The sequence below is a fragment of the Harpegnathos saltator genome, unplaced genomic scaffold (genome assembly GCF_003227715.2).
Source record: "Harpegnathos saltator strain DR-91 unplaced genomic scaffold, Hsal_v8.6 scaffold91, whole genome shotgun sequence".
Classification (NCBI taxonomy): Eukaryota; Metazoa; Arthropoda; class Insecta; order Hymenoptera; family Formicidae; genus Harpegnathos; species Harpegnathos saltator.
In genome coordinates, this window is record NW_020230719.1 from 1,597,999 (window position 1) to 1,886,356 (window position 288,358).

A 288,358-nucleotide genomic window follows, 5' to 3' on the forward strand; every position below is an offset into this window, starting at 1 on the left:
TGTCGAATCTCCCCGAGCCGAAGGGTGAGCGTCTTCCCCTCGCGTGTTAATTAGCACGGGCACGGACGCGAGCGGCTGCGATTGCCTGCGCTTCGCGGCCGTGGTAAACGTTATCGGGCCAGAGTCGGGGAAGATTCGAGGGGCAGATTAGCGACGTAATCGCGGATTGGCAGGGTGTCGTCGGCTCGTTCGCTCGCTCGTTCATTCGTTCGTTCGTTCGTTCGTTCGTTCGTGCGAACGCGCAATCGCGCCGTTGAAATCCGATTTGGCGATCGCATCCCGGAAATAATCGCTCGATATAAAGTAGCGGCGATCGCGACAATATGGCGATCGGTGTGACGCGATCGAGTATGACGATATTACCAGGTATGTAAATATGAAACCGGAATTTTTGTATAGAAAATACACGTTTATCGTATGAAAATGATAAAAAGTATTTTATTCGAAGTATTGCCCATCGCTAGCTATACATTTTTCCCACCTGTCTGACAATTTGTGGATGCCACGTCAAAAAAACTGTTGCTCTTTTGAGGCAAACCAGTCATCGAGCCATTTTCGTACATTTTCGTAAGAAGTGAAGCGCTGCGCAGCAAGTGCGTGTCCCATCGATGCAAATAAGTAGTAATCGGACGGAGCCAAGTCTGGTGAGTAAGCCGCATGCGGAAGTATTTCCCAACTAAACGCCTCAATCGTTTCCTTCACCAGTTTTGCCGTGTGCGATGGTGCATTATCATGAAGCAAAATCACTTTGTGTTGCCTTTCTCTTAATATTCTGGTCGTTTTTCACGCAAAGCTTGATTCAAATCGATCATTTGTTGTCGGTAGCGTTCAGTATGAACGGTTTCGCCAGGTTTTACCAGCTCATAATAGATCACACCCTTCTGATCCCACCAAACACAGAGCATTGTCTTCGGTTCATAACGATTTGGCCTTGCAGTCGATGTCGATGGTTCGCCACGGAGTTACCCATGATCTTTTACGCTTAGGATTCTCAAAATATATCCACTTTTCATCGTCAGTCACAATTCGATGGAGAAATGACTTTCTTTTGTACCTGGCGAGCAGCATTTCGCAAGTGGCTTTTCGGTTTTCCTGCTGTCTTTCATTCAGTTCATGTGGAACCCATTTTCCCATCTTCTGGATCTTTCCAATGGCTTTCAAACGTATGGAGACGGCTTCTCGTGTCACATTTAATTGATCCGCGAGTTGTTGTTGCGTTTGAGCGTCATCCTCATCCAACCATGCTTGCAATTCGCTGTCTTCAAACTTTTTCGGTGGTCTTCCACGTTCTTCGTTTCTCACGTCAAAATCGGCGCGTTTGAATTTTTTAAACCACTCAAAACACTGTGATTTATCAAGAGCATGCTCACCGTAAGCTTCGACAAGCACTCGATGCGATTCTGCAACAGTTTTTTTCAAATGGTAACAGAAAATCAATGCTGTCCGCAAATCGTAGCTTCCAGGCACAAAATTCGACATGTTCAATGCTATTACAAACTATGCTGTTGTATGAAACTTGTATTGTTGTGAGTTGAAAATCTTTGTTAGATGTCAACAAATGGAAATGGCGCCAATGACGCGGTTTGACGGTACCTACATTGACAAGCTAGGACCATCTATGGGCAAATTCCGGTTTCATATTTACAGACCTGGTATTTATCGTCGAGACGATAAGCGCATTCCTCGGCGAGTTGTCAGCTTCTCTACACAGCGTGAGAGATCGTCGTCAACGCAAGACGCACGTAAATTGTTAACCCTTTGAGGCATAGTGGTATACTTACCATCTATTTATTCTCACATTTCCATGAAATATTTCACATTTCAGAGATTCTTGTTGGGTTTTTTTGCGTTTTTTAGCTTTTTATATAAATTGGGAACATACATGAAAGGTTGAAAAGTGTTTTGCATAAGTTGTCCATTTATTATAAATAAATAAAGTGTGGAAAATATACATTTTTACAGAAAAAATCATCATTTTCCACGGACTATGAGTGAATTTTTTGCTCAAAATCAAGATTTGGAAGTTTTTTGGGTCGCTGATTACGAATCTGAAGTCCAAATTCCAAAATTAATTTTCCAAGATCGCGATCATAGAATTTTTATTAAATTAGCTAAAATTGTACTCTGATTAGTTTTTGAGGTCGCTGATTACGAATCTGAGGTCCACATTCCAAAATTCATTTTCCAAGATGGCGGATCATAGAATGTACATAAAATTAGCTAAAATTGTATTCTGGTTAGTTTTTGAGCTCGCTGATTACGAATCTGCGGCCCAAATTCTAAAATTTATTTTCCGAGATGGCGGATAATAAAATTTTTATATAATTAGCTGAAATTGTACTTTGGTTAGCTTTCAAGGTCGCTCATTACGAATCCGAGGTCCAAAACCCGTTGTCACCGAAATTATCGCGATTTTTCATTTTTGCGTCCGCCATTTTGGATCCGCCATCTTGAATTTCGAAAATCTGATAACGGATTCGTCATCAACGACCCCAGAAACCCCCGTATATAAATTTTCATGTGATTCGGATTTTCTGAGAAGTACCTCAAAGTGCCTCAAAGGATTAAGAAACTTTATTGTGGCGAAGATAAGCCGCGAGACTGAATTCACGATTATCAAGAACGCCATGGTCAATTCCCGTGCGTAACCTTGCTCGGGATTTCTCCGCCGAGGTGGGTCGGAATGACGGCCGGAACGTTCGGCTGATTCCTTGAGAGGTCAACTCGATGCCCCATTTCTCGTTTCACTTGTGGACTTAGCGGGCTGCGCAATCGACACGGAAAGAATCCTCGCAAATCGACGCTTGCGGCGGAGAAGATTTTTCTCAAAGATATTAGTACAGTCATACATTGAGGAAGTGCGCCGACTTGAAGTCTTGATCCTACTGTCGACCTCAATATTCCATTTAACGCCAACCCTTAATACCCCTGAAGACTATATCAGGTTATTTTGATTGCGCTTAACCCGCAACTTTGTCGAGAAGTCCTTTTGAGGACCTACAAGTGGCAGATTTCGCGTTTTCTGCCATTTAAGCACGCTGGGGGACTTTAGTTTCTATATAAATCAAATCTCCGTCAGATATCCGACGGAAACAATGTGTAAAATCGTAATAATCTTACTTCAGTCCTGGCTTAGTTAGTCCTTCGATAGTCTAGCCTCTATCCATAAACTAACTAAAGCTGTGTTATTCAAAAGCATTTTTCCGAAATGGTTTACATTTTGTATCTGGACTAATGAAATTAAATCCTTCGGATATTCGTAATAGAATCTTATATTTAATCGTCTTAAATTTATCTTCAGATACTTCGTAGTTAACGAAATGCAATCACCAGGGAATTGTCAAAGATTTTTGAGGTTCGTATTTACATTTTGAGACTCTTTCTTTTTTAATTTGTGACAGTTATTCTCAATGGAAACATCAAATAAGATAAAGCGAAGTAGGAAGGTAATTGGACCACAGAGGAGAAAAGTCGATATTAAAAAGGAAGAACATTATCAAGGAAAAATATACGGACACGAACACGAATAAGGCTGAACAAGAATGTTGGAAGGAAATACAGGGAAATACACTATATACAGGGTGAGGCACCTAAAATAGATAATTTTCAAATTCCCAAAGATCATCAGGTGAACAAAAATCAGGGCACTATTGTACCAGCATATTCTTGAGACCAAATAAAGCAAGAAAGTCTAGTACCACGTTTCGTTCCGACAAATAATTAGCGAGATATCGTAAGTTGAATATTGGAAAAAAATTGTCAAGTTTCCCTTAAATATTTCAAAAAATATTATCTCAACAAATGAAAAAATGTTTCAGACAAAAGTTTTTCAAATTCATTGGCGGAAAAAGATGATATAATAAATAATGGGAGTTTCCATTAAATCAAGATGACCTTCCCGTAACCTTGATGGCGTTGCTCAAAGTCATAATAATATTGCTATATAATGCGTCACTTAAAATCCTACTTCTCTATTTGAAATTTTTTTTTCTATCTTGCATATTTTCAAAGCTTTCCAGATGGTCTGTTTTAGGTACTTTACCCTATATGCCTGTAGTAGTTGAAAGGTTAAAACAACATTAGACTACCCCTACAGACAGTTTAAATTAAGCTGGGTTTGATACAAAATTGTATCATAAAAAAAAGTCTTTGAATACAAATGTCGTTTTAGTTTCTTCTTACGCCATTAGTTAGACCATGACCAAACCAAACTCATTTTGTCTCTGAACAGCATCCCCAGAATCCATAAATGTTAAACAGTTCAGATAAAAAATAGAATAAAAAATTTCGATTTTCGATCCATTCTAGCTAGTCCGGCAGGATATTTTCAAATTATTTAAAACATTAACAAATAGCATGGGAAACCGTATTTTATGTATACCATAAATTTTCATGCCTTAAAATTAAAAGTTACAGACTCTATCAATTAATTGCTGCAATATTAGAGTAGTTTCTTATTATTTATTATTCATTATTTAAATTATTTGAATAAATAAAAATATTTTCCACCGCTTGCTGCAACCTTCTCCCATCTATCCAATAATAAGTGGATTCCACGGTAGATAAAAGACTTATCTTGGAAATCCATTCATCGTCAACCCTCTAAATTAACCTATCCGAGACGCCTAATATATAAATCTGAACTTCGAATGAATAATAAATAATAAATTACGCGACACATCACGGCACATTATTCCACAGAAATTTCTCCGTGTCCTGTTTTGAACGATCATTCAGCTCGAAAGTGAAACTATAATAGGAGATAAGGTATAAGGAAACTCGAGCCTGCGCGAGAATAGATTCCGCTCGTCGTTATCAATTCGAGATTAAGACCGTCGAAGTTAAAGCAAGCCCCTCGAGAGAAAGAGAAAGATGTGCGCCTACGTGAGCGCCCTCTCTCTCTCTCTCTCTCTCTCTCTCTCTCTCTCTCTCTCTCTCTCTCTCTCTCTCTCTTTCTCTCTCTCTCTCTCTGTCTCGTTCGCTCGCTCAACCTCCATCTGTCCTTTCGGAATTTTCATGTGAACGAGTGGCGACCACGATTATCCAGAGTAAAGTCAGCCGCTCGCGATGGAAATAATGGTACTCTCCGCCGCCGTACCACTTTCCCGTCCTCCCCTCGCCCTCCGTGCTACTTCCTCGCTCATATGTAACATCGGACGCAACGGAGTCTGAAGGGGTTACAGGATGCAATATCGGTGCAATATTGCTCGAATATATAAGAGCGCCGTCTATGGTAGCGGCGCCCGAAACGGCGGAGCGATACCGCAAACTGTTTCTATAACTCACTATGAGAAAGGGAGAAAGGGTAGGGAAGATAGCGGGGACGACCACTCCTTACGAAAAGTTCACCACAGCGGCGATGCATCCCGAGGTTGTTAACCTCCGTCAGGCCGCCGCGAAAAGAGTCGAATCCGACCCCGGCGCGGCTAAACCGTGTTTGAAGTCGCGAACGAAGCGGAAAAGAGCGAGAAAGAGCACACACGAAATAATCCTCAACGTATTATTTTCTGCGCGCGAATCGCCTTTTCCGTCATCATTCCAGCTGCCCGCCGCACTTGCACGCGCTACGAGAGAGAGAGAGAGAGAGAGAGAGAGAGAGAGAGAAAGGGAGAAAGGGAATCTACTAAAAAGTAAACTTCAACTTTCGTCCCGTTAAGATGAAACATAACGCCATTTATTATTGGGATCAGAATTGAACGGCTCTCATATAAAAGGATGCAAGCGCTTTTACGTCCAAAGTGTGATAAATGAACTTGTAAGATTCTCTCTCTCTCTCTCTCTCTCTCTCTCTCTCTTCTCTCCTCTCCTCTACAGGCGAAGAGAGACTGGCGCGTGAGTTAGGGGGAAGAGAGGGTATTTGACGCCGTAAAAATAATTTACTGCGTCGCGTTAACGTAGGCCTGACGGCGGCCACGGTTTTACTCCGCCACTTCGTTTTCCCGTCGCCATCCGCAGCTCAACTCGATTCGAGAGGTCGAGGATGTCGAGGATGATGATGTGGAAGCGAACACATCTGCTCGACGACCTAATTATTCTCGTACGACGACATCTGCGGTAATTTTTTTTTTTCATGTTCTAAATTATACATGCAAGGCGTCCCAGTCCTCGCGACTTGAATTTTATCGCGAACCGCTCTGAGCAATTTAGAGCTAATTTCTTCTCAGCTAAAAGAGCCAAGCCATCGATAGTTTCTAGATGAGGTACGAACGATCGATTGATGTAAGCGGGACTCTCTGCAAATAAAATTTCAAGCGACACAACGGACAACGAAATGATTTTTCTCGATCAATTCCAAATGGACTTTGATAGAGTTTTACTCTCTGAGCTTTAGTTACAAAGTTTTGTTGAAAATTAAAAAGTCGCCGCGAACGATGACGCCTCTCGGCACATTCGATGAGGAAGAATTAACTCTGAGTTGCTCGCGAAACCCGTTGTGAAAATTCAAGTCGCAAGGAACTGACGAATATTAGACAACGTTTATATTTATATTTGATTTAAATTATTGTATTTCCGCCCAGAAAATTCTTTGAAAATCTCCAAAATGTATTTCACCGCGCGATCGTTCAGATCTCACCCCAGCTCCTCCAATTCGCTCGATCGACGTTGCCACCGATAGCAACGACGCAGAGTCATCAGCTACACAATAATAAAGAATACAAAGCGGCGTGCGGAGCATGAAGTCGCCGCAGCCGCTCGCAGCCGCGAGAGCCCGCGAAGCGGCTGGCGACGTAAGCCCGCGTTTAGCGATTCCAGGATTAATATCGCGCCTTCAACAACGTCGCCCGCGACCACGAGAGTTCAGCGCTGCCCACGTCTCGCGCGCGCGCACACACGTGGCTGATGGAGCGTGCACGGAGCCGTGCGAAATCCACCCCCTGCCCCTTGGTCCTTTCTTCCACCTTGCCGACCTCACGTCCCAACCCCCTTCACTAGTTCTCTCTCTCTCTCTCTCTCTCTTTCTCTCTCGCTCCCTCGCTCGCTCAAGAAGCCTCTTTGCGATGCCCGTGCATGTGTGTAGCGTGGCATTCCCATCGATTGCATAATATCGCCGTCTTTCCAGTAAATAGAATGTCGGGACGAACGGCCAAGCACCCTCGTCCCGCTTCAGCCTTGCCTCTTCCTCCACTTCCTCGTTCCTCCCGTTGATAGTACGTACCGTAGTACGTCCTCGGCAGAGCCGGAGCGCCACGAACGTTAACCGCGAATTTATTCCCAGCGGCGCAGCGCGTGGAGAGGAGAGGAGAGGAGAGGAGAGGAGAGGAGAGGAGAGGAGAGAAGAGGAGAGGAGAGGAGAGGAGAGGAGAGGAGAGGAGAGGAGAGGAGAGGAGAGGAGAGGAACGGCACGCCCGGCCGAAAAAGAAAATCGATTCGTCGCGGGAGCGAGCGAGCTAGCGAGCAGCCGTATATGTCTGTGTGTGTGTGTGTATGTGTGTGTGTATGTGTGTGTGGACGCGCGGGTGTATTGAAAATTCATCCGCGGTTGTGCCAAGTCAGCGGCCGGGCGCTTGTAATTGCGCGAGCCGCCGCGCTGGTTAGCCCGGTTACGCAATTACAACGTTACGAGCGGGGCCACGCGAGCGGATGAAAGGTAACGCCGTTCGCGCGTCCCCGTTGTCGCGTCGTCATCGATGATTCGCCGATCGACCTGTCCGTCGTTAGCGATCGATCGGCCCACGCGGCCCGGCCGGTGCCTCTCGCTTTTCCGACGCGCGCGAGCGCGACGATTAGCGTAGTTCCTTATTGTTACACACGCGTCGGACGTGCGCGTCGCGCGAAGTACAATTTCGAAGAGTATATAGTTCTATGATGTAAAACTATATAACAAATAATTCTGTTCTTGTTAGTTCAGTCAATCCTGTTTGAGCTAATTAGTCGTCGCGGGATGAAATATTTAGTTCAGCTTCAGATTTACGTGACTTGTAAAACACGTTTGTCATCATTTCAAGTATATTTGATTTCTTTCGTGCGTGGGAGTTTTAATAATCCTCGCATTAAAACATCTTTTCAAGTTCGGAATAATTGAAAACATACATTTCTCATTATAAGAAGTTTCAAAATTGGCGGAAACATGATGGCGGTCTGTGAGACCGACATTACCATTAGTGTGATTTTTTCGAACGTGTCAGCTTGAAGGTTAAGCAATCACAGTTGAATGTTTTGCAGCCGTAAGGACAATAATCAATTTTGATTAGACAATTTCTTTGCTGCTTGCGTCTTACTGCTTAAGTTTTTTTTCGTGTACGTCGGAAATGTACAACTGCAATCGGTTAATTTGCTCACTGCTTGTCTTACTGCTTAAAAATGGACGAAGGCTTCTCTCGTGCTTTCTCCTTTCTTCCGACGTTTTATCAATCAAACTTGATTCCTCCCTCCTCCTTGATCTTCTTTCTCCTCTGTTGTTGTTAGGTACCTATGTTTTCCTTTTGACGTTAATCATTAAACCTAAAGCCGAACAATCAAGAACTGACACCTAAGGAAAATAGGAATAGGGAAAAGGGGAGGGGGGGTAAGCGTAGTTAGCGATTGAAAGTTTAATCCGTCAACGTCGTTCCTCACAGTCTCACATGAAAGTTGTTTCTGAACAATGTAAATCTCTATAAGCCGCATCAAAGAAACACGAGAATAGCGTGTAAAGGTATTAATAACTGGAAGTTCACACAAGCAATAAATCGGGATAGAGTGAATGATAAAACTCTGCGTGTATTGATTGCTACGAGACGCACGTCGGTCAGTCGACTGGACGTTGGCGAGATTGAAAAATATTTTTCTCAAATAAAAAGTAGTTAAGGATGCTTGATCTCCGGCCCAGTTCTTCAGGCTGCGCTACGTGGATACGAATCGATGGGATGGAAATTATGCCCTCGCGAGGGAGCGTCTGCCTCGTTCGAATCGGTGCTCGCGAGTTCGAGACGTCGGAACACGCGTCAAAGTCTAGAGGATACTTTAGAGAGGAGATGGAGGAAAGAAAAGCACTCGCGCTTTGTGATTCGGACGCGCCCGAAGGCATTATCATAGCAATTATAATTTAATAACGGCGCGGATTTAAATCCGCGCATACGTCGGTGTGCAATAGCGAAATGTTTCATAATGAATTCTAGCATAATTATACGGGGAGAAAATACTGTTATTAAAATATGAATCACGGCATATTAATTGAATTAATATTAATATTTAACTCGCGTATGCGAGCGCGCTCGCGACCTCGCGTCCGCGTCCGCGTCCGCGTCCACGTTTACGCAATCAAATCGTTCACCAAATATAATTCCAACGAGAAATGCGCCGCGTGTGTTTTTCACCGGCGTTTCATAGCCGCATCCTAATGATTTTAACGTCGCTGCGATTTTTCGAGCGCCGCGAGCAGGCGAGCGAGCGAGCGAGCGAGCGAGCGCATTTCGCCGCGCCTTAAATTCGCGCGACGGAAAGCGGAAGTGGGACAGGAGGTGAATGGAAAGCTCTTTCGCGTACGCGAAGTGAATGCGACCAAGTAAGAGCTAACGCTGACTTACAAGCGAATTTGACGCGCGATCAGTATTCGACGCGAATTAGTCTTTCGATAAATTGACATTATTAGTCGAACCTTGCGACTCAGCTTCTCAGCTATCCGTGTGCCTTGTAATTTCAACGATAATTCGAACTGTACGTTTGACAAAAATTATTGCTCAAATTACAACGCTGAGGACGACGGTGCAAAGGCGCGGCCGAAATGTCGGATGAATTAAACTTGATACAACAACGTTATTTTGAATATCATCGACCATATCGAATTTACGCACCTGTACGCTAAAAACAGCGGATTGCCGGGCGTGGGCAAACGCATGCGGGAATTTGTCGTTACTAATACCGGAAAATCGCCATTTTTCTACTCCTGTTATAATTCTAGCCGTGCAACCCGATCATTTGCGCCGATTCATGTACACAATCGTGTGTTGCAACAAAATTACATCGGCACGTGTAACCTCGCGTTATTGCAATCCGACAGCTGTCCAAATCAGTGGCGAGTTAATCAAAAATTTAGAGGGAAACCATTTCACACACGAAATGTATAATTTATGTATAAAGTATTCATAAATATATTATCGTAATTATCGCTGTGAAATCGCGCCATAAGTAAAGTTTTATCCGCGCGGTAATCATGTCATAATCAGACACGGAGTCGGACAATTTTCGCAATTTACTGCCGCGTTTTACGCCGCGTATTCTGCGCAGAATGCGGCTCGCTCTCTCGCACGCCTTGAAATTTTCGTCTCACCTTTGCGCAATAATGCAAAAACTCTTCCGCATCTCTCGCGCTGTTAGAACGATACATTTTCCCACGCTTCATCGTACCGTATCCTCACCGAGAATTAAACAATTCTGAACGTGCGTCGTTAGCTGGCTGCGCGCCCGACTATCGCGGCATCTCATCTTTATCTCATTCGCAGGGATTCATTTTTTCCGGCAGGCTTCCCGTTACGTGATCGTTACAATCGATCAGCAGCACGGCACGGCCTCGCGGCGTCGCGCCGCGCCGAAGGACGCCGGGAAATACGGCGGCCGCGCTTTTCCGAGGACGGACGACCGAGAATTCGCGTTAGCCGGGCCGGGCGCTACGTTTAACTAACCCGAAACCTCAAATTACCATTTGGCTTGTCGACCGTCCCCCCTCGTGAGCTCGTGCGAACCATCAAGTCGCCGACATATGCCTGCAATCACGAATTGTCCACCGACTCGTGCGCTTCTGCATGCACGCATCCCGACGCACTCTGTCGCGGCGCGGGGACGCGCGGACGAATTTGCGGTCGATAGCGAGCGCGCGCACGCGGTCGCGTTTCCGCGGACAAAAATCTTACCACCGTACCCAACCCCATAACTCCCCCTCCCGCCCGCCACTTTCCGCCACGCACCGAGTATTGTCGTGTCGGGCGATTTCCGTGCGATGAAAAATGGTTTCAGTCATCGGCGGGCGTTCTCCTCGGACGAATTTCATAGACGACGACAGTGATGAGAGAGAGAGAGAGAGAGAGAGAGAGAGAGAGGAGAAAGTACGATTTATTACACGCTGTGGGGCCAACCGATTCAGACGCTTAAAAATTAATTGACACGAGATTCAAAATTTTATATCGCGAGTGAAAGGCAGGAGACAAGCACAATCCCCTTATATTGTTAAATTAATATTTAATGTCTGTAATAAACATGTATATAATTATAAACACTGGAATGTCAGAGAGAGAGAGAGAGAGAGAGAGAGAGAGAGAGAAAGAGAGAGATCCAAGACCAACAAAGTTACGGAGTCTTTCAAGCGTCGAACAACGTCAGCAGAGCGTTAAAAAAAATGGGATAAAAAATTAGTTGAAATTTCCCACTAGATCTTCACGTACGAAGACTGTAGGAGGAAGGCTGTTCCACAGCGACGCAGCGCGCAGGTGAAAGAACGTTTGTGAAATTCAGTCTTAGTTTAGGTAATTGGAGTCTATCTTCAGGTGCTCTCTAGTCTTCTCTCTAATGCTGTTTCAGAAGGAAATTTCACATTTCTAGCAAGGAAGTCCGGTAGTAACAATGTTATATACATTTGGCATCCAACAAAGTAGTCTGTTCTAGCTTCAGTCTTCAGTAGAGAGAAGAGGAGAAAGAGAGAGGAGGGGGAGGAAGAGAGAGAGATGTAGTATAATTTATTAGGCGTTCCGAGAAGCGTTTTCCCCAAGCGCAATAAAGATGAGAGGAAAAGTAAATTATTACTGTACTAAGAAAATAAGATAAAAATTTTCATTGTGAAATTTTTCATTGAGAACACAACTATTGGATTGAATAATGTTATATACTGCATATTGACGAAAGCAGAAATTGAGGCAATCAGAGGAATTTAGATCGGACATGTTTGACTCAGACACTCTTAACAAATGAAGAATAATATAATATATTGAGTCTCTTTCCTCTGTGGATACGAATCCGTTTGAATAGTGCAATATTGAGGCAGAGAAAAGGTGAGAAAAAGAGAGAGAGAAAGGGGGCAGAAAGAAAAAGAGAGACAAAATATGTCTATATAAACCGGTTTGTGCAAGACGCGCTTTTACTTTTACTCGCCTCTGAATGTATAATCCGTAATGCGATGTAAATTTCATTTCGATGCGCAGGAACGAAATTTCCCTAAGTGCGCGACGGTTACTTAAGATATAATATATACAAGAATGCGAAGGGCAACCACGTCGACGTCCGACGTGTTTCAGCGTTTTAATAATATAACTTAAAAATACAAAGTTTGAAAACGGAATTTAATGCGCCGAGATGTGTTTAAACGGTTATTAAAAGTGTTTTTAAAAGTGATTAATTACGAATGAGCAAATACACACACACACATATACGCGGCCGGCCAACCAGTCGGCTGACTGGCTGTTTGATACCGCTGGGAATTTTTTCTCCGAATCCGAATGTTTACACGTTCGCTCGTTCGCTCATTCGCTCCTTCCGATATTAACATAAAAATATATCGCGCATAATACACCGTAAATTATTCGCAATTGTTCGCAGCTTATAAAAAAAATTATAAAAAGCTTATAAAAAACAAAAAGCCGATGTAATTCCATTCTCTCGCACAAAGGAGGGGAAAGGAGGAAAAGAATAGAAAGGAGAAAAGAAAGAAAGAAAAAGGGGAAGCGGGAACATACGAGAGAGAGATACACAAGATTCTCCTTGTATACATGACGATGCGTCTGCGATGTGTGCGTGTGCGTGTGTGCGTGTGTGTGTGTGTGTGTATGTGTGTCTATCCCTAAGCGAAAAAATTGCGCGCGCCTCGGCAAATTTGCGGCGTATGTGACGGAATCCCGCGCGTCTCACCGGAGGAGCCTCGAATTAAGCCGCGGCTTAAGTCCGACCGTAATCTTGGAGTCGTAACTATTTCCGGCCTATCAATCTCCGCCGCTCAGCGGCGCTATAAATCATCCCCCCCCTTCTCCCTCATCCTCGCGAGCGCGCGCCGTTACACGAAAATCATTTTATTGTCGCGTGTATTTTATTATCAAAATTCCGCCGGACACGGCGACGCGGCTCGCCGTGACGAGCACGCGTCGACCGCTCGTCGACCGTTGTGAAATCGAGCTTATCATCATAAATACAGGAATCCCCGTGAAAAGCGCGACAATCTCCGTCGCGGCCGTGACGCCGCGCCGACATTAATCTACGTCGCTGTTGTAGGGATATGACACGCCACCGAGTGTACTAATGCCTCCGCTCGCGCGCCGCCGCCGTGGGGCGCAGCGAGGTGAAAGAAGGAAGAGGGGGGGGAGGCAGACAGAGGGGAGAGCACTGGCAAAAATTGGAAACTTTTCTGAAATAGCTGGGATACGCTTCACGCTCGACGGATCGCCGTCCCCCCCGGATCGGCCGAGGGCAGGCCGAGACGGCGGGGTAAGTTCGACGCGTTGCGTTTATTAATTAACCCTTTCGGTGTGCTTTATGTCCCGATGGTTCCCCCCGGGCTGCTCGGATTTTTCAAACTTTTCTGATTAAAGGTACGAGAAAACTTTCCTCCAATCCACTTCCCAAGAAATTGATAGTTTCTCGCTGAAATTCTTCGCTGAAATGGGTTAAAGCTATGCGCGCCGAATTTTGTTGTTGTTGAAACCCCGCCACTGAGCGGCGGAGAGAGAGAGAGAGAGAGAGAGAGAGAGAGAGAGGGAGGGAGGGGGAGAGAGAGAGAGAGAGAGAGATAATTGTAGGAAGAAACGATGAGGCGATTCCGAAGAGATCCGCCAAGAAACCGAGCCTCCTGAGAATCGCCGACGAACAAACTCCTCCACAGCGTGACACCGCGTGCGTCGCGGAAAAGCGCCATCGAGAAAAAGCCGTAGCAGCCTTCAATCGCAGCCGACTCTGCGCACACGTTTCCGCCTAATTAAAAGAGAAACGCGCATTACCGAGTCAATATTCTCCGGCCGGTTGAGCTGACATCGAGAGCGATTTAATATCGCTAAGCGAAAAGCCGATAAGCGCGCCCAGCCCGGCCTCATTGCGCTGATCCGGGTCGTCGACGACGACGACGACGACGACGACGACGACGACGTCGACGACGCAGGCCCACGCAATATTGCTACTTATCGCTCGCTAATTCCCGCCGAGCGAGCCGGAGCCTCTACGTAGCGGCGCGCATCGCGGCGGAATTAATCGCGACGGCTCTGCTGCGGGGATCGCTCGCGCGATCGAAACGCTCCCTCCATTTCCTCGCGTGAGCCGCCCGTGTCTCGCAGTCTCGGCCGCCAGACGCGTTTATCGAGAGTCGGACGCGCGCACTTCCGGCGGTAGGCATTCGCGGCCACCGAGGTGTGCGGAATACGCGTGTGGGCGTCGCCGCCGCCATCGACAGGGTGGCGGGAGAGGGTGGAGAGACTTACCGATGCGGTGATTGATAACGTTATCGATCATTGTGCCGAGGCTTCGACGCGTCCACGTTGACGGATACTATCGGCCAGCGGGCGGCAGCGGGGCCGGGGGTGAGGAAGACGCGCTCCTCCACGGGCGACGCGAGACGAAACGAGCAAGGGGGTGGATGGGCTCGGTTAGGGCCGGAGGATGCGGGGCGACGAGGATGAGGACGAAGACGAGAACCTGAACGAGGACGAGGACGGTGGTAGAAGTGGTGGTGGTGGTGGTGCTGCTGCTGCTGGTGCTGGGGTATAAAAGACGTCCGCGGCAAAAACTGTGAAGCGCTCTGTAGAATTTTCAATAAGGCGGGGTCGGAAGAAGAAGATTAATGCAATGCCGCCGGGGGACCTTAGGAGACGACAGCGACATGACTGTCAAAAGAACATCCCTGGAGGCAGAGTCCATTCGCTCTCTCGCAACCCTCTCCGTTTCATCTTTCTCTCTCTCTCTCTCCCCCTCTTCCTCTGTCTCTTTCTCCCTTGCCCTCTCTCCCCCTCGCCCCTCTCTCTGTCTTTCGTCGTCTCTCCTCCAGCCGGCTCTCGCTTCTCCTTCCGCCCTTCTGTCTTCTGGCTCTCGCCTCTCCGCCAGCTGCCCCTCGAGTCTCCCCCGGCACCGTCGTCCTCGTCCTCGTCCTCGTCCTCGTCGTCGTCGTCGTCGTCTGTTCTTCCTTTCACCTCGCCTTTGTCCCCGTCCTCGAGAACGCGACCCTGTCCACCGATAATCGCCGCATACGCGCGCAGGTGCGGCTGTCTTCGGGCAACCGAGCGAAATAATTCGTCGGGATGGGAAAAAATCCCCGTAACGGCTCTCTCTCTTTCTCCCTCCCGCCTTCTCGTCGACATCGCCTGCGGCCAGAGCCGACCCGAGCTGAACGGTCGCCGTCGCGACCTGACGCGACCTTGCGCGCGAGAGGGAGAGGGAGAGACTCCGAGAGCTCGAGTCAATCAGTATAGCCGCTCCGAGCGCAACCCTCTAACCTCCGGGGTGAATTTCGAGACAAACTGCCGCTGTCTGGGCAGCGTTCGATCAATCACCGTAGTGGGATCGTCTACGGTATTAAACTGACGTGCGTATTCATACACGCACGCACGCACGCACGCACGCACGCAGGCGGCCACGCGCGATCGGACTCGGCGCTGGGGGGACGCGACTCGACGAACGTAAAACGAGCAGCGGCCGCGCGAGGGGAAAAGTCGAGCCTGAAGGAGAGATATCGGAACCGCGTTTCCTCCTTAAGTAATGAGCCCAAGTGCGGATTACGTCTCACGCAAACCGCCGCACAGTGGGGCCAGATGAAATTTTTCGGTTCGAAATTCTCTAGAGACCTGAATTTCCAACCGATCATCGACACCAATGGATGAGGTTGATCCTGAATAAATTCCAAAGAGATCTGTCTAGCCGAAATTTTGAAAAAATTATCGGTTCAGGGTTCATGGGTTCAGGGTTGGTCTTAAAAATTTATCGTTTAAAGTACCGCAGTGTCTTGGGTTCGACCTCAATGGGTTCGAGCCTACGGATACTAAATGCGAGACCTCAGAACTTCTGGGTTCTTGGACTATTTAGGGCTCTTAATATATACGGCTTCATGCATCCACGAGCTAAAAAGTTCTCGGATTGATAGATTCTTAGGTTGATGGGCTTACTAGGTGCGCAACTAAGTTTCCGGGTTTCACACATGGATGGCGCTAACGACGCATGTAGTCGACATACATGTCTAAAGTTGTGTTTTTTTATAGCTTGGACATCTGTTAACAATAACCAGTCGTAATACCAACACATATCGCAACGCAAAAATATTTTTTCTAACAACGAAGATGTCGTTTGTGCCAAATAAACAGCATTTGCGGAAAGCTTTGCTTTTCTGCTTTAACTTGAAAGAAAGTGCAGCTGAAGCACGTCGTTTGCTTGAGGAGGCCTACGGCGAACATGCACCATCGAAAACTACCTGTGAAGATTGGTTTAAACGCTTCAGAAGTGGTGGTCAGATTTCGACACTGAGGATAAGGAGCGCTCCGGAAGACCAAAAACAAGCCGGAGGACGCCGATCTGCAAGCGTTATTGGATGAAGATGATACGCAAACACAAGATCAACTTGCGGAGGCATTAAACATGACTCGCCAAGGTATTTCCAACCGTTTACATGCCATGGGAAAAATTCAAAAGGAAGGAAAATGGGTGTCGCATGAGTTGACTGAGAGACAGATGGAAAATCGAAGAGCCACTTCCGAAATTTTGCTTTTGCGGCATGAAAGAAAGAGTTTCCTGCGAATCGAATTGTTACTGGCGATGAGAAGTGGATATATTTCGGGAATCCCAAACGCAAAAAATCGTGGCTTTCACCTGGCGAAGCATCAACATCGACGGCACGGCCAAATCGCTTCGGAAAGAAGACAATGCTCTGCGTTTGGTGGGACCAGAAAGTAATCGTGTACTATGAGCTGCTGAAACCGGGCGAAATCAATGTCAATGGGCATCGCTACCGACAACAACTGATCAATTTGAACCATGCATTGCTGGAAAAACGGCCAGAATGGGACACGAGACACGAACGAGTGATATTGCAGCACGACAACGCTCCGTGCCATCGCACTTCCATCGTCCATGACACCATCAAAACGCTGAAATGGGATTTGCTACCGCACCCGCCGTATTCGCCAGACCTGGCTCCTTCCGATTATCACTTGTTCCGTTCGATGGCGCATGGCTTGGCTGGGCAACACTTGGCCAATTTCGAAGAAGTGCAAAATTGGTTGGATGAATGGTTTCGGTCCAAAGACTCGTTTTATCGTCGCGGTATTCACGGTATTGCCAGAGAGATGGCAAAAATGTGTAGCTAGCGAGGGACGATACTTTGAACAAATCATTTTTTGTATTTCTCTTGAAATTTTCCATTTTTCATTGATCAAAAAAACCCTTAGGAAACTTAGTTGCGCACCTAGTAAGACTCAAAATCCCTCGGTCTTGTGCTTAACGGGTCTATATTTGGTGTTTTTGTATTTTGGGCATATGAGTTTTGAGGTTAATGAGTTTCTGGTTCAAGATCGATCAATCTCGAGGTGTCTGTTGATTGGTTTCATAGTTTCAATCCGCTGAATACGCTATTAGATAGTAAGTAAATAAGTGTCGAATAATGAGTATTTCACAAGTTTCTCGCGTTTAACGATAATTTTTCCTCTTTTCGGGCTAGTAATTCGAGAAAACAACTTTTTTCTTATTTTAGCAAGACAGATCTCTTCGGAATTTATTCAGGATCAACCTCATCCATTGGTGTAGATGATCAGTTGGAAATTCAGGTCTCTGGAGAATTTTGAACCAAAGAATGTCATCTGGCCTCACTGTGCGCCGCTCTTTCACGCGTGGCGAAATTAGGCGCCGGAATTTGCGGCTATTCCCTGCCTCGCATAGCCGACGCATTCTGCATCTTTGCTCTTTTTCCGTGCGACTCTTGATACGTGGAAAACAATTTTTTTAATCATCGCGAAAGGTGGAGGGGGGAAAGTGGCCAATGTACTCTCGACGATGCGCGATTCCTCCTCGAGCAGCGAGCTCGAGTGAGAGGGGCTTCGCGCAAATCGTTGCTCCCTCGCGCGTAATCGATTGGCTGCGGGCGGGGAGAAACCACGGGATAAAGATTGGCTAAATTGGTCAAAGGGTCGAGTGCCTGTCAAGTGTGGGAGAATTAGACCGCCGAGATTTGAGGACTTCACCGCGGACGTGCCGTATATCGCCGACACACCTTTGCGTCTTCGCTCGCTCAACGCGTAACTCTTGGCTCTTGGAAGGTAATTTCCTTCGAACATGAAAAAAGCGGAGAGTTTGAGTGAAAAAACCGATGGAACTTGTGCTCGACATTTTGACCGCATTTTCGACCTGGACTTACTCCAGACTCAAAACCGTGACTTAATTTTCGGCTAAAAGCATTGCTGTCCGAAGCAGCCATAATCCCTTAAGCTTTAAATGAGCTCAACAAATTCCCGTTATTAAGGCAGGGTGGGAAATGTTTTTTGCCAGAAACTGTAGGATTCAGAGCGGACAGCTGGAGTCTCGCTGCGCCCATTGTAGACCGGGCCTTACACTCCTAGGGACCAACGTGTGGAGATTTAATTTTTATAAAGACTCAAGCGCCTCTAAAACAGCAAGGAATACGCGATTTGCCATTTCTGCTTTTTAAGAGGACAAAGCTGTGGGTTGAATATAATTAAAAGGGACTGTGTGTAATATATGAGTTTATGATGTGTTAAATTAACATTAAGTAATATAAAAGGTAGCACAAAAATCGCCAGGAGAGATCGCGCATCTGTCGGGCCACAAAAAAAAATTAGACGTCGGAATCTGCAGATTTTATCGCGGACGTTTCGTCGCCGCTTCGCCTCGCCGATGCGTTCCGCTCTTCCGATGTGCGACGCTTGCTTCGTGAAAATCAACTTCTCCCGTTATTAAGGAAGAGAATATAAAAAGTGCGCGAGCCGATACGCGCTCGCGCCGTGCGGGCCGATAGAAACTTAATGGCCACTTTGTAGCGTGACAATTATAGCGACGGTAAATTGTCGCGCGTAATACTCGTCCGACGCACATTTCCCTACATTTGCGGAATGTAACGGACGAAAGAGAGAGAGAGAGAGGTTGAGAGGAGCAGAGAAGGCGAGGGGATTCAAAATAGAATCAGCGCGGAGCGAAATCCGCGCGAGCGGGAGAAGAATTCACGAGCTCCGCGAGATCAGCATCCGTGTCGTCTCCAGTCGGCGGACGCTGATCTATCGTCGGGCACGATCGGTGGGACCAGGACACGGGTTACATTAGAAAAATTCGGTGTAGAGCGGCGTGTGGATATCCCTTAACCTTCCATCCGCAGCGTCGCGTCCGATAAAATGCGATCTCACTTGTCTGCAGTTAATGAAGATTTATACACTGCTCGCGCACGCACGCCGACACAATTGCAGCGTAAATCTTGATTTAATGCGCGCGGCACATTTTAATGTAACGTACGTTTCATTCTCTCGAAATATCAGAAGAGGACGGGAAGAAGAGGGTGAAGGCGAATAGGGCCGCGCTGTACGTTATGCCGCGCCTCGGCAAAATACTCCATAACGCGGGAGATTGCATCCGCTTAAGCCTTCATCGTAATTTCTCTCGTAACGGAGCGACATGTACGACCATGTAGCAACGTATACATGTACGATTGTGTGTGTGTGTGTGTGTGTGTGACGCTGCGGTATCATTAGGGGATGCCTGTGGGCGGGAGACGCGCTCGCTAGACCGCGGCGAGTTTCTTTGCGCGCGTCGCGATGGCCGAATTTTCCCTCTTTGTGGCGGAAAATAGGATTTTAAGACGCGAAGTGCGCGTGTTGCAGCAGCTCCAGCAGCAACCTGTGTTCGTGTACCTGTGTGTGAGCCGCCGCCGCAGGCCGCAGTCGCCGTCGCCGTCGCTGCCGCCGCGACGAAACGCCGCCGTCGATAAGCGCGTACCGGCATCGCTTCAGCATCGCTGGATCCCGCAGCATCCGACGGATGGTAGAGAAGCGGAGAACACAGAGGCAATCGAGAGAGAAGCGACTGCTTTGGTACGCCAGCTGTAGGTCGAATTATATGGAGGAGAGTGCATTTTTTCGATCGGCAGAGTCACGCGCGCAAGCGCGTATTCCGACGGACATTCGCACGACTGCGCACGTTCGCGTGACACTTTGATATTTTTCCTTCTCTTTTTTTTCTTTCTTTTGAAACTCTGGTTCTGATCCGCGCGGGAAAGATGAAAGGAAATGTGCAAATAGCGCTTATAATGCGGTGTTTCACGGCGATATTTTAATTTCATAGAGTGTGCGATAATTAAAAACGTCGACTGTCCCGTTCACGTCGGACAAATATGACTGTGTTATTTTACTTGACCATGGAAATGCAGGAGAGAAAGAGAAAGAGAAAGAGAGAGAGAGAGAGAGAGAGAGAGAGAGAGAGAGAGAGAGAGAGAGAGAGAGAGAAGGCAGGAGGAGGAGAGAGAGGTACAAAATGTTACACGATATCATTTATAATTTTGTGGGTTATGCATGTTATTAAATTCTGTCAATGCCTCGTGTTTGACACGCGTTCCGGTGGTATGAATGGAAATTGTGCAAGCGCACACACACACACACACATGCACGCACGCATGCAGCTGCACCGACCGGAATATGCGGGGAAATTTTCATCCCTCGGTGGTCAAAGTCGCGTCTCGGTGCTCTTTTTCACATCACCCCACCGTCCTTACAATCATCCATCTTCAAGCGTCCGTTCAATCTTGACGTGCATCTTCGACCTTTGCGCAAACTCATAGATTTATTAGTATCTATTCGCTAATCGATCACCCACACGCATATACACGCGCGCACACACATACGCATCACTTACCGTCCGCTATGATCCTTCAAGAACGGTTCCCACGCGATCAACGAACGCATTCGGCAAGCTCGTTGTCGTGTTGTCGGAGAAGTTTGCAGGGAAGAGGGCGACGTTAAAATTCACGCGGAAATCAAAAGCGGAGGGCCGCCGGAACGTCCTTCCCGCGGCGTGCGACTACCGCCGGCCCGGCATTCCTCAGACGACCGCCGGCAAGGGGGGATTGAGCAGGGCGGCTGGCGCACGATCCTTCCGGAAGCGCACCACGTCTCCGCCGCTCGCCGCATCCTCTCTTCCTCGGCCGCCCGGTTCTCCAGCTCCTCCAATTCGCGGCGTCGCTCCGCCGCCGCGACGAGACGCTGCCGCCGCTGCTCCTCCAGCTCCAGCCCATAACGATACGCCTTTTGTCTGTCCCCCTGCCGCCGCGCCGCGGCCAGCTCGGCGTCGCTCTCGAGTTGCCTCTCCAGCGCCTCCCTCTCCTCCGTCCTCAGCCGCTGTTCCGCCGCCTCCGCGGTCCGCCGCGCCCTCACCTGTTCCTCCCGAGCGCGCAGGACCTCCTGCAGGCCGCGTTCGCGGGCTTCCTTCAGGCTCCTGCGCGCGAGCTCGCGCTTCGCCTCGAGCTCTTGGCGCGAGCGCTCAATGGCCGCCTCCGCCTCGCGCTCTCGTCTCGCCTCGTCCCGCCGCAGGTCCTTCAGGTAGCCGGCGTAGGCCATCGACTCGGTGCGGAGCGTCGCAGGGTCCTTTGTCGATTTGTCCTTTATGAACTCGCCCGCAGTAACCGACGCGACTTCCTCACGAGCGCGCTCCGCTCGCTGCCGTTGCGCCCTCAGCACTTCCTCCTGCATTTCCTTGCGCAGCTCCTGCCGCTGCTGCTGACGCAGCTGGAGCTGCCGCGACTCCAGCAAGCTCGACTCCTCGCGCTGCCGCTCCAGCTGCTCCAGCTCGTCGCTCCTCTCGAGCCGCCTCTGCTCCTCCTCCAGCGCCAACTTCTCGGCCACTTGCTCGGCCAAGCCGCGAGCCAATTGCTGGCGCGCCTCAGCTCGCCTCGCCGACAGCCGCGACTCTCGGAGCTCCTGCGCCTCCAGCTGCCGTTGCAGCGCCCGCTGCCACAGCTCCTGCTGCACCCTCTCCGCCGATCTCCTCGCCGCGTGGTCCGCGATCTGCGCCGCGTTGGCGCGCTTCGCGTTCATCGCGCACCCCTTCGAGTACGCCTGTCTAGCGCTCGGGCACGAGGCCAGGTACTGCTGCGCCCGCTTCGCGGCCGCCAGCACCCCGCGCTCCTGCTCTCGCTGCCGCCGCAGCTCCTCCGTCATCGCGCGCATCTCCTCGAGCCGAGCGTCCTCGGCGCGCTGCGCCTCCTCCGCCAGCTGCCGCGCCTGGCCCGAGTCCTCGCACCGCACGAGGTCGCGCAGCCTCGCCCGCCGCAGCCGCAGCCGCTCCTCGTACGCCGACACACCTGGGAGATTGGTCCTTGTCGTATTAACGTCTGCTAATTATGCCTGCTCAGGCCGCGCCGCGCCGCACCGCGACCGGCGCGGACTAAATGTTCGGCCCCGAGTAGACGCGTAATGCGGATTTATGCACGGCGAGTGAAATGAAGTGATAAATAGATAGGAGATATTAACACGCCTCTCATCTGCGCCTCTTCCTCCACCCTCTGATCCCTCCCTCCCGCGCCCTCTTCGCCCAGCGCCAGCCCCCGCGGCTCTGCCGCTTCGCAACGTGGGGGTGGGATGAATCCGGTGACTCTGGCGAGCGAAGCGACGCGCATCAATCGACTCGGAGTAATTAGGACTTGGGTGATTGGTCGGTCAGTCGGTCGAAAGTTGCGGTCGAAAAGTCGCGAAGTCAGTGACTTTTGGAGCCGGGCTCGGAGCGGAGAGCTCTTCGTTGAAGATGCACGTTGCTCAGACAGCACAAGACGTCCTCAGAATGATCCTGAATATCTCCAGGATGTTCCGGAGTATTTTCAGGATATAGAAATATCCTGAAAGTATCCCAGGATATCCTGAGTATTCAGCACAATCCTGGAATATTTTCAGGACATCTAATTGTGTCGTAAATATTTTAAATGAGAACTCTACGTGTATATTTTTAATTTAATTTCATTAATTATAGCGCGACATTAAAGACAATTTCAGAATGCCGAGTACTGCGACCACTCGTATCAATTAGGTAGCGGGCAAATATTCGCGACGATCTACCAGTCGCCCTTCGTCGCTCCCCCAAAAATTCACCAAAACCGAAGTTGGCCGCCAGGCACGATTCTCGTGCCCACCAACACTAACGATAGGCTTAGCGACGGCGAGGCGATTCGATCGCCTACGAGACCAACAGCTCTTTGTAATTCTAGTCGGAGTTGGGAGTGGGTCTGTCTTCGGGGTGTTTCCGGGAACAGGATATTAATCGGCAAAGAAAAGAAAAATCGTTCGATTTAAAATACTGACGTAAGAGGTATATTAGCTGGATTTACAACAATGGACCCAAAGTACATCAAATTCGGCAATGAACGCTTGACTCCCTACGGTGAGGCGAATACGACAACTTTCGTTATCTCGCGCTAAAGTTCGCAATTTCGACAACAGCCGACACCCGCTACCGAGAGAGAGAGAGAGAGAGAGAGAGAGAAACGTCCGGCTACCCGCGTTCCGCAGAAAGACCGCCGGACGGCTTCGGCTGTCGCTAACCAGACACCAATTTCCAAAAATCCGACAGCCTCCGACCGGCCTCACCACGCAAGCGGTTCACAACGACAACGGGGGGGGGAGGGGGTCAATTACAAATAGGTACCCTTACAGTTGCGACTGCTGTCGGTAGCCTCCTTCGTCGCCGTCGCGTTCCTCCGCTCGTTCGCTCCGTTCTCTCTCTCCTCTTCGCTTCCTTCGCTGTCTCGCTCCAGCCGCGCCGCTTCTCCTCTTTCCCGCTATCTCTCTCTCTCTCTCTCTCTCTCTCCCAAAGATCCGCTTGGGGCACTAACCATTGCCCTCGACAGGGCACTAAGCCGTACGGGTTACTACCGGTACACCCACGACACTAGAGGTACGATAGCTCGGGAGTACCCGCTCGATATCTCTTTTTCGGTAAGCTAAAATCGCTCGTTAGCTCTCGCTTCGCGTTTCCGCAAGAAGTGTCCTTTTTCCAGCGAGCTCCGCTCATTGCTCCGTTTTTTCCTTCCCCAATCACGCGGTGTCGAGATGTTGTTCGGGATTCCTCTTTCTCTCTGGCAGCATCTCCCGCGTGATCTAGGCTCCTCGTTGTCGTGTGCCGTGTCCTGGTTTGTTTTCTTCGCTGTCGACAATACACAAATAAATCGGCAGCGGCACGATGATAACGGCACAAATTTCTCGCAAAAGGAAAATATTAGCGGAACAAAGACATCACCTGAGGGGTCTCTCGGTCTTCCCGGCGGCTGCGCGGTTCCTCCACTCTTGCCTCCTCGGCCCGATGTCCTTTGTCCGCTGTTCCTGCTGGTCGGAGGCTGCCCGCGGCGATAGGGGCACACAATTTACCGGGACGCGGGAGTACCACCAAAGAAAAAAAGCAATCCCGCACTCCTAGATACGAGATCGTTCGCCGAAAACGAAATGCATTCTCAATCAATCCCTACTATAACGCAGCTCGCCTCGCGACGTCGCGAACGAGCGCGACGTTCCCTGGATCCCTTCGGAGGCCCTTTGCCTTTTGTGACGAGCGATCCAAAATCGCCACGTCACAGTACTGTAATAAAATACATATCTCCCATAAATGTCCACTGCATATTCGCAAACAATCTCAAGTAATATTTGCTGATTCCGAGTTATATATATACATCTTTCCCACTTAAATTGTAAATATAAGAAGAAGAAAAAACGTTCAACTACTCGATCCTAAATCGGAGTTAGCAAATTGAATACATTAACAGCTCGATTTTCTTTTAGTCAAAAGATTTTGGAATTCTAAGAGATTAAAATTTAAAAAGTTTCAAAAATTTTTTGTTTCTGGAAATGAAATGGAACTATTAGGTCAATCGGAAAGTTCCGTCCGTTTTCTTGCGAAACGGAACTGTATGGCTTTATTTAAGAAACAAAATGAAAAAGTATATCAATCAAAGTATTGTCCATCGTTAGCGATGACTTTTTCCCATCTTTCGGTCAGCAAGCGAATTCCGCGGCGAAAGAATGACTCATCTTTGGAGGCTATCCAGTCAGAGACCCATCTTTCGACGTGTTCATAAGAATTGAAGCATTCCTCAGCAAGTGCGTGTGCCATCGACCGAAACAAGTGGTAGTCGGAAGGGGCACAGTCTGGTGAATAAGCCGCATGGGGTAACACTTCCCAGCGAAGTGCTTCTAACGTTTCCTTGACAGATTTTGCGAGCGTGAGACCGAGCGTTGTCACGAAGCAAAATCACTTTATGCCGTCTCGTTTCATATTCTAGTCGTTTCTCGTGCAATGCTCGGCTCAAACGGATCATTTGTTCTCCGCAGAGATCCCCTGTGACTGTTTGACCACTTTTCAACAGCTCATGGTACAGCCCACCTTTCTGATCCCACCAAATACAGAGCATTGTCTTCTTTCTGTGGATATTCCGTTTTGGCGTCGATGTTGAGGGTTGGCCGGGATTGCAAATAGTTTTTCGACGCTTAGGGTTGTCAGAATAAATCCATTTTTCATCCCCAGTGATGTGAAACCCCTTTCTTTGTTGCCTAGCAAGCAGAATTTCGCAGGCGGTTTTTCGCCTTTCAATGTCTCTTGGCTTCAGTTCATATGAGACCCATTTTCCTTCCTTGTAAACCTTTCCTAAGGCTTTTAAACGATCGGAAATGACAGATTGAACACAATTTAATACTTCTGCAAGTTGCTTTTGCGTTTGACATGGATCTTCGTCCACTAATGCTTGCAATTCTTCGTCTTCGAATACTCTTGACCGTCCAGAACGCTCTTTGTCCTCTACATAAAAATCACTAATTTTTTAAAGCGTCGAAATCATTCTCTGCATGTTTCATCGGAAGAAGCATTATCACCATAAACTTCTACAACCATTCAGCTGCAGTTTTCTTCCAATTGAAGCAAAAGATTAACACTTCGCGCAAATGACGCTTATTTGGCTCAAATTTCGACATTTTCGATGTAGTGAAAAACAATGTTATTGATGCAAACGTATACTTTTATGTACTAAATGTTATTGACAAATGTCAAAACAAACTATTAAGCTTCGTTTAGATATTAGAGGGTAACGACAGTTCTAGCTGTAGCTACTTGTCGCTAAACGGACGAAACTTTTCGATTTACCTAATATTAATATAATTAATTCGCCAATTCCGATTAGAATCGTTAAATGCGTTTTTTCCTTATATTTCAAATAGGAAAGACATAACTCGATACAATTCGTAATCAACAAATTCAACACTCGATGTTTTTCCCTTTTCCTTTAGACACCTAAAAAGTATCTATAACATATCCCGTAGGAATCCTCAAGACATCCGACTGGATATCCTCTGGATGTCTTAAAGGCCAATATATTCAGCTATCATTTTCTCTTCCAGGATATCTAAAGTATATCTCGGGATAAAATTTGGGTATCCACAGGATATATCCAAAATGTTCATCCTGAATGTCCTTAGGATTTCTGAAAGATGTCATTTTGCTATCTGGATGACGTTGACTTCCTTTTTTCTTTATAAAAGTTGGCACGATTCTTCAGTAGTCGGCAGTGTTGTGGGATCATGACGGACTACTTGAAAAATGTAGAATGAGAGGGATCGGAAACAGTGAGTCAGTGAGATTTTCTCTGTGCGTCTATCTGAGCAACGGCTGTTCTCTCGCGCAGAATTCTGAGTACACGCAAAACGATCGGTGTGTTCCCGCGAGGAACTTTTCAATCGCATTCCACAGATTTAACGATCAAACAGTTGCTTATATAAGTGCGTATAAAAATTGGTTTGCATAATTAAGTCTCTCAATTTTATTAAATCAATTTCAACATAATTTTGTACTTAGAGCTTAAGTAACTTTCGACTAACGAACTTAATCGAGCTAATTCCTTTATTTTAAATTTCGCTTAGTCAGGCAAACACGTATCAAATTACTCAACCGTGTAATTAACTCTAGAATCGCTGTAAAACTGGTCGGAAGTGACCGGTTTGTAACTTCTTCGAAAGAAGTACAGAAATTTGCAACGGTACATTTTATATTTCCGATCGCGACTTTAGGGGAAACTAAGAAAGACAAGTCATTTCTTCCTCATATTACTTGCGTTTCTCAAGAACCTGTCACTTTGAGTGTTTGAAAAAATAAGCAATTATTTTCCCCCTTGAATTATTTATATTTGCCTGAAACCTATCGTTCTGACCGACTTCTAGTAAAAATCAGTCGCTGATCGTCGCTAGTCAGCGCAGTGCTGAACCTTTCGATGCCGAACCTCCGCAAGCAGCACATCCCGGGAGAATTGAAAATCCGCCGCTCGACATTAATTCCGCTCAATTTCTTGTTGCCGATATTATTGTTCGAACGACAGTATCGTGATACTTGCCAGTCAGCGAATAAAGCGAGTCTTTTCAACAATTTTTATGAAAAGTTCCGAGATGTTTCGACTATCGAAAAATGTATTTGTTCAAGCATACGGTCGCTCTTTTCGTCGGTCAGCTAATTGACCGCAACGTCGACCAATCGTTTAATCGCGCAAAATCGATTGCCAAATCCGAATATATTCGTTATATTAACGGAATTAACAAGTGAGAATTACCACGCATCGATTCGCTCGCTACGAATTCTGCCCCGCAGAGAAACCCGACATTTGCTTTGACATCAATTAGACGTCTAAAAAATATCCATAACAGGGTGTTAAATTTCAAACGTAACAGGTAAAAAATCTCGAAAACTATGAAAAATATTAAAAAAAGCTAAAACACGTGTTCCATGATTTCGAAGGGGAAAGAGAATGGTACTATCAGTTTTTTATTTGGAGGGCATTTTCAAGGTCAGTTGAAGGTCAACTTAATTTTTTTAAATAGAAAGCCCAATTTTTTATTATCTTTTTTTTTCTACCAATTAATTTTAACAACTTTTGTCCAAAACATTTTTTTATTTGCCTAATATTTTTTAAAATATTTAAGAAAAACTTTGTAACTTTTTCAACATTTAACTTACGATATCTTGCTAACTATTCGTCGAAAGAAAATATAGTATTAGACTTTTTTACTTTATTTACTATCAAAAATATATGTTGACTTTTGTTAACTTATCGACCTTTGAAAATTTCAAAATTATTAAATCAACAAAAGTTAGGGCACTATTATAGTAATATATTCTTGATAGTAAATAAAGTGAAAAAGTCTAATACTATTTTTTCTTTCGACAAATAGTTAGCGAGATATCGTAAGTTAAATGTTGAAAAAGTTACAAAGTCTTCCTTAAATATTTAAAAAAAATATTAGGCAAATAAAAAAATGTTTCAGACAAAAGTTGTTAAAATTAATTGGTAGAAAAAGAAGATAAGTAAAAAATTGGACTTTCTATTTAAAAAAATTAAGTTGACCTTCAACTGACCTTGAAAATGCCCTCCAAATAAAAAACTGATAGTGCCATTCCCTTTCCTCTTCGAAATCATGGAACACGTGTTTTAGCTTTTTTTAATATCTTTCATAATTTCCGAGATTTTTTACCTGTTACATTTGAAATTTAGCACCTTGTATATCCCATAAAAATTCTCAAGATGGATATCCTGTCGAAGACAGGATGTCTTAAAGGCTAGTGTATTCAGCTATCATTGTCTCTTCCAGGATATCTAAAGTATACTCCAGGATAAAATTTGGCTATCCGCAGGACATCGGTAATGTTCATCCTGAGTATCCTTAGGATTTCCGAAGGATGCCCGCCATTTGCTTTGACATCAATAAGATCGCAATAATAGGTTCATGCACGTCCTTCTTAACAAACATTTCTTCTCGAGAGAAATCGTTATTCACGATCGAACGCGGATACCATCGTCAACGCGGCCATCGTAAACGTCGGTGGTACTCGAGGATGAAAGGGTCAATTAATCGGCAGACGGCGGGGACTCTCTTAGACAGTCGGTTGGCGTTAATTAATCGCAACGTCGATCAATCGCGGGCATCGATCGTTACGCAGAAATAACTGTTGAAGTCTATTCTATATATATTTCCCCGACGAACAGCAATTACGAGAGGCGCAATAATTAGAGCGCGATAACGAATTGTCCGTCGTGTATCCGCCTCTTTTCCCTCTCGCTCACGCTCCCCGAAGTTCCCCGAAGAAACGCGAGGCGGCCGGCAGAGTCGAGTAATCGCCCCGATGCTCTCGGTTAATACCTTGTTGAGCTTGTTGGTGAAGACTCCTGCTTCTGATCTTCCGATCGGTCTCCTTCTCGAACTCGGCGGTCTTGAGGGCGCGCTCGTATTCCCTCTTGTCCTCCGGCCGTTCCTCGGCGCACTCGAAGACGGATTTGCGCGAATTTGCATGGCACTTTGCGACATGCCGGCCCGCGCACTCCGCTAACCTGTGCCCGTAAGATATGTTCGCGGTGCCGAGCACGTCGAAGGGATACCTCCTAGACTTCGGTAAGTCGCGGCGCGTCCTCGACGACGGCGGCGCGATCATCCTCCTGGATGCGCGGCTGCGAAGGAGCGATGAAAACGCCGAGGCCACGGCGGCGGCCGCCCTTTCGAGACGGTGTCAGTCGCGCGACAAATTCGATACGTGCCTCGAGTGCGCCGGCTTGTTTGTTTGGTTGCTATGACGATGCGTCTTCATCGAACCGATATTTCTCGGCTGGGGAATAAAACGAGAGAGAGAGAGAGAGAGAGAGAGAGAGGAGCGGCAGGAGAGAGACGGAAAAAACGAGATGGGAGTGGAATTAAAAGACCGCGCGTGTCTGAAAGGCGTCGTCCTTCGTCGGCTGAAAGGCGCCCGACAGACAACGAGCCCGACAAAAGTAGGACGTTCCCAGGACGAGTTTGAAAGGACAGGCCTGCTCTTCTTGGCGCTACTAAAGCAGCGCTGCGCCGGAACTTCGTTCCTGTTCCCCTTTAACGCGACACACTCGCCTCGCTCCGGGCGCAAAAAGCGCGAGGCTACCTCGGCTAGCCGATGAAAAGAACAGACCTGAGGAGCCAGCCCGGATCCTCGAGAACGCCTGACGCGCGCTTCACGCGGGAAATACGCGCGGTGCAACTCGACACGCGTCGTCCTCTCGTCGCAATTGTAACGCGCGTCAATTCGGCCGCGGGCGCGGCGGATTAGCGCGCGGCAACTTCAGAATTCTGACTAATGTATCTCGAAGTCTCCCTCGGCGCTGCCGAGCTTTCGCCGGGGAACTGCGCGGCTCGAAATAACACGCCCGCGGCGATGCGTGCAACGTAATATCCGTGCCGGAATGATCGAATATTCAATATTCCCAAATTAGATAGGAAATCTAATACGATCGGCGAGAGAAAGAGAGAGAGAGAGAGAGAGAGAGAGAGAGAGAGAGAAGTGCGCGCGCGCGTGTGTGTGCATGTTTGATTACATAAATAACACATGCACGTTATTAGATATGATTGATTAAACCAAGGTTGTAAATTCAAAAGCGAGAGCGCTCCCGTTCGCTGGCGCTCCGCCTCGTCGATGCGATTCGACACGTTCCGATGAACCTCCCTCCCTCCTGCCCCCCCCCTCTCCCGATAGCGACCCGCATCCTTGACTGATGACATAAAAGCGAGTTGAGGCTGCATGAGTGTGTTTGGAGAAAAAAAAGGGGAGGCACTTTTTACTTATAAATATAAGATCTAGTAGTTGACTGTTTCTGATTTTTGACAATTTTGGACAATCTTTATTTAAAAACCAGTAGGACAAGATTACTCAATGAAATATACTCCGTTGTTGTCGATGACCTTACGCTATTTATTGGACAGTTGCCGAATCCCGTTACGGTAGAAACTTTTGTGGCTTTGAGGCTATAAAGCCTCATCGATGAAATTTCGTATGTACGTCCTCAACTAACGAAAAATGTGTATCAAATAGTGTGTGTCGCATCGGCCGAAACAAGTGGAAATCTGACGGAGCCAAGTTTGAAAAATACACCGCGTGTGAAAGAACCTCCCAGTCCAAATGTAGGATGGTTTCCTTTGTGGCTTCTGCTGTATGCGGTTTAGCATTGTCGTGCAGCGGGATGACTTTACGGCTGCTTTGTCGAATAAATGGCCTTTTTTTCTCAATTGCATTGCTTAACCTCTTAGGCACGATGCGCCACTATAGTGGCTTTCGCGGATGTCATGTTTTTGAACGACGCGCCACTATAGTGGCTCACTCTAGTGACTCACTCGCTCACCGTTTGAACTAACTGATCGTTTTCATATGTCTTGTTTCACACTTTTTTTGCCTTTGCAACGTTTTATAACAGTGTTAACAATATACAGACAGAATATACAGTCTTTGTTTTTGATACGTGTCAGGTATGAATTGTCGCTTTTCGTTTAAATAAATTTGCTCCTTTTAACATGCCGATCCGTATCCTTATAATTTTCCACAAAATCTAAAAAAGCATTACGAAATTGTATCGTATGTTCGAAGAACGATGTAAGACGAAGATCGCGCTATGAGTGTGAAGATTGTGACGTGGGTCTATGTGTCGTACCGTGCTTTAAAATATATCAGACTCAATTGTATTGTTAATTATTAAAGTCAATTATTAAAGTTAAAGTATATGTATCATATCTTTAAGAAAAATTAATATAAATTTAATCATCAAAAACTTCATTCCAATGTGCTCGCGTAGAGAACAGCATTGTCCGTCACACATTGCAGTGCTGTATTGTTTACGCGTAATTCGCGTCGAACTCTGCCGTACAGAGAAACAGCCCCGAGCAAAATTCAGCCGTGCCTAAGAGGTTAAACGTATCGATTGCTCTTGGTAAATCTTTGCTTGAATGGTTTTAGCCGGTTCCAAGAGAGCTCATGCATAGTACAGCACACCCTTCTGGTCCCACCATGTACAGAGAAGAACTTTTTTTCCAAAACGTTTGGGTTTCGCTGTCGACGTTGTCGGTCGATCAGGACTATCCATGATTTCTCGCGTTTAGGATTTTCACACGTAATCCATTCTTCGTCACCAGTTATGACTTTGTGCAAAAGATCTTTTTTTGTTGTCTGGCGAGCAAGGTAACGCATGTGGTCAATTTTTGTTGTCAATGTTTAGCTCGTGTGGAACCCATTTCCTTTCTTTCTGTATCTTCTCCATACGATACAAACAATCGCAAATAGTTTTCTGGCTTACTCCCAACTTTTCCGCAAGTTCTTGTTGTATTTGTGCCGTATTTTCATTCAGTAGATTTTGCAACTCCTCGTCTTCAAATTTTTTTGCCTGACCGGGGCGTGGTTGTTCATGAAGATCAAAATCACCACTTCGGAAACATTCAACTATTGATTATTTGAGGTTATGTGCATCAAACGTCGGACCATATGTCACTTTGAACAGTTAAATGTCAACACTTGAAAGTCGCAAAAGAGCGGATGTATATTTCAATTTCAAATTTTCGGCTCTGAGCCGTGTAAATTTCATCGGAAAGAATTAACTGACTAGAGCTAATATAAAGTAATACGTGTAGTCGGGGCAATTGGGAGAGGAGAAAGAACCTCGACTCGGTCATATCGTTCGTAACAAGTCTTTAATTAAAATTTACACACATGCACATACACACACATATATATATATATATATGAATGTATGTACGAATGTATTTCTGTTGTACACACACACACACACAGCTACAGGTGTACGCGCGCAGGTGTGCATGCACGAAAGCTCGTAATCGGCTTCGCGGCCTGATTAGTTTTCAATATCGTTAATTACGCCCGGCTCCGTCCGTAAGCGCGCGGAATGCCGGAGCACAATGAAGCGAGACGTCCGCGGATATACTCGCTTCGCTCGCGGCGAGCATAAAACGGACGTATCCGGACGTATCGATCTCTCGTTGTGAACGCCGCTTTATGATCGCGGTGTCATTTTGCCGCAGTGATCGTGCCCCTCTCGGAGAGAAAGGGGACAGAGATATAGAGGGGGAGGGAGACTCTATCGAAATGTTGTTCGTTAGGAATAAAAATGCGCCAAAACACACACAATGCGATTGTACGCGCGGCGGTGCGCGGGCGCGGGTGCGGCAAATGCGAAGGAAAATCCAGCTCGAAGTTTACAAATATGCGCGATACTCGATGCGCGCGTCACGCCGCGGTAACGTTATTACGCGAATAATCGCCGCATCAAAAGTACGAATTACAAGCGAACGCGATTGGATTCGATCCACCACGTGAGGTTCGCTGCGATTGCCACCAGCGCATGTAGTAATACTGCGTCACCAGATAATTCCACCTCGCGGCTTCGCGTCATTCTGCATTTGAGAGAAAGAGAGAGAGAGAGAGAGAGAGAGAGACAGAGAGAGAGAGAGACAGAGAGAGAATGACGAGTTACAGTTCTCCTCCCCTCTCTCACTCTCTCTCTCTCTCTCTCTCTCCCCTTTCAGCCCAAGTGTGTTGTGGAATGCTTGTACTAATAATAACGGTAGTAAAAGTAATAAAAGTAATAGTAACGATAGTATATAATAGTAAACTAATGGTAAAATAATAATAACGGTAATAATACTTCTCGCTCTCGTGGGCGCGAGACGTGCAATAATCTACAGAAATGATTAATATGTGCGCAGATCAAGCTAAATAACGGAAGCTTACGAGCGAGAGTTCGGGAAAAAAGCGAAGTCAAACAGAGCGGGAGGGGAATATGAAGGGTCTGCACTTAGTCTACATTGTAATCGATAAGGCGACATGAGTGATTAACATGACACTAATTAGAACTCGCGCACGGGGCGGGAGTTTTACGAAATGTTCGGAACGTGTTTGCAGATTAGCGCTGGGCGCGACAATATTTTCAGCCTACCCTCTGAATTACCTTGAGTGGAATCCCATCCGTGAAGTCGAGTGACCGTTCTCTCTCACTCGTGTAGAACTGATTCCGCCATTCTGAAACGTCGTGTGAATATCTTCTATTCATGCGCGGACGAACTTCAGCCGTTTCCTTCTTTTTCTATATTTTTCTGCGACATTGAAGGACGAATCCATCGTCAAATGTACTCCGGTCGATCGAGAGTTCAGAATCCACTCGAGCTTTGAGTCAACACAGAATGGCCGATCTGAAATCTCTTCCGCAAGAGGAACTGAAATTCGTCAAACGGGACACTTTGCACCTTTCCACCGACGTGGAACAAAGTGGAAGAGAAACAATTCAACTAAAACGAAACTAAAAAGCAAAATATCAACTAAATAGATAAAGTAAGCATACTTTTTCCCCGCGTTATTCTGACGACCTTGACTTGATACAAACTGACCCATTCAGTGCCATCAGTGTAGCGTTGAACATGCGCTCTAGCGGTTTCCGACGTTTTCATCAGTACAACGGACGAATGTTCGTCCGTTTTGAGTAAAAGCTCACTCGAGGAAACTCAGAGAGAGAGAGAGAGAGAGAGAGAGAGAGAGAGAGAGAGAGAGAGAGAGAGAGAGGAAGTACGCGACGCGTAACGTGCCGTGAAAACGTCGAGCTACAAGATCGGACCGACGTCCGATCGAGGAATCTACAGTCGTGAATTGCGTTGCGGAGAATTTTGCTCTCCTCCTCCCTCTCCCTCCTTCTCCCCCTCTCTCTCCCTCTGCGGCAAAAAGCTGCACGAAGGGAACGCTCTGCCACGGAAAGACGGCTGTCCCCGACCATATCCCGCGATCCGAGGAAAGACAAAACGCGCGGAGACGCTCTAAGGCGTCGAGCTGCTGCCGGTATTCGCCTGCGCGATCCCCGTCGACGGCGGAACGGAAGTCGGCATCGTCGGCGGCGCGTAAGGACTCCCGCAAAGCTGGTCGGCTATACGTCCGCCCTCGCGAAGGCCGCTCAGGAATGCGCCGTGCACGGTCGCTGGGTAATTTCGTATAGTGTGCTCACCTGAAAATCCGCCGTTTCGTCTAGGTTAACGCAAGCATGCGTGTGTGTGGATGTATTATGTATGTGAGTGTGTGTGTGTGATACCCGCGGCGGCCGGAAGTTCGACGGATCTGCGTCGCGTCAGATGCATTCCAAGTTTCAGTCTCTTCCTCAGCCGTCTGATGCAATTCTCTCAACTTGAAGTAATTATCTGAACCTGAAGTATTTCGCCGCCGTTTTGTGTTTTTATAAAGTCGATATTGAATTTCTAAAACGCCATTCGTATTATGATTCCTTGGTTATTCATTATGGGATTCATTTTTAAAGTTATGCACACTAATATATTATAATGAATGACGTTCTTTTAAGGTTCGTTACCTTACAAAAACACAAAACGACGGGAAAGTATTTCAATTTAACATAATAATTAATTAAAGGGTTGAAGAAAAGACTAAAACTTTGGTGTATTGGCATATACCCAATACTTATTAATTCGCCGACGTGGTTCGTCAAACCGTCTCGTTAGGACTCAACGAGCGCTAATGCGCCGCGACTCGCTCGCGGATTTTCGCGCCACGGAGATTTGAGGCGCGGCGCTCCGCAAATTGTGGAAACTTGCAGCAACCGTCGTCGGCGGAATTACCGCGCGCTTTCGTGGGACGGAAACGCTACGTCTGCGTATTCCTTGATGAAAGATCGCTTCCTTCGATGAGCTTCGCGCGGCATTCCGTGTCCAATAGGAAAATGAGTCTTTCGGGAAGCAGTAAAGACCACACATTCCTCTCGGGGATGCAGAATGCGTTACGAAAGTCACCGGAGAAAAATGATTGAAATTATCTTTTCGATCTTTCCGGCGGCAACAAGCAACCAACAAATGAATGTACTGTGATAATACCAGCGAATATTAATATACGGATGGTGGATTTTCGCGGACATGTGTACCCCGCGCGGAGAAAAATATAATTATGTTTTGTTAAAAAAGCGACTCGGTGCTCAGTTTACTTTCTTCCTTTCCAGCAAAAAATTTTTTCTTGCGATGATAGTCTTGAAATATATTCATCAGGAATTTTAGAAAATCTCAAATTATTCTCTTCTCGTGAGGATATTATGAAACTTTTGCTTTATATAGGAGAGAAACTGTGAATGCCTGTTTTAATTGAATATTCTTTGACATTCTCGCTCCAACTACTAAACTTGCTACGGATTCAGGATGTATTTCGGATAAAGCTGATGCTTACGATAAATTTGATGACGAGATACTTGAAACATGTGCCATTTACTTGAGCGCATTCTCCTGTATGTGGAATAATAACCGAATAATACTCGCGGGACTGAATAATATTCGGCTGCAGAAATATAGCCGGATTACTCATTGCGGTGGCGCGCGCGCGCGTTGCGAGGTATCCCTCGCGGACTCGACACTCACCTGCGAAGAACACCCTCGGCTGCGATTGGGTGCCCGGTGGATGGTTGATCAACGGCGATGGCGCCGCGACCGGAGCCGCCAAGAGATCGTAATCGCTGCCGGAGCTGCCGACCGCGACGAAGCTGTAGGAGCCGCGAGCCCATGGGTCTGCACGCCATCTCGTCACGACGCTCTCTCGCGGTTGCGGTACGACTTGGTTCCCGAAGATGCCCTGGATCCGTGCAAAAAGAGGTACGCTTGTTTCATAAAACCTCCCCCCGTTTATCTCAGCCTCGCCCGTTCGCAAGCGGCGACAAAAGGGAGGGTGGTCGCGACTGCTTGATCTCTTGACTGGATTTCACAAAAGTGCTTAACCCTTTGAGGCACGTTTTTTTTTCAGAAAATCCGAATCACATGAAAATTTATATACGGGGGTTTCTGGAGTCGCTGATGACGAATCCGTTATCAGATTTTCGAAATTCAAGATGGCGGGTCCAAGATGGCGGACGCAAGAATGAAACATCGGGATAATTTCGGTGACAGTGGATATTATGGGGTTTTTGGAGTCGCTGATTACGAATCCGTTATCAGATTTTCAAAATTCAAGACGGCGGCCGCAAATATGAAAAATTAACTAACCGGAAGACAATGTCAGGTAAATATATTAGAATTCCATGATCTGCCAACTTGAATCTTGAACAATGAGTTTTGGACTCGGATTCGTAATCAACGACCTTCAAACCTAACCAAAGTGCAATTTCAGCTAATCATATAAAAATTTTATGATCCGCCATCTTGGAAAATAAATTTTAGAATTTGGACCTCAGATTCGCAATTAGCGAGCTCAAAAACTAACCAGAGTACAATTTTAGCTAAATTTATGTACATTCTTCGATCCGCCATCTGGAATCCGCCATCTTGGAAAATGAATTTTAGAATGTGAACCACAGATTCGTAATCAGCGGCCTCAAAAACTAACCAGAGTACAATTTTAGCTAATTTAATAAAAATTCTATGATCCGCCATCTTGAATCTGCCATCTTGGGAAATTAATTTTGGAGTTTGGACCTCATATTTGTAATCAGCAACCCAAAAAACCTCCAAATCTTGATTTCGAGCAAAAAATTCACTCATGGTTCGTGGAAAATGATTTTTTTTCTGTAAAAATGTGTATTTTTCACACTTTGTTTATTTATAATAAATGAACAACTTATGCAAAACACTTTTCAACCTTTCATATATGTTTCCATATCATATAAGTAGCTAAAAGATGCAAAAAACCCGACAAGAATCCCTCAAATATGAAATATTTCATGGAAATGTGAGAATAAATAGGTGGTAAATATACTTACCACTATGCCTCAAAGGGTTAAGCTGGCAAGAAATTAATTTTCAAAATGTTCGCTCGAATGAACCGAAATTTTCTGCTGAAGTGTGAACGATTCGGAAATTTCGACAGAAAAAAAACATGCCGGAATTCTCTTTGAATTAACCCGAAATCTTAATTTAAGAGAGATAATTTAGAGAGAATTCTGCCAACTTCAACCAGAATTTCTATGTCGTCTTCATATCCCACCAGAAAATTCTTTCATCCACACAAAACATTTTTCTCTCTATGTACGCAATGTCATTAGAATGTTGTGCTTTTTTCAGCTCACTGTTCACGAATATAAAGTCCAAATTCAAATTCAGATTCAAAATGGTCAGCCAATATGGCAACTGAAATCGTAATTTTATTTCATCCGAATGAAACTAGAAGTTTGTACAGAGAAACAAATATCGAGAAATAACGAGTAAATATAATTTATAATAAATTATACAACACATGGATAACACCTTGCTTTAGTTATTTATATTGATCTGTGTGGTGACTTGCCATTTCCGAATTTTTTAAAAATTCACCATTAAAAAGAGCGACCTGAAAACCCGCAAAACCTGCAAAACACTAAAGCTTTTACGCTTTTTCAATACCGATTCGGCCGATACGTTATAACCGCCGAATTTTGAATTTCGAGATTCTCTATTCATGGCTGAATAGAGAAGCCCCAAGAACCTTCGAATACCCAATTCTCGAAATATCGAACTACCGGAGATATGAGGACGCCGTATTGCGTTCCCGTCCTGGCCATTTTTTGCGCACGCAGTATTGCGTTTCCGCCAGTCAAGGGGTTAATATCAACGCGAGGGGAGAGGCGCGTCATCGACTAAGTAACATCGGAGTGCAGCGTCCGACGCGCTCCTCTTCCCTCCTACGCGTCCGCCTCCGCCTCCTGCGGCTTCTGCGCCAGCTAGAAATTTCATCCACTTACCTTCAGCACGGCGATGCAACGGCCGACGATAACGTCGTCGCTGACATTTTCCATTACGCAGGCTGCCTCACCGGCGACGAGGGCCAAGAGGACCGGCGCCTTGTATAAGTTCCAGAACAAGAAGAGCTCGCCGCGCGACGCGGTGGTACTTCCCACGTGGCCGAACAAATTGGCCGTTGGATCCCAGAAGATGCGCTCGAAGCATAATACCACCTGCGTGCGACAAGTTGGACGGAAAGAAGTACGGGAAGATTAAGAAGGTGCACACGAGGCTGGAACATTTCGGCGCATTCACAAAGCATGAACGACGCGACTCAGGCACCCCCGATGCCTGTTCGATACCGCGTTTTACTCGCACGTTGAAGGGAGGAGAAACCAAGGCCGACGAAATCTCGCGCTCCACGTGTCGTGGAAAATGGCGGATGAGACATCTGGCGAATTGCCGCTGTCGATCGATCTTGATTTATCTTGTCGCCGAGTTTCACGTGATTCCTTAATTTCTTCAGGGGGTGTTGGATTACGTGTGTAGAGTCGTTTGCATAAAGTTTGACACTTCCCTCGCACTTTTTTCTCACATTCTCTTGACACCATAAATTACTTGCTGTACGCCTTCATCGGTATTCTGAACTTTCTTTTATCGATGAAAGTGGCTCTAAGATTGACCCACAAGCCTTCTGATTGGCTGCTGAAAGCCACTTTTATCGATAAAAATGAATGGAGAATATGGTCTGTATTTAAAACAGATATCGACAGCTCCCAACCTTCCCAAGTTTGCAAGTTTGTACAGTCAGGAAGAGAAACCTTGTCTGTAATTTTTTGTGCGAGGTTTAAAACGCATTTGTCTCGCCCAATGGGAGAATTCTTCCGTTAGAAAGTGAATTTTTCCCATTGGTTTAGACGGATACGTTCCGCAGCCTCGTTAACTTCACGTGTTCGTAAACTCATCAGGAAGTAAACATCATAAAAATTATGCAGACAATCGTACGTAAAATTCCTCTTGCTTAATTCGAACATCGTTATCAAGATACGACAAACATTACTGCGCATAAACATTCGTCAGAAAATTCCACAACTACAAAACGAACAATCTCGTCGCTCGTGACCGACGGATGCCACACCGTTAGGCAATTTAAAAGCGACATTGTACTGTTCTAATTTTAATAAACTCATCCCGAAGGAGGCTAATAATGACGTCACAAACAGGTACTCATCACGACTTCCCACTGCGTGCAGGCTGAAAAACGCGTAAATTGCACGTCATTCGAAGCGGAATGACGACCTCAACGGCGAGCAATGAATCTCCGTTTAACCGGGGGAGATACGGATATCCCGATAAGCCCCTCGTCGCGATCCGATTCCCTCGGACTTCCCTAAAAGAAATCCCGTCTCTCCCGATCGTAAACCGCTTAACCGTTACGACATTCCTTAATCGAATGACATACGCCGAATGCTCGCGCGTCGCCGCCGCCGCCGCCGCCGCCGCGTTCTTCGACGTTGGTCCCCGTTCGTTAAAAGAACGCACGTTAATTACCGCCGGAATCTGCCAGTGCGCGATCGGTGATAAGACTTAATGCGCGATTATGCAGTCCTAATGCCCTTACACCCGCTCGACAGCAGCGAGTGAGCGAGCCGGTCGGCTCTTCCTCCCTTCCCAGTCCTTGTCCTTCTCGCAGGCGGCATAAATCAGGCTGCTTTAGGGCGACACCGAAGCGGCAGCGGCGACCGGGGGTGCGGAGCAGGTCGGTAGATGTATATATAGAGAGAGACAGAGAGAGAGAGAGAGAGAGAGAGAGAGAGAGAGAGAGAGAGAGAGAGAGAGAGACGTCGGCGTACTCACCTTATTTAAATTGCCGAAGCCGAGTCGTTGAATGGCCTGGGTCTTCCACTCCGGAAGCGGCGGGTGGAAGGCGACCCCGGAAGGTGGCGAGTAAGCCTTGAGGACCCCAAGTGGTAGCGTAACCAGAACAGCGTCGGCCTTGTGGATGGTTTGATTTGTGTGCGGACTGCGGGCGGGCGCGACCCACACTTCCACGCCGCTTGGCCCGTACCGCACCGCCCTGGCAGCTGTGTTCAATCGAATATCGAGTCCTTCCGAGAGAGCAACAGGTACGCAAGAATAACCGTTGCGAACTGCAAAAGTCACCAGAGCGAGGGCGGTGAGAAGAATTATAATAGTTCGCCGGGGAATTTTGGCGGCGATTATCGCCACGCGAGAGACCAGCTGAGCACCCCCCCCCCCTCTTTCCGTTCCTCCCCTCTCGTTCACACTTCGGTCTTCCCGACTCGAATGCAGTCGGGGGACCGAATCTTCAACAACACTTTGGCGCTCTTCTGGGGTCTCTTCTGGGGTTTGCGTAAAGCAAACTCATCATCACACGCATGCGACTCAACGAGGCGATCGACGCCGATTCGACGCATTGTCGGTCGCGTTAATTGTCTGATTTATTTTTCATTTTTGTGAGGAAATAGAGCCAGAGAGGGGGAGAATCGAACTGCGCGGTTACTCAAATTAAAACGCGATTAGATGAGCCTTTCGACGCTCGGAAGCAAGCCTACGCATCCAACCACGTTTCACTTTCGCTAAACTTTCGCGCTTGATCGAATTCCGTAGCTCGAATTTCCGCGGCAGATCGTCGCGGGAAAACTCGATTTTCATTCAATTTGACTCGACTGCGGCTTCAACGAAATTTGCGCAACTTTGAGGTTTCCGTTTCTTTGTTGGCTGTCTTCAGCGTGCCTTTCTTCAGTCACCGAAATCGCGCATCACTGTCCGCGCGCGTTAGTCGCGGAAGACAAGTCTCCCGGCGACGATCGACGGCCGAGGATGCCATTCGGAAGGATAGTCACGTCCAGGACGCGAGATGGGGCGCGTTTAACGAACTAGGTTGTCGTTGCGTTAAGAGTTTCGTTATACGTTCCTTTGATTTCGGAAATGCTCTCTCCGTCTCCCTCGGCAATATGCTGAATTGGCGCGTCTTCGACGGCACGTACTACCCGTAACGTACTACACACCCACACACTCTCGCCTCTCCACCTACGTTCCGGAAGGTAGATCGAATCAAGGAGGCCGCCGTTCGTTACACGCGTTCATCGTGTGTCGTATCAAAAGACCGACCCCCACCGGCGCCCCCTGGCGGACGCGAACGTGAACGCGTAAATATATCGCGCTGTAGCGGCGCGACGTGTTGCAGCCGGATGTTGGCAATAGGTAGCCCCATTATGACTTAATTGGATATTTCGCGTTACTGCGCTTAAATCAGGCCACCTGACGCGGACCTAAATTCTCGTAAGCACATTCGAACCCCGTAACATCGAGGCGTGTACTAATAATGATACACAGGCGTCTCCACTTAGGAGGGGAGGGCGGGGGCGAGCTTAATTATGTTGATGGCTACCACGATGCTAACAAGCACTCTCTCTCCTATCGGTGCGCGCGTCCCATTTCAGAAATTTAAATTTACGCTTCGAGCGCGAGCCGAGCCTGAAAGCGCGGTAATTTAAATTAGCACGTTTTGGGATGTGCCGCGCTTGTATGTGCATTATCGCGATATTTCGGCCGGCAGTTCGAGGCCCTTCGAGGGGCCACCATTGCCCACTATCGTACATATTGATTACGCGCGAGCGTGTCGAACGTTCCGCGCGCGCGCGCGCGCGCGAGATACAATCGGCGAAATGTTGCCGCAACCTTGGGCCGCCGGTTAATGATTAGTGCGTTCTATCGGCTCCGTTGTCGGCTGTATCAGCTCCGGCCGGGACTGTCGATGTTTAACCGGCCGGAATCGATAAATCATGGCACGCGAGCGCGCGCGCGCGCGCGCGCGGCGGGCACGACGCCGTCTCGCCGTCAAAAATTTATGCTGATGCCGTAAACGTAAGCGGAAACGTCCGCCCGAATGCCGTCCGTATGTGCGCGCGACAGCTAATGACAAACCGTGCGATGAATTAGCCGCTACATCGTGCCCGCGCGCGCGCGCGACTCGATCTATCTCTCGATATATCGGCCGTCCCGTTTTATTAACGGATTAATGCGCTCTCGCGCGAGAGCGCTAGCGATCGCCGGCGACAAGAGATATCTTGCGCTGATTCGACTCTCTCTCTCTCTCTCTCTCTCTCTCTCTTTGTGTGTGTGTAACTTTTCGTGAGTGTCGTTGCGGTTGCGCGTCTTTTTCGTCAGACATGAAGGCGAATGTGTTAATCGGTGAGCAAGCAACATCGTGAGAAAGTTTCTCGTAAAATTAAATTACTGACGAAAAAATAAAGGTAAATTGTCTGATCGTTAAGTAGTATTTTCGTTATTTCCGAGGATATTTTATAAATAACTTAAAATTCTTTAAGGGAGGAATTACATACGGAAGGCCGTTTTTTCAATGCTATATTTATTGCTAAATTTTTTTAACAGAAATGGCAGGATCGATGGACTTGCAATTTTCACAGTACATTCATTCATGTTCAAAGTATAAAATAAATTTTATTGAAACCGATCCAATTTATAATTATAGATAAAAATGCATCCAATTTGCGAGCTCTATGTTTGTTATCGACACATAATTCCGGGCCTTTCTCTCACTACTCTGAAACCAAAAACTGAGAAAGATTTCTGAAATATACAATTGCTATTATAGCGCGCACTAAAATGAAAGCAATGAAGCCAAGTTTGAAAAAAAAAATATATATTGAAAATGAAACTTTTTTCAACTCGTTCAATAATGTTTAAAAAAATGAATAAAATAAAATATCTGAATAAAATAAAATAAAATAAAAAATCTGTGTTCGAGGTAGGGGCGAAAATTACATGTCTACTGTATATTGTGTAAAAATTTTCAAGTTATTCGGTTCAGTAATTTTAACGTAATCGTGTCGACAGTTTAAGGAAATGGTGTTTCCAGATGAACGCATTCAAAATTTTATACGTACTTTCCATATAGATAGTAACAAATTTATTTTACACTTTGAACATTAATGAATATACTATGAAAATTTCAAATCCATTGATCCTACTTCTGTTAAAAGAGTTCGTAAAAATAGCTTTGAAAACGGCCTGCTCCGCATGTAATTCTCCCCTTAATAAATTTTAGGAAGGTATAACACGAATTAATATTCTTGTAGAATTCGTGGAAGAATTTGGATTTATTTATATTTTTTCAGAAATGAGTAAAACGCCCATTTGCGACATGACACATAGTTTTATTTCTTCTTGTTTAATTTTGGACAAGCTAAAGAATAATTGTGCAGAGATCCAACAAATAGATATCCGATATTAACTGTTAGCTACTAAAATGTCAGCGAATAATCGTTCGTCATTAGCGGTGCGCTTGTAATCATGATCTTCCAGCATTTATACATTTTAATTTTAATTTTAATTTTGATTTTAGTCGAATCTTATTATAGCTAATGATGAAAATATCAGTATTTTCGCGCGTCGAATGTAAATATATAATGCCGCCTTCGATTCGTTTCTAGCAAGATTCCACTCTTCCACGAGTTATCTTCCTTGCCACACGAAGGCGTCGCTTTCGATAAATTATCAAAAATAGCCAGAGAGAATCAGCCACTCTCGAAATTTCCCGGAATAAAAAGTGTCGATCCGGACGAGTGAAAGCTCACTCGGAGCGATTGCGGGAGAAGTGCCGCTCTCGCGGAATCACAAGAGTGGATTCTTCAACCGTACGAGTGAATGTTTCAATCGATCAGAGTGAATTCGCTACAATGACAGTGGAATACGTCAGATTAACTCCTCGACTGCGAATGAAAATATTCACTCGATGCGACAGAGCGGAAGGGTTCGCTCTACATGAGCGAAAAGTCGTTTCGACCTCGAGTGACTTGGCTGTCACTCCGGTCGGCGAGCGGAATTTCACTCGAAGAAATTTCGGGGCTACGCTGTCGCCTTTTTCCCCCTTTTTCCTCCCAGCAAAACGAAACGCGACTCTTCAGTCGCGAGGGACTCGAATTATCATTAAAAAACAGGAAAGGAAGCAAAGAGAAGAAGAGATCGCATCGCGGCGCGCGCATTTCACCCGACTAACATTCTTAATTGACTCGGGGATGCAATTAAAATACATTTTCATAAAAATAATCGTGAGTAATCGCGGGAGAAGTTTATTTCGCGACGGCCGGCGACACCGCGGCTGCACGAGCGTGGAAAACGCTCGTGTGGAAAAACGTCCGCGAAACAAACGGCTGAAACAGGGCCAACGAGCGTGCCGCAGACCGGCGTGTGCAGGCTTCAAGTTTTCGCTGCATTTTCTTCAGTGTCTCAGCGGCGGAATTGCGATAAAACGAGACGGAGACGAATATTCTCGGCGCTACACGCTCGAAAAGGGACGGGAGAAGGACCAGTTTCATCGAACCTAACGCGACCATCGCGCGCGAGCGCGCGCGTCTCGTCGACACGGCAGCCCTTCGCGTCGGACTATGTCTGACGTTGATTACAGAAACCGTTCATAATAAGCGGGAGAATATTCAACAGCCGGTCGGGAGAACGATCCGAATCCACGAAAATTATGGTAAGTCAGCTTCTGCCTAACTTGGAATGGGAAATTAATTCCTCGCCGCGAGACGGACTTCTCCCCCCCCCCCCCACCCCGCCGCGTGCCGGGACCCGAAATCGTTAATGGAGAGGATAAACTGATCCATTAATCTCGCTTCTTCTGATCGTACGTCGGCGTCTCGTGCACTTCTCTCCCTCCTTCCCCTCTGCCGGCCCTTTTTCTTTCTTTCTCGAAAGACGAGATGGCAAAACACAGGGTCTCGCGCTCTCCGAATACCGACACTTTTTCCCCTCCCCCCGGACGAGCACGACGATGACCGACGACAACGAGGATGATGACGGCGACCACTCGAGCGGAACTCGCGCGCGCGTTACGCGCCCGCTACTTCCTGGGGCCCGTCGTCGGGCGGGGCGACAACGGCAAGGCAAATATTTAAAGGGCGGTCTAGCGTGGAGTAGCGACATCGTCTCTCGCCATAGGGTGGAATAAACACCGGCCACCGTGTGCCGCGGTTCTCTCTCTCTCTCTCTCTCTCTCTCTTCGCCTCCTCTTTCCTTCTCTCTTGGTTCACCGAGAAAGAAAAGGGGATACACAGCTCGACAGTTCCGGCGGAGGTCGATCGACCGACCAATCGACCGAACGAACGACCGACCGACGACCACCGTTGTCGTCGTCGTCATCGTCGTCGTCATCGTCGTCGTCGCCGCCGCCACCGCCGCCGCCGCCGCTGCCGCCGCCGCCGCCTTCTCCGAGGCACCTTTTCTCGTTCTATCTCGACCATCGGCCCCATATACGCCACCCTCTCGCGCCGCGTGTCTTGTCTTCCGTTTGATCTTTGCTCGCAGTATTTTTTGACGGCGAGTCGAACAATTTGTATGCCGCGGTGGTTTTCAATTTACATTTAAATTGGTTGCTTATGGCGTTCTGTCGTCTCGACGGGAGTCGAACCGGGCGGCGGCGGAGGAGAGGAGACGGCGCGGCGCGGCGTCGGGGAACAGTCAAATACTGAAACGGCCTCGCGAACGTGTGGCGGAACTCTTGCCGGGTTCAATGTACCGGCGCCGTTGCTTTTTTTGCCGGATACGAGCGCCCGAGAGAGGCCTTTTCTGCGTGCGTGTGTGTGAGAGAGAGAGAGACAGAGAGAGCGCGCAACAGCGGCAGCGGGAGTACGAGCGAAAGACAGAGAGACGAGAGAGAAAGGGAGAAGGAGAGAGAGAAAGAGACAAAGAAAGAGAGACAGAGCGAGAGAGAGAGAGAGAGAGAGAGAGAGAGAGAGAGAGAAATAGAGAGAGAAAGAAAGAGAGAGAGAGAAAGAAAGAGAGAGAGAGAAGGATAGAGGGAACGACAGAGCCCGCCGCGATGCTTTTCTTGTTCACCCATCCGTTATATCAACATTCCGAATCGCGACTCCCGAAGGTACACGGCGGAACGCGCGAGCGAGGACACGAGAGCCGTTCGTCTCGTTCGGCCGCTTCCGCGCTGCGAGGTTTCGGAAGTTCGACAAAGAGAGAGAGAGAGAGAGAGAGAGAGAGAGAGAGAGAAGCGGGGCGCTGAGGGGCGGCGAGCGACGCCTCCGTTTCATTCTTGACGAGATCATCCTGCGACGATTAGCGGCGCGCGAGTTCCAGTCGAGAGATTAATCGACCGCGCGCCAGACGCGCTGTGCGCGCCCTGGAAAAGCGCGCGATGTCTTTAGCGTACGAGACCGTCGGATGTAACTCGGGAGTTTGCCCGACGGCGTCTTTTCCGCGCGAATTTGCCGGAGTCGGTCGAAAAGTTCGATTCCCCAAAGTTTCCCCAGTCAGACCTAACCTGCCATCGTGTCCGACGCGGACGAGGGAACTTCGCCGTGCTTGCCTGCACGTTCCCGCGGAATTCGGCTGGAAAGGCAGAGCGACGGCCGAGTCAATCGAGATCGAGTGATTTTTCATTCATGTAGAGCGAATTCCGCCTCGAACGGTCGGCTGATATGCCCGAATCGAATTCGGAGCGGGAGTTTGACGTACGTACTTACAGTCGACTGATTCGATGTCGCGCCACTCTGGCTCGATGACTCTCGCAAGGCATTCCGTATCCAACCGGCGGAGAAAATGCGTCTCTTGGGCAACGGCTGAGAAACAAATTCTCCCGTCTGTTGCCGAGCGCGGCGGAAAATGCGCGGGGAAAGTGATCGGCTCGTTAGCCCAGCATCATTGAAAGTCAAGTTCGTTCTGATCGATAGCGGAACATCGCGACGCCGAGCGACGGAATTTCCACCGTGAATTTCCACTCGCCTCGAAGAAGTTTCTACGAGTTTTCCGAGAAATTTCGGGCGGTATCTTCCCGTTTGGAGTAGAACTCCATCCGAACAGCAGAATGACACAGTCTTCATTCAAGTTGCTCCAAGTCGCATGGTTTTCTACTCGTGCGAAGTGAATTCTTCTTTCTGAACTTCTCGGAGTGAGCTTTCACTCGGAAAACAGAGTGACCATCGAGTCGCTCGAATAACTCGAGTAGATATTCGCTCGTATGGAGAGAGAGAAAATTCTGAATCGCCGAGTGAATATTTCTACTGAAAATCGAAGAGTGAATTTGATTGACTCGCACAGAGTCGGAATTTACCTCCCATACAGCACAGGAAGTTGTAGCAACATTGCAGCAATGTTGCTGTAACTTTTGTGCTGTATGGATTTGAGCTCCTCGGGTGCGAACGTTCACTCTTGCGATTTCTTTTTAACAATATTTTCACCATCGCTTCGAGAAGACACTGCCGCTTTCCGATCACCTCGGAATGAAATTCCGCTCCAAGAAACGAAAAGATCTCCATTCGAATCGCTTCGAGCGAATATCTTTATCGGGCACGATTTAAGGAAATTCCGAATTCCGATTCCGAAATCGTGTACTCCGCCGTGACCGGCCAAAAGTCGCTCTAATCGATTGAAATGCTTGCTCTTGTAGCTTAAAAATTCACCCCCTACGGTTCCAAGTGAACATATATTCATTCGCTCTCGTGAAAGGTGAAATATCAATCTCTCCCGATCGGCAACATTCTCGCCGTCGCTTTGGCGGAACGCTCGTTCGCGTTTTCAACGCGACAACGCCCGCTTGGAAAAAATCCATAAGGACGAGAATTTCGATTTGTCGCTTTACTCGGCTCACCGTCGAACGGCGAAACACGCTCGGCCGATCTCCGACATTTCACTGATACGCCGCCGAGATACGAGCAAGCGCGACGCCGGGCTCCGTCTCTCCACGCGTCTCGGCCGCGGGAAACCGCTCGCCTGGCGGAAAAGTTGAGGTATTCGGACGCGCATAATGAAGTGTGGCGCCGACACGGTGCGCCACGGTAAATAGCCGGCGAAGCGCGCGCTGTGAAATTCGACGTGAGTCGATTCCGGGCCTTTTTTATTCGCCTTTCAATCTCGCGCCTCGCGCGCTGAAAGAGGCGCGGCGGGCCGGAGCGGAGCGGAGCGGGGCGGGACGCGGCGCAGAGCGAAGCTTTTCTTGCTCACCCATCCGTTATATCAACATTCTAAATCGCAAGTCCCGGAGGTATACAACGCGCAGCCGGGCAACTGTTGATACTTTATAGATTGGAAACTTCGGTAGTGCGCGCCGCGCGCGAGCCGAGCCGAGAGGTTTTCACCCTCTCGGCTTCTCGTGCATCTCGCCCTCGCAGCGGGCTATACATCACCGCATTATCATACTGTAATTGTATTTTTCAAACGTGTCCCGGCCGCCCGTCTACCAAGAGAACGCCGATCTCTCTCTCTCTCTCTCTCTCCCTCTCTCTCTCTCTCTCTCTCTCTCTCTCGCGTCGAGCGCGAGCGGCGATTCGACAGAGCAATAACTCTCCCGCGCTCTATCGCGTCCCATCGATCCCCCGTTTCGAACGGCGAATAATAATCCGCGGATTAAACCTGGCTCATTGTTTTATTGAAATTCACCCCTTTGCTCGCCCTTATCCCTCCCCCCCCCCTCCCCATCTCCGTCTCCTGACGCGAGACAAGGAGCGGCTGTGGAGACAGGGATGGAGATGGCTGGATCGCAGAGAGCGGGGAAGGGCGCGAATTGGCGGCGAGATAAGGGATAGTTGGCGTTTAAGTAATCCGGCGCGGGAATGGTAACTCGGCGAACTTCATCTGAAATTCATGGGACACCCGCCGCGCTTGCTTGTCGATGATTTTCTGGAAAACGCCGGCCGCGCGATCCGAACGTCTCCCTCCTCGATTTGCGGCCCGAGGAAGCTAAACGTCGCCTCTCTCTCTCTCTCTCTCTCTCTCTCTCTCTCTCTCTCTCTCTCTCTCTCTCTCTCTCGCTTTCGCTCGTTCTCCAGCCGGCCCCATCGACGTAATCTCACTTTGTCTTTTGCGATAACGCGCGCGGGGCGCAATTTTGTTAACGCCGCAATTTAAGAACATCCGGGGGGCAGGAAACTTGCGGGGAACTCGGCTCGGGACGATTAAAGATCGTTCTTACGGGTACGCGCGACGTAGCGTGAAACTACGCGAGGAAACTCCAGCGCGAATAACGAGAGACGTTAGCCCGAGCGCAATCGATAATTGCGCGAGTTGCGCGGAGAGGAAGAAAAAACGAAAGAAAAAGAGAGAGAGAGAGAGGGGGGGGGGGAGGAGGGAATTCAGCGAGCGGGAATCACGCGGCGAGAGATAAGCGCGATGAATATACAGCAAATCGCGCGGCGCTATTCTCTCCGCGTTTACACGCGGGTTCTCTTCCACGGAAGTCACGACGTATTTCTCCCCCACCCTCTATCCGTTATGCCAACATTAATTAAACGTCGTGACGATGTAATATGCGGCTCGGGGAAGAGAGCGCCGAGCGCGGGACGGGGGTCCCTTACACCAAATAATGTGTCGGCTATATGCGTTATTTAGACGCGCGCACGATAATATATATGCATTGCGCCGCGACGGAATCTCAGTTCTCGCATAATGATAATAATAAGTGATAACGATAAGTCTCGAGCGTAATCTACGAGCGCGGATCGCGCAGCGGCGAAACGCCGCGCCGGCATTCGCGCGCTTTTTTCGAGAGCGACGTGGCCACGAGACGACGTCACTTCTCCCTTCAACCCCCGAGAAACGAACGTTAAACACGCGGATCTCAACTCAGAGCGCGATCTGGGCTTTCCAGCTGGATCGTGCGTGATCTCACTGAGAAGCTCCGCTCCGGGACTGTCGATCACGCGTTCAGGCAAATTTTGAGAAGCAACGACTATTAATGCAGATTGTAACTTTCGAGTAGACGGCTAAGGAAAAGATGCATCTTTTTCGTAAGGTTCGATCCTCAGCCATTCTTTTGTCTTCACGAGGCATTCTTCGAGAAGATACTCTGCGCACATGCATCGGGGAAGAGCCATTGTTGGTGCATTAAATTAGTGCTTTGAAAGCAACGTTTGTGCATTATTAAGAAAAAAGTGTGATGTACCGTACCTTTCCCTTAGTTGATGATCATAATAATATTATGCAATAACATGAAATAATAATTATGATTGTCACATGGTTACGCTTCTTACTTGCACCGAGGAAAATATTAATAATCGCGCGTCTTTTATATTTTCTGCAGCAAGTGTGCGTAATAAACGTCGTCGCAGTGTTAATGATAATAACTTCGCATGTGTATTGCTGCTGCTATCTTTTCGTCCTCGGAACAATAACAAAATGAAATTATAGTGCTAAAAATGACCGCAACTTCAGCGAGATCCCAAAAATGTACATAGTTAATAAGAAAAAGTTTCCCCCTCCCTTTCTCCCCCCCCTCTTTCTCTCTCTCTTTCTCTTCAGAAATAAAACATTAATTATGCGCACGGCATTACTTGGCGATGCCTCGTGTTGATTTTGCTCCTATATAAATACGAAGCTAGGAGGAGGTTTCCGTCCTCTTCAACCAAGCGGAGGCGCAAAGCTTCCAAGTTTCGGTCGTTTAAACCACCACACGTGTCTGCAAAGACACGTGACCAAAATGGATCACTTAATGACGCGGAGATGCACTCCCCGCGAGTGCCCATAATTTCCTGCCCCCCCCCCCGCGTTTTTGTCTATTTTCGAACTTAGCGACGGCGTTCCGTATAATTTGTACAGATGGAGATAAAGGTAATTGGAATCCGCGCGGTATTTATGACGCTTGGCCGCGGACTGCGCCGGAGGATGCAACATTCTTAGATCGCGCTACTAAGTAACGCGCGAGAGATCGATATCGAGACGCGATTTATTACAATTGTCATACATTCTGTGCAAATCAGCTTGTATCTAGCCCCGTACAGATGTACCTTCTACGTTCTTACGAAAGCGGTAGCGATCCAGTACCGTGTAAACGCGCCACCCGTGCGATTAACAAATAAGCACAACGAAGTGTTCCTCCGCCGATCGCGGCGGTCTTCGAAAATGTTGCAAAGCAGCTGAGAGAACTTTTTTTCCGTATTCTCTATGCTTTGTTTATGCGTGTCTACGTGTGTACGTCGTCGGAAAATTCGAGCCATTTCGGATGATTCCTAGTCTGCCGAGAACTTGTTCTGCCCCCCCCCCCCTCCCTCCTCTCCCCAGTTATTCGCTAACATTTTACCGTTTCGTTATATTCTTCAGCGACCGTCGTGAAATTTAGAAAATTGTACAGAATCTTCCTGTTCGCTTTGATATTGTCAACAGAGTGGTATCGTTAATTGGCAGACCTCTGAATGAATGTATAAATAATGTGCGTAATTTATCACGCACGAATTTGTTAACGCTCGCGAATATATTATGAATCTCTCCATGTGCTGCATGCGTGCAATAAAATAAATATATCGCACTTCTCTCCCGTTTTTAATGATTTCAAATTTCTCGCACTTCTCTCCCGTTTCTAATGATTTTAAATTGCTGTTTACTTAAAAACTGTTTTAGGCCCAGTTGCACCAACATTATTTTGGTCTCAAGTGAGACTTAAACATAAGTCCATCTTTCTCTCTCTCTCTCTCTCTCTCTCTCTCTCTCTCTCTCTCTCTCTCACTAAATAAATAAAGACAGAGATATATTTAAGTCTCATTTAAAATCAAAATAATGTTGGTGCAACTGGGCATTAATTCTTTATTCAGGCAATTTTATTTCTTTGCCGTCATTTGCGTCACATTAAAAAATCATGAAAGTGGAGTGCAGATCTCAAAGCGCTTATCAATCCCTCCAACAAGAAGAAATAAATCTATTTAATAATTTGTTAATAATAATAATTTGTTAATAGTGTTCATTATTTGTTCATATTTGGACGTAAGCGCATATCACCAGCCTCCCCATGTGACCTTAGTTAAGCGATGCTTTTAGAAAAGCTCTCGAGCTCGTTGAGCGATACTTCTAGAAAAAGCTCCCTCGTGCCGAGAGACTTGAAGGCAGACCCGAGAATCGCGAATGCAACGAGGAACCGAGTTAACGCGTTTTCCATTCTTAACGTCGCGGCCGCACTGCAACTCCGAAGTCCCGAGAATGAAAACAATGCGCGCGCACGCGGAGCGGTTGGCGCAGAAGAGAGGAGAGAAAAAACGTGCCTTTTCCCTCTCTTGCAGGCGATAATTACCGGCGGGCTGATTTGTGCTTGACCACGCTCTCCGCGAAAGTAGCCAAATTATTCGAAACCGGTTTGACGGCGCGGGGTGGCGCGGAGGAACACTTTGCGCCGCGCTGGCATAATTGGTAGTGAGCGCAGGGCGCTTTTTAAGGCAACTTTTTATTTAATCGAGTTTCGACGGAACTACTGGCGCGCGAGGGAGAAGCGCTACGACGACCCTGGCAAAATACGGAAGCCACTTTCCGACTGAGGCCGATATCGATAAAACGGGCGTGGCCCTGCTCTCTCTCTCTCTCCCCCTCTCACACACACACACACACACTCTCTCTCTCTCTCTCTCTCTCTCTCGTGATAAATACGCGCGCGCGCGCGCGCGCGGCGAACGTGTAAATCGCTACAAGATATCGCTAAAATTAAACGGTCCGTTAATTTAAAAGATATTAATAAGGCCGAATTACGTGTGGGCAGACACGCGAGCATTCGTCCGCGCGCGCGCGCGCGCGCGTCTCCCCTTTCCCCTCGCCTGCTCCGTCGCCGCGCACACACGCGGACGCGACAGACAATTTCAATATTCATGTGACTCCGCGAGATGCATATGTATTGCACGCCGAATATTTTATAATTGTTGCACCTCGCAACTTATCGAATTATCGGTTATCCCCGGAGAAACGACCGCGCATCGCGACGTGTAATTATCGAAATAGCGAGCCGCTTCTTCTTCTTCTTCTTCTTCTTCTTCTTCTTCTTCTTCTTCTTCTTCTTCTCTTTCTCTTCGTCCTCTTCTTGCTTCTTCTTCATCTTCTGCTGCTACTGCTTCTTTCTCATCCTCTTCTTCTTCTTCTTCTTCATCTTCTTCTTGCATAGCACACATTACAGTCCTTTGTGGAGCGAAAGCTTGCGCAACCACTCCCTGCTACTCTGTCGGAGATCTTCCGCTCCTCTTTCCCGGTTGACAACCTTCGGCCCTTTAAACTGTCGTCGAGTGGCCGGGTCGAGAGCGATTTTAAAGCATGGGCCGTTCCGAGGCGGAGGCGGCGTTTGTTCGTAACTGTTGCTTCTTTTCCGGTGTGAAGAAGCTGCTAACCTCAAGACCAACCTCTCACCTGCTTCATCCGTTCCCTTCATCTCCATCGGGGTTATTACCCGATCTCAATTTCAGGGAGGCTACCGCAACGCCATGTGGAGGCTAAGCATAGAAGATTGCGAGCGAGAGGTGTGAAACTTCATATCCATAGATCGGTCGTTGAGTTATATACATCGCCCGCTTTTGATGTCAATAGCGAGCCGGTTATTAATACATTGTTGATCGGGGTATGAGTATATATGTGTGTGTGTGTGTGTGTGTGTGTATGTACACGTAGACCGGTTCGAGGTGGGTAATTGACGTTCGCATGTATCCTCCTTCATGAAACATATGTAAATTTACGCAAGATGTTCCAAAATTATCGTCTCTCCTCACGGTTGTAAGTTTCCTCGAGCGACGCCAAGTCGATTTAGTTGCGTACACGCTTTCACGTGAAAGCTTTATTAGCTCGCGCCGAGTGACATTGACCGTTTCTCTCGCCGGGATATCCGGGCAGCAGAAATTGTGCTGTAATTCGTGAGGAATGTATAAATAAAGACATCGCCCGTCGAAAGCGCTTACTGGAAGATACGTTGGAAGTTGAGATTTAAAGGGACTTTTTCGTCGGCGCCTTCGCGAATTGAAAATTTTCACGAAGGACATCTATCTGGAATCTCGTCCTGAGAAGGCTCTCAGTTGTAAGACTGGGTGGAAAGCCGACCGAAATTGGAATTTTTGCGTCGATGTAATAAATGTTAATACGACCAAATACGACCAAAACGCGCGTTATGTCTGCTTGAGTCTCCGCGCTGAGGATAATCAAAATTAATATTTTATTTCCTCCCAGAGCGAAGGGAAACGGAGGGGGAGATTCAAGAGTTAATGTAAGATGTAACTTCAGTTGTGAGTTTTATTCGTTAGTTTGTCGGGAAAGAAGTCATTTCTTTCACGGATATAAGACGATTCGCGACCAAGGAAAATCTTCTTTTGGAAATACGTAATTATTGAAAGCTCGCAAAAGTTCGCTCGAATTTTAGTCGTACGTCTTTCAGCGATTGCAACAAAATATGTCGGATCAAAGTATCTGCCAACACTTTCCGCCAAGTTTCACGGAACTATGTTATTCCGCGTCTATAAGACGACTAGTGAGTCGAGCCAGTGAAATCGTCGGCGACCCGATGAAACTCTCGAAAATGGTGGGCATGCGTTTCGAAAAAAAAAAAAAAAAATAGACGGAAATTGAAATTGAAAAAGTGGGGCGACTTCTCTGAGAAGTTGTAATATCGAAATCCGAATAGCGAAATGATCCTCCGAAAAAAGGAAAAAGAAACAAATTTATGAACTTTTTTCCATATGTACTGTTTATGCGACGAAATAATGAAGGACACACAGATTCGGAAAAATCAAAGTCTCAAAATTCGGAAACTGAGATAATTTCCCAAAAAAGTCATACTGAGATCCGAGATCCTTGTTCCAAGGAGAGACCGTGATCCCAGAAGCAATGCACACAGATTTTAATATCCACCCATTTGAATATACTTTTGCTGTTGGACTTAATTGAGCAGATAATTACTAATGCACTCGGCTGTCCAATATTCCAGTCATGCGTTTCGGGAGATTGCTTCGGTATTCGAATCACGGTGCCTCGACTCCTCAAGAAATCGCCTCACCTTTAAATTTCGATGTATCATTTTCAGGATATGTCACAAAAAATTACACGACAATGTTAAGTTCGTTTTTGCATAAATGCGAAGATAACGTTTCCATCTATCTTCTCTTCAACCACAAGCGCGGTCCTTCCAAGTTTCGATCGTTCAAAGCGTGTTCACAACCAAACGTGTTTATAAAGACGCGTGGCAAAAATGGACCTTTCCTAATTAAAAAATTTTTTTCAGTTCCGCTATATATATATTCTTTTCAGAACAATGTGCATGTCCAACGTGTAACAGTTTCCCCACCTCCTTCTATCATATACTTCGGTAAAATTCCATTTCAGGCTACCGTCGTGGCTATCGTCGGATTTCGCTGTTACAACTTTCCGAAGGGAATCGTGCCAGTTTCCGAATTTCGAGAGATTGCGATTTTTCGGGATGACGTACGTTCACCTCGCGTACGTTCAGCCTAATAACACCCTCGGAAAACATACGAACTCGGAGGAGCAGCTTCGAAAGTTTCGCGCACGACGAAGAGGAGCGAATAATACGCATTAGCCGCCTTTGTTAGCCGGAATAACGTGCCACCGCTTCCACCGCCTCCGCTCTTCAGATCGCTACCGCCGACGGCGACGAACTTGCAGCGCGATTAACGCGGCGTCAGCGATTACGTCACGTATCAGTGCACCTTCTTCGAGCGTAAGAGCGTAACTTGGAGGGCGCGCGTCGAGAGGGGGGAGAGAGAGAGAGAGAGAGAGAGAGAGAGCGAGAGAGAGAGAGAGAGAGGGAGAGAAGGAGGAGACCGGTCCGCTCATAATTATCGAACGCCGTCGCTGCCGCCGCCGCCACCACCTTTGCCCCGTTTGTCGCGGCCGGATAATTAAACCCGGAACTCCCGGGCACGCTCGCCGCCATTGGTAGCTCCTCAATTACACCGCGCGGTACAGAGGATTAGGGCCCTGTGGCAATTGCGAGCACGGTAAGTGGATTAGGCGTGCGCGACGGAAGGGAGGATAAAGAAATCGGCGAAGGAGAACGGGCTGCGCGCAGGAACGCAGGAAAGAGAGAGAGAGAGAGAGAGGGGTAGAGAGAGAGAGAGAGAGAGAGAGAGAGAGAGAGAGAGAGAGAGGGAGGGAGATAGAGACGAAAACGTTATCTATCTGATCTGCCGGAAAGAATCCGCTGAACCGCAAAGTAACAGTTAAACGATACGTGAAGAAGCAATCTATGTTGATAAATTGACACCGCAATACGTGCGGAAATGCGGCTGCTGCGCGTCGGGATAGTTCAATGAGAGAAGTACACGCGAGAGGGGAACACCGCAAGGCCGATTCGCGGCTGCAAAGCGAGGCTTGGTAAGATTAAGGGATTCGTTTGTTGAGAAGTTATCGAGAAATTTAAATTTCTTCGAGTGACATAACCCGTTCGGAAGGTAGAGTGAGAACCGGGTCACTCGAATTCCAATGATTTTTCATTCACACGCATTCATACGTCCGCTGTGAATCGCGCCCGGTGAATTTAATATTTGAGCCTGTCGTCAAGTAAATGTTTTCATTTGAAATCGAACCGTGAATGTGTAAGGTACGCAGACCGGTATAAAAGCCTCAACATGTAATGCGATCAGGTTGTTAAATTTCCTCTCTGTACATCGGGAAGAAAGTTATTGAAAAGTAAAAATATATTCTAAAAGCGAAACTGTAACTTCTAATGCGTTCTCACGATAAGTATTAATAATATATTTACTGACATTAATATACATACAGGGTGAGGCACCTAAAACAGGCCACCTGAATAATTTTGAAAAATATGCAAAATAGAAAGAAATGTTAATTACAAAATAGAAATATGATTATTATACGGCATTCTTGAGACCAAATAGAGTAAAAAAGTCTAGTATTTCCCACTTTTCTTCCGACAAATTTATTACCAAGCTATCGTGAACTAAATTTTGAAAAAGTTACTAAATTTTCATTAAATATCTCAAAAAATATTAGGCAAATAAAAAAGTGTTTCGAATAAAACTTGTTTAAATTAGTTGGTAGAAAAAGATGATACAATAAAAAATAGGGGTTTCTATTATATTTAAAAAATTCAAAGTGGCCTTCCCGCAACCTTCATGACGCTGTTCAAGGTCATAATAGTATTGCTATGTAATGCATCATTTAAAACCCTGCAATTTTTATATTTAATATCTTTTTCTATCTCGCATATTTTCAAAGTTATTCAGGCGGCCTGTTTTAAGCGTCTCACCCTATATATTTCTAGAAAATCTTTTCAGATTAGAAAATGTACATCTCCCCTTGAAACTCTCGTGTTCACGAAAGTAATTATTTATCTTATTTAACCGAAATATTTTATCCCAAGTAGATATGCTGGACCTACTAAATAAAATGTTCTACATTTAGATATTTTTTTCTCTCAGTGAACGCAGTATAAAATTATTATTTATCGATACAATTTGTTCAATGAAGAAGGTGCGATAAAGCTGTAAACTATCATTGGGATAGCTTAACATTAATGTCTGAAAACAAACGTGTACCGTTAGAAAATATCAATAATTACACTGCATATTGAGACTATTATACCGGTCTGATTACTCCGCCGTTAGCGGAACAAATTCATTCTAATCGAATGAAACATTCACTCGTATGGACGGAGAATCCGCTATATGTACTTTGCGTGAAACCTACACTGCGTGCGACCGGCACGAGCAGCAGCAGCAGCAGCAATATCTTCACTACCAATCCGAATTTCTCTCGTCCTCCGTGAGATTTCACTGCGAGAGATTGAAGCAGAAAGGAGCCGTGCTAAAAGAAGAGAAAGAGAAAGAAAGAGACTCAAGGACGACGAGGGAGCTCGTGGAATTTCAATTTCGATTCGTCATCGGCGCGTGCATCGCGACAGTTTCGTCAGGGCCGTCACGTGGCGGGACTCGAAGCACCCCGAGGAGTGCTCGTAAAATTCGCCGCGACACCGCGAGATATCGCGAATCCGCCGGCGTTCCTCCGCTCCGTCGGACGTTCCCCTCGCGCGCGATTCAAGGCGATCAATTCGAAGCGAAAGGCGCGGTTGTCGCGGTAGAATAATTCCGTGCGCGAAACGACCGAATACGGAGTACCTTCTTCCTCCTCCTCCCCCTTCTCTTCCTCCTCCTCCCCTTACTGCAACGGAGAGAAGCATATGGCAGCGGTGAGGAGAGTGAGGAGGAGGCGAGAGCGCGGAGAAGAGATCGCCGTGCGGACACGAAGGAAGAAAAGAGCACCGCCGCCGTCGCTCCGCGAGACTCTCGTTCGTTCGCTCGCTCGCTCGCTCGCTCGCGCGCGCGCGCGCACGCGGCAGGAAGATATTTGAATACGGGCTATACCGCGAGTAAATCGTCCCGTCCGCAAACGAGCAGCGAGCTACACAAGAAACGCATTTGCCCGGCCGATGGTGGGGAGTAGTAGGAGGCCCCGCGGACCCCTCGCGCGCTCGGGGAGGGGAGATTCCGCCATGAGGAGAAGCTACGAGCCGGGGGAGGGGGCGGGGCAGGAGAGGGCATGAGAAGCGAAAAAGAAGAGGAGGAGGAGGTGGCGGACGTGGGGACCGGCAGGGCCTACGGTGAGTCCCCTCGCGCGAAGGGGAACTCGCTATCGAGCGAGCTATCTCCCACCACCACCATCACCACCACCACCAACTACCACCACCACCACCACCACCACTGCCGGGCCGTAGCAGTTGCGGCCGTAATATATAGGCCGTATCTCAAGCCCGCAAATTGCCTTTTTAAACACAACAAGACGGCCGTGCCCCCTTTCAATTTACGCGGGTCCCTTTTTCGCGTGCGCGGTCCATGCCGTTTGCCTCCAAAATCCCTACCAGCTCGGCACCGGGGGCCTACCCCCGCTGCTTGAGCGCGCTGTCTTACCGAGCCACCACTACCACCACCACCACCACCACCATCACCATCATCATCATCAGCACCCTCCTGCTTCCTCCCGCCGTTCGTTCTCAAGCATCCCTCCGCCCCGCTATGCTCGTGGTCCGCCATCGACGATTCCCTTTCGCGTGCGGGCGGGGAGGGGGGGTACAGGGGACAGGGAATTCTTTGGAAAAGGCCTGCCGTATGTTATCGCCGTAATTACAAATGGAATAATCGAATACCGCGGCAACATGTCGGCTACCGAAGCGGGGGGGGGGAGAGGGATCGGGGGACGGCTCACGCGCGAATCGGAGCTGAGCGCGGGGCGTGCCGGGGGTCGATCTGTCCCTGAGTGCGCGGGTGGCGCCCTCGCGGGGACACCGACGGGAATTCCGAAATTGATACGCAGCGTTTCCACCGCTGTTAGCGTCGCACTCGACGCACTCGTACGAGGAACTCAAGAAAATACGAGCGGAAAGGACATTTCTCCTGTGTGTGTCTCTCCGAGTCCTCCCTCAGAGGTATTCACGAATTCCAGCCGAGGTCTCCGTGGATTCCAGGTTAAGAGCACCGCTGGAGGCCGTGAGCGGCGCGTTTCCGGACGCTTGAGATTATCGCCGAACAAATATAATTATATGCGGCGGGCTGTAGAATTTTCCGGCGGCGCGTACACACAGAAGACAACACGTCGAAGCAATAGAGCGCAGAGGGCAGGAGTGTGAGGGAGGGAGGGAGAGTCGCGAGTCAATAGGAATGCACACGGTCAGTTGCTTGTCCAAACACGTTGACAGTTTGAATAGACCATCGGTATTTACATGCTTGTATATATTTATTTTGCCTCGGTAAATTTACACACTGGCGCGGATCAAAAGGCTGGCGGAGCAACTATGTGTTTCGTTGGTGGCTGCGTTTTGGGATCGCGAGATTTATACGTCTCAGCGCACGTGTTCGCGGCCACGCGAAAAACATTACGGACGTCGGGAAGGAACGTGGGAGGGAGGGAGGGAGGGGGGGGCGGCGGCGGGACGTGAAATATCGCGCGCTCCACTCCGGATATTCTTATTGGCTCGCGATAGTGTGTACTGTTATGAGCTATCATATGACGGCGCAAATGAATTAAACGGCTGAAAGGTACAGCCGGGCGTGCCGAGAGAAGTGAAACACGAGGGTGAGAAGGCCGCGGCGGGAGGAGGAGAAAAAAGACAGCATTCTCGCGGTGTACTTTCGCGTCGTTACAAGATGTCGTGCGTTCGCGCGAACGAGAGCGCAAAGTGCAGGGTGGCGTTTTGTTTGTTTAATGCGCCCTCCCTCTGCATAATGCGCTTCCGGGTGAACGTGTGTGCGTGTGCCTGCGTGCGGGCACGCATGGTCGGACCGAAAAAGAAAAAGAGGGAGGGAGGGAGAGAGAGAGAGAGAGAGAGAGAGAGAGAGAGAGAGAGAGAGAGAGAGAGAGAGAATGTGTGTGTATGTATGCGCGCGCGTGTGTGTGACACTCGGTGCCACACAGAGCGCAAAGAGGGAAAATTATCGTGTTCGCCAGGTAGACGACGCGATTGACGTGCGACGAGAAAACAAGCCGGTCGAATGGTCGAATCGATGGCCTCGTCCGTATATCGCGCTTCTCTTATTAGCGCGAGAATGAGATAGGGATAGAGAGAGAGAGAGAGAGAGGGAGAGAGAGAGAGAGAGAGAAGGTCGAGCTGTGCCTCATCGGAATAATCGCGCGCAACATAATTTAGCCCTATTAGAAAGTAGGTGAGGCGCACGCAGCGAACATTTCCGACCGGTACTCGTGTCGTCCGGTGAAAAATGCGTTTCCCCAGGGAAATTTTAATTTACAGGGGAAGGCAGAAAATGCCCCGCGGCGGATTATTCAGATAAAATAATTAGAGGACGGGGTGAGGCAAAGAACGCACGAGGTTTTAATCGTTGTAATAAGACGTCAAAGACCCCTCCCTTCCTCCTCTCTCTCTCTCTCTCTCTCTCTCTCTCTCTCTCTCCCCCCCTTTCCTCCTCTCTTTCATTCTCTCTTTCCGTCTGCCGCGTCTCCTCCCCGTCCTCCTTCCTCTTTCTCTCGTTCGTTCGCTCTCGGCGATAGCCGAGAGAGAAAAATGGGTTTACCGTGTGGTTAAGCGATCGCGCGGTTGACTCGACAAGATTGTCGATTTATGTTTACATACTCGTTTTACGCGAGACCTCGATAATTAGAGTAGTTACCCCGTACCTATATACGTAAGGTGCACGTGAAGGGGAGAGAGAGGGAGAGAGAGAGAGAGAGAGAGAGAGAGAGAGAGAGAGAGAGAGAGAGAGAGAGAGAGAGAGAGAGAGAGAGAAGGAGAGACCCTGGGCACCGGATGATGCCGCGAGGATTTAAAAATGGAAGCACGAGGAGTGCCGAAGGTTTAAACGAGGGGCGATTAATCCCTTGAGGGAACGCGGCCTGAAATTGGCGTATAGTCTCCTGCGCGTTATTTCCGATCGTAAAGCATCGTCATCGATGCCGATACACTTCGCTTACGGATCGCTTATTCATCCTCTTCACAAGTCAATATAACTGCGTCCCAAATCCCTCTCCTCTCTTCCGCCTTACCCTTGGCCCTCTCGCTCTTTTTCATCCTTTTCCTTGTTTCTTACGCGCGCGCGCGACGTTATTTCGGCCGATTTGTCCGTTTCAAGTTGACGAACCGTTGTAATTAAAAAGAACAGGCACTCCAACCCCTCGCCCCCTCACCCCCACCCTCCTTCACACGCACACCGTCGGATGATTCGTGCGATTACGCGTGCAATTACAATGTTCTTCCAGCGCGATGCGTAAATGTAGGATAATGCGCGATCGTGACGAAACAAGCTTGGATAGTCGATAATTAATCGCTGCAATAATGAAGGCATTAAACCAATTAACGTTCGCCGGGTAAACGCAGCTCGCTTGCTCGCTTGATTCGCGTCTAGTTTGTAATCAGTATCGAGTGCGCGTTGCCTAGTGTGTATGCGGCCGGCCGAATTATTATTAACGGAACGCGCGAGAATGCCCGTTAAAATATTGTTGCACGCGATGAGCGTTCGCGATCGTCCGCAATTCCGCGCGAGGCCCGATAACGCGCGGAATCCTTTTCCCTAAAGATAGGCAATCCTACGAACACACGCGGAGCGACGTCGCATATACTAAGGGATCGGGCAAGTTATGGAACGTCGTGTCTTGTCCGGCGCTGTCGAGATGGGAGAGCCGAGTTGCTTCCGTTAGAGCTGCCTATTGGAGAGTACCGTTTGATGTGTTCGAAAGCGCTTTTCGAAGCGTATTCGAAGCGTTTGGAATCATCGAATGGAGCGCGAAGATCCGAAATATCGGAACTCTTGATAGAATTAATTTCGAAGAGCGCGACAGAGGAAAATCCGTGCAATTTGTATCGCTCGGACACCAAATTTGGAAAGTTCGTCATCCGAATGAAATATCGCGAAGCTTCAGAAATTGGAAGCTCCGACGCTTCGGTGAAATTCGATGTTTGGGGTTGAGGCGTGTAGCTCGAAGCTTCTTCGAGCTTCTTCGAAGCTTCTTCGAGCTCCACTGAAAAATTCGAAATATCGAAGCTCTTAACAAAACTTGATTTTGAGCAATACGACACGATTCTGTGGAATTAATGTCGTTTAAATATTCACGCTGAGAAACTTCGTCATCCGAATACAATATCACGAAGTGTGAGAAATTAAGAACCTCGATTTAAACTTCGGCGAAATTCGACGTTTGAGGTTGGAGCGAAGTTCGAAGCGCTTCTTCGGGCTCTACTTGAAAATTCGAAACATCAAAGCTTCTAACGAAACTGATTTTGAGAAGTACGACACGATTCTGTGGGATTAATGTCGTTTAAATATTCACGCTGGGAAACTTCGTCATTCGAATACAATATCACGAAGTGTGAGAAACTGAGAGCCTCGACTTAAGCTCCGGTATAATTCGACGTTTGAGGTTGAAGAAGTTGGAACTTGTTTGAACTCCGCTCGAAGATTCAAGACATCGAAGCTCTTAAATAGAATGAATCTCGCAGAGCGCAACGAAGTTCCGTCGTCCGACTATGCACACTTGCAAATTTGTTTATTCGAATACAACGCTTCCGGAACTCCAAGCCCCGGAAAGGGCTGAGAGACGATAAAACACCGTCGATTGTCTGACGGATAAAAGCGCCGCGCAACTTAGGAAAATCAACACGAGAAACTGTCGCTCGGGGGGCCGTGGAAATGAGACGAAGGCGCAACAGTTGATCGTCGGGACTACACCGGGACGGCGACTCGTCGAGGCGCATCGTTCATTATTCCTCGATCGCGGGAAAAGCAAGCGCGTCGTCGCGAGTCGCGAGACTGCACGCGGCACGAAATTCGCACGAAAGGCACGAAAGGCCCGATCACTTGAGCGCCGTAACGAAAAGAAGGATGAAAACGCCCCCGAAATCTCGACAATGAAGACCGCGCGCGGCGGGGCAGGGCGGGATGAGACGAGACGAGACGGAATGAAGCGAGCGCTCTCGGTCGCTCGCGTAATTGAGTTAAAATTATTTTCAGCCGAGCGCGCGCGGTCATTACGGCGCGGTTAGGCCGCTAGCGGCGGCTTCGAGGGCGTGAGACAGAACGACGAGAGGGAGGCGCGACGGGGGAGGAGGCGGCCGCGGCGGCGGGCGGACGGGGCCCGGGCTTTCCGGGTGGCGACTTTTTCTGCTTTGATGATCACTGTCAGAGCGGGCGAAAGGCCACTTACGGGCCTCTCGCGCTCTCACCTCGCGCCCGTCGCTCCATCAATCTCTCGTAACCCACCCCGCGCCGTTTTTACCGCCTCAAAATTTATTACTCCGCGGGCCCTCGCTCGTCCCGCACCCACCGCGGGGGCCTAAGTCCTCCCCCCTCTCTCGCTCTCTGTCTCTCTCTCTCTCTCTCTCTCTCTCTCTCTGTCTCCGATCGCGCGCGCAAAGCAGGTGTGTTTCGTCGGTGCGCGACCGTCCAGTACCCCTCTTCGACCGTCCCCCGAATGCCGTTCGCCAACCCCTTGCCACCACTCGGCCGCGGCTCCCCCGGGGTTCCGGCCGACAGATCTATATCTCCGTCGTCGATGGGTACCCCTTTCGGCGCCGATGGACAGAACGGCGAGTCTCGCGGCCTCCCACGCGGCTTTTGATGGAACGGCCGCGGACACGTTCGTGGACGGGACGGGACCGTTTGGTTTTATCGACGGAAACTCGATTGCGGCTTGATGGCCAGCTAAAGAGAGAAGAGAGATAGCGAGGAGAGAGATAGTGTGCGTCGGAGCGGGCGGGGAGCGAACGGGAGAGCCGGCTGTTCGACCCTGGGGGGATACTTGGTCGAGTCGAACGTCGAATTCCGTACCATCGACTCCGATTTTTAAACCAATCGGTGCTTACCTGGCCGAGGAGTATTGACGCTCTCTCGTTCTTTCTCTTTCTTTCTCTCTCCCTCTCTCTCTCTCTCCCTCCCTCCCCCGTTCTCTCGCTCGTTCGTTCGTTCGTTCGTTCTCCCGTTCTCGCCGACTGACTACACGCGGGATACACTATGAAAGACACGCTTCTGCTCGTTAAACAATTACGGAACCGGACGAAATGCGACATGCGCGCTCCGCATGGGGAGATGTTATTTTGATCCCGTTAAAAATGATACTCGATTGCTGGAAAGCGTAGCGTAAAAAAATTCACGGTTGAAATCTGATAAACGGAATAACCGTTACTTTCGCCGAGTTCTGCCCTTCCCCCCTTCTCTCTCTCTCTCTCTCTCTCTCTCTCTCTCTCTCTCTCTCTCGTTTTTCTTCTTCAACGTCTTAGCGGCGAGATTCTCCCGTGAAATCGGCCGTAATAACCCGAGACACGGCGACACGCAGTCCTGAAACGTTAATGTGCGAGTGATAATGTGCGAAGAGAGGCGGCGCGATAAAGGGAGACGCGCTTTATTTATCGGCGCGCATCGGCGTATAAATAATAATGCAGACCGATATTTCAATCGATCGCAAATACGCGCGTCATCTGCTATTCTTTTTCGAACGGTCGCACTTTTGTAACCCAGCTCGTCGTAAAAAAAGGGCCATAAAAGCGAAACAGCCCGACAAACACGCGCGCGAGGAGTATCGGCGCTTTTTATCGGTTTCAATCGACCGGTTGCTACAACGCTGTAAATCAGACGCCGAAAAATGAGAGATGATTAGCCGAGGAGCGATTCGTACGAAATCTGAACCTTTCACCTCGCCGTGGGTTTTTATCTTGCGATGCATCTGTATGCAAATTTCAAGAGAGAAAGAGAGTGAGAGAGGGAGAGAGAGAAGGAGTACTATTTATTACACACTTTGGATCATGTGTTTGTTCCCTCAAGCGCCCAAAAGTTAATTAACACAAAATACAAAATTTTACATCTCGAATGGATGGCAGGAGGCAACGCGATCGGTTCCTCGTATTGTAAAATAACATGAAATATTTATCATACATACTTACAACTAGAAATAAAGGGTGTCCCAAAATTCACGCAAGAAGTAATTTTGACAGAAAACACAGGTTTATAATTAAAAATTGTAAATTTTTTATTGATTCATAAAGTATACAGTATAGGGTTATGTATGGAATAACATATCGGGTAAATGACCTCCACGGCTTTGCTGGCACATATGCACTCTTTTGTTGAAATTTTCCATCACCGTTTTGCATAAATGTGGCTGAAATTCGTTGATACAGCGCTCAATTTCCTCCTTCAAGGCGTGGGTGGTCATGGGCTTGTTGACATAAACCTTAAACTTCAAAAAACTCCAAAAAAAAAGTCCAACGGCGTTAAATCTCACGATCTGGGCGGCCTGATCTGATCACCAAAACGGGAAATTACACGACCAGGAAATGACTCATGCAGTAATTGAATTGTTTCTCGGGCTGTACGGCATGTAGCACCGTCTTGTTGAAACCACATGTCGTCCACATCCATATCTTGCAATTTAGGCACAAAAAACTGGATTATCATGTCGCGATAGCGAGCACCATTAACTGTTACTGCCTGACCAGCCGCATTTTCTTCCGAAGAATGGTCCGATGATGCCTCCAGCCGCCAAAATCCGCACCAAACAGTGACACGTTGTGGATGCATTTGTTTCTCAACAATCACTCGTGGATCATCTGAACCCCAAATGCGACAATTTTGTCGATTAACCAAGCCATCAAGATGAAAATGAGCCTCATCGCTGAAGATGATTTTGTTCGAAAAATCAGCATCCACTTGTTGTTGTTCCATAATCCATTCAACGAACTCTCTTCGCTGTGCGTGATCAGTTTAAAAGCCCTAAACTGTCAGCTGTCACGCTGTCTTTTCTTTTCGTTGGCAACACTTTACCGCACAAATGGCGCAAAATTCAAATCTTGCGTGAATTTTGGGACACCCTTTATATTGGAATGTCAGAGAGCGACATATCCAGGAGCGATGATATTAAAAAAGCCCCTCAAGGGAGAAAAAGAAACAGGAAGGAAAAGCGTAGCCGTAGAATTTCATAGGCCGCGTCGAGCCGCGCCGCAACATTGTTACCGGTATCGTGAAAAATGTTATATCGGCCAAAGTGTCACGCACTTTGACTCGTGACTCTCCCTCGTTGCTATTTCGCCGAGATGAATAGAATTGCGTGCGTTCAATACAAAGGCTCGCTCACATAAGGTCCTAACATTAGAACTGACGATTAACGCGACCTATTTCTACCGGTCGAAGCGGTCGAGAGAGGAAGGAAGAGAGGGAGAGAAAGAGAGAGACGACAGATTTTTGAAGAAAATATGTTACGCAAGGATGTCTCTCTCAATTTCTCTTAGTCTCCCTCAACGTCCGTTAACCGTCTCCAAACGTCCGTGAAAAATACAAAATGCATCATCATGCAAGTTTGAGCAATTTCTTCGAAAAAGCGGCCACGTTTTTTATTCCGGCAGTTCGAGCTTTAACGATTAGACTAGACTGCCGGAGAGAGTTTTGAGAGAGAGAGAGAGAGAGAGAGAGAGATATTTCCCACACGCACAAATTCCCCGAATCACGGAGCGAGCACATTTTCGTGCGGAAAAGTTCCAACTCCGAAAAACGACGCGAGGAAGATTCGATCAATAACGACGTCGTCGTCCCATGTCTACTAAAGTCTACTGCTCATTTGAGATTTTCAAGCTACCTCCGTTCTACCCACCAAGGGGGAAATAAACAAGGGTGAGCCTTGATGCAGATTTCGAAGCCCCCGGGATCTATGAAATTCGAGAGAGCGGGCCGATTAAAATTGATCGCATAGTTCTCGGGATATTAAGTCATTAAGCCTCGTGCTTTCAGCCACTCCCTCCGCATACGATACGCGCGATCGATCCCACTCGGAACTTTCAAGAGTGCAGCTCCCATTGATCGTCGTGTGTTGCTCGCCCTCTTGCTCTCGCCGCGCTGCGAAACGAAACGAAACGAAACGCGTTCGTTATAACCGACTTACAACGCGCGCGACTCTCTCGTACGCGCATGCGCGTCGTATACTCGAGCGAGCACCGTTAGCCTGTCGATTATATGCTGTAATAGGCACACATAACGGCGAATATTTCCCGGAACGAAAAAAGGGATTACACCGTACCTTAATATATCAGATTATCTGCGCGATCGGGCTTTGTAACGAGACTCCCCCGGTTCTCTTAACGAGTGCCGACTTTTCTGGCAGCTAATGGCGACTTTCTCCCGTTTGTTGCCGCGCGCGCGCGATCGCTATCTCGCCGGAGAATTAATTAGTGTCAGCGTCTTTCCCCTTCTCTCTCTCTCTCTCTCTCTCTCTCTCTCTCTCTCTCTTCCTCCCTGGAAGGTCCGCGAAATTCTCACGAAATGCACAAATCCGTACGAGCGCATTCCGATATCCCCCCTCCGTGGGGTTTAGAAAGCCGCCGTTAACGGGTGTCGTGAATGAACGCGGCTGTTTGAACGCTCGCTGAGAAAGCGAGCGAGCGAGCGAGCGAGAGAAAGAGAGAGAGAGAGAGAGAGAGAGAGAGAGAGAGAGAGAGAGAGAGAGAGAGAGAGAGAGAGAGAGAGAGAGAGAGAGAGAGAGAGAGAGAGAGAGAGAGAGAGAGAGAGAGAGAGAGTTGGCGGAGACTTCGGGGCTGTTCATTGCAAATTCGGACAGGCGAAATTTACACAGTTGGAAGCTGAGGATTTTTTCGAGGACGAGAATTGCCGTCCGCTGATTTCCGCCACACTGACCATTTCAACGCGCAATTCGCGTTTGAATCGGCAAAGATGCGGCAAACAAATACAACTCGCGCGACTCGTACACGTACACGCGAGTCCGTTTCATCGGCTTTCTATCAGCCATATATCTGATTTGTCAGTTCGTTACGTTCTATACGCAAATTAGGGGGCGCGGCGATATTACAGCGCCGTCCGCTGGCAACAATCATGGCGGTCGCACTGTTAAATAAAAGCTACATATATCTTTTTAATGTTTACTTTACACAGCTTGCGTGCGTCGCCGGTGATATACTAGCCTCTAAATTATTTGTGCCAAATATATCACTGCTAATACACCGGCAGCCAACCAGTGTCACAGGCTGGAATTACTGAACCGGTCAGATCCATCTAATTCATTCCACGAAAAGATTGAATTTGCCGCCTTCCTCGGTGACAAGTCGGCCATCGTCTGCAATAAAGACGCACGAGGACCGTTAGAAAGTTGATGGCGGAGAATCTTAGATAGTGAGACGGAGGTAAAATTTGCTTCGTGAGATTTGATTGAAAGTCGAACCTGATATACCAAGTTTTCCAAAAGTAACGGACTCCCTCCCCCTATCTCAGAATCTGTGCATTGTAGGGAAAAATGACTCAAACAAAAGTTTTAGAGTTCATAAATTTATATTTTTTTGTGACCTCAAATTTGACCTTGACCTCGACCTTGAAGGTCATTTGAAGGTCAACTTGCGTTTTTTAAATGAGAACCCCTATTTTTTATTACACTGTTTCTTTTTCAACCAATTAATTTGAACAACTTTTGTCTAGAACACTTTTTTATTTGATGCCTAATGTTTTTTGAGATATTTGAGGAAAACTTGGGTAACTTTTTCAATATTTAACTTACGATATCTCGCTAACTATTTGTCGGAAGAAAAGGTGGTACTAGACTTTCTTGCTTTATTTAGTCTCAAGAATATATTGTTACAATAGCGCTCTGACTTTTGTTAACTTACTGACTTTTGGAAATTTCAAAATCTTCAAATTCGCGTTCTGAAATATACTTGTCGTTGTCAGAAGGAAAAGCTCAAACACAACCCCGTCACGATATGAGAACTAAAGAGATGTTCCCACGTATCAGACCATCTGGCATTAATCAATCAGTCGCAAATTTCTGCTTGACTAAAATAATGTAAATGAACATCGAATACATCGCAATTACACAAAAAAAAAAAAACGATTGTTCCAATCGGTTGCGCTTCGATTTGACCGACGCACACACGCACAGCTGTGTAACAACCTCGACACTTAGTGCGACCGGATTATCGAAGACTTTTAATTGTTCATGATATTAGTTTATTACTTACCGATCGTATCAAAGCACAGAGGAGAAGGGGGGGGGACGCGATCCTATCGAAGCGGCGCAACATTCGTCGCAGCGGCGCGGCCCCGCGTTAACGTCCAGAAAGGAATTCAAGGATGATCATCGAAAATACCAAGAACCTTGTACCGAACGTCGGGACCATTGTGCCGGCTTAATCGTTAATTTCGTCACCCGATTAAATTACCCGCAATTAAATGCACGACTACTGTCGATTCGCCGATTACTCCGGTCGACTCAGATCGGCCACGAATGGCCGACGAATGCCCAACGCCGCCACCTCGGCGCGCTTCGCCTGGAAATATTCCGCCGAGCCGGAACCGGGAAAGGGCTATTAACGCCAGCCGGTATCTTCATAAATATCCATTTCAGGCGCGCTTACCTTTCTTTCGGAAAATTAGGAAGATTCACGGCGGCGTAAAGTCCCGTGGAATCGAACGGCCGTTTCGATGCGCGCCGCCGCACCGTCGCGGCAGCCACCGCAGTTATCCAACTCCGATTACTAGATAAAGGCGTGATAAACCTCTCGATGTAACGTATCCTCGCTCTTGCCCCTTCCACCTCCCCTCTCTCTCTCTCTCTCTCTCTCTCGCTCACCTCCCCCCCCCGCGCATCGTCATTGAGAAAGTTTCGAAATTGAGTGCGTATTCTTGGATGCGGTCGCCCCGCGTGACATAATTATCCGGCAATTCCGTTCTTCATGGGCCGTTGTACGGGCCGTATCTGGGCTCCTCGGCGGTTTTAGTGCGCGCCCGTCCGCGTCGCATCGCAAACGACCCTCCGGCGTCCCTGCGCGGATACCACCGTCGCCGCCGATAGCCTCGCGTTACAACGAGCGCGCGGCCGTAGCTATTCCTAAGGGCCTTTTGAACGAGCGAAGCGCACGCACACGCACACACACACACACACACACACGTATGAGCACACCGCGGAGTCGTACGATCTAGAATATCACGTAAGGACGAAGGGAGCGCGGCGCTGGGGGCTTAGGGGAGGGGGGTAACTCCTGCGAAACGCAAGAACATGGCTCGCGGATAGAGAAAGAAGCGACGCTCCCTCGGCAGGCTCGACGCGAAGTAAGCTGAAGTAAAGTAAAGCGGAGAGGCGACGAAGCCGGGGGTGGCACGCGTGTTGTGCACATACGTGGAAAGACAGGGGGATGTGGGGGAGGGGGGAGGAGGGAAGAGAGCACCATCGAGGCGGTCCGGCGTCAATAATTCCCACATGTAATGAGGCGGGCTGTTGTTCACGGGCGGACAATAACGCCCATAATTCACCGTCCACTCTCGTCGGAAACTTATGCCCCGTTTTCTACGGGACTCTCTCCCTCTCTCCCTCTCTCTCTCTCTCTCTCTCTCTCTCTCTCTCACTCTCTCGGAACATGGTGCCCCTTGAGAGTGTCCGAGACGAAATAGAATAGGTCGACCGCGCGGTTCGTGGGCGACCGTCGAATTGATTCCTCGCCGGTCGGCGCGCGGGGAACGCGCGGAATTGACAGGACCGTGAATGTAAAACGCGAACGTGAAACTTGAAGTGAGGAACCGAACGGGTTATTGCTCGAGTTCTTCGCTCGTGTTCGCTCGCGGAACTTACTTCGGCGAAGTTCCACCCGAAAAATGGCCCCGCCGCACAGTGTTGCAGAAATCGCTAAACGTGGCCAAAATAGGAAAAAATAAAAAGCGAAATTTTGGGTTCCCGTTTTCAATATATTTTCTAAAAGGTCCAAATTAATAAGTTGTAGTAACATTTTGATGCAATCCAATTGCATCATGAAGATAAGTGCGTTCAAATGTACACGTGATGCGAAGTAAAGAATAGCTGGGTTATAACCCTCCAAATGATATAACTGATTTTGCGTTGAAACAATTTTTTATCATGGAAATGATGTTCCCTGTTTAATATCTCATCTGTGTAGTTTTATGTCCAATAAAGAGTATATTAGAAAGTTATAAGTACATACAATAAAAATTAGATTTACAAGACTCACATTTTATATACAGTTAATCACTTGTATCGTGATATATAAAAATCGCACCAAGTTGTACCTTTGTGAAAATAAAGATAAAATATCTATTAATCCTTATGCAAAAGTAGAAAGAACGATATCTAGCGCTTATAAAAATATGATAAATTTTATGAGCAGAGTTCGACATTCAATGTGCTTACTGTCAGACGTTCTACTGCAGGTAATATTGTTCAACACAAAAATTATATCCTCTATCAAAATCCTTTATTCTAGTTAATTTTGCTAATGTTAAATACAAATATAATAATTAATGATAATGTTTAAGCTTTAATTAAATAATGTAGTTAACAATAGTAAAAATAAAGACTGTAGAGATATGAGAGAGTATCATACTGAGAGAGAGAAAACTCGAGAATTGCGACGAATCAAGATTTATTTAAAAGACTTCTTCTTTCCTCAGATCCCATCATTTCATCTTTAAAGAAACTTTCAAATAAAAAAGCCGATCCCTTCCCTAAAGAACTTATTGAATTGTTTGCAAATCCAATTGTAGCAAATGCAGTTTCGGATAATGAATAGTTTTATAAAATATTTTGTTTAGTTAATAGTTATATAAAATAAAAAACAGAAGATAAAAACTAAAAAAAAATAGAAAGCAAAAAAATAAAGAAAAAAAACAAAAAATTTTTTTAAATAGAAAAAGTAAAAAATAAAATAATAAATTAAAAAACATGTTATTTTAGTGACAAAATACTAGTATTTACAATATAGTATGCTTTTCATTCAACTATAGTACGTTATAGCGATAATATGATTTATGGCCACTATTTGGAGGTTTCGCAACACTGTGCGCCGCCCTTAGTCACTTTTACTGTCTTTTACTGACTGACTTTCTTTACGCGTACAGAGCGCTTTCTGAGTACTTTCGCCGAGCGAGTATTTTCGCTTTCGAAGTATCGAGCTGCGAGGCTGATGCGCTCTGGAGTCCTTGCAAACGATTAACTCTGATCGGCCGAAGCCGATTTTGATGTTTGCGTCGGCGCGAGAATTGACGAGTATGACTGCGCCGCTGGATTTTTTTTCTTGAGATCGACATCAAGTGTGATAAAGAATTAAGGGGACTGGAGGGTAAGATTACTGAAAAATCGTGCTTATTTTTGATAATATTTTGTGACGAACTGAATAAATGTGCAAGAATGAAAATTTTTGATATATTTATATAACATACGAAGAGTAGAAAAATTTTGTTTATTAACAAATATTCATATAAATATACGTCAACTTAAATTTTAAACGCGTTTTTCTCGAAATTCTATTGTTCAACTTTTTGCAGTGATTTCTCCGAAACTGAGCTTCGTATCGATTTGAAATTTTAAAGCAATAATATTTGTTCATCTGGCTCTCAGATGAACCATGGACAACTATCTCTATCTCTATCAAAATATTTCGAGATATTAATTTTTTTATTGTAAAAGAACTGAAAAGTTTGAATTTTTTCCTAATAATAGCTGCCACTTTGTTAACTTTTTCGATTTTTTTATAGTGCTTTTTTTATAGTGCTTCACCGGATAATGATAAGCCTCCTTAAGATTTCTAGCTAAAATTCGCTCTGATCGGACAACCGAGAGCCGAGATATTACTGCAAAAACGACAACTTGAAAAAAAAAAAGGAGAGTATATTTCAGCTATATATATCGTATATTTATATGAGCATTGTTATAAAACAAAAATGTTCTACTCTTCACATGTTGTACAAATATACCTAAAATTTTCATTTTTGCACATTTATTCAGTTCATCGCAAAATATTGTCAAAAACAAGCACGATTTTTCAGCAATCTGACCCTCCAGTCCCCTTAAGTAATAGGATTGTTTGATGTATTCGAGGCATGGAAATAATTCGACGTTTCAAACTCGAATGTCTTGACTCCAAAGTTTCGAAATTCGAAACATCGAAGCCCTTGGTACGTTTTATTCTGGGAGTGCAAAACGGAATTCTATCGCTCGAACATTCATACTTCCATCATCGGGCTATAATGCTTCGAAGCGTCCGGAATTCGGAGCTTCATGTATAATTTATAGCCCTAAATAAACACGCGATTTTTGTCGTTTGCTCAGGAAGAAATCGCAATTATGATAATGGTGCTTCCACGATAATGGCAAAGCCAACGAATATATTCGCTCCTGACGCAAACACTATGGCTATGAAAATCCACTCTGCAGTTTTGAATCAAGTGAGTCACTCTTGAGATTCGATCAAAGATTTTCACTTACCTCGAAATTTCAGAAATGTGAGCGGGAAAAAGCAGAAGTGACGCTTGAAACTTGACCGCATACGAAAGTAACACGACCTCTCTCGACGAAATCTCTCTCCTGCGATCGCATTCTCCGTCATTTCTATCAGTACTTCTCCAACGCGCGCGAATTTCACCCCAAAAACCCCGACCAGTTCCGCAATTCGAGCTCACGGTTACGCGCGCAAAGGCCTCGAGATCCGCTAAATTTCGAGCGCGAGACGATAACGCGGCGCGCAGTCGCTCTCTTTCACGGTGAGGCTGCTGCGTCGTGTCTCGTCTAATGAATCGCGAGGATCCGCGGATAATTTCAAGGACGCGTCGGGCGCGGTAACTCCCGCACGGCGAACGTTGTAATTTCCCGTGTCACCATGGGACGCGAGGGGCGCGGGTGAATCCAGGCGGGCCGGGAAACTTGGCGGGCGCAGCTGCGGAATTCCGAAATTATCGTCATTTCCCGACACGCGGCAAAGCGAAGTCGATGACTAGCGTCAGCCCTGAAGCGCGCGCGCGCTTCAGGAGTCGCGTCGTCGTCTTTGAGTCACGGGGCTGTGCGTGCTTACAGCCCCCTTCCGCCACCTCTACGTTACATGCTGGAATTTAGCGAGCGGTTGTGCTACGCACAGCCTTCGTCATTTAATTCGCGATTAATTACGAGCACCGCGCGCGCGCGCCCGTCGCTCCTCGTCCTAAGTTTTAATGCGTTTAACTAGTTACGCGTACGAGACGTTTGACGGAACAGTAGCCTGCCGAAGCGTCTCGCGACGTGGCTGTTCCTGAGCGAAAAATTAGGGCCATCCTCATGAAGCATGAGGCCCCGATAAGGCTGAAAGTAGGAAAGAAAGGACCTCCCTTAAAAAGGGAGGTCTTATTGTTACCACATCAGGCCCCGAGATGGGTCTTTCAGGGATACGTTAGATTTTACGAAATAAGGCTTTGATAAGGAAAACTGATGAGGGCCTTAGAAGGATTTATTAGGGGTGCCTTAAATTTAATAAATAAAGCTTTGATAGGGAAAGCTGAGAAGGGCCTTAGAAGGATCTTTTAGGGATGCCTTAGATCTTACGAAATAACGCTTTAATATGGAAAACTGATGTGGGCCTTCGAAGGATCTTTTCAGGATGCTTTGGATATACAAAATCTAAGTTTCGTTATAGAAAATTAATAAGATCTGAAGCGTGTAATAAAATTGTCATAGTTTAGTATTGTTTAGTAGATACGCTCTATTTGGTTCTTTTAGAGATGTTTTAATTATTAATTATACCACAATTAAAAATAGATTTTATTAATTTTATTATTTGCCATATTCATTAATTTCTTTCAAGGATTTTTCTAGTATTGTCTTCGTTTTGAAATCCAGTAAACTTTAGTAAAAACAGTAACAAGATTTTTATGTGTAAAGAATACTATATTTTATTGTAAAGTATGTTATATTTTTTAAATAAAAAATTCTTGTTGTATATTAACAAGGTTATAAAGAAATAAAGACATCACAGTCTAAATTTCTCGGAATGAAAAGAACGAATATTTTCACTCAAGCAACAATATAAATATTTTCTTACAAGGCTCTGTTAATATTGCCTTACAAGGCTGTTGATATTGGCTTATAAGGACCCGTTAAATCATTTGTTACACGTCTTGTAGGACCCTTGTCTTTCTATCCCTACTAGGGCCCGATTGATGTTAGGGAAAAATAATCAGGCCCTTACCAGAACCCTATTAATTTTTCTACTCGGGTTGCTTCTCGCGAAAACAATTCTCTGGCTCCTCTTTTTTTCTCTTCCCCGGACGAGCCCACAGCGTGCCCGCGGTCATCCGGAGGAAGGCTCCCCGGCGCCTCCCCGGCGAAGAACCGAGCGACGCGACGCGCGAACGAGTGTGGCTGCGCTGATATTAAGTACTTTCACGAACCCTTTCGTTTCTCAAACAGCGGCCCCCGCGTGATTTATGCCACTGTTTCGTCCGACGGCTCGTAGATGTAAAGAATGTCGCGCGGCCGGAGATCCCCCGAGATAATATCTCATCCATTTCTGAGCGAACTTTGCTTCTCACGCCACCACCGTAATTTGAGAGTCTCTCGTAAACATGTACATATTTTGAAAAAGAAGCCCGCGGTCGTGAGTGTGTATGTGTGTCAATGCGTGCGTCGAGGTTCGTCTTGCGCAATAGGAAATTGGGAGAGCGAGGAACGAAAGGCGGAGAGGAGGGAGGGCGGGGGGGAGGGGGGGGGAGGGAAAGAAGCATCGATTGTACGCGTAACGGATCATAAGCGAGAGAGGCGCGATCGGGAAGAAAAAGAAGGCGCGCGCGCACATCATATATAACCTTTTGTCCTTTTCGTGAGAAACCCGCTTTTGAATAAAGTCGCTAACGACGCAACAATGTTTCAACGGTATTTATCGGCGCGATAAGACGCCGATCATTAGCATAATTGGCACATTCCGCGAGGGAAGCGTAAGCGATTACTTTTAAATACGACCGCGGGTACCGTTACGCCGCGACGAATATGATTTGTCGCTCGAGCGTGAGCGACTTGAACGACAACCGGGATCCGGCTCGCCGGTGTCGAAACGCGAATTTCCGATCCGTCCGTCCGTCCGTCCGGCGAGAGATCGCGAGGAGCCGAAAACGGGCGTGGAACTTGCATGCGCGCGCGCGTGCGTGAATTTGTGAAAAATACAAATAACGTACAGAAATTACTTTTGTCCCTCTTCAAAGGCGCAAGATTTACGGCGGGGCAACAAGCTCGCATTGGCGTAGGACTCGGGGACATAAATCAAGGAGAACTTATGAGAGGCCATTCATTAATATTAATAAGCCGTATGTATCCGTCGGGCATAACGATACGATAGTTGGCCGATCGATACCTACGGCTTTTTCGCGGTGTTGATGAGAAACGATGATTCAAACGAATCGCGAGCCATAGGGGGAACGCCGTCGCGCCTCGCGCATGCACGTCGCGCGGAATATCGACGACGACGACGACGACGACGACGACGACGACGACGACGAGCGCGATGCGCCCTCGTCCTTCTCCTCGAGAGCCGTAGGACACACCGTGGGTGATATTATGTTACTTTACCGTAACACACGCGCAGATTTACGGAGGCCGAGCCGCGCCGGGCACGCGGTGACGTATTTATGAGCGATCATATTCGGCTTTAATGCTTAATAACGAGCGGAAAAGTCGAGAAAGCCAGTCGTTCTTGCCAGGGGAATGCCATGCTTGGCTAACTTGCCGACAAAATATTGCGTTTCTTCCGCAAACTTCACGTCCTATCGATCGCGCGGAAGTACAAGTGCTTTTACATAATGAAGAGGCGTGCGCGACATGAATTGGGTTGCTCGCGATATGTGACGAGGACACAACATTTCGAGATCGACAACGCCGAGCTCAGCCAGCGTGAATATTTGCCTGATACCTGCGGATTCTGCAGCTTGTATACCGAGAAAAAAATATCTAAGAAGTAAACAAATATTTATTTCGTGAGTGGAAGCAACATTCACTCGCGTCAAAATAAAACACTTTGTTTAAGAGATTTTATTTTATTTCATTAAAAAAAAAACAATTGTTCGAGAAATAAACAATTGCTATGGCTTCGAAAAAGTTTCTCCCACCAACCATTTTTTATTTTGAAGAAAATGTTTCCTCGGTGTATTGGCAAAAGTAAAAACATATTGTTAACTCACTCACGGAATGAATATTTTTATCTTTCAGATATTTTCCTCTCAATGTACAAGAGAAAAAGATAAAAAAAAGAAATTGAAAAAAAGATACTTTACAACTAAATTAAAAAATTTAGGCCGAAACGCGTTCGAAAAATGCACGGAACATTAGCGGGAAAGTCTCCACAGACGTGGGGTTATAGGTTTTCCGCCGAATAAGACAAAGCGGCACTCATTGATCCAATACAAGGACATGTGCAAGGAACGAAGAGGATATAACGTTTCGACGATTGCCCCTCCGTCCCCCGGCCCGTCGTCCACTTTGGCATCCCCTTCACGAATTTCACCTAATCCGCGCGCACGTGGCGACTTATCGTCGCGAAGCGGAGCAGCACACCCGACGACACGCGTCCGACACGTCGCGGCGGGGTTGCGCAACGGGGTGATTTACCCCGCGGTTGGTGCTCCGGTGTATCGTCGGTCGCCGAGTGAAGTGGACAGCGAGTCGGCATTCCAAGGATGAAAAGTCGCTCGCTCTCGTAGCCGAGCGGATCGAAAAGAGAACGGGAGGCGCAGGATAGCAGCCGATAGCGGAGACAAATGATGCCTAATAGGGACGAAGCCCACGAGGGGATTTGGCGTGCCGGTTGATGCCTATCAGTCAGACATTTAATTAATAACAACACCCGGGCCCTGGCTGACATCTCCCGGCGATGTGTATAACAGTCGCACACCCACCTGATTATCGCTGTTTCCTCATGCACGCGCGCGTGTGTGTGCGCGCACATACACATGCCCAATAATCGAGATGACGACGACGACGACGACGACGACGACGACGCGCTGCGCGTCGCTCAATAACGCAAACGCGTTTCGCGATTGCGGAGCGCGTTTTTGCGATTACGAGAGACTCGACGCGGCCGAGCACTCAATTTCTCGAGACGAGATGAATTATCGGACGGGCTCGCGCGCGCGCGCGCGCGGCGGATTTTCGTCGCGACCTCCGTAGTAGCGGCGCGGTAAATGCGCACGCGTCGACGACGACGACGCGGCTCTGGGATAGAGGCGACGTGAAAAATCGCGACGCACGAGGCACCACTTGCCGTACACACGCGGTGTATCATCGTCGGAGAGATCGTCGGTCGCATTAATAAAAGCGTCATATAATTAACGCCGACGTTAACGCCGCGACGAATGGTCGGGATAAAAAATGATACCGCGCTCGCGCGCGCTCGCGTGCGCGCGCCGGGCCGATTCTAAATATCGGATTTATCGCGCCGCGCCGCGCCGCGCCGCGCCGTGCCGCGCCGAGCGGGACACGATGGAAATGTTTAATTCATGAGTTCGTGATTGGATGTGCATTATGACAAAAGAAATTCCGAGATTAAGAGGCGCCGCCGGCTCGCGGGCCGGAACAAACGTGGAGATTACATCATAGATTAAACAGCGCGATAAATCTACGCTCGACGCGCGAGTTAATGAGCTCCGGACGGGCCATCAGCCGGTCGCCAAAAACGCGAAATTAATGTAGTGCGTCGCGCGGCGTAAATCCTCCCCGAACGGCCGCGACGACGGCGAAGGTCATTTTGAGAGCGCGCGCGCGAGAGAGAGAGAGAGAGAGAGGAAAGCAGAGGAAGAGAGGGGAGATGAATAGAACAGAGGAGTGAGAATTGCTGTCTGTATGTATGTGTGTGTGTGTGTGTGTGTGTGTGTGTGCGCGAGTGTGTATGTAGATATACACGTTACACACATATACACACATGCACGCGCAATCGATTCCTTTCAGCGCGTAGCAGGTGATTGATGTGAGACAGGAAAAGGCGACTACTAAAAGACACATTGCGAGGAGATAACGCGAGATGAGGAGAGAAAAAAAAGTGCATATGCGTGTGCGTGTTATAATGGATTGTAAGAAAAAATCGCCGACCTATATCTATTAGTATGCTAATGTAAACGAGTGACTAAATATAGCGAAAAGAGAGAGAGAGAGAGAGAGAGAGAGAGAGAGAGAGAGAGAGAGAGAGAGAGAGAGGGAGGAAAGGAGAGAAAAGGACATCGATAATAAAAGATGAACGACAGAGCCATACGAGTCGGATATTATTATTTGATATGTCCAAGGTTTCGAGGAGAGGGGGGTAAATTTGAATGTTTCGGCAGTTCAAAGCTCGAAATAATTGGACTCTGGAATTTCGTAGACTCGAAGCATGCCGAAGCTATCGATAGAAGGAATTTTGTTCAATTTCATTTTCATTTAATTGTGTGCACTTTTCAAATGTTTGAACATTCAAACGACGCGAAACGCCTCGAAGAGCGATATGACTTCTGATCTCGATACAAAGCGTCGAAGAGGAGAAAGGTATTTGCGCGAATTTGCAGCAGCACCGTGTCTCAATTAGCACATTTCCTTAATGATTATTTCAATCGGACAACAATGCGGAGCTATTGAAGCGTCCGCGGTCGCATTCACGGCTCGGGAAGATCTCGCGCATGAGCGTGTGTGCGGGTTAAAGTCCAGCTGGGGCTGGAAGGGACGAAGAGGAGGCAGCGAGAAAGAAGAGAGAAGAGAGGGGGAGGGGGGGGGGAGGAGGAAAAGAAGAGGAAGCAAGGACGCGCAGCTCGTCGTCGTAACACTCGTAACACGGGAACGACCGCTCGCCGCGCCGAGAGAGTTCAACGCGGAACGGTAATGATTAAGCGGCTGATTAATTTCAGATTAGCGGCATGAAACTGTACACGCGAGCGATCATAATGGGGTGTCCGGCGCGATTACAACTCGGTCTATTACGCTGATTAATCGGATACAACTCACGTACATATGTATGACATCCAATGCGCTCGCGTTGCTCATTGCCGTTCGTTCGTTCGTTCGTTGTCTCCCTCTCTCTTTTCCTCCACCTGCCTGTCCCCGTTTCCTTTCTCCGTCTTTCTCTCTGCCTCCCCCCCCATCCACCCTTCCCGCCGCTCGACGCAGCATTGCGTTAATAAGCGGCGACGATCGCCTTCGATCTCTCGCTTCGTCGGATTATTATTCCCGAAAATTTCGGGATCCCGCCGCGGGGGCTCGTCGCTTCCCCCCCCCCTCCCCACGCCTCGCGACGGAGATTCGACGAGTAATTGAGATCCGTGACGCGCGACAAGAACCATCTCCGGAGCTTATCCGTCTCTCCTCAGCCTGCCCGCGAGAGGGAGAGAGACGTGAGGCGCCGTAAGTGCGTGCGTGTTTGTTTCTACACGCGCGCGGCCTCGTGAGAAATTAATATATCAGTCCCTCGTCTCGCGTTCTTTCTCTCTCTCTCTCTCTCTCTCTCTCTCTCCCTCCCTCTCGCGCGCGCGTTCCGCTATAATCTATTTCTTCCGGAGATATAGGCGACAACGGTCATAAATCGTGGACCGTAGGAGGGTTTAAGGTCCGACCGTATCATGCCTGCAAAATCCCTGAGGACGGGGTGCTAGGTCTATCCTATCTCTTTCTCTCTCACTCACTTTCGCATCGGTCAGCGGCATCGGTGCCGGCGTATTAGCGGCTCCATCGATACGCGGGCAGCCGTGGCGGAGACAAAGAGAGGGAGAATGGGATCGATCGACCTCGGTTCGGTGCCACGTGCGACATTTGTAAAAGCGAGTTACGCACTCGCGGAGAAATCTCCAGGAGCTCCCTCCGAGGAAACGCCGGAAACGTATCTCATGTTGTTAGGGGACTGTTCACGAGTTGCTCACGAGCGACCCTCGTCAACGCGACACTTCGCTTCTCGCAAGTGTTTCAATTTTTTGCAAAGTTGCACGAAGGATTTTGAAAAGTTGCGGACGGCAAAACAGTTATGCGGAGTGAAGTCATGCGGAGGATTTTTCCGGAAGATACTAACGTTCCTACGTTGAGGGCGCGAAAAATTTAAAAAGGAAAAAAATGTTTACTCGGCGAGCGCTCTAATAATATTTGCTCTCGTAGAAACCCATGGATTTAGGAGAATATAATCCTCTCGTTTAGGAAAAGGTTTACTCTCAGCGCGAAAATATGTATATCAGTATAAGTGAATATGTGTTACCGATATAATAAATAAATGCCTTTCATTTCTAGATATTTCTCTCCTCTTTCAGCGTGCCAGAGATTGTCTGGATAGGATATATTCATATTAATCAAAATATTTGTGAATTAGATTGGAAAATTACTTTACGTATGATATAAATGTTCATATTGTACAATTAAAAGGACGTCCGCGAACAAGCTATTGATTAATCGCTGTGATATTTAAATCTCGAATCCGGCTATGAATATATAGAGAGATACATCATTCGACAAAAGTATCTTCCGTGTGCGAGAAAGCGACAGTTGATCGGTTCGTTTCGCTCCGCGAAAGAAGTTCGTAGGCAGAACGCGGCGAGAGAAACCGCAGTTTACCGTAACACACTCTGCCGATCCCCGATATTCTCTTGCGCGTCTCTTGCGAGCGGCCAGGGGATTAAAATTCCGTCGGGGTACACTTGAAATTCGCTCGGAGCGCAACGCGACGCGCCACTTTGTCGCGTCTATTTGCGATAGGCTCATCTGCGACCACCGATTACTCTCGAAAAGCCTGGCTGGCCTCGCGCACGGCCGCGTCTCGAGGGGGCGAAGTCTCGCGCCTCTCCCTCGCGAACTCCGCGCGCGAGCAGACTCTCGTGCCCGAGAGGGGGCCAGGTGGCGGCGCTGGTTATTTCTATAAGGAAAAGTTATACTCTTGCAAATTGACTCATTCCGCGACACGGGATCGTCTATTTCCAGACTGCACCGCCGGCAATTATCCAATATCCGGTGCTACAGAGCTACTATGTTATTTGCGGAATTACAATTCGCCCCGCGGCGAGAGAGAGAGAGAGAGAGAGAGAGAGACTAACAGGAGCAGAAATATGCGTCGCGTCGCGCCGCGCCGCGCCTGTCCCGCGGGAGTTCGTTAGCGTTTCATCTCCGGCCGGGCAAAAATTCCGATTCAATCGGATATGTAAGCAGTATTGGAAAATGATAATCATCTATAGATCCGCTCATTACACTCCGCTCGCCGCGTCGCCCCTCGTCCCGTCCCAACCCGCACGCACGCACGACGCGACGCTTATTAACGAACAGCACTTCTTCGTGTTTATGCATAAACACGATGCCCCGCGCGCCGTGCATACATAGGGTAAGTAAGTAAGTCCGGGATAGATGGACATGGTTCTTTTTAATTGGAAATAACACATCTGTATTATCGCAATAAATGATCAGCAACATATCAACACATTGAGTAGAGAATAATGTTTAAGGTATAGAAGAATTGTTGCGAAAAAGAATTCATGGGATAAATGGCGCCAATAATAACGAAAAATTAAAAATATTCTGTGAGGGATAAATATGGTCAGATGTGAAGGGATGGGGGATTGGGCATGCCTATAATAATGTAGAAATTTGTTTATCTTTATGTACTTTTTTTAGTATTTTACATCCCTTTATTAATTACTAACCTTTTTATTAATCCTTTTATTAATTATTAATAAAATGAAACATTTCCACAAGCTTCTTATAGAATATCTTATAGAATATATCTTATAGAATATGGAAACCAAGGACCACATTGGAGAGAAGGTTAAAAAGTGGCAACACAGAAAAAGGCCCTATGAGAAAATATTGTTTATTAAAGAGAGTAAAAAGAAAGAAATCTATTCGGCATCTTTGAGCGAAACAAGAAGCTGTTTAAAATGTACTGAACTTTTTAACGTTAGGTACCCAGGGAAAAATGATAGTCGAATAGATATCGAATCGACGTCTTTTATATGTCTAAAGCATCTAGAAAACGTCGATCCGATGTCCATTGCTTGCTATTTTTCTCGCTGAGTAAGCTGCCCATTTCTGATAAAAATGAACCATCTACCTCGTTTGGAGAGTTCGCGCAAAGTTGCGTATACCGCGTGAAATGTAGTCTCGGTGACGAATTTTGAGGTTAAGTACGCAAATATGATGTTCTTCTAGTCGTTTAAGCCCAGGTCTAATGTTGTAACTCAAAATAAACCGTATTCGCAAGATATTTCTCCAACGTGTGAAACATTTTGCAAGTTACTAGAAACATAAAACATTTATTTACTCACACAATAACAGTGTTTTTGTGCATCAGAAAGAGAAAAACACCTGCTCGTGGTATATCCAATTCACAACTGACCGATCAGCGCTGACGCCTAGAGTATATTAACCAAATTATAGCAATTAACCATCTATTCCCTATGTTCATCTGTCCCGGACTTATCCTATATGCATGTATTGGGTTGGCAACTAAGTGAAGTTGCGGATTTTAAATAAGAATGAAAATTCAAAATTTTAAATTTGCCTTTTAAAATTTTTTTCAATGTATGTATGCGATACATTGAGCTTCTCTGCAATATCACGTGTTGTGCTATGACGATCTGAATCGATAATGGCCTTGATATGGGTCTCATCGACTTCAACTGGACGGCCAGATCGTTGAGGATTTTTTCAATGAAAAATCACCAGAACGAAATCTGGCAAACCAATTTTGACACCGCCTTTCTTTCAAGGCTTCATTCCCATATACGGCACATAACTTCTTGTGTGCTTGCGATGCGTTCTTGCCTTTTCGGAAATAATACAATAAAATATGTCTGAAGTGCACGCCTTGCTCTTCCATTTTTAAATTGGGATAAAAACAAAACTAAAGAACTAATCGATATAATTTTCGTACTAAATGAAAGGTAGAAGTCCAAACAATAAGAAAAAAATATAGGTTAGGTACTTTGAACACGTTAACGAAACAAAAGAAAGTGTAAAATCCATCTGTCGACAAAATCCGCAATCACTTAGTTGTCAACCCAATACAAACACGTAAGACAGAAAGAGAGAAAGAGAGAAACGGGGAGAGAGGATATTTCGCGTATAACGATGCCGAGCGAAATGTCTTAAGTTAAGTTGCTGAAATTAACAAAATTGCCGCGGCATCCCCCCTTCGTATATCCCGCGGTCGTTGCAGCTAACAACCCCGGCCTCGCGTGTTTGCTGCACGCTGGACAATGGATTATTTATGCCCCAATTACACGACTATTAAGTGCCAATCGAATCCCATACTATCGATTTCGTCATTTGCTGAATTGTCCGCTGTGTGCCTACTGCACACGGCGAGGACAAAGAGCGCGACCCTCTCCCTCTCCCCCGCGCTCGTCCTCTCGCAACAGTCACACGTTATCGTACGTAAATATTTGTCGAGGATACACGCGAGTGAAGCGTGAAGAGAGCTTCGCCTCTCTCCTTCTCTCTGTCCGTCTCGTATAATTGGAAGAAACCGCGGATGTAAGAGTGTTTGCAATGTGAACAGCATTATTATATTTTGCATAACAATGCGTCTGCCTGTGGTATTATTGCGCCGAGCGCAATAATCCCCCGCGTTAACCAGCGCTGCTTTTACGGAATGCGGCATTCTTGCTTCCTTCGGTTTTTCCCTTTCTTTCAGCCGCAGTTTGCAATGATGCCAAATCGCCGGCCGTTTGAAATAATAATTTCCCTTCCCGCGAGGGCGATAGTTTTTCTATACGCGTCCCGACGGCCGCGGCATTCACGAGCCCGAATAATTTGCACAAACAAACACTCGCGCTGCATGCGCGATTAACATTACCTGCAAGAGGAATTTGACGTCACGGCCAATATTTTAATGCTGATTTGAAAGTGCCCTTTAATGCCGCGCATTAAAATAATGCCGGCGCGGAATTAAAATAATGCCCTCCGTCCGACGCGATCGCGCATAAATAAATGAAAATCTCGCGGCAATTTCCAGCGGCAGGCCGACGGTTCGTCCCGCTAATTGAAACCGCCTAGTGCGAAACTCGCCCTCCCGGATCTCGAGTCTCGCGCGTCCTGACAAAGTTCGCAAATTCCGGGTCGAGCTTCCCGTAATCGAGTCCGCGAGATTGCGAGAGGACGCGCTCCGCGACGAAAAGCCGGAGTACCGATGGAATCAGAGCGCGAGGAAACGAGGGAACGAAGGTGCGGAAGGGGGACAAACCGTAGCAGGGGCTTTCGCTCGCGAGGCGCTTTCTTTATGTATTTATCGCCGGAGGAATCGAGGTTCGGTGGAATCGTGAGGTGTTTCTCCGCGAGCAAAAGCACTTTGCCTGGAGTTTCGTTGATCCTCCGTTAGTCGCAATTTTTTTCGCTCATGAGTGAAGCCGCAGTATATCTCACGCAGATTTCACGTTAATTCAAAGCTTCCCTTCACTTCCGGCTAACAAACCGGGCAGTGAAGTACATAAAGAACGGTGAAGAACAGATTGATTGAAAACATGAGTCTATCGGATATCGCGACTAGCATTATTAAAAGGATCAAAATCGGAGAAATATCGCAGTTGAGAAAGAGATCAACTTGATTAGATCACTGTGTGATGTACCATTATATGTAATAAAAGTAATGGCGGAAATTGGAGAATCCGAGCGGAAAGAGTGAGTTCGCGGATGAGGTCACATTAGTATAAAAAATGTTATACGAGATTACGCACGTCAATTCGCGAAGGTATGTGAACACACACTAGGAAAAATGTATTGTTGCGTGAGCCAAAATTTTGTTGTAACAATAAAATAATTTGGTTAAAATATGCCCGACAAAACTGTTTAGTTCCTGTAAACAAAAATCTTGTTTGATCACGGTTTGATTCGTATAACGTAATACTTTTGTCACAGCAACCAAAAAGCTTTAACTATATGAATTTTGTTGAAGATACTATAATTTTTTCTTAATATATAAAATCTAAATTTTAGTGCACAGAAAGACAAAGTAGTATCCATTGGGTATTGTTTTAGTTTATGTAAAATAATATTCCGTTATTATATAATTTTTACGGATAAAATAACTAAAATGCTTAATTTTTATATACGAAGTCTAAGAACAAAATCATTTGGTCCAGAGAACAAAGCAGAAAAATACATTTAGTTGAGACAACTAAATATTTTGTTGTATAAAACGAGATATTTCGTTGCTATTAAAAAATGCCTCAACTAAACAGTTTCGTTAGAGATATTAAATTGTTTTTCCTGGTACACAGTGTCGGAGGACGACAGATCAATGTCCAAAACGCTAAAAAACCACATCTTATATCGCACAGAAGATGAACTAAGAAATTTAGTCATCCATATTCTGGCAATGAAAAATGTATCTCTGCATTTCCCTGAAGCAATAGCAAATCATATTCACCGCAGAGTGGTTTTAACCCTTTATATTCTGAATTAATTTACCTAAGACCTTATTAAATAGCTTTTGCCATATTACAAGCATAAGAAATAGAAAAATAATTTTTATAACAATTGAATTTTAAGGTGGTATCTGTGAGTACCGGCAGAAATATAAAGAAAAAGCTCAAAAACTTATGAGCGTTTACATAGAGAGAGAGAGCGATACTTTTAAGTACCATCAGGATATAAAGGGTCAAACGATGAAGTCGCACGAACGCATGTATGACATTTTATATATTGTCGCTAACCGAGCCCTGAGTTGCTTGCAGCAGACACGTGTCGTTAACGGGGCCGCTCGCTCCGGGCAGTGACGCCGCGCGTGTTTACGTTTCGCTTATCAAAGAAGAAAAAAGATGCGGCTCGCACACAAAAGCGTGAAGCCAGCGATGAAGAAAACATGGCGGACGGCTGTCTCCATCCTTCTCGTACGATCAATCGTAACGATTCCTCAACGGGAGGAAAGTTTCAGCGGCATTCTGAAAAGTTCGCTCGCGGTCGTGCTTCGTCCTCCTCCGAGAGAGCAAGAGGGAAACGCTCGCGGTAACGATCGACGTCGTCGTCGTCGTCGTGGTCTCGGCAGTTCTCCCCGGCGATGGTGGTGGTGATTTCCGAGCGTTCGGCCGGCAATACGGCCGCGACTCTCGAGGGTAATGTGGACTCGAGCCATATTAGGCCGGCCGCAGCGCGCAGTTTCCTGCCGCAGTCCGATGTTATCCGATGCATATTGAGAGGCCCGCGACTGCTAATGTGGAGCGATCTCTCCTCAATATGATTCCACGTTAAGCCCTATTCGGTCTTACCCCTCCCTCCCCGCCCCGTGCAATCCCGAGGAACGTTTCTACCGCGCGGGTATTCTGCGAGAGGATGACGAGCGCGAGCGCAATGCCTCTTCGCGTGGGTTAACTCGCCTCTGCATGCTGAAGCGCTCCTTTTTTCTTTTTTTAATCAATTCCTCGCGTATCGCGGTGACCGTAGAATGCCCCATAAAGCTACGGCTATCCCGCGGCTTCCGCGTGATCGTCGAGGACGCGCACATGCCGGACGGAGTAAAGAATCTAATATACCGTAACGCGGCCTGTCTCTCTCTCTCTCTCTCTCTCTCTCTCTCTCTCTCTCTCTCTCTCTCTCTCTCTTTCTCTCTCTCTCTCTTTCTCTCTCTCTCTCTCTCTTTCTTTCTCTTTCTCTTTGCCTTCTCTTCCTTGTTTTGTTTTCTCCTCCTTCCGCAATCTTCTTTTATTCTCATTGTTACTCTCGCTTTATGTATGCCTGAAAGATTCTCACGTAAATCTACTCTCCGTACGCTCTTACTTTGAAACTATAATTGATACTACATTGATACTATAAAAATTAATAAAAATAATGAAAATTGTGGAAATAATTGTGTCTATACAAAAAATCATAGGAATAATTTCGTTATGAAATTACAAAAATTATTATTCCTATAGAAATGTATAAAAATGTTTGCGCCAAACAATGCCGCGTGAAACGTAGTGGCGAAAATCCGAGAATATCGCTAACCAAACTTGTCGCCGCATCGATATAACGAAACATTCGCTTCATTGTACACGACGCGGACGTGCGCGTTGGGATGACTAATTCTACGCGGTGTATATTGGTTTCATACGTGTAATTAGAGAAATGGTAAAGTTACCGTCAACGATTGCCTTACGTCGGGAAATAATCACGGAGACCTATCTAAAGACTGACCCTCCCGATGTATTCCGAAAGATTGATTTCCCCTCTCCCATTTCCGCGTTACGACACCGAGAGAAAAAATCTCCGGCTGGATGAAAGAAAGATTTCTCTGATGAAACACGAACGATACGGGGATTTCGGTCGGAGTTATCAGAATTCGATCTAAATTATCCATTATTTCTGGCCAACTCAGACAGAATTCTGGCGTTATCGGCCGGACTTTCCGAGCCGTATTCATATTTCAGTGGAAAACTGATCCGTCCAATCGGACATTTTTCTCCGCGAAGACACTTCTCGATCGGGCCGAAGCGTTCTCGAGCGGGCAGTACATCTGTGAAATTTTACGGCGCGCTGAATGGATACTTCAACACAACGTAAGTCACTTCGCGATGGACTCGGCTCCAATTTCACGATTTCAGCCGGCGCTATTGAGGGCTGAGCTAGCCCAGGGGGACTCTTAATCCGCTGTTTTCCTTCCTCTTTCGACCGGACGGTCGCGTTCTTGCAGATGGCCGTATAACAGGAGACGTAACGTCCAGCTAATCTCGATTTACGGTGAAGGCTCGTCGTAAAAAGCGCCTTTTCAAGACTTCATTTCCGTAGGAACGGCTTTCCGCGGCACGCGGACGCTGTCACGGGCTCGACTCGCTCTCGCACCTCGCTCGTCTCGACGAAGCCGCTTCGCGCGCGCTCTCTCTCTCTCTCTCTCTCTCTCTCTCTCTCTCTCTCTCGAAAGAGACTCAATTTACATTACACGCGCCGATTCCATCTATCGATCTTACAGCGTCTTTCACGCTCGTAACCCATTCGTCAGTCCTGTCCGCGCGCTGATTATTCCTCGTACGTTTCCAGCTGCCTCTTCGCGTCCCGCCCCCGCCCCCTCCCGCGCCACTCCTCCTTAAAGCGGCGGCGCATCGCGGCGCGGCAAACAGCCGCGGGCGGCCGCGCCGCGATTCGATTCTTGTCGCGCGCGCTTCGCGATAATCAGCGCGAAGTCGCGTCGCGCAATCGGCGCGCATTCGCGAGACGCACGCTCTCGCTCTCTCGCGAAACAATGCGGCCGCCATGACTAACGATATCGCGCGCGCATGCGCGCGCGGCCGTGGGATCGGCAATCCGCGGGATTTCCCGTAAAGGGCAGCGGAATAATGAGAAGGGATCAGGGACGATTTCTCGAGGCTGAGGCTAATCATTTTCGACCTCGTGTCCGCCACAGCCGGACGAAAGAGGCAGGGAGGACGTTGCGGAGAAGGCACGTGCCATCCTCTCCTCCTCCAACACACGCGCGACACATCGTCACACCGGCCGGGACGTTCGGAGAACAATTTAACCTGCGAGCGCGCGGATGCCGTCGTCGCCGTTGGAATCTGAAAATTTACCGGCTCCGGCCACCGACGTGAGACTATCTCGACGGAGCGTTCGACGACAGGAATGTCTAATTAGCGATAAGAGGCAAGAGTTACAGCGCCTCTTACGATTACAGTACTCAGCTTGGTGTCAGCTCGCGCTCAAGCTCTGACGTCAGCAGGTGTCTCACGATTTATCGCAAGCTGTCGATACGTTGCAAGGCACGTGCATGCAAATAAAAAGTAAGTGCACGCAAGCACCGAACGATCCGAAGTTGCGCGACTTACCCCTTTACCGCCAATTTACCGCAAATTACATCCCCATTAAGCTTAAGTCAACAATACAGCGGATATTCTATAATACTAACAAGGAAACATAGGGGACTCGGAATTGCAAAAAAATTATGAAACTTTGCGCAGAAGTAAAGTAGTTTCATCCGTAATGCAAAACTATTTTTTGTTCATGCGGAATTGCAGTCTGAAGCCCCCTTCGAAAAAAAAAGAAAAACTTATTTTCATTTTTAGCGTATATCTTTTAAAATACGAGGCATGTACAAAAATGGTTTGTATAAAAGTTGTAGTATATTTCATACTTTTTGCAACTGTGTATTCAAATTTTGCGAAATTGAAAAAATTTTTGAAACCTCCTCCGTCCTCCTCTAATTTGGTTAAAAATAAAAATGGTTTTCTTTTTCGAAGGGTGGTTTTAGCCCCTCGGGCTGGAATTCCGCACGAACAAAAAATAGTTTTGCATTATGGATGAGCTACTTTACTTCCACACAAAGTTTCATAATTTTTTGAATTTCCGGGTTCCCTACCTTTCCTTGTAAGAGCTGCAACGCTTTGGAAAAGTGGAGACATGTTGTTCATCAGCCTTCAGTCGATTATACATGCTTCGTCCAGATATTCTCATAGCAAGCGGAAAGAAAAAATATAGGTCCAAGTATTTATTAACTCTTTGCACCCGGAGCCATCTCGCTCCAAGATTGGTTGGTTACCTGCCAACACAGCCCGGCGGCACCTTTTTAAGAAAATATGCAAACAGGAATCGCGTCATATTAAATAGTGTAGTTTTGAAACCAAATAATTTATTGTAATGCTATTTGGTTTATATGAATCTTTGGACATTGAGGAATATATTTGTGACAAACAAATGAAAATTTTATATCTTATATTTTTCTAACGTGTAGTAACGTGTGAAACAGTCGCCGATATGCATTGCAGGTTCGTTTCGCCATTGTTCCGTAAACTAAATAAATGGGTCAGAAATTTCTAACTGTGAATTACGAAATCGCAAAGTGAAATTTATTAAAAGAATATTACTCTCCCAATTCTATTTTCTGACTCAGTGCAGGTAACGATCCGTGCCGCTCGATACTTCAATACGATCTGCTTTCAGCTTTAAAAGTCTCTTTCTCTTAGGCTACAGTCTAAGGCTTGCTTGTTTATCTTCTCAAATGGCACCATATCATATGGTGTATCACCAAGGAAACATATATTTTTGAAAAATTTCCACTCGCACAAGCACTCGCGCAAGCTTATCCTGTATAATCACTAATAAAGTCATTATGAAAGGGAATCCGAGTAGTTTGCTAGACTTACGATATCCCCTCAGAGGGGACATCCGAGTGCAAGAGGTCAAAATCGCCAAGCGATCCGGCCGACCTTCCTTCGATTAGAAGCTAATGTTTCGTATTGAAATATTCAGATGGCGATTCTGGCGTGCCCGGATCGCGCTAGAATATGCACGAGCTCTCGAGTACACCGAGACCTTCGCTCCAGAATCCTCTCTTCATCGAGCCGAGTGACGCAAAGTAAATTTAGTCTTACCGCAACTCACCTACAGCCCCCTGCTAAAAATCGTGGAGCGGTCCACACCCCGTCCAGACACTCCTACGTCGAGCGATCCTCTCCCTTTCGAAGGGAACATCGCGAAGATTCGCGCGCGAATAATCGAAATGGCGGGATAACGCGATTTTTTCGCGAGGCGATCGCGAAAAAATCGCCGCGCTACCACGTCGGAGACGTGGCGGTGTTTCGGAAGGTCCACATATTTTAAAGGCGAGCGCGCTCGCTAATAAGATCGCGTTTACGACACCTCGTTAGGGGCGGCAAGATTTACAGGCGTTGGTGTGAGTTGGCGGGCGCTCTCCGGGTGCCTCCCGGCCGGGACACGCTGCCTCCCCTTCCCTCCACCCCGCCTCCCCGTGTGTGTCTCTTCACGTCGCCGGGGCAATATGAGCAGTCGGAGAAGGGTATGAAGTTTTATGGGGAGGAATGGCGGGCAAGAGAGAGAGAGAGAGACCGGGAGACCTACGTGGAACTATAACACGCCGCGGCCGCTGGGAGAGGCTTTGTTCGTACGACAATAAGCGAGCGTGGGGGGCTGTGCTGCCGCGCGCGCGTATCCCTTCGGATATTATCCCCCGTATACATGCGTCAGGAGGCCCCCGCGATGAAGCCGTGATATCGCCGGTATAAGTTTCGCGGACGGGTAGGCGGCGCCGTTACGAAGAATTAACTTACAATGGGACCCGGTGACAACAGTTTACCTCGGATCGGCCGAAGGTGATTGCGTCTAAATTGAAAACCCCGCCGCTTTCGCCGCGCGTTGCGAGCGACGAGGAGCGAGGGAGAGCTGTTGTCGCTCGCGGACTCGCGGAAAGGGCAAATCGCGTGCCGCGCAATCTGCCCGCTCTCGGCGTTCCGGCGGTGGCGACGGCGGCGGCGACGGCGGCGGCGGCGGCGGCGGCGGCGGCGGCAGGACTCGTGTAGAATTTCCTGGGCGCCGCAAATGTCGCGTCGCGGCACGAGCGGCGTCGCCGGCTGGCTTGTTCCAAGATTCGACGCGAACGATAATAAAGATCTCCGCTGCGAGCGATGATAAAAGTCCCGGGAAGGGAGGGAGAGAGAAAGGCGGAGAGCGTCGGCTGCGGCCTGTGAAATATTCGACGATTTGTCTCCGAAAAGTGCAAGAAAAGTAATCTTTACATTCGTTCCGCTCGCGGAGGAATGCTCCTTTTGCAAATGGCACGTTGCGTGGCTGCTCGCGCGCGCGGATCCCGCCGGCGCGTAGAACTTTCGAGAGAGGAGTTTAAAGTCTCTCTCTCTCTCTCTCTCTCTCTCTCTCTCTCTCTCTCTCTCTCGCTCGCTCTGCCGACGCGCCGGCCGATCATCCATCCTCACGAGAGGCTCTTGCACTTTCCGAAGCGATGTGGTTAAATACGCGAATAAAAACACGTGGCGTTTAATGATCCCCCTGGTTGAATAAAACGATTCGACGCGCCGCGAGTACGGGAGGCCGCGAGTGACGAAACCATTTTTCAAGCGCGGAGACGCCACAATATATTATAATTACTCGGAATGGCCTTCGAGATCGTGTAATTTTCGCAAATCGCTCGGCAAACCGCGGCCCTTTTTGTACTCGCCGAAGTTCCTCGGGCGACGAGGCAGCCGATATATTTTGTCGGGAACAAGCGGGAAGAAAAAGAGCCGCGAGAAAAAAGGACGGGGAGCGGCCGGAGAGAAAGGAGAGGAGAGAGATGAAGAGCAAAAGGTCGGCGGCTCCGAGGGGGAGGGTCGGACGTGGACGAGGAGGTGGAGGAGGAGGAGGAGGGAAAATAAACGCGCCATCGGGAATCGCACGGAAAGCTTCAGTTTGGCGTGCCTGGCGTGCTACGACGGGATTAGCGAGATGGCCGAACTCTCTCTCTCTCTCTCTCTCTCTCTCTCTCTCTCTCTCTCTCTCTCTCTCTCTCTCTCTCTCTCTCTCTCCCTCTTTGTCTCTGTCTCCTTTGCTCTTCCTCGCTGCCTTTCGACGGAGGGCAAGAGGAAGAAAGGGAGCGAGAGGAAGATGGAAAGATAGATCGAGCGAGAGAAAAAGAGAGAGGGAAGTAGAGAGAGAGAGAGAGAGAGAGAGAGAGAGAGAGAGAGAGAGAGAGAGAGGGAGAGAGAGAGACGGAGGGCGGGAAGGAGAGGGAGAGAAGGTCCGGCATAAAAAGAGGGTGACTATGCAGAAGACACTTCATCCCGTAGCGCGCAGCGCGCTCGGCCCGACTTTCGGACCGAAAGTCGGTCTGACAGGCAGACTGCAATAGATAATATCTGGAGAGACGTTCGCTTCTCCTCTCTTATTCGACTCCGCGGCCTGCAGTCACGAGAGTTCACGTGCATAGCGCGGCGGTGCATGCGCGCGTGTGCGCAAACTCCCTCCCCCTCACCCCCCTCTCCCTCTTTCTCTCTCTCTCTCTCTCTCTCTCTCTCTCTCTCTCTCTCTCTCTCTCTGTCTGTCTATCTGTCTCTCCGTCTCTCTCACCCTCTCACACGACCGCGCGGACGAAGCGCCTCGGAGGGAAGTGCATCTCTCGCGCGCACCGGCACGCAGGAACGCGCCCTCACGTACGAGAACGCACACCCGAACGAGCGGCATGCACTTATCGAGTTAGTTTTTTGTGTCAGCCGGTTATTAGATTATGATTAAACGATTCGAAAGGTAGAAGGGTTGGGAGGTGGAAGGAACGGCCGCGCGAGACGAGGACGAAGTGGCGGAGGTGGTGCGGGATCGGCGGCGGGGAAGGGAAGAAGATTGAAGCGGGCGAGGTGAGTCTCCGGGACCGCGGCGAGAGAAAGAAACGGACGGGAGGATGAGGGAGAGAGAAGGGGAGAGAGAGAGAGAGAGAGAGAGAGAGAGAGAGAGAGAGAGAGAGAGAGAGAGAGAGAGAGACAGTGTGGGCAGAACAAACGGGTATCGAAAAGGAGGAGCTAATTAAAATACAAATACCTTAACTGGCTCTCGAGGGGATTAGTTGCCACGAAGGCTTACGGCGCCGAGACGTCTTTCTCGTTACTGTCAAACCGCGGAGGAAGAAGAGGGAGCGCGGAGAGAAGACGAGGAAGAAGAAGAAGAAGACGCTGACGCCAGTACTTTAAATCGTGAATCGAATTGATACGCCGCGACGCGCTCTATTCTACAGTAATCGGATTTCGGCCGATTTATATGCCCTCGATGAAGTCCATTTATCGACAGCGAAGTCTCTTCTTCTCCGCGGACTGCCGACGCTGAGAAGAGTCGTCCGAGACGACGCCGTGTCGGGATCTGTGCGCGCGCGCGCTCGCCGTCTTCGACTCGCCGTCTTTTTTCCCTCCGTCGGAGCGATACCTTTGCGTAACTCCCCTCGGACACGCATCGTTCACGATTAACACGAAAATGTCTCGGCGGTTGCAACGCGAGAGAATCGGACAGAGAGCGACGTGACGCGACTGTCAGACTTTTGACAGCTCGGCCGCGAACGTCCTCGCAAATCGCTCCGCAGGAGCGAACGGCAAGACGAGAAAAAACGAGAAGTCGCGAGTATTACGGAAGAATTTCAATGATGTTCACTTACGCGGGCTTTTCAGCGTGTAATTTCTCGAATATCTCGAAAGAGTAACGGGAGAGAGGACAATGCGAGACGATCAGAGAATCAACCTTGGGCAGAATAAAACAGAGAAGAAGAACGAGACAGACAGACAGAGAGAGAGAGAGAGAGAGAGAGAGAGAGAGAGAGGGAGAAGCGGGAGGAAAAGGAGGAAGGAACAGGCTCGCGGTGGAGGAGATGGAAAACGACGGGAAGAATGAGGGGATCGCGAGGACGCCGGGAGGAACGGCGTTAAAGCAAAACGGAGCAATAACGACCGCGACTGAAGGAACGCGAGAAGCGCGAGACAGACAGAGAGAGAGAGAGAGAGAGAGAGAGAGAGAGAGAGAGAGAGAGAGAGAGAGAGAGAGAGGGAGAGAGAGAGGGAGAGAGAGAGGGAGAAGGAGTAAGAGATGGTAGGATAGGAGAGCCGAGGGAACAAGGCGAAGTGAAGAAAGCGTGGAGAGTAAAAGCGACGTGTAGGGCGAAAACTACACGGCTTAACGAAACGGTGGACACGAGAGGACGAGAGGGCGAGAGGAGCGCCGACGGAGGAGCTCTCCGCGGTCGCGTTGTACGTGTATGTGTGCACGGCACGCCCGTATTTCAATCGCGAGATAAGGACGAAGCGAGGAAAGGAGGGTTACGAGGAGGACGAGGTGGACGAAGAGGAGGAAGAAGAGGAGGAGGAGGAGGAGGAGGAGGAGGGGGAGGAGGAGGAGGAGGAGGAGGAAGAGGAGGAGGAGGAGGAAAAGGAGGAGAAGGCGACGGCGGCAGGGGAAAAAAGAGGAGGACGGTGCACGAAAGAAGTTAGAAAGCCGAAAGTCGAAGAATACCGGAGGAAGGCGAGTGTAAGGCACGATATGCAAGCGAGGCTGCAGTGATAGTCGCAGGGCCGCTGGCAGAGGGCGAGAGGGAGCTTCTTTCTTCCTTCCTTCCTACCCTCGGAAATCTCTCTTCTCTCTCTGTCTTTCTCCTCCTCCCCGAGGAGGAGGTCGTCTGTCCCTTTCGGAGAGGAGAGAACGAGAGAGAGAGGAAGAGACAAGGAGAAAGATCGCGAAAGATCGCGCGAGAGCGGGACGCCGGCACGGCGAAAGGGAAGAGGGAAGAGGACGAGGCAAGAGAGAAGAGAGGAAAGAAAGAGTCCTCAATGATGCTCGTTCGTGTGTAGTGGATATCCGGCTCCTCCGTCATAGGTACCACCTCGCGGCCGTGCGCGTGTGCACTCTCTCTCGCTCTCTCTCTCTCTCTCTCTCTCTCTCTCTCTCTCTCTCTCTCTCTCTCTCTCGCTCACTCTCGCTCACTCGCTCGCGTGCACGTACGTGGCCGCGAACGGGCGAGTTTGCGTGCCGGGCGTGCGTTCGTGTGCCGGGTGTCGGGTCGTAGACCACAGCGGAGAGTCAGCTCGGAGCGCTCAACCGGTCGGGCAACTTTTTAACGAGCTGCGGTTCTCTTCTCCGCGAAGAGGAGGAAAGCCGAGACCCCGGCCTGAACCGAGTTGAGCCATCCTCGCTTCGAAATGCATGCATGCATGCATGCATCCATGCATGCATGCATGTGCGCCATGTGATACCGAAGCGGGCAAACGCGAGAGAGAAAGAGAAATACAGAGAGAGAGAGAGAGAGAGAGAGAGAGAGAGAGAGAGAGAGAGAGAGGTAGAAAGCTGGAGGAGAAAGACTACGCGAGAGAGAAGAGCGAGAGGGTGAAAAGGCCGGGCAGAACGGGGAAAATGAGAGGCGCGAGGACGAGGGAAGCAGTGAGAAAGGGAGAAAGACAGAAAGAAAGAAAGAAAGAAAGAAAGAAAGAGAGAGAGAGAGAGAGAGAGAGAGAGACAGAGCGAGAAAGGGAAGAAGAGAGAAACCGCGAGAGAAACGCGTCGAGAGACTCGGCCGTAGTCCGTATGGTCGCAGGGTTAAACGGGCCCCAAACTCGCCGTGGCCGTCGAGTCTCTCGCGAAATCGAACGCGCCCGATTACCTCGCCTATTTACAGCCACGGCGATTCCGACCCGATCGGGCACTCTCGGCGTAACGTAGCGCTTAACATCGCCGCCGCCGCCGTCGCCGCCGCCGCCGGAGTATATACCTGCGTGAGGCATCCGGTCGCTCGGGCTACTCCGCCGCGATACCGGCTCCGCGAGTGAGCGCACCTATGGTCTCTCTCTCTCTCTCTCTCTCGCGTCCGGTTTTCCTTACATTAACCGGCGGTAACAACGCCGTTGTTAGCTCTCGACGTCTCCGCGATCTCCGCGCTTGTATCGCGTCGGCCGATTACGCCCGATACGGCGTCTGTCACGAAACGGGCTTTTCCACTCCGCGCACGCCGCTGCGGAGGACGCGCGACGTTCCGAGGATGCTCGGAGATGTCCGTCGTAAAGCGTATCCTGCTTCCCGAGCAAAAAGTCAGGCGAATGTCGCCGGTCGAAGCCGAGCGCGTCCAGGCTGTTTGGAAACGCCGTCGCAGTCTCGGAGGTATCGAAGTCGGCTCTCTCGAAATCTGAGAGAAAGAGAAATACAGACCGAGAGCGATGAGACGGGCTTTCAGTAACACTGAGGAGACCCAATATTCAGGGGATATTATAGGTTTGCTCTCTATCCCCAAAGCGCCCAAGTGGCTGCATTACCTTATGCCGATTCTCCTTCCTCCCCCCCTTCCCCTCTTTCTCTCTCTCTCTCTCTCTCCCGACAAGTCTCTTCGACCAGCGTATATCTGTCTCTCTTCATCTTCCGGAAGTGTATTCCAGTTCAGCGATAGAAAACGAACTCAACGTTCCGACAGCTCACCGGAGAGGTTAATAACTTTGCGAATAAGAATACGCCGACACACACACACACACACACACATATGCGCGGATACATTAAATGTTGTTTTTCGCTGCTCACGCTTGTCGATAATACTGCACTCAAGACACACAGGCTGTCTCGCGCTTGAGATGGCACTTATTGCGCCTGAGAGACGACGCATAGTGAAAGCCGGACGACGCCTTATGGGTTCTAGTTTGTTCGCAAAAATTCCGGTGCAGCAGCCGTCAGAGATACGTCATTCCGCTGGCGGCCGGCATGAACGTCGCGCGGCGGAGAAGGAGAAGCGTCGGAGCGCGCGGCGAAATAGCGCGGCTATCGGCGCGGCTAACGACGCCTTCGCGCGCATTTCGTCCGACGCGCGCGGATCGCACAGCTCGCTGTTTCATATTTGCACAGGAAGAGCATGAGCAGCAGCCGATCCTGCGCGGAAGACGCGCTGTGTAAGCCGAGCTTTCGGCTGGAATCTCGAGTGTGTGGCGACGGACGCCGCGCGAGTTACGCGAGTTCCTTTCATCTCCAGCTCCGCGCGCGCGTGATGTTCCCGACTAGAAATTTTGATCAGGTTCACCTAACACTGAAAGGGACCTAATAGGGTGAATGAAAGGTAATCCTAAGTAAGTCAGTCCTTATAATGTCCTAACGACAAATGAATAAGGAAGACCTTCATAAGGTTACAATGACTGGGTCCACATTAGGACCTTAACACGTTCATTGCCGTTCACGCGATTGTTTTTTATTACGAGTGACAAACCAGGACCCTCGAAAAGACTCAGTTCAATGCCAGTTCAATCGTGCAAAAAAACGACTAAAAATAAATAAAAGGAAAAGTAACTTTGGCCACCGCACGAAATTCAAATTTTCAGTTTGGCAATGAACGTGTTAATGTACTAACTTAGTGTATGATATAATATGGTTCAGTTGATCAGGTCCTTGACGGGATCTTATTCATTGTACCTAATATGATTCGCATTATCAAGTTTTAACAAAAACCATTTGTCATTAATTTTATAGGTATATAATATGAATATGTGTGTGTATGTACACGCGTACATGTGTGTATGTGTGTGTGTGTGTACGCGCGCGTGTGTGTATGTGTAAAACTTTAATAGTACTGGACGTAGTATAAAAGAATATTTTTATAATGCGCCACATATAATAATATTAGAGACAGTTCAATTTCTATCGTATCACGCGCAACGACGAGTTGCCTGTAGCAGTGTGCGCACCGCAGCTCTCATTTGTCTTACATTTGTCCATATATGGGCCTACAAGACAAAAGACGCTCGAGAAACAGTTTCAGTCGCCTACTCTGTGCGTGCATGTTGCGTATCTCAGTGCGTGTTTATGTTGTGCGATAATTTATTGGTCGTGACGAAACATTTTGTATGCTCGAGCGAATCTAAAATATTATTTCATGCAAATATCTTTTTATTCGGAAATAACATGAAAGAATTTTCAGCGTGTCATTTTTTATTTCCAATGTCATCATCCAATATAGCCGTGGCGAGTAATCAGGAGTCATAATTTGGAAAAAAAAAAACGTAATAAGGATTCCATAAGGTAACTCAATAAGAACCTGACTGTGAACCTTACTAAGGGCCTGATATCCACGCTGCGTTACATGATTTATTAGGACCCGATAGTATTACCTTATTGGGACCTGGTGTCTAAATGAAGTTAACCTGATCAGGATCATGGGATAAATTTCTAGTCGGGTTGGATCTCCCGGGCTCCATTCGCCGGGGACGAATATCCCACGAATATTCACCGCGCGCGAAAGCCGCGGCGCGGCGCGGCGTTTGTTAATTGAGAATCACCGAGGCATTGAATCCTCCGACGGGCGGAGCGCAATCGCAGCCGGAAAAATGCAATGGGAAAGGGAAGAATACCGAACGCGTTACACCGATTCTCGCTCCCGCGGGAATCGACGAATATAAAAGTTCTCTCGCATACTCGCCCCGATGTCTCGACGGTCGCGCCGCGAAGAGCGACGACCGCACGAGCGAAAGAAGGAGAAAGAGAAGGCGAGAAACGAGAGAAGAGGAGGAAAGAAACGGGGAAATTTTCTTCCGCGAATCTCTCCGCGGGGATTTTTTCCGGTCTTTACGGCGAGAGCCGCGTCTCTCGACGCGGCGCGGCGGTCCGAGTACAAATAAAGCCGCATAAGAATTGACTGTTTCAACGTGCGATCTGAGCAAAAGAGACGCTGTAAGATAGGGAGAGAGAGAGAGAGAGAGAGAGAGAGAGAGGAGGCAAGGGGGAGAGGGCAGAAGAGAGACGGAGGAAAGGAGAGACCGGCCAAGTCTCGATCGCTAGGCCAAGAGTCGAATAATAACCGTTTCGCCTGAGAAGGCTCGGAAAGTCGCGGCCGGGCTTTGTAGTGGGTGCCTCGAGCGTCTCACCCGTTCTCAGACTTTATTGAATAAGTGTAAACGGCGGTGCTAGAAGAACAAGCACCTTCCACGACGTCGTTATTACTCCGCTCGGGCTTTTCTTACGCCGCGGCGTAAGAATTTAAAGACGGGGCGCGGGGACGGCCTCGACCGGCGCGCGCTCGCGAAGAGGAAGTCTCTCTTCTCTTTCTCGGGGCCCCCTCTCGGCGGTCGACGCCGCTCGTCCCACCGGTGAAGAAAGGGCCTAGGCCGCGGTGAATCTGGCCGTGCCATCTTCCTCTCTTCGAAACGCACGCGAGTCGCGAAATTCTCTCCTCCTCTCGGCGCTCTCTCTCTCTTTCTCTCTTGGGCCTTCATTAACAAAGGGTTACCTTATAGGATATTCCATCTATTTGCGATAGTCACGAACGGTCAGGGTCGTTAGTCTCCCGACGCCGATTTCTCTCGCCCCCTCTCCCTCCCGCTCTCTGTGTCCCCCTCGATCCCGTTGCCTCCCAGATCGCAGAGGACCGGAGACCGCGGAGACTCGCGCAGCACGTAACCTCTCGTCGCTCCGATAACACGGCCGATCTCTCTCTCTCTCTCTCTCTCTCTCTCTCTCTCTCTCTCTCTCTCTCTCTCTCTCTCGGAGAGAGGAGAGGCGCCGCGCGCGAGAAATCTCTCCCGATCGGCCTCGCAGCCACCCCCCCCGTGCCTCGATCTCGCCACTCGGAAAGTTCAGGCACGAAACGGCCCGGCTTTCACGTGCGCTACCGTGGCGCGACTCCGAGCGCGAAAGAGGAATCCGCCAAGAGGAGAATCCGGAGGTGCTTCCGCGGAGCGCTTCCCGGCCCCGCGGGCGAAAGGCGTCCTTTTCGCGACTCGCGATAATACCCAGGCCGGGGATCCTGCGATCGCCGTCGGCCTCGGAGGACGCGCCGCAGAGCGCCGCGACTAAACAGCTAAGGCTCTTTTTAAAGAACAAATTATCGTCGTGCCTTGTTGCGCCGCGCGCACGGCGTACGGCTGTACGGAGCCATTACTGTCACGGGCAAGGAGCAAGCAAGCGAGTGAGCGAGTGAGAGCCGCGAGAGAGAGAGAGAGAGAGAGAGAAAGAGAGAGTCTCTTGCCGCTGTACGGCCGGTCTCGTTGCGTGATTTCAGAATCTGCGAGGAAGACCGAAAGAGAGACAGTGAGTGAGTGAGTGAGTGAGTGAGAGAGAGAGAGAGAGAGAGAGAGAGAGAGAGAGAGAGAGAGAGAGAGAGAGAGAGAGAGAGAGAGAGGGAGAGAGAGAAGGAGGAGTGGCAGCCGGTGCCCGTTTCTGCCGTACTACTTTGTCAAAGCCGCACCGGGCAGCGCGGCCGCACTCGCGTCGATAATCCTCAGAGGCACTATCGAGAGCGCGCGTATCCCGTGATCTTCACTCATATCCTGTTGCTCCGCTTCGTTTTCCAGAGAAAACGCATCCGCCCGATTATACCCGGGCGGCCGGCAGCCCGGTTGCCGGCGCGGCCTCGTCGAACGTCGGTTGTTCGTCTATATATTTTTTCGTATGTCGGTACGCTGCCGCACACACCGGGCTCGCCGGCTACTTCTCATTCTCTCCCTCCCTCTCTCTCCCTCTCTCTCTCTCTCTCTCTCCCTCTCTCTCTCGTAGCTCCGAGTCTATTATCGGATGTGGTGATAATCCGCGCGATCGTAATGTACCGCCGGCACGCAAACTCACAAACGCCAGGCCGGTGCGATCTTTTTTTCCCCTTCTTTTCCTTCTTGCCTTCTTTTCTGTACCCGCCGCTCGATCGACCTACCACGGAATTATCAATGATAACGTTGTAATGATACCGAGAGAAACAGAGAGAGGAAGAGAGAGGGGAAGAGACGTCGGCTCGTTCGTTCGTTCGCTCGCTCGCTCGCTCGGCCGCTCGAAGCGTCGCTGGTGGCTCGCGAGAAAATTCCTGAACGGATCCTGGCCGGTCCTCCGAGAGAGGAACTCGTGGGGAGGAGGACCTCGCGCCCTCCTCCTCCTCTCTCTCTCTCTCTCTCTCTCTCTTTCTCTCGTTTATTACGTATTTCAATCAAGTGTAGGTCAATTGACGATAATCACGAGCGACGTACCAAGGCCGCGCGATTGGAGGGTGAAAATGTGAGCAACGTGGAGGCGAGCGAAGCCGGATAGGCGGCCGGGGCCGGCCCGGTGGGGGAGAAAATAACGGAGGGCAGAGGGTTGTGTAATGAGAGGGTAGCGGAGTGCCGATAAATCCAACAGGTCTCAGCATTTGTAAATTGCAACCTGTCAATACTGATCCGCGGCGAAATAAATGGGCCTGCCCCCACGCATGCATAGGGTACTTCTTCTCCTCCTCCTCCTCCTCCTCCTTCTCCTCCTCCCCCACCCCACCCATCCGCCCCCACCTTCTCCTCCGTACCCCACCCCCGTGCCCCGTGTTCGTGTCCGAGCATTACCACGGATATCGGAGAGGAGCGAGCGCGAAGGAGCGAAGGTACGAACGTGCGCGCGCGAACGCGCGGGCGATTCCGTTAAATCAACATAAAGGCGGTTTCGCGCCAGGCCGATGTTTAACGTCCCGCGGAAGACACGGGAAACCGAGATCCTCGCACCTCCGCGTCGCCGTGATTTTCGCGCGCCATGCGACCAAGCGCATGTGGAATATAACGACCTCGACGAAACGACGCTCCTGCGGCGCGTAAAGCGCGGTCTACGGCAGAAGCCGCAAAGTTCCAAGTCGTAAGGTCATAACAAAAAAGAGATTCACCCGTGGCAATTGATTATTCTTCGACCGCAGGGAGAACAAACTGCGATCGGTCAGTTTTCTTACGACCTTGCGAGTCAGGACTTCCATTGTAAAGTCCGCTAAAGGCCTCGCGACACATAATTGTTGTCAGCCTGCGAACAATGATGCGAGTACGCGAGGGTATATTTTGCGCACGGTGTTGAACACACACACACACACACACACACGCAGTGGAACCGCGCGAAATGGGTGTTAAGAGAAACGAGCTACCGACGGTGCGCGCGTGTGAGCGCGGCGCGGCCGAGGCTCTGCCGACGCATCGTTCAATATTTGCCGGGTTATTTTACGAGCGGCGCGCGGATGTAATCCGCCCGGGGCTTTAGCCCGGGCATTACCGCGAAATTATTCCGCTAAAGTGGAACGTATTAGTCAGTGTCGCCGGGCGAGCGTAATCGCGGCGGCGGCGCGTTATCATCGCTCCGCGAGCGAGCGAATGCCGTGTTATCGGCTTCCTATTCGCGGCAAGAACGTCGTGAATTTGTCTACCCGCGTCACGCAGCCTCGCAAACTATCGACAACGAACGCCCGAACGTAGCCGGGGAGTTTCCGGCGGTGATCGAGCGAGGCCGAACGAGCCGGAAATCGCTCGACGACGGCCGAGAGGAACGCGGAAACGCACAGCGCGCACCGAGAAAACTATCCCTGTGGTCGAAACGCGAGCGGAAATGTCCGTTTGAACTCGGCTAAGATCGCTGCTAAGAACGATTGGCTGAGCAGCGAAACCTGCGAAGCAGAATGCCCCGATTAATGAGCGAATATAACCCGTCAGTGGGAATGATATAATAAATTAACAACGTTACAAGCTAAGTACGCAAGATTGATTTGCTTGGAAAGCTCGATCACTCGAGATTTTCATTGCTACAATATATTTCTCTGACTCTGATCGAGAGATTTTCACTTGGAATATCTCCGCTCAGGAATGAGACTGAAGCGCGAACTGAATTTAGCGACACGATAATTTAGCTACGGAAAAGTTACGGAATAAGCACGCATTTGATATTAATTATTGATATTAATTATCAATTTGTCGGCGAATGATTATTCGGACCATTGGTGTCAGTGGTGCACTTGTAATTACGATGTTTCAATATTTATATTGCGACTTTTAACTTTGTCTGAAACTTGACATAAACTTGATGATATATGAAATTTAGCATCAAGGAAAAAAGAGCAATTTTCACATACTGAGACATTGCCAATAATCTGGACACCATCCAATTCACAGAAATCCTTAAAAAAGTAAATGCAAGGCTCCGAAGTTATAGAACGATGTTGTGCATAAGACGAAGAAATAAGAAGAACTGATCGCTCTGATTGCGGTGCGAAAGAATTCAACAAAACAGGCTCGAGAAGTCGGTAGACCCAAACTCTGCGCAATCATGACGTGTATTCCGCGAGCGACTAATTTTTCTGCTCCTACAACACCGAATTTTCGCGTTTGGGACACGAAAAAATCAGTTACGCACACGAACGCACCGCGACTTCCTTTCTTCTCCGCGCGCAAGTGAGTCGACGCGACGCGCCGGGGCGGCTGGGGAGTTAAATTAAAGCGGCCGAGGAACACAGACATCGATAATACCGGTATCGTATTGCGGCGCGGCAAAAAAATGCGATTGCACTTCCCCTGTGTACACCTTTACACACTTTAATTCCATTAAATACGCGCTCCATAACGGCGGCCTCATTCCTCAAGCCAATCCGTACCGGCCACGGACAGGGACGGAGCGACCGGCCGAAAATGTTCCACCGTCGCGGCGCGGTCGCGGTGTTCCCCGCGAATAGACGTCGGCGAGACTCCGCGTTAATTTCATCCCGGCCTGATAAGCGAGAGAGAGAGAGAGAGAGAGAGAGAGAGAGAGAGAGAGAGAGAGAGAGAGAGAGAGAGAGAGAGTCCCCGCTTGTTTCGCCGGCGATGTTAGGATAATTCCGCGACGTTGTTGCGAATTCACGCGAGCGGCGCATTTCGGCAGGATTCCTGCAGCCGGGATTACAACGTTCTCAAATATTAGGCGATAACGTCGAGCGCGCCCGTGATTCCCGCATGCGAGCGGTCACGAGCGCGAGGAGTTCGCCCGCGAAATCTCGGAGCGAGTATATTAACGGTCCGCTGCGCCATTTATGGAACGCCATTTATTTCTCTTTTTTGCCGAGTGGAATCGTTTGAGATTAATATGCATTTTTTATTGCGCACGCACGTTGCACATTTTACACGCACATTATGCGCGTTATGAGACTTAGGCTCAGCCGTTCATAATCGGATCTTATACTTAAGATCGTCTCGAGTTTGTCTTCGGATGCTTCGTAGCCGACGAAACGACGGCAAGCTGTACGGCAATCTTGAAGATGAACTCCGGGCAATCTTGGATATTAGATTCGACTATGAAGTTCGCGATTTATCATCGCTTATAATTTGCAATGTCGACTGAGGATAATAAAATAGCTCGTATACGCAGCGTGTTTAAGAAAGGGCTCAGGATTTTAAGGACAAACAGTGCTCACAAAAGTGGAGAAAAGAAGACCTAACAAATATGGAACAATTAATGTTGGAGTTATGAATATCAGAAAATACAAAAGGACAAGAAGCGAATGACTTGCTTCAATTGAAATAAATAATTATTATAAGACAATATTAATTTCTCGATCCATGTTTGTTAAGACTCTTTTCCTCCATTTTGTGAGTATTGCGGACAATAAAATAGCTCATACAGCGTGTTTAAAAAAGAGTTCAGGATTTTAAGGGCAAACAGTATTCACAAAATGGAGAAAAAAGGCTTAACAGACATGGATAAAAAAAATATTAATATTAGAGTTATGAATATAAGAAAATACAAAAGGACAAGAAGCGAGTAACTTGCCTCAATTGAAATAAATAATTATTATTCATGAGACAATATTAAATTAATTTTTCGACCTATATTTGTTAGGACTGTCTTCTTGTCCATTTTGAGTACTATCTGCCCTTAAAATGCTGAACCCTTCTTTTTAAACACCCTGTATAGCGCGTCCGAAATCAACGCAAATTGCAGCCGCAGTCGGCTCTTCTCTTCCTTCATTATCGCACTCATGTGCATCCTTCATGTTTCCAGAACCTGATACTCACTCGCACTTGCCCTCGATGAAAATATACTTGTCGTACTGATCGAGCATTAATCTGCCGAGACCTCCACGAGAACAAATAGACCAATCCTTCGATAGAAAACGCGAAAGCGCGATGGCCTCCGACGCGTCGCACAAAGTTAATCAGATCCGATCGGCATCTTGATCCGAACGTTCGCGCACGCAGAGTGCGATCGCAAGATTACGGATTTATGCCTCGCTCTCATTACGAACGACTCGGCAGCTACGTGTCGGGTGATTCGAACGTTACGAAGTTCGCTCCCCCCCCCCTCCGCCGACTCTCCGGTACGCGCAGATAACAGATGATTGATCGAGAGCATCGGTTGCGCAAAGTCGCAAGAACAAGTCGGTTCCGCGGCGCTTTGTCCCCTGCTCCTCCATCTTCCCGCGATAATAATGACGACTTTCGTGGCGCGAGAAGGTGCAACGCACGCCGAGAGAGAGAGAGAGAGAGAGAGAGAGATATTGGGATATATTGCGCGGAACAGCGCGATCAGCCACTCGGCGTCGGACTTGGCAGCGATTAGCGATCACCATTTCTCAGGCGCGCCGTTACTTCGCACAACGACGGACTTTAACGTATTGTTCTTGCGTAATGATTACTACCTGCGCATTGTTACGGCGCCCGTGTGCCGCGATCGTTATCGCGCGAGCGGCGTATTAATAGCCAAGGATCAAGTGTTAATTCGGTGGTCGCGCCCCGTCGCGCCGCTTGCAGCCACGTGAATTCACCGCTACGTCGTTCTTACGCAACCGCGAACGGACGGCTCGCGATGCGACGAAACGCAGCTGAAACGGATGGCTGTGCACGGGCCTTTAACCTTTCGCTCTCGGACCGAGAGCTGCGGCGTAATTTCTGGCAAACGGCGTCCCCTGCGCCGGCAGGAGTCGTGCACGGACAAGGAAGGTCTCAGTTCGTGTGACCGGATACAGAGAGAGAGAGAGAGAGAGAGAGGGGGGGGGCTCCAGGCGAAAATTCGCCGACGAGAAGTGATATTTCTGTTACATTGTGGCCGAAAATATTCGTCCCAACAGATTCAGCCGTATTGACCAGCAACCGATGCTGCGTCTTTCTGGTCAAGCCGGCAGTATGATGGGGGATCGGGTGCAACCCAGGCGATTCATTTTGAACGCAAAAATCAAAGGTGGAAAGAAAGACTGTGTCAGGAGATGCTGAAGGTATCATCGGCAGTTTGGGAGATACCGAAGGGCAACTTTCAGCAACTCTGGTTAACCTAACCGATGGTTGAAAGTAGCAAGGTGTCAACTTCAATTCCAATTAGGCACGAATGCTTCACGCCTCAACCTCAATTTTCTGATTGTAGTCTGTGTCGTTCCGTCATTACAACGAAGAAGAGGAAGAAGAAGAAGAAATGTTACGTTAAAGTAAGTGACAAAGGTTCATATTTTCAGTTCTCTCCTATCAGTAAATGTCCTATAATGGATTACAGGCATCCTTAGAGATAAAAGAGAGCTAGAAATATGGGTCTTTATCACTCACTTTAACGTAATACTTCTTCTTCTTCTTCTTCTTCTTCTTCTTCTTCGTTGTAATGGCCTCGAGTCTTCAACGTGCAACAGATGCACACTATAATCGCAAAATTGAGGTTAAGCATGAAGTATTCGTGTCCAATAAAATTTAAGTCGTCACTCTGGTACTTTTAACCGTCGGTTGGATTAACCGAAGTGGATGAGAGTCACCCTCGAACTCGTTGGGGACACTGGGACAGTCAGAACCCGAACGAAAATTCGCTTTCGGGTTTCGGTCACGCTGAGTTTCGGCCAAAAATTGGACCTTCGGTTGGGTTTCGGTTTCGGCGATGCAGCCGAAACTCGTCAGGTTGCGTAACCCGCAACATTCGACTCGCAACATCGCTGGTATTTCATCACCAGCTGGGATATTTACCTTAATTGAGAACAATTGACTGATTGGAAACCCCCTACGGGAATCTCTCTGTCCCTTTACAGCTGAGCTTTCCATCCGTTTCTTCTCCTTGACCAACGATAAAACATTCAAGTTACATCAATAGAATTGCTTTTCTTCGATGCTTAAGACTAAGAAACTTTAGCAGCCGATAGCGTAGGACGCCTCTTGGCAAAAATTACGCGACACTTTCAGGCTTGGAGCAAAAGCCTAAAGGCTTTCCCATACCCGTTCCGTTTCCGACCCGGCACTAATGTGAAACGTCGTTGAATCGATCCCGCCGTTACCGCGAGTCGTCAACTCCGAAACAGGCTCGTCAGCTCGATAAGTAATAATCCACGCTTGCACACGCCTCCAAGGTCGCAGTCGCATAATCAACAACGAGCCGTCGCGGCGCTTCGACCCGACGAGACACCTGCGTTTTCGCGTAATCCGATCGTCGATCCGTCCGTCCATTCGTCCGGCTGTAATAATCGGCCGAGCGGTGCTCCGAGGGGTAAAAGTAAGTACGCATCGACCATACGATACGAAGCGAAGCGAGTGGAAGGAAAAGAGAAGAGGAGGAGAGAGAGAGAGAGAGAGAGAGAGAGAGAGAGAGAGAGAAGAAGAAAAGGAAGAGCAAAGAGGGGAGAGAAGAAAGAAGAGAAAAAGGAAAAGAGAAAAAGAGAAAAGCCGGGCCGGTCGCTTCCACGAAGTCGTGCGCGTAGGCCAGTGGTCGAAACTCCAAGTAATTCGCGAACGAGAAGTATGCGAATCCGCCCCTGGCCCCGGCCCAACAATACGTGCTCACGCACGCGTCTTGCCTCGTTCGGAGCCGTGTACGTAGTCGGCGGCGGCGGCGGCGTGTGGACGAGGCTTTAACGACCGGCTTAAAAAAATTGGGCAGTTTTCGTTTACCGAGTCTTAGCCGGTTCGTGAGGTCGTTAATTTTCGGGTGGCCCCGCCGGTGGGATACGTCTCTCGCCCACCGACGAGTCTTTGAACTCGGGATTACCTTTGCTCGCGCTCGCGCGCGCGCGCGTCTTGCCTCGCCTCGGATTGCTCCGGGACGAGACGCGATGCGATGCGATGCGATGCGATGCGGTACGATGCGAAGAGGTGCAGCAGTTCGGCTCGGTTCCGTTCGCTGCGGATCGGCTAGGCCCCACGAAAGCGCGCCGTACTCGGTACTTAAGGGCGACCGCGGCGCACTTTCGCGCTGGCCGCGACGTTGTGTTTAACCGCGCGCGAGAGCCCGCGAGAGCGGGATAATACGCGGGCGCGGGACTCTCGTTATTGAGAAATTAAAGCTCGAGACGCTGGCGCGATGGCTGGCGTCCGCGATGATCGCGGACGTCGAATCGAAGCGTGATTGTCCTGAGACGGCGGCGCGGCGTGAAAGCCCGTTATTCTCGCATTGACGAGCGATGCCTGTTCGCGAGTTTCCGAATCGCCCGCGGTGCTCTCGCGCCGCTCGACGCCACGTCGCGATCGTGTGTTGCCAGCTCGGGCGAAAAGTGCGCCTCGAGTTCGAGGTCCATCACTGCCGTCGCGATATTCGATAGAAGCTTACTCGCGGGGAGAGATTTTGCTCTACGTTAAACGCTTCGAATTCGTTACAAATTTCGGTGAGCTTGGGAGGGTCTCCCCGCACAGGAGAATTCCAAAGAATCAAACATTGAGAAAAAATTGTATTAAAATTAAACAGATGTTTGTTCGAACGCGACTGTGGGTACATTTATTCAAATTAAGCGACTAATTTCTAAAATGAAATACTGAGGTTCTCCGAATGTAAATCTTTTTCTTGAATTTTAGAAAACAATTGCTTAACTTAACTTAAGTAAATGTATTCACAGTCGTAGTCGAACAAATATTTGTTTAATTTTAATAAAATTTTTTCTCAATGTATTATACTTTTACAACTGAATTTGAAATATACAAAAGGCTGTAGATCCGACAGAAACGGATTATTCGGGAAATCTCGCTGTAAATTAATTGTAAAAATTCCGTCGAACTTGGAGGATCAGTAGAGAATTTCTGTTTAAAAAAATTTCAGAGGACATTACTGTACTTTTACAGATAAATTGGAGCTTTAAAATATGCAAAAAGTAGCGCACTCGATGGGAACGGGTTATTCCGGAAATTTGACTGTAAATTAAATATGAAAATTCCGGCGAATCTGAAGAATCCGTGGGGAATCGCCGTTGAGAAAAATTTCAAAAAATATTGCCGTACTTTTACAGCTATATTTAGAGACGCTGAAATATACAAAAAATGCGCGGAAAGATTCCTACACACGCTTCCACTAAATATCGTAAAACAAAGCAGCACACACTTTGTACATTCTTATGAAGGATTTGAAGGTAAAATATAAAGAACAGCTATATTCCGCTTCCGGAAGCGCGCCATATTTGTCCAGCTTTTCTCGATAGCAGTGAAACTAGACAAGGATCGAATGCCTGTGGCACAGGCTGTCCTTTTCAGATGTAGCCATCGCAGCTTCCTGTGGAGCAAGCTCAGTCTACATCGCAGGATAAATATAAGTCAACGTTTATCTAAGACCTACGTGCGCGAAAATACATTTTTGCAAAAAATTTTGATCTTAAATTTTTGCGCGATCAAACGGTCGTCTCCCCCCGTCTTGCACGTTCGCAGAGTTCATCGTCCACTGTGGCACCTCTTCGATATGACGAAGGGAACTCGAGTGTAGGGCGCCGACTCGTCGCCTCCGAAAGTTCCCTCGGAATCGTGCGAGCTCCTCTCGCGCCTCCGAAGCGTGTAAAAAGTGGCCGCTGCGAGAGCAGACAGCGGCGGCGGCGCGCGAAGGATTAATTTAAGCCGAACTGGCCCCAAAAATATCACTAGATTATCATTAACGAGTCACCGACTCGCGCCGCCGCCGAAGCCCCATTAGAGACTGATTATGATGTTTCCGTGGAAATCTTACGTAACGCGCTCTCCCGTAACTCCGTGATTCACCCCGTTCTCTCCGCTGCCTCAGCGTTCGATACTCACTTTATTCGGCGACCGACCGGCTGTGATCCACGGAGCCATTAATTTCGGGATAGCTGTCGACGAAGCGCGCGCTGCCAGAGTACTTTTTAATCTCGGATAACCACGGATTACACGAAACTGGAATGACGCCTTGCCACGTGACGATTAGCGCCGCGTGCACGTCAATTCTTATCGTCGGCCGCGCACAATACGCGTCCTACGGCTCGCTCGCACTCTCTCTCTCTCTCTCTCTCTCTCTCTCTCTCTTTCTCTCTCCCGTGGGCACACGCATTATCCCATAAATCTCGGCACGCTCGGCTCTCACAATCGTAAACACGAGAACACGACTGTACACATCGCCACCTCGATTCGCACGTCGCGATCGTCCGTGATCGCCGCGAGATGTACTCGGCTGCGCTCGTCCCCCCCCCGACCCGCCCCCCGGAATCGTCCGTTTTTCCAATTAGTCTTCATCGAGAACAGCGAACGCCATTACGGCGGGGCTGTAACTTTTTAACAAGGTCGTTGTGGCAGCGGTCGCGGAAGGCGACCGGGCCCTTCTTTACGACACACGGCGCTTCCTCCTCTCGCAATTATAACCGAATCTTCTCGCGGAGCCCGAAGCCGTCCGCGATGACGAATTTACGTCGCGCAGCGGAAAGCGTCGCGCTTGTATCTCTCTCTCTCTCTCTCTCTCCCTCGCCATCCGGTCCGGTTTACACCTACCTCTATCCGCCTATATCCACCTACCTGCCTGCCTACCGGCCGCGGTATACCTAACCCAATCGCGAGTTCGTTAATTTTTGGACGGAATCGCACGTGGGGATTCGCCTGCCCCCGGCCGTGAACCAGTCCGTGTGCTTTCTGGATTGCCTTGGGTCGCCTCCCGGCCGACCGGCGTCTCCGGCCGCCTCCAGCCGGCCGGCCGGCTAAGCGTCCCGGAGGAGCCCGTGGAGTTATCGTAATCGTTAACGAGACTGCTGTCAGCGTCGTAAGACACCCGAGGGTCTCTCACCATTAACCTTCCGCTAACAAAGGCATTGCCACGTTCTTCGCTCCCGGTGCACCGACCCGCGCGAGCGCTCCCTTCCTTATTTATATGCATAACTCAAAAGAGGTGTAATGAAAATTTCACGGTCAACTCGATTACAGGCGATCGCCGTCGTATTCCTTCTCCCCCCTCACGCTCTTTCTCGCTCTCTTGTGTTCTCCCTCCCTCCCACACATTCCGGTCTCTTTCTCTCTCTGTCTCGCTCTCGGTCTGCCGCTCTCTCTCTCTCTCTCTCTCTCTCTCTCTCTCTCTCTCCCCCCCTCTCCCTGTCACTCCCGCTCTCCCTCCAGCTTTCGTACATCAGCAACTTGTCCGATGCGTCCGTCTCTCTCCGAGGGACCGAGGCGCGCTAGACCTCCGCCGAGGAACGACGGCGGCCTTCCCTCGTTTCCTCCGTCCGCTCGCCGTCCGACGGAGACGACGCGAGCGAGCGAGAAAGCGCGCGTGCGCACACGCACGCGGAAAACGGCTTCTCGAGACCGCGAGTTTCGAGGCCCGATCAATTTTCCACGCCGATTATCGGATACGCGCGGTCCCTCCCTCCTGCCCTCCCGGGCCCGAGTGCCGCGCGGTGACGTGCGACGAGCCGGTCGCGGCCCTGAGCGGCGATTGAGAAAAAAAAAAAAACGTGATAAGAGGAGCGTTTTCTCCTCTTTCCTTTTCCCTCGATCTGAATGATCGTCTCTTCACGTTTATGTCGTCGTCGTTCGAAAGTCCAACGGCCTCTCTCGAAACCGGCCGTCTTCCCGGCACGAGAGATGCGCGGAGGTTCCCGCTCGATCGGCCGATTCGACGTGGGAAGAAGAGACGTCTCGGTATTAATCCGTCGATGCGACCTGCGCTGGGACAAGGATCGGCGCTCCTCCGCTTCTTTCCACGGGGATCCCCGCGTGGACCGCGGAGCTTTAATCATCGGGCGGCCTCCTCGCCGCGGTGATTTATATTTACGAGTGATAAAACGCTCGATATAGCGCTGAAACTGAAATAATACGTCGCGGGGATACAGACGTTACGTCTTACGTAACCGTATAAATCCCGAGGATAGGAGACAGAGAAAGACAGAGAGGGAGGGAGAGAGAGAGAGAGAGAGAGGGGGTCGCATTGAAGCACGGCGCTCTAGCACAATAGTAATGGGCCAAGAGAGAATGGTAATTGAGTTAACGGGCTATGTAATGGAAGATTTAGCGTGTCAAACTGTTTTGTAACCGCTTTACGAGCCCGCTCGTAGGCACTTCGCACACCGTTCGCGCCACCGCGGGGACGAGGGGAGCCGCGTGCTCTCGCGCGCAGCGGCGCGGGCCAACTTCACGGAAAGCGCGGAACGTGTCGCAATAAAAAGTCGCTCGCGAGCGTTCAAAGAGGTTCTCCCCCCTCCCCCGGCCGCTCTTTTGACACGTCGTCGCGCGTATGTTTTTTCTCTCTTATTTATAGTCCTTCTCGCTTTTTTGTCAATGACGGAAGAGTTGCGTACACGCGCGTGCATGAGTAGAAACTCAATCTCGTTGGTGGGGCGGGGGGAGAGAGGGCGGAGGAGGGCACGAGGCGGTTGATTCCTGCGTGTCTTATTGCGTCTCGCTGTTAGCCGGTAATGTAACGTGTTCGCTTTTGCTCTTTGTTAGGATTTGTATGGAAATACGCAATCTCGGTCTCCTGATTCTCTCTTTCTCTCTCTCTCTCTCTCTCTCTCTCTCTCTCGCTGTCTAGTTTCTCAATTCATCCGGCGGTGTACAGCGGTGGAACATTTCTCTCGCGATCTAATTGGGAATCAGATATGATTTCCCGCAAAATGACGGCTTCTGATTGGTAAGTCTACATAGATTCGGATTACAAGAGTAGCATTTCAAGATGCGATTCCGCGTAGAAGATCCGAGCGAGAAGATCGCGTCTTCTCTCCGCCAAAGTTTCCTTTCCTTCGACCTCTACGTCACGTTACGTATGCCTTATTTGCGTTACACTCGAACGTGTCTGGAAAATTTCCATACTGGATAACGCTCCGTTCAGTACGACGCGACTCCCAAGTGGGAAAGCCAAAGTCTCCCGCGAGCACAGCTCCCTTCTTGGTCTTCGCTCTACATCAGGCCGGGTCTGCAATAGGTGTAATAAGCTTTTAGCTTTTTGGTCTAAGCTTTACCAATCGCTTCCCTTATACTTCATTTCCTTTATGTTGTGATCTTTATAATATTTATAATATATTTTATCTTGATGTAATAAAAATTTATAATATTTATTATCTTTTGCATACAAACAGGGATCTGCTTGCACAATTGTTATTAAAACTTCGTCGTCAATGTCAGCAACATATTCTTCGCTGTCGCGAATATTTTGCCAAACCACAGATCGAAGTGTGCGTGAAAACGTATACACGTGCCTAAATAACTTTTCTTATTGGCTGAGAGAAATCAGATCTGTCCAATTCTTGAAGTTAGGAATTGCAGCTTAAGCTGCCGATTTCTCTCAGCCCAATAAGAAAAGTTATTTAGGCACATGTACACGTTTACACGCACGTTTCGATCTTTGGTTTGGCAAAATGTCCGACAACAAAGAACATGTTGCTGACACTGACGACGAGGTTTCAATAACAATTGTACACGCAAATCCCTGTTTGCATGCTACAGATAATAAATATTACAAAGATCACAACATAAAAGAAATGAAGTCGGAAGCGATCGGTAAAACTTGGACCAAAAAGCTGCAAGCTTACTAACACCTAATGTAGACCTCAGAATCTTGCTTTTCTAATCTTTCCTGAGACGATTTTAGACACGTCCGGGGCACGAACGAGATCCCCAATCGGTGTCGCAATGGGCTGACCAATCTCGAGAGAAGTTTGAGAATTTTCACTAATCGAAGGCCGCGCCTGGGAAAACCCTGAGAAATTCCCGTCCGTCCCGTCACGTTCCACACGCGACGGCGGGAGATCGCGAGAGAGCGAGCAACGTTTCAGCGACGAGCTAGAAAATTTAATCCAGCCCGTGCCAGTTAGCCGCTAGCTTTTGACTCGGATCAAAGGCTAGCTGTATATCTCCCCACCGGCTAATAATACATCGCACAATACGCAAACGTCTACGCGAAATACACGTCGGACGCTCTCGCTCGCTCGCGCACGCGCGAAACCGTCTAGCTCTCGGAGTCTATCATCGGCGCGCCGCCGCGGCTCTCCTCGTTTAATCTCCTTGTGTCCTACGCCACTTCCTTAATCGCGGCGGCGAGACAGAGAGAGAGAGAGAGAGAGAGAGAGAGAGAGAGAGAGAGAGAGCCGCGCAATCCCCGTGGAATTCGCATTCGAAAAAGGCGCTGCGCGAGCGGGAGAAAACGTATTGCCGCGCGGCTGTAAGATGAAACTAGCAGGTGATCATCGAGCTGAGGTTCGCTCGCTCGCTCGCGGCCGGATCGTGATTCCGTGCCCACTCGAAAACAATAAACGGCCTGGAGGCTGCTCCCGGGACAAGGAGGAAACTCCGCGGCCGCTTCGCCGAGTGAAAGTGCACAATAAGCATCTCCCGGCTTCCCGCACACTCGCGCGCGCGCGCGCGCGCGCGCGCGGCCGCCTGCCCCGTGTCCGCGGGGGTTTCGCTCTCGCGATCGTGATCTTTTCCGCCGGGCTTGTGCAACTCCTCTCGAGTCGCGCGGTAATTAGCGGCCACGGCTACTAAGTAATTACGTTAAAGCGAGGCGGAGACCCTCGTCGCGAGGGGATCTCGCATCCCGTTGGCCTCCCGCGGGATACACGGGGAATCGTGAGAAGAATGCACCGTCCCCCCTCCTCCTCCTCCTCCTCCTCCCCCCCTCCCCCGATACGCCGAGGTCTTATCGGTGTTATGTAAACCGTCCTGCGCCGCAGGGGGAAGACTGGGAGAAAGGAAGGAAGAGAGAACGCGTCAGTCGTCGACGCGCGATTTCTGGCGCGTCACGAGAGCCGCCGCTCGCCCGACAATTAGTCGCGTCGGTGTGAAACGCGGACGCGGATAATCGCGAATTCCGAGCCCGCGGAGTCGCCGAGGGGAGAGCCGCGCGGGAACCGCGTCGTCGCGTCGCGGAGTTCCTGTAGCGTCCGTGCGTTTTCTTTCTTTTCTTATTTTCTTTCTTTTTTCTCTCGGTTCCCTTCGTACCTCCTGCCTGCCTTGTCGGTGCGCTTCTCTCGGTCTCCGAAAGGGCACAAGGCGCAGGTCTGATTCGGCTGAGGAGAGAGTCTGATGAAGTAACTGCGATCGCTCGGGATCCGCTCTGTACGGCGACGAATGCCGAGCGAGGCAAAATCGCCGGCGAGGGAAAGAAGCGGAATCCCGTGCGTTTGAATCAACACACCCGACGTGAGATCGCCGAGTCGCGAGAGATATTAATGTTAAACGACCGAGTTAACGGGAATAACCGTTCCCCGCTGCTGCGATCTGACAGCTGTCAGTTCCTGCATTAAAGGCAATCCAACCGCGGCGGATCCAACCGGAGTTTCGCGAAATTAGCCTGGCAACGTCGCTGCAAAACCGCCGGCGAGTGGCGGCGCGGCCGCGGCGGTTCGCAGCGAACTTTGTCTTACCGCGGCACTACTCTCGCGGCGCGTCGTCGCGCGGGGAGGATCGCGAAAATCCGGAACCGAGCCGAGAGACGATCGCGCATACATTTCGAAATCCCTAAGCGCGATCACGCGCGCGTGAGCGATCGCGTCAGCCGTGGGGAATCGCAAAGAGCGCGAACCTCGGGACATTCTAGATATTCCTCACCTCGATAGGAGCGCATCCCCCCCTCTCTCTCTCTCTCTCTCTCTCCCGCGAGTCGGTTTTGCCGTGAGAAACGACGATCGTTCAGCGCGATATGTTTCTGGAAGAATCTCTCTCTCTCTCTCTCTCCCTCTCTCTCTCTCTCTCTCTCTCTCTCTCTCTCTCGAAGAGGCGTATAGTCCCGTCAATCATGCACGGTTCGTACGTATGCCCGACTCGCGTCTCGTTATTTCATCCAAATGCATAACGTTAGGTCTCAATCCCGCTCTATCGAACTCAGCCTCTTCCTCGTCGAGCGCGAGCGCGAGAGGGGGAGGGAGAGGGGAGGGGGCAGAAAAGTCACCTATCAATCAGGAATTTTTACAATTAGCGCATACCGGCGCAGCCGTTCCGCCACTGCCGCCGCGCCGGTCATTATTATGCAACAACAGAACCATACACACACAACAACGGTCAGGTACCCTCCTGCCCCCTGCCGCCCCCCCCGTAGCGCGCGGTCCGTGCCCGGCGCGCGATCCATCGAGCGCGAGCGCGTCTGTCTTCATCGGACGAGCGGCTCTCGCCGATCGGAATCCGGTAGTTTCGTTCGGCCGACGCTGTCAGGCACGTTAACAATCCGGACGCCTTTGATTGATTTCCGTGGCCGCGCCTAATGAGCATCGCGCCTAAAACGCGCGCAGGCGCTCACGCCCGACCGAGGAAAACAGAGAATTCCCGTCCGCCGGCGAGCGGCAAGGTGCGCGGGGGCGGGGAGGGGTCCGTTCACAAGAGAGCACAAGAGCGGGATCCGATTGCGTAATTTCTGAATACGCGATGACAGCGTCTCTCGCTCGCTCCTCCCGACGCTCTTTGTCATCGCGAGCGCGCCTCGATATCGTGAAAGCGAGACGCACACGCATGCTCGTCCGCACGGCCCGGCTTTATATACAGGGTGTGCTGCGGCGACGCGGATGACGTTGCGCGAGTAAAAATGTTCGTTTTTTCTTCAAAAGCCTTCCGAACAGAGAGGGTGGTGAGGGGGAGGGAGGGGGGGAAGGACACGGTCTCGTGTTAACGCCACGTCCTCCGACGGCGGTTTCTCCGCCTCGTCTCCGTGCGTTTGCATCGTGTTTTGGGAAGTCCGTCATCTCCGCCGATATTTTTGCACGACGAACAATGACGCGGGAGAGATTTCTCAGCGCGATACGCGAGAGGGAGACGGGTCGGTCGGTCGGTCGATCGATCGATCGATCGATCAATCATTAATCGTCCTAGGATAATCTCATAAGAACGTTGAAACATTGCAATTCAGCCTGCCGTGTCTCGGCTCGCGGTGGCCATCTTGAATCTGGAAGCGTCAGGAGCGAGGAGAGATACAATCTCGGTCGAGCGGACTTTCGCGGGACAATCCGAGCGCCGAATGTGACGAGATCGTCGGACAAAGGTGTCGCGTTAATTTTGCGGCGATTTACCGATCTCGTCGCGACGAGAGGAAAGCGCCTCGATTGTATGGCGAACCTAGCCGAGATCGATCAGCGCACGGATATGTCCCGTCCCGTCAGACACAAACTCACTTCTCTGCGAGAGTTTGTCGAGCGTATCTGCTCGTCCCCGACGTCGGAGCGAGACGGGGCCGAAATAAAATGAGCAGACAAGGGGCGAGACGAGCGATTAAGGCGACGCGGCGAGAAAAAGATCATAGCAGAGTCGCGCGACGAGCAATCGCGGACGCGAGTAATCCGCTTCGGGAAACGCCGAGCGTCGTGGCCACCACGGCGTAACGGCGCACCGGCGGCGGCAACCGCGTCTCACGCTTTTACAAATTGCCCCATTAGATCGAGATCGGGGCCCGCTAACATTTCAGACGGACCTCGGATTCGTAAACACCCAGTAGATAACGACGCATGGTTCGGTAGTTGATTAGATTTAAAAGAATGCCCCGTCACCTGCACTGTTGAAAGGAGACTAGGCCCAGAAGCGCGACAGCGGTGGGGAGGTAGGCCCGTGGGCCCGCGAGAAGAAGGGGGGCCAGGGGGGAGGGTCGGACGAAGATGCTGGTGGTGTGGCGCGATGGTGGTGGTGGTGGTGGTAGCGGCGGCGCGGCGGCGGCGGCGGCGGCGGCGGCGGCGGCGGCGGCGGCGGCGGCGGCGGCGGCGGCGGCGACGGCGGCGGCGGCGGCGGCGGCAGCGGCGGCAGCGGCGGCGGCGGCGGCGGCGGCAGTGGTGGTGATGGTGGTGGTGATGGTGGTGGGGTGATGATAGTGGTGATGGTGGCGATGGTGGTGGGACGAAAGAGGGGACGGGAGAGGGAAGGGGAGTGACGCAAGGCAAAGGGAAAGGAGGTGCCGGAGCGGTGTCCGATCGTGAGCAACGAGGGGCCCGAGCATGAGGCCCCAGCGATCACTGACCGCTTTCGCCGATCCCTGCCGCCAACTAGCCACCTTTCAGCGGCGCAGCCATCGGGGCATCCTCCTGCTTAAGGTCCATTCACATCGCGTCGCTAATCAAAGCTGACGAAAAGCAAGAGGGAAAGAGAAGAGGAGGAAAAAGGAGAACGGGGCAAAAAGTGTGTGTGTGTGTGTATGTGTGTGTGTGAGAGAGAGAGAGAGAGAGAGAGAGAGAGAAGGAGAGAGAAAGAGAGAAACGACGAGCGCGGCTAGTTCCCCGTGGAATCGTAGGAACTGCCCTTTATCGGCACGGCCGCCGCCGTCCGCGCGAGATTAAAAGCGAGATTTATGTAATTGTCGATAATGAAATGTCCAAGTGGTTAGGATTCAAGGTGGCGATATCTAATCTACGTTTACGGCGGCTACCACACGGGACATGGCGCGCGGCTTCGAGTCCCGTCTCGGGAGAACAAATTCAACGCCGTTGTCGGCGATTACACGGTGCGGCAAAAAACGCCAGTTGGCGCGGCCCGAGCGAGGACCGGACGAAAAGTCATGACTCAGACACGATGTCTGCGTTATCGCGACCGGAAAATGTTAGTCGGGATATTCGGCTGCTTGAAACCTCGGCCGAGATAACCGGGAACAATCGACTCGACGGAAACTTCCTACTGGAATCTCCGTGTTTCCGCAACCGAACTTTCTCCCAGTCGCCGCCCGGTTGGCGGGAAATTGATCAAATCGGTCGCAGGAAACGAGGATGCATTTCCGCGTGCGCAGGGGAATCCCTAGGAGCGGAAAGTGTCATCAGCAGAAGGGGAACCTCCCGAGGTTCTTCCAGCCGAACTTGCTTCTCGAGGGACGGAATTGGCGACTCTTGGAACCGAACTCTCGACTCGGAAGAACCGGGAGTTCCGTTGCGTCTCAGCCGCTCATCGTCGCGTTAATTCGACGACATTCCATCCTGCGCGCGCGGGCGCGAAATTTGAATGCCGTGAATTAAAAAGCGACCCCGCTGCCGGCGGATCGAATTCGCCGCGCGGCAACACGAGCGGCGCTCTCGGCGCGTCTATATGTGTGCCGTCGCGCGTTCGCGAGCGGTTACGGTAATTGGCGGCGGGAATGTAATATCAGCCAAAAATTGCGTCCCGATGAGAGCCGGCGGGAATGATCTCGAGGATGAGAGGCGACCCTTTCCCGGAAGCACTCGGGATATTTGTGTAATGAGAAAGAATGGCGCAAACTCTCCGGCGCGCTCGCGCTCGCTCGCTCGCGCGCGCGCGCGCCAGGTAATCGAGATAGTTAGCAGGTTGCAGTTTCGTTTTACAGCGCGTGATACATGGTTAATCCGCGAAACATCAGACACCCCGGAATAATATTGCGAGCGCGCTTATAGACGGCTAAAATGCAGTCCACCGCGTCGGCAATTACCGGCCGACCGGCCGGCCGGCCGGCCGGTTGCGCGAGGAGGCGACCGGCGGAAGAGTGAAATATAATACCGATTTAAAGCCTCGCGGCCTTGGCCGGAGAGATCTTACAGTAACGATCAATGAGCGCGTATGATAAAACGCGCGCTTAATTGCGAAATCAGCGGTCTAATCTCGCGGGTTATCGCCGCCGCGACAATGCCGGCGAAAAGGCCGTTGTTTCGCCGCGCGGATGCTCCTCGGAGTGAGTTATTATGTGTTGCTCGAGATGCAAAGAGAGAACGGCTGTGTAATCTGCGCGTATGAAGGTAACGCCAAAGCGGATGACAAGCTCCAAAAAAGGTTGATCACGCAGCGCTGGTCGCGAAGACACGTCATGTCGCATAAGCAATGATGCGATCATCGCAGACAGCACAAGACGTCCTCCCAGGATGATCCTGAACATGCCCTGAGGATATCCTGGGATATCTTCAGAATACAGAAATACCCAAAAAGCATCCCAGGATATCCTGGATATATTCAGCCTAATCCTGGGATATTTTCGAGATATTTAATTGTGTCATCGTAAATGAGAATATTATGTGTATCCTTGATTTCATTAATTATGGTGCAACATTAGAGGAGTAATTTCAGAATGTTAAATACTGTAATAAAATATAAATCTCCCATAAATCTCCGATAAATCTCCACTGCATATTCGCTATGCATATTCCTCATGTAGCGACAAGTATAAGAACCCAGACAGCACAAACTTCTGGAAGATGTCTCAAAAGTAAACAGTAGAAATGTAGCTTATTGAATTTGCTGATTCCGAGTTGTATCGAGATATGTGTGTGCTTCCTGCATTTTCCGTTTAAATTATAAATATAGAGCAAAAGATGCATTTTCGAATCTCAATGGTTAGACGGATTTACCAGACTGAGTGTATCAATAGCTCGATTTCTCTTGGAGTCGAAAGATTTTAAAATTCAAAAAGATTAAAATTTGAAAAAGATTCGAGACCTTTTGTTTCTAAAAATGAAATTGAGTTGTTAATATATTCAACACTTGCCAGTTCCGATTTATAGAATCGAATCAAGTGCTTCTTATATATATATATATATAATTCAAACAGAAAAGACAAAGAACACAACTCGATACAATTCAGAGTCAGTAAATTCGATACACTTTTTTACTATTTTTATACTATTTCTTTTTCCTTTTCCTTTAGACGCTGAAGAAATATCCACAACATGTCCTGTAGAAGTCCTCAGAATGCCCGATAGGACATCCTCTGGATATCTTCGAGGATATCTTATAGGATTCAGCTCTTACTTTTTCTTCCTCAAGACATCCAAAATATATCCCGGGATAAAATTTGGATATTTACAGAATATCCGTCCTTAGGATTTCCGGAGGATGTGAACTTATCCTATTTCTTGTATAAATTTGGTGTAAATGTGCCGCTTTTGTGGCAGTATTTAGCGGGAGATGAGTAACCACGCAAATACACGGAAATCTCCCTGCAAACTTTTCATGTACTCTGAAGCTTATCAATTCGGTCGTTGAAGCGCGGCGATATTCATCGCGATTCTCTTCAAGTCTTCTTGAGCGCAGCAAACACACATTCGGGAGGTACAAGCTACCGAACTTTGGCATCGAGCGAGTATTTACGACACCACCGACACAGCTCGAGATGTCAATTTCGAGAGAGCGTTTGCGACTCTGCGCGAGCAACACGACGCGAAGTCTGTCGGTATTTCGTCGCTGGTTTTCAAACACTCGCGGCACCTCCGCGAGTATCATTCAGATAATTCCGAGAAATACGACACGAGTGTCGAACGTCACGAAGATGAAGATAAAAAACACTGCTCCAGTGCGGAGCAGAGCGGAACGCACCGATAAAATTTTATCAGCGGCAACAGAAGGAAAAATAACCTCGCATACCCGCCCAGCTCTGCAAACAAGTGGAGCACGATTGCTTTTTTACAACAAACGCTTTTTTGTCCATCCACAATTTACCTTCGTATGTCTCTTTCTCGAAGGCCCCGATAATTACGTTACCCCGACAATTACGCGGGCTCTCGCATTATAATAATTGTTAACGCCAACTGGTTAATACGAGCCGGCGTAATTTCACGTGATAAACGACGTAATCGCTTGTGATCGTCGATGATCGATTCCCGACTTGGCGTGCGCGCGCGCGCGCGCGTCTACGGCCATTTAAATTTCGATGAATGGGGCAGGTTGGATCGCTGATTTAACCGGTGAGGATGTATTTAGAAGACCCTTCGTCGCGACGGGGAAGCCCACTTTGAGCAGGTAAAGGTAACAAATCACTTTCCAACGACGGCAGACCGAGCTCTCCGCTAGGCAGTGTTTTCTCAAAGGAGGACAGACTACTTCACCGTAGGAGACCCCGCTCGACATGGTGTTACACACAATTCCTGACACACAATGCGTTCGCTCGTCTCACGCTCAATAGGACGAACGTGTGCGAATCCCAAATACAGTTCAAAGGCAGCGGGAAGGTTACACGCTGCCAGCCAATTCCGAGTCCCAAAGAAGCATTAAGCACGCTGAAAAACGAAGGTTCCGTGTAATGGACGAGACGTTGTTTGCGTTTACGTGAAGTCGTTTCAGCCCCCGGCGACGGAAACCGTGCCCGGTCGTGTGCGATCGATCCTGCGTTGTTTCCTTGTTGACCGACTCGAGGAGGACCTGAGAGATCCGTCCCGAGGTGAGGAATCGCGATCGAGCGAATGAGACTAACCAGACCAGGGAACGAGACCAGGGAATTCTCATCGCGCGTCGCGATAACGCGCAGAAATTGATTAACGCAAAACGCAGCGCGCGTTTTTATCTCGGCCGGTCCTGCGAGAAACGAGGAATGACACGACGGAAATCTGCTGAAGTATTCGCGAAGCGAAATACGAGCGTAAACGGGACTCGCGCGCGCACAAAGGCATCGGGCAAACATCCTCTCCTTTTTTTTTTCTCCTCCTCGCGCGCTTCCATTCTACGTGACAGAATCGTAGAAACGATGTGAGAACAGATGACGGCGCGGCGAAGTTTCGCGGACGGATCGAACGGCAATACGACGAAAGAATAGAGAGGAAGGGGGGAGAGGAGAGGGAAGATCGACGGCGAGGAAAAAGAGCGAGAAGAAAGAGAGAGAGAGAGAGAGAGAGAGAGAGAGAGAGAGAGAGAGAGAGAGAGAAAGAGAGAAAAAGAGAGAAAGATGAAAGGACTAGGGGAACGCGAGATGCGGGGAGCGCGCGCGATACAAAGAAGAAGAAGAAGAAGAGAGAAAACGAAAGAGAGGGAGAGAAGGAGGACGAAAGAGAAAGAGAGGGGGGAGGGGAGATGGAAAAAACAGGAGGGACAAGGAAATAAGAACGTAGTGGATGGAGGAGGCTGCAGATGCGGAGGAGCCACTGTAAGGACCCGGAGAGTGTACCTGTCTTGTTTTTATAGGCTTGCCAGAACGTCGGGACCCGGGTACGAACGACGACGACGACGACGACGATGAGGACGACGAAGACGAAGAGGAGGACGAGGACGAGGACGACGACGACGGCGGCGACGACGATGAAGTGGACGACGACGAAGACGGCGAAGAGAAGGTAGAACGGGTGGGAGAAGGAAGGACGGCCGGGGAGCGGTGAGAACGGCTATACGGAAGGTGGCAGGAGGTGGGTAGCGAGGCCGGGGGGGAGGGTAACGGAGCCCGGCAGGGCCTTACAACTTCGCGAACCAGTCCTGGAAGAACCGTGGGCCCTACCGGAGCCGTATACGCGCGCGTCATACCCGGTGACTTTTCGTCGTTGACGAGATTTTTCTCACCGTCGAAGGCGATAATCTCTCGCGGTCGCCGAACCCGTTCTTCCTTTCTCTCTCTCTCTCTCTCTCTCTCTCTCTCTCTCTCTCTCTCTCTCTCTCCCTCTCCCCCTCGCCCTCTCTCTCTCTTTCTCCTTTTCTCTCTCTCTCTCTCCCTCTCTCCTCTCTCTCTCTCTCTCTCTCGTCCTCTCGCTTCTTCTTTCTCTTCGTCGCTCTCTCTCTCTCTCTCTCTCTCTCTCTCTCTCTCTCTCTCTCTCTCTCTCTCTCTCACTCACTCCCTCTCTTTCTCTTTCTCTCTCGCTTGCGCGTCCGTTCCGTTAAGCGCACGTCGTTCGGCCAAACGTACGACGAATCACCGAGGATGAAACCACCGGGATCGTAAGGCGGAGTAAAGACGTGCCGTGGGTCGATCGTCTTCGACGACCGTGACAAGGAGAGGCGAGGGGGAGGGAGAGGAGGGGGGGAGAGAGAGAGAGATAGAGATAGAGAGAGAGAGAGAGAGAAAGAGTGATATGGATGACGCGAGGTAAAATCACGACCGCGACCGGTGGTTTAAATGGATCGACGCCGGTCTCACGACGAGGCGTTAGTGGGATAAAGAAGGGGGCGGAGGAGGCAGAGGAGACGGAGGAGGAAGAGGAGGAGGAGGAGGAGGAGGAGGAGGAGGAGGAGAAGAAGAAGAAGAAGAAGAAGAAGCTACCACGACGACGACGACGAAGACGACGAAGACGACGTCGACGACGACGACGACGAGGCCGGCAACGGGACGACACATTGATGACGGGACACTGATCAACGCTCGGCGAAAACGATGCGGGGCAGTCCTGCCTTCTTCGCCATACTCCTGGGCACGATATTCGGTGTCCTCGGCGCGTCGCTGAGCAAGGCGCTCAGGTACAAAGCGCCGGACGAGTGCAAGTGGGTAACGACCGGCGACGCCGAGGACGACGTCTCGCTCGTGTGCCGCCTTCGGACGATCAACAGCGAGCTGGAGAACACCAACTTCAGCGTGATACAGCCGCAGCACACGGTGCGCCTGCGGCTGGAATGCAGCGACGGCCTCTTCTACCAGAGCTCGTTGAGCGCCGGCAGCTTCCGGCCGCTGGTCGAGCTACGGGAGCTCGTGATCGAATACTGCAAGATCGGCAATCTGTCGGACGACGCGTTCAAGGGGCTGCGGGAGCTGCGTAACCTCACGGTGAGGACGCACAACACCGACTGGTCCGCGATGGCGCTCGACCTGTCGGCGGGCGCCTTCACCGACGAGCTTCGCCAGCTGGAGAAGCTCGATCTTGGCGAGAACAACATGTGGAGCATACCGGAGGGCGCGCTCTGTCCGTTGGTGAACCTCGAGGTGCTGAACCTCACGAGGAACCGGCTGCGCGACGTCATCGGTTTCCGCTTCAACGCCGCGGCGAGATGCCTCGCGAGCCTCAGGGAGCTGGACTTGAGCAACAACAGCATCGAGTCGCTGCCGAGCGCGGCCTTCTCCGGCCTGACGCGGCTGCACAGCCTCGACCTGCGCTGCAACGCCATCGGCTTCATGGCGGACCGCGCGTTCGAGGGCCTCTCCTCGCTGGCCGTCTTGAGACTCGCCGACAACCGACTGGCCAGCCTGCCGCCCGAGCTGTTCGCCGACGCGAGGGACATCCAGGAGATACACCTGAGGAACAACACGCTGAGCGTGCTGCCGCCCGGCTTGTTCGGCGAGCTCACGCAGCTGCTGGTGCTGGACCTGTCGCGCAACGAGCTGACCGCGGAGTGGGTGAACGCCGCGACGTTCGCCGGCCTGGTGCGGCTGGTGGTGTTGGACCTGTCGAGCAACCGTATCGCGCGGCTCGACCCCACGGTCTTCCGCGACCTCTACAGCCTGCAGATACTGCGGCTGCAGGAGAATCTGCTCGAGAGCCTGCCGGAGAACACGTTCTCGGCGTTGTTCAACCTGCACACGTTGCTGCTGAGCGACAACCAGCTGACCACGGTGGACGCGACGACGCTGAGCGGTCTCTACGTGCTCAGCCTGCTCTCGCTGGACAACAACCGCCTGCACACGATACACCCGAGCGCCCTGAGGAACGCCTCGTCCCTGCAGGACTTTCATCTCAACGGTAACCGCCTGACCTCGGTGCCGGACGCCTTGAAGGCCACTCCGTTGCTGCGCACCCTCGACCTCGGCGAGAACCTCATCCCCGGGATACCGAACGGCACCTTCGACCACGTGTCGCAGCTGTACGGCCTGCGACTGACCGAGAATCACATCGGCAATCTCAGCAAGGGTGTGTTCGACCGCGTAAAGGAGCTGAAGATCCTCAACCTGTCGCGCAACCGCATACAGTACATCGAGACCGGCACCTTCGACGAGAACCTCAACCTCCAGGCGATCCGGCTGGACGGCAATCAGCTGACCGACATCGCCGGCCTCTTCACCCACCTGCCGAATCTCGTCTGGCTGAACGTAAGCGACAATCGGCTCAGGTGGTTCGACTACGCCATGATACCGACCGGGCTGCAGTGGCTGGACATCCACTCGAACGAGATCCGCGAGCTCGGCAATTACTACGAGATCGAGGCGCAGCTGCAGCTCAACACCTTCGACGCCAGCGAGAACCGGCTGACCGAGATCACCGGCAACTCCGTGCCGATGAGCGTCGAGCTGCTGTTCCTCAACGACAACCTCATCTCCAAGGTGCAGAGCTACTCGTTCTTCAAGAAACCGAACCTGACGCGGGTCGACCTGAAGGGCAACCAGATCCGCAACCTCGAGCCGTACGCGCTGCGCATCAGCGCGGTGCCGGCGGACCGGCCGTTACCGGAGTTCTACATCGGCGACAACCAGTACCTCTGCGACTGCACGATGGAGTGGCTGCAACGGGTGAACCGGCAGAACCAGACGCGCGTGCAGCCGCGGGTGATGGACCTCGAGAGCATCTACTGCAAGCTCCTCTACGACCGGGAGCACGCGTTCGTGCCGTTGGTCGAGGCGTCGCACTCGCAGTTCCTCTGCAAGTACGACACCCACTGCTTCGCGCTCTGCCACTGCTGCGACTTCGACGCCTGCGACTGCGAGATGACCTGCCCGCACAACTGCACCTGCTACCACGACCAGTCGTGGTCGGCGAACGTGGTCGACTGCTCGAACGCCGGCCACGCGAGCAAGCTGCCGGAGCAGATCCCGATGGACGCTACGCGGCTCTACCTCGACGGCAACGACCTGCGCGTGGTGTCGAGCCACGCGTTCATCGGCCGCAAGAAGCTCAAGGTGCTCTACCTCAACTCCTCCAACATCGAGATCGTGCAGAACCGCTCGTTCAACGGCCTCCGCGAGCTCGAGGACCTGCAGCTGCAGGACAACCGGATACGCGAGCTGCGCGGCCACGAGTTCGAGGGCCTCGACGCGCTGCGGCAGCTGCACCTGCAGCGCAACCGCATCGCCGCGATCGCCAACGAGACGTTCGCGCCGTTGCGCTCGCTGCGCGTGCTGCGCCTGCAGAACAATCGGCTGACCAGCCCGGCGATCTGGACGCTACCGGCCGCCATCGAGGTCAGCCTAGCCGGCAACCCGTGGTCCTGCGAGTGCGACTACCTGCGGACTTACCGCGAGTGGATGCGCGACGCGAGTGTCAGCGTCGCCGACGCGCCCGCCCTGCGTTGCGTGTACAACGTCAGCGAGTTCGAGGCGTTCGGCGACGAGGTGTTCGCCGACGACGAGTTCGGCTTCGCGATCGCGGCTGCGAACGGCCGTCACGTGCCGGCGCCGGCCAACGCCAACGACAGCGCCGCCGTCTGCACCGGCGGCGCGGCCGGCAGCCTCGACGGCGACGCGCGTCGCAACTACACCAAGACCATCATCGAGAAGCAGGTGCTGCAGGACTACCTGCCGCTCCTGGTGGCGACCTTGGCCAGCTCGCTGCTGCTCATGCTGCTCTGCATGCTCGCCTTTGTGTTCCGTCACGAACTGCGCGTGTGGTTCCACTCGCGCTTCGGCGTGCGGATATTCTACCGGAATCACGAGGTCGACCGCGACGACCGCGACAAGCTGTTCGACGCCTTCGTCAGCTACAGCTCCAAGGACGAGGCGTTCGTCGCGGAGGAGCTGGCGCCGGTGCTCGAGATGGGCAACCCGTCGTACAAGCTGTGCCTGCACTACCGGGACTTCCCGGTCGGCAGCTTCATCGCGGACACGATCGTGCAGGCGGTCGAGTCGTCGCGACGCACCATCATGGTGCTGTCCGAGAACTTTATCAAGTCCGAGTGGTGCCGCTTCGACTTCAAGTCGGCGCACCACCAGGTGCTGAGGGACAGGAGACGCCGGCTGATACTCGTGCTGGTCGGCGACGTGCACCAGCGCGACCTCGACCCGGACATACGGCTCTACCTTAAGACCAACACCTATCTGCAGTGGGGCGACAAGCTCTTCTGGGAGAAGCTCCGCTTCGCGCTGCCGGACGTGCCCAACAACCAGCGGCCGACGCAGAGGACGAGGCAACAACCGCCGCCGGTCCGACGGCAACACAACAACCGAACGTCCAACGGCTCGCGCACCGTCTCCGTCCACATTTGATCCGCGAGTGACGATCGTGTGACGATCAGCGGAACGTGACGCGATGTGCAACATGTCGAGTTTGTGTCGAGTGAAATACACACACACACACACACACACACACACGCACGCACGCACGCACGCACATTCGCGGAGAGGAATCATCGACGAGGATTTCAGTGCTCGTAGTAGTTCGGCCGGTGCAATACGGCGGTGCAGTGTACATAAACGACGGATTGGTATCTGTATAAATGAACCGCGCGACTGAGAGCGAGAGAGAAAGAGAGAGAGAGAGAGAGAGAGAGAGAGAGAGAGGTAGTAGGAGAAAGAGACGAGGAAAGCGGATGTACATAGAAAAGTGATAAGAATATGGAAGTGATAAGAGTATGGAAGTGATAAGAGTATGGAAGTATTTAAGAAGCTCCCTTGCTCGCTCGTTCATGTGTGTGTGTGTGTGTGTGTGTGTATTTGAGTTCTACGTGCGTAAAACGCGCACGACTCTAGGAGAACGTGTAAATTATACAGTCGCATCGGAGCGAGCCGACGAGGATGGCACGAGGGGGTGGATAGTTGAAACTCGTTGTAAATAGAACGTCGTACACGCTCGGCCGCTCGAATCATGAGAGCGACGCAAGCCGCCATTCGGCTCGCGTGGAACGCGCGATCACGTCGGGTGTGATGTTAGTGCCGCACGCGTGTCAACGTGGCTGTGTGTGTGTGCGTGTGTGTGCGTGTGTGTATGTGTGTGTAGTGGATCATGGAGAGGAGAGCAGATGGGTGAGACAGAGGGAGAGGAAGAGTGAGAGAGAGAGAGAGAGAGAGAGAGAGAGAGAGAGAGAGAGAGAGAGGGAGAGAGAGAAAGGGGTGCAGCCGATCGGTCGCGGCACCCTCGGCGCGATCATCCCCAATCGACCCCGACGAAGCAGCGCGCGCGCTGGTGTACTTAAAATTCATCACTCTCGGTCGCTCCGTGCGCGTTCGTTACGGAGATCGCTCGTTATTTGCCGACGACGAGGGCAGCGCGCACTCGGAGTGACTGTAAATAGTTTCGCCGATCGTTAAAAGCGAGTCGCGCGCGGTAATTTTTCTTTCACCGGCTCAGCCGTCTCTCTCTCTCTCTCCCTCTCTCTCTCTCTCTCCCTCTCTCTCTCTCTCTCTCTCTCTCTCTCTCTCTCTCCATCTCCATCTAGCTTTCCCTCCCTCGCGGCGAAATATCCACACGGCGGGATATGCGCGACCGGAGAGTGCCGTCCGACGTCCATTCGCGAGTCACATCCGCGCGCCGTTCGTGCCTCGACTCGGCTGTTTAGACAGCTCGAGACTCGAGCCACCGAGCGCCAAACAGTGATACCACTTCCTAATTATATCATTATTATGTATATTTAATTGTATCTACACCCCTGTCCTCCCCCGCCGCGACTGACGACGAGCCTCGTCATCCGTGGGGAGCGCACACGAGCTTACGAATCCCAGCGAGCGCGAGGCCAAGGATGTCGGAGACTTCCTCGGCTTCTGTCCTCAATTCCCCCCCTCCCCCAATTCCGCCCCTATATAAGACGGTGATAAACGACAAATTCCGGGCGTGAATACGAGATTGTGTAAAGTATTACCTTAGGTCTTATTTATTTCGTTGCGATTCGATCGAGAGAGGAAAAAAGCGAGAGAGAGGGAGGAAGGGAGAAAGAGAGAGAGAGAGGAAGGGAGAGTGAGTGAGAGAGTGAGAGAGAGAGAGAGAGAGAGAGAGAGAGAGAGAGAGAGAGAGAGAGAGAGAGAGAGAGAGAGAGAGACTTCCTCGCGGATGTGCGACTCGCGCTCTCGCGAATTGACGCGTCGCACGCGAGTGGCGCAGCTGCAACGGAGAGACACGGTGACGTCGCAATGTGTCAACGACGTGGAACGTCCGCACCCGTCTCGATTAACGTCGATTAATTTAAGACAACGTAGGCTATCTGTCGCGCCACACGAGTCGTCTCTGCGAGATTTTGAATTCGACAGTCCTATTCGGCAGCCACCGAGAGAGTGAGGAAAAGAGTGAGTGAATGAGTGAGTGAGTGAGTGAGTGAGAGAGTGAGTGAGTGAGTGAGTGAGTGAGTGAAAAAGAGAGAGAGAGAGAAAGAGAGAGGGAGGGAGGGAGAGAGAGAGAGAGAGAAAGAGATAGAGAGAGAGAGAGAGAGAGAGAGATAGAGAGAGAGAAGAGAGAGAGAGAGAGAGAGAGAGAGAGAGGAGAGAGAGAGAGAGAGAGAGAGAGAGAGAGAGAGAGAGAGAGAGAGAGAGAGAGAGAGAGAGAGAGAGAGAGAGAGAGAAGAGAGAAGAGAGAGAGAGAGAAAGAGAGAGAGAGAGAGAGAGAGAGAGAGAGAGAGAGAGAGAGAGAGTCGATGCACCGCGGATTACTCATCCCGCCGAGCTCGCGAACCTTTATTCTATTTTTTTTACGCGCGCGGAGTATATATAAATTGTGTACATACGATACGCTTTTTTGCAAAAGTCAGTCGCGCTCGTGCACGCGTTTTTCGACTCCGATAACATTTGGCGAAGCACACGCGAGAAGGAGAGAGAGTGTGTCTGCTGCTCTTCGGTGCGCTGGATGATAAAACAAACTTTACGCGTGTGTATATATATATATATATATAACTTTACATGTGTATATATATATATATATGTGTGTAAAATATATGTATGTATGTATCTCCTTTGAAATGTGGTCTGTCGAATTCAGAGTGCGCGTTTACGCGAAGATACGGACGTGTTGCTACAAATATTCGAGATATACAATGTACAAACGTGAAATCGTTCTCTTTAGCTTTCCTCGCAAGCGGTTATCATGTCTCGCAAATTATTCGGCAACGAAAGAGATATTATTAGAATAAAAACTATGACTGAATAATAAAACACTCTATTTTTATGTTTCTAATCCTTCTGTTCTTTTTTCTCGCTGCGACTTTTGAGCCCTACCCTCCTCTGCCCTCCCGCCGCATGTACCGACTACGTTTGCGACTGCATTTTTGGAGAAAAAAGGAAGGCAACCGAGAAAGAGGTTCGCGCGACGAAACGACCGACCGACCGGTCGTTTCGGCGTACTACGCGTGCCGAACGTCTCTCTCCCTCAATATTCTGCTGCGATTTTACTTCTCAAATTGCATTTTTACGGGCAAAGTATCGCGTCTTCTTCAAACGTGCCCGCCGACAGGAATATCAAAGGCGCATTAAAGCGAATTTACAAACGACACGGCGGCGATGCACTTCCTCATTTTCAGTTAATGCGATAAAACGACAAAGCGGTATGCGCGATATTCGCGGCATGACAATTAAATCTACTATTTCGATGCAGGCTTTGTGTGCCATTTTCTCAGGTAACTCGAGAACAAAACAATACTTTATGTTAATCGAGTCACGTCTGTATACATTGTCATCATCATGTCTTGTTACCGTTACTTCAGCGGAATAAGTAATATCTATCCGAGGATAATAGAAAAGAGACAGAGAGAGAAAGACTCCCGGCTCGGAGACAGTTGCCAGACAGAGAGAGAGAGAGAGAGAGAGACAGACGGGAGGGGGAGGATGGAGGAATTTCGCGTGTCGCGCGACGAAGCGAATTAAAATTTCCCCATTTCCCCGTTTCAACTCGAACTCGCGGCATCGGGGGGAGGGGGGGAGGAGGAGGGGCGGAGAACACGTTTGAACAATGCGAAGCGATATCGCAAAGAACGACTCTACTCGATACGCGCGTGCGATAGATTTCTCGCCCTTCTAATTGCACGGCTCACGGCAGATAAAATGCAAAACGACAGCAAAACCGAGCGCGTTAGAAAGGCTGGCATAAAAACGAAAAAAATTAAAGGGAAGAAAAGGAAACTCCGAGACAGAGAGCGAGAGAAGGGGAGGGGGGGAGGGGAGAAAAGAGAGAGACAGCGCAAAAATGTGAAACTTGTCTCGGTTGTAATCTGCGATCTTATCTCGCGGCAACGGCACGCTGCATCGCGCGCAGGCACGATCGGCGCACGAGAGCTAAACGAAGAAGCGCGCGCTTCTCTACGCGGGGAAAATTGTGGCTACGTGAAAACGTTCGCGCGCGAGCGCGAGTAGCGTTACATTACGGCACGATTGCGTGCAATCGTCGATGTAATCAACGGCAGCGGCGCGCTCGTACAGAACGGCTCGCCGCGTTCGGAGAAACGCGATCGACTGAGAGATCGATGCGCCGATCGATCGGCGGACGCCGTCGTCGTCGTCGTCGTCGTCGTCGTCGTCGTCGTCGTCGTCGTCGTCGCCGCGAAGCTGTGTCGACCTCGAGGTGGAGAACGCGAATATCGCGGTAACGGTGTCACGATAAGTCGGGCGCGATAACGGTTGCTATGATTAGACAGAATAAATGTTTAGCTCGCCGGTGAATTCTAAGTTTTAGACACTGGCGAATAAAAATCGAGCGTCCACAGTTTCGAGCCAGCTAATTCGCCGGCGAATTAAGAAACTTTCTCAAAGCGAATCACCCTTAACCCTTTCACTGTTAGTATACCCTCCCACCTTTTCTTGATTCAATTTTGCGTTGTGAATCACATAATTTTGAAGAACTAATCGGGGATTTGAGTTTCCCGCAGATAATTGAATAGTTGTTCAACATACTCCAATAGATTTTTGTACCCAATTATTCATTTGTGATTATTTATACCATCAAAGTTGAAGAAAAATGCTTACTTTAGGGAAAAATCGATTCCTCGGATTCGTATTCAGTATTGAATGTAGAGGTCTGAGATTTTCACCAAATATTTTTCTGATGTTGCACAAAAACATATATTTTTTTTAATATTTTTTTGCAGGTTAGATTTTTTTTTTATAAACAGATATTTCTACGAAAACGGCTGAAATTTGATTCTTTGCACCTTTTAGCTCTATTTTCCTAGTTTTTTCATTCTGTATCTCTATCTTATCCATACTATCAATATTATTTTACTCAAAAGTGAATGTTTAATCTCTAGTAAGCATAAATATGCAGTATTGAACATTTTCCCACATAAATTTTTTCCAGCTCGATCGAGTTCCTAGAATCATATGTTCTTATTACGACCTGATCATTATTTAATAATAATTGGAATTTTCATTAATTTTATACATCATGATCGCCGTATTGAGTCCGCCATTTTGAATTTTGCAAATCTGACTTTAGATTCGTAATCAGCGACCCAAAAAACGTAGGACTACCAAATATTTTAATAATTTTCTCAAGGGAAGTTAATTCAGCAGTGAAAGGGTTAAAGAATGGCAGCAAACGCGAGAAATTGACCGGCAGAATGCTGATGTTTCGCTGCAAAATTTGTACACCGTATCGGTTGCGCAGAAGCGCAAGTGCTTCTGCAAAATGTGAGTATGTGCAAAATTCCTTCAACATGCGACGAGAGAGAGAGAGAGAGAGAGAGAGAGAGAGAGAGGGGGGGAGGAGGGGGAAAGTGTGAAAGAAAGGAGCGGGTCCCACCCTACATAGCGCGACTGCCGGAGCGTCTTGCGGTTTGCCTAATGACCCGCAGAATTTGCAATCGCGGGTTGGATCCGCGGCCGCGCTCGTCGTCGTCTCGTTCGGCGACGATCGCGTCTAACATTTCGCGTGAGACTAGCGGCTCGCGTAAGACGGACATTCTTCGTTCGCGAGAGACGCAATATCGGCGCGGCCATCGTGCGCCTGGCATTTGCCCGACGCACTCTCAAGGAATTATTTCCAACGACTGATCGAACAATCGACGTGAGTGATTAGGTTGCGCGATACGACTCTTGCCTCTCGCGCCGCGAAGCTCCTTTCGTCATCGTCGCAGCGAGCTGGGACCGCTGGGGATGCGGGAGCGTCCGGTGTTTCTCGCACGCTTCAATCTTTTCGAGATGAGAAAGAACGACGAGTCTCCGCCGCACAAGAGTGTTCGCGACTAAGGTCGCCAAAGGTCGCGAGGGATACGCGTGAGCAAAAGTGCCACGCTCTCGGTCCAACGCGCACACTCGCTCGGAAAATCGAGCCAGTTACGTAACCCCATTACGAGAACTGTTCTCAAACAGCGGGCAACAATTGCGCAATCGCGTTAAATCACGAAATGAGAGAAAGGTGCGCGCACGATATAGCGCCCGGCAGAAATCTTCCCGTACGAAACGGCAGAAGCGCGCGAAAGACGATCCAGCGCGGTCCAGAGGAAGGAATGTCTTGTCGACGGACTTCAAGTTTTCCTAGAAGGTTCCTTAGAACAAATTGTCAAGTTTATTGAGTACTGTCTATGCAACGTAACCGAAGTATACCCTTTACCATAAAAAAAAAAAATTTTCGACAATTCTTGTCTGGTGTGAAAAATCGATATTCGAGGTCACTTCAGGGGGGAATTCAGGGGGAACATGCGGAGCAGGCCGTTTCAAGGCCGGTTTCAAGGCCGTATTTTTACGAGTTTTTTTAACAGAAATGGTAAGGATCAACGGACTTGAAATTTTCACGGTATATTCATTAATGTTCAAAGTATAAAATAAATTTGTTACTATCTATATGGAATACACATAAAACTTTAAACGCGTTTATCTGGAAACACCAGTTTTCTTAAACTGTTGACACGATCACGCGAAAACTACTGAACCGAATAATTTGAAATTTTTACACAATATACAGCAGACATGTAGTTTTCGCCCCTATCTCGAACAGAGTTATATTCTATTTTATTCATCTTTTTGAACATGATTATATGTTGAGAAAAGTTTCACTTTCGATACTTTTTTGTTGTACAGTCATTATTTTTCCAAACTTGGCTTCATTACCTTCATTTTGGTACTTGGGCTATAATGGCAACATAAATAATGGCAATATATTTTAAAAATCTTTCTCATTTTTTAGTTTCAGAGTAATGACAGGCCCGGAATTGTGTCAACAGCAAACATAGAGCTTGCAAACGGATGACTGCATTTTTATCTATAATTACAAATTAGATCAGTTCTTGTGATTCAATAAAATTTATTTTATACTCTGAACATTAATGAATACACTGTGAAAATTTCAAGTCCATTGATCTTACCGTTTCTGTTAAAAAAAAATCACAAAAATAGCCTTGAAAACGGCTTTCCACGCGTAATTTCCCCCTCAAGGGTTCCTCATCAAAGTACGTATCCCTACTTATCTTAGAATTTTAACAAATCGATGGCTTCTGTTTCTAACCGTTTGTGGAAAGACGCGGTGAACTTTTTCCCGCCTCCCTCCTTCTGCATAATCTCATCCTCTTATATATACTATGCGCTGTATTACGTGACTCCACTTGCTCCAATTCATTTCGTGTGTGCGTAAGTGCAAACATGCGCTATATCAAGTGTGTCTACGAAAAATGTAGCTCGGGTAGCCGCCATAATGAGCGACTTTCAGTTCAAGAGCGGTAGCGAACGCGTCGAGGAGCCGCCGTGCTCGAGAACTCCACCGACAAAATACTGATGTTCTGCTGCAAACTGTGCACATCATGTCGGTTGTAGAATCACGAGTGCTTCTGCACGATGAAAGCACGCGCAAACATGAAATTTCGTCAATATACCGCAGAAAGGCTAGCGAACGTGGAGATTGACATTTTGAGTTGTCAATTAGCCGAAACGCTTGGCCGACGCAAAAGTTCTCCGCTCAGGGATATTTCAGAGAACGTTGCTGCTGCACCCTTGCCGCACCGAGTTCAGAAGCTCGAGAATACGCGAAGAATTCGCGGCGAGTACGCGTGGGGTTGTGTTTTCGGCTGAACGCGGCGAAACAAAGCAGCACGCACTTTTATACGCACAAAGAGTACGACGACAGAACAGCGCGATCGCATTGATTCTTTCCGCGTCGCGAAGTTTCGACGATCATCTCCACGCCGTCGTGGAAAATTCCCAGAGCTCGTCGTCCCTACTTCAGCTCGCCCGTGGCGGGCAAATTTTTCGGAGAAAAGCCGCGAGAAAAACGAAAGCGAGAAACGGAGAAAAAAAAAAAACGAGCCCGCCGGGGTCGACGCGAGAAACAGGCGCGGAGAGCTCACGGAAATCGCGCGGAAAATTCTGGCCGAGATACTCGTCGCGGCAAATCAGGATCGACGCTAGTAAACCTAAGCACCAGCCTCGGCGAGCCAGTAACGAGTCAACGCTCCTATCTGCCGATCCTGTTCTGCCACTTTTGTAATTAACAAGACCTTAACAACATATCACGGGTAAAACACTCTTTGCATCGCTTAAGTTCCCCGCTGAAAGCCCCCGGTCAAGGCGGGCTCGTGGCCGTCAAGCAGTCCCCTCGAGTATAATTTAATGTACCGAGAAAAATCGGAGATACCACACTGTGCATGCAGGCGTCCGGACGGCGGCGGCGGCGGCGGCGGCGGCGGCGGCGGCGGCGGCGGCGGCGAGGCGAAAGAGGAAGGAATTACACGAACAGAAGGGGCCGAGAGATCGCGAGAATTCAATGGTCCGGATATGTACGCGAGCTTGTACGCGCGTAGACAGAAGAGTGGCGAAAGGAACGGGGCGAATCAGGCCTGTCTATCTGCCGTCGGATGTTTAATGAACTGGACAGTGGCGATTTTTGATAACGCTCGCCGCGCCCGATTGACAATGGCGATTGCGTAAAAGGAGTCTATAAACCTGTTCCACTTTGTTCGCTCGCGCTCGCATGCGTACGCATGCGTACGCGCGCGCGCGCGCGGAGCTTAATAAGGCGAGACACACGGTGCGTCCGCGCGAGACGGACGCGCGGAGAAAATTAGCGGAGGCGACGGAATCCCAAATTAAAGAGTGGCCGTAAAATTGATACGGCTGACGTCTTTATATCGCGGCTGAATCGACGCGACGGGAGCAGCGCGCGAGCAATAATATAACGCGTTGCCGCGCGTTGCGACAGAGACAGCGTAGCGAGAGAGAGAGAGAGAGAGAGAGAGAGAGAGAGAGAGAGAGAGAGAGAGAGGTGGAGAGGGAAGGGGGAGGGGTCGACAGCGCGAGCAGCATCGAGTAACGGCTTTGCGATAAAACGACCGGCAGGGGAAGAATTTTAATGCGCATAAAGTCAGCGGTCTTTACTGCGGAAAATAATGAATTAGAAACGATAAGGCGTGCGCACGCGCGCGCAGGCAGAAGGGAGGCAGGAAACGAGCGAGCCAGTAGAGGGATGTAAGGATAGAGAGGCGGAGGGAGAGAGGACAGACTAGCTTATTCTTCTCGCTGCGTTTTTCCTTCGTCCTTCCTCGGCGCAGCGCGCCATAAGACTGTCCCGCTCCCTTCGTTTCGCGACTCGCTAACTCGTTCGCGCAGTAGTTAAAGCAGCTCCTCGAGAATGCAGCCCGCATGCCTACCAGTCTCTCCTCCCCTCGACCTCTCCGTCTTCACTCCCCCTCGCCACACACGTCCGCTAATCTGGTCGCCGATGCTTTATGCGGTATAACGGAATTTCTGTTTGCCGCAACGGCACACGCGACTTGCCGCGCGCGCTTCGTCCTCGTCCTCGTCGTCGTTCCTTCTCTTCTTCTCTCTCTCTCTCTCTCTCTCTCTCTCTCTCGTGCTCGAGGACTGAAATCGACACGAACCGACGCGATCAATTCAAATTGCCCGGCGTCGCATCGTTGAGCAACCACGTTTTATCACAAACCGTTGAGTCGTCGAAGCCGCAAATCGCACTGCTGCCGCTCGCGAGAAGGCCGACAACGCGCGCCGACTCACGAGAATGTGAGAGAGAGAAAGAGAGAGACAGAGAGAGAGAGAGAGAGAGAGAGAGAAAGACCTGGTTTATACCGGCAAGAAGAGGGTGAGAGATGAGCGAATTTCAACGACCCGCTTCCGTCCGCGAGAGCCTCCGTCGCTCGTCGCGACGGCATTAAATCATACGCGAATCGGAATCTGTGTCACCTCTTGCCTGTGATTACAGCCGTTGGGTGAAACTGGGTGCGCGACGAGAGCTATAATTGCTCGCGACGTAATTGCGCGCTTAATTGTGATTAATTTAGATAATTCTTGAGAACCCTCCGGGCTCTTCCCCCCTCCCCTCTCTCATCCTCCTGTGCGCGCTGCCGTTCCATCTCTCTCTCTCTCTCTCTCTCTCTCTCTCTCTCTCTCTCTCTCTCTCACTCTCTCTCTCCTTGGATTTACTTCCCGAGTAATTGCGATCTTTCTATATATATATATATATTATATATAATATATACTATATATATACACACACATATATACATATATATAATACACTTTTAATACAATAACTATAATTGCTGGGTTGCGCGAGCGTTACTTGCAGATTCCCAGTGCCGAGTCTCGGTGGAAGATTGATAAGTCGAGCGTAAAAAGCCGTACCTTCAAATTACAGGATGCGACCGTCGGTCGTTACCGCGAACTTTATACTCCGCGCGCGCGCGCGAGCAGGCTGTACAATTGCGTGTATACGCAAATGTTGCCGCGTAGTTTAGTTATCGCGATTGAGAATTTAGTGTCCCGCTTGCATTGTCTCGCCGAGCGAATGCATATTTCACACGTGCGCTATCCTCCGCGCGGCCGGCCGTGCGTCGTCATGCGGCCACGCTGCGGCTTGCTGATTATGCGAACCGCGCTATAGTCCGTTTTGCACATACATACATACATACATACATACATATATGTATATATATATATATATAATATGTATGTATGTGTAAACGTATACACCATCGTTGGCGTGCAACGCGCAAGGGCACCGTGTAACATCGTAATAACTCGCAGAAATCATCCGTGGTCTTTGTGCGTGAACTCTCGAAAGTGGGCAAAGCAAAATAATGACATTAAGCCGCGCAACACTGCCACGGTATTCCAGGTAATGACCGACAATTAATTTCGCCCCTTACTCGTCACGAAGAATATCGCATCGCGTCCTTTGTGCGCGCAGCTATTCGCGATGCGCGACACGCATGTCCCGCGCGCGTATCCTGCGTGAGCGCGATTAACGACTGCTCCCCGCGATCGAAAAATATCGCGGCGACGCTGAGAACGCTGGATTCCAGGCGAGAAGAAACGCGGGCCTCTCAGGGTCTTTTTACGTTCACTTTGGCAATTCTGTAATCTCACGCATCAAGTCGATTCGCAAATGACAACGCAGTTAACGATGTAGAGTTAGCGAAATTGAAACGTAGTTGTATGATGTAACGAATGTCCTTTAAATTACCAAAAAGTTGATTTATATAATTACACAATGATTATTTTACCTTTCTCGGAGGATTAAATAAATCAGATGACAAACACGACCAGTAATGGATAAATTTTGCTACCGACTCTCGTTAACGTTTGAGTTTACTTCAAATAAACAAGGAGTGGGAAAAGAATACCGAAATGTAAATTAATGCAAGTTTTATAATTGCACAGTACAAGTCATTTTGCCACTGGTTGGAAATGAAATTAAATGATAAACATACAAGCAGTAAAGGAACAGCTTCATCGACTAATTGAGCCAAAGTATGAGTTTCGCCTCGTATGAACAGGAAATTAAAGGAACACCAAAATGCCAATGCAAATGTTACGATTGGATAATACTAATCGCTGTGTTACCTTATTTAAAAGTTGAAATAAATCAGATGACAAGTACGACCAATTAATGAGCTTCAGATTAATTGGTGAAAGTGAAGTTTAAGCTTACTTAAACTTACACGAACGAATTTAAACGAAATTAAAAGAATACCACAAAACGCAAATGCAAATGACGCTGGAAGAATTCGAAGAAGTTAGTCAAGTCGGCGCGGGTTGTGTGTCTCGACCGACTTTTCCTTCTTTTCTTATGATGTAAACATTTCATTCTAATAATAAATTCATTTATCTATCTGCCTGTGTCTATAGCACTTTCCAACAGCTCGAAACACTCGAGCGACTCGTTCCGCGTAATTAACCCTTAAAAGCTACCATCAAAGAAAGTCACGTTAATGTTGTCATGGGTGAAATTTTACCCAGGTATATATATTTTTCATTTTAGAAATAAAAAAAGTCAAACAAATGAAATTAAATGTTTTATTATTATTGAATATTGGATGAAAAAGAGAGGTTATTGTTCGCAGCGGACAATTTAGCATTTAACGAGAAAGGGAAAAAAAATTCGTATGGATGAAATTTCACCCATGGTAGTCTTTAACGCGGGAATTACGTCTATATTTGCAAATATATACGGAGCAGGCCGTTTTCAAGGCTATTTTTACGAATTTTTTCAATAGAAACGGTAAGATCAATGAACTTGAAATTTTCAAGTTTAGTGTACTCATTAATGTTTAAAATATAAAATAAATGTCACTATCTATATGGAAAATACAAATAACACTTGAAACGCGTTTATCTGGAAACACCATTTTCTTATACTATCGACACGATTACGCAAAAACTACTGAATCGAATAATGTGAAATTTTTACACAATATATAATACACATGTAGTTTTCATTCCTACTTTAAACGCAGTTATATTTTATTTTATTCATTTTTTGAAATATGATTCCAAGCTGAAAAAAGTTGCATGTTCGATACTTTTTTTGTACAGTTATTATTTTTCCAAATTGACTTCATTCAGTGCCTTCATTTTGGTATGGATTATAATGGCAACCATATATTTTATAAATCTTTCTCAGTTTTTGGTTTCAGAGTAGTGAGAGGTCCGGAATTATGTCGATAGCAAATATAGAGCTCGCAAACGGATGACTGCATTTTTATCTATAATTATAAATTGAATTGGTTGTTGTAACTTAATAATTTCATACTTTGAATATTACTGAACACATTGTGAAAATCTCAAATTCATTGGCCGTTTCTGTTAGCAAAAATTCGTAAAAATAGCCTTGCAAACGGCCTTCCGCGTGTAATTCCTCCCTTAAGGGTCAACAACGATTTGCGAATCCTCCGTAAACGCGCGGAATCGCGCGAGTCGCCCGTCGCCGCCCGTTCGGCGTTTCGCCGACGATCGCTGAAACAAGGCAACAGTCCGAATCTCGTTTAAGGGCTAATGCAACAAACGAGTCTCTAGTTTACCCTGTGAAACGCGATTAATCAGCCACGGCGCACGGCGGATAAATTTCTCTCGCGAGCAGATACGTCGACCTCTCGTCATCGATGATGAAGAGGCCAGCTTGACGAGCGCGCGCGCGCTCTCGCGTCCCGGATCCCGCGCCGCGGTGGAGAAGTATTCCGTGATTTCACGATTACCCGTTACGACGCGCCGCGGATAAATGGACTTTTAACGAAGCCCGCCGCGCGAGCGCCGGATAATTCGATTTATTAAGCAAGTGTTGCTCGTCCCGAACAAGCATCGCTAATATTGACGGAGGTGAATCTCCCTCGCTCCTTTCTCCCCCCCTCTCGCCTCTCTCTCTCCTTCCCTTTTTTTCTCTTGCCGTCCTTCTCCCCCTATCCCCCCCTCTCTCTCTCTCTCTCTCTCTCTCTCTCTCCAGCCCGTCGTCGTTGCCGTTGGACTGACACCGGCGGAAGAAACATTCCGAAGCGAGTTGCGCTCGATCGATTACAAAGCACTTTCGCGGAACATTGAATTGGATCCAATCTCTCTCTCTCTCTCTCTCTCTTTTTCTCCCTCTCTCTCTCTCTCTCTCTCTCTTTCTCTCAGCCGAGCGCGAGCGCGAGCGTCGGGCTCGAGAGAGGTCGAAAATACAAGTTGCAGCGACGGGTGACTTTAATCAACTCTTTGCGAGCGCAACTGCTCGAGTCGCGGGGCGTGTCGGGGCCATTCCGGGCGCTCGCGTATGGTTACAAGTGCGGCTCGGCAGACTTCGTAATAATACCATGGGACCCCGTTGACACGCTCCGCTGCGCATTAAAGCCAGCTGACAATCCGCCGAACTTTTCGACATTTTCAGACCGCCGTCGAACGGCGCCCGCGCCGTTGCGCTCGCCATGTGAGCGCGCGGAGGACGCTCGCCGCTCGAGATTTCATTGTCGCGGCACTCTGCAGCCGCCGCCGGCGACGGCGACGCTCTTCTGCAAACTTTCCTCCGTATGAGATCTGTCCTCGCGCCAGTTAATCCGACGCGTTCTCCGCTCTATCGAGAACGAAACTTCCGCGCGGCCGGCACGTACTGCGTGCTCCCTCCCTCCCTCCCGTGTCGCCGGGAATTCTGCTCGTGCGAAATAACGCCGCGGACGTGCAGCGGATGGAGTCGTTTGCGCGACACGTAATTCCAGTCGAATCTGTTAAGTAGAGACTGCTCTTTGCGCGCCGGGTCTTATCGCTTCACATTCGCGCGCGCGCGCGAAAACGGAATAGTCGAATTGACATCTTCAAGGCTGGGGTTGTTATGTTTCTTTCGGTAAATATGGTAAAACTTTGGAATAGGGCCTTTTCCGAATTTGGATATTTATTTGCTACTCTCATGGTAAAAATCTTTGTTGCGACTCCGACAGTGATAATCAATCGGGGGAGCCCGAAAAGAATGTTACCCATTTATTTTTGCAACAATTCTTTTGGTAAATATTCAGAAGTACTATTATACCAAAACCTACGTTTTCTTGTTCAGTAATTTACAAAACTAGCTGTAAAAAAACATGTATACAAAGTTTTACATATATATTGAGGGAGGGGGGGAGGAGGGCTAAGATCTTTATGGGAAAAAACACGAAAATTTTATTCCGTATATTTAAAATTTTGAATATCGATTTTATACTGATTAAATACCGTTCACAGTTGGTACTCGAATCGTTTGCCTTACTAAACAGATGAGTTTACGATATATTAAAAATGAATACTGAAAAGATTAGCAAGACCTTTACTCAAGGTAGGACGTATTATAAATTACAAGCAAAATAAAGCAGAGCATTATTCACAATCATGCTCTGCTTTAATCAAAAGCACAAATTTATATTATAAAGTCTAAATTATAGCGGAGAATAGTTTATATCTTTGGTTTATTAAAGTTCATTGAGTTTTTTATACTTTTACTCAATAGCTTAAATTTGGTGCATTTTTCCATCGGAACTTCATAAGATCCGAAAAAACTTGAAACAAAAAATAGGTCTGTAACATTTCTTTCGGGCTCCCTGCATTGATTATTATTGTCGTAGTCACAACAAAGATTTTTATCCAGCAAGTAGCAAAAATATATCAAAATTCGGAAAAGGTCCTATTCTAAAATTTTGCCGTAAACATTTACTTTAATAAATCCTTCGCCGATGACTTTGACCTTGACATGTGTTATCAAGCGTACTCTCTTGAGTAACATTCAAGATGTTTTACCCGTCGCTCGTCATTTATTGAAAAATCATTAACAAAAGGAGTTTCATTAATGGAACGTAATTTTTCGACATGGTGTACATTTAACACCTTAAACTTGCAAGAGGTTACTTTGAAACACAATACAGAGGCTTTGTTAAAGTAAATATTTACCTTCTTTTCTTACAAGGAGAGGTCCATGTCGTGGTGGAAGCTTTTCTGATAACGTATTTAATTATGCGCTCTAAGCGGAAAAGTCGATTTTAATCAAAATTATTATTTTGATTTTGATTTTGACATATTTTGCTACTGAACTTTTTTCCTCCTTTCCTTGAAATTTGTCGCGCTGCCAATCGATCTTCATGTTTTTCTAATGTGTAAAAAAATAAAAAAAAGTGTCTGAAGCTAACGTTTGAGATTTTTATGGACGATACAGCAACAAATCGCATTCCAAAAATGTTTTCACTTCTGATCGTTCCTTTGTTAAACATTGTCACGTTACTTTCGGACATCTTTCGAGACGGAGTCGCGAGCGCTCGTCATAATATTTGATGCTGGAAAATGTGCAATTCGCCAAGATGGAGATTTACGAAGGTCGACCGCTAATTAATGTCGTTCTTCCGCGGAATCAGCCGGTGTCCGACTCTCGGAGGCTTCTAGATGAGCCAATTTCGATCGTACACGTGTTCCTACTCGTGTTGACAGTCGCAACTTGCAACTTATCGCGCGATATAGTCAGATCTCAATTTGGAATTCGAATTCCTCGATCGAAGCCACGCGGCTCCGCCGGAAAACTCACGTCCGACTTTAACTTTGAGATTTAACTCTTTCCGCCTGAATATATCGTCCACCTTCCTGAATCTGAAATCTAATCTCGTCCGAGACGAGTCTCGGGCTATTCGCGACTACTTGCTGCCCTCCTGAAAGGAACCTCGACATTTTCAGACTCGCTCGACTGTCTGGCGACCGGCGGGAGAGTGAAGCTGCGCGATCTGTCGTCGCGAAGGTTGACATGATAAACACATGAAAATGCGCGAGCAGTGCTCCGAGTGTTGATACAAACCGCATCACGTCGACCTTGCCGGGGCCTCGACGAGCGATTGAACGCGTGACGAGCGTCAGGCGGAATTAAGCGAGACACCTAGCACGTCATGCCAAAGGCCGAGGAGCGCAAAAATGCGCTTTCACAGTCATAATGACATTGAAAGATCTCGATGATAGATGTGGACTCGAGCCGATCGCTGTACGCCGTCGACTCTGGCGTGCGTGCGTGCGTGCGCGCGCGCGCGCGAAGACCCAAGTGCTTTTGTATGTAAATGATATTGTTTTATGTCGTCTTTACGGAAGAGATACGCCGCTATTAAGATGTAACGAGCCGCGGCGGGGTGGTAAAGCCGTCGCGGCTCGACGGTGAATTTCTCGCCGGGAGATACGCGCCGCGCGACGCAATTAATTCGTTCTTATCGACGAGCGATTTTTTTTTCTCCGTCTCTCTCCCCACTCCCCCCCCTCTCTCTCTCTCTCCCTCTTTCGACAAATCCGTAGGTACGCGCATATATACGCGTGCCGACGGCAGGGTAGATGCGTCAGCGGCGGCACGCGTGTACGGCGCGACGCAAGTTTCTCTGTAAGCTGTAAAATAACCATAAAAGAGGGATGTACACACGCGCGCAACCTCGTGCACGCGAGCGTTAGCCTTGCGGGGAGAACATCTGCCGCTGAAGAAAATGAGCACAGCTGCGGACGATCGAAATTCCCGAGCGCCGCCATTTCGTGCCACGGACGACGGTTGCGCGAGAACGCAAAACAATGAAAACTTCGAACCGGCCGAGTGCATCTGCGACTGCCGATAAGATTGCCGCCCCTCCCCCCTCCTTTCTTGCCCCGGCGATAACGATCACCCGTTATGTTTCGCCATTCGCGAAAGGTATAATTTGGATTTTCCACACACGCTCGTTTTCTCTTTCTTCTCTCTCCCTTCTCTCTCTCTCTCTCTCTCTCTCTCTCTCTCTCTCTCTCTCTCTCCCCCCTCTCTCTCTCTCTCTCCCTCTCTCTCGCCTTTCCTTTTTGGTTTATTGCCAAATGAGACGATTCTCGCGCGGAGAAAGAAAGATCGGTTGAATCGACGCGACAATGAACGAACCGAACGCTCGTCTTGGCCGAAGGAAACGGAATTTCCGGTTCTTACGGAGCGAATCCGGTTCTGGGAGTCAGAAATCCTGCTTCCTTCCTTCGAGCAAATCGCGCGTTCACCGTCGCGTTTCACCGTCCCGCGTGCGAGACTGAAATCGCACACGGTGCGGCTCGATTAGCGCGAAAACGAAATTTTACCTAAGCCCTTCCGACGAGAGACGTCAATCTCGTCGGATCTCGCGAGATGCGAAAACGAGCTTCTCTTCACGTAACCGTGGTTTAATTTCGCGACTGGCGCAATTATGTAATAATTTGCATAACACACGTCGCGATGGGTTTTCAGAAAATTTTTCCGATAATATCAGCATATATATAAATAAATAAATTAATAAATATATGTATGTATGTATGCGTAGGACGTTCAAAAAGTTCCCGCAAAAGGTATAAATGAGAAGATGGCGAATTGAAATGAGCACTTTATTTTTCAAATATCCTGATCCTACGGATATACTTCAAGTCCGAGCTATCATTTGCATTTATTCGTTTATCGCTTTACAATGCAGTTTCTTTCAGAAACTGAAGTTGTCTCCCACTGCGACTGTCGTCTTTGACGTTCTCTCGACCCTCATCGAAACGATTAATCCATTTATAAAAAATGGTTTTCCTTGATACATCGTCTCTATAAACGTCTATGATAGCCTTAATAGTATCAGGTTTTTTTCAAGCCAGTTTAACTAGGAATTTAATGTTAGCGCGCACTTCAAATTTCACCGGATCCATGTTAGCAGATGCAAGGATAATTTCAAACTGACACAACACTGCGCGTAAATGTCGCGCAGCACTGTCGCGAGTACTTGATAAAACAAGTCTCAACAAGTTTACGCTCGCATCAATTAATTATAAATGTAGCATTCTGTTTACGAATAATAACCACTTTCCGGGAACTTTTTAGAGGCCCCTCATATTCGACACTGCGACATTTAGTTTTGCCATTGATGTAGAGAGTTATCCGGAGCTCACCCACGAATGTCTGCGTCTAGGATTATCATGCATAATCCACTTTTCATCGCCAGTAACAGTTCTCGACAAAACATCTGTTTTGCGTTGTCTGAAAAGCACGTACTTAACCGGCAAATAACGCTGTTTTGCGACAATTCATGCGATACTCATTTTCCGAGCATCTAAATGTTTCCCGTCTCACACAGTCGCCTTAAAACTGTTGCTGGTCAACACCGAGTTGTTATATAAGTTCTACTTGCATACGGAACGGGTTTTCACTAAACAACTCCAAATTGTAGGCCTCAAGCTTTCGTGGCGTGGACGATCGCTCATCATAAAAATCATCGCCTTTAAAACGACGAAATCAACATTTGTACGTATCGTGGGACACAATATTTTCCTCAAACACAAATGGATTCACATGCTTTAGCAGCATTTTTTTCCTATTGGGATTCATATCGAATGCGGTGTCGAATATAAAGTTTTTCACTCCTTGTGAACCAACTGTTATTTTTAAGGTTAAGGTGTGCACCAATGAATCGTAATGAATGGTGTTTTAGAAAGTCAATATCACCTTACAGTTCAGTATCAACGTTTTAGAAGTTTCAATATGAACCTTACAAAAACACAAGAAACGACGGGAAAATATTTTAATTTAAAATAATTACATTAAAGGACTGAAAAGACTAAAACTTTTGCATACACCTGATATATATATATATATATATATATATATATTTGCAAAGTGATACTTGAGTTTTCTTCTCAGTTTGATCTGATTAATCTTCACAATTTTTCATTTCCAAAAAGTCCCGGATACTTTGTGTGTATATATATATATACATATATATATATACATATACATATATATATCCCCGACGCGCATTCCTCGCAGCGAGAAACCCGCGCGCAATAACTCGTCGCGCAATTTCACGCGGTTGCGAATAGAGAAGGAGCGCCAGCGTGATCACGGGCTCGCGGTCGATCGAACGGTCGAAGGACGAGGGAGAGAGAAAGAGAAGGAGCGAGGAAGAGAAGGAAGAGCAGAGGAGCGTTAACACGAACGGCTGAGATCTATGTCCTTCCGCGCTTCAGACGCGCGGACGTGCGATTTAACACCCGGCTAAAGCAGGAATTAAGTTATACGCTGATCGTGATAAGTAGGAACTCCGTCGAATGATTAATACGCGCTTCTCTCTCTCTCTCTCTCTCTCTCCCTCTCTCTCTCCCCCGTTCTCGCTCTCGCTCACGCTCTCGCGGGCGCGTTGGATTTATCGGTACGCATCGTTGAAGATTCCGGTACGCCGTAATTCTCGCCGCGATTGGCACGATCTCGCGATCCGGTAAGAATCCCCGGCAAACGAGAAGCGAGCGGCAGCAACAACAGCAGCAACAACAACAACAACAACAACGACCACAAGAACAACGGCACCAAGGCGACGCTCGAGACGTTATCGCGGGCGCGACGGACCTGTAAAAACGCGCTTTACACAGTCGCGCCCAGGAAACCGTTCGGGAGGCTCATAAATGGAAATCAAGGTGGGCTATTAAGCAGGCACGCGAGAGCCGCGAGCGTAAAAAGCCTCTCCCGGCGTCCAAGTATGTAGATAAAAGTCGAGCGTTATCCGAGCCGATCAAACTTGCTCGACACAGTGGCGGCGGCGACGGCGGCGGCGCCGACGTCGTCCTCGTTCCACCCCCGCGCGGTCTCCCGACCGACCCGACCTCGAGAGCGCGCGCGGACCTTATTTGGCATAACCGGCGGCTTTTTCGGCGAGAAAAGGACGCTTGATACTTTCCCAAGAGCGCGCGGGAATGCGATTTCCATAATGAAATCTCGCGTGGAAAGTGCTTTCGGGATTTGCACGAGGTCGCGCGAACGCGCGAGCGGCATCCTTTTAGCCGTCTCACTCTCTCTCTCTCTCTCTCTTCCTCTCTCGCCAGCGTGACGGACGGACAGCCGACTCGCTCGCTTGTTCCGCTCCGAGGCCGAGCATCCCCGGGCTTCGATTCCATTGAATTCGCTGGCCGATAAATCGGACGTATCGCTGTTGCCGCGGGAAGTCCGCGCTTATTTATAGCGACCTAGCGGCGGCGCGCGGCGGCGGCGACGGCGACGGCGCGATGATGACGAAAGTGGAATCTCGCGAGAAGACGATCGGAGAAAATAAAATCCTAAAGCGACGCGTTAGAGGCGATGTCTTCCTTAATTCGGCCAGTCCGGGCGAGTCCGCGCGCGCGCGACGAGGCCAAGAGTCTGGCCGAGGAGACGCTCTGCGTGTCCGCATATTTTATTGAGCTAGAATGTCGGCGGATGCAAATCGAATCGATCCGATGGCCGATAGGATCCTCGCCCGAACGATTTCGCAGGAAGGAACGCGCGCTCTCTTTCTCTCCCTCTCCCTCTCCCTCACTCACACTCTTTCTCTCTCTCTCTCTCTCTCTCTCTCTCTGTCTCTCTCTTTCTCCCTCCTCCTCTCTGCTCTTTCTCACTCGAGCCGCTTCTTCAGCACTCTTCGCTTCTCCGCTCTCCTTCGGTACTTTATATTCCGCGAGGCGACCCCGACGAAGAAATTTTTCTATTCCGATGGCTGCTTAAGTTTCTACAACGAAACCCCGTACGCTCTTTCTCTCTCTCTCTTCCTCTCCTCCCCTCTCCGGAGCGGGAGAGGAGATCCCGAGAGGGTTGGTTTCTCTCGCGGTAACATTTAACTCCGGAGTTTTATTACCGTACTTCCGTCTGAGCGCATTGCCGGGAGATCGCGCGCGGGTCCAGAAATCCGCGAGTGAAACGACGCCGAGAAATTCGAGACGCGGGATCTCTGCGTCGATACGACGGCGACGGCGACGGCGGCGGCGATGACGACCTAAAATAGGTCCACGTAAACGCTTCCTTATCACTTCCGCGTATTTCAATTTTTCTTAATAAGACTCGCGCTTACGATCGTTACTCGTGCGGAAATCGCGAACTCGAGGATAAAAGGCGAAAGAACGGCGCGCGACGCAGGAATGAATTTCTCCTGTATCTACACCGAGTAAGTACCTTCCCCTCGCCGCGTTTTTGCATTCGCCCTTCGGCGGTGGTACGTGGCGTCGATAAGCGCACCATCGCGCGCGCAGAAAGCTCGCGTAAAACTTAAGAGCAACGCCCGGACGAAAGCAAACAGGGACAACGAAAAAATTCAAATACGAGCCGGCGGGAGGAAGCGGACGAGAGAGAAGGAGACACGGAAGGAAGGGGGAGGGAAAGAGAAGCAGCACAGACGCGAAAGTTACATATCCGTCGGAAATCGTATCATCCATCATCCATAGCGCAATTGGTTGATTCAAGAGGTTTCGCGCAAACGGCGTAACGCGCCGGCGCGATTTCTTGCAGTGAGACGTCGAGAGAGAGAGAGAGAGAGAGAGAGAGAGAGAGAGAGAGAGAGAGAGAGAGAGAGAGAGAGAGAGAGAGAGAGAGAGAGAGAGAGAGAAAGAGAGAGAGAGAGAGAGAGAGATAGGAGGGGGGAGAGACGCTGCCGTGCCGCCTTCAACAACTCGCCATCGCGAGAACAAGGCCGCGGCAAAATAAATCGGCGCGACGACGTGCCGTTTAACGAGCACGCCGGCTAGAAAGTTTGACGGACATTGCGGCGCGAAGTTGCGGCGTAATTGTATACAGAGAAAATAGCCGTGCCGACGAAAGCGCGGCCAAACACGACGACGACGAGCCGCGAGCGAGCGCATTCAACGGCGTTTCCGCAGGATCGGATCCTTACGAGCCGCGGCGGAAGAACAACTGTAAGTGGTCCGAGCAGCCCAAGAAGAGAGAGAGAGAGAGAGAGAGAAAGAGAGAGAGAGTGAGAGAAGGGCTCGGAGGGGAAAAAGAGGGGATGACACCTCCTCCTCGCCTCTCTCCTCGCCCTCCGTCGTTCTTTATGTCACGTACGCAATTGAATAGAACGGCGAGACCGATCGAGAGCCGATCTTGCGGTCGGTAGCGTCTCATGCCGAGAACGGGCTCCTCGACAGAGGAGACAGGACACGCAGCACACTCTCCTTTCCGGAGAGCCCCGGGCACATTCGTCCTGCCAGGGCTCGCATGTCTCGGCCGGTCGTCCGGTCGCCGTAGCTACGAAGCGGCCCCACGGAGGCGGGGACGGTTAGCGCCGATCCACCGCGCCTGCCGACGGTATGACAAGAAACGCGTTCTCTGTCTTGTGTGCCCCCTCGGCTTTTCGTCTCGCTCGAGCATCGTCCTCGGTCGACCGCGAAAAGCCGGGACCGGGAGGGAAGGGGAGACTCGTCGCCGGATCCTTAAATTGAATCTGCGCTCGGCGATGGCCGATATCTCGACTCGACTTTCAGAAAATCGATTCTTTTCTCTGCGACTTGTGTACAATTACCGATTCTTAACGAACGTTAAGCCCCCAGTTGAATATTTTACTAACAGTTCTTTTTCGACGGGTCGAAAATCGGTTATCTATCTATCGGAAAGAATCGGTTTGTATACAAAAAAATCGAACAGAAGAGAATCTATTTAAATAAAAATCGATTGTTCTTTGTGCGATTTTTCTACAAGTCACTTCTTCCAAACGTTGCTTCCAGTGGAATTCGCTATTATAACGGAACAATACTAACGTATATTAACGAGTATATTAAGGGATCGGAAATCGGTTTTCTATCAAACGAAATAAAAAATCGAGCGGGAGAGGACCGATTAAAAAATTTGACCGATTAAAATTACTTATGTAAAGAGGAAGGGGGAGAGGGAGGAGGGAAGGAAGATAAAAGGAATTTTCTCTCCTTTTCTTCTCTCTTATTTTTTTTTCTTTCCCTTTTTCTTTCTTTCTCTCTCCCTTTTCCTTTTCTTTTTTTCTTTTTTACTTTCTTTCCCTATTTATTATATGAGAATCTTTTTACTTGTTATACTATTGTTTCAACTATTGTACATCAAAGGAATTAGACTCGTACATTATTAATAAACAAATAAAAAAAGAAATTATTGTTTGAAAGAAAAATATCGATTTTCTACAGATCGAATCGAGATCGCTCACCACCAATCCGCAGCATTGGTGAATAAATACATCAACGGATTGGGGCTCGATTCTCTATTAAAAAGAATCGGTTTGTACAAAAATCGGGCAGAAGAAAATCAATTAAAAAAAATCATCGTTTGGAAGAAGAAGGTCGAGTATCCACAGTATCGATCTGTCGAATCCAGATCGCACATCACTAACCCGCATTTCGGTGGACGCGTTCACGTCTGCTCGCTTGTTCCGCAGCCGTGATCTCGTTTCGCCGAGAGATCAAACCGTCGGAAATTTACTAGCATTACGAAATCGAATAATGCGGGGAGCCGGAGGGGGCCGCCATCGACACGACGCGCGCGCGGATGATCCTTCTCCTACGATAAATATTTACCCTGCATAGCGCGAGTTTCTTTGTGCTCTCGCTCTGCCGAGAACGTCGTTTCTGCCTCATTAAAGGGACCGCCTCATTAAAGGGACCATTGACCGGCGGCGATTCCTCCGGACAGATTCGAGCATCGCGAGGCCGGAGGCAGCGCCTCGACGACCAGCTTCGCGGCGACGACGACGACGACGACGACGGCACGGTGAACACGACGTCGTCGTGGAAGCGGTAGAAAGTTTCGTCGGTAGCCGCCCAGAGAAATTCTAGAGAGGGGGGGAGGGAGAGGAGCACAATTTCATGTCGGGGCTATGTGCGCGTATACGTCCGCACCGTGTCGACGTGCGCTTCCTCGCCGACGTTAAGGCCGTTTTACGCCGGGCGACGTAACGTAACGTCCGCGACGGCGGTAATTAAACCCGCTACTCGGGGCTAATGCGCCGCGACGTAACGACGACCTTTCCGAGATTTGCCGCTCGTTTCTGTGTGCCTCCCCCTTCTTTTTCTTTAATTAAATACCACTGACGACGACGAGAAGCAGAAGAAAGAGGAGGAGGAGGAGGAGGAGGAGGAGGAGGAGGAGGAGGAGGACGACAACGACCAAAAACGGACGCGCCGACACGCCATGGCGATTGCATCTGGAATCGGGCCTCTGCGGAGATATGGCGCCTTAAATTTCACGTGGATCCGTGCGCGTCGGACGCCACGACGGCGGGGTGGAGCGACGGCAGGGAGGAGGAGAGGAGGAGAAGGAGGAGGAGGAGGAAGAGGGTACGCGACGCGAAGAAGATGAATTACGGAGATAGCGGCTTAGCGTGCGGAGAAAGAAAGAGCGAGAAAGCGAGAGAACGAAGGAAGGCAGAAGAAGGAGGGAGAGGGAAGAGAGAGAGAGAGAGAGAGAGAGGGGGGAGGGAGAGAGAAGCTTATCGTACACGGATTGGCGGCGCATCGCGGCCCGATGCTCTAATAATTAATATCGTCGGCGGTGCTCGATCGATATCGGCCAGCGCTAGCAATAGTGATTGCTACCGCCGCGATGATTTAGCGGCGAGCGGCCGTTGAAAAATGCTCATTGCGCGAATTATCGATGGATCTCGCCCTTATCGCGCGCAGCGCACTATCGTTTGCGCGTGCATCGCCCCTTTTTCCGCCTCGTTCTTTCCTCTTGCTTTCAGATAAACGGCCACGCCAGCAATCACACGCGTATACAGCGACGGTGGCGACGCGACGCGGCCGACTTGCAGCCGAGATGACGCGATAAAAGAGTATCCGCGCGAGTATTTAGTTGATGTATGCCGCCGTGTGTGCCGAGCGGTGCGTTAAATCTCCCCCTAAACTGGAGCACCGTCCGCCGCGGCGCTCGATAATTGTTTGATGGACGCTCACGGATTCCCGACTTCGCGACTGTCCGGCGATCCCGCCCGATAAGCGGCGCTCGAGAACGCCGGTGCGGCTTGTGAATTGGCGGACGGACACGATAGGCTGCGCCACGGGGATGCAGAATTGCATTGTTAGCACTTGTAACATCATCCAAAAAGAAGTGTAATTTCGGAATAGGCGGGATCATCCAAATTTTAGAGGATTTTATTCTTGTACACGGCTTCAAGAGGATTCCTCCAAGATTAGGAGGAAAATCTCGTAAACATATTATTCTTGAAGTTAGAGGGATTATATGTTATATGTATAGTGCAAATCTTATCGATTTTAATATATATTTCCTCGTATATACGGGTTATTTAAACTTGTCTTAAGAAAATTATTATTTATTCTTACTGCACTTTATTCTTACTGGTTATACTAGTTAATTTGAAAAAAATTATTATAATGTATAATAGCGGAAAGTAATATAAATAGATGTGTTTCTGGCTCTAGTTCTACAATAAGTAGGCACGTGAATGAAATAAGGGGTCTGTTCTTTATAGCTGCACCGCTGAACTAGTGCAATAAGTTAAAAAGAGACAACTATATTTGTTCTCACTCTAATTTATTACACTAGTTCAGCAGTGCAGCTATAAAGAACGGAGCCAAGATCATCAAAACAAATAAATTTCCAAACAGTTCTGTTATGGACTTCATAGCCAACAAAGATGTTGTTCATCATAACTAATTGTATGAAACATAGTTAAAAGGAAGAATATATTATTCAACTTCTCGCAATGGATTATAAATTATATCTGACCAAATATAGGTAAATTACCTTCGTTATACGTTATAGCAACACACACGCCTTTTTTATTGAAAAACGTTCCAAATATTCTGACCCATGGGCATATGGTTATTTTCTCATTCATGTCTGGAGATAGAGCATGACTGTGCTAAAGAAGCCGACATTCAAATCAACATATTCCTCTTCATATAAGAGGAAAATTAATTGATATAAAAAGAAAACAGTTAGAAAATAATATCTAAATTTTAGATAAATGGTTCACTTTAATCGCTTTGTCAATAGAGGAATCCTTCTCCTGTAAAAGACTTCGGTTAGAATATGAGACTATGGGAGAAATTATTTTACAAATAGGATTTTTTGGATGATGTAGCTGGCGCTCGAATTTGGGAGGAGCCGCGCGTGGACACTTTTATTCCTCTCGAGAAGCCACGAGTGAAGAGAGACGTCTGTTAGCTCGCGGTGTATCAATCAAGTTGGAAGATCGGTTTGTTCCATTAAAATCATAACTCGTCGTGTATCAAAGATTGCTCCGCTCGTTAAGTAATATTTATTAGTTTTCAGCACATCTCACACCGTGGTGTGAATTAAACTGAAAGATTGATTTATTCTACTGAAAAAACGTGACGTGCGTAAAAAGTGTCATCTTTGAAAGATTATTTGTCCGATTAAAAGCGGAGATGTAGTCACCTTCAGAATCATTAATTTTAAATGATCTTAAGATTACATTAATTTTTAACACGTCCCAATTATCGATTATTAAATAACTTTTTGAGCGGGACGGATTCTATACTGTATTTGGAGGGAGAGTCGAACTTTTCTCCTCGCTCTCTCTCTCTCTCTCTCTCTCTCTCTCTCTCTCTCTCTCTCTCTCTTAAGAGAACCTCTAATAATAAAATTCATGAAATATCGATTCTCGCGAACGCAGGCGGCAACTGCTCCAAACAGCTTGAGAACTGAAATGCAGCCTGACTGACGTTGCACCACCAGGGAGAGTCAGGTAGAGGCCGAGGATACTTTGTTACGCTTGCTTTACATGCGTTGAATGCGTCATCGGCGGTGATACACCGGCTCCTGGGATACTCATAAATCGGCCGCCGACGTGCTAATTAGCTCCTTCGCGCCGGAACTCCGAGATAACGCGGCCCGACGTTCCCGCGTAGTGGGATTAACGCCCTCGGCCGTTAAATGCGTGCTAAGTATCTTATTTAGGACAATCGCCCCGCGTTCACGAGGCGCCGAAAAAATAAAAGGTGCTTATGGGCGGCGGCGGCGGCGGCGGCGGCGGCTCGAAAAGAATGCGGAAACGATCTCGATAGACAACAAGCCACGTCCGAGGAACGTAATGCAATTCGCCGACTTACGTCCCCGTCGTCGTCGCAGCCGGCGAACTTACGGCCGACACAAATGAATGTCAATATCCAATGAAGAGAAATAATTCAACGAACCGTGCTCCCGATTTCCGCGTGCTCGCCGCTCCGTTCCCTTATCCCTTACTTTCCCGTCTAACTTTTCTCCCTCTCTCTCTCTCTCTCTCTCTCTCTTTCTTCCTCCGGGAACCTATCTCCGAGAGCTAATACCATTCGCTCGCCGGTACCGAGAGATGAAGAGAGAGAGAGAGAGAGAAAGAGAGAGAGGAGAGAGAGAGAGAGAGAGAGAGGAGAGAGAGGAGAGAGAGAGAGAGGAGAGAGACTACTTTGCCAGGGCGGAGTGCCTCCAACGGGTCGCCTTTCCGCTTAACAACGGGAGCAGAGCCCGGAGCCGAGCTAACGCTCGAGAAAAAGCGTCTTACTGAGTTTTCCTCCGAGGAACAACGGCGATGGTAGCTCGAGGACCGGCGGTCCTCCCAGGCGGTGTGATAAAAAGAAAGAGAGAAAGAGAGAGAGAGAGAGAGAGAGAGAGAGAGGAGAGAGAGAGACGGAGAAAGGGCAAAGGAACGTCCGCGAGACTCGCGATGTCTCCGCGAGTTTCTTCAACGGGCAAGATCATGCAGAAAGGGTTGATGGACCGGCCATAAGCGAGAGAAGACGGCCGGTGCGCAGAAGGAGGCAGGAAGGAGGGGGGTTATTGCTGCAAGGTGGGTGCATGATTCGCCGTGAAGGGGCAGACGTGAGGAGGAGGAGGAAGAGGAGGAGGAGGGGGAAGAGAGGAGACGGAGACGAGCGAGGAAAGGATCGAGCGAGAGAAAGAGGGCGAGAGGGGGTGCGCGGAGGGAGGGAGGGGGGGGTGGGGAGACGCTTGCGCGAGGGAAAAGAAGAGAGCGGCCGGCGTATCCGGTATTTGAGCCGAAGGTGTTGCGTGCAAGTTAACAAGCTAACGAGACGCCGCGCGAGTGCGATTTTCTTTCCTATCAACCTCAATCTGCTTCTCACTCTCTTTCCCTGCTCTCTTGTCTGCACCCCTCGTTCCCCCTTTTCTCTCTCTCTCTCTCTCTCTCTCTCTCTCTCTCTCTCTCTCTCGCTCTCGCCCTCTCTTCCTGCCTGCTACCCGTCGTTTCTGCTGCGTCGCGCGCACTATACGACTCCCTTTTCTCGTCCCCTATCTTTCGCTCCCTTCGCGTCTCTTTGTCTTTGGTATCGACGTGCTCGCTGTCGTATTCCTTCTTAATCTCTCGCCGCTTCTCCGTCCTTTCGTGCTCTCTCACCCTCTCTCTCTCTCTCTCTCTCTCTCTCTCTCTGTCTCTGTCTCCCTTGCGGTCTCGGCCGCGCGTCCGCGGCCTTTGCGGGCTAAAAAGACCGCGGCGACGATGGCATCGTGCCTCCCGTTTTACGGCACGTTGAGCCTGTCAGTGCGAGTATGCCAGATTAAGCCGCGCTCGTTAGTAGAGCGCATTAATGCGCTCCTAACGTCCACCCGGTTTCTCGCAAACGAAGATTGAATTATTCACGATCGCGCGCGACCGGTTGCCCCTCCCGCCGCCCCCCGCCGCCCCGATCGGTAGCTCGCGGCGGCTCGCGGAAAATCGCGACCAGAGCGTGTTCGCGCGAAACTGCGAACGGCGGAGCGCGGACGCGCTCATCACGCGGCTTGCGAAAGTTCGTCGGATTTTCGGCGATCAGTTTCCTTCGTCAATGGCGACGGCATTTCCGTCTAGACTCTTCTGCTTTTATCAACAACACGACTACCTTATATTTTCTTTCTCTCTCCTTCTCTCTTATTAAGAATGCCCCCGCCAGCGTGTTTGTTATCTTTACGCACCGCTTTCCTCGCCAGCTTTCTCAGAGCTTCGAATCCACGTCGGCGAATAAACGCGCGTATCTGCAAAATCATCATCGTCTTTCGGCCGATGGTGATCGCCGGCGATAAGACGAACTTTCGCGAGCTCTTAATACGATTCACAATGAGACATCTCGCGAGCGGAACAACGCGGAATATTGACGTAACGATCGTCAAACTGTCGCGCACGGTTTATGCCTCGGAAAGCGACGGCGACTTATCGTTTCATCGGATTAACTAAAGGGAGATATCGCGATCGGGCGGAGCGATACATCGGGCAGAGCCACGTCAGTCGCGCGTAAGCCTCCGGGAAGATACAATCGGCAGACGTACACGTAACGTTTGTCCCGTATCTCGTAAAATGTAAATTCGTCCGACTCTCTCCTCGCATTCCCGGGAAATCCTCTATGAGTGACTTTCCTAGTCCGTGCTCGGCGGCCGTGCTCGGCTCGCGTCTCGGCGCAACCGATCGAATCCCGGCTCTTAGACCGGAAATCCCGTTGCCAGATTGAAAATCGTCGTCCCGTTTCCTCCCGCGTCCTCCGATATAGCTGCACACGGAGCGCGATCCGTCCAGGGCCGTCATTTCTCCCTCCTCCTCGCTCCCTCTCGGTCTCCCTCTTTCGAAACTCATGCGATATGTATCGCGCATGAGTAATCGCCGAGTGGCGAGTGGCCATATTATGAATGGTTTTTCGTTCGCTCGCCGATGTAGCTATACATCAGCCCGTTAATTACGTAAATGAAATGTGTATTATACGAATGTCAACAATTCGCGTGCGCGTACGCGCGGCCGGCCTATACTCCTCCTTCCTCCCTCCCACCCCCCACCCCCCTCTCGGAGAATGAAGCTCTTCCTCTTTCGCGGATCTCTCTCGCTTAACGCGCGGCCAGTGCTTCGCATCTGCACGCGCTGCGCCGGCGGCGGCGGCGGCGGCCAACGGCAACCGGCAAATAATTAATTTGCTCTATACGCTGGACGATTACCCCCGCTGCGTAAAACCGCTCGCAGCGTATAAAAGCGCATTTCACGCTACGGTTATGCGGATAATACTCCGTATCTCGTTGCGCGCGCGCGCGTTTCCGAGGAGTGCCGGCGCGGGGAAGATCTACCGTAATGACATGTAAGTGGTGCGGCGCAACATTTTTCGTCTGTAATTAAGACGCCAGGCCAATGTGGAAACCCAGCCGAGACTGAGAGAGAGAGAGAGAGAGAGACAGAGAGAGGGAGAAAAGGGGTAGAGGAGAGCACGAGGGGAAGGTGTGCCCACAATGTAAAGTGGCTGGCGCAATTATAAAAGTCACGGTCGCCGAACAATAATACACTCCGTGATCCACGCGAGCGAGCGTGCGCGTTCCGCGGCTTTCCCCGAGCCGAGCCGAGCCGAGCAGAGTTGTCGTATGGGAAGTCGAGAAGGCTGATAAGGCGATTACGCGTGTATTGTTATCCGCAAACAGCCGCGCGTTTTCCACTTGCCGCGGCCCGTGGCGACGGGTGCAATTTTTCATCGCGTCGCGTCGCGTTTCGTCCAACACGCCACACACGTTTTGCGGAGAGCAGCAGAGAGAGGAGAGGAGAGAAAGAATGAGAGAGAGAGAGAGAGAGAGAGAGAGAGAAAGTGCAGGGTGCGGTGAGCACCACTGAGCGCCAAGATGGGGAGAATACGAGCGGCCGATGGTGGGAATACACGTGCACGACCGTGCTGCACGAAAATTCATATCCACCGTGGCAGGCAGGCATGCAGGCAGGCAAGCAGGCAGGCAGGCAGGCAGGCAGACAAGGCAGGCAGCGTATAAAGGCACGGCACGACCGTCGAAATATATTTGCGCATACATTTTTTCCCGGCGCGCGCGCGCGCGGTTATACAATCCGGGAAGACGGCCGGGCGAATAAAAAGGGATCGTTGCGGCTTGAAATAAAACGTACGGGCTTTCAAATACATTATCGAGCGAATTCTTGTTTATGGCATTCCAAAAGGTGCGACAGCGCAGAGGGTATCGTTTGCTTACCGTCGCTTTGCCCCGACGCCTCTTCCGTCGAAATACAAACGCGTCGAGCGGGGAGGGGAAGAGGAGAGGCGGTTGGGAGGGGAAGGGTTCTCTCTCTCTCTCTCTCTCTCTCTCTCTCACTCCGCAGCGCTTGTACCCTCGCGCCGTGAATAACAAGTACGATGTTATTACGAGCGACAAATAAACATTTGCGAGTGCCCTTCTGCCGTCTACCAGCGCGCCGCGCCGCGGGAATATTTACGCGCGATAAGCCGCGCGCGCGAGCGAGCGTTTAATAAAGATATCGGGCCGACATGACTCTTCTCGCCCCCCCCCCCGCCTCTGCTAGCGTCGGTCGAATTGATAGAGAGCATCGCGCGATATGTTCCATGAGCCGCGAAGTGTCGCGTTAATCGCGCTTAACGGCCGCGATCGCTCGCAATATCGACGGCTCCGCGAGACCGTCGACGTAGGCATATCCGGGCGGAGTTTTCCACGAGGAGAGGATACGTCTGATTAACGGCAGAGGAAGGGGGGGGGGAAGAGTTGCGGTAACTTTGTATTTTTCCGGCGCCGCCTCTCCGGATGCACCGAGCGATCGTGACGTCCGCAACTAACTGACGTGGCATCCTTGATGAGATTTCTACGTCCGCTACGTCAATTGGTCGTCAAGTCGCCGATATGTCGCGAAACGTGCGCGCCGCGGCCGTCATGAGCATCGAATTTGTGTAAAACACGCTCTGAATCCGCGTAAGTTGCCCGCTTCAATCGTGAACACCGAATCAGAACGAGAATATTGAATTCCAAGACGATTCAGACAGATTCTTCTCTCGAGTACGCGAGAGCGAGCTTTTCTAACGTTTCTGATGAGCATACCTTGTTGACGATAAGCCATCACCTGAAGACAGGAAAACAAATGCACAGCATCTAAAACAGGTCACTGAATAACTATGAAAACTCGACAACTATGAAAATATTAGAAAAGAGAGAAAATTATTAAATATAGACGTTGTAAGATTTTAAATGACGTATCGCACATAGCAATAATACTATGATCTTGAACGGCGTCATCGAGGTTCCGAAAACCCCCATTTTTTATTATATCATCTTTTTCTATCAATTAATTCGAACAACTTTTGTCTGAAACTTCTTTTTAGTTGGATACAATACTTTTTATTTAGATATTTAACGAAAACTTGGTAACTTTTGCAATATTAAATTTATGATATCTCGGTAACTATTTGTCGAAAGAAAAAGTAGTACCAGACTTTCTTTCTTGCCCTATTTCTCAAGAATATGCTGTTACAATAGTGCCCTAACCTTTGTCAACTTGATAACCCTCGGAAATTTCATCATCCTGTATTGCTGTGTGATGCATCGTTTAAAAAAAAAAGTCCTACAACTTTTGCATTTAACATTTTTTCTACCTTGCATATTTTCAAAGTTACTCAGGTGACCTGTTACATTCAGAGGATACCTCACTTTGTACAACACGCTTTGAATCCATGTGAGTTTGCCGCTTAATCGACAACAGCGCGAGTCAGAACGAACGAGAATACTGAATTAGAAGACGATTCAGGCAGATTCCTCTCTCGAGTAGCGAGCTTCTCTAATTTCTAATGAGCATGCCTTGAGACCATCATCAAGAAAATATTCATTATTGCCGTTTTTCCTTCGTCTTTGAGAAAGTAATTAACCTAAGTATCACCTAAAGGCAAGAAAGCAATCCGAGTAATCGTCTTTTCGCGGTAATGACCCGAAGTACCACGACTTCCCCCTTGCCGCAAATTGCTGCTCCCCCCTGCCCAAATTAACAGCCCCGTCCAGATATTCTGATGCGCGCGAGAACGCGGTCGAGGAGTGGCGGAGGGAGGGTGCGAGTGAGACATGCGCGTGGTTCGGACGCGGCAGTTCCGCAGCCGTTTACGAGCGAGTCTTAAAATCACCTACGAGCGGCCAGGTAATAATTAATATACTGGAATAGCGCGGCGATCGATGCGCGCCCGGTTATTCGTAATTCAGTGGACATTAAATGCCATTAACGATGACGGGAGGCCGCACGCGCGCGCGGCGGATGGCCGCCGTCGGCGTCGTAATTGTGCGTGTGAGTTACTGTTATAATCCTTTAATCTTTCGCCAGGACACGGGACGCGGCAGCCTGTCGCGCCAAGATTCACCGGCCCGGTGAATCCCGACGCGCTCTTTCCTCTCAATCGGACTCATTTTCGGACCCATTGCCGGGCCCATTATTTAACCCTGACGGCAACGACGCGCTCCATTCGAAGCGCTTGAGTAACACGTCGTTCGTTAGACGTATATTATCGATGTGTCGAGAGGGCGAAATCTGTCTGACCGCTTCGACCGCAAGTTCTCTTTCTTGTTTTGCGCGGTTTTCAGCGGGGAAAATTACACCAGCGCGGTCGGGGGAGACGCTTGTGTGTTTCAGAGCTGTTAACCGCTTAATGATAGAAATATCTAATATACGTTTGATCTGATATTTTCTTGATTGATTTTCTTTTTTCTGTTATAGAAGGTTAGCTCCCGTTAAAGAAATAAATAAATAAATATCCGCGGAAAGAAAAGTGTACGGCATCGTGACTCGCTGGTACTTTCTGCCATCTTTCATGCCATTCTCCGACCCCCCGTGTCCGGTAGTTTCTCAATTTTTCGTAATTTTATAACTTCTCTTTCCGCGGATACTTCCGTCATTAATGGCTAACGGGTTAACGAGAAATCGCTTAATGAAAATCGCGCGGTCGCCCGTCGAGAGCGATTGGCCAGGTTAGCCTCAAATTCCCGCTTCGGTAATCGCTTCCAAAAGCGTCCGGGTGTATTTGTGTAACTCCGCTCTTTTTCAAATTTCCTCGAGTGAGGCTTCGCTCGAAACGCACAGCGGCCAACCGAATCACTCGACTCCGAGCGACTTCTCGCTCATTCACAGTGGAATTTCTCCGCTCCGGCTAGTCGGAAGTGAATACTACGGTTCGAGATTGAAGAGCGAATCTGATACGCTTCACCGTCGCAGGAACGAGATCGCTCTAATTGATTGAAACGCTCACTCGCATGAATAGAGAATTCACTCCAGGTGTGTTTGAGCCGAACATTCACACACGCTCGTGACTACAAGCGCGCCGGTATTTTCGCTGTCCTTTCGGCTAAATTTCTGCCTGTTTTGAGCGAAATTTCAATACGACACATTTTGGCAGCGAATCGTTAGCGATCTGTCGAGAAATCATACGCTGAGGGCGAAATACTTGCTATTTGTAATTATCACTGCGCGATCAAATAATCATAATGAAGAAAATCATTTTTACTACTGCAATGTGTTGTCAGAGCGACGAGAACTTTATACGCATGTTGCTACAACTGCCTCTCAGAAGGATAAAAGGACACGCCCGACTAGAAATCAGGTTAACCTCATTTGGACATCAGGTCTCAATAAGGTAATACTATCGGGTCCTAGTAAATCATGTAACGCAGCGTGGATATCAGGACCTCAGTAAGGTTCATAGTCAGGTCCTTATTGAGTTACCTTATGGAATCCTTATTACGTTTTTCTTTTTTCAAATTGTGGCTCCTGATTACTCACCACGGCTATATTGGATGATGACATTGGAAATAAAAAATGACACGCTGAAAATTCTTTCATGTTATTTCCAAATAAAAAGATATTTGCATGAAATAATATTTTAGATTCGCTTGAGCATACTTGTAAAATGTTTCGTCAGGACCAATAAATTATCGCACAACATAAACACGCACTGAGATACGCAATATGCACGCACAGAGTAAGCGACTGAACTGCTTCTCGAGTGTCTTTTGTCTTGTAGGCCTATATATGGACAAATACAAGACAAATGAGAGCTGCAGTGCGCACGCCGCTACAGGCAACTCGTCGTTGCGCGTCAGACGATAAAAATTGAACTGTCTCTAATTATATGTGGCGCATTATAACAATATTCTTTTATACTACGTCCAGTATTATTAAAATGTTACATATATATACACGTGCACGCACACATATCCACACATGCGCGCATGCACACACACACACACACACATATTCATATTATATACATATAAAATTAATTACGAATGGTTTTTGTTAAAACTTGATAATGCGAATCATATTAGGTACGTACGTAATGAATAAGATCCCGACAAGGATCTGATCAACTGAACCACATTATATCATACACTAGGTTGGTACATTAAAGTCCTAATGTGGACCCAATCATTATAACCTTACAAAGGTCTTCCTTACTCATTCGTCGTTAGGACATTATAAGGACCGACTTACTTAGGATTACCTTTCATTCACCCTATTGAGTCCTTATCAATGTTAGGTGAACCTGATCAAAATTTCTAGTCGGGCGGTTGGCGGCGAAAATGGCCAGGATTCTAACGAGATTAACCGCTTCTCCCTCCGCGTGCCCGAAAGAAAACTTCTTTATACGCCGGCATTCTCAGATCGAGAGACACCGTCGAAGTCGTTGCCGAGATATTTCCAAGCAGGTGCGGAGTCGAATATCTTCCGTCGAAGTGAGAAAGTTCGGTTCGAATACGATTTCAACGAATACGATGAGGAAAGGAAAAGCGAATTACACTCGGTAAAATTCTTCCTACATTTCTCACGGTGCTCGCGCTTGGAGTCCCACGGAAGAATAACTTAAAAACGAAAGCTCCTTAGAGCGGAGACAGAGATAGCGTATTGAAATGGCGACAGCGCTGTCTCGAGATCGACCGAGAGCGCGGAGGAAGTAAACCGACAGACTCGTTACGCGTATGGAAAAATCAGAGCAACCGAGCAAATGGAACTTCAGAACGTCGATGGCCGATCGACCGTCCCGGGCAACATCCGCGTGCGGGAAGGCTCGAGCGCGCGGGTTTCCAGGAAACCTCGGCAGGATGTTAACTCGCGCGAGGTCGCAGGGTGAAGGACACCGGCGCTGTAAGTAGGTACTGAGCGACGCTCTTAGCATTTCCTTTCGCTGACAACGCTATAGTTATCATTTCTTTCGTAAATTATAGTGGACAGCGAGCAGTAGCCCCGCGTGTACACGGTGTATAAACGGTACGTGTGAGCGAATCTTCGCGCAGCCGAGCTGTTAGCGCGTTTAAGAGAACCGGCCTCCCCCCCCCTCCCCCCGTCCACCTATGTGTGTACACACCTATACACAGGGTGTCGGACGACGACGCACGAACGTGTACGTGTAGATCGGATCAGACCGGAGAAGAAGTTCCCGCACCGTTTCGCGAACAGCCACGTCCGATGTTGAGTTGTTCGTTACTCAGAAAAAAAAGTTCTATCTGTAAAGTGATTCTTCTCACAGTCTGATACTCTAAGCGAAGCCTTTTACAAGAAAAGGATTCCTCTTTCGACAAAGCGATTAAAATGAACCATTCATCTAAAATTTATTAGATATTATTCTGACTGTTTTCTTCTTCCTATTTGAAGAGGATTTCCTCTTACATCAATTAATTGTCCTCTTATATGAAGAGAGGAATATGTTGATTTGAATGTCCACTTATTTTGTTCAGTCATGCTCTACCTCCAGACATGAACGAGAAAATAACCATATGCTTATGGATCAGAATATTTGGAACGCTTTTTAAAAAAGGTATGTGTGTTGCTGTAACATATAAGGAAGATAATTTACCCATATTTGGTCAAATATAATTTATAATCGATTGCAAGAAGTTGAATAATATATACTTTCTTTTAACTGTTTCGTACAATTGGTTATGATGAACATCTTTGTTGGCTATGAAGTCCATAACAAAACTGATTGGAAATTTATTTGTTTTGATGATCTTATTTCATTCACGTGCCTATTTATTGTAGAACTGAAGCTAGAAATACTATTTATATTACTTTTCGCCATACATTGTAATAATTTTTTCAAAGTAACCAGTATAACCGGTAAGAATAAAGTACAGTAAGAATAAATAATAATCTTCTTAAGAAAAGATTAAATAATCTGTATATAAAAGAAAATTTATATTAAAATCGGTAAGATTTGTATTATACATATAACATATAATTCCTCCAAATTTAAGAATAATGTGTTTATAATATTTTCCACTTAATTTTAGAGGAATCCTCTGGAGGCTGTATGTAAGAGTAAAACCCTCTAAAATTTAGATCATTCCGCTTGTTCTGAAATTACTTTTTTTTTGAGTGGTTAAAGATTGCTGAGTGAATTTACGCGATCGGACCGATCGCCCTCGCGTGCTTTCTGATTGAATCAAATGAATCAGAAAATTCCACCACCACATCGCAAACAGCCACGTCGACTTTTGAATTGTTGATGCAAGAAGGTCGCAGTGTAATCGTGCGCCATCACACATTCTCGCAAACATTCTCCGAAAACTCAAAATTTCACGTGGTGTCCACAAAGTGGTTGAAAAACGCTCTAGTCGATTTTACTTTATTCACACATACATGAGAGCTTCACACGTCATCATCAGACACCCTTTGTACACATTATGGGTTTTGCGAAGTAAGGCAAAAAATAAAGTAAGATAATATAAGGTAAATTCACGCATACATGCGAGAAGTTGTCCTCCCCTTCTTTTCGGCGAGCGCGAGGACGGGCATTGTGAAAAATTGCCCGGCTACATTGTGCCCCGTAATTGCGGCCCCGTAATCAAGATCTTCAAGACCAGCGGTGAAATTCGCCGAGCCGTGGACGACGCCCGCAGCCGTGCCGACGCGACCGAAGGGAGTCGTCGTCTCCACGGTCCCACGCACCCGCCCGCATCGTCGTCATCGACCGACTCCGCGCTAAATGCGAGAGGCGTCGCAGCGCGTCGCGAGCACGACCTGAGCTAAATGCGAGGAGGCGTCGCAGCGGTTCGCCAAGCGCGACCTGGGGACACCCTGGAGTCAAAGTCTCTGGCCAATGCGCGCCTCAGAGCTCAACTTGACCTCTGCGTCATTCCCAGACGCGCGAAACTCGCGGAAAACTCTCGCGGATCTCTCTCTTTCTTTCTCGCAGTACACATCTCGGCGAGCACACATCGAGAGGGAAATGTTTGTTTTTCTTTTTGCAATTATAATCATGTGGAATTGTAGGAAGGAAAATCATTTTTCCAGAGGTCGGTGTTACCACAATGCCCATGATAACTTTATACGTACATTACAGTTATTATTTTTTCGTCAGGAAAATCCAATCATGCAGTTATTTCATTTTCGGAAATATAATGATTATTTATTCGAATATTCGCGGAGTAGATCCGCAAATTTGTGGCGCATATCGGGGGAAAATTGTTTGTTTTTTCTTTTCTTAATTATCGTGTGGAATTATAGGCAGGGGAACTATTATGTATATACAGGAAAACCATTTTTCCAGAGTCGATGTTATCACAATGATAATAACCTTACATACATGTTGCAGTTATTATTTTTTCGTCAGGAAAATCCAATCATGCAATTATTCCATTTTCGGAATATAATGATTATTTATTCGAGTACTCGCGAAGTAGATCTGTAAATCTGCCTATCAGTTCCGAGCACGAATCGTTATACAATAGCGATGAACATTGACTGAAGAAATTCAGCCGCATTTTCTGCTTCCTTTGGCGGTAAACCGGCAAACCTTCTACGACAGAGACACGCGAATGGCTACCAGAAAGTTAATAAAACTTTCCGCAGAATACGATAAAATCTTTTTGGCGCAAGCATCGGGGTAAACTTTTCGCCCGACCGCCTCGCCGGAACACCCTCTACGAAAATTAATTTATGAAGAAAACGAAGAGGGAGCTCACTGCCTCGCTTATATCTCGCTTCTATTCTTAACCCCTTATTTACGGAAACGGAAGTTCTTGCTTCTTCTCCCATTTACTTTCAACCCGACTCGGGATCTCCGGCCCGAGAATCGAAGTCGCGCATCCCGACAAGGGCGGCGAACAGAGAGAGGCGCGAAGAGAGCCGGACGGAGAACACCGATGACCTTTCGCTCGTTCAATGTGAGTCGCGCATTCCGCTGATATCGTTGTATCAGCGGGGAATTCCGCTGATATTCCACATTTCGTCGCCATTATCTGACCGCGCGCGCGCGCGCGCGAGACCACCGCGAGAGAGAGACAGAGAGAGAGAGAGAGAGAGAGAGAGAGAGAGAGAGAGAGAGAGAGAGAGGGGGGGAGGAGGAACTCTCGTGTTTCGGGCTCATGCATGCGTGCCGAGGTGCACGCTGCCTTTCGCCTCCGCGGATCGCAGGCGGCCTCCAGGTTAGGCATCGCTCGCGAGGGAAATGTCAAGCCCGCGGCCGCCGAGCGCGCGCGTCCTGTGCGGGCAGGAGCCCGTCGGCCACGTGCACGTCGCGCATCGGTGGAGAAAAGAGGCGAGTAAAAAATCCATAAAGCTTGCTCTCGATACAGGCGCTGTAAGATCGCGCGACTGGCGGCTTTCTCTCTCTCTCTCTCTCTTTCTCTCTCTCTCGTAAATTTTTACGGACTCCCATGGGCCGCGCCATAGACCGGCAGCACTCTCCTCGACGTCGTGGGATACGGGGCGAGCAAAGGACCGCGGGCAGGGGAAGGCGAAGAAAGGGGAAAATTCGCCACGTGTCTCACGGGAAAATCCGATTCGAAAAGGCCGGCCCCGCGGAAAAGCCTATCGGTCGCTAAGTCGAGCGGCGGGCCAGGTATTGTGAAACTGTTCCGAGAGCTTGCCCCCGTCGGAATTGTTCAATTATTCCTTGAATCTGCATTGTGCTTCTCTATCGGCGAAACAGAATTATTCCGATCGCGGGGGCCATCGCATTGTATATTGAAAAAGCCTTGCAACATCCGGGAAGCTACTTACACCCGAGCTACAGTGGAGCTCTCGTGTTTTTTAGTAATCCGCCCCCATCGGCCGGTGCGACGAATTCCGCTTCGGTGGTTGCAAGAGCGATCGCCGGCCGGCGATTGCAAGCAGGTGAAAGTGCAAGTTTGCGACAGCGATAACAAAAGCGTCGCGCGCGAAGAATTCGTCGCCACGTCTCCGCGTCCTTGAAGTATTGAGTGGAGTATTATTTGACCAATAAATAATGTCGGATGTTTCCGCAAGAGATCCTTTTTGTTCTTCTTTATTTCCTTAAACAAGGTTATTCGCAATTTATAAAACGCATGTACGTCCTGAAAATTGAGATTTTAATGTGCAATTAAAAAAAAAAAGAAATTCACTACATTTGGTTAAATTTTTTATGCTCATTTTGATTTGAAGACGAACAACGAGAAGATGTATTATCGTGTGATTGTTTTCGCTCTTTTATTTTCGCAAAGATATAAACGCGATGCAAACTGCCAAGAAAGGTTTCTAATGCACATAGTGATAATACCGTGAATAAAGGAATAGTGCAGAGATAATTCAAAAAACTTCACGATGGAGATTTTAGTCTTACCGATAATAAACATTCTGGCAGATCTATCAAGATCGACAACGATCGAATTTCTAGTCTAACTGAAAATAATCCACGTTGTAGCACACACGAGAAATTGCTGAAATGTTAGGTAATATCGAAATCCAGCGTTGAGAAACATTCGTATCAACTTGGCATGCTTTCCCGATATGATGCTTGCGTTTCTCACAATTACTTGTTTCGACGTTACCTTCTGGCCAACCCAGTACAAGTCTTTCGGAATTTATTCGCGCGTCGCCATGACTCGCACGCGAGGCTTCTGCTGTCGACAATAACATTCTTCGTCTGCGCATTTGAACAACAAACTATCGCGAATGAAATTTGTCCAACGCCAGCAACGAAAGTGGGAAGAAAGCTGTCAACGGCAACGAGATATACGCGACGTTACAGTCGCAATCATTCCACACCTGTACATCGCAATATTCCGATATCCTCCCCGGGAAAAGCCGACAGAAATATCCGGGGAATAGTTCCGGACAGTTCCGCACGTGGAAGCCTCTCTGAAAAATCTCGCGACTCGCCTTCTCCGGTCGGAGATCCGCCGAAAATCGCGCGTCGCCGAGCGGCCACGAGCCCGCTCCGACCCGGTCAGGCGCAAAAAACCGCGAGAGCGTTCCGCTAACGCGTAAATTGCAGGTCTCATTTATCGGGCGATCGCATCCGGCGCTAAATAAACGAGCGATGGGAACGGAGAGGTCTCTCTCCAAAGTCTCGTCGAGAGCGACGACGAGGAGGACGACCGCGGCCCGCGTTCTACATGTCGACAGCGTGCGCGCCTCCCCCCTGCCCCTCCCTCTCGCCCCGGTAGGGCGCGGGGATAGAGGACGCCGAGCAGTGGGCCCCATGACTTATCGGCCACGTCGGTGGGGAGTTTGCTATGCACGCTTTCTTGAGATAACCTTTCAGGCCGACAATTATTGGTAATATCGATACCGCACGCTCGTCGGCCGAGCAGAGCTCACCTCTCCTCGTGCCTCGAACTCACGATCCGCTCGCGAGAGGCTCGAGTTCACCTTGTAAATTACCCTCGTCTCCCTGCCGCCCCTCGCGCACCCCCTCGTGATCCAACCCGACCAACTCCTCGCGATCGCGCGCGCTGCCTCTTCCTCCGCCCCGCCGTCGCACCGCCGCAGCCGTTCTCCGTCGGCAGCCTCTCTCCCCGCTCCCTCCTCCGCCTGTCGTCGCACTTCTTCGTATTCTCGGCCGCCGCGTTCCGTTGTTTACAATAGCCCGGCGAACTTGATGAATTTTCTCTATGAATGCGGGTGGAAACGCGCGCAATGACGACGATGACTCGCGCGCGCGCGCTCGAGCGAGAAACTTGAAAAGAGGAGAAGAAAAGGGAGGGAAAGTAGGAGTTAGACGATTCGCGGGGACATCGGGACGCGATCGCGCGGCCAGTTAATTCATTACGCGACGATTTCCGGCGGATCGACTCGATGAACAGCCTCGAAGGATGTCCTCCTTTGCGAGGGATTCCCGACTAGAAATTTATCCCATGGTCCTGATCAGGTTAACCTCATTTGAACATCAGGTCCCAATAATAAGGTAATACTATCGGGTCCTAGTCATGCAACGCAACATGGATGTCAGGACCTTAGTAAGGATTCATAGTCAGGTTCTTATTGAGTTACCTTATGGAATCCTTATTACATTTTTTCTTTTTCAAATTATGGCTCCTGATTACTCGCCACGGCTATATTGGATGATGACATTAGAAATAAGAAATGACACGCTGAGAATTCTTTCGTGTCATTTCCAAATAAAAAGATATTTGCATGAAATAATATTTTAGATCGCTTGACTGGATACTTGTAAAATGTTTCGGAAAAGAAACATAAAATGAATATCATAAGATCATTAAGTATCGCAAGGTGACGAGACAAGATAAAGTAGTGTTAAAGAGAAAAGTTGCATGTCGCGTTAATTTTACAACTATTTATTGACTGCTAAAAAAAGGATAGTTTCTATAGCATTTTACAAATATATTCAAGTGATCTGAAGTGTTTTTTCAATGTAAACATTCTTATATTTGGAAATGACACCCAAAAATTGTTTTGTTAAAACTTGATAATGCATCATCATATTAAGTACAATGAATAAGATCCCGACAAGGACCTGATTAACTGAACAATATCATATCATAAATACATTAGGTTAGTACATTAAAGTCCTAATGTGGACCCAATCATTATAACCTTATAAAGATCTTCGTTACTCATTTGTCGTTAGGACATTATAAGGACTGACTTACTTAGGATTACCTTTCATTCACTCTATTAGGTCCTTATCAATATTAGGTGAATCTGATTAAAATTTCTAGTCGGGTTATTCTTCTTTCTGATCGGACGAAAATTTGCCAATTCTCAGGAATCGACTGAAAATTCGCTTGCAACACAAGAGAAATTCCGTTAGAAAGCTTCTGTCGTCTCAGAAATATCTTCGGTCACCTGAACCGAACATTAATGTCGTCAAGGATACAAGTTTAGTTCTTCACACAGATAAACGAAGTGTACATAAATGGAAAGAGAAAACACTTGCGCGGCTGCATTGAAAACCGTCTCATTCGACTTGTTCAAACGAATCTTTTCGGTCGCGGTAACTGAGATTTCATTTCTCTTCTACGTACACGGTATAGCATTCCACGCCTTCTGTGAGACTATATTTTTGACACGGGAAATTTGAGTTCCTTCAATCGAAGACATTTGTCGATGTGAACGGTTCTCCGGTTTGCGAAACAGAATATCCGTCGCTACATCCGAGCCTCATCTAACAGAAATTTTCGAGTTGTCATTGCGCAACTTTTTCTGCGTGTAGTCACAACCTAGAAACATTTTTGTCGCTTTCCTATAATGTATAATATATACGGTGGAAAAAATGGACGTTCGGAAAGATGACAATGCGTTCCACCCGACGACCTTTTTTCTTCAAAATTTTCAGCCGTTTCGAATCCGGCAACTCTGATCTACAGGCGAAATCGTCGCGTATCTCGCCGAGCTGTCGAGCGATTTTCGCGGCCAATATGTGCTAAATGACACACACACACACACGCGCGCGCGCAGAAAACGCTGGAGTCTCCAAACGCGCGCTGGAGCCTCGACGACATCGAAACGTACGTTTCGACGTCTCGAGGGCGCCTTAAATCATTCGAGTGGTAGGCAAAGTCCCGATATCGACTGATTCGCCGTAAGTGCCAAGCCAAGTGATTCCTGTTCCTCTTCTTTTTCTCCTCCTTTCCTTCCCCTCCCCCCTCTCGTCGGCGTCCGCGAGATAAAGAGCCGAAACGTTCGCGCGCTTAAAAGCCAACATTTAAAAGAAATGTGTATCGCGATTCCGTGTAGACGGCCGCCCGACCGGGAAATTATTATCATAATGACCGATAGATCTATCCCGCCGGTCGAACGGCAATAAGGAAATGCGGATCGGAATGTCTCGATTGAACCTCTATCCTCCTCTATTCCGCCCCCTCGCGCCTCACCTTCCCTCCTCGCCGATTACTCCACGCAAATAGAAGAGTGTGCATCGCTCGGCCGATGATGCCGGCCGGTGCATAGCCATTTGTCTGTTTCCGCGCTGATATTGATATCCGCGTGCATCAGAAATTGAGCCGACCTCTTTCTCACTTTCCGTCTCCCCCCCTCTCCCTCCCTACGCCGATATGTCGGCCGGAATACGAGAGACGGAATACGAGAGACGGCACTCGCGCCCGCGATTCTTTTCCTGTGAATTAGCTGCCGAGCTCGCGCGCGGCCGCAGCGTGAATTATTCAGATGATTCGAGCCCTCCCGACGGGTGCAGGGCGGAAAGAACGAAGGAGGGGGGAGGGGCAACTTAGAAAACTTCACAAGACTCATAGTCACGAAAAGGAACCTCACCGAGGGGACGTGAGCGCGTAACGCAATCGCCGTATTAATTTGGCTCAGAGGGAACGAGATGTATCATTAACGAGAAGGAGAGAGAAAAACAAGGAGAGAACACAGTTGGAATTTCTACGATCGCATTGCTTAATCTCCTTTCTACATAAAAGATTTTTAGCACGAAACAAACGCGGGGATCCCGCGCGTGTCATTTTTTTTTTTTTTTTTTGAGAAAACTGAAGTGATACGACTTTCTCTATCTCCCCCGCTTTGATACTTTATTCTGCAGGGTAATGCCCTGCAGAAAAAAAGAATCACGGACTCTAGAGTATAATACTCATTACACTGCTCAGTAAATACAGATCGAAAAATGAAATCAAATTTTTGACTTTGGTGTAAGTTATTTGTCTTATCACATTATTATTTTCTTATTGTTCTATTTACAGCAAGTGTCCTGCGTGTCCTCGTCGTATCTATCGCTAGAGACAGTAACCGTCGTATAATTGTAGATTAGGTCATTCTGAACATAAAAGTTCTTTGCCATTTTGCAAAGTTTCAAGTTACCAATTAAATGAGCCCCCAAATGTGGTCATTTTCAATCATTAACTCAATGACTATCGCGATTTTTGCGAAATGGTACTGGACTTTTCTTCTCAATTTGATCTGATTAATCTTTACAATTTTTCGTCTCTAAAAGATCCCAGACACCCTGTATATATGTACGCGCGGTGTAAACGGAAAGATCAACAAAAAGTGCTCGGCGCTCAACGGCGTCAATCTCTTCTTGCTTAGTACGATGAGTACTGTCTATCTTATAATTTTCAAACTTTTCTTTTCGGACACCCTGTATATACAGTTTCACATCGTCCGCTCTGCTGCCGCGCAAGTGCCTATTTGCAAAACGCTTCCAAGGCGGATGATTAGCGCTCGTCCTGAAATTTCACCGCACGGTGCGAAAGATTGATCGAATTAACGTGACAATGAGCGAATCAAACGCGCTTCAGTCGGTGAGGAGCAGACTCTCTCGCCGGTTCCTCAGAGCCGAATTTCGCTCTAGTAAGAAGTAGAAATTCAGTTTCCTCCGAGCGTGGCGCGTTTGGTTCCTCCGCCGCCGTCGCGTTAATTCGGCCGAACTTTCCTCGCCGAGCGCAACGCCCGCTTCCCTCGAATTAATCGCATTTCACGCGGTGGCGAAGTGGACACGCAACAACAGCATCGATCTCGTCGATTCGCACAGAAAGAATATGTACGCGATCCCTCAGAGATACTTCCGAGGCGAAACTTGCAACATGGCGAACCTCGAATCGACGGGGCAACGTTTCAGAAAAAGCCCTCGCGAACGACGTTTTGCGACACACTTTTGCCTCTTTCTCGAATATCTAAAAACTACGCGCAAACTTTCCAAAGACAGCTCGATATTTCCATGAAATAATCATAGGGAGAAGGGGGGCGGCAGTTGTGACGTGCAAACAAGTACTGGACAAGGCGAGAACACGTAAATCACCCCGGCCCGCGAAGGAAGAAAACGACGATCGGTCACAGGCGGAATGGCCATTTTTATCGCGTTCCGCTTGTTAAGGTATTAACATATTTCCCGGGACGTGGTATTACGCGACGACTAATGAGCCTACCGACGGCCGAAGCCCGAGACATTTGTGCGCGAAGCTCATCATAATCCCAAGGACGCGCCGTAGCAGGCTCGAAAAGAGCGTCAATTATCCCGCACGCAATGCGTGCGGCTGCGAGCGTTTCCCTGGCCGCAAAAACACGGCGGCCGAGCGGAGGGGAGAAGAGACTGTGCGAGAGGGAGAGAGAGAGAGAGAGAGAGAGGGAGGAAAGAAATTGTACGGGATGAAAATCTCGCGAGAATGATACTTCTGTCCGACGTAACCGGTTCGCGCCGTCGCGGCCGCGGCGGCGGCGAGGATATTCGACTGGCAATTATACATCCGCAGGAGAACATCATCGGCGGTTTTTATGAATCGATTAGCCGCGGAAAAGCCCGCGTTAATGCTGGCGTTCGCGATTTCTCTCGACTGGCACACAACGCGCGCCTCCTTTTAAGCAGCTGCGGACAATAATAAACGGAACAAAGTGTTGCAAACGAGTAATAAGAGCGCATGTCCGCCCGATATCCGCCGGCGCATTCGTCATTTATCTAACGGCATTAGGATTGATTCTCTCTCTCTCTCTCTCTCTCTCTCTGTCTCTTTCTCTCTTTGTCTGGAATTTCAACGATCGCGCAAGGGGGACCCCGCTCTCCATACATATGTATGCGCGCGCAATCATTACGACTCGATAATATTAATCCCGTACCATTGACTGCAGCCGTAACGATGGCAGGCTCGTTGTCCTCCCCTCCGTCCCATCCCCCGCGTAGGATTCTTTCAAATGGAGTGCACGTTACTTCCGTCAGTTTCTCGAAACGGATAAATGATAACGCGCGTGCGCGCGCGCTCACCGGCACGGCCGGTCCGTCCGTCCGCGGAATAAGGACGTATCTCCCCTCCCCCCTCCCGCTGTTCCTCGAGTTTTCAACTGATCAATCTTCGGCTGAAACGAAATTGCGAGCACAGGTAGCTGCAAAATTCCCGATCGATTCTCGATTCTTTCGAATAGCGTACGTTAAGCGCGTAACTTTTTCGCCCGTCTCTCCGGGCGGGCGGATGGCGATGTAGCCGGGGATACGTCGGTTCTCCGATTTGTTATTTCGATAGGGAAATGTTTCTGAAGCTTTCAATTTGTTGATTTCCGCGAAAGAAAAAAGAGGAAGAGAGAGAGAGAGAGAGAGAGAGAGGGGGGGAAGCTACAATATCGATTCGGCGTACGTTCTTCCGCAAATTTGCAATTATTTGGAACGGCTTGTTCACGCAACTGTCAGCCGCATCTTCAAGCGAGTGATAACGCGAGTATTCTCCAACAATCGTCGTTCCTGAAGTTCCAATCGAACAATTTTCGCAAAAGAAAAAAAGAAAAGAAAAAAATCTGCAATCTGTTCGCTAGAAATGAGTAAAGTTTCGATTCGTCGGACAAACGCGCACACGTAATTTCCGTCCATTTCCTGAACGGAGAACACGCAAATGTTCTTCAGTACTGATCCACCTGGCGCACCTAAAGTTTCAATTAATCAAATTTTGTAAAGGAAAGCTGCGATCTGTCCGCTACAAACCACTCGATCGAGTTTCAATTCTCTAGAATCGCGTGCGTGTAACTTCCGTACGTTTATTCCGCCCAAATGTCCTGCAGTACTGATTTATCCGGCGCAAAGACGTCCCCAAAGTTCCCGATTCCTTGATTCTGCAATTCATCAATTTTGCAAGCGGAAAGAATTCGCTATCATCGATTCGCCACAAACTCTCCCCGATCAGTCCTCGATTCTCCAGGACGAGCCGTCCGCAGTCCGCCGCCGACCGCAGGATTGTTAGTCGACGTGGAGAAAAATGTTTAGTTGCATGAACCAAGTACAGACGATTCAGGAATTCAGGAATTCGAAATATCAGAATTCTCCTCAAGTTAACCAGAAATCTTAATAATTTAACAACTCAAGTTCTGATAACCTCGAGCAAAAATCCTAATAATTTAGATTGCGATCACTTAATAATTAAGCTTCTAGTAACCTCAACTGGAATCGTCCATATATTCCAGCAGAAAATGTTCTCATTCAGACATTCTTCTCCTCGTCGGCCGTGAGAGAGAGAGAGAGAGAGAGAGAGAGAGAGAGAGAGAGAGAGAGAGAGAGAGAGAGAGAGAGAGAGAGAGAGAGCGAGAGAGAGAGAGAGAGAGAGAGACAAGTCGCCGAATCTACCGTAATCGTCGTCGTTTAAACGAATAATCGCACGGAACGCAACAGCACCGAGCGCACGCAGCGCACGGAGCTCGCATACATGAGGTGGGAAAAAATTCCTCGGAAAAGCGAATACACCGACACGCACGACCACACGCGCGCGCCCCGTGCACGCACAGTATCCACGCAGCTATGCGCGCGCACGCACACGCGAAGAGGTTAGCGCGCGGCGGCGGAACCTTCAATTATCGTAGAAGACTTCGCGAGTGCCGCTATTTTTCTCGCGGCCCCTCAGTAACTCGCGTGTGCGTGCACGCACGCATGCACGCACGCACGCACGCACGCAGCAGGCAGGCAGACACGCACACGCGCGCGCACGAGGTCGCAAAGGGCTGCTATCGAGAGAGGAATAGAGGAACGGTCCCCGTCGTGGCCGCATAACGCGCGGCCGCTTCCCGCACGACAGAGAAAACACATATCCCACCGCCCCCTTCCTTCCCCGCCACTGGTCGTCCTCCTCGTCCTTCGCTACGCGCCACAGCGCGTCGCCCTCCCACTTAATCCGCGGCTGCCGTTGGTATGCGCTCGCGTATACGCGCGTATAGGAAATGCTTATGAATTATCTATTATGTGCTACATCATGTTCGCGAGAGCGTATATGTACTCTTTCCCGAGCGGCGCGTACACGCTTCGGCTTACGATCGAACTGCTCCGCGAGGGCAGGCGAGAGCGAGGTCGCGGAAACGTCGCCGGGACCTCGCGCGCCGCGTTTTGCGAAATTGCGGCGAAATACATACAGAGTGTCCGGGATCTTTTGGAAACGAAAAATTGTGAGGATTAATCAGGTGAAACTGAGGAAAAAAGTCAAATACCATTTTGCAAAAATCGCAGTAGCTATTAAGTTATTAATGATTGAAAATGATCGCATCTAGAGGCGATCTTTTAATTGATAATTTAGAAATTTGCGTACTTTAGTAGTTGGAGTTATTTGCAAAATGGTGAAGGACTTTTTTGTTCAGAATGAGCTAATCTACAATTATAGGCTATTGTGTCTAGCGACAGGTTCAGGGTTCAAAGTTCAACTCATATCTATCACTTATTTATCTAGCGATAAATATGAGTATATTGAACTTTGAACCCTAGATCTTGAATCTAGATCTTGAACCTGTCGCTAGACACAACAGCCATCACATAATTGTAGATTAGGTTATTCTGAACAAAAAAGTCCTTTATCATTTTGCAAATAAATACGCAAATTTTGAAGTTCAATAGAAGTTCAAATCAATTACAAGAGCTTCTAAATGTGGATATTTTCATTTATTAATAACTCAACAACTATTGCGAGTTTTGCAAAATGGACTTTTCTCCTCAGTTTGATCTGACTAATCTTCACAATTTTCTGTTTCCTAAAGATCCCGGACACCCTGTATATTTATTTATACATATTTAGAACAGCTTGTTTTAGAACGCAATTTTCGCCCGTCTCTTGAACAAAGTGATAACAGTGTCCTTCAGCAGCAACCTATTTGGTACAAGGACAGACCAAAATTAATCAATTTTCGTTGAAAAAAATTGCGACCTTCAGTAGAAGTTAGTCAAGTTTCAATTCTTTTATATTCTTCAATTCTTTTATACATACGCGTATATATACGAGGATAGTCCCAGAAGTACCTGACCTGACGTATAGATGGTGGTTGTTGTTTGAAAAGAATGCCTATGGTAGAAAGTACCAACCTTATAAAGCTTAAGTTTAAAGTTTGACGACGCTACGTTGTTTAGTATTTGTTTGGCAGCCATCAATAGTGAACGCTCTCAGTGAATTTGTAAACATGGAAAAAATTGCTCGTCGTTATATGATACAATACTTTCATTTGAAAGGCCTCAGTCCAACCAATATCAAAGCGGAGCTAGATTCTACTCTGGGGGAGTTTGCTCCTTCGTTTACAACAGTAAAATATTGGGTGGCAGAGTTTAAACAAGGCCGTACGAATTGTCAAGACGAACATCGCAGTGGTCGACCAAATGAGGTGACCACGCTAGAAATGGTAAAGAAAATCCACAAAATGGTATTGGATGACCGTCGACTGAAAGTGCGCGAGTTAGTAGACATGGTAGGCATTTCAAAAAGTGCTGTACATCGCATATTGACTGAAAATTTGGACACGAGAAAGCTGTGCGCAAGATGGGTGCCACGATTGGAGCAAAAACAGCGTCGTGAGGATGTTTCAATCGAGTGTTTGGCGAAGTTTCGCAGTAATAAAGCCGAGTTTTTGCGTCGATTCATAACCATGGATGAAACATGGGTCCATCACTTCACACCTGAGACGAAGGAACAGTCAAAACAATGGACTGAAAGGGAAGAATCGGCTCCAAAGAAGGCGAAGACAGTTCCATCTGCAGACAAGGTCATGGCGTCAGTTTTTTGGGATCATGCGCGTGGGATAATTTTCATTGATTATCTTCAGAAAGGAAAAACAACCAACGGCGAGTATTATGCGAACTTATTGCAGCGTTTGAGTGATAAAATGAAGAAAAAACGGCCGCATTTGGCGGAAAAGAAAGTTTTGTTTCATCAAGACAATACACCAGTTCACACATCCATTATCGCGGTGGCCAAAATCAACGAGTTAAAGTTCGAATTGCTTCCTCACGCACCCTATTCACCAGATTTAGCCCCCTCGGATTATCTTCTGTTTTCAAACTTGAAAAAATGGCTCGGTGGTAAAAGATTTGCCAACAATGAAGAGGTGGAGTCTGCGGTTGATGGCTGTTTTGAGGAGTTCAACGATTCCCACTATAAACAGGGTATCGAAGCTATTGAACATCGCTGGGAAAAGTGTATTGAGCTATGAGGAGACTACGTAGAGAAATAAAGATATTTTTTCCCAAATTTTTTGTGTTTTCTTTGTGTTAGGTCAGGTACTTCTGGGATCTCCTACCCTCGTAAAGGGAGAGGGAGGGAGGGAGGGAGGGAGAGAGAGAGAGAGAGAGAGAGAGGCTTCTCGAAATTGTAGCTACATGCGGAAAATGCGGCTTGCGAAAGCTGCAGAACAAGGTGCCTCGATCGATTCGAGGCCGATCGACCAGTTCGCTCGTTGCTCGAATTTCCCGGCTCTTATCGCGCGCATTTCCTAAATGGCGACGCGGTAAGAGTCGGTAATCCCGCCAATGGCAGGGCGTTTCGTTTCTTTGCACTCTCCGAAGTATACAGGAAAAGAAGTTGAATTGAGAGAGAATTGACATGACGATGAATGGAGTACACGCGTTTCTATGTTGGAGGAAACTGAATTTTTAGTTCTTGCGACTAAATCTAATTCGTAACAACTAGAAATGATGTGTTCTTCAAACAAGATGCATTTGATTCGTTCGTTCATTTTTATCACGTTAAGTCAATCACCTTCTTTTCTCCGTGTGCACGGAGAAAATGTCACGCCAGGATATTCATAATTAGCTAAAGCGGTAGTAAGGAAAATTATTTTACGTATGTTGTACATTTTCATACTGCGGGTTATTATAAGGTATAAGAAAGATAAGCTTTTTTTATATAACATACATCGAACTTTGTGTACACCAAGAAAAAATGTCTGATTGGACGAAATTGGACCAATTTTCCAAGATACGAACGATTCAGAAATACCGATTGAAAATACCAGAATACTGTTTAAGTGAAACAGAAATTTTGATAATTTAGGCTGGATTCTGATTGCTTCAACCGGAATCTAAATCGCTCGTATTCCACCAGAAAGTTCTTGCATTCAACCAGACATTTTTCTCCGTGTACCACAAATTTTGCAGTGCAAAACCTTACTCGCATCGGAGAAATTAGCAAAGTGTAGGGCGGAGGAGCAAAATGAGAGTGTTTCCGCTGGAAATCAGTGCACAGAGAAAAATGTCCGATTGAATGAGCCAATTTTCTGGTGAAATACGAACGATTCAGGAACACCGATTGAAAATAGAAAAACAGAATTCCGTTTGAGTGAACCAGAAATCTTGGTAACTCAGACTGAACTCCGATAAATTTAATCGAAATCTTCGAATCGCCCATATTTCAGCAGAAAATCCCCTCCTATTCAACCAAACATTTTTTTCCAGATTGAACCAAACATCCGCGCGCGCACCTCAGATTTTGCAATATAAAATCTAACATGAATCGAAAGAAAAATTAGCGCACTGTAGGGCGGCAGAGAAAAAGGTGGGAGATCGTTTCTGCTGAAAATCAATGACTCTTGCCGGCTTACTTTTATCTCGCATTGATTCACTTTAAGAGAGAGAGAGAGAGAGAGAGAGAGAGAGAGAGAGAGAGAGAGAGAGAGAGAGACAGACAGAAAGAGAGTGGGGCGAGGGGGCAAAGGGTCGCGCGCGAATGGCGCGAGAATATCGCAAATCCGAGGGCGTTATTTTCACACGCGCGAGCGTGTAATCAGCTGAAGCTTTCTTTACACCGCTTCGTCTTTAAACCGCATCATTTAATTCGTCTAGACGTCACTTGACACTCCTATTTAACACGTCGTTTAACATTGCGTAAACGTAGCAAACGACGCGACTCGAAGCGACCAGAAACGCGCAAAGAAAGCTTCACTCAATCACACGCTCGTGCCTGTCAAAGTAACACCCTCGGATCTGCGATGAAGTGACCAATCGAGCGGACGACGCACGCACTCGCACACACGCACGCACGGCCGGGCTGCTTTACGCACATCGCACGCTCACGGACTTTGCGCTGCTGCGCAATTAACCGCAGTACGTGCGCACACGCGGAATAAGAATCAAACCACCAACATGTGGCGCGGCGGAAACGGTCGGCCGAGCGAAGCTGCATGCGCGATTAGCCGGGGAAACGAGTTTAACCCTTAAAAGCTGCCATCAAATATCACCCCGAAGCTCAATTTTCTTATTATTGTTTCTATTGGGTCGGTGCCAAAAATAATTGCAGCTTTTACGTATATCGAGTATAAAAACGCATATATATCAGTTAAGAATTATATTTATCAATCATAAAATAAAGACCATTGGCCTGCGCCAATATCTCCCAACGGGAAACAACAAGTTTGTTCATTCCTACAAGATAGAATTCTGAAAAAAATAACGGTAACCAGAGAAATCGGCGCAACACTTAAAATGATAAGAAACGTGCAATTATTTTTGCACCAACCTAATAACTAAGTATGTGCGAGAAGTGATCTGTTTTATCATAATGTTGTCGCTACTGATAATGTGAACAAATACCTATAAAATTATTATGTCAAGATCAAAAATTCGCACGGGGTGAGATTTCAGCCATGGTAGGGCTTTAAGGGTTAACAGTGCGAGCATGCTTGCGCATTCAAAAGTGCATCTCAGGTACGTGTTATCGAACATTTGAGAGCGCCATAACGACGGAAACTGTGATCGCGACTCAAGTATCTTCGGCACCCTTCGAGGGCGGCCGCTCGAGCGCGCTGCTGCTGCTGCGAACGCTCGAGACGGCTCGCGCATGTCGTCGAAATTGTTCCAACTCGCGACTCGAGACGTTCGCATGCCGTCGGTGCCGATTTTCTGTGGGAAACGCAATAACGACGCCATAACACGGCGGCGACCACGAGGCGACGCTGTGACTCGCTCGTCCCCGCAGCCTCGCGATCGAAGGAGCTCGCGGATCTTTTTTTCTTTCCTTCTCATGCGACTCGTCGAGCTGCAATGCAATGCTGCTGGAGGGGGCAGGCAAGTAGTTTCCAAGTGGTAAAAAGCTACTGGAACATAATGCGGCTAACCCGCTTCGCGTGGTGCTCGCTTCTCATGGACAGGGTGTGTTTTTTCCGCGCGTCGGTCGCTCGCTCGCTCGCTCGTTCGCTCTCTCTCTCTCTCTCTCTCTCTCCCCCTCCCTCCCTCTCGTGCGGTACGACTCCCGACGAGAAAACGGTGTAACATGTGTGTATGTGTGTATGTATACACACGGAGCTACGTGCTTTTTAACCCGAGTGTAATGCGCACCTGCGTTTAACCCTGCGTTTATCGCGAGAATCCATTAAACCAGCATCCATCTCTCTAAGTACGTTTACGTAATCGGCGTAAAAAGGATGCCTCTCCACGTCGCCCTGCGCTATTTTGCATGCGCACCCCGGGGGTTCGAAGCGGACGAAGGCAAAATCGCGGCTTCCCCCGCGCGCGAAGCGCGTTTCCGCCGATGGCATGCCTGCCGCCTGCTCGATGAAAATGCTACGTGGAAAATTCAGCACGTGCGTTTTAAATAATTTCGATCGATCAGCGAGTAGATCTCGTCGAAATCTGCCGTCGATTCCGCCATGTCGCGTCGTATAATCCTCCCGGGACAAATCCGCTCGGCGAAAAACGCCGGAATGCGTTTCGCGCCGAAATGCGTATTCGTCCCCGATGCGCGACAACGCGACGCTCTCCCCCCCCCCTCTCTCTCTCTCTCTTTCTTCGCAGCCGCGTAATTGTTACTGCGAAATCGAGCGGTAATGCGTTAAGCCGTCGGACCGATGCAACCGCGCCGCTATTTAACCGCGATATTAATTGTTTCGCGAAACAGTTTGCGACCCGCAAATTTCACAAACCCGTCCCGATTGTGGACGTCGTTGCACGCTCGCGTGAATTTCCACTCGCCACCGATATTTCTCGCGATATTTAGCGGCCGATCCTTTTTCCTTCAAGAAAGATATCAAGGATCAAAAGCTTCACTTATGGCGGCTCGAAACTCCCTCCTTCCTCCCCCCCCCTCTCTCTCTCTCTCGCCCCTTCTTCCTCTCGTCCGGGCCCGACGAGCGGCAGCGCAGCACCGTTTCACGGGGCCCTCGCTGTACTCGCCAAATTGTAGTCGCCGAAATGACCGATAATGCGTTAAGCCGGCCGTTTACACGCGCGGGGTTATACACGCATTAAAGCGTAAACCCTCGAGGCCGGGCCGGGCCGATCGAACGGCCGGGCGGCGCGCGGTGCAATTTCGTTGTTCTTACAATAAATCAACGCGAAGCACGCGCGAATATTTATTTCCCCCAATTCAATTCCGAGATATACGCCGGACGGCTCTCGTGTGGCTTTTTCTTGATTTACGGCACTCGCCACCGCGTCCGACGGTGCATTAATATTTCGGATAGGTGCATCACACACACCGCGCGCGCGAGCGGCGCTTTCCTCTCCTCGCGCCCCGGCTTCCGACCTTTGCGATCATTATGGACATGCGACGCCATACGTGTCGCGCCAACCTGTTCTCGCTGCTCTCCTTTCTTTTCGCCCCCGGACTAGTGACACGTTCCGCGGGCGAAACAATTAAACCGCGCGAGGGCGACGACGCGCGTTATCGCCGCGTTTCGCTGGCTGTCGCTGGACGTGACAAAACGGCTCGCTTTGTTTTGTTTTCTCTTTTTTCAATAAACGAGAGGCTCTTTTCTAACGTTGATGTTAGGACCGAGGTAGGGATTCCTGAGGAGGAATGCTTTTGAGAAATTATCGTTAGTCGTTAAGGTAAATCGTTACGGGATAAATGGGCATAGGGGATAGATGGTCGATTGCTATAATTTTGTTAATATATGCCAGGTCTGATCGGTTAGTTGTGAGTTGGATGTACCGCGAGTAGGTGTGTGTCTCTTCCTGATGCACAAAAACACTGTTTATTGTGAGTAAATAAATGTTTTATGTTTCTATTAACCTCCAAAATGTTTCACACGGTTCGGAAAAATACCTTGCAAATAAGGTTGATTTGGAGTTACAACATTAGACCTGGGCTTAAGCGACTAAACAAACATCGTGTTTGCGTATTTAATCTCAAAATTCGTCACCGAGACTACGTTTCACGCGATATACGCATCTTTACGCGACTCTCCAAACAAGATAGATGGTTCATTTTTATCAGAGTTAAATAGGCAGCCTCAGCGAGAGATAGCAAGCAAAGAACATCGGGTCGACGTTTTCTAGATACTTTAAACGTATAAAAGACGTCGATCCGATATCTATTCAACTATCATTTTTCCCTGGGTATCTAACATTAAAAACTTCAATACATTTTCCCTGGGTATCTAACATTAAAAACTTCAATACAGTTTCCCTGGGTATCTAACATTAAAAACTTCAATACATTTTAAAAACAGCTTCTTGTCTCGTTTAAAGACGCCGAATAGATTTCTTTCTCTTTTCTCTCTTTAATAAACTGTTTTCCCATAATAAAATAAAATGTAATAAAATGTAATAAAATGTTTTCCCATAGGGCCTTTTTTATGTTACCACTTTTCAACTTCCTCTCCAATGTCGTCCTTGGTTTCTATAAGAAATTTGTGTGGAATTGTTTTATTTTATTAATAATTAATAAAAGGATTAATAAAAAGGTTAATAATTAATAAAAGGATGTAAAGTATTAAAAAAATAAATAAAAACAAATTTTTACATTATTATAAGCATGCCCAACTATCCCTTCACGTATAACCATCTAATCCAGACTTACCCTAATTATTGAAACAAAGCGGCTCGTTACTGTCGCTCAAGAAATGTCAAATCGTAAAACCGAATTGTAAAATCAAAGTAACGATTGTACTCGTCGTTTCCCGAGGAAGACAAATGCGTTAACATTGCCGAAACGAATGGGAAGAAGAAAACATAACATCGTTACCAAGTCACTGCCAAGAGAAAAATGATGGTAACGAGGGGGGAGGCACATTCTCTGCCGATATTTGTTATATTTCTCTAATTACTTCATTCATTAAATCATTCCATTGAGTTGAATCACAAACAACCATTCCATTTTTCCGCCCCTTCGAATTCATTTTCACGCGAAATGTTAGCGGTGGAACCTGTTTCCCGCGAGCGAATGTATTTACAAGCGAAAATACGGCGCGCGCGCAACGAAAATCCAGTCTCGACAGTTTTCGCGCACGAAAAAGTGCGCACCGAGAGAAAAGAACAGTTGACGTTACCGAAATTACAGTTATCTTTGGCCTCAATTATATATTCCTGTTTTCCGACAAAAATCTAGTGATTACTCCTACTAGTATAAAAAATTATTATCGCTGACACTGTAATAACACCTGCTGCTGTAGAAATAGTTCGAGTAAACTTCCGGAAAAACACGCACGCCTAATTGCCGTAAATTTGACGTCAACAGCGTTCGAGTGGATATCATGCATTGCAACTAATATCATCACACTACCTCCCCGGATTAATCTGTGCGCCGTAATAATAAGTTTATCTGATAACAAATGAATATCTATCACAATCTAACTGAAACCACTGCAATGCAGTTTCGCTCTTTCAATTTGGAATCCAGCATAAAACCGCGACATTTCCTCACGCGTTTTGCTGATGACAAATGAATAATCACACAGCGATACACGTAACATTATCGAAAGTTTTCGAACATTAAACTTCAACGACGTTAATATATGAGATCGTTCAAAGGGCTCGACAAAAGTTCCTGTCAATAAGACTCAGCGTAGTTTTCAAGAGAGCTCGGCCGGATGGTTCTCTCGGCTACAATTCTTTCGCTGCACGATTATACAATTAAAAACAGCAAAAACACCTTTTTCTCAGCGCGCGACTCGCGCTGAAGATTCGATGCTCTCGGTGCAACCAGGGCGACGCGGTGGGAGTAAAAGAGCGGCATCCGGTGGCGCTCGGAATTAGCGGCCAATAAACGCAGCTTAGAGCCTAATAACAGGCGAGAGTCGCAACTGACATTTCAATTTGTCTCGGTCGGCAGGCGGGCGGGGATCGAGTAGGTTTTGCGAGAACGATGTGAATGCTACTCACACCCCGAGCGAGGCGCGCGGTATCACGCGATATCACATACAGTTTCGCCGGCCGGTCCGGTGTGCCCATGCACACGCACACGCACACGCACACGCATACACCGCACGCACGCATCTCGCGATGAAAAAGTTCACGCCGCGAGCCGTGTGGCTCAAAGGCCAGGATTACGAAAATCACCGCGCGCGCACGCGCGCGCGCGCGAATCCGCTCGTTTACATGCCGCGTGCACGTGGCGGAATACGTGTTAGGGCGTGAACCACGGAGGCCGAACGGCCGGTGCAGCGCGATTTATTGTTTCCGCGATAAATCGACGTGAAATCGCCCGAATAAATATGCGCGCTTCCACAACGAGCGAGCGCCGCCGCCGCCGCCGTCGTCTCCGTCGCTCATCCCGCCGCGCGATCGGGGTATATTGATCCGACAGTTAAGGGAATGCCAAGGTGGATGACGGACTCCGGGAGCGCGGATAACGCCGAGGCGTTATCGATGAGACGTCACGTTACAGGGAGAAAAGAGGAGATGTTGTGGTGAAAGTTACGAGAGCATTTTGCTCATTTTCTTTGGACCGCAGAAGTATAGATTTTGTTCATTAAAAGATTGTAATATATCAAAATTAAATTACAAGTAGAAACTTATGCGGCGACACAATGGATATTTTTCCCTTCATTATTAGTTTTTCATTTTGACCCTTTATATCCTGAATTAATTTACCTAAGAACTTATTAAATTTTGGTGTAATTAAATAGCTTTTGGCATATTACAAACATAAAATAGGAATAGGAAAATAATGTTTATAATAACTTAATGATTGAGTTTTAAGGCGGTACTTGTAAGTACTTGTAAGTACTTGTAAGTACAGACATATACGGTAAGACGTACAAAAAGGTTCAAAAACATAAAGGGTGTCCCAATATTCACAAGCAAGATTTGAATTTTGCGCCGTTTGTGCGGTAAAGTGTTGCCAGCGAAAAAAAAGACAGCGTGACAGCTGACAGTTCAGGGTTTTTAAAATGGAGTGCTACACGAAAGAACAACGCGTTTTCATTGTTGAGCAATATTTTACAATAGATGCTGATTTTTCGAACAAAATCATCTTCAGCGATGAGGCTCATTTTCATCTTGATGGCTTGGTTAATCGACAAAATTGTCGCATTTGGGGTTCAGATGATCCACGAGTGATTGTTGAGAAACAAATGCATCCACAACGTGTCACTGTTTGGTGCGGATTTTGGGCTGAAGGCATCATCGGACCATCCTTCGGAAGAAAATGCGGCTGGTCAGGCAATAACAGTTAATGGTGTTCGCTATCGCGACATGATAATCCAGTTTTTTGTGCCTAAATTGCAAGATATGGATGTGGACGACATGTGGTTTCAACAGGACGGTGCCACATGCCATACAGCCCGAGAAACAATTCAATTACTGCATGAGTCATTTCCTGGTCGTGTAATTTCCCGTTTTGGTGATCAGATCAGGCCCGCCCAGATCATGCGATTTAACGCCGTTGGACTTTCTTCTGTGGGGTTTTTTGAAGTCTGAGGTTTATGCCAACAAGCCTACGACCACCCACGCCTTGAAGGAGGATAATGAGCGCTGTATCAACGAAATTCAGCCACATTTATGCAAAACGGTGATGGAAAATTTCAACAAAAGAGTGCATATGTGCCAGTAAAGCCGTGGAGGCCATTTACCCGATATGCTATTCCATACATAACCCTGTACTGTATACTTTATGAATCAATAAAAAATTTACAATTTTTAATTATAAACCTGTGTTGTCTATCAAAATTACTTCTTGCGTGAATTTTGGGACACCCTTTATAAGCGTTTATACAGGACAGTGCTTTCAAGTACCATCAGGATACAAAAGGTTAACAACGTGCCGTGCGTGTTTGACGTTTTACCGCGTGACATTGTGATCACTCATGGATGTTTCGTTATTACGTCATGTTTTGTATTATTATGCTTCCGTAGTAACCGCAATACCGATATAGTCCAATAAAAAATGTTGTAAGAAGAAGTACAGCTTCAACGTAACTTTTACTACAATATTTTCCGCGGGCGGATTACCGCTGACACAATCGCGCTACCCTTTTCGTATTTCGTGCACATACAGATTTCATGTAAATGTACGCTCTACTTTGTTTTATCGCGCCCAGCGGAACACACGTGTAGTCACGCAAAAAAAAATCTTTCTGCAAGCTTTTCGTGTATTTTTAAGCTTTTAAATTCAGTTGTAGAGGTACAACAGCGTTCTTTCAATGTTCCCCCCGAGCGAAGCAAACAGACGGTCGGTACAATGAGAGAAAAAATAACTGGAAAATAAAAGAATTTCTTCGGTGGATACTAATAATATATTTGCTTAAATCTAGATTCCTTTATTTAAGCGGAATAAACAATCCCCCTCATCGAGAAGCTACGGTTTCAGGGAAATGTATATTTTCACATTTAAAAAAGAAATTTCCCTCAGTGCAAAAATATGTACATCGCTATAAATATATATGTTACCAGTGCCCATCGAGAATGACTATTTTCTATGTTTTAAATAGTTTCTCTCTCTCTCTCTCTCTCTCTCTCTCTTTTTCAGTGCATGCATATTGTAAACTTTCTGTATCAGGTAAATATTTATACCGACTGACAGCTCGAGATGTCAATTTCCAAATTTTTTATCATGTACCCAACAATGTTTCAGTTCATTTTTGCATGTATCCCCCCTCCCCTCTCCTATTGCGCGAGAGCACTTGTAATTCTGTACGACCAGTACGACCAATACGACGTAAATTTTGCAAGCAAAAGTCAGTATTATATCGGCAAAATTTTCAATGTTGCATTCCTTTAACACCGCCACGCTAATTTCCATTACCTCCACGCTCCACCCAGTCCCAACCGTCAAAGATGCCACAAATAAACGCAACTCGCGATGCGTACGTTCGTTAGCTCGTTTCACCGGCTCCATCGATTGCAAACTTAACTCGTCATACGCACTTGGTCACGCGCTGCACGTAAATCACCGAGACGCCGCAACGTCACACAGCACTGGCCACCGGCGGCCGCCATCCTAGCCGCCGCCCGGCTGAAAAGCCCGGCGGCTTTTTGCACGACGAAACGCGCGCTCGGACGATTGTTAATCTACGCTCGGCCACGCTCTTTCCCACGTTTATCGCCTATCGCGACTCACAAGAGGCATGGGATCTTCATTACCGCCGCCATTACCACAGCCGTCGACACTCCCTCCCCCCGCCCCATCCCTCTTAACCTTAATGCGATGTGCTTCACCGGGAGGTAAGCCTAATTCTCATCAATTAGTAATGCGAACAATACACAGGATTACATGCATCGCAACCCGCGCTACGAATATTGCAGCCCGCGGTGGCCTCCGTTCCATTTGCATCTTTCCACTTGAATATTTCCACATTTCCTGCCATCAACTTAAAAATTTATCATTTATACATAAATTTATTGACAGGTTGAAGTTTATACAATTTTACATCTTGTAAAATTTTACGTCCTGTAGTTTCTTAAAGTGTGTGTGATACGTTTTATTGTTTCGTTGATCTTAAGTTCTTTCTTGTGCCAGCACAGCTGGCACTCCGAGTTGCCGGAATAAATGTTCGTGCCAGCTGTGCTGGCATTCCGAATGCAAAGGGTTAAATACATCGCGATCTACAAGAACGGACAGGGGCGATTCGTCGCGCGGAGGGCGCGGGAGCGGAAGAAAAAAGGGACGGGAGTCAAACGCAGAAACAAAAAGTGCTGTCATGTGGACTTGATCGCGCCGAAAGAAGCGAGGTAGAGCATTGACCGGCTCGGGCCGAACGTTGCTCGATTCACATTTCTCGCCGGCGATAAACGCCGGCGAAAGACGGATCTCCGTTGGGAACTTTAATTCGAATTCGCACGCGCGCTCCTTCCCCTCGCCCTGCCGCGGAAGGGTAAAACCCCGCAGCGCGAGAGCGGCGAGCGCGACGACGGAAATGAAAGACGCTTGTCCGTTTCACGAGCCCGTGGATTTATTCCGCGCGGCTGGCACTCGCGGAGTCCCGGAGTCTCCCGTTATCTCCCGTCTCCCGTAATCGGTGTCTCGGCGAGTGTCTCACGCGTATATCCGCTCGAATTGCCATCGCAGGCCGGTAACACGAGAGTAAACGTACGAGCGATTTCCCGTGATTCGATTCGAAACATCACGCCGATCCCGTAACAATCCCGCGTTCTCCTCCTCGCCGTCGCCGTCATCGTCATCGTCGTCCCGGTCGGCCGGGACGAAAAAGCGCGCGACGCGAACGCGGATACCTCGCGGCGCTGAAATGCCAGATCGCGCGCGATACTCGTTGACTTTAACGTGATATTTTATCGTCCGCCTATGCTCGCCCGGGTTATAAACAAAGTCGCTCCCCCCGGGCCCCGCGCACGCCCTCGTCTACTGGAGAGACAATCCCCGCGACCTAAGTCTCACTCTAATGCTCGAGGCGACATAGTCGAGGACTGAATACATTAAGGAGACGCACTCGGAGCCACTCGGGGACATGCGAGTCCCCGCACACACGTGTCCTCCCACGTACGTCGTCGTCGTCGTCGTCGTCGTCGTCGTCGTCGTCGTCGTCGCCGCCGCCGCCGCCGCCGCCGCCGCCGCCGCCAGCGTAGTCGACCACGACCACGTCGCGGTGGCGTACGTGGGTACACCGAGCGTTCCCCGGTTCCTCCGCGTGCGCGGTAATCCGCGGGGGAACTAGAAATGATATGATAATGAAGTGCTCCTGGGTGCGTCGTGTGCAGCGAGGTCGAGCGGCAAAGACAATGCGATTTCGCCGGTGGGGAGTTTAATAGAGCGCCGCGGCCGGAGGCTGGGGAAGAGCGGCGGCGACGACGTCGTCCTCGTCGTCGTCGTCGTCGTCGTCGTCGTCGTCGTCGTCGTCGTCGCCGCCGGTGCACCGGTGCAAAAGCGCGGCTGAGTGCGGTTCGTGGTATTTGATATCGACATAATCGCCCGCGCGCCGCTGCTAAGCCCCGGCTATCTCGTTCTCCGACTTTTCCTTTCACGAGAGCGCGACGAGGGACGCGCGGCGGTGAGACGGCGAGGGGAGGCCGGAGGGGAGACGGAGAGACCCCACGGAATCGAGCGCGAGCACCGCGCAACGCTGTTGCAGCCAGCGGCGCGGCACCAGGATGCAGCGGCTCTTCGCCGCGGCGGAGCCGTCGGAGCGCGCGCGCGCGCCTCCATGAAGAGTCGCGATTTCTCGATTCCGCTGGCTCGCCGCGATACAACACACGCCGTCCATTTCGCTGTCGTCGATCCCGGCGGGATTTCCGAACGGATTTCGGACCACCGACCTAACCTCGGCGAAGGTGAGAAGGTAAGAGGAGAGGGGGGGGGGGAACGGCGGGTTCGTGACGGGATAATTTAATTACGGGCCTACGTAGCGCGTAGTCGACATTGTCGCGAGAATGTGCGAATTTAGCGGAGGAGAAGGCAGGAATATGAGATGAGGCTGAAATTTCAGACAACGACGAGAGACGACGACGACGACGACGACGACGACGACGACGACGACGACGGCGGCGAGGACGAGTCATGTGACCCCGACGACCATTTTTCGGAAATTATGCAAAGTTATGCCGCGCCTAACGATTTACGCAACTCGCGCCTATCCGCGTCTCCGGAATCCACGCGAGACCGCGGATATAAATATGCATGCGCGGTGAGATCTGTATCGGCGTTCGATCTGCGGAATTAAACGCCTACTTGTACGCGTCTCGCCGGTAATTATATCAGCAATTTATTTCCCTCGCGCCAAGAGCGCGTGCGCGCCAGACGTATCGGACGGAAAGTCTGGTCGCGCGGAATTTGAAGAAACGATCTCGTCGGCGTCGTATATATCCTGCCGGCCAAATTTTACACGCGCGATACACGCGGCCGTCGTGGCATCCGCAGAGTGTAACGACACACATGCACACACGCACACACACACACGTCGCGGCACGGTGTCGGGCAAAATCTTTATCGCGATTCGCTCGAGTTACGTATGTATCCCGAGTATCGCGACGGCGTTAAGATATTGCAAAGAAACTATTTTAGCGATATTGCGTTAATACATCACCGCGCCGACGGGCCTCCCACGTGCGCCGTGCACTCGCTCCCCGTCTCACTGTCTCTCTCTCTCTCTCTCTCTCTCTCTCTCTCTCTCTCTCTCTCTCTCTCTCTCTCTCTCTCTCTTCCTCTCTCGCTTTCACCCTCGCTCTCGAGCACGAAACGCTGACAATGGCCGCAATAAAGCGCGCGACTTATGTAACGACGCCGGAGCGTCGCTCGTAATTCCGCGCGCCGACGCGCGCTCTTAATATTTCAGCATCGGCTGGCCGCGGAGATGACGATGCACTCTTCCTCTCTTCGTCCCCCCCCCTCTCTCTCTCTCTCTCTCTCTGTCTTTCGTTCTTCCCGCCGCACACATCGGAAAAATGTTGCGGGCATAAATCCGACGGCGGATGATAGTAGCGGGCGCTAAAAATACGGGCCGACTGACGCGGGCCCCTTCGATCGCTGCGAGGAGGAAAACTCCTCTCCCTCCGAAAACGGCCCTCTCTCCGCAGGTAGGCGCGAGCACGCGGGACCCACGAATTTATAGTTCGCCGGTTAATATGCGTGGTCCCCTTGACCCGCATGTTCTTCTTACCTCGTAAATCTTCGACACGGCTGCGGAATACTAAAACATTTCGATCCCCCGCTTCAAAGAAGCGGATCCCACCTCGACGGAAGGGGATATAACCGTTTCCTCGCACGCGCGTCCTTCTTCGCCAAAGGGACCTATCCGTGAGATTACTATTGCATACACACACACACACGCACGAACACACCGGTGAGGTCCCCTGCGCAACAATGCCCCGGCATCGGGGATCAACTGGGGATCAATGCGAGTGGATATCGCTGTAAACCCGACTCCCTCCTCGAATACCCTCCCGATCGCTAAATCGGAAGGTCGAAAGAACGAGAGGGCGCCAAGATTGACTGCTAAAAGGGTTGAGAATAAAAAGGAAACACCCGGCCCATGTAACGGGGCGAGAAGTCGTAGATACGGCCCTATGCGCAAGTCCCTCGGGACCCCCCGCGATCTCGACTTCCCTCCTCCCTTCTTCGCAGCCGCTACATTGCTTTTCTAATGTTTTCATCCGCTTTGAAGTCGCTCTTATGGTCGAGCAAGAGCAAGAGAGAGAGAGAGAGAGAGAGAGAGAGAGAGAGAGAGAGAGGGAGAGAGAGAGAGGGAGAGAGCAGCTCCAATTTTCCGGGAGAATCCACGCCGGAGAAGGATCGATCGGCGGCAAGACGGTATCGGCCGGCTAAACAGCACCTTCACCTTTCATGTGGTTTATCGGAGATGTGACTCGCCTCGAAATATCGCGGTAATAATAACGTACGACGTATATATCAGTTATGTATCGGCATTGTGAGCGATCAAATTCGCGGAAACATCGAGTCGAATCACAAACGGCAGAGATCTCGTCGAGATATCCGCCGACTGTCTCTGCCCGTTCCTTCAGAACGCACGAGATAGCGGTCGACGTGCACGGAGAGCAGTTTTCCTCAACAATATATCGCGCTGTATCGCGTAGTCGAGATACATCCGCAACGTTCAAACTTATACGTTGCAATGGTCGATTAACAGCTCGTTCGGGTATCTCTCACCCAAAAAAAAGTATTCTGAAGTCATTTTTCCCACAGTCTCATATTCTAAACGAAGCGAATTCATCAAAAATTTATTAGATATTATTATTAGATATTATTATTAGACATTATTAGATATTATATTATTTTAACTGTTTTCCTCTTACTCCAAGGGATTTCCTCTTCAATATCAATAACTTTCCTCTTATATCAAGAAGAACGCTTGTCGACGTTTTTCCTCTTTTATCTACTTACATAGAAACACACTCTCTCTCTCTCTGTGTGTATATGACGATCATCGCCACATTTGTTTTATGGACAAGGTCTAGAGCACAGGAAAAAAGAAGAGAGATCGTCATTCGGTTTGTGTTGTTTTTCCCGGTTGTTTCGTCATGAACGAAGTTCAAGAATTTTTGGAGAAAATTAACTTAAAGACATACGGCCCATATTTCAGCGTAAGTACACATATCCATTTATCATATCGCGTTGCACCCTACATTAAATGCTATTTAGAATACTTAAAATTACAAATTTATGCTTCTTTCTATTTTCTCAACAGAGTTAAAAAAAATTTTAAATAACTAGAATTTTTTCCGGATAGTTTCATAATAATTTTCTCTCCTTTCCCTATAAAGGAACGTGTAACCAGTAAGAATAAAGTACAGTAAGAATAAATAATATATAAATAATTTTCTTATATAATAATAATAATAAATAATTCTCTTAAAAAGAGATTAAATAATCTGTATATAAGAGGAAATTTATATTAAAATCAATAAGATTGACATTATATATATATAACATATAATTCCTCTAACTTTAAGAATAATGTGTTTATAATATTTTCCTCTTAATTTTAGAGGAATCCTCTTGAGGCCATATAAGAGTAAGAACCTCTAAAATTTAGATGATTCTGAAATTACTTTGTTTTGGGTGCTCCGACTTTGCAACACAAACCGCACGTGAAAAAAAATTTACCACATCCGCGAGTGTTTCGAGCGACGAGTTCACTCTCCGCGCGTGGAGGGGGGAGGCAATTTCCGAAAGAACCTCACAAAAGAAGATGTAGAAGGAGATGCGTTTGCGATACGTCAAGGACGCGAAAGGAAACATGTCGGGTTCTCGATTAAACGACGCGTTAAGGCGCTTCCTCGGCCGCCGTCTCGGATAACCTCACTTCTCGGCGACAAGTTTTAATTGCGTTTTACTTTCCTCATTTTCCTCGAGTTCCTGAGCGGGGATCGATAAAACCGGGCTTTGGCGTAGCGCTCGAGAGCGGGAGATAGCACGCGCGCGCGGCGTGCGAGTCGCCACGTCGTACGAGAATAATACATAATGGGCCGTAAAAATGTGCACATGTGTAACAATTACATCGCCGCATGGCCGCGGGCGCGACAAGAACGAGTAAATGTCGAGTGTCGAGGTAGGTGAAATTTATAGCAAGACGCACAGCAATAAATCCCACCTATCTCGCACGCCCCGCGCGAATGCTTCTTTAATTAAAAGCAGGAAGCTGCGCCACTGATTAATCGAAAAGGGCGCTATCGATTCTTCCGTGGGATTCGCGCGCGTTTAAACGCGGAATTATTATTCCGCGAACGGGAGGGATTAGCACGCGCGGAAGTTCCGCGCAATAAAACGGGGGAGAGGGAGGAAAAGAAGGAAAAGAAACAAACGTCGAGAGGACGAAAGAGAAATATTAACAGCGCTTTTCAAGCGCTGCAACATGAGACTGTAATTGAGATCTTGTTATCTCAAGTGGACAATTTAAAAGGCGCGTCTCGCGTTCGCGTAAATATCTATTTCTAGCGCACACGCGAGCGATCGCCTTTCCGCGTCGCCCTCGCTTTTTCCCCGGACAGCGGAACAAGAAGGAGATTTCACCGCAGTCCTCGCGCGGTCCGAAGCGAGGCTGCGGCGAGTAAAAAGCAAAAAGGCATCGGTAATCCATTACCGGAGCTTATGAATTCGGTGGATGCGCGGCTCGAGACCGCCGCCCGAGCTCACTTCAAAACTTGCATCAAAGCCAAAGCCACCGACCAGCCGAAGGCTGGATTTTCGTATTTTTCCGCGATATCCGCGGACGAGTGGGAACTTGGACGAAGTACGCAAGTAAGGACTGTCGGTAACGAGAGTAGAAGAAAAAAAAAAGCGGAAATAGGCAAAGCGCGTACAGGAACGAAAATTGAGCAATCCATTATGCAGCTTGGTCGTTCCGACGGAGTCTGGCGGATTCGTTTCCAAAGTTGCATCGGTAGCGCATTCGTGAAGGGAGACAAATCTCGCAGGATACGTCGCGCTTACGTCCGGCTTGCGTCGATAAAAAGTACAAGCAGCGAGACGGCACGTCAAGGAGGAGACACTTTTCGCGGCCGGAGAAAAGTATCATTCCACTGGCGAGGACAGCGATTTCGCGCGGTTTCAGTTGGACTTTCCTCTGTCTAAGCAAGAAGCTTATCTTCAGCGAGGAATATTTTCTTGACGACAGTCTCTGAAGATATGCTCGTCGGGAATTTTAGAGCGGCTCACATTATCGTGTGCTCGAGAGAGAGAGAGAGAGAGAGAGAGGGAGATTTCTTCTCTTCTCGAGGATATCACAAAACTTTTATCTCAAATTGATATTCCTATTTTATTCCGATATACTTTGACCGAAGCAATAAGCTGGCTAGGATTCAAAATGTATTTCGAGTAAATTTCAGACGCTCACGGTGAACTCGAGGTAGATTTGGATGTACAAACTCGGGAAATGTTTGAAGCGAGTAACGTTGAACTGAATGCTGCAAATATTTTGCCAACTATAATTACTTAGATCTAATCTTAACCCCCTACCATCAAATATCATTCCGAGATAAATTTTCTTGTTACTGTTTATAGCAAAGTATATGCAAGAATTATTCTGTTTCATCGTAATGTTGTCACTACTGACAGTGTGAATAAATATCTGTAAAATTATTATCAATGTGGTTACATTTTTTAAGATCAAAAATTCGCACGGGGTGAGATTTCATCATGGTAGTTTTTAAGAATTAATTTCACGCGAGCAAATACTCTTCCGCGGTGAAGGAAAATTTGGATTCTAAATATTCGTATATCAAATATCACTTGAACGCGCGCGACAGAAAGTACATGATTTAAAAATAATAAACTAGTTCCTCGCGCGCGCGCGTGCAGAAGTCAATTATTCGGTTGGTCACGGCACAGCAAGGCGCATATTTTAACGTCAATTAAACTCACCGCAGGGAACGAGAGAAACAGAAAGCGTTAATAATTACAAGACACGCGGCTCATAATGCGACGTTAAGCTCGTTTCCTGAAGCGCGCTCGCGCGCACCCTCCGGGGTGCGACGGCTCAAAACTGCAGATCCATTTTCTTTGAATGCAAGTAAATTGCGCGTATAATGGCGACAGACCGCAGGTGTGCGCGAGAAGGTCCAACCGGCACCGGATCGCCGACTTAACATGTAACACGAATCACATTTAATGCATACGTTAATGGCTGATCCGATAACTGTGGCCCGCGCGCGTATGATCAAGTGCTGTGGTAAAACATATTAATAAAACTGATTCATAGAGGCCATCCGACCCGCGATATTCGCGCGCCGCGGCCGCTCGACGAGCGGAGAGCGCGCGTGTAAGGAGGAAAGTTGGACGATCCATTATGCAGCGCTTGTTCGACGTCGTAGATGCGATCGGCTGGCAAAAGCCGCGCTACGGAGACGCGAAAGTGACCGGAACCCGCCGGCCGTGCCGTGCGGGACATTTCTCAAGATCTAAAGCGGAATCTGCTCGGACTTGCCGAAGAAATTATGGAGCGTGATTGGGAAATTTACATAAATTCAGTGTGCCGAGCACGCGAGTCCAAGTGGGAAATCTCGAGGAATTCCATTTGCTAGTCCCCCAACGCTTTCCCCAATAGTCTCTCGACTTTCCATTTTCCGTTAGAGTCGAGCGAAACATATGAGGCACTCTCTGAGTATTTACATTTCGCGAGCGTCTATATATAGGATGTTCCGCTTCTCACGAGTCTTTAGTCTTATGTGGATTCGTCGAGCGATTTGGAGTTGCGTTTCTTTCCCAGCGAGAGCGGCGACGCGCCGATGGTTTCTGAGACACGAGCGATCGAAAAAGTAAAGCTTTCCGCGGACTGAAATTCGAGCGGCCGAATAGACGACAAAATTAGTTCCCTCGATCAATTTCAAGCGGACTTTACGTCTACGGGATTTTACTTTGAGTCTCAGTCACAAAGACACGTTATGTCGAGAAGTGAAAAGTCGCCATGAATAATTTCTCTCGATATATCCGACGAGGTAAAATGAACTCCGAGTCTAATCCAAGAGAACCTGTCTTACCTGTCGGTAAGATTAAAGCCGCGGCAACTGAAACTCCCTGTATATAAAGAGTACAAAAAATACCAAAGAGCGTGTTTATGTATCGTTGGTGTAAAAATGGCGCTCCTTATGGGATTCCATTAGAGCATACCGGTTTTATCCTCCGCAAGAAAAAAAGAAGAAAAAGGCGCACCATTCCCACCTTATATTTCCGTCTTGATTCTAGACAGAAATCTCACGGGACAAAACTAAAATCCCCGATCGGTGTGTGACAGCGCGGGACGACGCGTTTTCGGCCAAATCCGAGCATTCCGCTCGGAATCTCGACGAAGTATCTGGGAAAATCTCGAGAAGCTTCGCCGCGGAATGACACGACCGCGCGCGAGAAAAGATCAATTTTCCGTCGCCTAGATCTCCGATTCCGGCCGATCACGTTAGAGTCTTCGCGAACACTCGCACGGACAAAAGACACACACACAGATACGAGCTCCTTTCACAAAACCGAAGGCCACCGCGCGTGTGGCACGTCCTGCTCCGTGGAGAGCGCGGGAAAATTGCAAGTGGAAATGGCGTCGCAGCTTGGCCCTCGCGAGCTTTCAACATTGCCGGCACTTTTCCCGGCTATCGCAGCCGTGCGATCGATCGGCGCGACAACGTTCGAGTTTTCCGTCCACATTTTCATACAGCAACATCCGTCCATACGACCGTACGTGCACCGAGACCCTCGGCACGTTAGGCAGTTTTCGCATTTACATAGTCCTTTCGAGGCGACTGCCCCTCTCCCCCCCCCTAACCACTCCCAGGAATTACGCAAAGCACGATTTTGTGTTCCCGCGCGCTCATAAACCGCAAAATCGTGTTTCGCGCAACTTCTCTAGGACGATTCTATCCTATCTTTCTCACTCCCCCCCCCTCTCACTCTCTCTCTCTCTTTTCGCACTGTGTGGAGAAGGGATCCTGCGTAAAACGGCGAGCCGCGCGTCAGCTAACGCAGCCGAATAACGGCGCCGCAAAAACTTTCTATTACCGCGGAAATTCGCGAGCGAACTCATACGCGTCGTCGTCGTCGTGCTCCCCCCTCTCCTCGTCGCCGCCGTCGTCGTCGTCGTCGTCGTCGTCGTCGTTGTACGACATCTAAAATCCACCGCGCTCTCGCGCTTGCGGTCGGTTCGATACCGCTCTCTCGGCCGACACGGTACTTCGATAAAACGCGTCGATAAAAAACGACTCTCGCGCAAGCCGGCGGGATCCCACATGCGGGCGAGGTAAATGCGTGCTGTAGGTAGGAAGTAAAGTCGAGCGATCCATTATCCACGGTGGCCGCGAGCGAGCGAGCGAGCGCATTCGAATTCGCGAGCAAGCGTGCAAGCGAGCGAACGCCGCCGCGCTAGAAGTTGCGCCTCGCATTTTACACCGTCCATTTAACGCGAAGGCGCAGCCGCCCGTTGCCGTTGCCGTTGCCGTTGCCGTTGCCGTCGTTGCCGCCTGATTCTGACACTGTTTACAGTTCCGCTTACAGTCTCGCCCACGGAAGCCGGGCAGAGATCGTTGCGCGGCTCGCGTCAAAATGCACGACGCCGATGTACGCAGCACGTCGCGAGTTACTCTTTTATGAGAGGACGTTGAATTTATCCTCGGGTATCGCGGAAACGCGCGTTTTACGGTTTTTGCGGGAAATAACAACGCGCCACTTCGGCCTGACGCGCTCGCGCGCGCGCGCGAGGCGTATCAATAAAAAAATTGATAGACGCCGTAGGGGGGAGGAGCGCGTCTTCGCTCCGAGCAATTGCGAGCGGGCCGGGCCGGAAAGACCGAATGATCGGAGATCGATTTAATATCCGAGCGGCGCCGGGAGGGGGGAGGGGGAGAGGAAGGTACATACGCGATGTACACGCGTATAACGGAGTGGATCCAGAGGAAACACTTGAAATTTTGCGGCTGCCGAGCGGAGAATGCGAACGTTGCTGTGAGAGAGGAACGAGCGTTGTCCATCCCGAATTTACGCGCAGCCGTTGGCTCAAGGCAGCCGTCGTCGCCTTTGCATTTCAATCGCGCCCTAGCGGAACGATAGCGAACATCGGGAAGGAACGAGAGACAACCCTTCGCTTTCCTCTCTCTTGTTTACGATATCGCGCAGCGAGAGAAGCGCTCTTCAGATAAGACGCAGGGTGCGTACGTAACGCACAAGGACGGATTCCACTCGCCATTAACGAGGAAAGAGGAAAAAGAGGAAAAGAGTGTTTCTCCGGAAACGGTAAAAACACTGCGATTGCTCGTCGCCCGAATTCACGCTGCTTGCGCGAAACGTTCTGCCAAAAACGTCCGTTTTCTCGCGGCGTGAGCGGATGAACGGCGGCATCCTGGCCGCCGACGTTGTAGCTTGCCTGCCTCCTCGTTTGACTCGTTTGCGTCCTTCGTTTCGCGCGAGGCTGCTTCGATAAAACGTATCAATAAAGCGGACTCATAGGCTGCCCTGCAGAGGGAGAGACTTACGTAAAGGAACGAGGAAGGAGCCCGGTGGCGCAAGAAGGAAAGTTGGGTAATCCATTACTCGCGCGATGGAGGAGAAAGAGAAGGGGGGAGGAGGGAGGGGAGAGGAAGACGAAGAGAAGGAAGGAGAGTCTGGCCGACTACGGTGGATGCGGCGGCCCCGGGTTTGAATCCGTGAGTCCACTCTCGAAGTTGCGTCAAGGCTAAATCCGCAGGGGCGGCCCCTTTGTGGCGATGTCCGCGCTTCTGCATACATTCTCGCCCGATAAATATACCCTTTGGCAGTATAATCCAGCTCCACGCGGATTCCACCAGCACCGGTAGCTTCTGAGAACCTGCCCGAAGCTTTGAGCGAACGGAGAGAGGCTGCGCGAGAGAGCGCGCACCCGCAGAGGAACGTTCTCTTCTTCCTCCCCCCCCCTCTCTCTCTCTCTCTCTCTCTCTCTCTCTCTCTCTGACGCCAGCGCGGTTCCTCCCCGACGTTTTACCTTACCACCACCACCACCAACCTTTCCCCATATACCGCTTGCATTTCTTCTTCTTCTTCTACTTCTTCTACTTCTTCTTCTTCTCTTTCCTCTTCCACGTCGCCGTCTTCGTCATCGTCATCGTCATCGTCCTCTTTTTCTTCTTCTTATTCTTCTTCTTCTTCTTCTTCTTCTTCTTCTTCTTCTTCTTCTTCTTCATCTTCCTTCTCTGCTTGTTCCTTCCCGCCCCCCTCCCCGCCCTCACCCGCTCGACCTCGAGTTTCCTCCTCGAGGCGCCTCTCTCACGCGCCGCTACACACGCACTAACACACGAGCCAGGAAATTGTTCCTATTCTCTCTTTCGCTTTCTCGTCCCCGCGGCACGACCTACAGATTGCGTACAAATAATCCGCAGAATGCCAAGAGTCGTACTCGTCCGCCCCCGAATCAGGGGCCACCCGTTGCGGTGTACCGGGCGGCGGCGGCGGCGGCGACGCGGCCCTGAAAGTGATTTTCACGATGGAATTTCCTGAATTTTCGATCCCCCTCACTCCCGTGCGCAGCCTTCGAAAGCGGAATGTAATCTAGGGTAATACTGCGCGCGCAGTGCAATCGGTATTTTGCGGCCGCAAGTCTTGACTTCTGGAACGTGTCCACAATTTTCGTGTAACGCAACGCTCGATGAACTCCGAGTTCACTTGCCGCCGCCGTCGAGATCGCGACGCCACTGTAAGGAACATTCCACTGTCGTCGTGGACATCCGAACGACGATGAACACGAGACGAACAAACTCTCTCCTTCCCCCCCCCCTCTTCAGACCCACGGACCTTTTCGCCACTCGTTGGGGAAAATTATTCAATCTCCCCGATTTTCCGCTAGGGTGTTAAATATCGAAACGAGCACAGAGTCCGTTTCCGACGAGCCGCGGTCGTCGAGAAATTCTCCGCTAGTGGGATGATCAGTGGAGGAAATATCGAAAAAAAAACCATCACAACCGAAAATTCCACGAAAAACACGCACAGTTTATTAACCCTTCGAAAAGTCATATTTCTTTCATCACCGAATCTTCGAATTTACGCGAAAGATATTTTCGTATTCGCCGATCCGGAAAACCGAGCTCAGAGGAGCCGTTGCACCGTTTGAATGAAACCCGACGGTTTTTTATCTTGCCCCCCCTCTCTCTCTCTGGATTAATCGAACGACCGTATCCGTTACTGCTAAGTGTTTGAAAATACCGCTGCACCGAGAGAATCGCGATCCCTTTTGCAGTACTCAACGAAACAACCTGTGAAAAAGCATGCACGTATTTCATTCCAAGGAGGAAGGGGGCTTAAGAGCGACTTCTTATCATTCGTCCGAAACGTACATTTTCTAACCTGGGAGATTAGTTTCGTTGGCTCAAGTTAGGTCTGGTCAGATTGAGGAGATAAAAGCACCAGTCGATGTGAAGCAAACATTTCTCGGTGTTTTCTTCCAAAATTCTCACGAGCCCTCTTTCTTAATGACTGGTGCAGACGTACCTTTTCATGGCTTATTTTGTTCATCAGCACAAAAAGGATCGCGCCACTTTTGGTACAGCAGTGTATTCTGCCCCCGTTATCAATGACATCTCAGTTAACTAGCTGAATAGAGAGCCGGAGAAGCGAGAGAGGCGGGGGAGAAAGAGAGACAGCGAGAGAGAAAGGAGACAATAGAGTCCAAAACGGCGATTTATGGAGCCATAAAGCTTGTCCGTACATGCGTCGCCGGTTTGCAGCAGCGGGCGACTTGAGGAGCCTAGCCGCCTCGCTCAGACGTTCATTCGAGTCCGGCCGCGGCGCGGATATCGGAAAAAAGTTGCCAATCCCCCTGCTAGAATTCCGACGTGTTTTTGTGAGCGCGCGCCCGGCGCGATGGGCCCGATGGACAATGTGCGGCGTCTTCTTGCAACGAGCGAGCGGATTAATGCCCCATGCGACGTCTCTACACCTACGGAGCGCGCACGCGCGCGCTCTTCTTTACTACGCTCATATTCGCGAGGAAGAAATTCGACACACGCGATACATATAATACCGTCCGCGAGCGCGAAAGAAAAGAAGGGAGGAAGGAAGGAAGGAGAGCGGATACCAGCGCGCCGCGGGTATCCACCTACGTCACGCCACGCGTAATTCGCTGTTATGCCCAAAGGGCCGAGAAGGTGTAGTACCGGCCCTTCGCGTATGCGAGAGAGCTGTGAGACGGGGGCGAGGTGAAGCGAGACGAGACGAGACGAGGCGAGGTGAGGTCTAGAGAGGTGAGGAAAGGAGAGGAAAGGGGCGAGGCTTGTGTCGAGGTGAGGTGAGGTAAGACGAGGAGGGTGAGGTAAGACGAGGTGAAGTGAGGTGAGACGAGGTGAGGTGAGGTAAGACGAGGTGAAGTGAGGTGAGACGAGGTGAGGTAAGGTTAGGCGAGGTGAGGTGAAGTGAGGCGAGACGAAGTGAGGTACGGTTAGGTGAGGTGAGGTGAGGTGAGGTGAGGTGAGGCGAGGTGAGGCGAAGTGAGGCGAGATGAGGCGAGGTGAGATGAGGTAAGGTGAGGTGAGATGAGGCGAGGCAAAGCGAGGCAAGGCGAAGCGAGGTGAGGCGGCGTGGTCCTCGGGCGAGTCTCGTTAAATCCAAACAGGCGAAATTCGACGTACCACGCAGTATAATATAGTATTGTAAAGCAATATCTCCCGAAAGGAAGCGATGGCGGTGGTGATGGTGGCGGCAGAGCAAACAGGTTTTTCGAGCGGAGCCCCAAACGACGACGACGTATGCTTTGCTGCGCGGAGCGCAATAAAAATTTTTTAATAAAAAGCCTCACCTGCGCGCCTCGCGCTCGCTCGCGCTCGCTCGCGGACGATTTGTTGGCTTCTTTGTGGAGACGCGACGGCGAGAGAGAAAGAGCGAGAGGAAGAGACGGGGCGAGGGGGAGGGCGGGAGAGAAGAAAGGTTAGACGACGGCTGGACAGGACAGAAGTAGAAAGAAAACGGCGCCATTATAACGGCCGATTGGATTTTGCTGCTTGTTTGGTAGGAGCGTATCATGTGTCAATACTTTTCCTTTTCGTTCTGTATGTAAATTCGAGCCCCGTGGGGGCGCGAGGGCAGCATCAATCAATGGCAGACGGCGGCTGATTAAAAATTGCGCAACACCATGAATTATTAATGCGACAATAAACGTGCAAATTCCAGTACACCTCCGTGTACGCGCGGGCATCGCCTTCCTATAATGTACGATTTGTCGGCCTTGTCGCATTTCAAGAAATTCCCTCTTACAGAAATTCATTGCCCCGCCCGAATTATAAGAGAGGGAGAGAGAGGGAGAGAGAGAGAGAGAGAGAGGGACAGACAGAGAGAGAGAGAGAGAGAGAGAGAGAGGAGAGAGAAAAAAAGAGAGGGACGTCGTCGTTCGCGGCTGTTTAGTAATTGACACTTCATCGTGAAACTTTGCAATTTTCTGTGGTAAAATATACCGGGGCGAGCAATTAACGATAACGCAGAATAATTGTTTGTTTTTTTTTCCAAACGAAACACGATAAATTAAACTCCGGTATACGCCGGCTCGTTTACATATCTCTCGCACGTTTGTTAATATTTAAAGATAAATAAATCGAAAATACAGAATCGTGATATAAAAATACACATTTCGCGCTGCCCCGTGCAATTTATCGCGGAAATGTTTGCACGAAACGGTGGTTGAGAACGGGAATAACAAAACGGGAATATTAATTTTTAAAACACAACCCCGACTGATTGACGTTTCGCGGTACGATTTGATCTGGTCCCGCGTCTGATCACAGTCTGCAAAACACACCGCCAATCGCAAGGGTGTTCGCGAGCGGAAAATCGGTCGAAAAATCCCGTAATCATCTCAACCTTATCGTTCTCCACGGAGGTACACGCCACGTCGGCGGTGCCATCAATCTCACGTGTTGCACAATGCGATGAAGCGCTTAAGATATCAACGAGGATGCGCGATCCTGCGCGACAACAGGCCGCGAACAGTCCGAACAGAACAGCGAGGGGGCGAAGGAAAGAAGAGGAGAAGGTAAACAGAAAATCTCAGCAATTATGTTTTATGCGTTTCCGGGACACCCGCGCAAACAGGACTCCCTCGAACACCCTCCGCGACGCGGAGGATAAACGCGCTAATAAAAATGACGAGTGTATCGCGCTCGCGCACGCGCGCGGGCGCGCGATACAAAAGCGGCGGTCGCGCGCTTTAAGACCCTCATCAGCGCGCGTAAGCGGTGTTTCATATAAATCGGAGAAGGACAGCACAGTATATTCCGCTGTCGGCCCGCCGACTCTCGGCGAGCCGAGAGGCTCCCCGAAGTCTCCCGTACGCCTGTCGTACACGAGGAGAGAGAGAGAGAGAGAGAGAGAGAGAGAAGCAGACACACACACACACAGAGAGAGAGAGAGAGAGAGAGGGAGGGAGGGAGAGAGAGAGTCCTCCTTCCTCGCGAGTCGCACGCGCTCGCCCGGCCGCTCGATCGCGGGCGCGCGCTGACGCGGCTGAAAAAATCCGAATATTTCGTAAAACGACGAGCCAGCGCGGCGGTCGCGTCGTCGTACTTTAGCGGGGCCCTGGTGCGCGGAACCTCCCACGCAGGTAGTTATCTCGGTGACTTAATACCAGGTAATGTGCTCTCCAGTTACATCTCAGGCGATCCGGCTGCCTCGACTCGAGCCGAGCCGGCTTGCCTCCCCCCCTTACCCCCGCCCCCGCCCCTCCCCGTAGGTGCCCGCAAGACGCACGAAACCAGCGATCGGTGACCCGGACGGGATGAAGGGGACGAAAATGGTGGCGGTCGCGGCGTGAGGGTGAGAGAAGCGTGATAGAAAGCGCGGAAGAGAGACAGAGTGGCAGAGACAAAGAGAGTGCAGGGGAGCGGGGAGGGGAGGGAAAATTGAGAGACAAGACGGGAGGAAAGTGGAGAGGCGGGCGCCCAAGTCATTCGATATCCGTTCCCTAGACCTATGCGCGGCGCCGAAGCAATCGGGAACTCCGTCTCCCACGGGGAATTGATCGGCGATCTACTCGCCGCTATTTGCACCTTCGTTCTCCGAGCGTGCGCTCGATAACGCGACTACCGAACGGCGGCGTCGCGGAATCGGCCCCAATTCGAGTCTCCGAGAGGCTGCAGCAAGCCCTGCGTCGAGGCCGCCGCTACTGAGCGCAATATAGTCACCGTTTTTCCCAGAGACACTTCGTCTGCTTTGCAGGGTCGACCGACCGCCGGCGCGTCGAAAGTACTCTCGCGTGTCACCCCGATGAAACGGAACGCCGGCCAAGTAGCGAGTACTCGACCAACGGATGAACACGGTGCAGCCCGGCAACAAGGCGCGCGCGAGCTATCGAGATTCGGGATCGGGAGGGAGCCGGTGAGAGACTCGGCGACGAGGACGACGACGACGACGCGGGCGACCGCGATGTCCCGTGGGACACATCGTTGGACGCGCGTCGCGCTATCGCGCGCTACTTTGGCGAGATGCACAGACGAGCGAAAAAATGGGAACGACGCTACTTAAAATTCCTCGCGGCCGGCGGGAGCGGCGGGGAAAAATGTCGGGAATTCTCTCCTCCGCGGAGGAGAGAAGCCGGTGCCGGCGCGCTCGCTTGTCCGTGCGAGCGCTGAAACGATCCGAGGACGGCCAAGAGACGGGCGAGGGTGGCGAGCGAGGAGGAGGTGGGGCAGGAGGGGCCGGGGAACGATAGAGGCTGTGCGAAGGAGATGGTAATTGAAGAATAAAAAACGCAGAACACGGCGAGGTGTTGAAGTTACCCGATCCTCATGACTGTAAAACCGCCGCGTGACGCGCCGCAAAGCGCGATCCGAGATTCTCACTTTCGCCGACGACGTTTGTTTTGCGACGCTCTAACGGCGACCGCCCTGTTCGCGTCCCCGTCGCGTCTAATAACAATCGGAGCCGGCAAACAATGGCGGAAATCCATGCGACGGAAGTAACATACGCTTGCAAAATTGTCGAGACGCGACAAAGTAACGCGCACTCGCTAAGCCGTTGAGCGCGATTCGGAACTTGACGGCGGGTCGATCGGTCGCGCGAGTTACGGGCAAGTTGCGAGTGATGGTAACTTGCTTCGGTGGCCGAGTCAGAGTATATACAGTCTGTAAAGCAAGAGCGTGCACGGCATAAATGGCAGTTGGCTTCAAATATCGTCCTAGTTTCCTTGTGAGCCGATAGATGAAATCTTTGTCGTGAATGCTTTGTCACCAAAGATTCAGTTGGCGTCGAACTGTAACCTGAGAAACACGTTAACCGCCATGAGTGCCGCATACGCATCGCGCTACGAGGCTGTGTTCCTTTGTTCCCACCCCAAAGGACCAAAAATGTCATATGCAGTGGCTGCTAAATACATGGGAAAGTCCAAATCGTTCGTCGCTAAGTGGGTTCAGCAATATAAGAAGATCAAAAATGTCGGTGACTTGCCAGAACGTGGCTCGATAGGCAAAGTGACGCCGAATATGGAAAAAAAAATTGTGAATTTGTTTAAGCGGAACCCGACCTTAATGCTTAAAATTTATGAGAAGTGTTTGTTGCCGACTGCTGAACGATGCTTCATAAGAAAAAACAACGAGAACTGGATCTTACAGGAAGACAACGACCCAAAACACCGGAGCAAGCTTTGCACCGAGTGGAAAGAGCAATCTGGCATCGTCACACTTGATTGGCCATCGCAGTCGCCAGATGCAAATCCCATTGGAAATGTGTGGGCATATCTCAAGCAAAAGCTTCGAGGAAAAAGAGTGTGCACTTTGAAGCAGCTGACACGACAAATTCGTCTGACTTGGAGGTCTTTACCGAACGAATACGCAGTCAACTTAGTGGAAAGTATGCCTCGGAGATGTCAGGCGGAATTATCAATGCCGGTGGTGACTGGACTCATTATTAATGGTATAGCATTTTTCTTCTCATGGAGTACAACAAATCCATGTACTTAAAAATCATTAAAAATAAAATTTTCTACACATTAACCCGTGCACGCTCTTACTTTACAGACTGTATATACAGGGTCTACCAAAAGTTCCGGAACAGCTAATTATTTCAAACAATAATGATTGTTTAAAACAATGTTTGAAACAACAGTTGTAGGGCTTAAGAAAAGCTATTAGATATTGATAATGTTTGACCTTGGAATGACCTCGAGAAACGTTATCAAGGTCGATATAAAAATCTTAAATGGAATAATGCTCTATTTTTTGTTAATTTATCCGTCTTTCGAAAATCATCAGATTAACAAAAATCAGGACGCTATTGTAACAATATATTCTTGAGACCAAGTAGAATAGAAAAGTCTAGTACCATTTTTTGATCCCGACAAACAGTTAGCGAGATATCGTAAGTTAAATATTAAAAAAGTTACCAAGTTATCCTTAAATATCTAAGAAAATACCAGGCAAATAAAAAATATTTCAGACAAAAGTTGTTCAAATTAATTGGTGGAAAAGGACGGTGTAACAAAAAATTGGAGTTTCCATTTAAAATTTTTATGTCGACCTTGATAACATTTCTCAAGGTCATTCCACGGTCAAGCAATTATCAATATCTGATAGCTTTTTTTAAGCCCTACAACTTTTGTTTCAAACATTGCTTTAAACAATCATTATTTTTCGAAATAGTTAGCCGTTCCGGAACTTTTGGCAGACTCTGTATATACGTAACGCGTTCTTTTTCGGAAATATAACTTTCCCGGCCTGAACCGTGTTGCGGCGAGCGGCGCCGCAGACGCGCGCGACAACGACAATTTTTCCTCTCATATTTATGAAATAAACCAGAAAATCGCACAAGAAGAATCGCAATACGGCAGTGGCGGGAATCGCTCGGGTAAATCGTGCGTAAACAAGCGCGTTGACGCGTTAGCTGCGCGCAACGATCCCGTCAACTGCGCGAAAGCTTAACCGATGATACAGGAACGTAATTCGAGACGCGTGTATCTTTCAACTCGTCACATGGCTCCCGCTCGGCCGCGTGCTGTCAGCTGATTTCTCAAACGCGCGATTGATCATGCTCCGCACGCGACTCAATGAGAGACGCGATAATATCACAGGTGGCAAATCGCCCCGGCGCGGCGCGGCGGCTATTGTGAAATTCAACTGTAGCGCGCGCGTTCCGTCCGAAGCGCAAGCTGGCTCGGCCAAATTGAGACTAAAATACGTTGGCAAAATTATATATCTCGAGTCGCCCGTGCAGTGAAAACGTCCGATCTTTTTCCACGCCGCCGAAATGATTCAACATCGCGATTAAAGATGCAAGAACCGACGGAAAAGTGCGTTTGGCTTCGCCCCGTTGGTAATCTCGACAAATGCGATTTTCCTTCTGCGCGCTTATCGAAATTACTGGAGCCTTTGCGAATTTTATATGAAGCGTCCACCTCGCGTCGGTGTGTCGCGACGTGCACGCGCGTGAGTTTACCGTCGTCGTTTCGTTTCCTCGCCATGAGGACATTCATTCCGGACATTATTCGCTTTATTAGCTCCTCTCTCTCTCTCTCTCTCTCTCTGTGACGCGCCTCTGCACTCAGCGGCGCCGAGGACGTACACGCTCAAACGCTCTCGCGCGACTTGAAAACCGCTTGTGATTTTTAAGAGTTCCGATGGAATTACCGTTGGACATCCAATCCGCTGCCCTACCGAAATCCAAGATCCTCAAGAGCGGCCTTAGAAATTTATCGCTAACGATCGCTCCGCGCCTCGTACACAGCGGCGCGTGTTCGCGGTTTTCATTGCAGCGGCATGGCGCGGCGGATCGCACCTAATAAGAATCGCATCGTACGAGCCAGGAAGCGACACACGGTGTGCGCCGCTTCGCGCTGCCTCGCCTGCACACACAGCTCCTCCGACGAGAGAGAGAGAGAGAGAGAGAGAGAGAGAGAGAGAGAGAGAGGGAGAGGGGGAGAAGAGAGAGGAGTCACGCGGCGGGCAGTTAACCTATCGACAGATAGAGTTTCACTTTGAATGGGTACTCCCGCGGGATCGTTAACATTATTCTTAACGGTACGTCGTCACGCGTTGTGCAAATGATAATTGATAGAAAAGGACGAACCGACGGACAGGTTACTTTGTGAATTTTACGGCCGGCCTTTGCGTCGCTAAAGCTAAGCCGAGTGTGCGCCGGCAATAAGCGCGGATACGAGTATAACGCGGCGAGCCGGTCAATGCAGGACAGCAATAGTCGTCAGGATTGCTCCAATCCTTACCGGAAGTAACATGGCGGATAGTGTATCGAAACTCTGTCTGTTTCTTTCTCTCGTAAATTCCAGCGGAAAGTATCGTGACTGGAGCGAGGCCAGTAACGAGAACATACTAGTCGCGGAGTTTTTTAGGCCTTCGCCTAAAATATTTTCACTATAGAGAAATACTTGACTTAGTTTCCGACTTGATACCGCGGCCATCGTGGATTTGTCTCCGACCAGCGCTTCGTGAACACTTCAGCTCACTTCTTCAGGCAGAGGAACAAGAGAGACTGCAACTCTTTCAGTCCCTGAGGTTTCGAGTTGGTCCTCTCTCTGAACAAGTGAACCCTGAATGTTTAGCAGACGTCGAAAACAAATCCACGCTACCAAGGCGGAAAGCAAGTCAAAGTAACTGCGGAATACTCGAGGAGCAAAATGAAGAAGAGCGCGAGTCGTAATTAGGGATTTAAAAAGACAGCCGTTTAAGTAATGACGCTCTCTTCTAACAAGAGGTGGACGACAAGATCTGATCTGCTCCACCGAGACGGGACATCCGTAAAATGTACGACTGAACGGCCTTCGGGAATTATACGTATACTGCCTACATCATTCGTAGGATCGTACATTCGGTTCGTCGCGCTTAACTTGCTGTTACCGAACTTTTCGTTGACTCGGTATAGAATACACGTACGCGCTCGTACGTGTGTGTGTGTGTAACACATGTATGCTTATATCGCTTCTCTCGCCGACGTTTGGAGGACTGGTCTCTCTCTCTCTCTCTCTCCCTCTCTCTCTCTCCTCTCCTATCTCGAAATCCGGCTCACCTATAAAACGAAGGCAGCGAAGAGCGCGACAACTGTTCGGAATTCTCTGCATCGCGCGCTCCCGGTTTATGGCCCCCTCAAAACCGCCGTACTTCAAATCCATCATCGAGATAAAGATCGGTTTTTCAGCGGATAATGTTTCACGTTCGGGAGATAGTGCGCGGCTGATCGTTAATTACCGCCGGCGATATACGTCCGAAACTTTTCTATCGCCGGTTTAATGGCCATCGGACCGGACGGAAGGCAAAACTTTACGACGAGCCCGGGGTGGCAGATTGGAGGCGCCTGGCGACCAGGTGGCGATTCCAGAACGAACCAGGTACGCGCCATCTGCTAAATCGTCTTCGGCTAAGCGATCTGTATAATCATCGCCTCGGACTCGCTCCTCGCGTTTAACGTATCGTCCAGCAGCCCGGCCTCGTTGTCTTAACAATGTTTGCGCGGACGCCGCGCCGGCGAGAAGTCATTCCCTCGGAACGTCAGAACGGATATCGAACGCGCCGAGGGCGTTCGACGCCATGCTGATCCTTGAACCGATCGCTCGGGACGACTTAACGAGAGATCGCGTGACTAACGATACGGTAAATAAATGCAATTTCCCCGCCTCGTACGCTTTCGTTACGTCTAATTGGCTGCCCGTTAATCCCGCATTTCTCATTGCGCCTCGTTTGCCCTTTCTTTATTGATAATATATGTGTAATTTTCTAATCACGTGTGAACGTGTGCACGACACGCTTCGCAGCGGCGGAGACCATCGGTCGTGTGTGTATAATCAATTGTATTACGTTATACAACGTTACGAGTGTGCAAAGAGAAAGCGAAAACGTCGAAATTATCATTGATAATTATCAATGACGGTCTTAACATTTCAGTGGAATTTATGGCTGATTTGGCTGAAACTTGATACGAGTCTACGAAATAGTCTGAATTTCGTAAGTTTTCGTCGGAGCGAGTATAAGCCGAATCGACATTTTGGTCCAACCCCGCAAATTCCATCGAACTTTGAGGAGAGCCAATGGAGGTAGGTAGATAGATAGATAGATAGAGAGAGAGAGAGAGAGAGAGAGAGAGAGAAAATCGATGTTTAACGATGAGATAAGCGTTATACATGTTGGTGACTTATCTTGATGCAATAAATGGATATTTACTGCTGTTCCCTCCATGCTGAATTTTAAACAACGACTCGTTTCAGAATTATTTAACCCCCCGATTATCTCGACATTCTATCTTCGTTTGGTTTTTTATTAATCTCGAACAAAGCGTGTGTGTATTAATTACGTAACTTTTGCAGCTGCGGGTAAAGTATGCGTGAGGTAAGCAAATATTGAATACTTTATCTAGATAAGTAAAATATTCTCATTAAATTTCTCTATTGCGTTAGAGAGAGAGAGAGAGAGAGAGAGAGAGAGAGAGAGAGAGAGAGAGAGAGATTTCGATAAGATGTAGAGATGAGTGAAGGGGAAAGAGATTTAAGAGTAAATATTTTTAGTAGTTGAGTGCCCAAAAGTGCTCAACGAACGCTTAAATTTATATTCGATGTAACGAAAAAGCTAAACACAGAAGTGACACAAAAAAAGGCATCAGAATTCGCGATTCAAGGAACGTTATTAGACGCACAAGAACCAGCATTTGCAAGATTTACACCCAGCTCTGAGACGGATATTCATAGCTGTAAATTATTTACAATCTCCGATTGGGGACATATATTTCATGACGGCTTCGTGTTTACTGGCGCCGTTATTCGATTGCCCGTATCAATATTCCTTTGTTTCATTGACGAATGACGACAGATTGGAATATAATTATTCATCGCACAACGACAGGCCACGAGTGCCGACCTATATTTCACATCGCGGATATCTCCTTATTCTCGGTAAGTTCGTCAGAGGTCCGCGAAAATCGGACACCTCTTGCATAATAAATGATTCGACCCACCTGGAAATACATGATGTATCGCTGCCCACGTCCCGGCTTTCAGCTTCCTCCAGGCTTCCCGACCCAGTATCCCGGCTCCCGGCTGCTCCGTCGTGGCACTCGGAGTATTCCCTTATGGCACCGACACTAACATTGCACTATCACTAACGTTCGCACGAATATAATTAAAAAACGCGACACTGATGACGGCCCGATCGGACAATTTAAGAGTCGGCAGAGATAACAGTTAATCTTTCGATATCTGAGCGACTGCTCGAAAACGCAAGCGACAGAGTACCGAAACACAATGACCAAAAACGCCAAGATCACTCAAGGATAACTACCGTCGTAATTCCGAGGCAACGCGCGCATTCAATGATCGAGAAATCATAACAACCAATATTTTCAAAATATTCCTTCGAGGCGGTCGAAGGTCATTGAAACGTTTTCCGCGGTCGAGGTTATATTAGGTTTCGAGAGACGCGAATATATCGTAAAATAGCGTTAGTTACAGGTATACAATTATCTATATTCTTATAGAATTCTTATAGAATCTTATAGAAGTTACAAAGTTATAATAAACTCTTATAGAGTTATAGATATTCTTCTAGAGTTATTCTTGTAGAATATCATATTATACAGTTGTCATTTTAGCCGGCAGTTATTATTATACAGTTATATGGTTATCGTTTTAATTATTTGTTGGTTTCTACGATATTGTTCAGCCGACCTTTAGGACGGCTTTTCATTGTTCAACGCGCGCTTCTCCGACCGTATCTGTGTTTTTGCGAGCGCTAAAGTCACGATAGAATATCCAAAGCAGATCCTCGATCGAAAATCAGGATAGGGGATAGGGGATGGGAACAGCGATATATATACATCGCACATCTCCAGGCACCTAAATTCATGTATTATGCACAATGTTTCCGATTTTAACGATCACCTGAGACGAATTTATCAAAGAGGTAAACAGACGCCTTTCGAGGCTCCAAACTCTTCCGAGAGTTCCGACGTTAACGAAAAAGGAAAAAAAAAATAATAGGAGAATGATTGTAGATGAAGAAAGTGCATCGCTTATGTAGCCATTTTTACCTACCCTTTTATTATTCATCTGTTCCATTTATTTATTTATTTAATATTTGTGCTGATCGCATTTTATCTCGAGTTAAATAAATTAATTAATGTAAGCACGCATTATTCGTGAAAATTAAGAAAAGATGAGATGCAAGTGGAATATCGGGAGAGAATCGAATGTGGAATCTAATAATATCTATTTTCATGTACGAGCATATGCATTTTCTAAGAACGCTTACGGCGCAATGCCATTATGGAGGCTCTTAGCAAAGTCTCCCTTTAAGTCTCAACATGAAGAAGATGGCAGTAAGTAATCGTTTGTAACATCAAAGTGGGACAATAACCTGTACCTGTGCAGAGTGTGTTCCGCTCTGAAATTCTTCTCTGATCCTTCAAATTCAACAGAATTTGCAGGACTTGGGCTTGGGACATTCGTATCCTAGAACACGTAGGATGTCTAAAACGCGCAACCGCGGGCTTGTTAATAGCGAGAGTGTATCAAATATCTCGCCTTTATCCGCAAATTGCGATGTTCATCTTCGACGAGCGACACTTCGTTGCAGAGCGCTGCAATATGACTTACGCAGCCGCGTAAGTCTGTGTCGTCGACATTGCGGGCACTGCGAATACGACCGAAGAGAACGGAGCTATTGTTCGCGAGCGCGTAACCGCCAAAAAGTCGAGTCGAACCGATACTCTGAGATCTCGTTTTTCCCTGCGGCGAACGCGTCGCGGGCCGCGCTGAAAGGCTGCGTAATCGCCGTATAGCGTGTGGCCGAGCATTAACATATAATGGTCACCGTCATTCTCCTCTCCGTCACGTGGGACCTCGTTTAATCATCCTCGGTCATCCCGTCACGTAATCCCCTTTTCGAGCGATTGTCGAGAAAGATTGCGGGGCATTAATTTGAAAAATGCATCGTCGTTGGCGCGGGGGCAGTGTGTAAGCTTATTATACGGAAACACGAAGCATGCCCGTCATTCGGCGATTACGACTGCCGACTATCGATAGATCCGTGACGTATCAATGAACGCTTATCCGGGATAACGCGTTTCGTCTCTCCTTCTCTCCAATCGATCTCCTCTCTCGTGTAAGCCCAACAAGCTTCGTCATGGACGACGTAAATATTAACGGGGTCAAGTTTCCGTGAAGCGTTGAAAGGACGGACCCGAAAGAGCCAAGCGCGGATCACGCTGCATAAAATAAACCGAGCCGAGATGGACGCGACAAACGACTACACAACTATTTGGGCGTATTTTAACGCTGGAATTACCAAACGATCAAAAATGGATGGTTTCTATTTTCTTATAAGAATTACTCAAGTTTTCATACGAGGCATACGATAACGACACGTAAAGCTTTCATGTACATGTAAATTAGATTGAACTGAATAAAAAATTCCTCTGCCATTTTTAAATCCTTCGCAAACACCATGTGAAATTTTAAGTTGCTGATTAAAGAATGTTCGCGAATAATATATTGCGCACGATTATTTGCCAACTTCTTTTAATGAATAACTCAGAATTCTTTTTTCTTTTCTGCAAAATGGTAGGGAACCTTTTTGTCCAGTTTGACTTAATTTACAAACGAATGCTTTATACGTTATCGTCAGATATTTTATATAACGATGCGTTTTATCTTTTTTACGTTTGACGTTGCGCAAAACTAAAGAAATAAATCGACACTTTTTCCCTTGCATAACGCATCTTCTTTTTCTCAAGAAGCTGCCGTTTTGATCGCTCCGGTAGAAACACAAGTCGGTAGCTTCATTGTTTTAACATGTAGTATAATTGCATTATTAACATATTCCAATAGTACGCATTATTTCTGAACATGAAGCAATCACAATGTTGGATTACGGCTCTGAAACGTCGTTCCTGCTCTTCTTTCATAATTAATAAATATTGAATCGGTAATGCGACTATGAAGAAAATTTGAATAACCTAGCTGCGTAAGGAGGGGGGAGGGGGGTGGAAGGGCGTATTAAAGCTCTCATGTCGGTCTGTACGCGCATTTGTTAACGGATACCTTCGTGCTAGACTTCGAATTTCCCTCTGACGCGTGTCTGAGAACGAAACGCGTATTCGGCGAAACGGCGAAACGGCGGGAGATGAAGATTTTTGCACTCGCGCTCTCGAAATGTGCACCGACCGCATTCAGCTACGTATGCGTCGCACACGACGACCGCATGGCTCGATAGCAACGCGCTTCAGCAAGTGGCACGAATAAATCTGCCGCTAATCCGTAAGACACGCCGTTGCTGCAACGCCAATTCGAGTTGCACACGCGGTTCCCGGAGTTCGAATGAAATCTCTTCCTCCCTCTCACTCTCTCGCTCACCCTCGCCCTCTCTCCATTCGCGTCCCTTCGCCTGACTCGGCTGGGGCTGTATTTCTGCCGTTCGAAATTATCGGGTCAAGTTTACGACGCCGGACGCGGGTCGGAGCAGCGAGTGAAACGACTGCGAGCGGAACGACGACGAGAAACTCCTAATTCGCGTCGACTTAACCGATACGCGAGTTCCACAGCCTGTTAAATTGTCTTTGTCGTTTAACTCGCGTGCACGTCAGCCGGTTGCGTTGGCGTGCAGTGAATCGGCGCGTTATGGTCTTGGCCGGCTGACGGTTACGATGTTCCTGATCGCCTGCGCGTTATTATCAGAAGATTGATCGTAACTGGGACTCGGCAGTTGGCGTTTCTCTACGCACGTGCGTCTCAGTCGTAATAGATTGATGAAATTTTCTCGCGCCGGCCGAGAAAGGGTTTCTCCTTGCTGACGTTATTTACCGCCATTGTCTGTCTGTACCATTTCTCCGATCGACTCCGGCTCGCTTAATTACTATTTGACCAATTGTTAGCCGATTCCGCGATTAGATCAAGCTGTTATTATACAAACACGAGGAATGATTTTCGATCTTTTCAAGTATAGAGGCTAATGTCGCTTTTGCGCATAAAAAAAAAAAAAAACAACAAGAAAAAGATGTCTCGTACGTGAAAATTTTGAAGATCCTTTCGCTTCTCAAAAATGAATACCCCACACGCGCAAAGATTTCATGTCGCTAAACAAGACGTTTCTTTGAGAAATTCGAAGAAGATGTATAATTAAGATCGCTGTTGAAATTCCCACTCACCGGAGCGAGACAATCGTTTCCAGCGAAACGCTCGCTCTTGCGGGCGTAATTAAATAAAAATTGTCCGGCGATATTTTCCACGGCGAGTAACGAGTCCGCTCGACGGCGAATAATAGTCAGAGAGTCGCTTTAGATAAATACGATTATCTCTTTCCAAGAAATCCTCTTTCGATATTCCTCCCAAGAGAGGTTAATCCTCTCTCTCTCTCTCTCTCTCTCTCTCTCTCTCTCTCTCTCTCTCTCTCTCTCTCTCTCTCTCTCTCTCTCTCGTTCGATATCTGTTATTATACCAGTCGCCAGTTGTCGGTTTATATCGGGCCAATCGATCGTCCGGATAATGACGGTCATAACGGAAAACGATACGAAACTCGGCTAATAATAATCCAGTGTCTACGTGACTGCGATTTGAATAACGATCGGGAATTAGAGGCGCGACGGGTGCGATACATCCGAGCCGGGTCCGGGCTGGGCCGGGCCGCAATCAAGGGTTAACAAGCCGACGCGTTTGTCTGAAAATCGAATTCGAGATGAATAATTTACACGTAAACCCGGGGATATCGCGGCTACATCGCGCGCGCCTCTCGAAGATCGCGCGCATAAATATTCCCGCGTACGCGCGCGCGCAAGCAAGCAAGCAAGTATAACCGATGACAGATTGGCGAGGCGGGTTTATACAAAGCGCGGCGGGAAATAATTCGCCGGCTCGACAACTTCATGACCCTTAAGTTACTTTCTACGACGTTATAGTACATCTATCCGGGACTTAACGCCCCGCGTCAAGGAAATCCACTATGCCGGCGCGCCGGCCCCTGCAGGAAACGGCGATGCGCGTAAGAACGCGCGTCGCTCTTCGCGCGAAGCGCGCGTGTACACGCATAGCTTTGTTATCTCCGCTAGCGCATCCGCTCTCTCGCTCTCTTTCTCTTCTTCCCCCCCTTTCTCTCTCTCTCTCCCTCCCTCTGTCCTCTTTCCCTTTCCCTCCCTCTCGACGCAGTTAGTAGACTCGAACGAATGGACGAACTCGTGTAAAAAGCGATTAACCGCGTATTTCGGAATAAACGCGCGTGTACGTCATCGCGGGGAAACTTAATCCAACCGCGGGCGAGGCGACACAAGATTTTTCGCGTCCTTCGACCGAAAGGGAAACGACGACGACGGCGACGGCGATGACGCTCGAAAAGTGCGCGTGTTACTCGCGCGGCTAACGGCAATCTGTCACCCTCCCTATTATGGTACTCGCGCAATTCATCATACTGTCTATCTTTTACATCGTTAAGATATGCCGGAACGCGGACGGTATAATAAACTTCGCGATTCTTATTAAGATTAGGCTGTTTTCACAGACGTTACGCGCTAGTATTTACAACGGGCCGCGGCCGTAAAATTTCCTTAAGCGGTATTACGGCACGTGAAGCGCGATTAGCGACATCGCGCCGCCATCATCGCCGTCGTCGCGATGGCTCACCAATGGCTCATTAATAAAGCCGTTTTTACCGATCCCGAGGCGTGAGCGTGAAAAAAGCGCGGCACATCGCGCGTTATCCGCCGCGTAATCGCGTTGTTGTACTTTCGTACTGCCGCCCTCGTGTCAACAACCGTGATTATTGATGGCCGCCCTTCCCGGTCCTCCCCCGCCTTTCGACGATAAATAAAGTCGAGGACGAGGGCTTAGGGAGCAGTTTTATCGCGCGACCCCAATAGCGCGCGTGCGCGCGGTGCAATCTTTGAAATTTACAATCCATTGTTGGGAAATTGGTATTATCGAGCACTGAAATAGTAGAGTGAGGAGGAATTTTCAAGATGCTCGCAGTATCGGCGAGCGCTGCGCGTCGTCCCACCCCCGTCTCTCTCTCTCTCTCGCTCACTCACTTGCTCGCTCTCTCCCTCGCACCGGATCGCTTTATCGAGCATCGAAGATAATTCCCTAAGAACGGTGCGCGGCATTTTTCCCCGTTTCTCATCAAACATTTATCTCCGGGCGGCGCGAGAGCCCGGCGGCTTGAATATTTGCGGCGACGTATAATTTTGCATCCCAAATCAACAATTAGTCGGCTCTCTAGGAATGCTTTACGATATCATCCGATCCGCCCGGCATCTCTCTCTCTCTCTCTCTCTCTCTCTCTCTCTCTCTCTCTCTCTCTCTCTCTCTCTCTCTCTCTCTCTCTCTCTCTCTCTCTCTCTCTCTCTCTCTCTCTCTCTCTCTCCGGGGGCCTCGCGGTCACCCGTAAGGACGCCCATCTCTCGCCGGCCGTCCGCGTCGCGTGATGCATTGCCTCATAGACGACGTAATTACAATCTCTAACTGGGAGCCTGAATATTTCACGCGATGCCGCACAATGTTGCATCTGAAATCGCGGCCGGTCCCGCGGCCGCGCCGATCAGTCGATAAGGCCGAACCGGTATTTCTCCGATTCCGACGCGTCACTTCGCGTTTAACCTGTCGAAGCGGCCCCGTAACGAACTGGAAACATTAATATAACACGGACACGGGGATATAGATATGCGCTCTCTACGCCAACGGGCGGCGTCGGGAAGAGGGCGACATCGGGGGAAAAATCGGTCAACACATCGGCCGCTAATTTCAATATCGTGCGGCGCGCACACGACTGCTAATACGTCGAGGCGAGCTCTCGACGACGACGACGACGACGACGACGTTGGTCGCTCGCGTCGCCGCGATTAGTCATCGTCGCGTTTTCAGCGGCATGCGCGGGGACGTCGGGGGACGGGGGCCTTATGTCCCGATGGCGGGATACGTACGCGGTATGCAAATGAGGTCCGAGTGAAGAATAGCGCACTGTCGTGTCCGTCGAGTTGTGGAAATCTCCGATTCGAATCGGAGAGTAATAGGTAACCGATAGCGACGCGAGTTCGCTCGTGCGAGTTTCCACGAAGGTACCTGCGGCGCAAAGGCGATTGACAAACCATGGCCATTAATCATGTGATCCAGATCGACGATCGCGCTTCATAACGACGGACGGTCGCGGCCGGAGTGATCCGCGGCTTTAGATTCGCGCGAAAGCCTTTAGAGCCGTCGAGAGGCCGGAGAGCCGAAACGGCCAGACACGGCCTTGTCCGTCGTCGTGCTGTCGCGTTGACGACGTCCCTCAAGGACGACGCGCGACAAAGACGCGAGACAAAATGGGTCCTCGGTATCCTTACGAGGTGACGACGAGCGCGCGTAGCTCGCGGCGGAAGCCGACCGCCGCGCCGTTACACACATATATACACACGTCCTCGCTGACCTAATCCCGATATGTGCCAGTGGACCATTTGTCTCCGGGAACGAGAGGCCCGGCGCTAAGCAATCGTTCGCTTGACGCTTCAGCGGCCGATAGCCGCCGTGGATCGGGAAGAGAAATCACGTGGATCATGCGGAGGACTGTACCCTGAGATAGACTATATCGACAAGGTACCCTACCGCGTTGCCGACACGAGGGGCGCTGTAAATGGTAAAGACACCGGCATGGAGGAAGAGAGAGAGGGGGGAGACAGAGAGAGAGAGAGAGAGAGAGAGAGAAAGAGAGAGAGAGAGAGATAAGAAGAGAAAAAGAAAGAGGAGGAGGAGGAGGAGGAGGTTCCTGTGGATGTATGTAGCACCGTGTGCGTGCACGGATAGGCCGAAAGTGGTCATGGGAAAGGTATCGGTGCGTTAAGGCCAAGACTGGATTCCGCGGGGCGAGGCCGGCTCGTTGGCGGGTAGGAGTGTACAAGGTCTTCGATACCTCGTAAATTACCGCTCGGGGCCCCCCTGAACCGTCCCCCTCGCCCTTCCACCGCCGTCCAGTTCTCGGCTCTCTCTCTCTCTCTCTCTCTCTCTCTCTCTCTCTCGGCCTAATGTCCAGAGCTGCCTACGTTTTCGTCCCGCTGACGATGACAACGACGACGACGACGACGACGACGACGACGACGACGACGACGACGACGAGGGAAGACTCGAGACTCGACTCGTGCCCTCCCGCGCGAGCAAGTCATCGCGTTTCGCGAAAGTCCGTGGAAACACGCCGCTTACACGTCGGATCACGGCGACAACGAGAGTCCCGCTCGCCCGGCGGGTTCTGAAATCGCGACGACAGCTGCTTCGGAGTATCGGCACTCTTTCGCGAGAACCCGCGAGATCCGCCGGGTCCGCTCCTCGCGGACTGGACCGGCGAATCGGATTCCCTCCCCTTTCGCTCTTCTGCCCCTTCTCCGCCGTTCCGGACCGGGTAATATTATTCCTGGCGAATCGGTCGTCGGATTTCGTACACGCGTCCGGCTACGAAGTACCATTCGAATGCGACGCATTCTTACGCTTCCCCGTGGACATGAATGAAGTAAAACGGGGCTCCGGTTGAGTTTCAATACGATAACAATGTGAACGGCCTCGTGCTGGTTCGAAAGAAAGAGGGAGAGGCAGAGAAAGAGAGAGAGAGAGAGAGAGAGAGATAAGCTGGAAGCTTGAAATCTGAATACCTTGAAAGAAAACAACGAAAGTAGGGTAAGCTTTATCTGCGATCATTCATTATGGAAGTCGGCAGATCTCGATATTCGATGAGGAGCTCATGCGATATCGGGTCGAGTTATCGCACAATCGGGTCGCTTCGGTCGCGCATTTTCTCCCAGCGACAAGACGAGAATGAACCTCGAGTCGAGCTCTCGTAGCTCTCGCGAGGATCTCAGAGCGGAGGACGCGGGGCTGCGTCGGGGCGACATTTCCGCGAGTTCGCGAAACGCGAGGAGTTTCGCCTCGAATCGCCCGACATTCTCGCCGGTCTCGAGAGACAAATCCGATGCGATCGGAATGTCAAGAGGCCCGGGCGCCGTGACGTCCCCGGCGTCGTTCCGGAGCGCGCGCGCGCGCGCTCGCTCGCTCGCGAAAAGAGAAGGTAAGAAAAACAAAAGGGAAAATAAGAGACAAAGGGTCCGTAGCGCCGCGGATCGGCGAATATTTAGGGGCAGCGAGAGGGGGAATGCATATTCAAGATCGTAACGATGCAATTTCGATGGCGCATACATAATGAGAATCTCTCGAGAGCGGCGCGCCGCCGCTTGCCCGGTTAATATCAACCTTTCTGCACAATGGTCCTATCACGGAGGGAGAGAGAAGGGGAGAAAGAAAGAGAGAGAGAGAGAGAGAGAGAGAGAGAGAGAGACTCGGAAGAAATTTCGACGTAACCGATGGCGGTGGTGCATTGTCATACCTCGATCAGTGCCCAACAAAGACCGCGGTGTGCAACGCGCCCGAGAGAGCCTCCCCCTCGCCCCTCCCGTCTGCCGCTCTTGCCGCAAGGGGGAACGAACGAACGAACGAACGAACGAACGAACGAACGAACGAAAGTGCGGTATATTGACGTCGAAAAAGGAAGAACAACGACATAATCTCGAATCATCATGCGAGATGAGTAGAGATCCGCGCTGCTCCGCCGGATGAGGCGCGGCGCGCGCGCGCGCGCGCAGATTTAACTACTCGTTAATCGTCGCGCGCAGCCCCCTCGGCTTCCGCGAGGTGCCACCCTAGCAGCCACCCCAGCGGGATGTTTCGAGCGAGTTGACGCGACCTGCCCACCGGTGAGTCGCCGATACACAAAGCCGCGGGGGAAACGATAACACGCGCGGGTGCGGGCGCGAGCGCGGCGTTTGCATTTGTGTCGGCCGCGCGGCGCAGCGTGTCGAAAGTTGCTCAATTACACGGAGAGAGCTCGATTACAGAGAGGCCGCGTTACGACGTTGTTACAGCGCGCGAAACGTGTATCCGTTAGCGGCTATAACGCGTCTATTATCGCGCGGGCGCGCGAGAACCGCGCCATGATCGAGCGCGTGCACTCTGATTTAACGACACGCTTGTGCCACTGAAACGCGCGAGACGTTATATTTATACGATGCGCAAACGCGGTTCGCGAGCGGCAGCACCGCTTTTCGTGCTTAACCCTTTATATTCTGACGGTACTCGAAGGTATCGCTCCATATAAACGCTCGTGCCATTTAAACTCTTTTTTTTTCCGTGTCTTACTCTACGTTAAAATTTAATCACTCAATTGTTGCAAAATATAACCTTTTCTACTCCTTCTGTTTATATAATATGCCAGAAACTATTTAATTTAATTATACAAAAATTTAATAAGGTCGTGGGTAAATTAAGGCTCTCTTGGCTATTTGTCGCGAGCGAGAAGGTATACGTTCCAAATTGCCGCAAAGCGTCGTTACGTCGGAGGAAAAAGTCACGTTCGCTGAGATGAGATTCGCGATCGAACGCGAGCGGTAATATACTTCGAACACTTCTCTCGAGTAAATTGCCGTTAAATTAAGGCTCCTGTTTCTCCTCGACGTTTTGATCTATGACGTCAGAAACCGAGAAAATACGCGCTCAAAATTCCTACAAAATACGTTGAGGTAGAAATACGCTGGCAATCGATCGAGCGGACTCGTAATATCCTTCGAAGGTGTTTTCCTTCGCTCGATAATTAATAGATAAAATCAACATGACAGAATCATGAAGGTACACAGGTCCAAAGAATAAGTCACGTGAATTTTAATCCATTGATTGCTGGAGCAAAGGGAAAGTGTTTGAGCTGTCTTACAGATCGAGTCGATCGATCGCAGTTTCGTTTCACTTTCTGTCTGAGGCGCGACTTTCGCAAGAATTTCCAGCGTATATTTTCTCGCTTCCAACATCATCAGTCAAAAAGTCCTCGGATCGAGCCGACCCCAAGAGCCTTAATATGATAGATTTACCCGTATTTACCTTCCTCTTCTTGACTCTATCACGCCGACTACACGTCTGAAACCAGTCGTACGAAACGTGCGATGTACTAGAAATCCCGCAAAAGAGAGCGGTCCCTTCGAAATGCGGAGTGAAACTCGAAGCTACACACCGCAGCCCTCGCCGTATAATAAATATCTCCTCTCCTCTCTTCTCTCTCTCTCTCTCTCTCTCTCTTTATTCGCCCGCTTTCTCTCTTTCCCTTTCCAATGTTCTGCTCCTTATCGCGGAGCAGCAGAAAATCGCCGGGGCTTGATAAAGGCGCGCCGGGTTATCCTCGCGTCAATTAGCGCGATCGCGCTCCGGGGGAATTTCGGTGGCCGTTCGCGCCTCGGGCAACGTCATCGCTGTATTACGGCTAAATAATCTCCTTTATCGTGTCCCGATCCCGATTAATTTAAAAATATGCACACGTTAACGGCGCCGTACGGTATATCGCGAGCAACGGCACGCATATTACGCGCGCGCGCGCGCGCGAAGAGAAGAGAGGCAAGCGAGCGAGGCGAAGCGAGAAGAAACGAGGCGAGACGAGGCGAGACGAGATGAAGAGGTGGTGGGGAAGCAGAGGAACGCGTCGCGCCGAGAGATCCTGGCGAAGGACATCCACGGCCGCTGCCGCCGCCGCCGCCGCCGCGCGGACGACGACGAGACGAGTCGGTCCCCACGCGGATGTTAGTGCGCCCCGGGTGTGTAACCCCCCTGCAACAACGACGACGTCGACGTCGGGAGGGAGGAGCAAGAGGAAGAGGAGGAGGAGGACGTGATCGGGGCGCGCGTGAAGTCAGCTTTACGACAATATAATTTTGGTAGCGACACACGGACGCGGCGTGGAATGCGACGATCGGAGTCAACGAACGGCGTATAGAAGTCTTCGATACGTCGTAAATGGCCCCCCGGCCCCTGGCCCTCCACTGCGCCCTCGCCCTCGTGCTCGCAATGGCCGGCGGTACAGGGTGTTTCGCGAAGAAGAGGGCCGGCGAACTTCGCGCGCACATGCTGAGAACTAGACTGCTGGCTTGCGCATAAAATAGACGTGGCTCGGGAAAACGCGTGCAGAACTCATCGCTCAAATATAAGCGTCGCGCAAATGGAGTGGCAGTCACGCCTGATTGGACCAAGTTTCAGCAATATACATTGCGTGCATTACACGCGCGATTTGTCGTATACAAGCCCTATGAGAAAATCGGTTTCGGAAACTTTGGTTTTAATGTTGGTAGACCTTAAACCAACTTAGATATGTCTTGTAGCTGATCAATTATGAAGATAACAAACAACGAAAAATCTATCCATTTCTTTGCCTAATATTGCAAAATTAATAGCTAAGACCGAGTTTGTAAGCAGAATTGGTACATGGTTGTGACATCCAAGCGTGATTAGCTGATCAACTATAGAGCCTACCAACCTACTTGTACCTGAAACCAAAACTCCCGAAACCAATTTCGGAATAGACCTATAGTACCGTAAGACGAAAAAATTAATTAATTATTTTTCCACGTGTCTACACAATTCTTCACACAACATTGTGTACAGATTGCTTTCTATCGCAAAAATTCACTTCCGTAGGCATCGGCTGTGTTACATAACCTCTTCGAGCCCACTTCGACACGCATGCGCAGATGCTCACTTGCTACATGCAAGGCATAATTCTCGGGCTGCACTTTCGGGCACGGAAGATAAATCGCGTCTTGGATGGCGAACGTGTCCTCGGGGACGACGAGAATTCGTTGTGAGGTTTTAGCGCGAGAATGTCCAGGCGATCGGGTGCGACTCGGCGGATTAAAGTCAGGGGGATTAAGGGATTTTTACCGGACGATTTCCCACCGATATCTTCGCCGAGATCGGGGCAATCGCGGCGTAATTTTTCATCTAAATGGGATTCCATCGAAGCGTTAATTGAAGCTCAATTATCGAAGGTGCAGTTGCGTGATGAAGGTTGAAAAAGTCGCGACACAGAAGGGATGATCACATCCGTCCGGTGAAATCCCCATCGTCGGTATCTTTTCGGGCTCGAGGTTTTCAGGACTTCGCGGAACGTCCTGTATGTGCGCGCATCATCGAGCGCTGCCTACGTCTTGCGCCGTTTAACCAACGAAAGACTGGCATCGTCGTCATCGTCGTCGTTCAGGCCGAAAACATTGACGACGCGGCCGGTCTCGTCGCCGGCCAACAAAGCTCGGTAACTCTCCGTTATATGGCTGATCGAAAAGCCCGGTCCCGGAGGTCGAGGTGACCGTGATGGCCGCTTCTTCCTCGAGATACATCCATAAATTTCGGCGCCGAATATTCCCCGGGAATAGCTTCGACTGCATAGGTCGGATCAATAACCGCATAAAGTGCGGGAAGAAAGAGCGCAACGGCACGTTTCGCAGTATTCAGTCTCAGAGAGAGCGTGAACGTGCGTGAAATGAGAAGTTACGAGCCGGGGCGGAGGGAGGAGGGCGACGGAGGGGGATAAAATAGTGCTTCGCGATCACGTCGCTGTGTTTTTCGTCGAACAAGAATAACGCGCGGGCAGCTACTTTTGCGAGCTTTTTCTTCTCCCTTAACTTCACGCCGTGTGTAGATATGCGCGCGCGCGCGCGCATGTGTGTGTGTGTGTGTGTGCATTGACGATCAAAATGCGGGAAATTGTTGCCTGCGCGAAATATGTGTGACCCAGTCAGAGATCGAGTTGAGCGTTTTTGCGCTCAGTTCTCGTAGAACACAATCTTGTTGAGCATAAAGATGCCGGGAGATCGCGATAGTTAGACGGAAATAAGTGCCGTCGAATCGGCAGAACCGGGAACGACGGTAATTGGAGAGGGGCTTTCTTCATTCAATGGCAACGCTATCGAAACTAACACGTCGTGTGTCGTCTTCACGACTCGAGTATTAGTTCCGATAATGTCACCGTCGAGCAAGAAAGATGTACTCCGATCAGGACGGCGGTGTTGGCCAATTCTGTCGATTCGACGGCATTTTTCCGTGTAATCGCAGGCTAAACGAGGCCGACATGTATAACCGGTTATCGCTTTTCCATTAACCTTCGGGATAATTGCGAAGCGGAATGACTTCCATTCTATTAAGGGAAAATGAAGTAAGTGTCCTCTCTGCTCCCAGAATGTTTTTTTCTTTCCAAGAAGAGATACAAGTCCCGAAACGGCAATCCTCGCAAATAATTAGAGCCGCTGAAGAGACCAGCTCGAAAACTCAGACTGGGTTCAACGGACGCCGACTCGGTGGTAAAACGAGGTGACTCGGTGCTAAAACGAGAGGGGAAGAACGGGACGGATTTGAAATATTGCCACTATTTATTCCCTCTCAGCGCATTCATACCGAGCGCTCTCTCCTCAAGTGGCCGAAGGGATCGATCGCCAGCGAGCTTTCGTGTAGATCATAAAATCCGAGCGTCCCGACGCGCAAAGGACGAAGAAGCGGCTGCTGTCCTTTCGCAGATAAGACACCGAGAGAGCGATACCGGTGCGACGCACGGTGCCACGGTCGAGAGCCATCGGACGAGAGAGACAGGTCGGAGTCTCGTAAAGAGATGGAGCGAGAAACGTCCCATAAAGTATTGTTTTACTTTCGGTGCGTTTCCCGATAAAATCGCGACCGTCCCGTCGGCGGGCCTCGTTTGAAACCGAGAAGGAACTGATGGTCCGTAAAGAGCGCGCCGCGGACAATCCACCTCGGGCGTCCGATTATATCGGGTGAACCGGTGCTCGCCCGAAACTCCGCCGAGAGGGCTTCTCGTCAGGCGAGCGAGCGAGCGAGCGAGCGAGCGAGCGAGAGAGAGAGCGAGTGCGAGAGAAAGCGAGAGAGAGAGAGAGAGAGAGAGAGAGGGGGGAGGGAGAGAAACAGAGAGGTAGTGACAGAGGGGGAGGAGGGAGAGAGAAAGCGAGAAAGACAGAGGGACAGAGGCAGAACCTATTGTTGCGCTTAATTTAGCGTTAAATTGTTTACATCTCATTAATCACGGGGGACGACGGTGGGACCTGCTGCAGCGAGACCGTCATGATTATCGATGCACGTCAGTCATGGGTGCCGCAGCCCACCGGACCCTCGTCCTCTTCGCCTTCTCCATTCCTCCCTCCTCCCCCCGCCCCCTTCCTTCCTTAGCCATCCCTTAATTTCATATTGACCGCCACACGTTCTCCCGAGCGGCCGAAACAAGAGCGTATCTCGCGGTTCTCTCGTTTCAGGGTGAGCCGCATCCGCTTGCGTTGGTTCCGCGCCCGATCCGATCCAAAACCGATCGATCGATCGATCGATCGACCGATCGACCGACCGACCGACCAACAGACCGACCGACCAACCGATCGATCGATCGATCGATCGATCGACCAAGCAAACGAGCGAGCGAGCGAGCGAGCTCTCCTCTCCTCGCACGTACGTTCCACTTCGCGTCGATGGAACGACTTCGACGGGACCGGTATTTGAAGCGGTTTCCAGTCGCTCGACCGATTCTCATCGTCGGGTTCTTCATCTCGGGTTCTTCTCAGCGCGGTAGCGGCACACGCGGTTAAGCCGAAGTATTACGGCGGAGTAGCGATATCGACTAGTTTCGATGGCGCATCGAGCACCGCGAAGACCGAGGCGAGGAGATAGTGGGATTTCCACGACGCGAACATCATGTCGGTGTTCTTCGCGATCTCGTGCGATAGATCTCGTGGATAGATGTAAGTGTGTAACGCGGAATCGATAACGATGCGAGAGATCTCGCGGACATGTGGGACTCGCGGCTGTTCGAGATCAGGGGAGATAGCGGCGACGCGAAGGAAAAAAAGTACGGGGCAAGAGGGGACGTTCCTTACGAATTTTACTGGTTTGATTTTAATTATATCGAGTCTTGAGTAATGAGCAGTTTCTCGGACTCTTCAGATTGAACCGGGCGATTATATCTTTGTGTAGTCTTAACTTTCTGAAACAATGCAAGCGCGAAGGATGACGGGAGATCTCTCATGGATATAAGCGGTGAACACGCAGTTTGGTAAAATTATAACGGCGTGAAAATATAGTCGTCTCATTTTTCCGGAAAAATCCGACAGATCACTTGGGTCTCACACGACACAATATTTCTAAATCGATGTCTCGTTTCTTTATTGCGAACCGACCAACTGACTTCATGGCGAAATGTACACGTAACGGTGAAATGATGCTTTCGATAATCCTCGATGCACAGATGTCAGGTGTAATAAAATTCGACGTAATAGAGAGATAAGCGTTAAACAACGCGCGTGTCGAACGCACGTTCCGATGCGCGAACGCATCTCGTAAAATCGGCGCGACAAGTTACTCGCCGACATTAGACGCAAAGATACTCGTCCGCCGACGAGCGTAAAGTATTTTTAAGCTGCGTGCTTTCCTGTCGCCGCCTTAGTAAGCTCGTAAGACTTTACGGGCTATGATCATAGTATAATTTCACATAATGAGAACTCTGGTACTCGATCGGTCCGATGGGTACGGCGACTATCTACACGGAATCTCATGCTATCGGCTTTCAATAAGGTTGATAAAGTCAACTATAGGGACGCGAAGAGCGAGAGTATCAAACGCCTATAAAGGAGATGCGACTCGCGAATAATTCACTCATTATCTCTATCCGCCATCTCCTCTCTGGTTCAGCAATTTCCAAAGAACATCGGCCGACTAGCTGGCTTGTGCGTGTCTGAGCAAACACGAGTACACAGCGCGAATCTGACTGCAAGATCGTACACGTTCCGATCGCCCGCGCGATGCCATTAGTCGCGAGAAAGAGAGAGAGAGCGTGTTTCGCAGATAATTAATAATATGCGATAACTTACGCACACGCTATTCTTTTCCCTACGGTTTAAGGAAACAACACTGCGCGCAATTATTCACGTAACAGTGCTCGTTACGCTTATCAATTTTCTTATTTAATTTTTAACCGCTTTTTCTCGTCGTACATAAATTATGTAGTACTACAGAAAAAAAATTATGTACGGTACAAAATGGTACGTTCTCATGCATTTTCGATTCATCGAATCTTTTATGCGCGCAGAAACCTACGAATCAATCAAACGGTAAATGTTGACGTACTCACCAGTTAGATGACTTCCGGTAAATTCGAAATCGTCGTCTTGATCCCAGTGCTTCAAGCTCAAATTTGAGAGCGACGTTGCATTGGCGAATTCCAAATTTGCAAAGTGCCAATCCAGTATCTGCCGGTCTTTGGATGACAAATAGACGTCACTGTGTTTGAATAAGTAGGATATTTATTTCATCGGTATATTTATAATGCGTTTATAATTCAATATGTATAATTCAAGCGTATATAAAATTACCTGGGTGGTGAGGCCTCTAATTCCTGCAGTTTCGCTTCAATTTCCTTCTGCTGATCTGACAACTGATCCCACTCCTAAGGTACAAAAGAACATGCATGTTTTGTATCTTATCTATAACTTCATATCCAAAGCATATCCTTCGTAAAATCACATACCTTGCAAGCATTATGGAGATCACGCAACTTAGAACGGAGCACAAATTCTTGCGTTATATCTCGATTTTGTGGTTTGCACTCAGCCATCTCCTTGTACTGCTTATTCAATTCTACCAAACGGTCCATAATAGAGATCATCTGCGATAAAAGTCAATCGTCATTTGATTTGTCATATAATTACGCATAACTGAAAAATATTTAATAGTTTAATTTAATTAAAGATAGTAATGATGTATATACATACTCTATGTTGATTGGTAACTAATCGTCCTTGTAACGAGAGTACAGAACGAAGATGAGCTACTTGACGTTGCTTCACGCCTTGTTCTTGTAAACGTATCACCCATTCTAGCGCTTGTCCCAAAGACACTGGACGTGTATTACCACTTTGTCCACCGGATCCAGTGCTACCTACGTAATTGAAATCTAATTGATGTGAAAGATAAGAGGTGGCTTCCAACAATCTATTGAACTCTCTTTCGACCATTTCGTCTTTATCTTTCGGGACCTGCAAAAGAACGAGATATCGTGTTTAATTTTTATCACATTTTTAAACTATTGTGTTGGAACACTTTCATCTTAACAAAATATTACCTACATGGTATAATTTGTAATTATAAATGTGTCGAATTTTGTTACGCGTGCATCAATGATGAAAAATCTAAACAATTCGTTGTTTCGATATAAACATATTTTTGTGCTTACCGTTTGACCATCACTTTCGTACAACGGACATTTTTGCCGTATTTTATGAAGCTCCATATTGATTTGCTTGCTGAGAGTCGTTACGGGATTTCCACCTAAACCTGTGACTACCATGGCGCCCAAATCCGCGATATAAGATGATTTACGAAACGTGGCGATTCGTCCGCCAACACGATCCTATAAATATATAGACGTAATTAGCAATGTAATAAAAATAAAATTATATAAAATAACATTGTAATTCTATACTCACCCTAGCTTCAAACACAATTACTTCTAAGCCAAACTGTTGCATCTGCTGAGCTGCTGCCAAACCAGCAATTCCGGCTCCTATCACAATGACTTTACCTAATTTTTTAGTAGGTAAAGGCTGCAACAAACAAAAGTAAATTCCCAATTTTTCCAATATGTCCATATATATATGTAAAATTCAAAGAGAGATTAGTACAACATAGATTTAGTACAAAAGCAATATTAAAATATATGTAAAAAAAATAATAAACTGTAAAGTATAAACATGATATCTTTTATGTTTGTTGCATTACCTTAAGACGTTTAAAGACTCCAAAATTTATAAAACCATGACGTTCTAAGAAGGCATGAATTCTACGAGCCAAAACTGGATCGCTGTTGTAAGGCGGCTCAATAGCAGGTAATGCATTTTCAATAATCAATTGTTGCTTTGGATTTTCCAACCAAATTTGCAGCTAAAATATAATTGTATTAAAAGAAAAATGGTACAATTATGCCATTTGCAAACCAGATGCTTACCAGTCTATTTCTAATATGCAAGAACACTTTCTGCGTTTGTGGTGGTCCACCAGAAATGTCAGGAAAACATGCAGCTTCAGTGGATGTCAATTTATCAAACGGAAGACGACTCTGAAAGGCTGCACCCTCTAATCCATTCAGCAATTCCTTTACTGAACGAAAAAAAAATATCAAGGCATTAATTTTATGATTAACAGATAGATTAATAAAAGTGTTTAATTATACAGTACCATGTGTATCTTCATGATCACTGTCTTGATCATCTTCTTCCTTACACTCAGTTTTTGAAGCAGAAGGTACCGAAGCTGGTGTTGTAGACTCAGATTCTTTCCTTCCATCTGTGGAAACTTTTTTCTCAGGAGTTACTAGACCAGGCTTTGATTTTTCTGTATCTGAGGCATTATCATCGTCCAATTGATTGTATTTTTCCTCCATTTCTCTATATTCAACCTATGATAAAATACAATTTTCTTTAGAATTAAGTCTGATAAATACTTCACACAGACACAAAAAAACATCTTTACACAAAAATAAGTAATGCAGTATAAAACTAAAAATTTCAAAGCAAACATATCATAGCAGATTATAGTATACGCACACAACCAAAATATAACCTTAATTTGTCAGCCAGAGAAACAGATTCTTAGTGCACAATTACGAAATAGTGTCCGGCATAAAAGCAATTTCAAAACTCAAGTCGGAAATGACAATACGGTTTTATTCTTACAATTGACGTTGACATACATAATCATAAATAGTATTACGAATTATAACAAAACATTATCAAATAAAAATTTGAATGATGTCAGACAGATTTTAAGACACACCTTCGCTCTTTTCCTGCGACTCATATCGTCTCTTTCACTTGATCGATCCGTCAAAGATGATTACTGGAATACAAAACACACAGATTTGTTTTGATGCTTGAAACAGCCGGCACACATAAACCATGGACTAAAAGCATCAGCAGGACGGAGCCTTTTACAAGTGATCAGAGAAAAACCTGAGAGCGGCCACTGAGCCGATTACGCCAGGACGCTTTTTCTGACGCGCCACCTGAGAAAATGTGTGCACACTACGCCCGTCCTGACGATAATGGCAAAGCGTGCATGATTCTTGTTCACTCTACCACCGACGAAATACTATAATGGGTGCGTTTAGCGGAGAAAACTGCTCACTGAACGATTAGTGACTATTGGTCTTTACCATTAGATTCTTACATTCGGACCAATAACGTTGACGAATTACTCAATAGTTGCGCAACTGAGTGTCGTGAACGCACCCAAAGACTGTTGGTCTTACGAGATTTAGGGCCGATTGTTCCAACTCCTTGGTAAGTTAACTGATAGTTAAATCATATGTTTATCTTTGTCTTTCCTTCAACTTAGACGAAGACAGACACATGATTTAACTATCGGTTAACTTACCAAGTAGTTGGAACAACCTGCCCTTAGCGTATGTATGTATCAGCAGAAAGAAACCTGTAAGCGGCCAACACGGCATTTTCTGCGACACCGACTTTCCGCACTGGGAAAGGGCGCCATCTGCATCCATTTCGAGAGAGGAACTACGATGCTACATCCACTTTCAGGTCTCGGTGGTAAAATCTGCATGTGGTGGAAGTCCATGCTACATCCACTTTCAGGCGGTTTATGTCCGTGCTGCAACCACAGTTGTCATCTCTATGGCCGGCATTTATAGTCGGATCTTATATTTAAGATCATCTTAAGTTCATCTTCAGATCTTGTATAAATTATTTTATTGGCTACGAGGTATCTGTAGGTGAACTCAAGGCGGTCTTAAATATAAGACCCGACTATGAATACCGACCTATGTCAGACTATGCCCAGAGATCTAAAAAGAGCGCGGGGGGGGGGAAGGGAGAGGGGGGACCAGGAAAAATAAAAGTACGTATTAAATATTAAATCTTCGAATACATGTTGCCGCATCAAAGTCTCCTGTATAATGAACGATTTGATATGTCTGGAGACGCATGATGTATCGTTGCCCGCGTCCCGTTCCCTTCGTCCTGCTTCACAATTCAGCATATCCCGTCCGCTCCGAACTTTCGCTCGTGACATTGACAGTGGCCGTCGGTGAGCATTCGATCCGCTCGGAGGAGCACGTATTAATTAACGCGACGAGATTCCGATTATAAATAATCCGCGAGTCGACGAAATATCTGAACTTTTAAAAAAAGCATCAAAGAAAATCACATTAATGTTGTCATGGGTGAAATCTCACCCTGGTATATATTTTTTTATTTTCGAAATAAAAAAAACCAAACGAATTTAGATGAAAAGTAGAAGAGTTATTGTCCGCAGCGGATAATCTAACATGTAATAAGAACGAGACAAATGGGATCGCATGGGATGAAATTCCACTCTTTAACGCTACTATGACCTTTAATTATTCTCCGAAAACGGCGTCACAACAACTTTGACACTCTGTACAATTAGTTGCTAACACATTTTCTAATCGTACACATCCCTCTTTAATTAACATAAAGCTAACAAATAATAAATAAACAAAAATAAATGTCCGATGCTTCGACAGAATAATTTTCTTTATTTTCAGTAATCAATAAATAGTAAATCAATGTCGCGTACAGTTGAAAGGCCTCCTCGCATTCCCCTCGTCGTTCCGGAACCTTCGAGAAAAGAAGAGACGCCCAAGGGCAAGTCTCTCTTGCTTCAACCGCCGCTGAGGCCCGCAATGTTTACATCGCGCCGATTGTGTTGAACGGCTCGGGAACGACGACACTTTTTGCCCTTCGTATTATTAGTCGTGCACTTCACGTGCTACTCGACCTCATTCCATCAGCAGCAGCCGTGCGCGACGCGTTCGTCACTTCCGTCTCGTGTGATTGAAAGAAATGTATCTCGTCGGTCCACGAGATACTCAATCGGCATCGCGTCAGCATCGCGTTGATTAACCGCACGGTCGAATCACGAGTATCGGCATTAGAAGCGAGTGATCGAGTGAAATCCGATGGACTCTAGCAGCCGGGAAACAAGACACCGGCAGCGATATGTCACGTTTCCAGGTATGTGGAATCATTTATTATGCGGGAGGTTTTCGATAACGAGACGGACGTTTGACGAATTTTCCGGGAATAAGAAGTCGGAATTTCGCGCTCAGCGAAATCACAATCCGTCATCATCCGACTAGTAATCATGATTTTATGAATCTGCAATTACTCTCGTCAATCTCTGTCTGTCTATCTATCAAGTATCTCTCTAAAAAGTATTGAGCCTTTTGCGCACGAGATAGCGTTAGTGTTCCATAGCTCAGGGTATATGAGTCGCAGCAGGTCAGGCCTAACGTCATTTGACAGCTGACAGTTGAAGCTAGTAGATGTACAAAAAGTGTTGCAATTTTTATAATCAGAAGATGAGTGAACTTTCCGCAAAACTGCGCTACATTTTACAATTTTATTTCGATAAAGGCACAAATGCTGCGCAGGACCGTGAGGAAATTTGTGCTGTTTATGCGCAAGATACATTATCAAAAGCAACAGCCAAAAGATGGTTCAGTCGCTTTCGTTCTGGAAATTTCGATGTCCAAAATGCTCCTCGCAGTGGGCGACCAATCACAGAAAAAGTGGATGATATTCTGGCAAAAGTCGAGCAAGACCGGCATGTAAGCAGTCATGACATCGCCAATGACTTAAACATCCATCACCAAATAGTGTTAAACTATTTGGAGAAAGCTGGCTACAAAAAGAAGCTCAATGTTTGGGTGCCACATGATCTGACTCAAAAAAATGTTCTCGATCAAATTTCTATCTGCGAATCTCTACTGAAACGTAACGAAATCAAGCCATTTCTGAAGCAGTTGATCACGAGTGATGAAAAGTAGATAACCTACGACAACAATGTGCGAAAAAAATCATGTTCGAAGCGAGGAGAAGCTCCACAGTCTGTGACAAAACCCACACTGACGCCTAGGAAGGTTATGCTGTATGTTTGGTGGGATTGGGAACAAATAATATTTGGGATTGGGAAAGCATCATGCATCACGAACTGCTGCCGCCAGGCAGAACGATAGACTCGAACCTGTACTGTCGACAATTAGCGCGATTGTACCCAGCAATTCAAAAGAAACGGCAGCAACTGGTCAACAGAAAGGGTGTCATATACCACGCTGACAACGCCAGACCGCATACATATTTAACGATCCGTCAGAAATTGAGAGAACTTGGCTGTCCGGCACTCACGGCGCTCTGTGCCAAAAACTGATAATGCATTTTCACTCTCTGGCATGTGGGAAAGTAGAAAAAAATTACGATATTGCTGTTAAACTAATTTTTTTCTATTTTCCCACATGCCAGAGAGTGAAAATGCATTGTCAGCTTTTGGCACAGAGCGCTGTGAGTGCCGGAAATAATTATAATCTGTATGAATGATTATATATGCGTAATTTTCGGGAAGAACAACTTTCTTATAATGTCATGTCATATTTAACACATATTTATCTTTTATATGTATTTACATTTATATTAAGTGCTTTTTGTTTTAAATAAAGGCTATTTTCGATTTTCGCTCGAAGAACGCTCCAAACTTCAACGACGTCTAAAGAGTAACATTATTTTACATTCTTCGTATTATAAAATTTAAAATTGTCCTCATCACGATATCGCGTTCTTTTAACTTGGCAATTGGAAGATCAATTTTTAGAACTAACGCTATCCATGTAGTAAATTGTCGGTTCCCAGGATTGACTCCAAAAATAAACGACCTCCGTTCCGTGAATCACATGTCTCCCGAGGGTCAACAGAGGGAGCAATATGCACGCTTAGGCCCAGTGATTCATTTTCGCATCGATCTATTTTGATCTAACCGCTTTAAATTCTCCATAACGAATAGACGTACCTAGTTGCGGGAATTTTAGTTATTCTGGATCTAGATTAAAACATTATCATTCATTTTTCGTTCCTTATCACTTCATGACTCATCATTTCCGAATTTATCGCTTTTACATCTTTCGTCGCCTGTAACTCCGAAAGGCGTAATCGCAACTCAGTGCGGTACACGAGGATCTATATTATTTTGGGTCTAGATTAAAAAACCTTATGACTCATATTTTGATAATTAATATTTCGTGACAACTTATCGTCGAGTCTGTCACATTTCCATCTTTCGTGGCTTGTAACTCCGAAATGCGTGATCATAGCTCGATGCGGTTTGCACGGATCAATCTTTGATCTGTTTTTTGTAGCTGCACTGTTGAACTGGTGCAATAAGTTAAAGTGAGACAAATATAGGTTTTCTCATTCTAACTTATTGCACCAGTTCAGCAGTGCAACTACAAAGAACATACCACTTATTTCGAACCTAGATTAATGTCTTATAGTAAATAATTTTGCAGCTTATATCCGGTGATACGTTATTTTCACATCGATCGGCCTTGAACTTTCTGCTTTAATTTCTCGATAACGAATAATCGCACCTCGTTGTAATTTGTGAGGACTTTTCTCATTTTGGGTCTAGATTAAAATCTTATTATCCATATTTCCATATTTAATATTTCATTTCCGTGCCTGTCACTTTTCCATCTTTCGTGGCTTATAACGTCGAAACACGTAATCACAGCTCGATGCGGTTTGCACGGATCAATCTTATTTCGAATCTAGATTAATGTCTTATAGCAAATAATTTTGCAGTTTATATCCGGTAACACGCTATTTTCGCATCGATCGGCCTTGAACTTTCCGTTTTAATTTCTCGATAACGAATAGTCGTACCTCGTTGTAATTTTTGAGGATCTTTCTTATTTTGGGTCTAAATTAAAATCTTATTATCCATATTCCGATATTTAATATTTCATTTCCGTGCCTGTCCCACCAATCAATGTTACGACGATGCCATGAATGCAATGAAGTTCAGGGTAGAAACTTTGAGTATCTTTTTTAAAATAAGTAAGGAAGTCATAGTCGTAATCAATGTTACCTATAATATAAGACCTTCGCTTTCTTACTACGCGGTATATCTAGGGAGAGGAGAATGTCGTGAGCGTGGAGAGTCAGATAGCTCAGTGATTTAGAGCAGTCGCCCGGCAAGCGAAAGACCCTGGTTTGATTCCCGGTCTAGCGACTACCGCGCCCTCGATATTTTTGTCTCTTCGGAACGAAAATAAAATGCAGGTCGTTTCGCGTCAGAAACGACGCGTCAGAGAACATTGGTTGTTTGACAAAAAATGGTCCTTTGTACAGGACCTATCGTCCCTTAACCCTTTCGCTTCGAGCGCCGGATATATCTGGCATCCATATGATGTGTATACAAATGCCATCTGTAGTCGATGATAAATTCTTCGTTATCGGCAGAACACTTTTTGTTGATTTTATTGTCATATTGGATTAATCACACATTAAAACTAATCTTTGTTGTTACGACATCAAAACGTATTACGTAATATACTTCAGACATCAAAACGATCGTTTACTGTTTCATTCCAAAAATCTATCGAACTCATTCGACAGTGAAACGATATTTAATATACGTTTTTTTTAGAGATTTGATACATTAACTAATTTGCGTTACATTATTAATTATATTAAACATTTAATCGTAAAGTCTTATAAATATACAAATACCTAAAAATATATAAACTATAATTGGTCTAATGTTTTTAGAACAACTAATATAATTTTGTTTAAGTTTTTTATATTAAAAATGTAAACTATACTTGTTATATTAGAGCAACGATTGTTTTATTAAGCACAGTTGTTATTTAAGACTTAGGAAAACGTATACAAAAACCGCGCACTGTGCACATTTCTGGCGCGTGCTTCCGTTCAGTGACGGCACTTCAGCGGACTGGACTGCGAAGCGAAAGGGTTAAAGTTTGCAGAGTTGCAGAGGTCCTGAATCACTTTGTGTATATATATAAACTTATATATATTGAAACTTTGACAACAATCAATACTAGCTAATAACCACTAACTAAATCAACTTTTACATATACGAGGTTTGATCAAAAAGTAACGAGAATGTTGAAATTGCGCGCTGTATCTTGTTTATTCAGTTAATTTTTTCTTTGTGTACTTTGGTAGCACTATCAGTGACATACGTGCCAATTTTCAAGCAGCTGCGACGTTTAGTTTGTGTTTGGCGAGCGAGTGAGCAAGACGTACTTTAGTGTGTTTGACGATTTTTTGTGTGGCGAAATGTCGAATCAGAGAGCATACCACTTTGCTTATCCAACAGTTCTTGGCGAAACACAACACCGTTGTGATGTCGCAACCACTTTATTCTCCAGACATGACTCCTGTGACTTTTTCCTATTTCCCAAACTCAAAAGGACACTCAAAGGACAACGTTTTTCAACAATAGATGAGATAAAGGCGAAATCGCAGATCCAGCTCAAGACGATGCCTAAAGAGGCGTTCCACCAGTTTCCAGTTTCTCAAACTGGAAACTACGTTGGGATAAGTGTATAATATCACAGGGGGACTACTTTGAAGGAGATGGGATAAACGTTGAAGATTAAATAAATACTTTTCGAGAAAATTAAAAATTCTCGTTACATTTTTATCAAACCTCGTATGTTACAAATAAAAAAAATGTTCGGCAGTCCGCGTTCATGTATTAATAATTTCTGAATTATTTTATATTGTTGTATTACTTAAAATGCGTTCAAAAGATGTAAATAGATATTCGTTATTTGCGTAGCGATATAGCGATTAAGCGCTCACGCACGTTATCGAGCACTTGGCTTATGGTATCTCTTCCACTTATAAAATTGCAATGTACGAATAATTTAAATATAAAACATTATATATGAATGAATTCAGAATGAAAAATGCTAACATTTTCTTCTATATGATGAATTTGATGAATTAATTAATTAAATTTCCTATGGTCAATTTGTTAATTATTAAAGATATTTTTTTTTTTATTTTAACCAAACTTATTTTATTTTTCCTAACAAAACCGTACAATTTTTGTTTAAAAATCTTTTTCCTATCTGCAATAGTTATCGAGATAATATAAAGGGGATGAAAATTTGAGGGGTAGTTTCATCCCTTAAACCTGCGCGAATGCCGATAAAAAAAGTACGATCTTTTACTTTTGGCTACTCTACAAATATGCCAAATTTCGTTGAAATCGAAAACACACACTTCGCAGATGTTCCTTGTAAGTATTTTATGGGATTTTAAAGGCGTTATTTATTATGAGTTGCTCAAATCCAATGAGACTGTTACTTTTGAACGTTATCAACAGCAACTCATTAACCCATTTGCATCACAGCTCTAAATACATAACTAACTTTAAAAGTCGGAGATATTCAACTGACAGTCGGCTTGTACCACCGTGCATTAACGCGTATCATTGGCGAAAAGTGAACGTCTTTGTGAACATATTATTCCGCGGTTGGTAATAAGTGAACATCGTGGGTCGCGGAATATTCAACGGCTAATGATACATAATGATCATTATGTGCGGATTATTCCGCTTACGGATGCAAATGGGTTAATTTAAGCGAGAAAAATACTATTTACCGGCAGCAGAACCCGGCATGTACTTCTGCTGCACGATAATGTGCGGCCACACACGGCAAAGTGACCGTGGAACTTATCTGTTTTTTGACCTGGAAAATTCTCCTACATGCGGTTTCTTTTCCAGATCTTGGCCCTACGGATTATCACCTATTCCGGTTGCTTCAGCATCACTTTGTGTATTCCTACTTTCAATCTCCCGAGAAAGTCGAAAGGAAGCATCGATGACTTCATTGAGTTTAAACCACCATCCTTTATTGAAACGGGATTTGCCAGCTGCCTGAAAGATGGCAGAATATATGGAAAAAGGTGGGGAAGATTAACAAGTTAATCGTTTTTTTAAAAGATAGGATAAATATTAAAATCCTGCTAAAAAGATATTGAACTTATGTATAGACTTAATAACAACTCAATAATTGAGATTATCACAAAACAGTAATTTACTATTAGTTTTAATCCGTTCTATTTCTCTACGAATTCCTCGTACTGAGTCATAAGACACATTGTATATGTAAATACAAATTGTAAATAATATCAAATAAGAGAACCAGCTTCAATGGCTGTGATCTTAATATGTATTATTTATATAGAGGATATTTTCCTGAGTAATTTTCAAAGATTTTAGTCGCTGCTCATTGTTTATTAATAAGTGAAATTAACAAACAAGTTTCATTAATAGAGCTTGTTTTTCTGACACAGTGTAAGTTAAAAATATATTAAACAGTACATATGAGATGTGATAGAAGGTGGCTCGGCGCCTTTTGAAAGGCGCTTAAGAAGGGTAATCTTGAAAATATATGTAGAAATTAAGGTCAATGGAGATAGGTTCCCTCTTCCGGTATATTTACCATAAAAAATTATAAGAGAATACAGAAGCTTACATCAGTTTATACCAGTTTATTAAATTTTATCATTGCTTTGTTTACAATAAATGTCTGCGTATCCCTGTTCACTTTCCACCTTAACTCCTTCGATTTACAAAATCGCGAACTTTTCAACATTATAAAACTTAACTGCTTAAGACGATATTTCATTAATAATATCAGCAAGTTCATTGCTTTCCAACATCGTGAGATGATTACCTTCGACATAGCGGACTTGTACGTTACCTTTGGTTATCTAAATAAATGGTTAACATTGTCGTCAATTGATTTTCAAAGATGAAAACTTCGCATTGTTACGGATCATTGCATCAAGAATACCTTATTCAAGCCGTCATTTTCATCTGCAGAAAGTAAATACGACATTGTGGGTTTTAGTAACAATATATGTGATTTCAGTGGCGGCAGTAAAGACGCATTGTATTCGTGAATAGCGACCAGATGCTTATAAATTGTTATTGTATAATAAATCCTGTAATTTTCAACCGAAGTCGCTTGTATAATTTCGTCTGGGAGACATTCGATAAAAGCATCCAACTTCTTCTCCCACGTGTCGTGCTTGGACAATTGTATTAAAATCTGTTAACAGTTATTGTTATTATTATATTTTATATTATAACAATAAACTCATTTTTATACAACAAACGTACCGATGTATTATTGATAGAGTAAAATAAATCCATAACATTTAGGAGAATATTGTTTTGAAACTCCTGGAGATTGGTGAAAGAAAAATGATGTTCTTTCATAGTTTTCACATAGTCAGGCGTGCCATCGATTAATACTAAATATCCTGTGAAATTTCTGGCCTCCAACAGTCTCATTACCTCGATAGCAATTAAGGACCCATACGAGTACCCAACTATTATGAATTCTGCGGAATTCTCTATCTTCGATATTATATGCTACAGGAAAGATATAAAAAGTCTTTGTATTACTTTTTAATCGATATAATCCGATATCAATCTGGAATGGATTCATTGAAATATCGAACAGATACCTTCTCTGTTATATTAATACGTACAGGTATTAGAGTGGCAGCCGACTGCAGCACGGATTCGCTCATGGGGATATTATTTGCTCCGTGTTGCAAACATGTAACGGGACTTTTAATTTTCGAGGCCAATGAATTAAATATGCTTGCGCAACCTTCGATTCCTGGTAGAAGAAATATTTGCTTTTTGCTCGCCTCATTTCTTGTAGTCATCTCCAAGCAAACATCTGGTACGATATCTAAACTGCTCAATAAATGAATCAAAAATTTTACACCTGCCGAATCGAATATTTCAGTCTGCTCGAAACGCTTGTCTTTGTTGGCGATATTGTGGAGTTTCTCGAAAGTGAGACTTCGAATGTCTTGTGCTGTGAGATAAACATCAAATTCTCGCTCCAACGTTTGCTTGACCTCCACCGCCATCATCGAGTCCATACCGATCTCTGACAATGGAGTGCGATGTCCGACCGTTTTTACGTCTTTCACTCCTAGACGGGCAAATACGGAAAAAAATAAGGCTCTTGATTTCTAGCCACAGTCGCTTATATTCATTTATGACAACAAAAGGCACGGAAAAAACACAACATTCAGATCACATATAGAGGAAGCAATGTATAATTAACCATAATTCATTAGTTATATCTTCAATGTTTCATCGCGAAAATCTCGAAACGTGCAACAGATTTATTATATATATAGAAAGAAGAAGATTACCCATGATACTAGCTACGGTCTCCAAAATATCCATTACTCCACCTAATTCCGCACGCTTCTCAGCCACGACCATACTGCTCACGATCGGTCGATTTAGTATCATAAAAGTGTCCAATGACTCAAGGCAGGACTGAATTTTCTGTTGCAAAGTACCGCCGATAATCAGTTCCTTATTATCCTCTTGCATATCTGCTACGAGGCCCACATCACCCACCGCACCCCACTGTATAGCCATCCCAGGTAATCCGTCCTGTACTCTCCTCTCACATATCCTCTCCATGACAGAATTGGCCATACCATAATTTGTTTGTCCGGCGTTTCCTCGGCCACACGAGACGGACGAAAAGACGATAAAATGCCGGAGATCAGGACACATCTTTCTGGATAGCTCGTCCATCATCTTCGTGGCCATTGCCTTCGGCTTGAATGATTCTTTAAAGGACTCAGCGGTTTGATTCTTATAAATCGAGTCTTTCAGCACACGGCAAGATTGAATATAGCATCCACCGGTCCCATTTCAGCGGCAGAATTCAAAATGAACGCACAGTCCTTGCGATCGGACGCATCAGCACCCGCGATAATTTGCACATTCACCCCGTAAGATCTCCACAGTTCCATCCTTGAGCGCTGATAACCGTTTCGCAGCCCAGTGCGCGAAGTTAGAAGAAGATTCTTTGCTCCGCGAAGAATCAGCCAGTCGGCTAATTCCAGACCGAAGCCGCCTAGGCCGCCTAAAATGATGTAAGACTTGTGAAGCTTGCAGAAAAATCGTGGATAAGCGAGAACAGGAAGACCTAATGGCTCGTTTTCATCGTGTATCTTTATCAGGATCTGAAAATAAGAAAAGTAGTAGTAGAATTTCATATGATCGTTCACGGAGCGCCAACAATAAAAAGAAGAAACTTTGTCTGCGCGAGAAATTACCTTTCCTATATGCTTGCCAGCTGCCATGTATCTAAAGGCAGCTTCTACTTCGGTCCTTTCGAACACTTTCCTCGGGAGCGGTTTTATCGAGCCGTTTTTCAGGCCTTGCAGCATATATTTATATACAATTTCGTTATTTATCGTGGTGGAATTTACTATATTGTCTAACATAATCGAATGGAAACTGATGCCTTTTGCAAAAATCTTCATGTCTAGGGTATTATCGGCAATCAAGTCATATTTTCCTATTTCTAAGAATCGTCCGCCTTTCGCCAAACATCGAACAGACGCCTGAAGTTTTTCTTCAGCTAAGGAATTTAACACAATATCTACCCCTTGACCGTGTGTCTGCTCAAGGATCATTTGTTCGAAACTTGTGTCGCGAGAATTGCCGATATGATCGTCAAGGATCGAAGGGAATGTTTCTCTAACGAATTGTCGTTTCTCCAAAGTCCCGACTGTCGTAAACACTTCACATCCTTCGTAAAGCGCCAGGTGGATTGCAGCTTGACCAACGCCACCGGTGCCCGAATGAATGAGAACTTTGTCTCCTTTCTTCATCTTCCCTTTCTCGTAGAGAGCGTAGCAGCTTGTGGCATAAACACACGGAACAGTGGCAGCGTCCTCGAATGTCCATTCATCGGGAATAACCCAAGACAAACGTGGTCGTTTATTATAACATTTGATATTCCTCTAGAAAATAATAAGCATTTCCTTATTTTAAGCTGTCTTACGATCAAGGAAATTGCATAATTAATTATGTATCTGCATTAATGCAAAATCTAAAGTTTATTAAAAGTATCATAAAATTGTATTTCGATATAATAATAACAGAACAATAAATTTCGATTATATTATCTCACCTGTTGGCACATTGCCATTATCTCTGTCTAGACCCATTATAACCAACTAGCTCGAAGCCTAAGAAAGAATCGATATCTCGTCCAATCATTTGAAAGGATTCCAACGCAATTTTGCCAGTTGCTATCATAAATCTTTGAAATTCAGTGTCGCGTAAATTGTATGTATGATATTTTTACGCTTTAATTTGGGAGATACCTGTCCTTCGACCCAGCGGAATGTGCTCATATCACCTCGAATCTAAGGAAATTAAGTCCGTTTTATAATTTGTACTATCGTTGATATTGTATTTCTTGTACAAAGTATTTTATTTGAAATGAAGATTAATTATTCGAGTTTTACTGGCACAAGGTTCAACAAGTTTTGGTAAATTCCTTTCCGTGGTTCTTGTTTGTTGTAATTTTTGTTGTAAAAATAAATGTCTACGTACCCCCTGACGACATAACCGCATTGCACAGGTATCAGTTTCGGCGGCGGTAATGATAAGTGTCTGTAAGAGCCCCAAATATTCCGGGACGTAAGACATTAATTGGTAAGTCCAGTCGTAACTGATTCATGTAAAAGGTTCTTGCAAGGAGAATTTGGGCGCGTCCTTATCTTGGATGAAGACGCATCTAACTGATTCGCCGCCTGGCTCCTTCGCAAACAATTTACAAACCCTAATATACCGCAAACAGAGTCGTCTTCAGCAACGAGTGTTATTCTTGAATTCGTCCCGTAGTCCGCGTCCATCGCAGATTTGAGCTTATCGATCCACGAAAACTCGTAATTGTTTATACGTATGACTTCTCGTCTCGTTATAGCGCTTTCCGCCTTTCTCAAAAGCAGCACTGTTTCTCGTTCTGTGCGTTTTTTCAAAATGATATTTAAATTGTACTGTTGCAGTAGCTCGTTGTCATACGTGACGTTGAGATCCTCTCGAGTAAATAGAAAACCACCAGCCATTACATTGGATAATAAGGAACGTGCACCTTTCGCCAATATCCCAACGCCAATGACCATTAAAAACGTATCGCCATTCAATATTTTGTGAGGCTGTATGACTGATAGACCTTGAGGTAAGGAGGAGCTGTCAAATCGGTTCTCCTTTGCAATTAAGGTGAGATTAGGTCGCACTAACGGCAAGTTGCTTAGAACCATGTGAACGATTGGAGTAACTAAATCCTCCAGCAGAATCTTGTCGTCGTCCTCAACGATCTCAACCACTTTGACGTTTTTCAAATCGTAATATTCAAGAGCGATATGTACCGATAATTGCACTGCATCTTCCAAGGAGATCGTGGTATGATCGCGGTAAGCAATGAACTTGTATTCCTCGTGTACAGGTTCAACTTGTGCTGGCCGGCGGGATATGACCATGGACTTTAGTCCACAAATTTCTATTCCTCCGGATACAATAGCTTCGAAAGAATCATAAACGCGTACGGGTACATCTGTAAAAGATGAGCATTATCGAGATGAAAGAGAGGAAACCTGTACAATGAGCGCATTAAGTCGGAATACGAAATTTGTTTTAAAAGTAAACTAAGCAGACTTACATCTTTCCTCCACTAAGAGTTTGCGTATCAGTGTCATATGATATTCGGGATCGATTACTAATTTGCGAATTTGAGTCGGTACGTAAAGATTTCTCGAGTCGAGCGACAGAATTTTCATTTGTAACATATTGTCCATAAACGACACCCATTTCGTCGACCACTTGATATGCCCTACGCTCCCATTAATTGAGGCGCTCTTCAATGAGCGGAACAAGTCTCTATACTGATAGCCCCGAAGTCGTAGTTCCTTGTAAATATCTGAAGTGTTCCTGTATTCCTCAGCATTGTCATCCTTAGATAGGAACTGGACAGGTATTTTCTCATTCGCAACATCATCAGGCACCCTCACAACTCCACTGACGATCACATTGCCTCCCTCTATAATCTCGAAATTATTACTACCTATAAGAATATTACAAGAATTATTACAAGATAATACTGCTCTGTCTGAAATCAACACTGCCGGTTTGTTTTTTGTTGTGAGTTTAATATCGCTGCGACTTTGCGATGATATTCTTTTCTTTCTTATCGTCGGTTGTATACAGTTAATAATTAATATTTATCATAATGTCCTTGAAAAGAAATATCGAGAGACAAGGCTGTAGTAATTGCAAAAATATTTACATCCTTGGATCACAAGAGTTAATTCCACTTCGTCTTTTTTCGATAGGTGAGTAGCACGTAGGAACTTAACATTTTCAAATACAATCGGTATACTCCTATGATCAATGCCTTTCAACAAGCCAATTGTATTCCAAATTTCGTAAAGGTAACCCATAGCCGGTAACAAATTTCTCCCATCGATTATGTGACCAGACATGTATTCAAAGTCTTCGTCACTGGTTTTAATAGTGATGACTCTTTCCTTGTCGAAATTTCTATTTTCGCCTTTATAAAGGTATAAGTAATAATCCTCAGAGTGATCCCATCTGCAATATTGTCTTCAAGTTAGTCATAGTAATGTAAACAAAGAAATGTGATTCATTTTTTGATACGCAGGAAGAGACGCACCTAATGAGAGGAGATATCATTGGTGTTCCGCGACTAACAGGAAATTGAACTGGCGGATACAAACGTGCAACCTGTGGCTGAAGTCCTACATTATAAAGATCTCCGATTCCTTCTAAAAAGTCTTGTATGGTATGCTTCTGGCCGCGTTTATACAGAGAAATCAACGTCATCGTTGACTCCAGCGAATTTGCTATGATCAACTGAAAATCATTTTGCGGCATTGTCGGTAATATGTCGACGAGTATCGTATCTTTCGGTAACAAAGCTGCCATTTTTTTTGATAATATTGGATACAGTATACTATCCGCGTAATATTCTGCAGTAGTCTCGAACATGTCGCGTTCACTTCGTGGCCTGCCCGATTGTGTTACACTGTGGCGTTTTGAAGGTTGCGATGGTAATATCTGGCTGAAATGTTCCAACAGTTTTGACCTAACAATGCCAAGGTACTCGGATCGACTCTCAGTAATGTCGTCGACCTAAGAAACAGTGATTAATACTGTTATGCATGGCTTTATAAATGCATATAAATGAGATATCTCTCTCCACTAAGAAAAGCGAAAAATAGTAATTAAGAAATTCTAAAATCTTTGAAACCTGCAACTTGGCCTGCTCGTATGCTGTGCCTATGTAATACGCCGCCAAAATTGTTTCCTCGGTAGTAAAACGTCCATCAACGTATTCGCAGATAAGTTCACCAATGGAGTGACCTATCGTATAATCGGACAGGACACCAACGTGTGTTAAGAGATCCACTATTCCAATCTACAATGTTATTCGTAAAAGTACTCGCTTTTAACTGAGATGTGTTACATTATATGTTAACATGATTTTATATAGGTAAGTGCCTATGTAAATACACGCATTATATGATATGTATTTAGCACATGTGTATTTAGATAAACCAAATTCGGACCAAATAATACAAATATAAAACAAATAATCTTTCTTTCTTATACCTGTGTGGCAATGGTTGCGACGCATGATTTTATTATGCTGTTGCAAGTAGTTTCGTTTTCGTTCATTATAATATCCGTGACGCATATATCATGCTGCTTTAATGTCTCATTACATTTCTCAATTGCCTTGGCAAACACAGGTAGTTTCATCAGTTCTTCGATATATCCAAATGAAACGTAAATGAGATTTTAAAGGCATTGCACACATGAGGTTGTACATATATAATTCATTAAATTTATGTAGTAAAATTGCAAAATTCGTACCTACGTTATGCCATTCAACTTCTGTTCCCGAGAACAAAAAGCAAATTGGTCTTTTTAGGTATGGGTATTTTTCAACTTGTCTTATTTTGTTATAAGCAGCTTTAGATCCGGCTAAGGTATATCCTCTATACGGATGGCCCTCAATATCTACAGCATGAATGCTATGCAGAAGAGCCACATATTCCACATCTAGCTGTCGGCTATTCACCTACCGCAACAGAAGCGGAAATATACATCTCATCGCGAAAAAAATTATTTTAATCCTGAATAATCTCTACTTTTTATCTTGATTTTGAAAAATATATCTTTAGTTAAACAAATTTACATTATCTAATAGAGTTTTAACAGCCTCCTCCGTACGACCAGATACCGTTACAAGTCTACATAAGCGGTCTGATGTTTCAATGTCGATTTTATTTTTGGGATTTGATTTCATTAATATATGACAGTTTGCACCACCGAATCCGAAAGAATTAATGCTAATATAACCGCCGTTCCATGAAATAGGTTCAGTGACGACCTTTATTCTACCTTCAATTATAGGAGTAAGTTCCTTTCGCGGTGTTTCGTAATGTATGTTTGGTGGAATAATGCCAGTATCCATCGCTATCAACACCTTGAAAACGTTAAAATTTAACACACATAATCTTAATAGAAACGACAAATTCTTAACTGCAAGCATGATGAAGTGACAAAACACAAGTTATATATATATATATATATAACACGTCACTCAATAAGTTCGTAGGATGACATATAAATGACGCTACTATTGACAAATCCATGATTTTTAGGAAGTACTAACCTTCAAATGATACGTGTCAAAATTTCATGACAATCGGTCGTTTAGTTCACAAGTTACAGTGGTTTTAGTGACGCACGACGTCGACTCGTTTTAGCAACGCGTCGACGATTCAGCGGGCTGTTTGGAGCTGTTTCAGCGCAATAAAAGGACTTTTTGATGCGGTATGTGACAATGGATGAAACATAGATCCATCACTACACTCCAGGGTCAAATCGGCAGGGAAAGCTCCAGGGAAAGAGATTTGGCTCCAATGAAGAAGTGATTGCCGAAACTGAAGCCTTGCTAAAACGAGTCGACGTCGTGCGTCACTAAAACCACTGTAACTTATGAACTAAACATCCGATTGTCATGAAATTTTGACACGTATCATTTGAAGATTAGTACTTCCTAAAAATCATGTGGATTTGTCAATAGTAGCGCCATTTATATGTCATCCTATGAACTTATTGAGTGACGTGTTATGTATATATATATTTTTTTTTTTTTTATATATATGGAATACTTGAGGACATCATTAATTATTTGACTGCGTGACAAGCTGGATTTCACAAAAATGCTTAATAAAACAGAAATGGATTTGCTATAGTTAAGCAGAATCGCTAAAATTTCGTGAGACCAGATTTTTTTAGGTCAATGTATCCAAACATGAAGACAAAACTTTTCAAATCCCAAGTGGTGAAGTCAATATAGCGTTTAAAACGACCATTTTATGATATCAAAATATTAGGTGTGTGAATTAATTCGGTCCATCTGGCGATCAATTGCTATACTATGTAATTTTTTAATCTCTAATGTCTGCAAAAGACTTTATTTTTTAGTTTCGATATCTGGCAATAATATTCAGTTGATAAATGTTTGGATTTGTAACAATAACATCGTGTTTATATGATTCGAAAATGTCGAATTTCGAGCCAAAAAAGCATCATTTCCAGGAAGTTCTCATTTTCTGTTTTCATTCGAAGAAAACAGCCGTTGAAGCTCATCGAATGCTCGTAGAAGCTTATGGTGAAAGTGCTCCCACCGATAAATCATGCAGAGAATGGTTTCGACGTTTCAAAAATGATGATTTCAGTGTTGATGACAAATCTCGTCCAGGTCAGCCGAAGAAGTTCGAGGAATTGCAGGCGCTAATCGATGAAGATCCGTGTCAATCGCAACATGAGCTCGCGCAATTGTTGAATGTTGATCGATCAACAATTTCTGTGCGTTTAGCACCCATGGGAAAGAGTTCCAAAGAAGGAAGATGGGTGCCATACGAAAGAATTGAAAGAAAGAGGCATCGAGAGGCGAAAAGTCATGTCTGAAATCTTGCTTGCCAGGCAAAAAACAAAAGGTTTTTTGCATCGTATTGTGACTGGAGACGAAAAGTGGATATATTTCGATAATCCCAAACGAAGGAAATCCATTAGCGACCCAGGAAAACCATCCACATCGATACCACAAAGCGGAATATTCACGGCAAGAAAGTAATGCTCTGTATATGGAGGGACTAGAAGGGTGTAGTGTATCATGAACTTAAAACTTAAAACAGAGCCAAACCATCACTGCCGAACTTTATCAACAACAATTGATCCGTTTAGACAACGCATTAAAGAATAAGCGGCCGGAATATGCAAAGAGACGCGACAAAGTGATCTTCCAGCACGATAACGCTCGGCCACATGTTGGAAAGATTGTGAAGGCCACCTTGGAAGCACTTGGCTGGGACGTTTTATCTCACCCGCCGTATTCACCAAACATTGCTCCATCCGATTATCACTTGTTCGGATCGATGGCACACGGGTTTTCGGACCATCACTTCAACAATTATGAAGAAATAGAGAAATGGCTCAATGAATGCATCGCTTCGAAGGATGAGTCGTTTTTCCGTCACGGAATGCAACAATTGCCAGACAGATGGGAAAAAATAATAGCAAGCGATGGCAAATATTTTAATTAGTGTACTTTTTCATGTTTTTTCATACTAAAGTCTTTTTTGGAAGAAAAAACGGACCAAATTAATTCGCACACCTAATAAAACTGGACATGTATATGAAAAAAATTAAATATTGAAAATACTTCTACTTTCAAGTAGAAAAGTTTTTATCTAAAGTCTATAAATTGTAAGAAATAAAATACCAAAGTAACGAATCAGTATAATTTATGATGATAAGTTATATGGTATGTGATTAAAATTTCGGTCATTTATATTTGTTTGTAGATTTGCTTTCTTGTATTTTTATTTTAAACTTTATTATTTAAAAAGTGATTTGCATTCAAAGTTTTTATATAGAGAATATATTATCACACATCTTTTTTAATATTAAGTCATCCATGTTATTAAGTTCATCATCTGAAATTTTTAAGTGCACCATTGGATAGAGTGACTCCAAAACTCTGAACGTTCAATTTCAAAAATATCAAACTACCAAAAATATCAAAATATAGTGTTATATCCTTCACTAGTTTGTATTATTTTTTGTGTAGTATTGAGTTTCCGCCAGTTAAAGCATTAAAATACGTACTTTAGCTATTTGACAAAGACCACTAGCAGGTTCCGAATGCCCGAGATTTGACTTCACCGAGCCCACCAACAAAGGAGTAGTTCTCTTTGAACATAAAACCTGATCAATGGCATTAATTTCTATCGGATCTCCTGCTAAAGTACCAGTGCCGTGGGCCTCTAAGTAGTACAGCTCTTCGGGTGGGATGCCGCAGTCGTCATAAAAGTCTTTCAATAATTCCTTTTGTATGCTCAATGAAGGAAACGTAATCCCCTCTGGCTTCCAACCATCGCAATTAGTTTTAGAGTAGATTAGAGTAGCATAAATTCGTTTCGCGTTCTTTGCTTTCTGCAGGTACACTACTGTGATTGTTTCACTGCGCATATAACCGGTACCGGTAGCATCGAAAGGCTTGCAATAACCATCAGCGGAGAGGACTCCTGAAATTGTTCAATCGACTAACAATAAAGTATTCTTTTGTTGGGTTATCGTCATTATTTTCTATACTTAAATCAGTGAATAAGTTATTGATTCCATCAATGACATCTGACATCACTAACGAATCAGTGAAACAGTGCCAAACGTGCTACGCAATCAGCAAGGCCGGTAAAATTCATTGATTCATTAGCGGTACATCGTTATTCATTTTTATTTCTTAATGATCCCCAAAAGCACGCAATGCCTTTTCATTATCTTATCAATCTTATGTATCAATTTATATAAGTTCAATATCACTCAGATAGCCAAACCTGTGCGAACAAATTTCGAGCAAAGTTTACTATGAATTTTTGATGGCAGATTGGTAACAAATTTGACGCAGGATCTGTATTATCAAATTCTGTTTCCAAACTGCCGCCAAATACGCAACAGAGCTTGCCGCAAGTTACCCGGCAGCAGTCCTTGACCCCAAAACGAGTTGAATGTAGACACAGATGGCTATGGTTTTAATATGGGGTTTTCATTGAAATTGCTGCAAATTTGCGGTCAATTTGTTTATTGGACCAGTAAAGAGATTTATACTATCTTCATTATTGGTAAGTTGATAAGTAAAATTTTTACATTATAGAAATAAAAACTAATATTCGCATGTTCTTATACAGTATATATTGCATGCATGTACCAATCAAAATTAGATTATATAAGAACTATCAGATAAGTTTTCTTCTTCATTTAACTATGGGCCCGAGATTTCAATCTCTCTGTCCACTTCAAGTTAAGTCAGATAGTTTTGAATAGTTGTATAATCATATAGATAAACAAAAATTATCCAAATTGTTCTTTTTATATAAATGTAATTGATTAGTTTTTTTTATACATATGGTTACGTAACTAGGCAAGTTTGTCTGAACAAACCAACAACGTGATAGGAAAGCTCTCGTGTGTATCATTATTTTATTTCAGCACAAAATGGTAATTAGTAAGTAGATATTTCATAATTCATGATTCGATCTCTATCATAATAGTGCGTAAAATATAATAGCATTTTGTTTTGGCTATCCGGAAGAAATAAAAATATCTCTTGTGCACCATTGTTTCTGAATTCTCCCTACTAAAAAGTAATGTGATAAAATATAAAGGATATAAATTAAAAAGGACGATATTCAGTCATATTATGACATATTTCTCATCATACATTAATAATATTCATTATTAATATCCAATGCAATATTTTTAAGAACATTACTATAGTTCCAAAACTAAGCAAACATGATTAAATATTGATTATGGACTTTCTTCTACAAAGAAGAAATACTCCAGAACAGCAATAAAGAGCAAAGCATAATACATAAGGGAAAGTACTAGAATTTCAAGTAGTGACATAGTATCCATCCACGAATCTCTTTTGGAAGGAATGGTTCGGGTGTATTGTGCAAAATGTATCTTGGAAACTCTGCTTTTAAATAAAATTTGTTTAAGCATACGATATAATTATTCTGATTTGTATTTTGGTTCCAGGTATCGTAGATGAGACATAAGTTGCTATCCGAGGGCAATGAAGAATCAACTAAAAACTGTCTTGAGGAAGCTTTTCAAAATAGAAAACAATGGATTGTATTGGTTCAAAAAATCATTGCGTTTATTTCCGATAGATGGCTTTAGTTACATATTTAATATATTGAACGCATGTATAAATTGATGAACCCATGCGCATTTGACAGTTAACACTTATAACTTCCATCAAGGAAAAAGGTGCGCGAATCGATCAACAATTATTCTTTCTATAACGTTTTGAAAATAAAGAAACAACACGAGCATTTTCGCCAAGTTTTATTTTATTACTTCCGAAAAGGAAAGAACGCTGTGCAGGCTTGTGAGAAGTTGCGTAAAATTTATGGTGACGAAGCCCTAAAAGAACGCCATTGTCAATATTGGTTTTTTGTTAGTTTTTCGTCTGATGACTACAGCGTGAAAGATGCACCTCGCTCAGGTCGGCCATCGGAGGTTGATGATGATAAATTAAAAGCATTAATTGAAGCAACGTTCTCCCATTCGTGAGCTCGGTTCATTTGAAACAACTTGATTACGTCAGTAAGCTTGATGTTTGGGTCCCGCACGAATTGAAAGAAGTTCAACTCATAAAACGCATAGACATCTGAGATCAACTTCTGAAACGTGAACATTTCTGAAACGACCCATTTCTGAAACGCATAATTACTAACGATGAAGAATGGATTGTACACAACAATGTGAAGCGAAAGCGATCGTGGAGCAAGCGCGATGAGCCAGCTCAAAGCACATATAAAGCAGACACCCACCAAAGAAAGATGAAGCTCTCAATCTGGTGGGATTGGAAGGATGTGGTGGTTTTCGATCTTTTACCAAGAAATGTTATGATCAATTCGGACTATCAACAGTTCGACAAATTGAACGAAGCAATAGCAGAAAAGCGGTCAGAATTGAGAAATCGCAATAGTCTTTCATCATGATAACCTCGACCACACACAGGTTTGATTCTAAATTGATGTTAAATACTTGGATTTTGCGGAGTTATTCTAAAAATACATTATTTTTTAAGTTTTTTCGCTCAAACCGTCATTTTGAGGCAGCCATCTTGAATTCACATTTTCACCAATGCATACCTTGAAAGTTCAACATTTTTGAGACAAGATGTACACTTGTATCTGTATCAAAGTAACGTTTTTGAAACGAAATCAAGCTTAAAAAATAAAATTGTCGATCTTTCACGACTTTTTCCCAAAAATTCCGCCATATTTAATTTTATTGTAAATCTAAACGAATTCTGATGCCGGAATTTTGTAGAACGACCCCAACAACATAAGGAAATGCTATTCTAACCTTATATAATATGTCTCTCTACGCAAAATACAGTTGCAAATAAGGCTAATATTTTAGGACTTTTGGGCGTTAATGAGTTAATACAGATAGGAAATTTTTCGAGAATGGAATTATGAAGTTTACCGAAAGATGGCAGAAGGTCATTGAACGAAAAGGGCAATATCATTGATTAATTTTTATTCTTTGTATAAAATAAATGGTCTTGAAAGTCACTAGAAAAAACAGAAAAAACAATGAATTTTTTGTTACGTCTTGCGGACTCCGCGTATTCTAGACTTCTTTTATAAATAAGGGAAATTGAATTTATTATTACTTATTATATGGCCGGATACGCTCAGGCATGTTACCACACGACACGATCTCTGGAAGTTTCGATGCTCCGGAAATATTAACAATCTTGAACCAACTCCGATCTTGTTTCCCACGCGCTTAGTCAACGAAAACAGTATCGCGACATCCTTCTTAGAAATATCGATATTTCCTTTTCAAGATTGCTGCCACGTTTTTTTTTAACAAAAGACTCTCGAAATCCTCTTATTGCCACATGCATCTCCTACAAAATTATCTTAAAGACACTGCGACATATTCTTAACCCCACCTCTAAAAAACATTCGAAGCACAGTCCTATAACCATATTTGGGCATGAAAATTAGATTTCCGAAACAATTCCCTAAAACCCCACTCTCTCAACCGAGCTAACGTTTTGATAAAAGCCAAAAGGCCAAGACACTTCTCGACCGACCCGCAGCCGGGACAGAAACTTCTCTTCAGCACCCCTTCAGGGTCTCCTAACAATCTAGCCTACTAGGCTTAGACAGATCAGTATTTATTCCAGTTGTTAATTATTCTGTGCAACGATCTCGTGCATTTTTGGACCATCGTGAGCAATCCAGCGGAAACCAGCTTCCTATTCTTGGCGCAAAACTTGAGTCCATCCTCACAGACACAGCAATTACACTCTTCATTTCCGACAAATAGCATAGATCTAGCAGTAAGTTATTTATTTTCTTTTTTTTACCTGAGTGATCTCTTTCCTTTTCATTTTTCTTCTTTTCTTCTCTCTCTTTTCTTTTCCTTTTCTTTTTCTTCCTGTTCTCTATCCCCCTTAGCATTCCTCCTTGTGATTGTGAAATTCGGTGTCAGTGGCCCAATCTTCTCGATCTCAATCAGACATAACGAACACGGAATTTTGCTCAGACCGCGATTGTTATACATATATGTATACGTACATATTATAAAATCTTACAAATTTTATTTCATTGTGAACTTCCGTCTAATCATCAATAAAACAAGTTATTTGTAATTGTAAGCCAATCACGTTTTCCAACTAATTATTCACAATAAAAATTCTCCCTTCCCTCAACTGTCGCTCACGGTCCTATCCCAGGTAAAGGGATTCAATTTCTTGACCTAAATAAAGGACCACCAACGTACGTCCGCGCCAGATAAAGGGGTCATTCCGATCCTTGATCTGCACCGCAGACTTGCGAGTACGTCGGAGCTTGTGAAAGCAAGCATCAAGTTGCGTTCCTCCTCCAGGACGTAATATTTTGAACAATTCAATATAACCTGGCCCTATTATATCAAGTATTTTTAAAAGATATTTACGCCTTCTAGACTACCAGAGTGAAGAAAGTTTCAATTTCAGAAAAGAAATGCAGATTATGGTTTGTTTATTTTTTAGATAGAACAAGATTTCATTGGTATTTACCCAAATTATGTGGACAACTTTTTTAGCAAAATTTTTTTCCTTTTATACTAATAAAATTGTTACTTATGCTACATAGTACAGGCCAGATATCATGAGGAGGACTAACGATCTTTCTGTTCATAATGGTAGATGATTCGAAAGAATAAATTGTTTCTATTTACTCTTAAATCTACTTATTGGTCAGTGTAGTTCTGACTGAAAAGTAAAATTTTTTATAGTACCTTTTATTATCAAATGCTTTACAAACTCTGATCGTTCTTAGTATTTTCTTGCTTCCATCGAATTTGAGAAAAAATAATAAAAGAAAAAACGAAAAAAAAAGTAATGGCAGGAAAATAGTGAATAGTTCTGTCATTTTCTTTCATTTTAATTAGATGATGTTTTTTTTTAAAGTAATTTCCTCTTCATCTCAGTTACAAAAGGAAGCTGTAAATATTCTGACTATTAATGCCGAAGTATCAAACACTCATCTCATAAAGATTTCGCTAGTAAGTTTTTAAACTTTTTGTTGCTATGTGTCTATGATAAGAAGGATATTGTTATGCTCCCGTATATACGTCTTGCCGAACGTGGAATGTGTAGGCGCTCATCTTAGCAACCGTTGTTACGGTTGTTGTTGTTGTTGACAGCAAGGGTAACTTTCTGTGGAGCGATCGAGCGGTTCGGTAAAATTACGTTGAGAGTTTGTAACATTCGCGCCTCCGGGTTCGCTCTCTTTATTGACCCGACCCTGCGTTGCGATCGTTGGCAGCGAATCGCGCACAGAGATTTTATTAGAAGGTGAATAATTAGGCGTCGGTTTTCTTGGTGTGTGTGTATGTGTGTCTGTTAGATTACTTACTCGAAACTTTCGATCTTCTGGAGGCGCTTTGCAGACTTTCTGACGGCTATTCCTAGACGATGAATCTCCTCAGACTCTTCGAAGACTCTCCAAAAACTGTCCTCTTGTCAAAAACTGTCGAGATTATATACTCGTCTTGTCTCGTCTTCGGTTCCTTTCGCTGATTAATCCGATTTTGATCGGGATTAATCGTGATTATGCGGCGTTCGCCGAGTATCGTCTCGGCGGCGCCGCGAGTTCGGCTCGGCGGCCGATCGCTCCCGAGCGTTGCTGCCGGGTCTTCGGCTAGACTCGGGTGAGCGCTTCGAACGGCTTGAAGACAGCGCGGGTCGAGGAGTGCGCGCTCAGCTGACCGCGTGATGTTCAGCGGCAGTCAGCGTAACGATACGATCGCTTGGATGTACTTGGATGTTACAAGTTTCCTTTGAATAATTGTTCTTGTTTGCAAGCCTTGTACAAAGTTTTGTTTATATTAAAGAGTTCTTATTATTTGTTCACGGGAGTGTTGCTTACTATTTACGCGGGAGATCGTGAGTGAGAGGAAAACGACGCTTGAACGTAACATTTTGGGGGCTCGTGCGGGATGAATTCCGGTGACGCGTCAACGGCGTCTGTGTCAGGAATACAATTAACCGTTTGAGTCCCAGGGGTATTGAAAAAACACTGTCGAAGAATCCCAAACAGCGCAACCGCGCTTTCTATAAATGAGTATGAAAAGACCCAAGCAGCGCGATAGCGCTTGTTTTATTTTAGGTCGAGAAATACCAAGCAGCCCGATAGCGCTTTGTTTATTTTACATCGATGAATCCCAATCGGACCAATACCGCTTCTTGTATTTGTTAGGTAACGCGATTCTCGTCTTTTTCTCATCGCTCTGTCACATTTATTGTAGTTTGCAAAGCGATCGGACGTATTCTTGCGTAAGTGTTTCTCATTGTTAATAATTGTGTGTTTCAAAATGATTAGACGAAGCAACGGAGCAACGGAGCAAAAGGAATCCATCCAACATGTTTTGATAAACACCGATGTTACAAATTATAATTGTTACTCTCCATTTAAATTATTTGTTCATAACACAAAAATATTGTTAATTTGTAATTCGTTATTTTATAAAATACATCTGTATTATTACATATGCGTACTGTAAATTTATAAATATTTCAAGTTTTGTTCGATAAAAATTATTGAGAAGATAACAATGAAATAAAAATTTTTATTTTGTAATGTATTATTGCATTATTATAGTATTATTCTACCTATTATAAAATGTACTATTTACATTAAAAGGATCGGTGTGATATACTTGCTTCAGTAAATCTGAGCGCGCGACTTCGACAATCGGTAACGCACCGTCAGTTGTCCACAATGATCGAAATGTACTGGGTTTTCTCGACATAAAATCTGAACAGCGCGATCGCGCTGCTTGGGACTCAAACGGTTAAGAAAGAGGCCTCGTGTAATGACGCCGGAGCAGCCAAGTGAAGTGGAAATGTTGCGGGCCATACGTGAGGAGCTGAACTCGTTACGCGAGGAAAGGCAGCGGCAGCAGGCACGAGAGGCCGAATTCCAGTCGCAGCTTCTTCAGCGGGACGAAGCGCTGAAGTATTTAGAGGAGCGTTTGATCCAGCTAAGTTCTTCTAATAATATTTTTCCGAATGAAGTTAGTTATCCGGTAGGTAGTATGCAATTAGATCTCGGGTTTAAATTAAAAACGGATATTTATGACGGAAGCGTTCCTCTTCATGAATTTATGACGCAGTTTGATTTAATTGCGCATTCAAATGGTTGAAGCGATTCGGCCAAGACTGTGGCTCTTGTTTCGTGTCTTCGAGGAAAGGTACGCTCAATTCTTGACGGGAACATGGAAATCGGAGCGATTTCGTTTTTGGAGATTAAGGCGAAATTAGAATTACTTTTTGGAGAGGGGCTCTCGGCTCAGTCATATTATTTACAGTTCACTAATCGAAAACAAAAATTCAATGAGGATTACGCGTCTCTTGGAAATGAGATTGAACGGTTGGCACGTTTAGCGTATGCGGAGTGTGATTCGCGGTGCGAATCAAATAGCATGCGCGCAATTCATTTCTGCCTTGTCGGACGATTTTGTTAAACAAACGTTACAGTCAGAAGGGGTAAATTCATTAAGATCGGCCGTTGAGAGAAGTATAGCAATAAAAACTATCCAGAGAAATAGTTTCGAAAGGGGGTACCGGAATAACTTTAAGAACGTCAATAATTTTTCAAGGAAAAATAAAAATTTCGATAGAGTAAAGAATAAGCAGATAAAGGGTTTCGAAGGAATCTTTGGGGAACAGCAAGGGAATTTACGGGATAATCGTGGTAAGCGACTTAGTGGGAAAGAATGCTGGCAATGTGGCGCAAGTGGGCATTTTCGGTCAGAGTGTCCTTCATTAGGTCATAAGGAGAAGGGAAACTTGGTTGGGTCGAGCTGAGTGGCAGGAGCTCGACTATTAGTAAATGTATCCCCGTCAAAAGACTGAATAAAAATAAATATAATTTTTCTTTAGGAATGGTAGAGTTGTTGGGAAAGAAAGTTCTTTTTGTTACAAGGGTTTAGTGGATGGTGTATCAGACGTTACCTTCTTGCCTCGAATTTAATGATGATAATGGGCTTCTTCGCTGCGTTGAAACAGAAGCTCTTCGTTGATCGGTTGCAAAGTGGTGAACGTTAGACACGTGCAATAAAATGTCGCTGATTCCCACGCGACAGAAAGTTGCGATAAAATGCGTTTGGATACGGTACAGGAGTTTCAAATCACTAGATTTGTTTTCTTAAAAACAGCTCGTTTAATAATCAACAAAAAAGTGAGTCTCTTGCGAGAATCCGTATAGAGAGTGGGAGACACTTAACTTAGTGCTTGCGGTGTACCGGACTTGTGTAAAGAATGACGACGTTGTCTCTCGGATCGCCTTAGCCTTAATATTTATAGTTCGCGAAAAACCAACCGTGTTCGAGCGGGATTGGTTTAATCTGGATTCACGTTCAGACTTGAAGAGTAACGAATACGACCGTCCTTCGATGTCACATGAAAGAAAACAATGTCTTGTGCTCGAGTTTTTAATCAGTATTCCAATCAGCATTGGATGCTATTGTTTTGACGAATTTACACGAGCTAGGCTCGGCCAACTAGTTTACATACATGTTAGCTGTTCATAAGAAATGGAACAACAACAACTCGGAATGTGACATCGAAGCGTCGATATTAGCACTATTTGGAAGCACTTCTTGCAAATCAAGGCATCCTCTCGAGAAACTTCCAGAAACGTGAAATTTAGATTATCTCGAGAGTTTGTTTTTATACACAGAGTTCACGCACTCGCTTCTTCCATACGAAACAGATGGAGAGGTGTGTAATTTTAGAATTGATACAGGTTCCGATATTTCTTTATTTAGTAGAAAATTGGTAAAAATTTATACATAGCGTTTTCCAGTTAGAAATTATTTTCTAAGATATCCGACTGGGGAAGAGGTAATTAAGAGTGCATTATAAAGTGCTTGCAAGAGTAGATGTAGGTAGGCATAAAGTAGAATTTCCTTTCTTTGTAGCTGACATTTCTGATGATTGTATTTTAAGTGTCGACTTTTTAAAGAAGTTTCAATTTGAAGAAATTTTTGAAAAAGAATTTACTAGCAAGATCCGATCGGAAAGGGAGATGTTTATTTCTTCTCGTGTAATTTCGGAGAGTAAGGTTCCGATTTTTCCGCAGGAGCTTTTTGAAAATAGTTCGGAAGGATTGGATGTTCCGCAGAAGGAGGAAGATCTTTGCTTCTTTCTTAGGCGATTTTCAAGACATTTTTGCAGAAGATGTTTCTGCTGGGAACTGTAAAATTTTGGAGCATTCTATCGATGTTTCTGGAGCTAAGCCAATTAAGCAAACTCCTAGGCGAATTCCAATTCATATGCGTCAGGAGGTAGAATCAATTATTGAGGATATGAAACGTCAGGGTATTATAGAAGAATCGCAAAGTTCTGGGTTCCCTCCTGCGGTCATGGTAGGAAGAAGGGATGGGTTTGCTAGGTTTGTGGTAGATTATAGAGAACTGATGCAGTTACTAATTAGACTTGTTATCCTTTACCAAGGATGGATGATACCTTNTTTCAATAACGGCTGAATGGATTGATTTCAATATATAGCTTAATCGATAGCTTGGGGACGAATTATATAATGAAAATAGTTTTATTTTTGCGCTACGTATCCTAGGATCAGAATTATTACGATGCACAGTGAAAAATGTGAAACTTCTTAATAAAAAACGTTGTCGTCGTCGGAATTGTCCTTTTCCAATTTCTAACACAAGAAGGTACGTACTAGTAACGCTTGCAGTCGATAACGCGCGAAGAGTGTGTACACCAAATCGCGTTTCAATCGTTTATTGCGTGTTATAGCGCAATAGTGTAAACTTTAACATTAGTAAACTTTAGCGCAATAGTGTAAACTTTAACATTAGTAAACTTTAACATTAGAAGGACCGGATTTGACGATTCCTTTAGAAAGATCGTAAGAGCCAATTTGGCTCCAAGCATACCTTTTCGTAAATTACAAATAGAAAGAAATTAAACATATAGGTAATTATAAAATTTAAAGTTTTAACAGTAATATCATTAACTTATTGAACAAAAAATTGTTAGTTATATTGAATTTTTTTTAGTCTTTAGTGAAAAACTAAACGTGAAGTACAACGCCGTTATGTACTACAGAAAAGGCATTTGTACATAATTTTCTTCGTACATTTACCGCATACAAATTTTTTACGCGAATAACATTTTCCAACTTTATGGTTTATTTTGCAGTTTTCTTATCTGACAAAATGGTCGTTTGCCTAAAGCATCGTCGGATTCAGTTTCTTCTCCAGTTGTATTAAAATTTTGGGACTTTCGTCTTTGGGCAACATATGGCGCATTTAACTCTTCCGCGAGATTTTGTAAAAAGATTCTTCTTGATTTGTTTTATACATAACTTGTTTGTATATAATCCATGCATTTATAACAACAAAATCCAAACTATTATAAAAAATATGAACTGGTCAACGGCGAGATGTTATATATATATATCTATGTGTACATATGTATGTATTATATAATTGTTTTTCAAGCGAACAAATAGATAGATACATATGAAAATATTGATTTATCTATTTAAAGTCATAAAACATAAATAAATCCATAAAACATGTGAGAATGCAACATTAGATATAAGAGAGCCAAATTGGTTCCAACGGTCCTTCTAGATAATGTCCGTGCCTATTAACATTAGATAATCCATGCACTTATAGCAACAAAATATTGTAAAATCTCTGAACTGGCCAACGGCGAGATGTATATCTATGTGTACATATGTATGTATATAATTGTTTTTCAAACGAACAAATTGATAGGTGCACATACAAATATTTATTTATCTATTTAAAATCATAAAACTTATAAATAAACTCATAAAACATGTGAGAATGCAATATTAAATGTAAGAGAATCAAACTGGCTCTAACAGTCTTTTTAGGTAAACAATTAAATAAAAATTTAACCATCTTACATAATTGAAAAATTTTTATACCAATATTAAGAATATGATAAATGATGAAAAGTCACAAAAGGATATCACGTGGAGACAAAGTTGAAAAAAGTTATAGCAGTTTGAATTTCGCGAGAAGCCAAATTAGCTGCCTCGGTCTTACTAGTGTTAATGCAATGGGAATGTAATTTGCAATGGGAAGTTTTACCACACCCGGCATATTCTCCAGATATTACCCCATCGGATTTTTACTCACTTCGTTCTATGTAGCTCAGTCCTTTTGGCACACGATTTCGCAATGTTGATAAAATGCAACAATTAGTCCATAAATTTATTCATTCTAAGAACAGACTTCATTTATCGTGGCATTCATCTTTTGCCTGAAAGATGGCAAAAAGTAATAAATAATGCTGGAAAATATTTGGTTAAAGATACTATATCATTTATGATAATACTAAATAAAGAACATTATCAAAAACTATGAAAATTTTTGCATTACCCTTGATAAGATGACGAGAAACGTGTAAAAAAAGCTTCAGCTGATTGCACGCTTCTACGTATGAAAAAGAAACGTTCGAATACGCAGTGTAAAAATAGAAGGACACATGGAACAATTATTGGAAATAAAGTAATAATAAAATAGTATTAATGATATGATAAAATATTCGTTTGTTTATTCATCGCGTGCAATCAATAGAAGCACCCATATAACTCGCGTTACCAAAATCGAAAAACGTTTGTAGTTCTTAACATTGTAGTTGATTTTTTAGCTTGTGTTTACTAAGGACTTTACTCGCAAGGGGAATATCAGAAGTGGACCGTGTTTCTCAAATGCGATTTGTTGCAATAGGCAATCCTTCATGTTTACAATAAAAACCTCAAACATTAGCTTCAGATACTTTTCTTTTACAAATTACAAAAAATATAAAATATAGATGTCATCGAATCGACTAATCGCTTGGCAGCGCGATAGATTTTAAGGAAAGCAGGAAAGAAATGAAGTAGCAAAATGTTACAAGTATTATTTCTGTTTTTAATACTCTGTATAACGGAAGTCTATTACAAGTCAGTCTTTTAGGCTTTTATATTTTATATAGACATTTTGTTACGATAATTTATTTGATATAATCAAGCGTATATACTTACGATGAATATTGTTTTCAACGATGATATCAGAAGACGTGAAAAGCCAACCGATATGATTATAAAACCACTGTCACGAAACACTCGCGACAGAATGTTCTTAAATTCATATTGCACGCACATCTTATATACGTTCTTAAAAACATAGCGTCATGACGGAAATTAAAGAAGTTCATTAGAAAAGGTTAAAGGTGCGATATTTATTTATGAACTCATTGTCTATTCGATTCTGCGAAAATGTTTAGTTAATGAGTCTAACGTACTTTGCATCTTAATTTATAACGTGACGAATTAGAAAAGTTCTGAGTATATTTAAATAACTAATTCTATTCTATCTACTTTGCGCGATTAAATGTACAAAGTTTAATTTCCGCAATACCTTTTTTTTATCACGGTGGAGAAATCCGCCATTACTATCTGACATTAAGGCTATAATCGAACTAAATCCATCCCAATCGGTACGAGAGATTGCTACGACATTGAATACATCCCACACAAGCGTAGAAAAGCATTTGCGCCAGCTGGGATACGTTTCTCGGCTTAATGTTTCGGTGCCGCATTAATTAACCGAGGCTAACTTGATCACACGCATATCCATTTGCGATTCTCTACGGAAATGCCAAGAAAACGATCCAATTTTTTAAACGAATGGTGATGGGTAACGAAAAATGGGTCGTCTACGATAATGTAATACGTAAAAGATTATGGGGGCACAGCAACGAGCCAACGCAAGCAACCTCGAAAACGGGATTGCATCCGAAGAAAATAATGCTCTTCGTATGGTGGGATTTCAAGGCTGTTATTTATTATGAACTGTTACCGTCAGGCAAAGCAATTGATTCAACTGTATACTGTTCGCAATTGACGAAATTGAACCAAGCAATCCGCACAAAACGTCCAGAATTGGCAAATCGCAAGGGTGTCGTCTTCCACCACGACAATGTCAAACCTCATACGTCTATACCACTCGGAATAAATTGCTTCAGCTTGGCTGGGATGTTTTGCTTCATCCTCCGTATTCACCAGATCTTGCCCCTTCCGATTATCATTTATTCCGGTCGCTGCAGAACTTTGTGAACGGGAAAACCTTCAAGGATGAAGAGGCCGTTAAAAACCACCTGGATTGGTTTTTCGCCGATAAGCCTCAAATGTTTTATGAACGCGGCATAATGAAGTTGGTGGAAAGATGGCTAGAGGTCATCGAAAAAGATGGCCAATATACAATTGATTAAAATTTATCTTGTGTATCAAAAAATTGTGTTTTATTTTATTCTAAAAAACCGAACGAACTTATTTGCCAATCCAATATTAAATAAGTTTAAGCTCGATATAGATCTTGGTGCAGTCTCCTCTCTTTCTCCCTCTCCCTCTCTCCCTCTCTCCCTCTCTCCCTCTCTCTCTCTTCCTTCCCTCCCTCCTCCCCTTTCTCTCTCTCTCTCTCTCTCTCTCTCTCTCTCTCTCTCTCTCTCTCTCTCTCTCTCTCTCTCTCTCTCTCTCTCTATTCTAGCATTCTCAAATTTATGTGATATTTTTATCCTGCTATTATGCACTATACGTATTGAATTTTCGAACTAAAAGCGTCCCGACAAAACCTTGTCTGAATTTCGAAAACGAATCACCCATCGATGTTTCTCTAACTTTGTTCACAGGACTTGTATTAAAGTGTGATATAATCACTAACCATTACGGATCGTTCAATATATGTATAAATATCTAAATGCTTATAACATTATAACAAGCGTTAATTTTATAATTTACTATTATTCGGCTCAAACAGTTAAACAAGTGATGTTTAAGTTCTGAATTTGTTGTTTCTACGTTCTAAAAGAAAAGGGAAAATGTAATTTGATAGATACGTCCTGAGGAGGAGGAGGAACGTAACTGGATGCTTGCTTTCGCCAGCTCCGATGTACTAGGAAGTCTGCGGTGCAGATCAAATATCGAAATGACTCCTTTATCTGGCATGGACGTACGTCGCTGGTCCTTTATTTAAGTCAGGGGACCGAATCCCTTTACCTGGGATAGGATCGTGAGCAACAGTTGAGAGAAGTGGGCTAGAGAGGTGATTTTAAAATCAATTATGGAAAATGAACAATTAACAAAATTTATTAAAATTACGGTAACAAACAGAATGGGAATAAAACTACAGAGATTTATCAACGGCGCGATTTACAAGATACAATTTACAAGGACGCGATTTAATTTCATATCGAATAAGGAAAATTGTATGTGTGCATTATACGTATATGTGTGTGAGGGATATACTCAGGAGGCAAAAAAGAGAGGAAGAAGAAGTAAGAAAAAGGGAGAAAAGTGGATCCAAAGAAGATTAAAACGGAAATATAAATAAGAGTGTAAAAAATAAAACTTATTGCTGCTTCTATGGTATTTGTTGGAGATGAAGAGAGTAATTGCTGCGGGTCTGTGGGGGTGGATGACCCAAGTTCTGCGCCGAGAATCAGGGGCTCGTTTCAGCTGGATTACTCACAATGGTCCAATAGTACGCGAGAGCGTTACACAGAATAATCAATGACTGGAGAAACACTAATCTGTCTAAGCCACTAGTAGGCTAAATTGTTAGAGAGACCCTGAAGGAGTGCTGAAGAGGAGCTTCTGATCTGTCTTGGCTGCTGGTCTGACGGAAAGTGACATAGCCTTTTTTTTACTCAAATCGTCACCTCAGTTGAGAGGGTAGGATTTTGGAAGTTGATCAGGGATCTAAGGTTTATATTCAAATATGGTCATAGGACTTTGTTGCAATGATTTTTAGAAGTGGGATTTCAATGGTGCGTTGCAGTATCTCAAAAATAAATATTGTAAAAGATGGGATACATGTGGCAGTAAAAAGATTTCAAAGTTTCGTTAGGTTTAGTTAGAGTTGGTGCGCAATAAAATTTATGAAGGGACGTGGAAAAGGCATGAATTCTTGAAAATCAAAGGCTAGTCACGTCATGTAACAGTATGAGAGATTGACCGGTCGGTCCATCTTCAAAGAAAATTGTTGTTCTGAAGAAGGAAGTTATTAAAAATTTTGGAAGGGAAACGCCTGGCTAAAATAACTCGGTAGAACTTCTGGAGGAAATTAGAGAAACTCAGCAATTACGCTTCCAGAAGGAAGGACAAAAAAAAGAGAAATCGGTATGTAACGTTATCTCTCATCCCACTCATTCCTCATGCTTGAGGAATCGTGGGAACGTGTTTGTTAAGTAAGAACATTTGAACGTATAATGAGTAATATAAAATTCGCTTTACTTATAAAAAGAATTTAGAGTACGCGGAGTCCGCAGGACGCAACAGATAAAAGAATTACCTATTTCTCTTCTATACTGTCTCTGTCTACATCGCATAAAAGTATCGCGGAAATTGAAATTTGTATATTCAGTCGCATAAAGTAGATAGAATAGAATTAGTTATTTTAATATATTCAGAACTTTTCTGGTTTGTCACGTTATAAATCAAGATGTGACGTACGTTAGACTCATTAATTAAACATTTTCACAGAATCGAATAGACAATGAGCTTATAAATGAATATCACACCTTTAAACTTTTCTAATGCACTTCTTCAATTTCCGTCATGACGCTATGTTTTTAAGAACGTTATACAGGGTGCACGATTTATCTGAAGACATTGAAATATCTCGAGAACTATGCATTGGATAAAAAAAAGTGGTTAATGAAAGTTGTTAGTCTCGAAGGGGGACATCCAATGATACCAAACTCGACCTCCCACCCCACCCCCTGGCGGTGGGGGTTGGGGGCAATTTTGAAATCTTAAATGGAAACCCTCATTTTTTATTGCAAATACGGATTCTACGCCACAAAATACGTAAATTTTGTCCGAAACTTTTTTTTGATTCGTGATAGATGGCGCTGTAATCGCAAAAAATTATATTTTCTGCAATTCTCCAGAAATGATCATTGGGTTGAGAAATAAAAAATACCTGTTCAATATTTTTAAAGAACATAATAAAAGTTATTCCCCCCCATCCTCTCGGGGTAGGGTGGGTAGTAACGTTCAAATCTGCATGACGGTTGCCCAGCGCATAACTCAATAGCAGCACGGGAAGTATTAGACCGTGATTACAATGGTCGGTGGATTGGCAGAGGTGGCTCGATTAATTGGCCTGCTAGGTCGCCTGATTTGACATCGCCGGATTTCTTTCTGTGGGGTTACCTAAAAGATAAGGTTTATCAACAAGTGCCAACAACTCGTGAAAACATGGTAGAACGCATAAGAAACGCTTGCGCTGAAACGCGCGCAGATATGCTTCTATCCTGTGTACAGTCATTTGAAAAAAGGATCAATAAGTGTATTGAAGTTGAAGGTAAAAATTTCGAACACTTACTCTAATTAATTGAACAGTGAGAGGCAAGGGGACTCACATTAAAAAAGCACCCGAAGGGAACATAAAACTACTACGTCCTCGTCGTTGTTCCTGTGTAACGCTAAAAGTAGTTTCTCGGAAAAATTCAACGCTATCTATCACGAATGAAAAAAATTGTTTCAATAAAAATTTCACGTACAATCTAATTCTGCAATGAAAAATGTGGGTCCCCATTTGAGATTTGAACGTTATCACCCACCCTACCCCGAGAGGATGGGGGGGGAATAACTTTTATTATGTTCTTTAAAAATATTGAACAGGTATTTTTTATTTCTCAATCCAATGATCATTTCTGGAGAATTGCGGAAAATATAATTTTTTTGCGATTACAGCGCCATCTATCACGAATAAAAAAAAAAGTTTCGAACAAAATTTACGTATTTTGTAGCGTAGAATCCGTATCTGCAATAAAAAATGGGGGTTTCCATTTAAGATTTCAAAGTTGCCCCCAACCCCCACCCCCAGGGGGTGGGGTGGGAGGTCGAGTTTAGTATCATTGAATGTCCCCCTTTGAGACTAACAACTTTTATTAACCATTTTTTTTTATCCAATGCATAGTTCTCGAGATATTTCAATGTCTTCAGATAAATCGTGCACCCTGTATACAAGATGTGCGCGTAATATCATTATGAATCTAAAAACATTCTGTCGCGTGTGTTTCGTGACAGTAGTTTTATAATCATATCGGTTGGCTTTTCACGTCTTCTGATATCATCGTTGAGAACAATATTTATCGTAATATATATGTTTGATTATATCAAATAAATTACCGTAACAAAAATGTCTATATAAAATTTAAAAGCCTAAAAGACTGACTTGTAATAGACTTCCATTATACAGAGTATTAAAAACAGAAATAATACTTGTAACATTTTGCTACTTCATTCTTTTCCTGCTTTCCTTAAAATCTATCGCACTGCCAAGCGATTAGTCGATTCGATGACATCTATATTTTATATTTTTTGTAATTTGTAAAAGAAAAGTATCTGAAGCTAATGTTTGAGGTTTTTATTGTAAACATGAAGGATTGCCTATTGCAACAAATAGCATTTGAGAAACACGTTCCATTTCTGATATTCCCCTTGCGAGTAAAAAGTCCTTAGCACTTAAAACACAAGCTAAAAAATCGACTACAATGTTAAGAACTACAAACATTTTACGATTTTGGTTACGCAAGTTATACATGTGCTTCTATTGACTGCACGCGATGAATAAACAAACGAATATTTTATCATGTTAATACTATTTTATTATTACACTATTTCCAATAATTGTTCTATGTGCCTTCCTATTTTTACACTGCATATCCGAATGTTGTTTTTTCATACGTAGAAGTGTGCAATTAGCTGAAGCTTTTTTTACACGTTTCTTATCAATCATCTTATTAAGGGTAATGTAAAAATTTTCATTGTTTTTAAGGCAATATTCTTTATTAGTATTATCATAAATGACATAGTATCTTTAATCAAAATATTTTTTAGCATAATTGATTACTTCTTGCTATCTTTCAGGCAAAAGGTGAATGCCACGGTAAATCGCCACGAAGTCTGCTCTTAGAATGAATAAATTTATGGCCTAATCGTTGCACTTTCTCAACATTGCGAAATCGTGTGCCAGAAAGACTGTGCTACATAGAATGAAGTGAATAAAAATCCGATGGAGTAATATCTGAAGAATATGCCGAGTGTGGTAAAACTTCCCATTGCAATTTCACTAACACAAGTAAGACGGAGGCAGCTAATTTGGCGTCTCGCGAAATTCAAACTGCTATAACTTTTTTCAACTTTGTCTCCACGTGATATCCTTTTGTGACTTTTCATCATTTTCCATATTCTTAATTTTGGTATAAAAATTTTTCAATTATGTAAGATGGTTAAATTTTTATTTAATTGTTTACCTAAAAGGACTGTTAGAGCCAATTTGGCTCTCTTATATGTGATATTGCATTCTCACATGTTTTATGTGTTTATTTATAAATTTTATGACTTTAAATAGATAAATAAATATTTTTATGTGTATCTATCTATTTGTTCGCTTGAAAAAAATTATACACATACATATTGTCGCGCATTCGCGAGTCGGGTGTTGCCACACGGAATAAATAATGACACTCTAGTGGAGGAAAACAAGAAGCTTTATGTACAGCAGCTTTCTTTGTACAAGTGCAAGCTCTCTTTCGCGGAAATCGTACAATCGGTTCGGAATCAGACCGCACGTCAGTCCGTGACAGCAGCTCTAGTGCGACTTTCATCTCCCCTTGTTTATTTTCTCGTTCCCCAGCTGATCGCCTGTCAATTGGTCGCTCAGCTGATCGCTTGTCAGTTCGTCAATCAATACCTCTCCAAGGACCGTGAACAGTCGACACCGCCGTTCACACGGCGGCTCGGATATATTGGGTTGGCAAATAAATTCGTTCGGTTTTATTTCAGTGTAAGTTTCATGTGGATTCGCTTTTCTTTTCTCAGTGCTATCGTGCAAATCGAATACATATTTGAAAGGTTATATTTCACTGTTTATGTTGTGCTGTGTTTGGTTTGGCTAACATCAGTATTGTGTGTACTGTAGCTGTGAACGTGGAAATAAATAACGTGTATTACCATTATATTTTGCTCTATTATTTTAAAAAAGGCAAACGAGCAGCGGATGGTCATAAAAAGATATGCCGTATATATGGAGACGATGCCTTAACGTTGAGGCATCATCTCCATACAGTTAACTGTTATTTAAATATATTCAGAACTTTTCTGGTTTGTCACGTTATAAATCAAGGTGCGAAGTACGTTAGACTCATTAATTAAATATTTTCGCAGAATCGAATAGACAATGAGTTCATAAATGAATATCGCACCTTTAACCTTTTCTAATACACCTTAACTTCCGTCATGACGCTATGTTTTTAAGAACGTCATATACAAGATGTGCGCGTAATATCAGTATGACCTAAATGCCAAATGACCTAAACATCCATCACCAAACAGTGTTAAACCATTTGGAGAAAGCTGGCTACAAAAAGAAGCTCAATGTTTGGGTGTCACATGATCTGACTCAAAAAAATTTACTCGATCAAATTTCTATCTGCGAATCTCTACTGAAATGTAACGAAATCGAGCCATTTCTGAAGCGGTTGATCACGAGTGATGAAAAATGGATAACCTACGACAACAATGTACGAAAAAGATCGTGTTCGAAGCGAGGAGAAGCTCCACAGTCTGTGACAAAATCCACACTGACGCCCAGGAAGGTTATGCTGTATGTTTGATGGGATTGGGAAGGCATCATGCATCACAAGCTCGGACCCGTACTGTCGACAATTAGCGCGATTGTACCTAGCAATTCAAAAGAAACGGCCGGAACTGGTCAACAGAAAGGGTGTCGTATACCATGCTGACAACGCCAGACCGCATACATCTTTAACGATCCGTCAGAAATTGAGAGAACTTGGCTGGGAGGTTTTAATGCATCCACCGTATAGCCCGGACCTGGTACCGTCAGACTGTCATTTGTTTCGGTCTGTGCAGAACTCCTTGAATGGTGTTAAGTTAGTTTCAAAAGAGGCCTGTGAAAACCACGTGTCACAATTTTTTGACCAGAAACCACAGAAGTTCTATAGCGACGGGATTATGGTGTTGCTGGAAAAATGGCAGAAGGTCATCGAACAAAATGGTGCATATGTGGTTTCATAATGTTATTTTCAAATAACAATAAATATATTCTTAATTTTGACCTCCAAAGGTTCAATATCTTTTAGACCACCTAATATTTATTGCATTGTTGTATACAAGAGATATTGATCCAGACAGAGACGGATAACGGTCCATAAACGCGGATCTCTAATTCATCATGTTCTCAATCAAACATTCTGAATAATTCCCAACTGTGTGAGTATACCGGTCTTGTGTAGAATATTCAATGTCATACCGCTTCTTAGACTGCGACCATTTTTGTTTTCGGTCAACGCTTCTTTCAAATCTGTTTACTCTCGTTACGAGATCTAAATTTAAATGTCCATTCGTAAAAGAGTATTTTCGAGAGCACACAACTGTTGTCTCCGCTTCTTGTTGTCATCTTTTTTCGTCAGCTCTTTCAAGAGCACCTATCTATTATAGACTTTCAATGTCAATGAAGAAAAGAAATCGTAGCGAATATTCTCCACTCATCCCAACCAAAGATTCTTTCTCTACCACAGCTTACCAACCAAGAACGCGACATTTTTGTTCCAGACGTTGCGGGAAGCAAGTCCGGCGGACGCGGATGCCGCACCGGAGGAACCGGTTCGGGCAGACCAGGGTCGGCCGGAAGGTAAAGTTTACAAGTTTCCTACATATCTGTGTTCAACCCTTTACGAACTCTGCCTTTGTAACTTGTTTCTCATCAGCTCTCTTGAAAGCTTCAAGTGCCATTTAAATTTTCAATGTTGGAACAAAAATATAAAGATAAAAATTCCGCATCAAGATATTTCCGTATTTTCGATTCGTCCCGATCAAAGGTATTCTCTCTCTACCGCAGGTTATCAATCGGGAAAATTATTTCTCTGTTTCAGTTGTTGCAGAAAGCAACAGCAATCCAGTGGACGCGGATACCGCACCGGAGGATTCGGTTCGGGCCAAGCAGAGTCGGCTTGAAGGAAGTTTACAAGTTTACTATAGTCCTCTGTTTGACCCTTGGCGATCTAGAGCTGGGATATAACTTCCAGCTCTAGATCGCCTCGATTCAGCTCGAATTGAATTACGATCGCAGAGGGTAAACTACTCCTTTACTCGCCCGCACCCGTTGGACTGATCTGATGAGCAAATGTGAATTTTTTGTTACAGAGTTGAAGCGGAACGTGGCCGGCTCTAACTGCAAGTCGTTTCGGTGAGTAAATATAAAATGAAAAGAGAAACAGAATTCCGCATGACGGTTGTGGGACTAGATAAAATATCGTTCGAGTCAATGCGAATTGCAAATAGATTCTTGCATGTTGGGATTTTGCATGTGTGTGTTTGTGACGTTGAATAAAATACATCGCTCGAAACAATTAGGGGATTACTTCACCGATAGTCTGCATTACATACGAGATTTAAAATTCCGAATAATTCTCTTTTGATGTTCAGTCATCTGAATAAGAGATATTCATATCTACAAACGCGATACGATCATCAGCTGCTTTATTTTCATTTTTCAAGCGGGCCGCAGAATTATTTAGCAACAATTATTTGACAATATTCAATTGTCCGTGTAAAATATATTCATACGCATAATGTCGATACCGTTGGCTACTTTTCTTTCATTTCCAAAACAGGCTGAGGAATTATTTGGCAATATTGTCCATTCATCACAATCCCTATTGTCTCGAGTAGCGTATAATGCGCGCAGAAATTGCACCAGCGCACGCCGAGCTTGAGGCATCCTCGCTCACGTGCCTTTGAATATCGCGACCGCGGTTATTAATATACGCGTTTTTACTCGCGCTGCTAACAAAGAGGGCTTAAATTCTCATTTCGCCAAAGTATCGCGAACGTAAGCTTCTTCGTGCTCCCGCATTTTCGTGACTTTTCAGACGCGATCGCGAAAAGCGCCATAAAAATCCGTTGGACGAGTCGATAAATTTTCACACGGTTCTTGAACTTCGCCGATCGAGTTTATAGAGTCCGTTTTGCAGCGCGTAAAAAGTTTCCACCGATGTCGACGTAAAACGTTCGTTAATTGACGCAAATATCGCCGCTCTAATACAAGTATCGATCGCATCGCGGAAGTGTGGCGAAAGTGTAGCAACCAACGTGGGCCGCGCTGCAAGATGGATGCTGCGCGACATGGAGAGCGGCAGCGGACATGGGCGGACATTGGTGGATCTGGTTGGATGCAACGGGATATCATCAATATCATCATCGGTGAGCGTTTGACTCAATGCTCGCAGAGAGCTCTTGTATTATTACATTGTGCATGCCGCAAATTTGCATTGACTTTTGTCGAACGAAAAATATATTCCATGAATTATTGCCATCTATTATTGCCATATATTATTGCCATATATTGTTGCCGTATATTGTTGCCATATATTATTGCCACATATTGCCATGTATTATCGCCATATATTATGGCCACTTGAAATCGCGCGAACAATCGAGAAAACTGAATTTGCCGATAATCGCAAAGGCGCGCGGCAAACGTCACGGACGGATGGCAGCAGCCCGTCTCAGGGCTGCCCGATAACAATGCTGTTGCTGCAATTTAACTTTAAACCACAGCGGCCTCCGGTCGCAGGAAACTTTCTATCGCGGACTAAGCCCTCGAGCGGAATGTTCCCGAGAAGCGCCCTTGACATAAACGTTGGTTATAAGCGAACTTGCCTCGTTAGGGCCTCATCGCGGTATCGTTGTCGCGGAAAATAAGGAAGAAAGGAGTTAAACATCCGCACCGTTGTGAAAACAGGGGCGATGGCGTCCCTTCACGAGTAGAATGCTAGGCCCTTGCGAACGCGAGCGTTAAATTCCACCGTGATTGCGAACGTCCCCCCGACTAGTTTCTTCGCGGAAACTGAATCTTCATAACTCGCGCTTGATCATGCGTTGAGACTTTATCGAGGGTAGGAGATTGAAGCAGGAGTTGATGATATAAGAGTGACAAAGTAGTCGTGAATTTTAGTGATCGCTCTTTAAAATGGGCGCTTCTTTCGTCGGTGATAAAGACGAGAAGAAATCAAAGCCTGCTGCCAGTGAGGTCGCAAAAACCGCATGGATTTTCCTTCCGTACCTACTCTCGCGGCTGTTTAATCCGCATTCACGATCATTTTTGCGGATAAGTTTGGGGAAAGTGACATTCGCGGATAACCTATGTTCTCTGAACGATACTTCTCGTAAAGTTTTCCAATTCTTTTACACAAGTTCGTCGTTCATGCTTGATAAAAATGTCCCGTGACGTGCCTACGAAAAATGTTGCACGTGGAGAATACTCAGCGCACGTACCATCTTGAAATGAAATACTGCGAAGGAAACTATTCTCATTCCTCCAACTTGCGCATTACAAGTTTCGTGATCCATAAAAATTTCAAGATCAGATACTGCTTATTTGAGGGGGGTTTTTAAACATTCTTTATGAAAACCTGAAGAGCAAGTATCGATTTTCTTCGAAAGATTCGAAATGCAAATCCAAATGTGTTATTTATACGCATACGAGTGTGCGATTGGCTGAAGCTTCTTTTGGGGGCGTGTTTTGTCGTTTCAAATCTCGCAAGAATCATGCGAAGAAAGCTTAAGCTAATTACGGGCTTACGCGTGTGAAAACAACACACTCGAATTTGCAACGACGACATAGCGGGGATATTTAGCGAGTACTACCTTGAAATTTCCGATTAGATTATATTTCTCGTCAGCCGTCGTTCTGTCGCCTAACCTCGTCTCTTTCGCCCGGGTGCCTCACCAGGGAAATTTCTCTGGTACGCTAAATCCCATAAGGCCATCAGTCTTTATAGTATCTCGTCGGTGCATTAGGTTTATATTACGTCATTACAGGTTTATATTACTGTACATACATATTTTGAAACATTTTCTTTGGATATTATATCAAACGGATTTTGCGTGTCACGTAATATCCTTCGGACTACACGAACATTATTATTTTGATCATTTTGATTTCTTTGATATTTATTAAGAATTATCCAGAACGCAACTGTCATGTTGAACGACTCAATTGTCATGTGAAATGCTTCGACTTTCATAAATTCATATAAAATTTTTCATTTTCCACTAATTCACAAATTCATGATCGCTGTCCTGAGCAGCTGTAACGCTTCTCTACTCATTTACGTCGGCGCGCTCCGACTCCTCAGATTTCTGTCATTAATAACTCGATAATTATTGCGAATCTCGCAAAAAGGTATGGGACTTTTATGTTTGTCTCAACCCAATCTACCCTCACATTTCGGGTTGGCAGCTAATTACCGAACACTTTGTATGATCTTCTTGATATTAGTCGTACACAATGTCAATTCTTTTTTTGTTTTGCACATGTTAACATGCTAATTCATGTTATAAACGCGTAACAATGTGCGAGACCGTGCTTGTCAAGTACGCTATTATGGCTATAGCACGGACATAAACCGCCTGAAAGTGGATGTAGCACGGACTGCCACCATATGCAAGTTTTACCGCCGAAACTTGAAAGTGGATGTAGTAACGGAGTTCCCCTCTCAAAATGGGTGCAAATGGCGTCCTTTCCCAATACGGAAAGTCGGTGTCGCCAAAAACACCGTGTTGGCCACTCTCACGTTCCTCTCTGCACGAATTCAGTTAGTTAATTCGTTCAGCAGTGCAGTTAAAAAGAACGGATCAACTTTTTGTTACAATTTCTGCTCTCTCTAAAACCAGCGGCACACGGTGCTTGTTTTCATGCTGGATTGCTTGCTGCAAGAAAATACTTCTGATTGGTACATTTCGGAAGATGGATGGAAATGCACCAATCAGAACGCAGTATTTTCATCCAGCAAACAATCCAGCACGAAACAAGCACCGTGTGCCGCTGGCTTTATTCTCTTTTCCTCTCTTTAAATATATACAAAATGTATATATTTCTTAAGTATATATATATCTAAATGTATATATTTAAATTTTTATTAAATCATATAGAATACGAATCATTAAATATATAAATGCTTTGAACGCCGTATAATAGCCTTCCTTTCAGGGCTCAAAGAGTTTGTAGTCTCAAGTGGTCCCCACCAGTTACAGTTAGAAACAATATAGCATATGCGCAGTTCATGTTTGACTACATCAAATCCAACAGAAAGTGTCGCTACTGTGTATACTGTGATCTTGATTAATTACGGCGCGGGCTGCGGGGTGATGTGCTGTACGAGGAACCGTTGCCCATAAATTCTCATGATTTTGGCTCGCTATAACTGAGTCGCGCGTTTCAATCGTCGCTAACAGGAGTGCTGAAATTGGAATTCGCGCGTGTATTACAGTATAATGTTGTTTAATAGCTGTGGAGTGAGTCGTGGGAGTACCGAGGAAAGTTTCGTCCGTTTGCTATGTAACGGCATTTCGGATTTCGTCTTGCTGAGATTCGCATTCTCGACTCACCGATTGAGTCGAAATCTGTGAATTATCTTTAGATATCAATAATTTAACGCGTATGTGCCATAGCATCGTTCAATATCTGTTAGAAGCGGTCGTCTGCTTGATCGTCGGGAATGCCCAGCCGAGTTTCGTGACCGTTTTTTATCTTGGCCGACTTTTCGGATCGTATGGCCGACTATTCGAGTGAGACACCGTGATAGGTTCGACGAGAACGACGACCAGGACAATGAGGGGTTAATACGCCAGTGATACCTGTTTATCTAATTAGTGCACAAGTGAAATAAATAGAAAGTGATAAGTGTTGTGAAAAAGGCCTATAATGCCCTTGGATATACAGGGTGTTATAAAAGTCCCGGAAGAGCAGAATAACTCGAAAAATATGAGTCCTAGAAAAAATGCGAAGTACTGGGTTTTTATGATTTGTTCCTGGCTATCTGACGGTGACCTTGGATTTGACCTTGACAATGACCTTGAAGGTCATTTCAAGGTCAGGTCAATTTTTTTAAATTGGACCCCATACTTTTGACCCCAGAAATGAAAATAGCGGAAAATTGTACGTTCGGATATGACCTTAAACACTGCCAAATTTGACCTCTGAAGGTCTAAGCTTGTTTTAGGCTGAAAACGCGAATCTCTTCGAAAATGCACCTGCTAGGGAGCAATGTTACGCATAAGAATAAGAATGTAGAGGTTAACGAGGGACATTCAGCCGTGACCTTGCCCTTATTCTCAAGGTCACGAGTTAAGATTATTATTAAGGTCAAACCGGACTTTTTTAGGACTGAAAATCCATACTTTTGACCTAAAAGTGTCAAGATTGAAATATTTTATGTTCGGATATGACGTTTTCAACCTTGACATGTCAAACACACTATCAAACGGTCAATGGGGAACATTTTGAACATCTCTTGTAATCTCAGACCAAGTTACAAGATGCTTTGCCTTCGGTGGCCAGGACTAACTGAACATTGCCTTCAGTGGTCAGGTTTGAGACACCTTGCCTTCAGTGGTCGGGTTTGAGACACCTTGCCTTCAGTGGTCGGGTTCTGAGACGCTTTACTTTCAGTAGACTTCACGATCAGTGAAGTAACGTAAAACGCATAATTTTGAGAACAAGGTCAAGGTTGAAAACGTCATATCCGAACATAAAATATTTCAATCTTGACACTTTTAGGTCAAAAGTATGGATTTTCAGTCCTGAAAAAGTCCGGTTTGTATACTTTAATAATAATCTTAATTCATGACCTTGAGAATAAGGGCAAGGTCACGGTTGAATGTCCCTCGTTAACCTCTGCATTCTTATTCTTATGCGTAACATTGCTCCCTAACAGGTGCATTTTCGAAGATATTCGTGTTTTCAGCCTAAAACAAGCTTAGACCTTTATGTGACTTTCAGAGGTCAAATTTGGCAGTGTTCAAGGTCATATCCGAACGTAAAATTTTCCGCTCTTTCCATTTCTGAGGTCAAAAGTATAGGGTCCCATTTAAAAAATTGATCTGACCTTAAAATGACCTTCAAGGTCATTGTCAAGGTCAAATCCAAGGTCACTATCAGATAGCCAAGAAAAAATCATAAAAACCCAGTACTTCGCATTTTTCTAAGGCTCATATTTTTCGAGTTATTCTGCACTTCCGGGACTTTTATAACACCCTGTATTTTGTAAAGGCGATCTTCAGAAACGACTAAAGAGTAAGATTATTTTACATTCTTCGTATTATTAAAATTCAAAATCGTCCCCATCACGATATCGCGTTCTTTTAACTTGGCAATAGGAAGATCAATTCTTAGAACTAATGCTATCCATGTAGTAAATTGTCGATTCCCAGAATTGACTCCAAAAATAAACGACCTCCGTTCCGTGAATCACATGTCTCTCGACAGAGGGAGCAATATGCACGCTTAGACCTAGTGATTCATTTTCGCATCGATCTATCTTGATCTAACCGCATTAAATACTCCATAATAAGTAGGCGTACCTAGTTGCAGGAATTTTAGTTATTCTGGATTTAGATTAAAACATTATCATTCATTTTCGTTCCCTATCACTTCATGACTCGTCATTTCCGAATTTATCGCTTTTGAATCTATCGTCGTCTGTAACTCCGAAAGGCGTAACCGCAGCTCAGTGCTGTACACGAGGATCTTTATTATTTTGGGTCTAGACTAAAAAACCTTATGACTCATATTTTGATAATTAATATTTCGTGACAACTTATTGTCGAGCCTGCCACTTTTCCATCTTTCGTGGCTTGTAACTCCGAAACGCGTGATCACAGCTCGATGCGGTTTGCACGGATCAATCTTATTTCGAATCTAGATTAATGTCTTATAGCAAATAATTTTGCTTATATCCGGTAACACGCTATTTTCGCATCGATCGGCCTTGAACTTTCCGCTTTAATTTCTCGATAACGAATGATCACACCTCGTTGTAATTTGTGAGGACTTTTCTTATTTTAGGTCTAGATTAAAACCTTATTATCCATATTTCGATATTTAATATTTTATTTCCGTGCCTGTCCCACCAATCGATGTTACGACGATGCCATGAATGCAATGAAGTTCAGGGTAGAAACTTTGAGCATCTTCTTTATAATAAGTAAGGAGGTCATAATCGTAATCAATGTTACCTATAATATAAGACCTTCGCGGTCTTATTACGCTGTATATCTAGGGAGAGGAGAATGTTGTGAGCGTGGAGCGTCAGGTAGCTCAGTAGTTTAGAGCAGTCGTCCGGCAAGCGAAAGACCCTGGTTTGATTCCCGGTCTAGCGACTACCGCGCTCTCGATATTTTTGTCTCTTCGGAACGAAAATAAGATGCAGGTCGTTTCGCGTCAGAAACGACGCGTCAGAGAACATTGGTTGTTTGACAAAAAATGGTCCTTTGTACAGGACCTATTGTCCCTTAACCCTTTCGCTTCGAGCGCCGGATATATCCGGCATCCACGCGACGACCTGTGAACACGAGCGCCGGATATATCCGGCATTCATATGATGTGTATACAAGTGCCATCTGTAGTCGATGATAAATTCTTCGTTATCGGCAGAACATTTTTTGTTGATTTTATTGATACATTGGATTAATCACACATTAAAACTAATCTTCGTTATTACGACATCAAAACGTATTACGTAATATACTTCAGACATCAAAACGATTGTTTACTGTTTCATTCCAAAAATCTATCGAATTCATTCGACAGTCAAACGATATTTAATGTACGTTTTTTTAGAGATTTAATACATTAACCAATTTGCGTTACATTATTAATTATATTAAACATTTAACCGTAAAGTCTTGTAAATATACAAATACCTAAAAATATATAAACTATAATTGGTCTAATGTTTTTAGAACAACTAATATAATTTTGTTTAAGTCTTTTTATATTAAAAATGTAAACTATACTTGTTATATCAGAGCAACGATTGTTTTATTAAGCACAGTTGTTATTTAAGACTTAGGAAAACGTATACAAAAACCGCGCACTGTGCACATTTCTGGCGCGTGCTTCCGTTCAGTGACGGCACTTCGGCGGACTGGACTGCGAAGCGAAAGGGTTAAAGTTTGCAGAGTTGCAGAGGTCCTGAATCACTTTGTGTATATATATAAACTTATATATATTGAAACTTTGACAACAATCAATGTTAGCTAATAACCACTAACTAAATCAACTTACATATACGAGGTTTGATCAAAAAGTAACGAGAATGTTGAAATTGCGCGCTGTATCTTGTTTATTCAGTTAATTTTTTCTTTGTGTGTCGGTAGCACTATCAGTGACGTACGTGCCAATTTTCAAGCAGCTGCGACATTTAGTTTGTGTTTGGCGAGCGAATGAGCAAGACGTACTTTAGCGTGTTTGACGTACTTTAGTGTGTTTTTTGTGTGGCGAAATGTCGAATCAGAGAGCATACCACTTTGCTTATCCAACAGTTCTTGGCGAAGCACAACACCGTTGTGATGCCGCGACCACTTTATTCTCCAGACATGACCCCTGTGACTTTTTCCTATTTCCCAAACTCAAAAGGACACTCAAAGGACAACGTTTTTCAACAATAGATGAGATAAAGGCGAAATCGCAGATCCAGCTCAAGACGATGCCTAAAGAGGCGTTCCACCAGTTTCCAGTTTCTCAAACTGGAAACTACGTTGGCATAAGTGTATAATATCACAGGGGGACTACTTTGAAGGAGATGGGATAAACGTTGAAGATTAAATAAATACTTTTCGAGTTAAAATTAAAAATTCTCGTTACATTTTTATCAAACCTCGTATGTTACAAATAAAAAAAATGTTCGGCAGTCTGCGTTCATGTATTAATAATTTCTGAATTATTTTATATTGTTGTATTACTTAAAATGCGTTCAAAAGATGTAAATAGATATTCGTTATTTGCGTAGCGATATAGCGATTAAGCGCTCACGCACGTTATCGAGCACTTGGCTTATGGTATCATTTCCACTTATAAAATTGCAATGTACGAATAATTTAAATATAAAACATTATATATGAATGATTTCAGAATGAAAAATGCTAACTTTTTCTTCTATATGATGAATTTGATGAATTAATTAATTAAATTTCCTATGGTCATTTTGTTAATTATTAAAGATATATTTTTATTTTATTTTAACCAAACTTATTTTATTTTTCCTAACAAAACCGTACAATTTTTGTTTAAAAATCTTTTTCCTATCTGCAATAGTTATCGAGATAATATAAAGGGGATGAAAATTTGAGGGGTAGTTTCATCCCTTAAACCTGCGCGATTGCCGATAAAAAAAGTACGATCTTTTACTTTTGGCTACTCTACAAATATGCCAAATTTCGTTGAAATCGGAAACATACTTCGCAGATGTTCCTTGTAAGTATTTTATGGGATTTTAAAGGCGTTATTTATTATGAGTTGCTCAAATCCAATGAGACTGTTACTTTTGAACGTTATCAACAGCAACTCATTAACCCATTTGCATCACAGCTCTAAATACATAACTAACTTTAAAAGTCGGAGATATTCAACTGACAGTCGGCTTGTACCACCGTGCATTAACGCGTATCATTGGCGAAAAGTGAACGTCTTTGTGAACATATTATTCCGCGGTTGGTAATAAGTGAACATCGTGGGTCGCGGAATATTCAACGGCTAATGATACATAATGATCATTATGCGGATTATTCCGCTTACGGATGCAAATGGGTTAATTTAAGCGAGAAAAATACTATTTACCGGCAGCAGAACCCGGCATGTACTTCTGCTGCACGATAATGTGCGGCCACACACGGCAAAGTGACCGTGGAACTTATCTGTTTTTTGAACTGGAAAATTCTCCTACATGCGGTTTCTTTTCCAGATCTTGGCCCTACGGATTATCACCTATTCCGGTTGCTTCAGCATCACTTTGTGTATTCCCACTTTCAATCTCCAGAGAAAGTCGAAAGGAAGCATCGATGACTTCATTGAGTTTAAACCACCGTCCTTTATTGAAACGGGATTTGCCAGCTGCCTGAAAGATGGCAGAATATATGGAAAAAGGTGGGGAAGATTAACAAGTTAATCGTTTTTTTAAAAGATAGGATAAATATTAAAATCCTGCTAAAAAGATATTGAACTTATGTATAGACTTAATAACAACTCAATAATTGAGATTATCACAAAACAGTAATTTATTATTAGTTTTAATCCGTTCTATTTCTCTACGAATTCCTCGTACTGAGTCATAAAACACATTGTATATGTAAATACAAATTGTAAATAATATCAAATAAGAGAACCAGCTTCAATGGCTGTGATCTTAAGATGTATTATTTATATAGAGGATATTTTCCTGAGTAATTTTCAAAGATTTTAGTCGCTGCTCATTGTTTATTAATAAATGAAATTAACAAACGAGTTTCATTAATAGAGCTTGTTTTTCTGACACAGTGTAAGTTAAAAATATATTAAACAGTACATATGAGATGTGATAAAAGGTGGCTCGGCGCCTTTTGAAAGGCGCTTAAGAAGGGTAATCTTGAAAATATATGTAGAAATTAAGGTCAATGGAGATAGGTTCCCTCTTCCGGTATATTTACCATAAAAAATTATAAGAGAATACAGAAGCTTACATCAGTTTATACCAGTTTATTAGATTTTATCATTGCTTTGTTTACAATAAATGTCTGCGTATCCCTGTTCACTTTCCACCTTAACTCCTTCGATTTAATTAAAATCGCGAACTTTTCAACATTATAAAACTTAATTGCTTAAGACGATATTTCATTAATAATATCAGCAAGTTCATTGCTTTCCAACATCGTGAGATGATTACCTTCGACATAGCGGACTTGTACGTTACCTTTGGTTATCTAAATAAATGGTTAACATTGTCGTCAATTGATTTTCAAAGATGAAAACTTCGCATTGTTACGTATCATTGCATCAAGAATACCTTATTCAAGCCGTCATGTTCATCTGCAGAAAGTAAATACGGCATTGTGGGTTTTAGTAACAATATATGTGATTTCAGTGGCGGCAGTAAAGACGCATTATATTCGTGAATAGCGACCAGATGCTTATAAATTGTTGTATAATAAGTCCTGTAATTTTCAACCGAAGTCGCTGGTATAATTTCGTCTGGGAGACATTCGATAAAAGCATCCAACTTCTTCTCCCACGTGTCGTGCTTGGACAATTGTATTAAAATCTGTTAACAGTTATTGTTATTATTATATTTTATATTATAACAATAAACTCATTTTATACAACGTACCGATGTATTATTGATAGAGTAAAATAAATCCAGAACATTTAGGAGAATATTGTTTTGAAACTCCTGGAGATTGGTGAAAGAAAAATGATGTTCTTTCATAGTTTTCATATAGTCAGGCGTGCCATCGATTAATACTAAATATCCTGTGAAATTTCTGGCCTCCAACAGTCTCATTACCTCGATAGCAATTAATGTCCCATACGAGTACCCAACTATTATGAATTCTGCGGAATTCTCTATCTTCGATATTATATGCTACAGGAAAGATATAAAAAGTCTTTGTATTACTTTTTAATCGATATAATCCGATATCAATCTGGAATGGATTCATTGAAATATCGAACAGATACCTTCTCTGTTATATTAATACGTACAGGTATTAGAGTGGCAGCCGACTGCAGCACGGATTCGCTCATGGGGATATTATTTGCTCCGTGTTGCAAACATGTAACGGGACTTTTAATTTTCGAGGCCAATGAATTAAATATGCTTGCGCAACCTTCGATTCCTGGTAGAAGAAATATTTGCTTTTTGCTCGCCTCATTTCTTGTAGTCATCTCCAAGCAAACATCTGGTACGATATCTAAACTGCTCAATAAATGAATCAAAAATTTTTCACCTGGCGGATCGAATATTTCAGTCTGCTCGAAACGCTTGTCTTTGTTGGCCATATTGTGGAGTTTCTCGAAAGTGAGACTTCGAATGTCTTGTGCTGTGAGATAAACATCAAATTCTCGCTCCAACGTTTGCTTGACCTCCACCGCCATCATCGAGTCCATACCGATCTCTGACAATGGAGTGCGATGTCCGACCGTTTTCACGTCTTTCACTCCTAGACGGGCAAATACGGAAAAAAATAAGGCTCTTGATTTCTAGCCACGGTCGCTTATATTCATTTATGACAACAAAAGGCACGGAAAAAACACAACATTCAGATCACATATAGAGGAAGCAATGTATAATTAACCATAATTCATTAGCTATATCTTCAATGTTTCATCGCGAAAATCTCGAAACGTGCAACAGATTTATTATATATATAGAAAGAAGAAGATTACCCATGATACTAGCTACGGTCTCCAAAATATCCATTACTCCAGCTAATTCCGCACGCTTCTCAGCCACGACCATACTGCCCACGATCGGTCGATTTAGTATCATAAAAGTGTCCAATGACTCAAGGCAGGACTGAATTTTCTGTTGCAAAGTACCGCCGATAATCAGTTCCTTATTATCCTCTTGCATATCTGCTACGAGGCCCACATCACCCACCGCACCCCACTGTATAGCCATCCCAGGTAATCCGTCCTGTACTCTCCTCTCACATATCCTCTCCATGACAGAATTGGCCATACCATAATTTGTTTGTCCGGCGTTTCCTCGGCCACACGAGACGGACGAAAAGACGATAAAATGCCGGAGATCAGGACACATCTTTCTGGATAGCTCGTCCATCATCTTCGTGGCCATTGCCTTCGGCTTGAATGATTCTTTAAAGGACTCAGCGGTTTGATTCTTATAAATCGAGTCTTTCAGCACCACGGCAAGATTGAATATAGCATCCACCGGTCCCATTTCAGCGGCAGAATTCAAAATGAACGCACAGTCCTTGCGATCGGACGCATCAGCACCCGCGATAATTTGCACATTCACCCCGTAAGATCTCCACAGTTCCATCCTTGAGCGCTGATAACCGTTACGCAGCCCAGTGCGCGAAGTTAGAAGAAGATTCTTTGCTCCGCGAAGAATCAGCCAGTCGGCTAATTCCAGACCGAAGCCGCCTAGGCCGCCTAAAATGATGTAAGACTTGTGAAGCTTGCAGAAAAATCGTGGATAAGCGAGAACAGGAAGACCTAATGGCTCGTTTTCATCGTGTATCTTTATCAGGATCTGAAAATAAGAAAAGTAGTAGTAGAATTTCATATGATCGTTCACGGAGCGCCAACAATAAAAAGAAGAAACTTTTGTCTGCGCGAGAAATTACCTTTCCTATATGCTTGCCAGCTGCCATGTATCTAAAGGCAGCTTCTACTTCGGTCCTTTCGAACACTTTCCTCGGGAGTGGTTTTATCGAGCCGTTTTTCAGGCCTTGCAGCATATATTTATATACAATTTCGTTATTTTTCGTGCTGGAATTTACTATATTGTCTAACATAATCGAATGCAAACTGATGCCTTTTGCAAAAATCTTCATGTCTAGGGTATTATCGGCAATCAAGTCATATTTTCCTATTTCTAAGAATCGTCCGCCTTTCGCCAAACATCGAACAGACGCCTGAAGTTTTTCTTCAGCTAAGGAATTTAACACAATATCTACCCCTTGACCGTGTGTCTGCTCAAGGATCATTTGTTCGAAACTTGTGTCGCGAGAATTGCCGATATGATCGTCAAGGATCGAAGGGAATGTTTCTCTAACGAATTGTCGTTTCTCCAAAGTCCCGACTGTCGTAAACACTTCGCATCCTTCGTGAAGTGCCAGGTGGATTGCAGCTTGACCAACGCCACCGGTGCCCGAATGAATGAGAACTTTGTCTCCTTTCTTCATCTTTCCTTTCTCGTAGAGAGCGTAGCAGCTTGTGGCATAAACACACGGAACAGTGGCAGCGTCCTCGAATGTCCATTCATCGGGAATAACCCAAGACAGAAAGTGGTCATGTATTACAACATTTGATATTCCTCTAGAAAATAATAAGCAATTTCGCTTATTTTAACGTTGTCTTTCAATCATGTGAAAATTGGCATCATAAAAAAATTAATAATGTGTCTGCATTAGTGCAAAATCTAAAGTTTAATAGAATAGTATCGTTATAAAATGTGTATTTTCGATATAATAATAACAAGTTTTAACAAATAACATTTCGAATTATATTATCTCACCTGTCGGAACATATTGCCATCATTCTCTGTCTAGACCCATTATAACCAACAAGCTCAAAGCCTAAGAAAGAATCAATATCTCGTCCAATCATTTGAAAGGATTCCAACGCCATTTTGCCAGT

The 288,358-nt window shown here is 46.7% G+C and overlaps 6 protein-coding genes across 7 annotated transcripts in view; 2 read left to right on the forward strand and 4 right to left on the reverse strand.

Annotated features, from left to right (window-relative positions):
- Window positions 1–20,337: 20,337 nt before the first annotated feature.
- On the reverse strand, window positions 20,338–30,193 carry LOC105185651 (trichohyalin). Of its 2 annotated transcripts, XR_003114327.1 has the most exons (3): window positions 29,073–30,193; window positions 20,776–22,219; window positions 20,338–20,683 (listed from the first exon to the last, which is right to left on the reverse strand). XR_003114327.1 is itself a non-coding variant. In XM_025307580.1 (2 exons), the coding sequence occupies exons 1-2, from the start codon at window positions 29,359–29,361 to the stop codon at window positions 20,886–20,888; spliced, it is 1,623 nt and encodes a 540-aa protein (XP_025163365.1). In that variant the 5' UTR covers window positions 29,362–30,193; the 3' UTR covers window positions 20,338–20,885. The 2 variants fall into 2 exon arrangements, 1 of the variants encoding a protein (XP_025163365.1); XM_025307580.1 differs by having other exon boundaries at window positions 20,338–22,219.
- A 2,295-nt stretch (window positions 30,194–32,488) lies between these two features.
- Su(var)3-3 (lysine-specific histone demethylase Su(var)3-3) lies at window positions 32,489–233,656 on the reverse strand. The gene is made up of 14 exons (XM_011145710.3): window positions 233,531–233,656; window positions 232,934–233,153; window positions 232,704–232,855; window positions 232,478–232,639; window positions 232,186–232,302; window positions 231,933–232,109; window positions 231,472–231,735; window positions 231,228–231,365; window positions 231,073–231,146; window positions 230,832–230,980; window positions 40,251–40,543; window positions 38,414–38,626; window positions 36,126–36,336; window positions 32,489–34,720 (listed from the first exon to the last, which is right to left on the reverse strand). Exons 1-14 carry the CDS (start codon window positions 233,552–233,554, stop codon window positions 34,536–34,538), a joined length of 2,379 nt encoding a protein of 792 aa, XP_011144012.1. The 5' UTR covers window positions 233,555–233,656; the 3' UTR covers window positions 32,489–34,535.
- On the forward strand, window positions 125,270–130,856 carry Tollo (Toll-like receptor Tollo). The gene has a single exon (XM_011145586.2). It carries the CDS (start codon window positions 125,400–125,402, stop codon window positions 129,147–129,149), a length of 3,750 nt encoding a protein of 1,249 aa, XP_011143888.1. The 5' UTR covers window positions 125,270–125,399; the 3' UTR covers window positions 129,150–130,856.
- Window positions 233,657–241,875: 8,219 nt separating the features above from the next.
- On the reverse strand, window positions 241,876–258,653 carry LOC105191892 (fatty acid synthase-like). Its single transcript, XM_025307587.1, is given in 18 exon segments — window positions 241,876–242,322; window positions 242,406–242,663; window positions 242,735–242,989; window positions 243,109–243,566; window positions 243,793–244,275; window positions 244,278–244,623; window positions 244,717–245,409; window positions 246,127–247,010; window positions 247,116–247,517; window positions 247,740–248,044; window positions 248,127–248,605; window positions 248,724–248,891; window positions 249,086–249,240; window positions 249,350–249,557; window positions 249,675–249,965; window positions 252,659–253,077; window positions 256,953–257,095; window positions 258,487–258,653. Coding segments are annotated over 17 exon segments (6,000 nt in total). The 5' UTR covers window positions 257,047–257,095; window positions 258,487–258,653; the 3' UTR covers window positions 241,876–242,220.
- Window positions 258,654–272,799: 14,146 nt separating this feature from the next.
- Window positions 272,800–273,231, forward strand: LOC112590579 (histone-lysine N-methyltransferase SETMAR-like). The gene has a single exon (XM_025307588.1). It carries the CDS (start codon window positions 272,800–272,802, stop codon window positions 273,229–273,231), a length of 432 nt encoding a protein of 143 aa, XP_025163373.1.
- Window positions 273,232–284,579: 11,348 nt separating this feature from the next.
- The window catches only part of LOC112590570 (fatty acid synthase-like), a 5,248-nt gene continuing 1,469 nt past the window's right edge, over window positions 284,580–288,358 (reverse strand). Inside the window, exons 3-9 of the mRNA XM_025307575.1 lie at window positions 288,237–288,358; window positions 287,344–288,037; window positions 286,418–287,249; window positions 285,734–286,191; window positions 285,360–285,614; window positions 285,039–285,293; window positions 284,580–284,955 (exon numbers count right to left, since the gene is read on the reverse strand). The exon at window positions 288,237–288,358 is cut by the window's right edge and continues 120 nt beyond it. Coding sequence (XP_025163360.1) covers window positions 284,854–284,955; window positions 285,039–285,293; window positions 285,360–285,614; window positions 285,734–286,191; window positions 286,418–287,249; window positions 287,344–288,037; window positions 288,237–288,358 — 2,718 coding nt within the window. The 3' untranslated portion in view covers window positions 284,580–284,853. The remainder of the gene's footprint in view (window positions 284,956–285,038; window positions 285,294–285,359; window positions 285,615–285,733; window positions 286,192–286,417; window positions 287,250–287,343; window positions 288,038–288,236) is intronic.

What these genes read in the sequence shown, in the direction of transcription:
- LOC105185651 (XM_025307580.1), bottom strand. Translation starts at nt 29,361, where the DNA reads ATGATCGCGCCGCCGTCGTCGAGGACGCGCCGCGACTTACCGAAGTCT. An exon ending in TCACCAACAAGCTCAACAAG is followed by an intron (nt 22,220 to 29,072) that starts GTATTAACCGAG and finishes CCAATCTCCCAG; the next exon opens with GTGTGTCGGCGTACGAGGAG.
- Tollo (XM_011145586.2), top strand. Translation starts at nt 125,400, where the DNA reads ATGCGGGGCAGTCCTGCCTTCTTCGCCATACTCCTGGGCACGATATTC.
- LOC112590579 (XM_025307588.1), top strand. Translation starts at nt 272,800, where the DNA reads ATGTTTGATGGGATTGGGAAGGCATCATGCATCACAAGCTCGGACCCG.